The sequence below is a fragment of the Cylas formicarius genome, unplaced genomic scaffold (assembly GCF_029955315.1).
Source record: "Cylas formicarius isolate icCylForm1 unplaced genomic scaffold, icCylForm1.1 PGA_scaffold_5__7_contigs__length_24384050, whole genome shotgun sequence".
Classification (NCBI taxonomy): domain Eukaryota; kingdom Metazoa; phylum Arthropoda; class Insecta; order Coleoptera; family Brentidae; genus Cylas; species Cylas formicarius.
Genome location: NW_026844341.1, coordinates 23,327,710 through 23,559,937, shown reverse-complemented (window position 1 = coordinate 23,559,937; position 232,228 = coordinate 23,327,710). Strand labels below are relative to the sequence as shown.

General features: G+C 38.0%; 18 protein-coding genes, 3 long non-coding RNA genes and 1 other non-coding gene across 33 annotated transcripts; 12 read left to right on the top strand and 10 right to left on the bottom strand.

Moving 5' to 3' along the window:
* Positions 1-2,230: 2,230 nt before the first annotated feature.
* LOC132702543 (microtubule-associated protein tau) lies at positions 2,231-20,963 on the top strand. 5 transcript variants are annotated; one of them, XM_060671229.1, is made up of 11 exons: positions 2,231-2,258; positions 6,508-6,596; positions 9,781-10,250; positions 10,307-10,854; positions 10,932-10,972; positions 11,315-11,483; positions 14,018-14,226; positions 14,280-14,465; positions 14,547-14,594; positions 17,580-17,744; positions 20,648-20,963. In XM_060671229.1, the coding sequence occupies exons 2-11, from the start codon at positions 6,519-6,521 to the stop codon at positions 20,840-20,842; spliced, it is 2,109 nt and encodes a 702-aa protein (XP_060527212.1). In that variant the 5' UTR covers positions 2,231-2,258; positions 6,508-6,518; the 3' UTR covers positions 20,843-20,963. The 5 variants fall into 5 exon arrangements, with proteins under 5 accessions (XP_060527212.1, XP_060527216.1, XP_060527213.1 ...); XM_060671232.1 differs by lacking the exon at positions 2,231-2,258 and having other exon boundaries at positions 3,582-6,596; positions 9,781-10,035; positions 10,090-10,250; XM_060671233.1 differs by lacking the exons at positions 2,231-2,258; positions 20,648-20,963 and adding an exon at positions 17,792-18,416 and having other exon boundaries at positions 3,579-6,596.
* A 167-nt stretch (positions 20,964-21,130) lies between these two features.
* On the top strand, positions 21,131-42,889 carry LOC132702544 (uncharacterized). 2 transcript variants are annotated; one of them, XM_060671235.1, is made up of 6 exons: positions 21,131-21,270; positions 22,458-22,813; positions 22,870-23,050; positions 23,350-23,490; positions 23,541-23,725; positions 39,376-42,889. In XM_060671235.1, the coding sequence occupies exons 2-6, from the start codon at positions 22,495-22,497 to the stop codon at positions 39,462-39,464; spliced, it is 915 nt and encodes a 304-aa protein (XP_060527218.1). In that variant the 5' UTR covers positions 21,131-21,270; positions 22,458-22,494; the 3' UTR covers positions 39,465-42,889. The 2 variants fall into 2 exon arrangements, with proteins under 2 accessions (XP_060527218.1, XP_060527219.1); XM_060671236.1 differs by lacking the exon at positions 21,131-21,270 and adding an exon at positions 22,020-22,079.
* An 11-nt stretch (positions 42,890-42,900) lies between these two features.
* LOC132702633 (uncharacterized) lies at positions 42,901-46,809 on the bottom strand. The gene is made up of 2 exons (XM_060671401.1): positions 45,763-46,809; positions 42,901-45,599 (listed from the first exon to the last, which is right to left on the bottom strand). Exon 1 carries the CDS (start codon positions 46,807-46,809, stop codon positions 45,805-45,807), a length of 1,005 nt encoding a protein of 334 aa, XP_060527384.1. The 3' UTR covers positions 42,901-45,599; positions 45,763-45,804.
* A 2,732-nt stretch (positions 46,810-49,541) lies between these two features.
* Positions 49,542-53,173, top strand: LOC132701995 (transmembrane protein 181). Its single transcript, XM_060670382.1, has 12 exons — positions 49,542-49,958; positions 50,184-50,287; positions 50,342-50,524; positions 50,577-50,679; positions 50,736-50,889; positions 50,945-51,025; positions 51,076-51,175; positions 51,226-51,353; positions 51,406-51,552; positions 51,603-51,705; positions 51,762-51,986; positions 52,732-53,173. The coding sequence occupies exons 1-12, from the start codon at positions 49,804-49,806 to the stop codon at positions 52,860-52,862; spliced, it is 1,614 nt and encodes a 537-aa protein (XP_060526365.1). The 5' UTR covers positions 49,542-49,803; the 3' UTR covers positions 52,863-53,173.
* A 6,299-nt stretch (positions 53,174-59,472) lies between these two features.
* Positions 59,473-61,605, top strand: LOC132701929 (probable phosphoserine aminotransferase). Its single transcript, XM_060670251.1, has 6 exons — positions 59,473-59,712; positions 60,026-60,156; positions 60,329-60,606; positions 60,665-60,759; positions 60,822-60,991; positions 61,048-61,605. Exons 1-6 carry the CDS (start codon positions 59,653-59,655, stop codon positions 61,415-61,417), a joined length of 1,104 nt encoding a protein of 367 aa, XP_060526234.1. The 5' UTR covers positions 59,473-59,652; the 3' UTR covers positions 61,418-61,605.
* A 120-nt stretch (positions 61,606-61,725) lies between these two features.
* LOC132701932 (uncharacterized) lies at positions 61,726-64,160 on the bottom strand. Of its 2 annotated transcripts, none has more exons than XR_009618830.1 (3): positions 63,719-64,160; positions 62,459-63,626; positions 61,726-62,407 (listed from the first exon to the last, which is right to left on the bottom strand). It is a non-coding gene; the product is annotated as an uncharacterized LOC132701932 (long non-coding RNA). The 2 variants fall into 2 exon arrangements; XR_009618831.1 differs by having other exon boundaries at positions 62,459-62,623.
* Positions 64,161-64,263: 103 nt separating this feature from the next.
* Positions 64,264-65,097, top strand: LOC132701931 (uncharacterized). The gene is made up of 4 exons (XR_009618829.1): positions 64,264-64,401; positions 64,482-64,526; positions 64,600-64,791; positions 64,844-65,097. It is a non-coding gene; the product is annotated as an uncharacterized LOC132701931 (long non-coding RNA).
* A 7-nt stretch (positions 65,098-65,104) lies between these two features.
* On the bottom strand, positions 65,105-65,781 carry LOC132701930 (LDLR chaperone boca). The gene is made up of 2 exons (XM_060670252.1): positions 65,370-65,781; positions 65,105-65,317 (listed from the first exon to the last, which is right to left on the bottom strand). Exons 1-2 carry the CDS (start codon positions 65,756-65,758, stop codon positions 65,152-65,154), a joined length of 555 nt encoding a protein of 184 aa, XP_060526235.1. The 5' UTR covers positions 65,759-65,781; the 3' UTR covers positions 65,105-65,151.
* Positions 65,782-66,005: 224 nt separating this feature from the next.
* Positions 66,006-68,034, top strand: LOC132701928 (glucosidase 2 subunit beta). The gene is made up of 3 exons (XM_060670250.1): positions 66,006-66,781; positions 66,836-67,400; positions 67,626-68,034. The coding sequence occupies exons 1-3, from the start codon at positions 66,010-66,012 to the stop codon at positions 67,867-67,869; spliced, it is 1,581 nt and encodes a 526-aa protein (XP_060526233.1). The 5' UTR covers positions 66,006-66,009; the 3' UTR covers positions 67,870-68,034.
* Positions 68,035-70,032: 1,998 nt separating this feature from the next.
* LOC132701847 (immunoglobulin superfamily DCC subclass member 4-like) lies at positions 70,033-139,614 on the bottom strand. Of its 4 annotated transcripts, XM_060670085.1 has the most exons (12): positions 96,231-96,549; positions 91,712-92,038; positions 79,361-79,783; positions 78,662-78,803; positions 77,018-77,086; positions 76,225-76,961; positions 75,560-76,172; positions 75,375-75,505; positions 75,062-75,265; positions 73,922-74,394; positions 73,146-73,253; positions 70,033-73,091 (listed from the first exon to the last, which is right to left on the bottom strand). In XM_060670085.1, exons 1-12 carry the CDS (start codon positions 96,547-96,549, stop codon positions 72,864-72,866), a joined length of 3,774 nt encoding a protein of 1,257 aa, XP_060526068.1. In that variant the 3' UTR covers positions 70,033-72,863. The 4 variants fall into 4 exon arrangements, with proteins under 4 accessions (XP_060526068.1, XP_060526071.1, XP_060526070.1 ...); XM_060670088.1 differs by lacking the exons at positions 91,712-92,038; positions 96,231-96,549 and adding an exon at positions 139,432-139,614; XM_060670087.1 differs by lacking the exon at positions 91,712-92,038.
* LOC132701848 (uncharacterized) lies at positions 92,103-96,628 on the top strand. Its single transcript, XR_009618823.1, has 3 exons — positions 92,103-92,420; positions 96,138-96,432; positions 96,490-96,628. It is a non-coding gene; the product is annotated as an uncharacterized LOC132701848 (long non-coding RNA).
* Positions 125,303-126,255, top strand: LOC132702165 (putative nuclease HARBI1). The gene is made up of 2 exons (XM_060670631.1): positions 125,303-125,353; positions 125,468-126,255. The coding sequence occupies exon 2, from the start codon at positions 125,570-125,572 to the stop codon at positions 126,242-126,244; it is 675 nt and encodes a 224-aa protein (XP_060526614.1). The 5' UTR covers positions 125,303-125,353; positions 125,468-125,569; the 3' UTR covers positions 126,245-126,255.
* Positions 126,274-127,784, bottom strand: LOC132702164 (myb/SANT-like DNA-binding domain-containing protein 3). The gene is made up of 4 exons (XM_060670630.1): positions 127,533-127,784; positions 127,292-127,480; positions 126,925-127,156; positions 126,274-126,843 (listed from the first exon to the last, which is right to left on the bottom strand). The coding sequence occupies exons 2-4, from the start codon at positions 127,454-127,456 to the stop codon at positions 126,404-126,406; spliced, it is 837 nt and encodes a 278-aa protein (XP_060526613.1). The 5' UTR covers positions 127,457-127,480; positions 127,533-127,784; the 3' UTR covers positions 126,274-126,403.
* On the top strand, positions 127,819-129,365 carry LOC132702089 (myb/SANT-like DNA-binding domain-containing protein 3). Of its 2 annotated transcripts, XM_060670511.1 has the most exons (4): positions 127,819-128,086; positions 128,140-128,328; positions 128,464-128,695; positions 128,777-129,365. In XM_060670511.1, the coding sequence occupies exons 2-4, from the start codon at positions 128,164-128,166 to the stop codon at positions 129,214-129,216; spliced, it is 837 nt and encodes a 278-aa protein (XP_060526494.1). In that variant the 5' UTR covers positions 127,819-128,086; positions 128,140-128,163; the 3' UTR covers positions 129,217-129,365. The 2 variants fall into 2 exon arrangements, with proteins under 2 accessions (XP_060526494.1, XP_060526493.1); XM_060670510.1 differs by having other exon boundaries at positions 127,819-128,328.
* On the bottom strand, positions 129,365-130,794 carry LOC132702088 (putative nuclease HARBI1). The gene is made up of 2 exons (XM_060670509.1): positions 130,267-130,794; positions 129,365-130,152 (listed from the first exon to the last, which is right to left on the bottom strand). The coding sequence occupies exons 1-2, from the start codon at positions 130,552-130,554 to the stop codon at positions 129,376-129,378; spliced, it is 1,065 nt and encodes a 354-aa protein (XP_060526492.1). The 5' UTR covers positions 130,555-130,794; the 3' UTR covers positions 129,365-129,375.
* A 1,931-nt stretch (positions 139,615-141,545) lies between the features above and the next one.
* Positions 141,546-147,082, bottom strand: LOC132702213 (peptidyl-prolyl cis-trans isomerase G). Of its 2 annotated transcripts, XM_060670713.1 has the most exons (10): positions 146,759-147,082; positions 146,595-146,700; positions 146,454-146,541; positions 146,185-146,214; positions 145,989-146,128; positions 145,690-145,816; positions 145,345-145,630; positions 144,918-145,272; positions 141,802-142,744; positions 141,546-141,752 (listed from the first exon to the last, which is right to left on the bottom strand). In XM_060670713.1, the coding sequence occupies exons 1-10, from the start codon at positions 146,939-146,941 to the stop codon at positions 141,611-141,613; spliced, it is 2,400 nt and encodes a 799-aa protein (XP_060526696.1). In that variant the 5' UTR covers positions 146,942-147,082; the 3' UTR covers positions 141,546-141,610. The 2 variants fall into 2 exon arrangements, with proteins under 2 accessions (XP_060526696.1, XP_060526697.1); XM_060670714.1 differs by lacking the exons at positions 146,595-146,700; positions 146,759-147,082 and having other exon boundaries at positions 141,547-141,752; positions 146,185-146,333.
* A 135-nt stretch (positions 147,083-147,217) lies between these two features.
* Positions 147,218-148,229, bottom strand: LOC132701873 (MICOS complex subunit MIC13 homolog QIL1). Its single transcript, XM_060670124.1, has 3 exons — positions 148,095-148,229; positions 147,763-147,919; positions 147,218-147,711 (listed from the first exon to the last, which is right to left on the bottom strand). Exons 1-3 carry the CDS (start codon positions 148,100-148,102, stop codon positions 147,499-147,501), a joined length of 378 nt encoding a protein of 125 aa, XP_060526107.1. The 5' UTR covers positions 148,103-148,229; the 3' UTR covers positions 147,218-147,498.
* Positions 148,230-148,261: 32 nt separating this feature from the next.
* On the top strand, positions 148,262-152,385 carry LOC132701870 (programmed cell death protein 2-like). The gene is made up of 5 exons (XM_060670122.1): positions 148,262-148,400; positions 148,670-148,827; positions 148,962-149,182; positions 151,488-151,863; positions 151,915-152,385. The coding sequence occupies exons 1-5, from the start codon at positions 148,299-148,301 to the stop codon at positions 152,177-152,179; spliced, it is 1,122 nt and encodes a 373-aa protein (XP_060526105.1). The 5' UTR covers positions 148,262-148,298; the 3' UTR covers positions 152,180-152,385.
* Trnaa-cgc (transfer RNA alanine (anticodon CGC)) lies at positions 148,537-148,608 on the bottom strand. The gene has a single exon. It is a non-coding gene; the product is annotated as a tRNA-Ala (tRNA).
* On the bottom strand, positions 149,193-150,714 carry LOC132701872 (mitochondrial folate transporter/carrier-like). The gene has a single exon (XM_060670123.1). It carries the CDS (start codon positions 150,499-150,501, stop codon positions 149,542-149,544), a length of 960 nt encoding a protein of 319 aa, XP_060526106.1. The 5' UTR covers positions 150,502-150,714; the 3' UTR covers positions 149,193-149,541.
* A 329-nt stretch (positions 152,386-152,714) lies between the features above and the next one.
* Positions 152,715-158,693, top strand: LOC132701869 (endoplasmic reticulum chaperone BiP). The gene is made up of 5 exons (XM_060670121.1): positions 152,715-152,874; positions 153,159-153,311; positions 154,491-155,397; positions 155,487-155,846; positions 157,884-158,693. Exons 2-5 carry the CDS (start codon positions 153,190-153,192, stop codon positions 158,460-158,462), a joined length of 1,968 nt encoding a protein of 655 aa, XP_060526104.1. The 5' UTR covers positions 152,715-152,874; positions 153,159-153,189; the 3' UTR covers positions 158,463-158,693.
* Positions 158,694-167,834: 9,141 nt separating this feature from the next.
* On the top strand, positions 167,835-225,669 carry LOC132701669 (microtubule-associated protein futsch). The gene is made up of 10 exons (XM_060669763.1): positions 167,835-168,158; positions 208,574-208,672; positions 211,135-211,307; positions 211,687-211,848; positions 212,351-212,519; positions 214,547-214,779; positions 214,834-215,623; positions 215,677-215,954; positions 216,010-223,477; positions 223,532-225,669. Exons 1-10 carry the CDS (start codon positions 168,011-168,013, stop codon positions 223,699-223,701), a joined length of 9,690 nt encoding a protein of 3,229 aa, XP_060525746.1. The 5' UTR covers positions 167,835-168,010; the 3' UTR covers positions 223,702-225,669.
* The last annotated feature ends 6,559 nt before the right edge of the window (positions 225,670-232,228 follow it).

The window sequence follows — 232,228 nt, the reverse complement described above, 5'->3', positions numbered from 1 at the left end:
TGATGCGGCCTTCATTACTGTATAAAGCAAATAGAAATATTTTTTTCTCGAATTTTGATTTGCGGCTAATAATTGAATGGCTAGAGGAACAAGTCTTTTAGATTTTTGTTCGCAAGTGCCAAAAATAAAAGTTATAGTGCTGGACCTTCCGAGTTTTTTGGTTCAAGAATTTTGAATCGGGCGAACAGTTTCAGAGAAAATAATTTTTTTTTGGAAGCCAAAATCTGTCCAAAATTTTTTTCAAACATTTTTAACAAACACTTCTCGATATTTGATGATGCCCAGTTTCATCATTTTAAATGTAAGTGTGGACTTCTCTCTGCCCAATCTGAAGTTAGTAACTGCAAATTTAGGGCACCAATTACATTTTTTAATATTGCAAGAAATAGGTGAAACCGTAAAATACAAAAGTTTTAGCTGTGTATGCGGGCTTTATTGTCATGTAAAAGAAACTGATATCTGAAACACAGTGCTTTAGTTGTCGACCTATTATTTTCATTAACAGGAGGATCCATTTATCAGTTTTTTTTAATTTGCGGCGCACCCTGTATATTTTTGAAAAATTATCAAGAATAAAAGTTTACGGAGCCAAATCTTCTGCGTCTTCTCGTTCATGAATGTTTTCGGTTCCGTAAATGGTTTTCGCGAAATGATCTTTTCCTTTGACCTTTGCAAACGCAGTTTTTAATTTTTAAAAAATACTTCCCTACCCCCCCAGCCCCCCAGTTTCAACACGTTCCGTCACGGAGCCAAGCTTCATATGTGTGCCAAATTTGAAGTCGATAACATCAAATTTCGCATACTTTTCGCGTTTAGCCATATTTTTAACGGATTTTGATTTGCGGTTAATAATTTATTCCCAAAAAGTACAATTTTCACGGTCGTTTGGATTTTTTCCACAATTCAAAAACCCTGTATATAATCGAAAAAATGCCTAAAATAAAAGTCATAGCTCCAGATCTCCCGCATTTTCTGTCCCAGAAATTTTGCTGATCGGTTGAATAGTTTTTGAGAAAATCTTGTTTTTCTAGAAAAACAAAATTAAAGAAAATTTTTCAAATTTTTTGAAAAAATATTTGGTGACATTTCACTACTCTCAATTTCTGCTGTTTAGATGTGCGTACGGACTTTTACTTCCTTGCCAAACTTGAAGTCGATGACTACATATTAGAGACACCTATGACGTTTTAGAATAAAGCACAGAATATTCCGAACACCCTGTACAATGTGTGAAAACCTTAAATACCAAAGTTCACAGAATCACAGCCTTCTAGTTATGGCCAATTATCAATATAAAGGGAGCTCAATTTACAGTTTTTTGTAAATTACCGACGTACCCTGTACATTTTTAAAAAATCATCAAGAATAAAGGTTTTTGGTCCGGATCTTGCGCGTCGTTTGGTTAAAGAATTGAATCTATCGCATATACCGTCTTGCAGAAATGATTTTTTTTCTCGATACCCGGCAAGTGCGGTTTTTAATTTTTAAAAATAATTCCCGACCCCCCAGCTCCCCCCCACCCAAAGTGTCAATAGGCTTCGTTGCGGAGCTAAACTCAATTTTCAAATTTCAAGTGGATGGCTTCAAATTTTTTCCCACTTATCGTGTTTCATAGCGAAGTCCAAAAAACAGACAAAAATCTAAAAAAAAAAATGGACGCCGTGGTTTGAGCGCACCCATTTTTTACTGGTTTGCGTAGCTCGTGTACGACTTAAAAGGAGCCAAATTTGAAGGTCGTGCTGCAAACCGTTCAAAAGATATAGCCAATTAATGCCGGATCTACAGAGAAACTTAAAACGGATAACGGAGAACAGAAAAAAAAATATTTTTTTTCGACCGTTGCCGAGATACAAGTTTCGTTGCCAAGCGCGTATACTCTTGACGTTTGCAATATTATTCGAGTTGCAAAACGCGTTGTACAACATAACGGGCTTCTGCTGGTGTCGATTGTGCCCCAATATCCACCCATGGGGGCACTTGATAACGCCGATCGCTCTAATTACTTTTTATCTAAAACGCCACTGTCGCGTGTTTGGCCAGTAATTGAATTTTTTTCTTTTGAAACGGTTTAATTGGCGACAACTGCCGCAATTAAAAACAGCTGTGCGCCCGGTATATTTTCTTGCGGGCCGTTATCGATCCCCGCAGAGGGCGCTACTGGTCCGGGGGAAAGTATAGTAGTGGGTTTTCCGCGATTTTCTCGCCGCTTAGTTTTCCATTAACTCTCGCGATTGCCGAGTGCCTCCCGGAGGTAACAGGTAACGCATTGTTTGAAGGGATAGTAGTGTAAATGCGTGGGTTGAAGTATAGTCTGGTTCAAATTAGACGGGTTGACCTATATTGCATTAAATCAACGTTGTGAACATCTTCAAAATGAGTGCTATATTTATATCCACATATTGAACATTGAATAAAATTCCGTTTAAGGTGATTACTGTGCTTTTTTAAAGAAACCAAAGCAGATTCATTTCTTTCAAAAATTTTCTTTTTCAAAACAAAATAAATAAGAATTAAAAGTTCAGATTTTCACGAAATTATGTATTTTAACATGACAATTGTTTCGACAACACCGTGTAATATTTACAAACTACCTGCTACTATATATGCTGAAAAATGACCATAAAACCTTAATTAATGTTTTTGTAAGAATTTAAAAGGAGAAGCATTTCAATCTAATTGAACGTTTGTTAATCTCCATGGCTTCCAATAAATTTAATTTTCTGCTTTTTGTGGCTGTATGTAAAATATCAAAATTGTCGTCAAAACTTTTAGTTCATATTTATTTTGATAAATGGATTTTCATCAAGTAAAAGCCACCTCAGTTCAATATTTCGAACCAAACTGTACCGCGCCTGCTGTTAGAGTTCGCTAGACAAGCTTGGTAGTACTATTTGCAAAACGCCATTTTGTTGGCAACTCTTTGGCCGCTAGTATTTTAGTACCGGCTTCGGAATTGCTGTTTGATTTTTGTATACGGCACTTTGAACGATCCCGCAATATGATACTTGCGTTAAATTTCTAAATTGAAGCGGTTACAGGGATACGGAAAAAGAAATGAGTTCCTTTTTAAAAATTTGGGTACCTGGTTTTTTAAATGCAACATCGGCATCTTAAATGGCATATAATTTATTACATTTTTATGTTCATTATTTCTGATTAATACTTTTTCCTTTATTTTTCTTTCTTTTTTAGCTTTACTTTAGCTGCCATTTGAACTTATAGAACGCTGCAATTTTGGTTGCTATTTCCAAAAGCCTCGTAATACTCCAGAATGTTTATTTTTTAAATGTGTATTATTTAAAAATCAAGTAATAAATAAATTTCCCTAAAAATGGTATGTAATGGTGGCGTACCTTAGTAGTAGTAAAGTAGTAAAGTTTCTATCTAGTTTGATTCTCTGTATACGCCTAACCTACTATCGTTATCCTTTTGATTCTGTACTCTTCTGTTAAATCGAAAATAATTACAATTCAACGTCTTTTATTGGCGTGAGAGGTCCCTACACACTCTTCGGTTTTCTTATATACGTTTTACTGAAACTTTCCTGATCAGCTATTACGTAGCAGCATTATACTCTTAAATTATGTATTTTTAAAAAATTGACACTCAAAGGTGTTCTTGTTAAGTGAAAAACGAAATATTAATTAACTACTGCTGTTTTATTAGCAATGCTGGAGCATAATTCGTTAGTTTCAGTAATATTTCTTGATATTCGTGGCTTTACTGGAGCAAGGATAGAGGAGAAGATCCTAGTATGGGCTCCCTTTTATTCTTCGTTGATAGAGTATTTTGTGTGTGTGTGTGTGTGTGTGTTTGTATAAGGAAATGCAAAATAAAAACTACATTTCGAAACAAAACACTAGCAGAGTAAGATCTAGCTAAAAGAAAAAAAATCTATAAAAATCGCAAACAAACCTATTTCCAAAACATTGCTCATGTGCTCAAATGCAGAATATCTTCCTTGTCATTGTCTTCATCAGCTGGAAGAACTTCTTCATCGTCTTGAACTTGTTTTTTGTTTGTTTCCAATGCCCCTTATTTTCCTTTGTGGGCGGTATTAGTAAAATTTTGCAAGGATCTTTTTAATTCTACTTTGAATGCTGAAGAAGTGACGATTTGCGACTTGGTAGATTTTCTTCTTAAAGTACCTTTGCAATATAGATCTCGGAACTTAGTAGTTTCTAGTTATTAACTGCTTCTATCTATTTTGGTTTCGTTCTGGGAAAAATTGTAATTAGAACAGTTTCAAATATACACACTCGCAAAGTTCATATAATCCAAACACAATCACAAAATTACTAATTCAGAATATTAGAAAAGAAAGTAAACAAATTCGGGGATGCATTCGTTAACAACTAATCATCGACTATACGACCACCAAGTTTTGTCCAACATGCTGTATTCGGTATTTATTTCCCTGTATTTGACTTCTACCCTGAATATTTCTGATTTGGCGTGCAGCACGGCAAGAAAAATAATTCGGGACCCATCGTAAAAACTAATAGTCGGACGGGACCCTACGCATTCCCATATTGATTAAACAAAGAGTGAGAAATCTTGATGCGACCTACTTTTTTCCGTGTCAACCGCGACTGTTCAATAGAGACACGAAAAATTCGTGATTATACTCGTGGCCTAATGGGCCCGCCACATTGTTTTTTTTTTTATAATTAGACTATTTCGGAGCCCCCCGCCCTTTCACGAACCCCACCCCTAAGTAGACCGCAAAACTCGTTAGCTAAAAAGCTCCTTTCCGCTCAGCTACCGAAGTATGTATATTATCCACCCCCCTCATTTGTAGAGGCACACCCTTACGTAAAATTGTTGGCAGTAGAGGCGCCAGTTAGCGTACGAAGTTGTAAAATGAGCATATAGAAGATCACTTCTACTTGTAGAGTCGATAGAGTCTATGCAGGATTGTCCTGAAGTCGAACGAGAGAACCGACCGCGTATTTTACAGTCTGTTCATTGGCATGAGAGAGTAACGAAACGATATAAGGTAGCTGCAAGCTAGTAAAACTCAGTTTTTAGCTGGTTTTCTAATATTACATATTATCTTATATTAATGTGTTTTAAATAAAAAACAAGCTAAATAATTTATTATTTTTTTGATGAGGAGGAGGACTAGGTTGTTTCTTTTGCGATCATTGTTATATTACAGTTATATTTTACTCTATCACTGACTCCAGAATTGTTACAAATAAACTACCTAAAACTTCGTCGACAGGACCTATGTATGTCTCTCTCTTTTTGATATGTCAAATGAGTGTGTCAGTCATAGTTTATTATTGCAAAAGTTGTCTTCTATCGGCTTGTCAGAGTCCTTCATATCTCTTTTTGAATCGTATTTTACTGATCGTACCTCGTACCTGGTAGTACCTCTTCTTTTTTACCCCAGCGTCACGGTGTCCCGCGAGGATTGCTTTTGGGTCCGCTCCTTGTCCTCATTTATATAAATGATGATGACGAATGATCAACTATACACTATTTGCAGACGACACCACAAGTATCTGCGGGAGCTCGTCTCTAAACGAATTAATCGGTAGAAATAAACCGAAATAAAACCCAAAATCTTTTAGTTCACTATTGACGATGTATCGAATTGGTCTGTTCATATTGACTCCTGCGAAAGCTTAAGCAATGTCTTCATACTCAAGTTATGGGGTCACCATATGAGGTGGATCTAGTTACGAGTGTTTCGCCTTCACGAAAAAGCTCTCCGAATTCTTCTTGGTTTCTACTATAGAGAATCCTGTAGAACACATTTTTCCAGCATTCATATTATGACTTTTTGAATTTTTACAAATTGCTTTGTAATATAAAACGCCACGGTACCAAGTCTTTGAAGAGAGCTGTCAAGAATCTACTGACAATAAACTGTTTTTACGAACCTATCTTGGGTAATTGAGAAAGCTTCGTCATTACTCTTTTCAGTAAATGTCAAAACCGTTAATCCAAGTTGTGTTTTTAAATTTTAGAACACCACTGGGTATTGGAACCGTTATGTACTAAATGTTAGCTGTCACTGGTAATACCAGCTGCAAATTCAATTCAACTGAGAACCAGAAGAAACAAGCGAAATTTAAGGAAAAACACTTTTTTTCTTTCTCTCAAATATAAATATAAACTTTTTTATTTGAAAAATTTCCATACTGTATGCTGCAAATGGAATAAAATACATGAGGAAGTTTTCCAGTTTTTTGCCAGTTTTTTCGATATTCGGTGCCACTAAAAAAATTCGTAACGGCCCATTTCGTACGTACAATAACCTAAGTAATGATTTGGGTTAAGTTTCCGCTTTTTTATTCCACCATTAGGATTTCCTCCGCATTTCGTATTTACCGGTAGCGTTTCCAAGGACTATCTTGCATTTTCTTCTATCGTAAGAGCACACAAAAGTATACTCGACGCAGCCAGGAACGCAGTATATTGAAATTCACAGTATAAGAGTTAGTTTAGTTAGGAAAAAGTATTCAACTAAAACGCGCCCGACGTTATTGCTTACAGTGTATCAAAAAATGTCGCAACAAATTGTTAATGGCCCTTCCGGCGACGATAGACGTATCATCGACGAAGACGTTATAACTAAACACTCGGTAAGAACTAGCAGTTAGCGCGAACACAGTTAGACTCAGCTTCGTTTTCTTTCTTCGGTTTGGTCTGCGAAATATGCGGAAGCTGACAGACAGACAGAATGATTACTGAATCATCGAGAAGGAAAGAACGCGGCTAGTCAGTCCATAAACTATGACGTCAATAGTTCATTTGACCCGTTGAATTTTGTAATGCCTCCGCCGCGTTGTTTGTAAAGCGGACATATTTAACTAACCCTATTCGAGTTCGTTAAACCCCCTTTATTCTATTATCGGGAATTGACACTATTTGACACGAGGAATATTATATGGGTGCGTGCCTCTGTAATAACGCATATGGGGTTGCATACCTACTAGTTAAGTCTCACGTAATCCGTATTGTTCCGATGATGCATTTTTCTTTTCTTTTACAAATAAATCTCCATTAGAGAATTTAAAGCCCATCATCGTGCCAAAAAATGTCGCCTTTTTTTGTGTCTTCTGAGGATCGAACCCGGGGTGACCTGTCCGGTGTTAAACATCGATTTAAACACCCATCTGAGGACCATTTCGACGTTAATATATGTCGAAGATCGTAAGAAATAATAATAAATAATGTAATGAAAAAAACGCACTTGACAACTTGTTTTACAATATACGTAGTACCTTTTGCCGCCTTTTCTTTTATTTTCACCATTTTTTTTTTGCCAACGACAAAGATTGGCGCTTCCATCTAGTATGACGGCCGCAGGGAAATACAGCCAATCGTTTGCCTAGTCACCCTTACAAGCAAAAATTTTATGTGACAAAATATAAATCAACTGTTTATGCAAAGACTGCCAAGAACTGCATCCCATTCTTTTCTCTTCTACTTTCCAAAGGCCACTAAACGCGGTCATTATAGTCAATTTCACTGTCCGAATCTTACCGAAAAGTCTTGATCCCGCTTCTGATGTCGGAGATCGTAAGAAAATAAATAATATAATAAAAATAACAAAATAGAAATAGAGAGCTGGTGGGCGAGCGAGACGACATGGGGTTATACTTCTCGGGCATATTAAAAGACTACACATGACACAGCGCTTAAAACAAATCTCTTAATTGATTATTAAAGGGAATTCAGTGATGATTCAAAAATACCAAAGTGGGTTCCATGGGTAAACAATATTACGAATGAAAGAATTATAACTGTTTAGTCTAGACAAAAAACATAGACAAAAAAATAATGTGATCTAACAAGTATTCAAATAGCGGCAACGTGATCAGTATAAATATGGCAAATGAATTGCGTTCTTTGTATTGCAAAATAAATATGTTTGATTCGTCTGACATATCTAGAGGGATCTTTTATCGGAAAAGGAAGACATTTAAATTTGCATCGAAAACTGCTCGATCCAATATTCCAAAAACGCGAAATTGATCGGACCCGCGACCTTCCACGGATATTTGTCATCGGCGTCAAATTTTATCGTTGCGACCTAAAACGATTGGAATGTAATAATATGTTCCATACGGGAGCGGGTTGAGCCTGGCACCGCCTCCAAACCAGATACCAAAGACCTTCTTCACACGAATCCGTATTGAGTTTCCAGCCTTTTTCTTCTTTAAGTAAAAAGTAAAAACGTTTTTTCTTTCTTGCACCTTTTCGTCATATTAATCAAGTCAAAATAAACATTTGAATTAGCCAGAATTCGCATAGAGCTAAAAATTACGTTAAATACACCATTATACACGAAATGTCAAAAATTCCCTTGGATTCGACATGTGCAAAAAATTATTCAAAATCAAACGTTGTACGTTGAGATTTTTTCCATTTTTCTCGAAAACGGTAAGTTTCAAAGTGAAACTAAGTCAGACAAATATGCAGACATTTCCGTATCACTTGATGCATTGTTTTATTCTACTTCTACTACTACTATTAACAATTATTTCTTCATCTTCATTTTCTTCTTCTTGGAGAATCTCCGTTCGCTGTTCTACGAAAAGGGATGCGTCAATTTTCTCTTCATCAATATCGTAACTAATTTCTTCTGTTGTACTTGCTTCAATATCGGAGCAAATCTGGAACTGAAAATAAATGCATACTGGCGAACAAAATAATCCCACTTTTTGGCAGCTACAATTTTTTCTACAACCCGTGTTGCAGTTACAGAAAATACTATTGAGCAGTTTCCCAAGTAGGTCCACTCCGCGATCTATTGTAATGAAGAAAATTTTATCAGATCCTATCCCATTTATTGAAAGTATGGTAATATTGATAACGTTCAAAGTGGAATAGGTTATTTTCTTCTAAATGTTGTTACAATAGATAATTGTCTACTCCTACTTCAATAATTATTTCTTCATCTTCATTTTCTTCTTCTTGGAGAATCTCCGTTCGCCGTTCTAAGAAGAGGGATGCGTCAATTGTCTCTTCATTAGAATCATAAATAATTTCTTCTGTTGTACTTGCTTCAATATCGGAGCAAATCTGGAACTGAAAATAAATGCATACTGGCGAACAAAATAATCCCACTTTTTGGCAGCTACAATTTTTTCTACAACCCGTGTTGCAGTTACAGAAAATACTATTGAGCAGTTTCCCAAGTAGGTCTACTCCGCGATCTATTGTAATGAAGAAAATTTTATCAGATCCTATTCCATTTATTGAAAGTATGGTAATATTGATAACGTTCAAAGTGGAATAGGTTGTTTTCTTCTAAATGTTGTTACAATAGATAATTGTCTACTCCTACTTCAATAATTATTTCTTCATCTTCATTTTCTTCTTCTTCTTCTTACCACAACCCGTATTATCATACTTCCACTTTAATCTCCTTTTAATAGTTTTATTATCTATAGTTGAATTTTTGCCAACTTTTCCTGACCCATTTTCACGATAAAACTTACCGTTTTCAAGGAAAATGGCAAAAAACTCAATTTTGTACGTTTGACCTTGAATAAAATTGTTTGCACAAGTAGAATCGAAGGGGATTTTGACATTTCATGTATAATGGAATATTTAACGTATCTGCCAATTTTCAGCTCTATGCGAATTTCGCCTAAGTTTTGATTTATTTTTGTTTATTTTTACTGGATTTTATAGAGCCGCCGCCGAAACGATTTCATCCCCCGCGCCCGTGATCGATTTCCATGCTATTTATATCACATAACTCATTACGCGGTCGCTTCGTTTAATATTTATCCGAGTTATTTGCATGTAACGTAGCCGAAACAACCGTCGATCAATTACGACGCCTCCGACAACCCCCCTCAGTCTCCCCGCGGGCCCCAGCAGCCCCCCGGCGCCGGTCAGGTCTTCAACCGACCCCCCTTGAACCGACTTGACAGCCGCTCCGGGCTCTTCAGGCCGCCGTTCCCCCACGTCCAACCCCCGAGACTTCCCCAACAACCTCCCAGGCAACAGTTCGTTCAAAGGGGTCCTCCCCCGGGACCTGGTGGACCTCAACGTCCCCCGGTGTTGGTTAGTACGTTCCCCAATGTCCTCGACAAGCTGATTAACTCCTGCAATAATCAGGCACCTAGTGGAGCCCCCGTATACCCCCAAGCGAGACCGAATTTCAGACCCCCGTTTCCGAGATCGCCTCTGCCGAATCAGAGGCCGCCCATTTTCCAGCAGAGATCTCTTCCGGCCGCGCTTGGCCCGAGGCCGTTCTTCGGCGAAGAGAGTTTGTATAGGTAACACCATCTGGGTTCGAAGTTGCTTCGCTCTAAAACGTCGCGTTGATCTGTAGATCGCAAACTCTGGATTCCTCCGAGATAGAGCTTTCGAGGAATGTGGAAAACGCGAGGGGTCCACCCGCCGAACCCAGACCGCCCTCCATAGCTTCGAATAGAAGCTACAGCGTCCCGTCCCCGAATCCTTTGCCCACCTTTCGAAGATCCGGGAGTAGCGATTCTTTGGAGGCTTCTAGACGTGGGTCCGCGGAGAGTGTCGGCAAAAAGGGAGACGAGGAGTCGTCGCGACCGAGTTCTAGAATGGACAGGATTGTCGAGAACGGAGATAAAACAGCCGACCAACCGGACAACCACGCTCAGAGTTATCCGATAATAAATAAAGAAGTTGAAAGAGATTCTTCACCCGCTAATCCGATAATAACCAAGGAAGCAAATTCGCCAGTTGTGATAAAAGGGGAACAGCAGGAGAAGGACGACGAGATGGAAAAGTTACGCGATGTAGCCAAGGCCAACGAAGAGGAGAGGAAGATCGCGGAAGATAACGCTCGCAAGGAAAACGCCAAGAAGGATATGAATTTGCAGCTGGTTTCGAAAATTAAAAAAGGTTACTATTAACGAGAGGCGACTCGACTGCTTCGCAGGGTCCCTGTGATGCTAATTACGGGTTTTGTATTGTTTCAGAAGGGGACGACAGCGGCGTCGACGAGTCCACGCAGGGAAACGTAAGTACTTTTGGATTTTTTCCCGCATTGTGCCTGTTTCGGGGGCGAGTTATCACCCGCGTTCACGTGTAATAACTAATGCTGACATGCTTGCGTGTTCGGCTGGATAATTTGCGGAAATGGAATTATACCTTCCGTGTAAGCGCGGCCAAGAATTTTTAAAGCATCTCTTCCACTATAAATTACCTTTCACGTACACGGAGACGAATTACAATAATTAATGAGTAGTTTAAACGAAACTTACGAAAGAAAACCTGTATTGTCGGTCCTGCACATCTCTTCTCGAATAGACGTACCAAGATCCACCACGGTAGATCATTAGAATAGTTTGACCATCTGCAGGATCAGTCGAGCAATGGAGACGCCAGGTCGCCTAGGAAATCGTCCAAAAGCAGGACATCGTCCACAACCCCAACCAAAAGCAGCAGGTCCTTGTCCCGGAGTTCCAAAGCACCGAGTCTACAGTCACCAGATTCGACAGTCACTACTCCCGGATCGGCTGATAAGAAAAGTAAAGTACCGAATTGTCCCACTGAAAAACCCTAATATTATTGATACGTGTGAAGTTAGCGACGAATGGCAATAAAGAAATGCTATTAAATAACAAAATTTAGGGGCGGGGGGTTAAGGCTATAAAAAGCGCCTCATAAAAGGAACCCCCTAGCTTCCGTCCAAGCTATCATAACCGCGTTCTTTGAATTAAAAGAAAGAAAAGACGAATTTTTGAATAATTCAAATGATATTAAAAATTGGTGTTAAAAGAGGAACTCTCTACCTGCCGTCGAAGGTATCATAAACCCTTACACGATGAAAGCAAAAATTTTTAAGGATATTACACAGCTGCCCCTGGCGGCTGTCGAAAACGTAATCACGTTTTTAAAAATTAACAAGATAAAATTTGGGGGGGACATTTGAAAGGGTCTTAGAAAGCTTCCTTCAAAATGGGACCCTCTCGCTGCCGTCGAAAGCATCATAAACGTTTCGATTAATTAATAGAATGAGAACGAAATTTGCCAAAATAAAAACTATACGTAACCCATGGTTTCACACGATGAAATTTGGAGGGGACATTTGGAAAGGTCTGAGAGAGCTTTCTTCAAAAGTGGAATCCCCTAGCTGCTGCCGAAAGTATCACAAACATATTTTTGACATATAATCTTGATGTTGTAATTCTAAAAATCCGTACAGGGTAGCTTGGACGATATCTATGGGGTTACATTTGTGAAGCGTAGTTCTTAATAGTGTCTCGGACGTCTCTACGCTAACAAATTGCGTTATTCAATAGCATTTCTTTTTGGCAATTTTTAGTTTTCATAAAAAAATATTGATGCAAACGCCAATGACCCTAATAGTGCAGGATCCGAACTAGGATCGACCTTCGTCATAGTGCCAACCAGATAAAAATAACGTTTTATCTAATAAAATAAGTGAAAAGTATATACTATACACAATATGCAACTCCACAGTAGCTTACCTTTTTTAGTCCCTATTACCTGGTAGCTGAGGTCAAACAGGTAAGTTGATGTTAATAATTGCACTATTTTGTCAACCAATCCAAACAAATTTGGTCATAGTTGTGCTAGTTGTAAAACATTTAAATAAACACATAAAAAAAGGTCCACATAAACAAAATAGTAAAAAACAAAATAAAATAAAATAAAACGGAATGGAATAGATAGATAAAGACCCAACCCTAGCATGACAAACGTTGGTTTTCCAAAATATTAATATTAATATAAGAGTCGACACGACAGTAAGAACTAATATAACTAAAAAACACGAAAAGCGAAGTTCAAGACCAAGAAATATTCCACGTACCTTTCGTCGTAGAAAAGAATACAATGCTAGGATATAATTAATTGACAGTAGATCAAATGATCATTAAGTAGATTGTAACAGAACAATAAATTCTTTAAAAAAATTCTTTATTAAACAATATCAATAATATACTACCAAAAGTGATACATACATACTAATAACAGTAATAAAATATTCAGGATCAGAATCTCCGGAATGATACAACATTATGATCAAGTCAGAAGGATCTTCTTCTTCGTTTTCTTTTTCTGTCATCTCTAAAATATTATTTATTTTTAAAGGCGTCTCACTCAAATAATCATCCATAAAGTTTCTATTCAATTTCGTTTCGGCGTTGGAATTTACTTTAATCAATTTTTGATTCTGTTGAAATATCTGATATACTTCATGGAATCTTCAACATTTTTAACAAATGCATCAAAATCCTCAGTTAATTTTTCGTTAGAATCGGAGTGATAACCTTCGAACTGAGTTGAATTTTGAGTGAACTCAACGTCAGCGTATTTAAAATTATAACTTTAAAGAACAATGTTTTTAAGATGTTTCATTAAAATCAATTACCAAGTCCTTTTTTTACACAAAAAACACTTTTTCTTCGTCATTTTCAATTTTGGAAACAATAAACAACGAGTTTACAAACAGAACGGTGAACACACGCTCTGTAGTCAATTAATTTATCCTTGTTTTTACTAAGCGTGAGGAACATGTGCACTCTCTCGCAGGTGATGGCGTCTGTGCGCAGCATTGTATCCTTTTCTACGACGAGGAGTAAATACGAGGTTAGCGCCAAAATTTCCCGGCCTGACATAGATGCAGCAGCTCCAGTGTCACGATAAAATTGTGTCTTTTTAAAAATATATATCTTAGTAGGCTGCGAAAAACAAATTGAAGTCTTGCGTCAAATTGTTTTTTATTGACAGCATTTTAAACAAGACGTGTCCGAAAAAATGTCGCAAATAACGCAAATCGAGTATAGAGCAGTCATAAAGTTTTTGACAAAAGAAGGGTTAGCACCTAAAATTACTAAAGATAGGCTGGTTCGAGTGATACCACGTAATTCTATTTATTGTTATTGCTATATTTTGTTGTGGTTTTTAGCTGTTATACTCCTGTCTTTCTCTCTCTTTTCCTTTAATGAATGTAATTTTTTTTTACTTAAATTTGAATAAATTATCAGTTTTTTGCATTTCATTGAATGATTCTAACTTAACATACGTATTTTTTCAGAAGTGCCCATGAACAAAATTCAAGTTGGATCGGCCCCCTCTCCGAACTTGAAGGTGGTCAGATCCAAAATAGGCTCCCTGGACAACGCTAGTTACAAGCCGGGAGGCGGGAAAGTAAAAATCGAAAACAAGAAACTCGATTTTAAACACGCCGGGCCGAGGATCGAAGCCAAGAACGAGAAATACGTTCCCAAAGCGGGCGAGAAGAAGGTATAAGCGTAACCCGGTAGGGGTTTCGGGTTCTATCGCGCCTCTCGTTCCAGATCTTGCACCAAAAGCTTCAATGGAACGCCAAATCCAAAATCGGCTCGTTGGACAACGCCGCGTACAAACCGAAAGGCGGCGACAGGAAAATCGAGACCGTGAGGTTGGATTTCAAGGAAAAAGCCAAGCCCAAGGTCGGCTCCAAGGACAACATCAAGCATATCGCTGGCGGCGGGGACGTCAAGGTGAGTTCCGATTCGAAAACCACGCGTTTTCGACGAATCCTGTTATTTTCCCAAACTACAACTGGGTTTGTTTTCGAAAAGAAACGGGACAGCGTTACGGAAGGGCAGGTCCCTGTAGCCGAAGGCGGTGTAAGTAAAACGAAGACGTCTAGAGGCTGTTGTAAATAGGCACTGCTCACGTTTTTGAGTATTTCACTGAGGCTAATGCACAAAAGTGTTGTAGAAGTACATATATTCGCAAAATTGTACAGCGGCTGACGTTGATATCGACTTGTGGTAGCTCTAATTCGGCGCGGATTTCTATTTTATTTCCGAAAGGCTACCCAAGCAGGTAAAGATCTTAAAAGCTATAAAAAGAGATTAACCATTACTCTGTGAATTAACTATTACTTAGTATTAGTAAAATATTATTATTATTAAAATTTATTGTTGTAGCAGTATAAATTTAATCTATTCAATTCAGCTTCATCAAAGCTTTAAAAGCGATTTGTTGTTGGGTGAGCCGAAACGATCGGTACGCAAATGACGTTTCGTTTTTTCGAGGGTTGTCCTGAACCACCCTCTGCCCCGAGTGGACCGCGAAAACGGTTCCAACCTGTCGGAATATGCAAATGGGGTAATTTTTTTATGAACCGACGTCGCAAAAAGGCTTAATGAGTTGCGTGGGGGTAGCGGGAAAAATCATATTATCTTTATTTATTTATGGGTTTATGTAATATTGTAAAATGAAAAAAAACTTCTTGGAATTTACATGCCGACGTCATATTCCAGTAAATAACCCCTGGAGACTTGACCGCCTTCCTGTCGGCTGTTAAATAACGCATTGCGCGGAAAAACGAAATTCGCTTAATTCGTCGTTTAAAATGGCGTCGAAAATAGCACGGAGACGCCGTCGAACACGGAAAGAAGTGAAAGTAACCGCCGACACCGACGATCGCGAAATTTTCTTGCCTAGTTTAAATAGCCTAGCGATTTGCTTTCAGCTTGCCGTCCCCCTTCGTGTTAAGGGGTTGTTTCGGATAACCCCGGCGAAATCTTCCGGCATATCGATCCCGTGGGAATTGCGCCTTATTTTCGGAGAACACAAATTTAATTTGATTTGTGTAACCAAAATAATTTTATTTGTAGTTTTTTTTTCTGTAAACGAGAGATTAAAATAGTAAGTGCAAGGTGGGCCAAATTGGACATTTTTACAAGGAAACTCGTCCTTTTAAACCGAGAACTACTGGTACTGTGTGTTCCTGCTGACATTGCAGGATTGTTTTTAACGGCTCCTGAAACTAACATTTGGTGCAACTCATAAAGAATGAATGTACAAATTGCTTGTTGTCGTGAATTACTCTCGACATCTGTAATATACTTATTTGAAGAACTAAATTAAAAACCACGTATTAATAGAAATTCACAAGTTAACAACTACCAGAATTCAGGCTACTTGTCCAAAATTGAATCGGACTCGAACAAAATACCAAGTTTTTCTTTGTGCAAAAACTTCATATATTTCACTAAGCCAAGGATTTTAATTTGGTTTTTTTTTATTTTGTTGGCGTACTCTTCCACACCATAGAGACAATTTTCAATAAGCAGCACTTTAATAATAGTTTTTACACCTCAAAAGCCATATGTCTGTATCTATCTGGCAGCACATTGTACAAGTTAATGTTTGTAGCATTTTTGTCTGATGTAACAAGTCCGGGCTTTGGAACTCTTATAAGATTTTTTGCAAGTGTTTGATAACTATGAGATACACCTTCAAATGTACGTTTGTTAATTTCTAAAAGATTTATCTTATATATCTTATATTTTTTAAAATATGGAGTACAGTATTTATTGTGCTTAGCCTCAGCAAGGATTCTTATAGCCCTTTTCTACATCCTGAATATTTGAACGGCATTGACAGAGTTTCCCCATAATATTGTGCCATGTGAGAATCAAATAAAGCATAATACACTGTCATTAGGGCATTTTGGTATATGATCTTTCCAGTCAAGTCTACTATCGAGTGTAATGCCAAGTAATTTAGCCGACTGCCGTTCGCCGTTGTTGTATTTATCTAGCGAAAAGAATATTTTTTGAGTTTGGTCCGTATTCAGTTTCAAATAATTGTTTTTAAACCAATTGTTCGCATTGCTCTCCAGTTCCCCAATAATGTTATGTAGGTCATTCGAATTCGGACCATATAAGGTAAAACATGCACTATAAAAAATACAAGGCCGAGTACGGACCCTTGGGAGACCCCACCGGAGACCTTCACCAAACTGTTCCCTGTCTAATAAATAAGATTTTGTTAGCTTGAGGGTTCTGCCGCGAAATCCATACCTAAACAGCTTCTGTTTAAGAAGATCGTGCGAGATACACTCGAAGGCCTTGCTAAGGTCACACATTGCCAACGCCACCCGATTTCCAGTCTCAAGACCCACCACCACATCTCCCACAACCTTACTTATCATTTGTACGGTAGAGCGCCCCTCCCTAAATCCAAACTGCTCATTCCCAAAGATATCCTGCTGCTCAAAAAAATTAACTATTTGTGGTTTTATAATCCTTTCAAATATCTTACCGATATGTGGCGATTATTAATATCGCCGCTCTTAAAGATTGGAATAACTTTAGTAATTTTTTAAGTATCTGGAAAAATGCCATATTAAAAAAGAAGATAAGTGGAATTACCAGAACATCTATAAGGTTTTTTGACATTGATTTCATAAGCGTCAGAGCAATTAGACTTTCTTAAACTGGGAATCGATGCTTTCACTTCTAATTCAGTAAACAAAGTTAAGTGCAAAAGAATGAAATAACACTCCTAGCTTCTTTGCAAGAATTGCAAATTTCAATTGAGTATCGTTTAATTTTTATGTAAAGTTTTCTCTTTACTTGATCCTACTCAAAAGAATGTCTAAGTCAAAAAAGCGCTACATTTTATTGGCAAATGCTTGTACCTTCCTGTACAGAAGAATATTTTTTGCTAAAAGAATATGCTTTGAAACCTGTTAGCCCAACTACGAAAAGTATGTAATACATGTTATAAAAATGAAAAATATTTAAAAAATAACTGTACAAAAATAAAACAGAATCATTAATAAATAAAAAAGTAAAATAACATAAAAATTTTAGATAGAAAACAAGAAACTGGATATCCACGCCACCAGCAAGGTGGGATCGCTGGACAACGTGAAGCACAAGCCCGGCGGAGGCGAGAAGAAGATCTTCGACGACAAGGAGTACCTGAAGCACAAGTCGGAAAGGTCGAGTATGGAACATTCCTTGTCCGGTTCGCAGGTGAGTGTGGGATCTCGAAAATTCCCGTTTTTATCATCTGATTGCAGGAACCCGTATATCTCTATACGTTTTACTCAACCGCGGCTTGCCTCGTCAGTTCGCTCTCTTTTTTGTTTAACAAGGACATCAAACTACTCAACTGTCGAGTTGGCAACACTGCATTACACCCGTAGTGTAAACTTTTTGTCATAAAAAATTTGATATTTGTCACGTTTTAGGTTTTTCCTGTGGGTTAGTGATAATTTTAACCCGGATCAATATTGGGAAGCTCGCCGAGTACCGGAAAAATACTATACGTAGATATATCTAACGTTGCATGTCATGGTATCCTAATACGTATTGATTTGGCCGTAATGGACTGTTACGAAAATGGGACATGGCAATGGGAATTTTTAAATAGATATAATTTCGTGAGACCGCCTGCACCCTTATAATCCAAATTCAACCGTTTTTGCTGTCTAAATGCGAGAAATCCAAAAACTTTTTGATACATGCGCCTGTTTCTTTATTTTCTACTTTCAAAAATTTAATTTTCTTCCCAGACCCCAGGATAATACTAACGAGTTTATGCAACTGGCGAGTTGGTCGATTTTATTACTCTATGAACCTTTTGGGGCGACTATACCTCCTCAGTTTCACACGCTGTCATAATACTTATTGCCTTTCTTTTTTCGATAGAATTCGATTCGGTCGCAGCCCGACAAACCAGCGGCGGACGAGAACCTGAACCAGGAACACTGAAACGTGGTCAAAAAATAAATGTTCTCTAGTTGCATTAAGCCGGCGGCCAACTATCGACGGAATCGATAATATTTTTTTATATAACTGATTGGTCGTGATCGCAACGTCGATAGTTTCCGTTCCGATAACCGATAACCACTTTTCCCAGCGTTACCCTATAAATCTAGCCATAGAATATCTCTGTATAAAATCGATTTAAATCCCCGAGCATGTGTAAGTTAATTTTGCATGCACCTAAAGTTGTATAGGAGTAACACCGCTTTTTGTTATCCAGGTACGGGGCTTCCTATGTTGACGGGAAAAATGTGGAGGGGATGATTTTTGGTTTCTGCCGAAAAAAAGGTTGAGTAATATTAATATAATTGAATTTTTCGCGTCGATTTGGAAGCTCCAAATAATTAAATTGGGTAATAAATATAACACACTAATTAAGATAACTCAAAAGCGTAGCTTGTTTTTTTCCTTAACGGGCTTGATGGCAAGCAATTTTTTTACGACCAATGGTTTGTAGGAGACTCCATCGTTTTTAGTTTTTAAGGCAGTTCTGTTGACATTTAGTAGTTTTAAGTCTTTGAGTTGTCAAAAAACGAGATATTTACTGACACGACGTTACAGCGTTAAGTTTTTTGACAATACGGACAGCACCCGTTAGAGTATCAAATATGTTGCTGTATTTTTGGATTTCTAATTTTTTTTTTTAACAATAAGCCTGTGTTTTGTTAGTTCTAAGATAAGTATAAAAATAAAACTCTGCAATTATTACATAGCGTAGTTTTGATTAGCTTTCACGTTGTATTTTTAATTCGCCACTTCACGAGTAAGTAGATTTGACGGCACCCACTCACCACCTATTTTTCAAAGTAGTGCTCACTACAAGGTGATCTTTCCACTGTCAATTATTTTAATATTTTCAATTTCCCCACACATACAAGCTGACGCCGCTACTTTTTCGTGAAACCAAAGATGCCACTGGCGAAATTTTCATGGCCCTTTCAGTTTTTGAGATACAGATCTAAATTAGCAGATTGGCAGGCGGATAACTTATAGAAAATGTGAAAACTGTCTCTTGTATTACCTTTCCAGTAGAACTTCCGCATTCGTAGTATACAGGGCCATGTCAAAAAGTTATGTGAACATACTTGTTTTTTAGTGGAACACCTTGTATATTTGTAAACTATAAAATATGCCTTTTTTTATGTATTAATATGTGCACTTAAATAAACTGCTGAAAGTCGATCCAAAAATCGAGAATATTTGTTTTGTTTGTTGTCATAAACAATAGTCAAAAGTTGGAGAAAATGTGCATTATTATATATTTTGGCATAGGTAAAAAAAAGAGTCTATAAATAAACGGGGTGTTACATTAAAAAAAATAAAGTTGGCCCCGTATACTAATTGCAACGCCAGAATTGCCTTCTACGGGAAACCGGGAAAAGTTATATAAGAGCCTAAAAATGCAATACGCAATTTAGCCATGTATCTTAAAACCAAAAACGTTTTCTTACAGAGATACCCCTCAAAAGTGCCCAAAGTTGGACTTCCTGTACTATATCTCCATTATTTTTTACTGTCGTGAAAAATTCTTTTAATAAGTCTGCCGGAAAATCAAGAGATAAATATTTTCAATTTCAAAAATTTAAATCACACCTTTTCTTCTTGAATTTTAATGCGACGCTGAAAAACTTATTGGGAAAAAAAGATATTAAAAAAAAGGTATTTCCTATGATCCCGTATCTTTCATTCCGCTGCACTTGGTTTTCGCTAAACAACAGGTAAATAACAACTAAGGCACCACTTAAAATGTGAAGCATCAAACATAGAATTAATAAATTTGAAACTGAAATTTCAAAACTGCTACTAAATCTAACTGAACTTTACAGTTCGAACTAAAAAAAAAATCAAGATTTCTAATACCATATTTTCGTGAAAATCAAAGACATTGGAAAATTATTGCTGCATTTCTTCCCGGAATTGCATCTAGCCTCACTCATGAATTAAAAAAATGGAGGGTGCTTATACTTCATTTCTTCATTTAAAAATTCTTTAGGATCTCCCGCGAAGCTTCGGTGCAGGCGAAACGACAGATGATATTTTCGGCCCCTGATGATATTTTCTTATACTCGAAACGCGTCAAATAGATTCGAAGGATGTTTCTTCAACAGGAAGCCGAACACAACGCGACCGCTTACACAGACTTCGCGTCCCTTCAATACGAACCAATAACAAGCGCGAGAAGAAGGACGCTCGAAATGGTCCAGGAAGAAAGGTACCTGTCGTCCGGAAGGTTTTCAAGAACCGGATCTGTGCGATCTCGAAAATCGGCAAAAGACACTCCCAGACCGCAGTGGCGTATCTAATCGGCTCTAGTTTAAGCTTTCCCACGTGTAAATCAAATCCAACAGGCAACGCAACATGAGTAGAAACCAAACTTGTAATCTCATTCTAGCAAGCGCATTTTACACTTTTATAGACAACGCTAAGGTTTCTATGGAGAAACATGGCCTCTTTGTGTAATAAATAGAATACGCTATAAACCACCAATTTGTAATAATAACAATAACAATAATTGACATGCCTGGTTTGTTTTGTGTCCCCTTGCCAATACAAAATGGTAACGATAAAAATGATATTAGTCGTAAATCGAGTTATTACATTAACAAATCATAAAAGTTGATTTAACGACCGTTTAATTTCGCCAGATGAATTTCCAGCAGCGTTGGTTTTTCCCGAGACGTTTCCATTATTGTTTTCGCAACGTGTGGTGTCGGTAGCGAACTTCGCAAAGGTAAGACAAAAAAGAACGGAAAATAGTACCTTTCTGATTCTAATCTAATAAATTATCATTTTTCTGAATTTCTTCAAAATAAAATCAATTTTTCATTTAGAATGGTCGAAGTGTCTGAGATAAATCAAAACATATAACTCAGTGCTGCCTGTAAAAAAGTTACTTTCCTGATCGGTCGAAGTTATCAATAGCGAAGTCAGAAAAATGGACGATCGAAGCTGTTGTTGCAAAGTAGACTTCGCCGGAATGTCATTATAAAGTTATTTCTATTGGTTATGTCATTTGAACAAAAGTGGATTTTTCTTTAATCCTTTTGATTTTGTTTTCCTTAATTATCCATCCTAGTAGAATTTTGTCAAAATCCGCGATGTTTCTATAAATAACTATCAATAATTCTCCGACAACTCAAAAGTAATATTAATCGCCAGAAGCTAATATCAGCAATTGCTGTTGTGAAGCGTGAACTGTTAAGTCAAGAATTTCATTTCCCAACTAACTAAAACCCTTACTGCGTTATACAAGGAGGAAACAGCACCACCACTTTAATTTCGTGTTAAAACGTTCATGGCAGCGTATTTATTATCCGTCACTGATTAGCGGTGTAAAATAAACTGACCTGCCCCAACGCGTCACACTAGTGATCCCTCGGATCGATCCGACAAAACCGAAGTCACCCCCTCCCTCGCACGCAGCACAGCATCCCTGTCACGTCCCGGAACACCGTAGCGTAGTTTGGGGAAAGACGTCGACGAGGGTGGTTGCGTTCTTGACACTTGCCCCTCTGCGAAGGGTGTTTTGCATTGCCCGAGGTAAATATACCCTGCCGAGCATCGTTGTCGTGACGGTGTTGCGTTAATCACCCTCTATAGTTTATACGGCGACATCGTGTGGGATTCGATCTTAATAACGCGCTGGTTGAAGTGTACGATGGGCAGAAAGAAATGGGTGATAATTGGGTCAGGTATAGCTCACTGCACCATTTAAGTCGAGCAAAGCTATTGCTAATAATACATCTCCGGGAACTTTTAAAATGAACGTTGTTTATGTCACGCGGGGTATAGTATACGGCTTAGAACCTCTCTAATCACACTACTTAAATTCTTAGAACTTATACTTATGAGTCAAGATATATTTATAAGCCCTTTTTTGTCTCGTTGTTTCCTATACCCTCCGCCTTTTCTTATCAGACCTTCAGAGGGAGATACCGACAGTCCACGAGGAAATATGTCCGTCAGCGACAAAGCAGTATCCACGGAAGATCTATGCACCGATGAAGGCACGGACTCTACAGCGCTCGGCGTCTTGAAACTGGAAGCGTTCCTCAACACCCTCGTCGAGAACAAAGTCGAAGCTTTAAAAAATGAGAACGTCAAAGCTGCGAGCCTCCATTCGAGTCCTAAAAGGCTCTTTCAGCGACTCAAGGTCAACTCGTCGCCTAAAATCACCGTCAAGGTCGAGCGCGAACGCAAAACCGCCTCGAAGCATCGCCAGAGGGCCAAGCGCCGGAAGACCGTTTCGGAAGCGAGCCAGTTCAAACGTAAAGGTACAGCAAGTCCGTTGCACCTATCGCCCCAACCGTTTCTCTAATATTCGTGTTAGTTTTAAGGCAGGAACCTTCGACGTCGTCGCCGGATAGTCAAATCTGTAGGCAGCAATCTATCAGCGACGATGAGAAATATCGCTACGGTCACTTCTACAACAGCTGCGTGGAGGGCAGTTGCCTCTCGTTACCGGAGACGACCAACGTGTGCTACTGCCACGGGGAAACCCACAGGATCATGTAACTTTCGCCGGCCTGTGTGTAAATTTTGGTACCACATGGGAAGTTTTTTGATATTTGTTGTTATGCAAAAATACGTCATCAAAAGTTTCGCTTATTTTAACTTCATTTTGTTTTGTCATGGATTCGTTGCTTCCCCAGAAGGTATTCCTATGAAAAAAATTTAGTTATAGTAAGAGAGACATCCGACACCATATAGGTTCTAAATTTATGCTACTTTGATATGTTTGTTTCCCCATAACGTTGCCAAAATTTTCACCCCACGCTGCAGACGTCCCCGTAAACGAGGCGAGTTTCAGGCCAGTGGCGTGCGACGACTACGTGTCGTTAAAGATCGACGAGTACGGCGACGTGGAGACGGAGATCATGCTCGACCAGGAGGAGGTGCGCCGCGTGCGGAGGAAACGCAGACGAAGGAGGAAAAAGAAAATGAGAAAGCGGTGAGCGCCTCGAAGTTGCTGTAAGCAACCTGACCGCTCGATTTTCTCAGGCTGCCGATGAATCCGCACTTGGCCGAGACCGGCTTCGACCAAGAGAGCTTCAAGCACCTCAACGACGACGAACTACCACCTAGAGCGAAATGGACCATCGTCGCCACCGCTTGCCTGCTGCTTTTCATGTGCCTGTTGCTTGTTGGGATCACCCTCAGGATGGCTCCTATCATTGACGAAATAGGTAAGCATTTTGAGCTGATTTTAAGGTGAGGGGTAATTGGAGTAATTTCTGAACGAGATAGAGTAAAATCCGCTTATACGTCAAAGGCTCCATTTTTTTGAGAAACAAAACAAATGGTTAAAACCGCATGGTGATATCTTCACTTCCAACCGAGACATACGGTGTTTCTCAATTTTCGGCCCTTCTGAAAATTGCCAATAACTTTTTTATTTATGAAAATTTTGGATTCGAATGAAAACATTATTGGGGCATTTTTTTAAAAGGCAAATGCAGTGGCGTACTCAGATTTTTTAAACAGGTCTACGTTTTCTCACAAAACTTTGCCCGTGCCCATGTCCAGACCTTTTGCAGCAGTATATATTCGTTGGTTCAAATGATGAAGAAAAGGCGGAAATATACGTACATATCTTTTATTCTGTCACACATAATTTTGGTGGACGAACTTAACCTTCTAGTCCATTTAGCAATTTAAAATGTGTTACAGGCCAGAAATTACTTTTGGTTAAACACCTAAGTTTAGTCCACAATATTAAATAACATAATTTTAACAGGTGCCAAATAATAGGAACACAGATATGAAATCCTTGTGATAGTATAAATGGTGCATGCGCCAGTGAAACACATATTCGGCATTTTCCCCAATAAAAAAATCACGTTTGATACACGAGAATATATAGACGGATCGCAAGTGTATTTTTGGCAGTTTCAATTTTAAGAGAACAACTTCGTTTCGGACCCTTTTTTTTATTTTAAAATCGGAGTTTCCGTATCCATATTTTAAGGTAAATTCAGTTGATATCACGTTTTGTGGATTTGAATATATTGGGTAAAACGAATTTAAACAACTCCGGTAACTAGCGAGGAAGGCCACTAACAATCTGGCCTTTTATTTTCGGGCGTTATAAATGGCCATATCAAAATAACAATCACTAGTTTGTTGGGACAGCCATAGACAGGCATTTTATTTTGCCGATAACTCGCAAGAAGGTCGCCCAAGGTGAAAGGTGAAGCGCGTGTCTCGACAACCATTGAAACTAGAACATTCTAGACGATCACCAGAGAAAAACAGAGCAATAGCACTAAAATTTGGTATTTGTGAGTAATTTACATTTTCTAATGATTTTTTATATGTGTTCCAAAAGAAAAAATCCATGAAAGCGAAGTTGGCTGGCCAATCCATAGATTCGCCGTTCCTTATCCAACCCCCGGGATATTCCATGTTAAGAAACTGTTGAACTTGCACAACATTGACGGGAGGGGCACCGTCTTGCTGCCATATAATCAGCGCTGATATATTTGCTCCTCTAAGAGTTGCAAATAATGTTCTCCAGTTAACTTTTGATCCATAAATATCGGATCCAAAATTGCTAATCTATGACCCCACACCATACATTAATTGATTGGCACCCCTGGGTTTTTATTCCGTGTATTTGTCTATTATTATGTAAAGACCAATATCGCGTATTTTGTTTATGACAACCTTATCTTGTCGTATTTTTCAAAAAATTCTTATTCTCATTATGTCTATTTAAAAAATCCAAAAAAAATGCATCCCCACTTGATATTGTTCTGCACTTAGTTTTTGAGTTTTTTGAAATTTAAATGCGTTATATTTATATTTTTTCTAAACTGGTCAATAGAGGAAAAACTGAATGCGCTTCATAGAATCCTAAAATGTTTTTAGTATTTAATTCGTTACCGGTTTTTGCAAATTTCTTTGCCAACCTGTTTTGTTTTATACGTCACTTTGAAGAAAACTTGGCTACTAACCCTACATTTCGTTTTTCTGTTTCTGTTTCTGTTTCTGTTTACTAACTGCACAACTAAAATACTAATATTGCCAAAAGCTGGTGTAATTAGGTGCACTTAAATTATTTACGGGCCAAACAGCATACGGGGTAGGACCAAAAATACAAAAATTATGTAATAGTAAATTACTTTTATTTCAAAAATTTGAGCAAAATGTTATTAAGAAAAATCTATTACAATTAAAAGTTGGGAATTAATATTCAAACAGAGCCTACTATGAAAAAAATAATATTCGAAAAATATGAATCAAATCATTGTTTTTTAGAGAAACGTAAATTTTATATTTCTTATTATTAATTGACAAACATAAAGTCCTACTAAAATAACAACCGTTATCCATGATAAAGAGATGAGAGTTTGAAGAAATTTTATTTCAAATGCTAACTATGGTTTGTACATGATGGATGTCCTGCGCATTCTTCTAGAATGTTACCGAATGGTTAAATAGAGAATTTGCTAACCAATGGTGAGGAAATACTGATCCACGATTAAATATTTTTAAATTGTGTAATCACAAATTGGTTACGATTATTTATCTTAGTAACTTTATTATGGCCATCTTCTGTTTTTCTTCATTAATAGATTTTCGTAATAATAAAATTTTTAAGTATCATTAAACATCGTTGCAAGACATTAAAATTTCGCTAAAAAATTAAAAATCTTAGTTAACTTTGCAAATAAGATGGAATTGGAACAAAAGTTTTATCTTGTTGTTGATATTAACTATCTATTAATTTTAAACCACTTTTTTTGCAACATTTTACCCTTGCGTAACTTTTGTATGCTTTATCCTACCCTGGATGCTGTTTGACTTGGAAATAATTTAAGTGCACCTTATTTTCTCTATATTAGAACTTTAATTGTGCAGTCAGTAAAGAAAAAACATACAACCACAGTATATCTAATATCTAAGTCATTTAATTTAATTTAATGTCCGCGTAATTTCTATTAATATAAGCAATTGAGGTGGTTGTTTGCTCAGCAAAGAAAAGCTTAGCGATAGATTATTATTGCTACTCTTACCGTTACAAACGATTTCCTAATTCCAACCTATTAATCAGGATAATGAATACGGATAACTGACAATCAGTCAATATCAAAAAATTGATCGAGCAAAAATAAACCCCTTTTAAAAATATTTACGATAGGTACCCGTCGGCTGATCGATTTCATTACATTTCTATACTGATGCAGAATCGCGAGCTTTCGAATAAAATCCAATTGTCGAAGAAGTGCCGTCTAAGTCTTGTCGAAAATTTTCGCAACTTAAACAACTCCTCGTCAAAATAAATAATGTATCGGAAACCTGTCGGCGCCTGTCTATAACGAAATTTCGCAGATAAGGAGGAAAATTCGCCATTCTTTTATATCGGGGAATATACGAAAATTATGTAAATAACGTCAGGCTAACAATTTCGTTTACGTTAAACCGCCCTACCAGCTCTATTAATAACGTACAACGCCAGTGGCGTAGCGATCTACCTTAGCCGGTCGAGAAGATTGCTTTATCCAATATTTTTGGATTCATTACACAGGTCTAAAAAATTCAACTTTTTGACAGATGTTTTAATTTGTAAAACTGAGTTTATGAAGTGTCCAAGTGGCATTAACGATTTTAGACCAATTAGTTTGTTGCCAACCATCTCAAAGATTTCATTGGTCAAATTTTCTTGGTCAGAGATACCAAAGAGTAGTTATATTATTCTGGGACCTATTCTGTTTTTAGTTTATGCTTTCTCTACTTTTCTTAAATTTCCAGCAGTAGTCTGCCGTCATCGTTATGCTCCCCTTGCCTTGGTATCGCCGTTCCATTTCCTTATTGTCCTGGTGAAACCTCTCTTCCTGTTCTTCGCTAACTGCTCCATGATGATAGTTCAAGTGTGGAAACAGGAAATGAACTTTCAAACTCATATTACAACCTAGACGATGAAAGTGTTGTAACATATTTTGAACAATACTTTTTTCCTAGGGCTTTAACAAACTCCTTCATCAAGTAAGGCTTGACATGAAGAGGAGGCAGTAAAACATTTTAGGGGACAACTAAACTAGCTACGTTTTTGCTACCAGGTGCTCTAGACTTGTTCTAGAGGGTCCAATGTCTATCTCGAAATATTGTAAAACCGCACTGTTATCCTAGGAGCATGCACAGCAATTTAAGGTCCATCACAAAGCATCCACTGATGTTTTTGGTAGTTTATTCCTGAGTAAAATATTGACATAACTCTTTTTCGGATACTAGATATGAGATCTGGGGGGACTTAAATATTGGGTTGTTCGGAAAGTCATTTCGTTTTTTTTGGGGAACATGAAAGACAGTTTTCGTATAATGAATAAATATTTTATTAAATTATATATTGGCCATTCTGGTCCAACACCTTTTGCCATCTTTCTGGCAGTAACATAATTCCCCTCCCATAAAAGTTTTGGTCCTTGCTGGCAAAAAACTGGTTCAGGTGGTTTTTGACATCTTCATTTGAGGTAAAGGTTTTGCCATCCAAAAAATTTTGCAGGGACCGGAACAAATAGTAGTCGGAATTCGCCAGATCTGGAGAATATGGTGGATGTTGCAGTACGTCCCATTGAAGCTGTAAAAGTTTTTGGCGAGTGACCAAACTTGTGTGAGGTCTCGCATTATCCTGGTGGAACACTACACCCTTCCTGTTGATTAATTCGGGCCTCTTCTCTTTAAGTGAATCATTCAATTTGTCCAGTTGATGGCAATAGACTTCTGAATTAATCGTTGTATTGTCCGGCAAAAGCTCAAAAAAAACGATTCCTTTGACATCCCACCAAACGGAGAGCATCACCTTTTTTTGGTGAATGTTGGCTTTTGACACGCTTTGAGCCGGTTCATCTTTTCTGCTCCATGACCTCTTGCGTTTAACATTGTTGTATACAACCCACTTTTTCGTTCCCAATAATAATCCGCTTCAAAAATGGATCATTTTCTTGACGTTTGAGGAGCGAATCACACACGTCAACGCGACGACACAAATTTCACTCCGTAAGGACATGGGGCACCCACACATCGAGCTTCGAGGTTAAGCCCATGCCTTTCAAATGGCCATAAACAGTCGAATTCGACAAATCTAATCTCTCACCGATCTCTCGTGTGGTTATTCGCCGATTTGCATCAACTAATGCCTTTATCGCATCTTTGTCAGCTTCGACCGGCCTTCCAGACCGTGGTGCATCTTCGACATCAAAATTGCCGGATCGAAATTTTGCAAACCAGTTCTGGCACTGGCGTACTGTTAACACACCTTCTCCATATACATCCGTCAATTTTTTTTCCCTTGGACAGCATTTTTACCTTTTCTGAAGTAAAAAAGTAAAATATGACGAAAATGCTTCTTATTGCTCTCCATATTTAAAAGGGCACCAACCAAAAACTACTGCGTAGAATTAATAGAACTTTTTCACACACAAGTCTTGCAATATCAGCTCTCAAGACATATAATGGTTATGCGGCTTAAGTGTGAAGTTGGTTTCGAAAAAACGTAATTAAGTCCTCTGACGGGAAAAAACGAAATTACTTTCCGAACAACCTTATAAGTTTAATTTTGTTTTGATACCGAATGTGAAACATTTTCAGCTCAGAGTAGAAAGGGAACGGTTTCGAAGGATTTGGTGTTTATTTGTATTTATGGTCTGATGAACTGGAATTTGAGTGTGCCAATCCTTTTGCGTGATATGCCAGGTGGTCCAGGATTAAACGGGTTTTTACGACAATTTTCAAAATATCCATTATAATGACACTGTGATCCGGAACACTATCTAATAGATACTTTTGAATTTAAGTTATGTTAGAAGTTCAGCGTTTGGATCTTCGTGATAGTCTAACCTAGAGTCATCATCAATATTCTTCACGGACAACAGTAAGCAGTTTGGAGTAAATCCCTCTTCTGATCTTGGATACTTTATCGTGTGTATCGTGAACCAAATTTCTAGGAAAATTATACAAACTTATGCACCGAAGAATCTACCTAATTAATAATTTTCAGTGGTGGTCCAAATCGGAGGGGGCTCTATGGCTTTAAGCATAGCTCGATTTTCGAGAGAAGTCAAAAACTGAAAACCGCATCGTGATATGTCAAGGCGTTTTTGAGCTACAGGGTGATCTTCAAAAATGTACGATTTTAAAGGCCCTCTATAACTTTTTTAATTGTAAGAAAATTATTTTTTTTAAGATTTTTTAAGCGGAAATCTCTCTATTTTATCCGTTTTGTCTTAGAGCCTTCAGTTCCCGAGATATCACATAAAGTCATAAAGTCAGTTTTCTAAAAACATTTTGTGTTTTTCAAGCACCCGCACGGCATTGCCTCGTGGAACTCTCCATAGCCCTGGTGGAGGTATTCGGGTTATTTTCTAATTTCTACCGTTAGTTCTTCCAAGTCTCTATCTGCGGCTAGGCTTCTATAAGTCCTGGCCCGCGGTTTTGTAAAGTCTTAACTTCAAAAATATTTTTTTCGTTACTTTGATTATAACATTTTATCATTTCGTACTTTTAAAAGTCTTCAAACATCATGGCAATTGTTTTTGTCTGATCATAGCTACCTGGATAGATACCGTAAAACTGCATAGGTCAGAGTTACGCACAGCCTACTATGGTAATTATCAGAAATTGCATATCGTTTGACAAGAAATTTTATTAGAAAACTAAGGTATTTAAAGGCTTTAATACAAAATGAGTGAAAGGTAGATCTGCCCTGAAGAAATCTTCAAAAAATGTTTTAATAAAAATCTGTCTGCTTAAAGCCCTAGAGGCCCCCGGGAATTTGGACCACCCTGTACAGCGTTTAAGGGTGAAATGGTATTTTTTTCTCGAATGGAATAATCCTCAATTTTTAAACTGAATGAACGAATGAAGTAATGGACTAGACAAACATGCATATTTGCTCTGACTGGCTTTTATCAAGATCGTAATTAGTTTATGGTGTAGCTTTCGGGGTATATGGCGTTAAAGTTTCAGAAGAGAAAAAGAGTTAGTTTATATGAAACGCAACGACACGACGCCACTGATCCGGGCGTCGAATTTAAAATAAAACGGATCGGGCGATCCGGAACCAGATCCAGAAAGCCAGGTAAAATGTACGCGGCGTCGAGTAACGCGAGTCGTTTTCTCCGGCCGCCGAGAAGCGACGAGAACATCCATTCGAGCGGCAGTTCGGTGACGTCGAGTTCGCCCCCTTCGGGGGCGGCGGGCGGCGGCGCGCGACTATTGAAAAGGACAACGTCGCTAGAGGAGGTTTACTTGTACCGGAAAAAAGCGAGGAAATCGAAAAATGAGCCCCGCCGGAAAAGTGTGCAGGTTATGCGGATGAGTGAGGAGGCGGCGAGGGGGAAGGCCCCCGGGGGGCGCGAAAATTCGCGGTGCAGCTGCGCGCTCGACGGCGGAAGGTAAAAAATTTGCCGAAATTTCGTCGGGGGATCTCAATCAGATATCAGGGGGGAAAAAGATCGACCAGATGGTGCATGTCCCGTGTGTTACAAGAGATTTTGGGAAAAAATAATATACATTTATTAAAATATAAAAGGGGGTTCATTAATATACGACGCAAACTTAGAGGCATATTTTTCACCTTGAAATGTGAAAAACAGTATAAACAGTAACACGCTTTGTCGCTGAAATTTCGAAGATTAATTATTTTATTTACCTCCCACAATTTTCGAAATGATTAGATGAAATTTGGTACACTTGATTCACATCAAAAAAGGAAATATTTAGAGTAACCCACAACTTTTTCCTAGGAAGCTAGTGGCCTTTAGTTATCATAGCATCCGACGCAGCATTCGATATATTTTTTAAATTTGTGAATATACCAAATTGTAGCTAATTATTCAAAAAGTTCTGCGAGATAAATTGAATAAAATAAATAAAAAGTTTTGACGCCGAAGCGTTTTCGAGACCACCTTTTTTCTTATTCCAAGGACGTGCCCCTAAGTGGTGCTGTATGTGGGCAAATTACCCTGTATAAGTAAATAAATAATTTGTTTCGGAGAAACAACATATTTAACGGTTTTATTTTAAATTTTTAAAGTCAAAAAAATTTAAAAAATGGGGTGCGATGTTTTCTGTTTATCTCGTTTTGGATATATGTGTTTCACCATTTACAAATCTTCTTAGATTCTTGCTGACGTTTCGCCAATCATTCGTCACTTCTTTAGAGCTAAAACTGAAACTGGCTCTGATTGTTAGGTTGCTATAGATTTCTATAGATTCTCTGATTTTTCGTTGGTAACTGCCGATTAGTATACGAGGAGGTACCGATAAAAAACCGGAATTGAATTGCCGCGGGCAGAGCTTGTATAGTACACCTTTCTGCCGCTAGGTTGTGGATAGTACAACTTATTGCGAGTTCAACGCCACCTTGGTTTTAAATTTAACTTGTTTTGTTCACTTGCAGTGCCATTTTTTGTTGACGCCGTTTTTTTGTTATTTCGTTTTTTTCGATGGCAAGTTTAAAAGAACAACGTGCAGCTGTGAAAAAGTGCTGCTGAAACTGTTTCAATGTTAAAAACAGCTTATAAAGACGATGCGATGGGAAAAACTCAAGTGTACCAGTGGTTCGTTCGCTTCAAAAATGGCGACGAGTCAATTGATGACCGACCTCGTTCTGGACGTCCAGCAACTGCTCGAATCGACGAAAATATTGAAAAGATTCGAGAGTTTGTGCTCACAGACCGTCGACAGACAATTGAACAATTATCAAAGATTAGTGGGTTGTCTTGGAGCACGGTTCTGACTGACATGCAAAAAGAACATCGAGTTGAAACATGTCGTGCTTTGAATCAAAAGCTTTAAACGGATCCAGATTTTCTTTCAAAGATCATTACTGGTGACGAGTCATGGTGCTATGGTTACGATCCAGAAACGAACCAACAGTCCAGCCAAAGGAAGACGTCACTGTCTCCCCGTCCAAAAAAATGTCGTCAGGTCAAATCAAACACCAAAACGATGCTGATTTGCTTTTTCGACATCAACGGCTTAGTTCATGCAAAGTTCGTTCCACCAGGTGAGACCGTTAATCATGCTTTTCATCTGGAAGTTTTAAGAAGATTGCGCAACAGTATTCGACAAAAAAGATCCGATCTGTGGCGGACAGGGGACTGGTTCTTTCACCACGATAATGCACCTGCACACACAGCCATTTCTGTTAAGCAGTTTTTGGCTAAAAATGGCGTGGTTCCTCTGCCCCATGCGCCTTACCCGCCTGATCTCGCTCCGTGTGACTTCTTCTTATTTCCACGTATGATTTGATAACATTGAAGAGGTCAAGAAAAAAACGAGGAATGAGCTGTCGGCTATAGCCAAAGATGAATATAAAAAATGTTTCGAACAGTGGAAGCACCGCTGGGACAAACGTATTAGTTGTAATGGAGAGTATTTTGAAGGGGATAAGGTCGTTCTGTGATTTTCGAAACAATATATGGTTTATAAAAAATGAATCCGGTTTTTTTTTGGGTACGCCCTCGTATATGTCGTAGTCTTAAGGCTCTTTCATGTTCTTTTAGTCTCGATATTTTTCGTTCTCTCCAATGTATTCTTTGCTACATATCCATGGAACGCTGTAATCTTAAACGGAATTTTTTCTTTGACGGAATTTTTTTGGACAATTAGTAAATTTTATATTTGATATGTGATTGATTAGTGATGCTTTTAATGTAAGGAAGGACAACAGTGGCAAATGTGAGGTTGCTTTCGGACTTTAGAAGGTTGTGGTGAAGATTATTAGATAGAAGACCACTGACTCGGGTTGATTGATTGATGTGACTATGCATTAAGGTACCGGTCTGTGTGTGTGTGATTAATATGAAAAGGGCGAGAGATTCTCGGATTTTAATACATCCGAAATAATGTTGAGAGTGTTAGGAATAGGCACTTATTCTTATCATCAACCGATGCAGGAGGAATCCAGACGATTTGTAAATGGTATTAAGGCAGCTTGTGGAAATTTTTTTTGAAAAAAATAAGCATATGTCACTCTCATTCGCTCAACCATCCATGTTCTCACCTGGGCGATAATTCAGCTATTATTGCAAAATTTCAACATTCTCTCTTTCAACCCACAAAAACTATGAACTAGTGACATTTTGTCTTGAACAGTTTCGATTTAATAATAAAATTGATATATTTTTTTCGATGGATGCCTACTTCACATACTTTCAGCTGTTTCAGAATTTTTATTACCTTTCAAAAGTGTTGTCCCTCTGGGGATTTTTATTTTGAAAAAAAAACACTAGAGTTTAAATCTGCTCAGGTAAATCGTCTAAAGGCGTTGAAATTATACTCTAACGAAGAATGATTCTTCTATAAAGTTTTAATAATAAATAAAAATAATAGAAATTTGATTGAAATTCAAATAATACCATAGTCTACTTAGTGGCTTTTTAGCTATAACTACTTGTTGCTTAACGTAAAACTCCAATCAGAACACACTTATTGGATTACTCATCACTAATATGTCATGGGCCAGCTTATCTATACAATATCCACAACCAAAACCAAAAACCAAAAAGTTGTAGCGTCATGCCAGCGTAAATCTTTCATTTCCCTCTGATATCTGGACGCGGGTGTGGGTTTTCGTAGCAGAAGAACGTCGAGCGCGAGCGCCAGGAGTGACCAGAAGCGCAGGAAAAGCGACACGGCTACCCATGAGCAGAGGAGAAAGATGAAACGCAGGAGGAAAATTATCAAAGTCATATTGGCGGTGTACCTCTTCTTATTCTGCGTTAGCATTTTGTGCGTAGTGGTGACTTTGACTCATAGAACTACCGCGGTGGTGAACGGGGGAAACTACACCAAGAATTTGACTTACTATACGTTCTCGCCCCACCCCGAACTGCGGAACGACAGATAAAACGTAACGGCCGGCCAAGTCGTCAGTACCATTTTGGAGTCACGCAAGTTTCGTTGTTAATCGTCAGCAAAAGTAAGCATCTTGTATGACTCGCTGCAATATGACGATTTCCACTTAATTATACCAGGTGTCCCGATAAGGCAATGGGGACGTATTAAAAATAAGTAAAGCCGACAAGGGGCGTAATTGTTATCTTGAAAAAAAATTCAAATATTTTATAATAAATACGATATGAATCATTAGATGATTAAAAGAACATAACACTCAATGGGAAAAATTTCCACTCAATGGGTTGTTATTAATATCTGAATAACCCGAATTTACCAATTTTTTTATTTAGGATGCCGAATGAATGGTGCGTTACGAAAACAAAGTGTTCGTAACGCACCAAATTATCCTGTAGCTGACATTTCTACGTTTTAATAATTAATCGGTTTAGCCAAATTTTATTTATTATTAAATAAGTTAAGTAGTAAACTATGAGTAGAAATAATCAGTATTTGGTTCGTCGATTTCTTTTAGGCACTCGATTATGGACATTTTTATTCCAACAAGCAGTACCAAACTCAACTCCCTGTAGGTAAACAACTTTTTAAGCCTGACAAACGCTGCTCGTGCAGTTTCAATTCATGTTTTTATTTCTTTGATCTGATCAAGTACTTGTACGAGTCTTCTTTTTCAACGGATATTCATGCGTAGTGATTTAGTAAGGACCATCAGTTTTGTTAAGGTTGATGTCTAGAGGCTATTCATTGCTGCATCAGATTCATTAGGTTTGGAATATGACCCCACTGTAGATACTGAAAAGCAGTGGTGACAGAACCCAATGGATATTTTAATCCTTCGGTATATTGATCTTCCACTCAGACTTTAACTGTTAGTTTTTCATGTTGCACCTTAGTCCCCTAGATACATATCCTCATTCATGTGGAAGGCATCTTTTTCTTTTCCTTTTCGAGGGTCCTGAAAATTCGGCTGTGGATAACCGTAAGAAACACTTTAAATGTATGACTCATCAAGGATATGGTACTACGGTCAGCACAGGTTGTGGCATTTGGCTTATTAGGGATCGCAACGGATCTCGACCGAAGCCATTTTCCAGGACAGGTCTAATAACACATCAATTACATCTTGTTCAATTGGAATCTCATCAGGGGCTGTGACTCTGCCACCTTTTGAATTTTATATCGGAATATCGGAGGTCCTGTAATATTCTTTTGATTAACCGTTAGGTTCGTTTTGTTGTCATGGAATAACTGTGATTGCGTCCATTAAGCTATTGTCTCTTTCGTATCTCCAATTATATTTCCCTTACTATTTTATCTTGTGAAGCATCAAATGGCGACATGAAAGGTACGTTACTTTCGGTCAGATAGAAACGAAATTTGTTTTCAAGACAATTGTGATAATTAGAAATGAATTATTGCAGTCAAAAGAGATTTTTTTCAGTTTTTAAATCGTTTTCCGCGTCTTGCTACTTTAATGCGTCAATAGTCAATAGTTAGTTATAGAGTTAGTGGTTAAAAAAAAATTTAATGGGAAAATCAGTGATAAAATATTTTTTCAGAAAGTTTGCGATCATCTCAGAAAACCCCACCTGGGGCGTCATGATTGGTAGCATTGTAAAAGCCCTTTTAACGATTTCAAGTTCGTTAAGCCTTTTTGGAGATATGAACATTCGTTTACTTTACTTTCCTGGCAGAGCATTAAACAAAAAGGTTTGAATTCGTCTCAGCTTTAAAATAGTACGCATTTTAACTATGGTTAACCTAGAAACCTTAATTTGCTGAAAACCACCAATTACGCCCTCTTGGTGGCCAATTTTGTTTTAGAATATTTACTTTTTTTTTTCTTTAGGATGCAAAAACGTATTTTACGGACTATGCTGTTTAAGCCGTAGAATTTTTCATGTCAAGGCTTATGTCCACAACACTGTTTATGGACACTTCGTAGTAGGTACAGGCTAAATTGTGCCACTTATGTATAAAGCAACTCTAAATTTTATATGCTCTCAAAAAACTCAGATATATATATTCTGTTTAGACTGTAAAAATGTAATGGATGTATAGGACTTTAAGTTGGCATTGCTGTTCAAGATGGCGACCGATTTAACAGCTGTCAAATGATTTATTCTCAGTTTGGTTTCGCAATTCGTCATGAATAGACTCGCGCCTGAACAACGCTTGCAAATAGTGCAATTTTATTTCGAAAATAATGGTTCTGTGCGGAATACGTATCGCACACTACGTCAATTTTATCGTTAACCATGGTAACGTTTTTACACCACGTTTGCTCTTATTGATAACTCGCATCCCCGAGACGTCGTACGGTGCGTACAGAAGAAGCTATTGCTGCTGTAGAGCGTAGCATTGAGGAAGACCCGAGTGAGTCCCTCCGCCATCGAGCACAGGAATTGGATCTGTGATCTTTTAATACGTATTGTTGTTTGTTATTGTCTATACAGGGCGTTCAGAAATTGAGTTCGGAGAAAAAATTCAAAATAGTATCTTGTAACAAAAATCCGAAATCGTAACATTTTGAATAAATTGATTTTTTTTAATTTTATTTTTAACGGTATTTTACACACAGCTCTGATTTAGTGCAAGTCATCGTCACAAAATAAAAGTGTTTCAGGAACCTGTCAGTAGAAGGCCCTTTACCACTTTTTTTCATTTTGCTTATATTGTATTTATTTAGGCTGATATTGCAAATTTTTTTTTAGCCACAAATCGACTTTTTATTTACGCAAAGGTGATACTGGATATCGCGATATGCATTTCTGCTACGGAAAAGGAGGCCAGCATTATTAACCTGCATTGCCGAATATCATTTTCACGCAAAACTCCCCAAACTGTAGAACAAGCAATTCTTTCCTGAGTAGCAAGTTTCGTCGTACTGGTTGACCCGTCAGCCTCCACATTTTGAAGTATTCTTTCTTCTCTTGCAGCGCATACCTAGCATATACATCAGGCTTGAATGATCCTCTTTTATCAAGTCTTCTGTGGATGTTGATGAATGTCTTAGCAGATGGAACTTATATATTGGGATAAACCTGCATATCGCAATATTCAGTCTTTGAATATTCCTGATGCGCCATCACAGTAGCAAGTAGATAATAAGCTCTTTAAATAGAAACTGATTAATCACATTTACAGATCAAATTCGTGCCGAGAATAAAAAATCGATAACGATAAACGATAACATTTGTCGACTTAAAACAAGAGCAACAATTATTCAGGATTTGGGATTCTACTTAAGGCAATCTGTTCTAGTTTGCAATGACAGCCTAAATAAATAAAATACAGTAAAAATAAAAAAAATGTTCTAGATAAAGTGCCCTCTAGGGACAGATTTCTGCAACACTTGACAAGCTATAACTCGGAAAATGTTACGATTTCCAATTTTTGTTACATAACTTACTACCACACTTTTTATAAAACTTCTGGATTCCTCCTGCGTCGGTCTTTGCTGAGTCGAACTTGATGTCCCTCGAACAATATAAAAACAGGTACAGAGTAAAATCAGGGCCAGTTTCAGTCAAGCTCTGAAGAAGCCAACAGGATTATTGGCGAAACGTTAGCTACTTCGGGTTGAGCTACTTAGAGAATTGCACAAATATTTTAAATATACCAACAGTCATGAAATTTTAACCAAATAAAAAAAGTACCATGAAAAACAACTTAAGAAAGTAACCTTTCTAAACATAAAAAGTTTCCAGATTACTTCATTGATGATGAAGGTAGCGAGTATGTCGATTTACACGCGACCTCTGAAAAATTTAACGACTCTTTTGTGGAAATAATAAATAATATAAAAACAACACAAACAACTAATAAAAAATCTTCAAGTCCAAGTCTATTCGGAACACCTTTCACGGGTGTTCAACTTCGTTGGATTATTTCGTCAGTTACAAAAAAAATTCAGCTGGGTACGATGAAATACCGATTTTATAGTTGAATCTCTTACTTTTCTGATTAATCTGTATACGGGGGAATAGTCACGCCTGCATTGAGTCGTTTTTGAAGCATCGTGGCCAAAGAGTTGTGCTTAGAAGTTATACTTCTGTGATTAGATCCACATCTAAAGAACTCACGAGCGGTGTCCCACAGGGAAGCATACTGGGACCTTTATTATTTATAATATTTATTAATGATATATTTGATTCTTTCCCGGAGAATTATGTCGGGAAGGTCTGACGTTCTTGGCCACTAGGGCTATTCTGAGCGTAACGGTATTTGTTTGAACGGGACAAAGACTGAGATGATGATGATGTTTCGCTTAGGGATTTGAACAAGAGCTTATTGGTTAGAATGCAGGATAAATCCATTAATTAGACTGACGTTTGTCCATAGACAGTAATTTGTCCTGGATAGGTCAAATTGACTACGTATTAAACAAAATGGCTCTACATTCCATGTAGAGTTTGTTGTCTCCACAAAGTTTGGTTTCCCTGCCTCGTGTTCAGATCAAACGTGATTTCTCGGTGCTGCAAATTAAGTGGCGTGAACCCTTTGTCCTCCTCGGCGATCAAATGTATTAAGCGGTCCTGCGAGTCTAGAAGTCGTTGGCATAGACTATAGATGTTCACTAGACCTCTGCCTCCGCTTGAGTGAGTACAGGAATAGCCCTGATTCTTGGCTGACAGTTTGGTGTTTAATACTTTGGCAATCCTGCTCTTGTATTTTTCGGTAAATACTTTTTTCAATTGGGAGTGGTCAATTCGTATTATTATTATTATTATTATTATTATTGTTAACAAAAACCGACGCAGGAGGAATCCAGAAGTTTTATGGAAATTTCTTTGAAAAATGACATACTGCCATTATTTTACCCCATTGAATCTTTCCTTCAAGTCTCCGAACTTAATATCCAAACACCCTGTGTATTTGTTATTTATCTAACATCATTATTATAATAAAATGTATTGAAAAATGATTTAATTTTTACAACAAACTCTGACATCCGATGCGCGTGTTTCAGTTCGCGAAGAGAACGAAAAACTGATCAACTCCATCGCCAACGCGGGCAACATGTCCGCAGAATCCGTCCCGTCGGCAGCCATAAGATGAAGAAGGTCTGACGAACATGCTGACGTCACTTACGCGAGGAGCTCCCCAAAAACATCGCCCACGAAAATAATAACATGCTGTATATTGTTTTTGCGCGTCGACCTATATTTTCCGGACGTAAATTCAACCGACGCGACCGTAAAATAACGAATAGCCGCAATCTAGATGTGCGGAATTGTGCGGAAAATGTTTACGGCGGCTATGAAACAATCGAATTTAATTAAAACACGCCGCGGCCGTATGTTTCGACTGACGGTTTTGATAGCGGTTTCCCGCTTTTGTTTTTGCCCCAAACGTAGATTTTTTTATTCCAGTTACTGGGCGAATTAATATACTAGATGTACACCGCGTGCCAAATAAAACGATCCGCTATACGATCTGGAAACGCATAGGAGATACGAAAAAAAGTTTCGTACAAAAGTTTCTTGGACGCTCCTGAAGATACAGGGTGTCCCAAAACGTCTCGTCCGACATCAACTTTGTTATTTTAAATATAACACCCTGCAGATATCGACATTTTTGGAATCCTTGGTTAAAATAAAGGTAACTGTCTTAAGAAGTTCTTATTCGAATTTTGCACAGTTTAGGCATAAATTGAGGTTATGTGTTTTTTTTTTTCATATTTTGATTGCCCCATATAAAACTCCACTGATATAGTATTGAAAATTTAGCCATAGACTAAGAAGATGACTTTTAAAGCTGCCCACATTAGGTCACTTTTTGGCAATACTTATTATTATTATTGCTGACAGTACAGGGTGTCCACTAATACGTGGAAATTTTGAGAAAAATCGACTCTATACTACACAACACTTTAACAGACTTAACAATCCTTCAGAATTCATATTTAAAGAAACATTTTATAGTTGATTATCTAGCTTTCAGTCAACCTAATAACAAAAATAAATAATTAAATTTTATAGGTCAACCAAAAAACTATAACTGATGTAAGATACAAATAAAATATATACTAACAAAAAACTTGCAACTATGAACTTTTTGAAAAACAACAAAAACAAACAGAAATGACAAAGTTTGTTTATACCTTAATTGTGATGCCATAGCCAACTACATTTTTAAATATTTTGATATTTCTTTCTTGTTTTGATGCCAGAGGGAAGTTTTATTAAATCTGTATTATTAGTAATAGGTTTTGTTCATATATCTCGAATATTATATCTTTAAAGGAAGTAGTATCACGTCTTTGAAATCTAAAAATACCTAATATTGCCAACAAATGACCAAACGGGGGCAGCTTTAAATTCAACAAGAATTTATACGGGTGTTATCTTAAACCTCGGATATCTCGAAAAGTAAGTAAGATTTTAATATGCGAATAAATTACAAACTTACATTATTTTTTGTCCTGGTATTGATATCTGAATATTTGAGATTTTCTTAATTGAATTCGCCAAAATGGAGTTGTTTGGGGCACCCTGTATAAGCTGAGGCTTATCCGTCAAATTGATGGAATAGTGCATCATATCCTTGTCTGTGGTAAAATTTTCGTTGCAATACTTGCATCAGTAACGTCACAATACAATTTTATATGGAACAATCGAAATATGAGAAAAAAACATAAAACCTCAATTTCTGCCCAAACCATGGAAAAATTCGAATCATGGTTTCCTAAGAAAGTGACATTTATTCTAACCAAGAGTTCAAAAAATGACGAAATATACAGAGTGTTTCATTTAAAATAACAAAGTTATATTTTAAAACTTCAGGAGAGTCCACGAAACTTTAGTACGCAACTTTTTTTCGTATTTCCAGATCGCATAGTGGATCGTTTTATTTGGCCCACGGTATACCTAAAAACACTTAAAACTATCTAATAAAGCTAAGCAAACTTTCCGATATTTAACCTGATGATTGATTGGGTCCAAATAAGAACCACCTTCACCAATATAAATTTGATGACATCTGAATTTCGGCAGTTTTCTATGTTATCCGGGGTCGGAAATATTAAAATCGTATATTACTCCGCTGGTACAACCCTGACCACCTCCGTTTTAAAAAAACCATTTCGTTACACAAATATACCGGTGTAGCAATACAAAGTATCAAAATTACTGGTTAGTTTGGTTACTGGTTAAGGGCCATTCCTATAAAGCTATTTTCAATGCACAATAACTACGTAATGACCACTATTACTCATATTCAATGACATTAAACTATACGGGGGGACCAAGTTTTCGAACACATACACCGTTCATTTTGATACACGTGGTTTTAAAGGCAAATAACAGAAATTTATGGGTAGACCTTCACAAGTCGAGAGTAAGATAAAAGAAGGTTGAAAATGGATATTTCCATAGATTTTCAAGAGATTTATCCCTGAAGGAATATGAGTAAAAATAAACTTATTGACTTCCATGCTCTCTATTATTCGCTACCATAACGTATTGCCTGGTCAGGTGTAGAGGCCAAGAATGTCCAAATATGGTTCTATCGCCACGAGGTTGCGAATGAAGTATCCTATTTAGTATTTGACGATGTGTCAGAGCTTTAATTCTTCAACTCGAGGTACTGCCTTCGCGTGGGTGCGATTGTTCCGGCCCTGACACTTTAATGATGAACCAAATAAGAACGTCAAAAACAAAGCATCAGTTCCCCGGTTTCAGGAATCAGGACTGGCCTGCCCTCAATATCAAATACCGTCGAGATCTCGATTTTAAAAGACTCTGTTATGTTTTGACAATCACGAACCTTTAACTTTGCTCAAATCAACGTAACACGTAATACGTAATGTTTAGTCCGGGTCCTAAGTGTTTTTCTGTTACGGTTGATGTGATATGTAATGTGTAAACCCTCACCCCTAACCAACCCCCCCCCCCCAAACCCCAAACCGCGATGACTATTTTGATTAATTATATATATATATATGTATATAACGATAAATGTATATTTAGGCAGCTGCGGCGTTAAGCAAGTTCTGATCCTTTAGGACATTCATGTGGTGTGGCGGGTTCTTTGACTTATCCCTAAATATGCGGAGGGATAAAGGGACTAGAGCTTTTTCGCAGTACCGTTAGGCAACTTGAAAGATGCGAAACTGCACGGTAAACACCCCTACGTTCATTTTAGCCCTCCAGCTGTCTCCAGAAAATGTTACGAATTGATTTTGTTCGTCGATTGACAACGAACCATGATGAGGTTGTTTTCCGCAAAATGTATGTCCTCTGTAACCTTCGGATGGAGTTATAAGACAATCAATGACGTCTTTTCCGTTAAATATACAGATCGCGTGTTGTTATTCTATTCTGATAAATAATATTTTTTCAATGAATCGATGCTAATTATGTTATAAGATGTATATGTATTTTTCCTCAAATGTGTAAAAAAAATAATCAAAGTTTTAAATGGTGTTCTTAAATATAACTGTTACATGTGCAAAAATTGAGGTTAAATGAAAATAAAACCTGTTACCGTTTGAGCGTCTTTTATTTAACCATATCTAGCCGGCCACTGTTTTTCTAAGGGTTGACAAAAATTAGGGAAAATTTTCGAATATAAGTTACATTTTTAGTTTTGTCGTTATTTTGTTTCAATACCTACACAGACTCATTATGTTTTTTTATTCATTAAACTAGTGTGCCATGGAAAGCAATAATTTTACACTTGTGAAATCATTAATGTCATTCATATTAAAACTTCAGTTTGGGGACGACTGAATTAAAATTGATACTTTAAACGAAAAAATCGAAACAAACCGATTGCCTAGCGATTTCGTTCGTGGTAGCAGAGAAGTGGATGCAGAGTTTGCTCCTATTACACGTGGAAAAGCAGCAGCTATAAATGTTCTTTTCAACGAATCTGGCAGTGTCATTAAAATCTATCAGAATATCCAAACCTTCAAGATGTACCATCCGAGCTGAATATTGGCAAGGATAAAATCAGAAGTTGTTGCAACCGTCACAAAATCAAGATGGATAGATCTTTATTTGACTGAATTACAATACATAGTATGTTTACAGCACATCTAAGTCCAGCAGAGAAACACATATACAATTACACACATATGTATACATAAACATACATACAATACACATACGATTAGGATAATAATACGTACAACAACGAAATACGTCACACATAAAAACAAACAGAGAGGCCTTCGAGAGGTCACACAGCATTAAGGTGCTATGCTCATCCCCCTCAAAGCCCTCCACTATGTCAGCGACTATACGTAATAGTGCTTGGGTGGTGCAGCGCCTCTTTCTAAATCCAAACTATTGGGATAAATGATTGATAATATAGATTTTATTAACTTTAGACACATTAAAATTCCCGTGAGGAAACACATATTAGTATATATCAGTTAATGGTAAAACTATTACATTGCAGCATTCCTGCTCGAACTCAAATGAAGGAAGCAGGGAAAATTGAACTCTGATAGCCTAGCAGGACTCTCATCCAAAGCATAAATCTTTCGTTAAATTACATTTACCCTGTGCTACACCTCTCGGTGTTAGTTAATTGCCCAGAATCTTCGCTCTAATTTTTGGAAAAATGTAAATATTTCAAAGCTACTTCCACAGGCTAGTCTAATACTTTTTACAAAACTTCTGGATTCCTCCTGCGTATGATGACAGATAAAGACCTGATTCGCGGTTAAGATTGTTAGGTTGTTTAGAGTTTTCTCTCGGATTTTTCGTGGGTAGTAGAATTGATTACATGCAAGAATTGTTTTTATCCTCCTCCTTCGCGTTCTTTGAACCGCAAATGGAATTTTGTCTTTGACTGGCCGAAGATGTCCGCCAAGAAGGACCGCAGTGGCAAGTCTAGGTGTATGTATGGGTAAGTTTTCCGTAAGCACAATGTTAGGTCTGATTTTCTATTGATAAGAATATCTAAGAATTTAAGGTTATTATTAGTTTCCAATTCAATGGTGATAGTGGAGACCCCATAGTTCTCCCCGACGTTTGTCCAAAAATTTGATTAAGGTGAGAAGGTTTGATTAAAAACAGAGAATCTGGAACCAAACTCCCGCCTTAATCGAAAAATGCTTGCGTGTCATAACGTCGAGAACAGCTATGGGTTCTCCACCATCACCAGTCATGGCGAATATATTTATGGAAGCCTTTGAGAAGAAAGCTCCCGACACTTTTCATCTAAAACCAAAATTATGGAAATGCTACGTCGATGATACTTTTGTTATTTGGCCTCATGGGCAAGAAACCCTAGTCAATTTTTTTAGACATTTAAACTCCATACACCCTAACATACGTTTACCAATGAGTTGGAAACTAATAATAAACTTCAATTCTTAGATGTTCTTATCAATGTGTTTACAGAAAACCTACGCACACAGACAGATACCTGTGCCGCCATCTGGCCCAAAAATCATCGGTTCCATCAAAAAATACACTTCACCGACAACCTTTCAATAGCAATGAGGCCGAACGCAATCCCACTCTTGCCACTTACGTTCAAAATATCACTGACCACATATCAAAAGTTCGAAAGAAGTATAACGTCAAAACGAGATTTACCAATTGTCCCAAATCTCTCGACATCTTCGGTCCGTGAGATGCCAGGAGTTTACAGCATTCCATGCATATCCAACAACTAGGCTCAAAGAACACAAAGACAAATAAACTCATGAGCTGTTGTCGAACATAATCACTAAACCTAAAACCTAAAAACTAAAATTCTTGCATGTAATCAATTCTTCTACCCACGAAAAATCCGAGAGTCTATATATAAACAACCTAACAATCTTAACCCCAACTCAGGTCTTCATCTGTCACCAATATGGGAATCAGTTATCTGAGACGGTGTTTATGCCTCTCATTTAGCTCCGCCCCCCTCAAACAATATATAAGCGGGTACGGAGTAAAATGGGAGCCAGTTTCAGTCAAGCTCTGAAGAAGCTAACAGAATAATTGGCGAAACGTCAGCAAGGTCGACTCAGCAAAAACCGACGCAGGAGGAATCCAGTAGTTTTGTATAAAATTTTCTTGCGTTTTTTATTTCATCATAATATCAACAATATGAAAAGTCTGGGCCTCATGATCCGACGAACAAGTTGTAAAACCGAGATTTGTCGGAATAATATTATCTGAGCAGTTAGCAGCAGTAGGCTCCAATCCAAACAGGCGAATTAGCGATAGAAAATCATCCAACCTAGAGCTAGAAATACTAAAATAAATATTAAAATCACCCAAAACAACAATCTGTACGCCTGTTCGATAAATATTGTTGACTGTAGATGGCCCAAAATTCACAGTCAATTTCAGAGCAAAATTGTTTGAAATCCAAAATTTTATAATGTAAGTTAACATTATTTACCCACCCCTCCTCTCTGGTGATCAGCCCTACGGAAACTAGAAGAAGATTATTTCCTCGCCATTGGTCTTTTCCGTAGATGGAAAAACTTATTTATTTTCGTGCCTGCCGCCCAGTATTTTGGGTTCATAAAACTCTCCGTATTTTTTTGTGAAATGCCAATTTTAAATGAAGAGTATTCTTCAGGTCTTCTGGAGTCAAGTTGTTTGCAAGTAACCTCAGGAAATCTGGGTTTCAAAAATGCCATCATGGCTTCCGTATTTACCGTCGGATGCATATTAAACACGTGGAAAAAGTGTAAATCTTCTGTGCAAGCCGCAGCGGGTGCACCCGCTATATTGTTCTCTCCTGTGCCAACGATGTAATTTGATTTTTCGCTGCGAGTTTTGTACCTGAGACCTGACGTAATTTGCCAATCACCAATCTGGTGTTCAGCATCGCTGTTGTCGACTAAACCCAATTGAATAAATTCGTTGAATTTTTTTACTGTTTCGGCCTCGTGAATCGACGCGGCGATCTGCGTTTTCGAAAATTTCGACTGGTTTTGCGAGACCGCAGAAATCGTCTTTTGCGGGCTTGCTGATCCAGGAATCTTTGCCAGCTCGTGAATTATCGAAGACGAATCTATGTTTTTAGATTTATCGATTTTGCTGCTAGATGGCGACGTTGGAGCGCAAATTGATGCATCATAATTATTTGCTAATTTTTCCAATAAATTATTATGTCTTTTTAGCGAATCAATTGCAATTGACTGATTAGATATAACAGCATCTTTTTCAGTAATAAGCTTATTTAAATATATTACCTCCAGCGATGAGTTCCGCGATACGTCTTGGCCTCCCTGTTCTACTGGCAAAAGAGTGAGGTTATGCAGGTCTTCTTTGCAATTAGGGCATTTAGCAGACTTTAAATCACTCAAATCTTTCACATATCTCTTCAAGTCACCACTATTCACCGTGCTCGGCAACCGAAAATTAATTAAAGCATCTATTATATCCGACTTTTTAAGTTTCAATAGCTCGGTAACCAAGACATCGACATCGTACGGCGCCATTTTTATTTGATTATAAATCGAAGTTCGTACTTTAAACGAAGGTGATGAGAATAAAAAATTAGATCAATATTGTTGGGCCCTAGGTAATTTTTTAAATGACACCAATAACATAATATAATATAAAGAGCAAAATATGGGTCCTTTTTCTTTATAATAAATACTATTCGTACATTTAACTTTTTCGATGCAATAGAATAGAAAATCTTCCTCTCGATATGCCACAGGATATGTTTGTTTGTATGTAGGATGTTTGTTAGGACATACTAAGAATATCCAGTTATACTAGTTGGGACGTTGTTAGCATATCCGACTGTGAGGATCTTGTATAGATATACCAGTGGACCTTACTTAATTATTGGGTTATTTCCAACAGCCTACGAGAAATACTGGAAAGGTAATGTGTCATGGAACTAACCTATTGAATATGATGGTCATCACTGAAATATCAGGCGATATTTGAAAGTTTTTTTTTGTAATTAGCCTTTAACATTGCTTTTGATACCATTAATAAAACACATTTTATACCCAACTGATTTTTTTCTATTTTAGATATGAAAAAATAGAGTAAGATACTATATCTTGAACTAAATTGAGAATCACTGATATTTGACAGGTTTTCCGTCATTCTTTGATGAAAGTAGCTTTTTTCAGCCAAGCAGCTATCGAATTCTCACATTCTTTTGATGTCTGCGATGAGTTTGCCTTCTTATCCGCATCTGAAAATATTTTAGTTTTGAGAAAGACAGGTATTATATATCTGTATTTCATAAAAAAAATAAAAACTACGAGACTGGCATCTTAAATGTTTAAAAAACAGATTAAAAAAATCCCTACATACGCATTTCAAGTAAAGGCTTGATTTGACGCTGATAGTACTCCCATGACATTGATCTTAGATGCTAATCTCCACGATGATGTAGGTAGACATTTATGTATTTCAATTCATTAAATACAAACCTCATTAAACTCTCATCGGTAAGATCTCTTTCATGAGAGGAGATACTATCGCTTGCAAAAAAAAGAAGAAATATGACTTTTCATGAATTATCTCAACAACCATTTTAATGTGAAAATTGTATTTTAGGAAGGGTGACTCCAAAAATTAGGGGGATTTTCTCTAAAATTGCTTACAAAAAAATTAGTTTGGTTTTGTAAAACATAAGGAGAAAGTGGATTTTGTTTTAGTTTTCGAAAACTAAGCAACAAGATACAAAAAGAAATCTAAAATCAAGAAGGATATGTAATCTAAAACGTATATAGCTTACAAAAATGTCAGCTTTATCGCGTTCCAGCAATCACTCCTTAAAAAAAGTATCAACTAAGCAATCACCACAATATATATTTTATTAAAATATATTTCTTATGCTTTATTTAGGTCCTATTTATTTTTAAAAAATATGACACCTACTTATTACTTAATACTTATTAATTTGTCCGATCTTAATTTTGAAAATTTCTCCCTTTTCTTCATGCCATTCTTCATTCATACATGAATTATTACTTCTTCAGTTATAATAATACCACAAAAAAATAACCGAAATGAAAGCACTGAAAGCAGTAAGCACAGCGCACAAAATACTCAAAATAGACGCCACGTCGTCGTATATAAAAACAAGGATGAAAAGATGGCGGACGACGAGACGAAGGAGAAGCCGGCAAGACTCGAACGAGTCCGGCACGGCGCGACCGCGAGCAGTTGCGTCATTGGTTGCGGCCGAATGGTTCTGTCAAATGGGTTCTTATAAACAAATATATTATTTTTACGTTTTTGTAATTTTTTTCACTTGGATGAATCCGTATTTCTGTCGTATTTTTATTAAAATAGCGTTTTTTGTCTAGTTCGTGTCCAAAAATAATAAAATAGTATATTATGACTCACGAGTTTCTTTGACACGAGCGGAGCGCAGCGGAGCGAGTGTTTAATAAATGACATTGCCGTCGAAATTGACAAACGTCAAATTGAAGGCGTGGGAAATATCTCCGAATTTATTTGGGGTCAGTTTTTGAAATAACTTTTTCCTCTAATGCGAAGTAAAATGTCAGAAATTGACACTGTTTAAAATTTAAATTTCAGTTGATATTAAAAAATGTGAACCATCGACCTGCGTGACTGTGTAAACGCTTAAACCGTTCATCCTAAAGGACACAACGCCGCAGCGGATTGTTAAAAATGGAGTAGAAAATCTGACTGCTCGGAACATAGTGACTAAAATTTACAAATGAACTTGCATTGTAAGTAGTACAATTTATCGATTTTCATATTATTCTTACTTATATATAAGTTTTTTGTTTACTTAATTCATAATTAATATCTCATATATAATCATGTCTAATTATTATTCTTCATCATTCTAAACTACCTGTTGTCTCATTGCTTCCATTCACCAAACACTTCTTTCTATTGTATGAAAATTAGTGTGACCCCAATTTGGGAACAATTCGAGATGTGTAGGTATCAAATACGGAATGCATTTTATTTAAGTTATTTAAGTTGTCCACCCTATAACATTAAAAAACAAAGCATAGCCATCTTTTTCTATCGTATAATTTTCTTCAATTTTCTATCACGCCGTCGTCATTCCAGTTCAGATCGGGTTCACGTACTCAACTACATTCGGTAAGCAAAGTACTTTATGGCTTGCAAGACCCCAAACAAAAAAAATATTACCATTGACCGATTTTACAAAATTACCCAGTTTTCCGTTTTCTTTTTATCCAAACAAACATATCAGCGACTGGCAAGAGCAGCTCGAGCCGCGTCCCAGTTTCCAACAGAAAACCTTGACGTCCTTGAACTCCGTCCCAGTTACCGATTACAAACCGGGACGCCACTGTCGACAAGGAGTCCCAGAGACGCCGATCGATTTTCCAACATGTCGGCGCCGTTGCGTTCGCGTCCCACCCGACGTCGCATTTCCGCGTAAATCTCTGGTAGTTTTCGATTTCCCTCTAACGAACAGCGTCTTTGACGTGGTCTTCCGACGCGAGAGAAAAATGTCGAGAAACGACGCTAATCTTGGCTACGCGTACCAGTTGCCTGCCGGAGGATGGTCGGCCAAAATCCGAAACGCGCTGTCCCAGTTCAGCGATATTTTCAGCGAATTCGACAAATATATCGCCCCGGCGTACCACCACGACAGATGCGAAAGGTGAGAATGGTATTACAGCGACAGTCGGAGGTGGGGGAGTGCCGCAAGGCACTGAACCGGGCCCCTTTTTATTTTACATATACATTAACGTTTGAAAGTTGATTCTAAAACCGTTTCTTGATACCTGAACCGCTTTCATTTAAAATTTGTAAGCGGTACTTGGTAAAATAGTCACCTTTACGCTTCTACATTCTTCTACATACTTGAGGATTTTTTCTATGCTAGGTCGGTGCAGATGCGCTTGTACTCGATGCACAAGCGAGAATTCGTCTTGGTGTTTATACTATTCTTCGCCGCTTTCGGACTGACGATCTTCATCGGACTAGCGGGTAAGCGGAGACCATATCCACCCCACCTGGTGGGTATACAGTCGAGATTTCTAGGTCCGCCGATCACCCAGACGCTCGAACTCGACGGGCTAAGCTTGCTTCCCAAATTTAACAAGACGAGCCCCCCAAACCGGAAAGATATAGCAACGGGACCCTTTATTACCAAGACCCCCAGGATGTCGACCTACAACCAACAACTCTGGCTCATAGCCAAGCTGTCCACCGAGAACACGGACGGTATTGGCTTTACTTAGTTAACCCTGAGGACAAAATAAGAATCACGTTTTAGGGGAAATAATCGACAAGAAGTTCCAAATATGCGTCTCGCTGTCCGGACTGACCGAGGAGCACAAGCCGGCCGTCATTTTGGATTCAAAAGAACACCAAAACAGGTATTACTTTGGGAGGTGCCATCGAGAGAATAGTGGGTTTCTTTTGCTTCTTCCAGGACGCGGCACTTAAAGTGCGAGAAGCAGACCTGCGAAGAATTTATCGTAATGCACCTGGGCTGTCTGGATTACGCCCACTACATCGTGACTGTCAATTTTTACGGCCTGGAAGCTTTCCATTCCAGATACAACATCGAGGGTTTGTATTTTTACGTAAGTAGTCCAGGCGGTGTTGCCATTCTACGTTGACGTGACCTGTGGCTTCCAGTTCAAGACTTACAATCCGGACTTTACGCAAATAGAAGTCTGGTTCAGATTGATATATCTGACGAGCACGTTTTCAATAGCGGTAAGGACGAAAACTGCCTCCCGCCTCACCTTAACTTCACACTTTCACAGTGGTGGTATTTCCTGGCGTTGAAAAAATATCCGGTCCACTGCTGGTCGTTCGAGCAGAAGTGGGCGGGCCTGCTGTTGCCGCTGCTGATGGCGTTTAACAGTAAGCACCAAAAACAAGAATTTATGTTTACTTAGTATGTGCGCACACAGATCCCGTCTTCCCGATGATATTCCTGGTCAGCACTTGGCTGCCCGGAATGCTGGACGCCATTTTCCAGTCGACCTTTTTGGCTGCGCTGCTGCTCTTTTGGCTCAGCGTCTACCACGGTCTCAGACAGGTGGGTTGTTCAGTTGTGCCCCTTTTGGATTGAGACCGTATTTTTGTTGTAGAACGAACGTAACGTCTACACGTTCTACCTGCCCAAGTTTTTCGTGGTCGCCATGATGTATTTCCCCTCGCTCGTACTGTCGACTTGGCAAAAAATAGGGGAACTAGAAGACCCTTCGTACGACCACTCGGTGGAGGCGAATTTGGAGGTAAGCTCTCGGCGCAGGTACGGAAAATTATAACGAGCAGGAGATTTTAGGTGATCAAAGCTTTCTTCTACATTTTCGGATCCATCTACGCGATCTATCTGGTGTATTTGATTTTGAAAGCGTATTCCGAACTCAGATCCATGCCATTTTTCGGTAAGGGCGGCCATTATCGCCAGGTTTTCGCTTCGTAGCAGCTTTGCGAGTTACAGGACTCAGGTTGAAGTTTCTGACTCTTCTGATGCTGGTGGTGTTGACGGCTGGCGCCACGATCACCACGTTCAGGTTCGGCGTCGACATCCTCGAGGATAACTTCGTCGCACAGCTGGGTACTCATTACAACAATTCCTCCCAGTTCATGTCGTTTTATGGGTTACTGAATCTGTACGTGTACACCATGGCTTACGTGTATTCGCCGGGAACCAGAAACGTCCACGGTAAGTCAACCATCTTTGTTTGTTTACGTCCGTTTCGGAATAACAATCAAGGTGACTAAGAGATAAACTTTCTAGAGCTCTCTCTCTGTCTCTTTTTCTCTTTCGGTCTTTCTCTTTCTCTGCCTCTCTTTCTCTCTCTCTCCCTTTCCTGTCCCCCTTGCTCTCCCGCTTTGTCTCTCTCTCTCTTTCTCTCTGTCTCTCTCCCTCGAGGTTCTTCCTTCAATCCAAATAAAAAAAAAAAAAATTATTGTATGCAATTTTTTGGTTTTATTGAAAACTTATCGACTTCCATTCTTCCTTCTTTCTAACAATTATTAAAGTGAATATCCCTTGCTTTTCTTACATGAAAAGTTTCTAATTGGGATTTTTAACAACATTTGAATATTGTCAAACATAAATAAATTACAAGAACGCATTTTGAATTTTTCAAAATATCGCGATCTAGATGAGATAAAATTACTACCTAAATGCCATTCAGTTCCACATTCCAAACGCCGGGTAAATTTTTTTGCATTTATAGACTTCTATTTTCACTCAGTATTCAGGATTCCGATGTGTTAGAACTATTTCGTTAAAAAAAATTTAAAATACAAGAAACTTGCTTAGATTTTACAATAATTACACTTCACATTCCACAGAATGTAAATAAATAGAATATCGAGGGATCTCTTCTTTTCTGACTGTTTTTTTTTGTTCTATGGTTACAGTACGATTCAATTATTCACTTAATTAGTTTTGCTTTCAGATTTGGGCATCACCAAAGATAACCCCGCCTTCTCGATGATAAACGATTCTGACGAGGACGTGATATACGGGTCCGACGAAGAAAGCCGAAGACCATTGAACAGGGGCCGTACCGACGACGACAGCGACTAGACGTTTCGACCCCGCGGAGAAGCGGTTAAAATAATTACGAATATGGAGTTTTTATATAACATTATTTTAATGGCGGCCACCGGCTGCGTGTACGCGGATGCGCGCAAATGTCAACCGAAGTCAACTAGATGTTTTGGTGTTTTTGTTTTACGAAATCGTTCCTATTTGGCAGAAAGGCCGAGCTATATCAGTTTTGCGTTAAGCGGTTGCTATTTTATAACGGCGAAATTTTAGCGGATTTGATACCGTTACTTTTGTACAGATTTAGCGACTGATTGTATACAAATGTTCGAATTGTCTTGTTATTTTTTCCCGGTCGTCCCATCCCTTGCCGCCATGACGGAGTAAAGGAATAGAGGTTACTACTACTTTCACTTCAAATGGCCACACTACCGATGGTCACTCGGCCAGAATACAAATACCGATCACTAACGTAATTCAAAATTCGTAAAGAAAAGGTGTGGAATAAACCTCAAAATAGTTAGTCATAAAATGAGGACCGATTCGTCCGGAATTATAAAACAAGTACTAATTCACAATTAAAAGAAATACTAAACAAATGTTGTCAAACGACACCATTTTTAAACTGATTCCTAACATTTTTGAAACCGGACTGAAACAAACGACCGCCATATGCAACGCTTCCATCAGGAACTGAGGTTATTTACTCGTCTTCGGCGTTAAGTTTACTTTAGATTTCTTGTTAACCGAGCAGAAGAGGACTCCATAAAAGATCGATCAGGTTTGAAATAAGTAACAATCCATGAAAAGTTTGTGTGTCGCATTGTTTACTTGTTCTAGCGTATTTCATTGCTTCCTGGATAAATATTTACACAAATTGTACTCGCATAACGGATAAAACCGGCTATAACTGGTCCGGGTAACCGACCCAGATGGAGATTGCGTAACCCCGTTCGTGTTAATCTCCTACCGAACTAATGAAACGCAAAATAGTGAGATACACGATGAATTTTGGTTCACACCATTGGTATATTTATGGTAAAAATAAATACATGATAAAATGTCCACCGAATCAATTTATATATTTAGGATATAATACAATTATTAATAATGTTTACATTTATAAATTTGAAAGAATTAAAATTAAAAGAAAATTTTCGGCGTTGACATAATAGAGTAAATAATATATGTATAAATAAAAAGAATGTGTTGGAATATTTATATTATTACGTCATATCAGTCAAGACCCCGCAACAAAGAGGCGCCGCCTTGTTTTTTTTGCTGATCGTAAAATGTATCGGCGTCTCAGGCAAAAAGGACAGGGAGGGCAAGTTGCGGTGAGGAGATAATTAGGGTATTATTATGCGATGTTTTTTGGGTTTACGATAAGTTAGTTAAGATGTAGTTGTCGAACCGGGAGGATTAAACTCGATTCTGCTTCATTACGTTATTTTTTATTTTGATTATTCTTACAAAGCAGCGGTGGGATTTTACTAAAATCACTTACAATCGTTTTTTTTCTCTTCTCGGACAAGTTAAAATTATTGTACGTCATGGGAAGATTTAAATCGAAAACAGTTACAAGTGAAAAGCGTAATAAACGGAAAGAACGTTCATCCTCGTCTTCGGGAAGTGATAGTGACAGTTCGAATTCGAGTTATAGCTCTTCCGATAATAGCTCGAGGAGAAAACGGACAATAAAACGTTTGAGGAAAGAATTAAATGATTTAAAAAGGCGTAAGCCGGTCTTTCGCGCGGGAGACGAACTTTTAGTGCCAAAATTTGACCCAAGTCGGGATGACGTGATGGTGGATAATTGGTTGAGTAAAGTGGATAGTTTGGCAGAACGTTATCAGTGGGACGATGATACTATTCTTCGAATAATTTCCGGACGATTACGAGGTAACGCTCGTCAATGGTACGACGAGAACTTGGAGTACGACTCAAGCTGGATTGAAATTAAAACATCAATGAGCCTCTATTTCCCTAAGTCTGTTCCATTTTCCAAGTTACTAAAGGACGCTGCTAATTACGAAACTAAGCCGGGACAAAACATAGGAGATTATTGTTTGAAAAAAATGTCTAAATTAAGGGCACTTAACATAAATATACCTGACGTTTATTTGATTGACGCGAACTGTTGGAGCCGCACAACATGAGAATGCCAATGCACTTTATGCATATCTAAACACCGTGGGTAACATGCCTACGGAAATTTGTAGTTTTCGTCAGAATAACACTAAATTCAAACGTCCGCCTTGGACTGGCTTCAGTCGAGGAAATTTGAATAATAAAGAATTTTCTAGAAAATCTGAGTCCCGCCCAACGTGTTACAATTGTGGTATTCCGGGTCACATTTCAGTTAACTGCAAAAAACCACGTCTTGAATGTAATAATTGCAAAAAACTAGGTCACACTAAAGAAAAGTGTCCCTTTTTACAAAAGGAAATACAGCACGTTAATCTGTTAGCAAAGGAAAAGTTTCCTAATATATTCTTACAGCCCGCCCGAATTTTTGGCAAACGTGCCTATAAGCGAACGTCGCTCGTGTTTTGTATTTTGGCAAACGTGCCTATGAGCGAACGTCGCTCGTGTTTTGTATTTTGGCAAACGTGCCTATGAGCGAACGTCGCTCGTGTTTTGTATTTTCGCAAACGTGCCTATGAGCGAACGTCGCTCGTGTTTTGTATTTTCGCAAACGTGCCTATGAGCGAACGTCGCTCGTGTTTTGTATTTTCGCAAACGTGCCTATGAGCGAACGTCGCTCGTGTTTTGTATTTTCGCAAACGTGCCTATGAGCGAACGTCGCTCGTGTTTCGTATTTTGGCAAACGTGCCTATGAGCGAACGTCGCTCGTGTTTCGTATTTTGGCAAACGTGCCTATGAGCGAACGTCGCTCGTGTTTCGTATTTTGGCAAACGTGCCTATAAGCGAACGTCGCTCGTATTTTGTATTTTCGCAAACGTGCCTATGAGCGAACGTCGCTCGTGTTTCGTATTTTGGCAAACGTGCCTATGAGCGAACGTCGCTCGTGTTTCGTATTTTGGCAAACGTGCCTATGAGCGAACGTCGCTCGTGTTTCGTATTTTGGCAAACGTGCCTATGAGCGAACGTCGCTCGGGTTTCGTATTTTGGCAAACGTGCCTATGAGCGAACGTCGCTCGTGTTTCGTATTTTGGCAAACGTGCCTATGAGCGAACGTCGCTCGTGTTTCGTATTTTGGCATACGTGCCTATGAGCGAACGTCGCTCGTGTTTCGTATTTTGGCATACGTGCCTATGAGCGAACGTCGCTCGTGTTTCGTATTTTGGCATACGTGCCTATGAGCGAACGTCGCTCGTGTTTCGTATTTTGGCATACGTGCCTATGAGCGAACGTCGCTCGTGTTTCGTATTTTGGCATACGTGCCTATGAGCGAACGTCGCTCGTGTTTCGTATTTTGGCATACGTGCCTATGAGCGAACGTCGCTCGTGTTTCGTATTTTGGCATACGTGCCTATGAGCGAACGTCGCTCGTGTTTCGTATTTTGGCATACGTGCCTATGAGCGAACGTCGCTCGTGTTTCGTATTTTGGCATACGTGCCTATGAGCGAACGTCGCTCGTGTTTCGTATTTTGGCATACGTGCCTATGAGCGAACGTCGCTCGTGTTTCGTATTTTGGCATACGTGCCTATGAGCGAACGTCGCTCGTGTTTCGTATTTTGACAAACGTGCCTATGAGCGAACGTCGCTCGTGTTTCGTATTTTGACAAACGTGCCTATGAGCGAACGTCGCTCGTGTTTCGTATTTTGGCATACGTGCCTATGAGCGAACGTCGCTCGTGTTTCGTATTTTGGCAAACGTGCCTATGAGCGAACGTCGCTCGTGTTTCGTATTTTGACAAACGTGCCTATGAGCGAACGTCGCTCGTGTTTCGTATTTTGGCATACGTGCCTATGAGCGAACGTCGCTCGTGTTTTGTGGTTTGGCAAACGTTGCCTATAAGCAAATGTTGCTTATTTTATTGTTTATAAAGGAATGTCGCTTATGTTTAAGATACCCTACTACCTACAATTGATTATGTTTTTTTTTATTACGTAAGACTAGGAACCAAGCTAGAATGGTCAAATTATTGTAGTTTTGAAAGATTGAAGTTACGTTTAAATTTCACCATTAGGTCTGAGGACAGACCAATAGTCAGGATGGCCGAGTGTTGGAATATTTATATTATTACGTCATATCCGACAAGACCCCGCAACAAAGAGGCGCCGCCTTGTTTTTTTTGCCGATCTTAAAATGTATCGGCGTCTCAGGCAAAAAGGACAGGGAGGGCAAGTTGCGGTGAGGAGATAATTAGGGTCTTATTATGCGATGTTTTTTGGGTTTACGATAAGTTAGTTAAGACGTAGTTGTCGAACCGGGAGGATTGAACTCGATTCTGCTTCATTACGTTATTTTTTATTTTGATTATCCTTACAAATGTATTTATATATACTTTATATATACCGACTGAAAAAGTTCTTTTTTAAAAATTTTGTCTATAAAAAAAGGATTTATTCCATTAGAAAATCTGATGCTATACGACTTCTTGAAAATATTGTTTAATATTTAGACCTTTCGCCAAGGCAAAGTGGAATTTTGAACATTTATATTATCATCATCAATCGTTTCGAAAATAATGGTATCAATAGACCACGAAAAAGACAACTTTGTTCATTTATTGATATGCTAATTCGACTGACTAAAAATATATTAATTGAAATGAATAAAAGATAGAGACAGAGATGCCATTAATATCACAAAGGTCACGGACCATCGGTAGTCGAGATGCGGACTTTTGACGACTGACAGTCGTCAGATAGGTTATCCCCCGTTCTCAACATGGAAGTTTAGTTGTTTTATAGAATTAATCCATATCCAATTAGGTGTATTATAAAGTTAACATTAAATAATAAAATTTAGGTGTTTGTATAATAGCGCACACTACCTACTGAGATTTTTCTTGTGACGTATCCGATCCTGTTGCGCCAGGCATAAATATTTTGCTATAATACGCAAGACCCCCAGCAACAACAACGAAAAACTGATAACACTACTGTTTGTTCGTTCATGTGACGCAAGACATGTGACCGTGATGCAAACAGTCGAACGGCAACAGCATTTAAGGGTTAAATGGTAAAACTAACTTTTAAGTTTATCAGAGACCCATAATAATACAAATAAGTAAAACTCAACTAGAACTAAACGCAAACACCAAATAAGATACCAAATAATGATTAAGTAAGTATCTAACATTCATTATAGATAACTACCGTAAGGTAGCTAGTTTGCTAGTAGTTAATGTTGGAGTGCAAATTAAAAACAATTTCGATTGGCCATAATTTAGTAGATATCTATTTAAAGCTAGGTCCCAATTAAAACATTTTTATTTTTAATTTAAGCAAACATTTCTTGGAAAAATGAATATTACTTACACAAAGTAAGCATTTTCATTGTTACTCGAACTACTAACTACTAATCTATTTGGTGAAAAAGTGTTAATGTATGGACCGCTTGAGTGAAATGAGATAGAGGGTTTACGTATTTATATTAATTCTGTTATAATTCTAGTAATTCCTAATATTGCTATACCTAAATCAATTCCAAATAAGCAGTACATAATATGAAATATAGGCATGAATGGTTACTCCAAGAAATTTCGCAAAATTTTACTAACCCATACAGTTTAAATACATCACCTTGCCGATAACCCCAAGCCAAACCCGTGATGTTATTTTTGAAACTACTTAATCATGACGGCAATATTCAACGAGCTTTATAGAACCACCGGAATAATTTATTCGTTTTGCTGTTCTGGAAATAACTCACAACAAGTTATATAAATTATAAACCTGCAAGACGTACCAGAAGCAAGGGCTTGACACTTAGAAGGTACCTCCCATATATACGAGGGCAGCGCCAAAATTTCCCGGCCTGAATAAGAAAGAAACAAGAAAAAAAAACAATCCCAAAAGATCGTGGCCATCACCTTTTTTGTTGACTGGCAGGCTCTGAATTTTCTCGGAGGTGCTTCACAATTACGACGGCACTCCATTGATTCTTTTTTCGATAGAGGGTCATAATAGAGAACCATAGTTTCATCTCCCGTCACGAAAGTTTCTAACACAGGCTTCGGTTTTGACCCACAGAGTTCCAAAAAAGACCGCGCACACTCGACACGGCGTTGTTTTCGAATAGTCGAAACGTTGCACTAACCTTATGCATACCTAAATGATCGTGCAGGATTCGACGAACACTTGTATCGGCAAGCTTAGTAATTCTGAGATTTCCTTGACCTTGGAAATTTTTGGCGCTAACCTCGGTAGTATACGTTACAATAACGAAGACTTTTTAAAGGCCCAAGAACTGCTCCTTGAGGATTTCCCGTTTTTTTTTACTTTGATATAAATTACGGTTACATAACTGAAACAACCCGTCGTCCGCTAAAATGGGAAACCAATTCGCCTAACAATTTTAGTAAAAAAGTATGAGGGAACTCTCGAGTCTTGCCCTTACAATATAAACATATCCATATTTTCTGCAGTTTTTTTTCGTCATCCAAAAATTAACGAGCAAGTTGTTGCACAATTTGTTGATTTACACCGAAACTTACGCAGCACCCGATATCTTTGACCCCCCCTACGACGGTTGCCCAACTTGATAACACTCTGTATTAAGTACCGGTACCACGACCGTAGTGGTTCAGTGAGTCCGCGAGTCCGTCAGACATTTTCAGTATTTCATCGATAAAGTATTACGATCGAAAACTTCGCGTGATAAATCGTCGACTGGTTAAATAGTATTCGAAATGGGCAGCAGTCAATCCGCATTAAATTTCGGGGCCGGGCCCGCCAAACTACCACGAGAGGCAAGTCAAAATTTTAATCTCTCCTACGGCGAATTGTTTTTGTTTTTGCGAACATGACATTCATTACCTTGAAATAGACGTCGTGTGTCTGTTGTTATTGATAATGAATTCTTAATCAAGGAAACTATTTCAAAAAGCGAAAGGAAAGCGTATACATCCGCCGTGATTACCATCAAAATCGCCATTCTTGGCTTTTTCTTAATAATCAGTCGCATCAGACTGCACAAATCGCTTTGTCGATAGATACGCGATACTGTTGTGGGTTCACAACCACACAAAGATAAAAAACGCCAATTTTTCTTTTTCTCTTCAGGTCCTCGCCGAAGTTCAAGGTGAACTCCTATCTTATCAGAGCACGGGAATGAGCCTGATGGAAATGAGTCACCGGTCCAAGGAATATGACCAGATTAACAAAAGCTCCCAAGACTTGATTCGAGAACTCTTGTGAGTGGCACAATTATACACACAGCGTCTTCCAAAACAACATGTTTTCGTTTTTATTGAACAAAAAATGCTTACTCAAGCCTGAAACCTGGCGCCATTTATGAACGCGGATATTGAGCTGTTGATTGCATGGGGGCCAATAGATGTCGCACCACGCATTTTTTTGTTTCAGGTCCGTACCGGATAATTATAGGATAATATTCATTCAAGGAGGTGGTTTGGGAGCATTCGCGGCAGTCGCAATGAATCTGATAGGTCGCACCGGTAGCGCGGACTACGCTGTGACGGGTACCTGGTCGGACAAAGCCGCCAAAGAAGCACAGAAATATGGTACCGTCAACTTGGTCTTTCCGAAGGCCGACAAACCTGGTAGCGTGCCGGATCCCGGTCAATGGAAGCTAAATCCGGACGCGTCGTATTTTTACTATTGCGACAACGAAACCGTAGACGGTACGGTTTGAATCGATAAACCAAAAAAAACGAATAAAAAATGTTTTTTGCGTTATAGGAGTCGAATTTCCATACATTCCGGAGACCAACGGAGTACCTATCGTGGTCGACATGTCATCGAACATAATGACGAGGAAATTTGACGTATCTAAAGTAAACTCGAAGATATGCGATATTTTTACAATTCCATTCAAGTTGCCCATCATTATTTGCAGTTTGGGGTAATTTTTGGCGGCGCTCAGAAGAATATCGGGCCAGCCGGCGCGGTCGTGGTTATTTACAGAGAAGATCTCATCGGAAACGTGATGAAGATCACTCCGTCGATATTCGACTTTGGGCAAGTGGCCAAAAACAACTCCGTGTTAAATACTCCGGCTACGTTCTCGTGAGTAGAATGTTTTGTGGTCCGTGGAATTAATTAACTGTCATTATTTTCGACAGCGTGTACGTAATGGAAAAAGTGCTGCAATGGATCAAACGTAATGGCGGCGTCGGAGAAATGGAAAACCAGTCGGCTAAGAAGAGTGGCTTACTGTATAACACGATCCGAAACTCCAATAATTTCTACAGCTGTCCGATAGACGAAAACGTCAGAAGTAGGATAAATATACCTTTCAGAGTGGGCGGACCGAATGGCGACGAAACGCTTGAAGAAAAGTTTCTCATCGAAGCAGAGAATAGGTACATGTACCAGTTGAAGGGACACAGATCTGTGGGAGGCATTAGGGCTTCTTTATATAACGCAGTTTCGCTTAGCGACGTCGAATTGTTGGTGAAGTTTATGAAGGAATTTCAGTCTCGCAACCAGTAGACGTTACATTTTATCTTGAGGCACGAATATGTTATGTACAAAATACTTTAGGTCTGTAACTTATTTAATTATTGTTAAACTAGTTAAGAATTCGACTGCATATAAACTTACTGATTTCTGATTGTGATGGGAAAATGAAGTCTCGACTGTAATTTAAGATTTAGCGAAGAATAAACGAATTTAAACAAGTTGTGTATCATTTATCTGTACACCTTTTTTTGTTTTTGAAGTCAAAGTTGGATTTGCGGTAATGGGTTTATATTCCAATGTATTCGGACAATCCATAGTAGTCGAGTAGTCCTTAACTATTAGCCGAATAAGTGAAAATCGAAGAAGAAAAGAATAGATTTAGTCCTATGGAAAAGTAACGTGTTTCCACTGTGTGGATTTAGTGTTCACGCTGGTATGGAGGCCGGATGGGCTCGGATGGTCCGTGTTGGAAGCGGGGGGGAAACCGATTTTTTTTTTGGTATCGGTCAATATCGGTTTTTGCTAGCTGAGCAAAATTTGGTTATATTTCTTCTTTGTACGTGTTGGTCCACTTCCAAAAGCGAAGATCCTCGACGGAAATCGGCAATGGGCGAATGATCCTAGCAATCTAGCCCAACATTTTTTGTGATACGTATAATTGAATTGAATTGAAGTAACGTCTGTTGGGCAACTTTTGGTCGGACCTAGATCAACCAGTAAGGGGGTCCCTCAGGGATCTCCCTTAGCGACTCTTTTATTCAATATATACGTAAATTCAATTAAGTTAGTAATTCCTCATAGGGTTTCTATTATCGAGTATGCGGATGATATTGTCCTTTTTTGTAGCGATGTCAATGTCCTCTTTGCTATAGGCTTGATGAATAAAGCCTTGGTAGCAGTGGCTGATTGGATGCATAGGTTTAACTTGCAGCTTAGTCCGCAAAAGTCGTCTGCTATTTTATTCTCTAGATCTGCTTTGGTTGGACTTCCCGACTTGGTAATTAATAGTGTAAATATTCCCTGGAAAAATGAAATTAGGTACCTGGGAGTTACATTTGATGCTAAGCTTACGTGGGTTCCCCAGGTTGGCAGGATGATTCACAAGGCAGCTAGTGGAATTAATATTATGAGATTTCTATCCAGGACATGGTGGGGAGCCCATCCGTCTACTCTTTTGATATTTTATAAAGCTTTTGTGCGTTCCCATCTTGATTATGGTTCTATGGTACTGGGGTGCTGTGGGAAAAAAACCCTGTCTGGTCTGGATAGGATTCAATATCAGGCTTTAAGAGTGACATTGGGTATGATGAAATCAACTCCAATTAATATTTTATTGGGAGAGGCTTGTGAAACAAGTTTGGAGGTGAGGAGGATTATGTTGGCTTCTAAGTTTTTAGTCAAGTCCCTTAGAATCAGAAATAATCCTAGTTTCTTAGCTACCCAACGGCTATATATTGCCTATCAAGAAAATCATAACTTTTTAGAAGGAAGGCGAAATTACCCTTAGTTGAGGCATTTGACTACACCGCCACATATCATAATATTATCGATAGTGGAGACGTTCTAGCGTGTTTTAATAAGGACCTGGCCCCTCAGCTTACGCCTATTAATTTTGTTGATTCCAAAATTGAGAAAGGGGTGGGTCTAAATGAAACTGAGTTTCGGGAATTTTGTTTTAAAATGTGGACCGGGGAAGAGACATTTATATTTACCGATGCTTCTAAGGGACCAGATGATAGAGTTGGCTTTGGAGTATTTATTCCGTCTCTCAATGTTAGGGTCGGGCATGGGTTGTATTTGCTCTGCAGAAATGGTAGCCTAGATCTTATATTAGATTATAATATTAAACAGGCAGTAATTGTCTCCGATTCCAAAAGTGCCCCGCAGAGCTTCGGATGCAGTGCGGTTGAAGCTTCCAACAGCTACATTCTACTAGATATTAAAGCAAAGATTGATATTTTGAAGCGCAGACTTGGGGGGAAAATATCGTTATGCTGGATTCCAAGCCATTGGGGGATAAGACATAATGAAACGGTGGATAGAATAGCCTCAGAAGCTAGACTTTTAGACCCGCTGCATTTAAGGCCCCCTTTTAGTGAATTTATCCCGATAATTAGAGCAAAGATGTGGCACATCTGGGCCATCAAGTGGAGAGAGTGGGGCCGTTCAAAGGGCAGACTTTATAGTGCAGCTTATAAGACACCTCCAACAGTTCCATGGTTCCACAAACTGCAGCTGTCTAGAAAGGAGATTACAACAGTGTGCAGAATGAGGAGTAATCATTGTAGTTCCCCAGCACATCTTTACAAGATAAACGTAAAAATATCTAACCTGTGTGCTTGTGGAGAGGTGGGAGATCTTGAACATATTTTGTTTGATTGTGCTCTGCATCGGAATAACTCCCAAATTTTGTATGAGTCCCTCATTGATGCCAGCTAACCCGCTCCCATTACTGCCTTTTCTGCACTTTTTCACCCTGGACGTATGGATTTTGTTGCACGACTTGTGGTTAGATTCCTTGATGCATGTGATATCTGCTTATAACCGCTTTTGGATTTGCTAGTTCATGGTCTATGGGTTGGTTTTAATCATTATGTATATTAGCTAGAATTTCAAAAGAAGAACTCCTTCGCTGGAGAAGATCCGAAAACTCTCGACATTTAGAACTTCTGAGATTAGTCTCCTTCGCTGGAGAAGATCCGAAAATCCTCGACATTTGGAACTTTAAAGTTTAGTCTCCTTCGTTGGAGAAGATCTGACAATCCTCGACATTTAGAACTTCAAGATTCTGTCTCCTTCCCGGAGAAGATCCGAGAATCCTCGACGGAAGTCGGCAATGGGCGAATGATCCTGGTAGTCTTGCCCAACAGTGAAACGCATCATTGAAATGAATCGAACGTCTGTTTCTCTGCTTGCTTGGTTATAAGATAAGGGAATATATATTTATGGACCAGAGCTCCTGACGATTATTTTAGAGTTTAATGTTATGTGTTGCGTTTTTCTCAACTAATTGGGTATGTCATTTACGAAATAGCACTTAACAGGTGAGGAGTGCAAAAAACTGGCATACTGCAACGCTTTTTTGTATTTGCAGTGGTTTCCATTAACTCAAGTGTCAAGATATTCCTGGATCACTGGGGTTCGTAACAGACAAATAAGTTTTTATTGACATTTCCTGTATTTACTTACGAAACTCTACTTAAATCTTTCAGGGTACATAAGGATTTAGAAAAAAAAATGATTCAGTTAAAAGCAGCTATGATTGGAATAGCTGTTGTAGGTAGTATCTGTTATGCTTTGTATACCCACTTTAAAAATAGAGAACAGGAACAGAAGCAATCTTATCGTCACAGACCTCCACCCAGTAAAAGAAATGCCGATACCCATGTGACAAATACTTCAAGGTTAGTTTTTAATTCTTTTGCCATGAAGTCAATTCTAGACAGTGATTTGTAGTGCATTAAAGAAAGAGTGCAGCATTTGCTTAAGCCCTATAACTCCATCCACACCCTTCAGGTTTTTAAATTGTTTACATGTATTTCATGAGGAATGCATTAATTCGTGGTTGAAAATCAAAGGAAACTGCCCAAATTGTAGGACTAAAGTTTGAGTATGTTATGTGAACCGATGAAAAGCAAAGCACTGTAAATCAGATGACAATAAACTACTGCACTTTGCTTTTAAGGACCCGAGTCTGTGTGAAATTATATAATAAAATTAATAAACAAAAAACAATTTATATAAAAGAAACTTATTTACATAGCTTATAATTCAGATTTGACGGTCTCTTTCTGATTTTTACCAGGATAAACTTTTGACTCAATTGTTACACTTTCGCACCTGTCTTGGCTAGTTAAAAAATCCTTTGCAATCCAAGCTTGAGATCCATCTTTGAAAAGGAATATAGCTCGATTATCATCAACCAAGTATCTGAAAAATACTAATTAAACTGAAATAAATTGTATATACCATTCAATCTAACCTTTCGGCTTGTATGTGACTATTCCACAAACTTGACTGCCATAATTTTGTAAGATCTTCAGTTTCATCTCTGCTTGGGTTTCCTGATACTTGGACGAAAGTCATAAGGGTGCGTCCCTTTTTTGACAGCTGAAGAAGTTCCTCAGGTTTTTCAGGATTCATGTGGCTCAAGTCGATTTTGGGCATCGGTCGTAAATGTTCGGGAAGTTCATCCTCTTCTAAAGGTTCATCGTCTTCATCCCACTGATCCAACAATCTTTCCATATCTGCATCGCTGTAGTCTCTAATATCCTTCTTGGCCCAATCGGGCTTTTCGCCGTCCTTGTACTTTTTACAATTTACAAAAATGGCGACAGAAAAAATAAAGAACATGACGAAAACACCTTTCATATTGTAAATTCGATTTAAAAAAAAAAACCTCGGTTGGAATATTTTTTTTTTAGGTTTGCTTCCGTGACGAAAGAGGTAAATAGATCAGATACACTCGCCCAAACGCAACACCCGGATTAGTCACTGTCAAATTTCGAAACCTATTGAAGTAAAACTGACGTGTCCGATGTATCGGTCAATCTTTACTGTTAAGTGGTATTTGAATTGTCACGCATAAAAAAATATATTATCGGAAGGATTGGGGTCCTAACATGAATTTAATAAAAGAGAGTCTGTTTTTAAACATTTTTACTATAAGTGTGCTAACTGCAGGATCAGAAATAATTCGGCCGAGGGGTGTATCGTTATCTCGAGCCGGCCTTTACGCTTTCGAAGGAAATTTCACGTGTTTTGATGGAGCTAAATCTATTCCGTTTACGCAAGTAAACGACGACTACTGCGACTGTGTGGATGGTAGCGATGAACCAGGTACTAGCGCCTGTCCTAATGGTATTTTCCATTGTGTGAATGCGGGCCATAGACCTTTAAATATTCCCTCGAGCAGGGTTAATGATGGGGTATGCGATTGCTGCGATGGAGCCGATGAATATGCCGGTCGGGTGAGTTGTACCAACAATTGTCTGGAACTGGGGAAGACCGCCAGGGAGGAAGCCCAAAAGCAGGCGGAGCTACTTAAAGTCGGCAAACAATTGCGACAGGAGTTGAGCCAGCAAGGGTTAAAACTGAAGGAAGTAAAGAATCAAAAATTAAGCGATTTAAAGCGGAACAGAGACGAAGCGGAAAGTATTAAAGCCGAGAAAGAACAGTTGAAAAAGCAAGCGGAAGAAGTTGAAGAAAAAGCTTTAGAATATTATAGGGAACTCGAGAAGGAGTATAAAAATAAAAAAGCGGAGAAGGAAGCTGAAAAAGACCGAAATGAAGCGATGGAGGAGTTTAAAAAGTTGGACATCAACCAGGATGGTGTTGTCGATGTGGGCGAGATTCAAAGCCGCGCAAGTTTCGATCGGGATCGGAATGGTGAAGGTAAGTTTGTCTTCAAAGCTTTGACAGTTGCCAACATTTCGGCGTGGTTTTAAGTGTCCGAGGAAGAAGCCAAATTGTTCTTGGGCAGTCAGGAGTCTGTTGACTTGAACACCTTTTTGGAGAAATCGTGGCGTCTGATAAAACCTTTTATTATGATGGATTCGGGAATGTATAAACCTCCCGTGTCTAACGAACAATCAGGGGATGATGTTGTTGCCCAGGATGATGAAGGGGTCGAACCAGAAGTAGCAGAGGCAACTGAACAAGATGATGATGAGGATGAAGAGAACGAAGAGGAGAAGGAGGAGGAAAAAGAAGAAACAGAACCACCCACAGAAGAAAGAGTCTCCTATGATGAAGAAACTCAAAAATTAGTAGATGAGGCTACTGAAGCTAGAAACCAATTTACCCAAGCCGATACCAACTTGAGGACCATTGAGAATGAAATTAAATCTATTGAGGAAAGTCTAACCAGAGATTTTGGGTCCGAGGAAGAGTTCGCCACTTTGGAAGGCAATTGTTTCGATTATGAGGACAGGGAGTATGTTTACCGATTTTGCCCATTTGATAAGACACTTCAAATACCAAAATCGAGTTCCTCTGAAACCAGACTTGGCAAGTAAGTAGAAAATAATCTGTAAAAACAAGATATGATAAGCTTCAAGCGCCATACACACACATTGGTCTTTGATTTTATTTGTCAAACAAACTAACCAATTTTCATTATCTCTGATCTGTGGCTTAAAGTATGTCAAACATACAGTTTGACTTTAACATATTCCGTAATTCTTTACGTTTTTATTTAGTATTTAAAATATTGTTCAATTTTAACGCACAAATTTAGGTGGAAGAGTTGGTCGGGTCCCGAACCTGATCCCTACAGTGAAATGCTTTACGACGGCGGTCAGTCATGCTGGAATGGACCGCAGAGGTCGACGAAAGTGAAAGTGTCCTGCGGCACGGAAAACAAAGTAACCAGCGTGGCAGAACCGAACCGGTGCGAGTACCATTTCGATTTTTCGACTCCGGCGGCGTGCCGGGCAAAAGGGGCGGATAGTGAGAACCAAGACTTGCACGACGAGTTGTAAGGCGTAAAGGAAGAATTAATTAAAAAAAAAAGGTCGGTTCGAAAAGACAATACACACCCGAAGATTCATATTTTGCAATTGGAATTTTGTGTTTGAGCTGTTGTGTTTTTACTTAAATTTGTAACCAGCGTTTTGTGATAATTAAATAATAAAGGTTGATTATTAAACAGGCCTGTATTTTTTGTGTTTACAAGGAACGCCATATTAAACGCAATATAAAATGAACTTTCACGCAAAATAAAAAATTAACTTTTTTTTTTTTTCAAAAAGTCACGCACGTCCGGAGCGAAAAATTGAAAAAAAAATCTATCGCCAATTTTTCAAAGTTATATCTCATTTCTAAGCGGAATAAATTGAAATTTGGATCGAATAACCCCGTCCAACAGAACACAAAATCAAATTTAGGTGTTTAGACATAAAAAAATAATTACAACCAAACAGTAAGAGGTAGGGGAAACTTTTTGGTATCCAAAGATAGGCCTCGTCGGCCTCTATATTACGTAAAGCCCTTTTTTCAAAATGGCCAAATTCAGCTTACCCATTCCTACCCATAACCTCTCTCTATTATCATCAGTCAATTTTTCGCGCTCGTCCCGTCGTGCGAATTCCCTTTCGGTGTCTCTGGACAGGAAAACATAAATCGTGAGGAGGTATCGAAAAATTATCAGGAGCAAATACGATTTAACTATGGCGACCAATTCAATTCAATATGCGTTCACAAAAAAACTGTTGGGCACGATTACTAGGATCATTCGCCCAAAGTATGACGACCATGGAATATCTGCAACTTTTTCTTTCCATAACGTGGGCAAGCGAACTAAGGGCACTCGCCAATTACGTACGCGTAATAAAACAGAACCAATATTTGTTCTTTGACCGTTCTTACTCAGATAGCAAAAAACAATTTTCACCGCCGTACTATGGAATATAATGATGAAAATCCAGTGCAATTTAGCGCCATCCTTTGCAGAGTTAGAAAATTATCCACCAACCTAAAAAACTATTCGCTGCGAGCTCGAGATTGCGCTGCAACTCTGCTGTCATATGACTATAAAGTGTATGGATTTTATTGTTATTTGTTATTTGCTTCTTATTGCGGCAGTTTTACGTTAGTTGCTTCTTTAAAAAAAAGCCGCCACGTCAAGTTTTTGTATGGGTTAAAAGAATCCGAACGTTTTTTGATATCTTTAATAATGCATTCATCCAAGCGTACAAAAATATAACACTTTACGCAGTCATTTAAATGTATAATTGTACATTCTTAAACTTCACAATGAATAGAATACAAAAACTTTACTCGACTGTGGGGGGGCCTGCCTTAGGAAAAGTATTTATAAATCATCTTATTCAGATGGGTATCCGAACGTCTACAGCTAGGTAAGTAGAAATGTGTACACAATATGAAGTAAACTTTCCATGGGGGTTGATTTCGAGCCCACCGTGAAAATTTCAAAATTCGGTTCATTTCGACGTTGGCCTATTAAGTATTCTATTACTATTTATCAGTCAACAGAGTCACCTGCAAAAGACACTCGAACAATTCCACGAAACGCGCGAGTTGTATTTAAGAGTAAAGTGTAAAGCATAAGGAACATTCTAGTAGGTTTTCGGCCATGAAAAATGAACGGAACCCGGTTACCAAGTTAAAGCTATTTTCGTTTTCACGTTGAAGTTTAGCAGTTTCGAACCCACAGTGAAGTATCATATAAATATATCTACGCTAAGAAAATATGTAACTCGTAACCTTAATATGGGAATAAAAATTAGCGATTACAAAAGTAAAACCAAAACGAATGTAGAAATATCCGAGTTCAATACGGCGGGGGTTTTTCTCAAACATATTTATACCGAGCGTTTCAAATCCGACTTACAGCTGAGGTTATATGTCGCGTTATATGCGGAAATATCAATTAAGCTCCAAACGACCCGACAAAACTTTCCGAGACTGGAAAATCTGAAACACTCGGTATACGCGGAAATATATTGCACTTGGTATTTTTTTTGAGTGTAGGTATGTACACTTTAGCACCAAAATGTAGACGGAACTCGGCAGCGAAACGGATTAAACAAAAATTTCGTTCCAAATCGTATTTAACCAACAAATTCGTCTGTGGCTACGAAACGTCATAGCAGCAGCCTCACCAAATCAGACTTATCGGTTGAAAAACAAAAAAAAACATAAAACTATGTTCGTTTTTTCTTTTCCTATACTAAAGAGACCAGACTCTCGCATACTTAAAACCACCGTACTAGTCAAACATACGACTAACTTTGAAAACACACCATGCTTTTATGACGAGTTCGAAGCGACGCCACTGAAAATGCGAATAGCAGATTTTGGACTCGCCCAAGCAAAAACGACGGCGGTTGGTATCGCGTTCGGCGAGTGGCCGACTTTATGGGCACCGCATGTGACGTCACCTCGAATATACCGTGAAAATACCACGCCCGGTAAGCGTAGCCGCCACATATGCCTATATCGTGTTGCCCTGAGAGACGAAAAATATCGCCAAAGGAAATATCTTACACAAAACAGGATTAATAATAATTAGGACAATACTTCTTATACAAACTAAATACGTTTAATGAGGTAGACGTTCTTATACGCTTAAAAGAAAATAAGTATCCTACGGACGTATGTCGGCCCTCGAAACGCGAGAACAACATACAGAATAGGAACGAGGATGGTGGTTAATGTCATGATCAAGAGAAGTCTAAAAATAATAATAAAACAAACAAAGTCTTGTTGGTAACTAGAAGACATTTTTTTTATACGCAAGGACGAAGAAATATATGGGTGGGTGAAAAAGTAGGTCAATCCGGGAACTAGGGTTGCAAAAGTTTACATTTTCAAAGCTACTGGTTAATTATATCAAGACATCTTTAGTTCACACATGTGTGGAAGCTCGTCTTCCTCCCTGGCTCCCTAATACTTTAGTTTTTCCAAAAAATTGAACTGAGGTGGCTTTTACTTGATGAAAATCCATTTATGTAAATAAATAAGAACCAAAAGTTCAGATTTTCACGAAATTATATATTTTGACATGACAATTGTTTCGACAACACCGTGTCTTTAATATATAATTTCGTGAAAATCTGAACTTTTAATTCTTATTTATTTTCTTTGGTTTTTCTTTTCCTTGATTCTGTCAAATGAAAGTTGCAATTTTAACCGACAGATGTCGCGATAAGGCAGAAATGAAATAAATGAAAAAAGAACGCAGCGCCTCGAAATATTACTATTGACAGACTTTTTCGCGACACCCTATATTAAAATAGCGTCCCGGGTCCTGACGGGAGACAGTCGAGTTAAGTGGCAACTATTGTATACACAGGTATGCGCAGTAAAATAAGTTAACAACAAACATAAATAATTCAATATATTAGGATCGCTGATATAACTATTGCTCTCGTAAAACTTTTTTGTACACGCGGAATGTTTAAACAATTTGAGGGTCTCTCGCGAAAACTGACGTAGAAACAAAAAAAGGTAACTCAGTTAAGCCGCCCCTGGTTTAATACTTAACATTTTCGATTATGAGGAATGTAAACGTGAGGTAATAATTAACCGATATACATATATATAGTTTAACGACCCTGAACATTAATTAAGTATGTCAACCTTTCAAGGCGGGCGAAGCCGCCATAAACGAGCAGATTTAACGTCGCTTGAGCGGATACACTTATAACATTAAAAACAGTACGCGAAAAAGTCGTTGTGGATTTTGATTTTTGTACACGCGTGAAAAGGCGCCCCCTGGAGGTACACCAGGCGTCAGCAATCGTCTTTGGATAGATTTTCCGAATATGTGGGGGCGTCCTTTAAATTCACTGAGCGGTTCGTTGAAAGCCCCAGCCTGCCAAATACTTCTCAAAAACAGTTACTTTGGTTCGAAGGGCTTCAACAACCGTCCGTGAACAGGTGGTAACGACAAATATATGTTCGAACAATCAACATTGTAGCTATAGTTGATAATTTTCAACACGTAACATCGTTAACTCTTAACACACACATTGTCCCTCTCTCTCTCTCTCTCTCTCGCACGCATCAGACCTTAAGTTACTATACAAAGTGTCCTCCTTAATAATTAATTATATAGTATAATTTATATATATATATATATATATATATATATATATATATATATATATATATATATATATATATATATATATATATATATATATATATATATATATATATATATTATTACGGGTCAGGTACGATTCGTTCAAGAAGTATTTCGATTTTACCGGCAAATCAAAGATGCGAGAAAAAAAAAAACGACGTCACAAGGAGGTCGCTCGGGTGGTACACGAAACGGTCACGTGTCCGAAACACGATAGCTATTGAAAATTGAGCAAGTCGCGGAGCGGAAATAGCAGCGAAATCGGCGGGAAACAAGATCCGGCGCGTTTGAACTACTCGCGCTTAGCAACCCGGTATAAGCCGCGGATAGCTTCCGGTACGTTTGAACTACTCGCGCTTAGCGACAGGGGAAGCCGCGGATAAGTTCCGGTACGTCTGAACTACCCGCAGCCTCCGCAAAAGACGCTATTATTTGAAGTAAAATTTGTCACGTCCTCGGCAACCAGCCGAACAAAACTGAAAATGTCGACAAATAAATCTCCGTAAATCCGGACAAAAATTATGATTAGAATTTCACGTGGGATTTAATTTTTTGTTTAATCGCACTTTTATATCCCGATTCCGCGTATCCCCGCTCCGGGCGATCGCGTACAGCCGCCCCAGTTGTCTTTTAAAATATACCGTAATACCAGCTTTGTACTCTTCGGGGGCGAGGCGGCACGACGCCCAAGATGGCCGCGACGAACGTCTGTTCGTAAAAAATTATTGTAAAAATCAGTCGTATCGATTCTTATCTCCTCCATCAATTTCTCTAACTACTGTTAAGGCGATGGGTGTGTTGGTGGTGTAAGAGAAAAATCTTTCTAGGTGTGTGTATGTGTGTGTGTGTGACGGACGCATGACGTCACCCGTTGGGTTCGAGAATCGGCGACGACCTCTGACGGCTGAGAAGCGAATCGTCGAGAGATGTTAGCGTCGTCGCGTTCAGGGGATCGTCCTTTGCCTTCGGCGACTCGAAGAAGCGGTACAGATCCCAGAACTTGGACGATTTGACGTTCGAGTTTGAGTCCTCCTCGTAACGGTCCAGAAGCGACCCGGAGTCCTTTTTGACGTCACGCTCCGTCGCGTAATACTGAAAGCGATCGGGTTTAGGTTCGGTGTTACACGTACAGACGTCGTCTCTTACTTGTGGATTCTCGGTGATGTTCACGAGACCGTTGGGGATGTTTCCGTTCTGGTGGCGAGCGGGTTTGTGGCATCCGTTTAGGTGACCATTCGGGAAGTCTTGCGTACCCTTTAAATATTTGAAAAAAAAATTTTGTACACGTTTTCAAAGGTAAAGAAATATTTTTTACAAGTAACATTCAAATTGTGATAAAAATCTTTGTTTCTTAGAACTGTAACGCCGCCTGTACCTCTGAAACGGAGTAATGCATAGGTGTACGTTTATAGAGACTTATATTCATTAAAATACCGTATCCTCTGTACCGGATCCACCCTGTACGGGTTACTATACACTTTCGGTATAATAAAACAAACATTTTTATTAGCACCTACCCACGCCCTTTTCGGTGCGGTCCGCGTTTGGAAGTGGTAATCATAACCTTTTGGGTGCGTCATCAAATTTGTCACACTCCTTTAAGTGCAGCTCAGCGCGTGGTGCCCCTTTAGTAAGAGTCCCCCCCCCCCCCTTTACTTGAACTACTTTTGCAACACTTGAATGAAAAATGTGCCGTTCACGTGAAAGCGCGTTTTTTAGCAACCCAATGCTTCCATGACAAAAGAGTTAAATAAATTAGAAAAAAAAACGACTGAAGGTATTACAGTTCAAGTTAGATGGCCCAAATATCACGAAAAGCGGACCAAAAATTCCGCGGTCGGTTTCCACCAAACCTAAGTTGGCTAAATGGGGTAATTGCGGGGATAGCGAGCGGTACGTTTGAACTACTCTCCCCCTTTTACCTTCGTATCGAGATGTTCCGGCACTTCCGGTGGTATATGAGACGACGACCTGTCTTCGGGAACCAGCCGCTCTATTTCGTGCGACTCGGTGGTACAGGGTTCCTCCATCCTCACCTGGACCGAACCCAGCTGGCTGGTGTAGTGAGCCGCGGCTGGATGATAATTTGAAGACACAGTCAATCGACCATGGCCCAGAGCACGACGTTTCAAACAGCGTTTGCGCAAAAAAATCATCACCACGCAAGCAAGGATGCAGACAAGGGCCAGTATAACGCCCAATATCACGCCGATTTTGTGATTGGTGAACGCGGCCGCCTGTTCAGTCATGTTACTTTTGTTGTCGTCCAGGTCGGGGTTGGTTTTTATGATCACGGGCAGCACCGGCTTGCCGATGCCGAAGTCGTTCGCCGCCCTGACCATCAGCATGTACTCGTACCCGGTCGATAGGTTCGTCAAAATCGTCGATACCGAACCTGTAAATGTGAACAAAGTGTTCACGAGATTTGATAAAATTACTGGTTGAGGGGTTGGATAATTAACCCATTTTGTCCCAGTGGTGCGTTAATGCACTACCTATTCTAAAGAAATATTTGTGCACATCCATTTAGAAATTTTATTATTATCACTACTAAAGGACATGAAACCGTAGAAATCGGTAATTTATATGTAAAGGAAAGGTCTTATATATGGCTTCGAAAGTTAACAATACATTTGAATCACATTTTCAAGTAAATCCAAAGTAGTAAAAAAAAATATTTTGTATTTGTATTGCCATTTTTGTTGAGTTGAGTATATTGAAAATACTATATTGATTATGCATTATTTTTTCAAAATATTTACTGGTGCATGCACCACTGGTTTTATCTGTGAATCAAAACTGCTGAATCTGAATGGGACTCGTCAGATGATGAAACCCTGGAATTCAAAAGATGACGTATGCTTTCTGCCAACGACGGGCTTGCTTCTACTGTCAAATGGAAGAAAGGTCAGATTGAGTACACACACACACACACACACACACACCTATATCCGATGAACTTAGATCATGTGAGGAACTAAAAAATACTCGAAAAACTCCGCTTGAAATATTGTGAGTGTAAGTGATTGATTTGATTGGATGATTGACAAAGAATGACCTACCTTCGTCGCCGCACTTTTGCGTTTTTATCGGGCGCAACGGTACGCCGAATTCAACCCACTTCTCTAGCGGCCAGTTGGGGTCCGGCGAATACGAAACGACGTAGTTCCTCAGCTCGCCGTTGCGACGCTCCGGCGGCCACCAGGATATGCACGCCGCTGACGCGTTTATAGTTTTGTACTGCAGGTTTAAGACTGAGGAAGGCACTGCAAATTTTAAAAATGCTCTGTCATATATTATTTTTCGAATTCATTAATTTATCGCATTAAATGCTATCGACTTATAATGTAGTTGCCGCAATATAAACCGACCTACCATCCGCTAGCGTTCGAACCTCGACAGGTTCGGAGAACTTTCCAGGTACATTGTTAAAATCGTGGGCTCTCACTCTAAACGCGTACCGGGTGTTGGATTTGAGTTTCGACATCGTCAGCTTCCACGAGTAACTGAAACCGACCGTCATATAATCGCGCACCTCTACAAGCGTGGACCTCGCTCACCTCTTAACGAAGTCGTTTCTTTTGCAGTCGCTTTTCTCCCCCACCATCCAGTAGCACACGGAATAGTACTTGGCGTTCGGCATCGTGTCCCACGACAACCGAACGCTCGACGAAGAGGAGGCGTCGCCCTGCAGGTGGAGAGGTGCGCCCAACACGTCGTCCTCCACGTCGGTACCGTTGCCTGGCGCATCCGCCAATCTATACGTAAGCCATTGTTCCTCGCGGGGGTTGTTCTCGGTGGTAACCCTGAACTGGTAGTCGGTAGATGGCGTCAATCCCGTGATGACGTACTTCCGGTCGAGGGTTTTGCCTACAGATTCGAGCTCCTCGCCGTCCTTGCGCCAGTAGACTTTATAAAACTGCCTGGTGCCGTTACATAACGTGTCGGAGCTCAGTTGGTCCCACTCTAAGCTCACCGACGTCCCGGTAACCGCCTCCGCGTCCAGGTTACGGCTTCCCTTGACACCCGTTGAACAGGTGACCCTCTCAGACTGATCACTCGCGACAGTCGAATACAGCCTCACGTAGAACGTGTAGTTCGTACCATCTCTGAGGCCGTCGGCCAGCTGATAAGTGTTGGTTGTGACGTAATCTGGCCCCTCCGACTCGTCGTCTGAAGAATACGCCCTTATAGACCTTCAACCGGCCGAGACATATGAACCTACCCGATAAAAACGATGATATACTGTAAGCCTGCACAGTAACGTTCGAAGGATTCCTCCAGGTGAGGCACACGGTTCCCGAATCGAACGGCCTACACTTGACGTTCTCCGGCGGGTTCGGGTTCTGAGATTTGTTGATTTTGATCTGAGCGGCCGTCCAAGCTTTGCCCACGGCGTTGACCGCGACGCACTGGTAGATGCCCGAATCGTACGTGAACGTGTGACTAAATATCAACCCGCTCCATTGCTTCTTGATCCTACCCCCGATATTGATGGGCTCGCCGTCTTTCAACCAGTATACTCTCGGCTGGGGTACGCCCCGTGCCTGGCAATCGAGTCTGATCGTTTTCGCCGACGGTGACGACTTCGACGAAGGTGTGACGTTAAAGTAGGGTTTCTGATAAACGTCCAGGTGGTAGGTTTGACTCGTTTGACCTTCGGAGTTGGACGCGACGCACTTGTAGGCGCCCGCCGAGGCCGGGTTTGCGTTGGTTATCGTCAGGTTGGAGGAGTTAGCGAGGAAAACGTTGTCGCCGGTAAACCATTGCACCGTGGGTAGCGGGAAGCCGGTGGCGACGCAAACGAAGTCGACGGTATCACCGATCAGAACGGTTCTGTTCAGAGGGGAATCCGATCGCGGGAAGGCAGGCCCGACGGACGATTTTAGTCTCGGCAAAACTTGCACCGCGACTTTCCTGCTAACTTTCGTCTTGTTGAGTAACTCGTTTTCGGCCACGCATCTGAAATTGCTGAATTAACACCATTTTCGATTCGAACGTCTCAGGGTCCCACCTACCTATAGTTTCCCGAATCCGAGAGTTTGGTACTTCTTATTAACAATGTGCCGTTGGGCAAAGGAACATATCTAAAAGAAGTTGTTAAACTGAATTCCGAACAAAAAAAATTTAGGACAGATCTAATGCCAGTGTTTATTATCTTTAAAGGTTTGAAGTGAGGTGGCTTTTACTTGATGAAAATCCAATTATCAAAATAAATAAGAACTAAAAGTTCAGATTTTCACGAAATTATATATTATGACATGACAATTGTTTCGACAACACCGTTTCTTTATCAAATGTAATATTTAGAAACTACCTGCTACTACATATACCGAAAAATGTTGTGAGAATTTAAGTTCAATAAAGGAGAGGTATTTAAATCTAATTGATCGTTAAGCAATACATTTGAATGTCTCATTTTGTTAATCTCCATGGCTTCCAATAAATTTAATTTAATTAAACTTCATTTTTAGAAAATGTTGTGTTTGTTAAGTTTATGAACAGGTTCATCTCAAAAATCAGGTGTGTACAGGTTGAAATGCCTTTTCCAAAAAATATATTGGACAAACAGGGAGATCCTTCAAGAACACAAAAGAGCGTTAAAAAAATAGTCTAGATTCTAATTATGCAACACACTTAAACACAGAAAAACACATTTTATTTCTTATTTAAAGGTTTATTCAAAATGAATATGAATTACTCAAAAATTCTCATTTACAATTGCTGTTCCACTCAAAAAGGGACTTGAATTTCATCAAATCGTAGATTTGAGGTACTTTGGACGCCGGAAATTCATAAAACAATTGATTTTAACCAAAAGTTGATAGAGATCAATTAGAAAAAGCGGAGTTCCGGATTTTTGAAGCCATTTGCAAAAATTTAAATGAAAAAGTGAGGTTTTTTGATGGAGAATTACAGATTTTATATAATTTTGATTTTGGAAATTAATAATTGATTTTAATAATTGATTTAACTAACCAAAACATTTCATTTTGAGCTGGCGTACGTGAAGAAATCGAAATTTGTCGAAGAGAAGTGTAGGTTCAAGTTGAAAACGGCGGATTGATCGAGAGAGACGCAGTTTTTGTGGCTTCGATTCAACTGGACACTAACGGCTGTCTCGGTAGTGAAAAACGATACGTAAGTATGGTAGTAAAACGCCCCTCTGTATACCCGCGACCGGTAATTACTCAAAAGTCCAATAAATTCGATGAATATTCACCACGCCATTCACGAAACGCCCGATGCGTTATGCGATCTTTTCGTCTGAGTCGAGAAAATTATACGTTTAATTGGCTTGCCGCGGCGTTTTACAGTTAATCCGGAATACGTATTATTTCCACACACGGTTGCTAAACGACCCGCGATGCGGAAAATTGCAAATTTTTGCCGCGAAACGGCAACCAAACGGACGTTCCATTTTTCGTTTTCTTACATTCGGGTGAAACAAAAAACTTCATCTAAAGACTTCATAAAACAGTAAATAAACGTTTAGCTGCCTGGTCGACCTCTATCGGGCGAAGCGCCGCTCCCTGGTCAGTCAGTCTAAAAGCGAAATCGTACAGCGCCGTTGGTATTTATAAAGCTGTCGTCTAAGTTACGCATTCACTTTGAAAATACTTTGATATCGGTGATTCTGTGCACCACCTACTGATACTCACCTTTCGTCTTTTGGTAGAGGTAGTTGGTCGTGCTCCCACCCCAACCCTGCGGGCGGGGTAGAATGAATACTGCACTGCAACAGCAACGGTTGCGATTCGTAGACTGTTTTGTTATCGGAGACGAGAACTTCTTTATCGATAGCTGAAAAATATCAAATAACGGCATTTTCGCGGCGTAGCTTGCGTACGAGTCTAAATTGTTTCCAAAGACAGTATATCAACGGGAGACCCTACAATTCGTTCATAAAAAAGTTCGATGGTGTGGTTCCAATGCTTGTGCGGAGAGGATGGATTTTCCATTTTTCTTCAATTTCTCTTGAGTATTCGGTCTCTCGAAAACAATTAATGTGATTATTCTAAATATTTATTAACGTTTCGATCGTAATTTCGATCTTTTTCAAAATATTCTTATTTTGTATAGGTGACATATATAACAATTAATGACATTTGACGTTGTGTTAATATATTAAAAATAATTTGTCAACGAATATTTTATACGGATTGCAATAGCATGCAAAACAGGTAGGGATGTTTTTTATTATTTTTTATTATATTGGATAATTTAATTTTGTTAGTTTAAAATTGAATGATATATTTTGTTAAGGTTTTTAGAATCGGTTTTGTAATTAATCGAATTTTTGTTTTTTTGGATTTCTATACTTTCATAAAGTTCTCTTTTTTTGGCGGAGGTGTACTTACACGCGACTCTCAACCTGGCAGTGCCGGACAAAAGGGCGCCGACGTCGTTCTTCACCAAACAGCTGTAATTCCCCGCCGCTCCGTCGGCTGCCCTTTTGCCGCCGGTGACGCGCGGTACCCGCAGAACCGCAGCCACGGCCAGCCATCGGTCATTTTCGGATGGCAGTTCGGCCGTTTCCGCGTTCCAACGGTCGCCTTCGGGCGGCAGAGGTCGTCCCTCGTGATACCACGTGACCGTCGGCCTGCCTTGCGACGAGTGGGCGACGCAGCGGAAGACGGCGTCTTGTCCTCTCGCTACGGTGACGTCTCGGGGCCCCTCGACGAGCAGAAGAGACATCGTGACATTGTCGGCTTCGTGGAGGGACCCGGGCAGCGGCGGAGCGGGCGCGGGCGTGTATTGGCTTAAGGCCCTGCTCTTCAGCGCTGAAAATGGAGAAAAAGTTGCTCTTTTACTAGAAACTTAAAAGGCACAGCGTGCCTCATAATTCTTCTTATCGCATTGCTCTATTTAATTTAAAAAAATATATATTTTTGTGTTAAGTTCCACGAAATACGTTGAACAATTTGTAATTCACCTATATTCAACTATATTCAACTATATTAGTTTTAGAAAAAGTCTTCTTTTTCCCCACAAAAAAAAATCCTTTTTTTTAAATACTTCGGAACTTTCGCCCTGTTTCAATGGGTTCCATGCGAGGATGTAACCCTAAGCACCTGACCAATTTCAACTCGATATCTAAAAATTTCGGAAACTTATTTTGTTTCATGGCGACTTTCCGAGCAAAAACCACTAACAGCCGACAAAATGGCCGCCGATGCCTGACCGCCATAATGGAGAAAATTTCGAAGTCCGTAGTTCCAACCGTTTGATTGTTATTCAACTTCAAAAACTCCCCGACTGTCCGTTACGCAGAGCAGACAACAAAAAAAATTGAAAGCGGTTTTTTTTTCGACTGAATATCAATCGATCTGTACTGATGATGACCTCGTACGACGAAACGAAAGTCGATTTTGGAAATTTTAATTCAAAATGGCCGAATGACGGAAGCCTCACTTTTCAAATTTGGGTTTAGATAGTGAAAATAGCCCAAGATCCGTTATAGAGAGGGCTGATGAAATTTTGGGGGTCATTATTATTTTCGTAGTATTTGTTTATATTCCGCGAATGAAAGCGAGATGTTGCCGTAAATATCGTTCGATAAACGAACGCCATATCGAATTGCCGTTTAACAACGCCAGGGCTCTGACTCAATGCGATTTCCCGTGGGAAATCCGCTCGTCTCGAATTAAAATGGCGAAATGTTTGAAATCCGATCAGGAACGTCGGTTCCAAAACGAAAAAGCGAAGAAAATCGAACCGACCTTGTTTAATGTCAAATCGTAAAACAAAAAAAATAAAAAATATTTTAGATATTTTATTCTAATTTTTATTCAAGTTGAAAATAAATTATTGCTAGTAATGATAACTTATACAGGCGTTCTTTTGGAAAATAAAGGTATTTTAAGCAAAAGAACTTTTTGACTCTCCAGTTCGCTTAATGTGGAATAGTTTACTAATAAAGGGCGCGATCGAAAAGCAGCTGTATGACGTCACGATCGTCATCATTAAGCCCTGGCTGCCTAAACTTAACTCAAACCAAATATAAACTTACAAAAAATAAAGCTTCCCCGATTTGATAAAATGTATAATATTAGAACGTATTTAAGCAAGATTTTTTTCTTTCCTCCCGTTTTTGGCTATCCTTTTTAGCACAATTTGAAAAATATAAAAGTTTATACTATTAAAAGAACCAGAATTTAGTATCAAAAGGAAGTCCTTTATTTTCTGGTAGGCGAATGAAACGTTTATCTCACGTTTTATTATTATTATCATGTAAAGCACACTAAGTACAAATACAAATTGGCGTAAATTAAACACAAACATATGAACCAAAAATACACGCAAATAATATAATTCTCGGACTACAACCTGCGCACATGTCGCCGTATACATCGAAAAGCAGCTGTATGACGTCACGATCGTCACCTGGCTGGCTAAACTTAACTCAAACCAAATATAAGCTTCCCCGATTTGATTGTTAAGCTAATTAAACTTGACATCGCCACATGAATAAAATAAATAAAATGTATCTATCCCTTTTAGCACAATTTGGAAGGTAAGATCCGACCCGAATGTTCGACACCCGCATTTTATAAATAATTCCTGTGGACTTTGTTTATGCATTTGGTCTAACGATTTTTTCCGTTTACTCGAAAAGCGTATCGAATTCGAATATCACCATCATTATTTACTTTTAATTTTTAAATTTTCAATAAATAACCAGAAGCAGGACTTAGTCAAACGAGGAATGTTCTTAGCTGCACTAATAATACGAAAACGGGTTTTCGAAACGCGTTCCTGACATACCGTGCTGATAACAAGTTCTGTTTCTTATTCGTCGCATTATAACTGTTAGACGCGGTTGCCTAGCTGCAAGTCGAACCCGCTGCAACGGCCGCGGCCATGGGCGCGCGGCTCTTATTTTTACTCACGCGAGACAAAAATTAATTGAGCTTTTTAAGACTGTCGAGTTTCGCAGTTGAAAATTTCCATTTCCATTCAAAAGCAAACCGCATGGGCCGGGGTCTGCCGCGGTTGCTCAAAGTGCTAAATGTATCGTAAATGCGAGGTTTGCGTCATCTAAACCTTAAGAATTTTTAAATAATTTAGTTAAAAAAACTTTACATCTCATACAGGATGTCCAAAAATTTCTTCTAATCTAATAAAAAGTTTACCCGCAAATGTACTGTTTCATTTTCCGTTGAATCTTATTACAATGTTATAATGTATAATGTATAAGCGAAATTTTCAGTAAAATTTATATACAAGATGTAAAATATTTCTTCTAATCTAATAAACAGTTTTTTGTTAATTTGATTATTTTTTAGTTTTTTGTTAGTTGTGACGCCAGGCTATTTATTATTACGCGGGACTTATCGTGACGTCATACCGCTGCTTTGCGACTTGTCATAGCTATATTCTCAGCTTATAGGTCGTGAATTATATTATTTAAGTTTATTTTTGGCTCGTCTAAGATGTTTTTGTAATTGTGCTTAGTGTGATCCGCATGATAATAACGGAACCAACACAAAAAGAAGAGTTTGAGTACAATCCGTAAAAGGCCAGATAAATATTTTATTCGCCCGCTATCGTCCCATTGGCGCGTAATCTGACCTAATCACCCCCGGGCACAGCCAATCACCGAGCGCTTGAAAGGGGATTTAAATTTTGCTTATATTCGTTACATGGAACTACGAAATTTTTTTTTTTTTGGGAACTGTATCTATTTATAACAATATTTTTTAAATTAGAATTTTGTTCAAGTTCCCTATTATGGAGTACAAGTCGCAGAGAGTTTACAAATTTGATATCGAAACTTCTATGCCGAAAAACTAGCAAAACAACAAAAAAAGCACATTCCAAGATGAACTAAAAAAAACATGGCCGTCCATTTCAATCGATCGAGTTTTAATCTAATTTTGAGCGTATAATATGCAGAACATTCCAATCGCAAACTTTGATACGTTTAGCACTTTTAGGACAAATCGTATATGAGAAACTAAATAAAAGAAAGCGTTACAAAATGTGGAGACGGAAATTTCGATATACCGAGACTTTTTAACCCCCCATAGCATCAGTAACGTACATTATATATAGTGGAGCGCCGTAAGGTTTATACCTCGGAATCCAGGGCCAGTCAATAAATCTTTTTATAAACTTTTATAAAAATATTTTGTGCGATCTTAATTTTTTAATAATTATTATAAATAATTATTAATTTTTTGGAGTTTTCCTTAATTTATATTAGTGTAAAATTAGATTTAAAAAAGAAGAACTATTACAAACTTCATCTTGGGTCTCAAGGGACTGCAGGTATAACGATGACGGGTGGGGACAGCAGCTGTTGGGTGTTGTTAACGCGGGCCCTAATAGAATAGCACACGTGGCAACTTGCTACGCTTGATATGTAGTTGTTGTTTGCTCCGAAAAAAAAAAATTAAGAATTTAATTTTTTTTAAAAATATATTATTGTGCAGTGAGTGTGATAAAAGTTAATTACCGAGTTTTACAAACTTTGAAAATAGTGGCATAAATAGTAAATATTTGTTTATTATTTATATTACATGGTTTTGAAAACTGTGAATATTCAATAGTATATTTTATAATAAATCGATCTTAAAAGTTACAATGTAATGGTAAAATTTAATATATATTTGGAATCTGCATGAAATTTCCTATAAGATAGTGCTTACACAAACAGTGGGTTTATTTTTATGTATTTTATTAATGCAGAAATAATAATTTAATTAATTAAAAAAAAAGAAAATTCCCATCCTTCTGAAATTTTAATTAATTGTGATATAAAGGTTAATTATTAATATTAGTAATTGTTGTTACAGCATCGTATCAAAATGGGTGAACCATCGAATAGTGATAATATAAATAATGATAAATTGGATGTAGCTCTGAATTAAGCTCTGAGCTAAGAGATATTATAAATGTCACTAGAGGAATACCAACACTGAAAGCTGCTTCTGTGGAAAGAGGGGATGGACTTTCTCAGTATTTAAATACTTGCGAATTTGTCTACGTGCATTCAGTATGCACACAAAAATATATCAATAAAGGATGTATTAATGCTTATTTAAAAAAAAGAACACCACATCAACATGCTCTCCACCTAAAAAAAAACTGCAACGGCAACTTCAATTGATTTTGATTGGAAAAATAAGTGCTTTTTATGTGAAAAAGAAGCGGATGAAATGAAGGAAAGAAGAAAGTCCAAAGCCGTAAGACAGCAAATCAGCTACGTAACTACTTCTGAGTTCAAGCAAACTATTTTAAATTTGATAAGCGAAGAGAAAAGCGAATATTGTCGCAATATCCATAAAAGAATTGTAGATGTGTTAGATCTAGTAGCTCAGGCCGCTAAGTATCACGCGGATTGTTATATCCGTTTGAAAACTACCGTGAAACAGACCCAGAGGGATAAAAAAATTCATCCAGTCATAATACAAGTGGATGCAGCAATGGAGCAATTTTCAAATATATTGAAGAAAATGATGACTGCCAGTTTCCACTGGCAGAATTAGTATTGTGACGACAATTGATCATAATCCTGATGGATAATGGATAATATTGTATTCTCCAGTAAATTTGGATCTAATACAATCATATGTATTAAAAAACAACAATATGAAATCCGTCAGCTTTTTTTCAACGTGGCAAAAACGTGTTTGCAAAAAATTTCGAAAAACGAACGGACTTGCAAAATGCTGCGACAGTTTTTAAAAATGAATGCAAAGACATCGATGAAATTTTTAAAGCTGGTGTTACATGCACTCTTGCTTCATACAACGCCCCCCGAAAAAATAAAAGATCTTAACGCATTGAGATATAACTCTTTTTTGAAAGCAACTGCCAAAAATACCCGCGTTAAACTGCCGTCTTTACCACCTACTGCGGATGCCGCTTTTGAACACTTCAAAAGAGTATATTTACAAGTTCAAACATGGTTCGGAAAAGAAATATCACCAGGAGAATGGGGTTGGAAAAATGAACGCGGAATATTGATACCGCAAACAATGACGCAGCGACCAGCTCCAGAATCTTTACCAAAAATTATTTTTTGCGCATGCAAAACAGGATGTGGAGCATCTTGTGGGTGCAGGAAAAGTGGACTAAACTGCACTGCAGCTTGCTTAGAATGCAATGGTGATAGCTGTACTAATCCTTTACCTACAATCTATAAGGTTGTTCGGAAAGTCATTTCGTTTTTTCCCGTCAGAGGACTTAATTACGTTTTTTCGAAACCAACTTCACACTTAAGCCGCATAACCAGTATATGTCTTGAGAGCTGATATTGCAAGGCTTGTGTGTGAAAAAGTTCTATTAATTCTACGCAGTAGTTTTTGGTTGGTGCCCTTTTAAATATGGAGAGCAATAAGCAGCATTTTCGTCATATTTTACTTTTTTACTTCAGAAAAGATAAAAATGCTGTCCAAGCGAGAAAAAAATTGACGGATGTGTATGGAGAAGGCGTGTTAACAGTACGCCAGTGCCAGAACTGGTTTGCAAAATTTCGATCCGGCAATTTTGATGTCGAAGATGCACCACCGTCTGGAAGGCCGGTCGAAGCTGACAAAGATGCGATAAAGGCATTAGTTGATGCAAATCGGCGAATAACCACACGAGAGATCGGTGAGGGATTAAATTTGTCGAATTCGACTGTTTACGGCCATTTGAAAGGCATGGGCTTAACCTCGAAGCTCGATGTGTGGGTGCCCCGTGTCCTTACGAAGCGAAATTTGTGTCGTCGCGTTGACGTGTGTGATTCGCTCCTCAAACGTCAAGAAAATGATCCATTTTTGAAGCGGATTATTACTGGGGACGAAAAATGGGTCGTATACAACAATGTTAAACGCAAGAGAAAAGATGAACCGGCTCAAAGCGTGTCAAAAGCCAACATTTACCAAAAAAAGGTGATGCTCTCCGTTTGGTGGGATATCAAAGGAATCGTTTTTTTTGAGCTTTTGCCGGATAATACAACGATTAATTCAGAAGTCTATTGTCATCAACTGGACAAATTGAATGATTCACTTAAAGAGAAGAGGCCCGAATTAATCAACAGGAAGGGTGTAGTGTTCCACCAGGATAATGCGAGACCTCACACAAGTTTGGTTACTCGCCAAAAACTTTTACAGCTTGAATGGGACGTACTGCAACATCCACCATATTCTCCAGATCTGGCGCCTTCCGACTACTATTTGTTCCGGTCCCTGCAAAATTTTTTGGATGGCAAAACCTTTACCTCAAATGAAGATGTCGAAAACCACCTGAACCAGTTTTTTGCCAGCAAGGACCAAAACTTTTATGAGAGGGGAATTATGTTACTGCCAGAAAGATGGCAAAAGGTGTTGGACCAGAATGGCCAATATATAATTTAATAAAATATTTATTCATTATGCGAAAACTGTCTTTCATGTTCCCCAAAAAAAACGAAATGACTTTCCGAACAACCCAATACATCAACGAAATCGACGACGACGACAATAATGAACAATAATCGATATAGTTGAGGTTAAATTTTCTTTTGTAAATCGTTTTTTTGCGAAAATCTAATAAATTAACATTGAATCTACTCTGCAAACATAATTTATTACATACAAAATTAAGATCTTTACTGTAAACATTTTTCCCCCTTGCGCCTTTCATTTTTCAGTAAATTGTTTATAAAAATTGTTGTAATCGAGATCGGCCAATTTTTTTTTTCACATTTTTATTTGATGTTTTAATAATGCAGTCAAACACTTGTTATACAGAGATTTATTGACTGGCCCCGGGTTCCGAGATTTTACCATTTTTATGCCTTACGGCGCTCCACTAATAGTTGGGAAAAAAAAGCCCCCAAGGTTACGCGCCGCAGTGAATGAACAGTCCGTTACTCTACGATGTGTAAAACGAAGAACGTTTTACCGAAATCGTATATCCGGATCCCGAGATTAAGCATTCGACGCACGTTAGTAGTCGAAATAACGCTTACGTATTCGACGGTGCCGAGACGCGAGTTCGATTTAGATCCGTTATCGTTCAAAAAAATTAAACATTTCGGGCGAAGCTTTACATAAAAATGATTCGAGTAGTAAACCGCGAATACAAAAACAAAAGGCGTGTAAATTATTCAAACCGATCACGGAGACGCCATTCAGCGTCAAAAATTGTTTCGAAAAAGTCCAAAAATAACACTCGCAAAACTTCTGGATTCCTCCCGCGTCGGTTTTTGCTGGGTCGAACTTGCTGACGTTTCGCCAATCATCCTGCTGGCTTCTTCAGAGCTTGACTGAAACTGGCTCGCATTTTATTCTGTACCTGCTTATATGCTGTTCGAGGGGGGCGGAGCTAAATGGGAGACATAAACGGATTTTTCGAATATCGAATAAAAATTTTTTTCATCATCTATGGAATCCAAACTTAGATATGTTATCGAGGCTTCTTCTCTATCCGACTTCGTGAAAAAATCTGTCACCCCTCATGACTCTAATATTCCTCGTCTATAGTTTCGTACTCTTTATTTTCACTTCATTAAACAATTAAAAAGCATTATACCAGATACACAAGATATTCTAGTTAGTTTCGATGTAGAATTCCTCTTTACCAAAGTTCCTATTTCTGAACCTCTCAACATCACTTCAGATATATTAAAATCCGAGAATCTGGACCCGAACCATCTCACCTCAGTTGAAAAATGCTTGTCTGGAACACAATTTTCTTATAACAAACGTCAGGAGCAGCTATGGGTTCTCCACTATCACCAGTCGTCGCGAATATATTTATGGAAGCCTTTGAGACACCTTTCATCTATACACCCTAACATAAGGTTTACGATTGAGTTGGAAACTAATAATAACCTCCCATTCTTAGACATTCTTATCAATAGAAAATCAGACCTAACGTTGGGGTGTTTACAGAAAACCTACGCACACAGACCGATACCTTAATGCATGGTCACATCACCATACTGCCCAAAAATCACTTTACAGAGTCGTAAAACTATCTCAGTCCCAGTCACTGAACCCAGAATTAAAACAAGATACACTTCACTACACTTGCCACTAGGGTCCTTCCTTACATTCAAAAATTCTAAAAAAATATAACGTCAAAACCAGATTTACCACTTGTCCAAAAATCTCTCATTATCTTGGATCCGTCAAAGACAAAATTCCATTTGAGTTTCCAGGAGTTGACAGCATATGCGGCAAAGAATACGTTGGAGAGACCGGACGAAAAATATCAACTAGGCTCAAAGAACATGAAAGAGCCTTAAGACTTTTCGAGAAAACTAAAATTCTTCAATTTTTCTACCTACGAAAAATCCGAGAGTCTAGAAATCTATAAAGAACCTAACAATCTCAACCGCGACTCAGGTCTTTACTTGTCACAACATGAGAATCAGTCATCAGCCCCTCATTTAGCTGCGCCCCCCTCAAGCAGCAGGTACAGAGTAAAATACGAGCCAGTTCCAAGCTCTGAAGAAGATAACGGGATGATGGGATGATTGGCGAAACGTCAGCAAGGTCGACTCAACTTCCACAGTAGCCTGAAAAATTAACTTTTATACTAATTCTAAACTAGATTGGCTGTCAATTCGTCTATCGTCAACAGTTCTTCAACGCCGTTCCCCAAACATATAGCACAAAATACTGAATTAATCTCACTGGTTCCTGCCAATAAACAAAGGCAATGAAAATTTCTTTTTTTACCATCAGAAAGAACCAAGAGTTTGCGTGCATAATTCGATATTTCAATATAAAGAGCAGAGAAACAATTTTTTGGTAACAAATTAAAGTTATTGAAGGTTTAAAAACACAGAGATTGCTGTATGTAGGGAGTTATTCATTACACGAAAACTGTTAACTTTCTTTCAAATTGTATAATATTCCCGTGTAACCAGAAATAGGAATAATTTGGTTCTTCGAATATTCTTCGTTCAGTAATGAAGAATCTGGACGGGAGAGTTTAATTGAAGATGAGAAGAGCTACTTGGAAATGTGTTCCACTCACTGGACCGTGTATTAGTAGAATGTAAAAAAAATATGAGTACAGTTCTTTGGTATATTATTTAGTGGCATAAAAAATAAATTTAAAATGAGTATTCTGATGTTTTATATTTTTATTATTGTTTCACCGTTTATTCACTTGCTGAGTGTAATATTTTACAAATAAATCAAACTAGTCTAAACCCCTCTGTAAACAAAAGATCGTTGAAATATTTCCAAACATGCATACCGGGTGTTATGGTATCAGGCAGGATGTTCTTAAAAATACGAAAAAAAAAATTAAATAAATCGACCAGGAGCAAATGCTGGACTTTACTATTTAGGTTCTGGAATCGTTACCACAGGGCGTAATTGCCACCTTGAAATTAAAAAAAAAATTCAAATTGATATCCTTAAAAAGGGCTATCCAAACGTGGGTAGCCTGCCACCAGATGGCGTTCTCCGACATAATTGCAAACAAGTAATTTTCTAAAAACAATCAATAAATGCAACGATGTGATTTTTTTACGTCATTAGATGGACCCAGGCAAGAACATTAATGACGTTTCCTTCTTTCCGAATGGGCCGATTTCTTATAGGCACTGGATACGCCCAAACATTTACTTAAAGGTCTATTCAGTACCGTTCTTCTAAAACGTCTTTATGTTGGTACACATGTCTCTAACATACGTTCGAAGACGACCTTCGCTCTGGACGCCTCAGCACGTTAATAACTGACGAAAGCGTTGAAAAAGTGAAACAAATGGAAAATCGTCAAATCACTACTACTACCGTAGTGGCCGAAGACCTCGGGAAGTTTTGGGAATGAAACGTGTAGCAGCAAAATTTGTTGCGAAACTGCTTAATTTTGACCAAAAGGAGCATCGCTCAAGAGCTTTTAATATATATTAATATAATATGCTCAAGAAGATCGTAACCGGTAACGAATCATGGATATATGGTTATGACGTCGAAACCAAAGCCCGGTCGTTCCAATGGAAGAACCTAGAATCATCAGGACCAAAAAAAAAGGACGTCAAGTTCGATCAGATCTTTGATTATCGTGGCATAGTACATCAAGAGTTTTTACCACAAGGTCGTACGGTTAATAACGAGTATTACCTTGAAGTTGTGCGCAGTTGGCGAGAAGCAATCCGAAGAAAACTTCCGAAATTGTGATCTCATCATTGCTTGTGTCTAACTTTTTGGCCAAAAACAAAACCACAAGCAGAACTTATGCACCATATTCACCGCGCGCCTTTTCTTGTTCCTAAAACTTAAGAAACCTATGAAAGGAACAATTGCGAGGAGATAAACAAAAATCGCTGGAAAAACTCAAGACTATACCAGAAAGTGCTTACCAGAAGCGCTACGAGTATTGGAAAAAACGTCGGCACAAGTGTTTTATATCTGGATGGGATTACTTTAAAGGGGAGAACATTAATTTTGATAAATAAATAAATACTTAAAAGGCTTACTTTTTGAACACACCTTGTACAGCGATCTAGCGTACGTGAGTTTCTTGTCCCAGGGATCCGAGCCACTTCGGACATTTCCGGGATTTTACCGTACGGGTTTGGGAGCATGTAAAACGTTTGATATACTTTTACCGTTTTACCACACTTGTCGCATAATATACTATTAAGACCATCTCGATAATTATGAATGAGTAATTTCTGTCAATATAGATGCTTACTACTTAAAACGTCAGGAATTCATAAACTTAGTTAATCTTTAACTATATTGATGCGCGACTAAACCTAATTTTTTGTTTAGTTTCCTTTAGAGATAAAGTAAAAAGCATCTAACAAAAAGTATTTGAATTTATCACATCTTTAAAAAAAAATTTCACTCTCGTGTCATTAATATAAGAAAATTGTGCAGAAAACGGGTATGAAAATTGAAGATGGCATTTACGCCCTCTGGTGGCCATTTCAGACCCTCAAAAAAATCCAGCATTTCCGGTTGGTTGATTTACATAATACATATTTTTTTAAACTCTCAAGAATATTCGTTTCCCCAATACCGTGCCTCGTTGCCCTTACTGGGACACTAGGTAAAGTCTGTTCATAGATATAGATATATATGCTTAGAATTTAATTATTTGGGGTTTTGTTAGGAAAGATACTGTGATTACTTGCATTGTCCAGTACAATTACGCTATTAGGAAGAATGTTTGGAATTAGCTTGTTTTTAAACCAACTTTCAAATAAATCAGCGGTGGTGTCTTCATGGTAATTCAGAGAAGAATCTTTAATATTTTTCGCAAACCGAGAAAGTCCATTTGGAATCCAACCATCTTTATAGACAGCATGCAAGAATGTGGCCGTTTCTTCTAAAGATGCTTGCTTGCTGGCACCACGTTTAATGAGAGCCAAATAAACATTGTTTATAACTTCCTTAGTCTCAATAGAACAGTATTTTCTACATTTGGGCGGGAGCAACTCCTGAGATACACTAGACTCGCACATATTTTGCATAATTCGCACACGATTCAACACACGCTGTATTACACACGTAATAAGAATGATTACTAATAAACTTAAACTAAGTAGTATACGAAACCAATGAATATTAAACACAGGTAGGTATAAATTTATTTTCTATTATCGGCTACAATTTTACCCGAATTTAAATTCCGAAACTTTAGGTAATAATCTTGTTGCACGCTTGGGTAAACAATTGGCCACTTTCTCATATCTATGAACAGACCATACATTCTAACTATCAGAACGTCAAATACTGAGGGACTGTATCGAATCTATCCGGGCTTACACAAAAAATAAGAACGCCATCCGATTAAATGTATGGTAATATATGGAAGCCCTTGCTGTAACGTCTTGAAAACAGTTGAGGTGATTGCCTTCTGTTTACGTCGGTCAGGCGGGCTCTTATTTCGACACGAATCGACAATCTGAATCGTCTTCGAGCAGTAAAAAGTCAACGCGGGCGAAAACGGACGATCAATCATCGAGGTCCCAGGATGTTGACGCGTTTTGTGAGCAAAGTTTGACAACCCTGATCGATCGCCCAGCAAGCAGTGAATATTTGAGACATTTCCTTTCGTCGATCTACCACAAACGATTGGATATGGACGTTCACCTATCAAATAGCAAGTATACTAATTATTTAGCGTAAACATTAAATACGAATGCATTTTTTCAATAAACTGCCATATTGTTTTTTGCATTTTACTTTTTAACACGGCAATTGTATGAAAAATAAATGGACAAATTTTTTTTATCTGCTAATTTACATAATTAAGTTGTATTTTCTATTTAATGGGACCTCAACAGATCTAAACACACAAAAAACTAGGTTGGCCTTGAACAGAATCCTCACGAAAATCAGTTTTAATATTGTATCGCCTTTCAATAGTTTGCGTTGCGCCGACAGTCGCTCTCAGTCCGTTGTTCGATAAGTATTGTGGTTTTTTGTGATGACGCGCCGTGCCAAGCAATTACGATGGAACAAATTGCTTCAGGTATGTATATTCAGAAAAATTTATTTTAAAAGATTGGCACATTATTGTCTGAATTCATTGCGTGACTTATTTAATAGTATTTTTTCGTAGTTTTTATTACAAACACAGCTTAAATGTTGCCAAGATTATCCACCCTTATCAACTTTTTTGAAATTATATAGTTTGATATTATATATAGCGATTACAAGACAGAGATAATAGAGAATTACAGAAAAAATATTATACACTAAATAAGGAGATCAAACGACAAGTAATAAATAGAAAGAATAATAGTTGGGAGAAAAGATGCGAATATATTGAACAATATATAGGAGGCACTAGGAGTTCTGAGGCATGGCGTACTATTAAGAATATCAGAAAAAACGCGAAAAATTGTGCATTTCCAAATAACATATCTAATCAACAATGGACAACACACTTTAAAGATCTATTAGAGGAAAAAAGGCCGGAATTTGCAAACGATATGGTGGAAGTCATCGAACGAGAAAATGAGAACACAGCTAGATGTGAAGAAAATAGCAAAACACCTTAAGAATAAAAAAGCACCGGGCATAGCGGGAATATACCCAGAATTTCTGAAATATGGCCCTAATGAACTGTTCGAGGTCTTGGCTAAACTTTTTGAGAGATGCATAAATGGTGAAGAATTGCCCACAGATTGGCGAAATTCTTATATAACGCCTATACATAAGAAAGGAGACGAGAGCAACCCTAAAAATTATCGCGGAATTGCAGTGATATGTACAATAGGTAGAATATACTCAAAAATAATACGAGATCTGGTTGAGAAAGCTATAGAAGATAAACAACCAGAAGAACAAGCAGGCTTTAGAACAGGGTGCTCAACTGTGGACAATATCTTTACGATTAAAATAGCGTGCGAAAAAAGAGTACAAAGAAATAGGGAATTGCACATAGCCTTAATTGACCTTGAAAAGGCGTACGATAGCATCCCATTGTCGCAATTATGGATGACCCTAGGAAAAGCAGAGATACCCTATAACTTAAGGAGCTCCATAAAAAACCTATATAAAAATAATTCCACTAGAGTAAGAAATGGAAAAAACTATACTGAAGCATTCTTTACCACTAAAGGCTTACGACAGGGCTGTTGTCTCTCACCTACACTTTTCAAGATTTACTTAGATAACGCTTTAGAGAAATGGAGTAGGAAGATTAGTGAGATGGGACTGAGAGTGGGAGACTACCCATTGTACAGTTTATATTTTGCGGACGATCAGATAGTCATAGCAGAGGACCAGGACGATCTCAACTATATGATACGAAAACTGAAAGATGAATATCAAGCTGCTGGCCTTACAATAAATTGGGAAAAATCAGAATATATAATAGTAGGGAACGAACATCAAGAAGACCTAATATTAGAAAATCATAAACTCAAAGGTGTAAAAACTTGTAAATATCTAGGAGTTACGCTTAACAAGCAGGGCAGCAGTGACGATGAAATAAAGGAAAGAACCAATAAAGGTAAAAAGGTTATAAGAGAGTTGAACTCGATCTTATGGGATAAAACAATTACAAAAGAAACGAAAAAACGGATATACACTAGCATCGTCCAGAGTATAATCACATACGGATCCGAAACGTGGGATATGACAAAAAAGAACAGAAACAAATTGATGACGACGGAAATGGACTTCTTACGACGTAGCTGCAGAAAATCAAAAATGGAAAGAGTAAGAAATGACACCATAAGGGAAAGCATGAACATGAACACAAATATAATAGAACAAATAGAGAAAAAACAGCTGATATGGTTTGGACATACGAAAAGAATGGACGATACAAGATGGCCCAAACGCCTACTCGAGTGGGTACCAGTAGAGAAAAGAAAACGTGGAAGACCTCGAAGAAGCTGGAGGAATGAGGTAGATGAAGCTATGACATCCAGAGGGCTAGAGGAAGACATGTGTCTGGATAGAAAGAAATGGAAACTGGGGACGGAGAGGCGGCACGTACCGTAGAAATCCGTTATATATATATATATATATATATATATATATATATATATATATATATATATATATATATATATATATATATATATATATATATATATATATATATAGTTTGATATTGATATCGTCTACTTGAAGCGTTCTCGTAGATCCTATTTAACTGCTTCCAACCAACAATTTAAGTGACCAATTTTTGTTTGCCACAGTGTTCCGATAGAAAAATTCATATAGTCAGCAACAGCACAAAAATTAAAAATATTTTATCCTAACCTATTTCGTGTTCCTCGTTTGGCTCATGGTATCCATAGGGCGGCAAAATGTATAAGAGAAGAGTTTTCATTGGTAAATGATTTAAATAATCAATAGCTGCTCGTCAAGCATAAGCCCTAAGTATTTTTATTTTTATTATCTTATTTATCTTAATGTCAAAGTTATTATTTATTTTATTTTTTTATTTAAATAAAATGTATTTAGTTTTTCCAACGTTTAATTTTAATTCGGTATTTAATAACCAGTTGCAATAGCCTTTTAAGTCATTGTTTGCTATATTTGCCAATACTTATCAATTTTTTGATGACGTACAACATCCAAATTGTTTCTAAGAAGACCTTCGCGCCAAGAAGTTTGAATTAGTTAAAAAAGTAATCGAAGATCCAAACGGTGAAAGAAATTTTAATATTTATAAAAAAAATATATTCTCTTGTACCTCTGATTCATCGACAGATTCGAGGTAGTTGTTTCGGGTACTGTTGGTACTGCGATAATTAAATTAATTGACGAAATTATTGTAAAATGTAAAATGAATAATGGCAAATATTGATGAAGAGGACAACAAGAAAAAAAAGTCAATCCTCTAAGAACTCCTTTTCAGAAACATGAAATTTTAAAAATCCTGCGTTTCTGGAGAAACTAAATCCAGTGACAGCAAGTGTCAACCTACTACAAAGCACGGGTTTACCTGAAAACTGCGACGTCATGTTTGATGCCGCTGTTGTGGAGATTAACGAGGGAGAATCTGGTTTCAATATAAGAGACGGGTCTCTGAAAATAAGTTCACCTTTGCGTTCCAAGCACGAAAATGGAAAGAGCAGAATCAAATACGAACTTCAAAGGCAATTGCTGTTAAAGAAAAGGCATCTTGAAAGTGTTAGCCAACCGGAAGAACCTGCTGGCAAACTGGAAGACAAATTAGAAGACAAATCTTGGATATCATTTACCAAGCCAAGAACAATTGGAGATACATATAGACCATTCAAATGCAATGTAATAATTAATATCTATTTAATTAATAATTAATATAATTAATATTAATATGTAATAATAATATCTGTATAATTTTGTAGAAAAGAAACACCAGCTTTCGTTTCTGAAATAAAACTTACGCAAAAAAAAACACAATATTGGTTTTGTAAAGAATTATTTAGAGCAGTGCACTATACAAGATATTTTCTATATTTATTGGGTCAGGACAATTACACAAAATTTTTTTCTCTCCTTCTTGTTTGCATGCATGAATTCATCTTATTTTATGCTCTAAACACGGAATCTGATATACAAATAAGTACCACACGTAGATTTTTAATTTAATATTTATTTCATCAAAAAACAATATTATTAAAGTATAAATTATTATAAGGAAATAATAAAATGTGGCGGCTTGAGTTTTACAGTAAAAAATCCTAAATTATATTAACAAAACTCGATTGAGATTGTAGACCTGAAATATTTTTATTTTCAGCCTCCTCATTAACTGGTGGAACTGGAGGTGGAGTGCCTTTATCACGAGGAATTGGTCTCTTTGCAGATAGGACGTTCGGATAAACAATCTTACCTCTATTTTTTTTCGAGAATCCTCGTGTAGATGTCGTGCAGAAATAACAATCATTCTCATGGTTTTGAGGCTCACTCCAAATCATTGGCATTGAAAACGGCATGGATTTGTGACTTTCTTCAAGCCAACCTCTCAACGTTCTTGAGCAGCTATATACTTTTGGCAACCAACCTTTATCTCGCTCATCGATGGAAAATCCAAAGTATAGCTTATAAGCTGTTTTAACCAGATCGATCATGAAATGTCGTTGTGTTTTTAGTATGTATTCCCCACAAATGTAGCAAAAACAATCTGAGGAATTTTTACGAGTCCGTGGCATGGGCGAATGATCCTGGTAGTCGTGCCCAACAGCTATCTGTGAAACGCATCATTGAATTGAATTGAATTGAGTCCGTGGCATTTTGTAACCTAAAATCACATAAAATTAATTTTAAAACAACTTTCAAACTTCTATTTTCACTCAAACTACACATCAAATACTTAATTCCAATGTAGAGAACATGAACTTTATGCAAAACTTACCAAAATCTTTGATATGAAAGGTAAACAATTAAACGACAAGTTTTCACTGAACTGTTGTAGTGTCACAATGAATACTGCGCATGCGCATATTTACTACCATAAAAATCACCTTCGGCACTTCCCTCCATTCTCTTACAACTCTCTGAAACTCATTTTGTAAATTAGTATATTTACTTTTTGTAACGTTGACGAATGAAAAAATTGAAAAAAAAAGCAAAATTTTGAAATATAAAAAAAATCGGCCAACGGGGATAGATTCAAACCGTTTGAATCATTATATTTATCATAAAAATTTTTAAAATATTTAAACATTGTACAAATGAAAATTTATATGACATAATCTGTTAAACATTGACGTCTTTCTACCTCCCTCTTAGATCTAGGAAGAGGTGAGTTCATTTCGGGTTTCTCCTTTCTTAAAAAAAATTATACATATAATAAATAGGTTTTTTCTAAGTTTTTACAATGCATAAAATATAAGGTTGTTCGGAAAGTCATTTCGTTTATTCCCGTCAGAGGACTTAATTACGTTTTTTCGAAACCAACTTCACACTTAAGCCGCATAACCATTATATGTCTTGAGAGCTGATATTGCAAGGCTTGTGTGTGAAAAAGTTCTATTAATTCTACGCAGTAGTTTTTGGTTGGTGCCCTTTTAAATATGGAGAGCAATAAGCAGCATTTTCGTCATATTTTACTTCTTTACTTCAGTAAAGGTAAAAATGCTGTCCAAGCGAGAAAAAAATTGACGGATGTGTATGGAGAAGGCGTGTTAACAGTACGCCAGTGCCAGAACTGGTTTGCAAAATTTCGATCCGGCAATTTTGATGTCGAAGATGCACCACCGTCTGGAAGGCCGGTCGAAGCTGACAAAGATGCGATAAAGGCATTAGTTGATGCAAATCGGCGAATAACTACACGAGAGATCGGTGAGAAATTAAATTTGTCGAATTCGACTGTTTATGGCCATTTGAAAGGCATGGGCTTAACCTCGAAGCTCGATGTGTGGGTGCCCCATGTCCTTACGGAGCGAAATTTGTGTCGTCGCGTTGACGTGTGTGATTCGCTCCTCAAACGTCAAGAAAATGATCCATTTTTGAAGCGGATTATTACTGGGGACGAAAAATGGGTCGTATACAACAATGTTAAATACAAGAGGTCATGGAGCAGAAAAGATGAACCGACTCAAAACGTGTCAAAAGCCAACATTCACCAAAAAAAGGTGATGCTCTCCGTTTGGTGGGATGCCAAAGGAATCGTTTTTTTTGAGCTTTTGCCGGACAATACAACGATTAATTCAGAAGTCTATTGTCATCAACTGGACAAATTGAATGATTCACTTAAAGAAAAGAGGCCCGAATTAATCAACAGGAAGGGTGTAGTGTTCCACCAGGATAATGCGAGACCTCACACAAGTTTGGTTACTCGCCAAAAACTTTTACAGCTTGAATGGGACGTACTGCAACATCCACCATATTCTCCAGATCTGGCGCCTTCCGACTACTATTTGTTCCGGTCCCTGCAAAATTTTTTGGATGGCAAAACCTTTACCTCAAATGAAGATGTCGAAAACCACCTGAACCAGTTTTTTGCCAGCAAGGACCAAAACTTTTATGAGAGGGGAATTATGTTACTGCCAGAAAGATGGCAAAAGGTGTTGGACCAGAACGGCCAATATATAATTTAATAAAATATTTATTCATTATACGAAAACTGTCTTTCATATTCCCCAAAAAAAACGAAATGACTTTCCGAACAACCCAATAACTGGATTTCGTTGAAAAAGACTGGTACGGTTAATTTTTTTATTATAAATATAGTAATTACTTGTAGAAATTCACCTTTAAAACAAACTTTTCGTAAGGAAAATAGTATATCTTCTGCACTTATCGCATTCCTGAAATTTGTGTCCCCTTTGAATTTTCACATGTCAAAATTTTATCGAAGCTTTCCCTTTTATCCTCTTGTTTAACTAATTTTAAGTCCCCTTATTTTTTATCTACTTTTTCCATTTTTTTTAATTTCAAAACAAAAATAGTGAAACATAACCTCAAAATACCATATGTTGACTGAACTGTTAAATGACATTTCGAGACGTCAAATAAATTAACGAAGCTCCTTTCCGGTGTAAAGTCAATATGCTTAGTTCACAACTTCATGAAGAAATTCATCAATTACTTCGCGATTTATTGTCAGTGTGAAACGAGCATTAGAGCAGCGGAATCCATAGAAGGGACTTCGAACGCATTAGGAATCCTTTCAAAAATAAACGTCGCAAAATGTTATTAGATTAATGTCTTTGTGCTTTTCTTTTTTTAAGCTGTCCTCGTCTTCTTCAGATGGCGGTATAAAAAAAAAACAAAACCTTTTTTACTTTTTTCGCTTTTCTCAATATCCGAACCACACTGGATTATTCTGTTGGAGTCCTTGGATAACTTAAACTTCGAGTAGGTCGGGCCCGGGAAGGAAATCCTATTAAAAAATGGACAAGTAACGCTCCGAGCGCGAGAACAAGGAAATGTGGTCGACGGCCTCGAGAGACAAAATCGAATTCATCCCCCGGCCTTCTCCGGCTACCCGTTGACACGGTTTCCTTGCCATTTAGGGTGCATCGACCCTGGACGAATGCAGTGGGACGCAGGAACGGATCGATGACGCGTGGGAGGAATCGGGGAGGAAAAACGAACATCATTGGGGGGGGGGGGGGGGGTCGATGGAAAATTTCGTAGAAGCCGGATCGACGTTATTGATGAACGATTTTTGCACTACGTAACTTAAAAACATCCGAACCTTTGCAGTGTCAGATCTCGATTATTTTAGATTTCAGATGGTCCTAAAGGGCATAGAGCTGATAACATGTCTGTTAGTTTTCACAATTTGTATTTTGTTCACCACAACCTTTGAATGAGTCCGAAAACAACCCTACACTTGCCACCCTTGTCCTTTCTTACATTCAAAACATCACTGACGTTATAAAATATAACCTAACTTTTTTTTATGAAACTTGAGAGCTGCTGTGCAATAAAAGATATGAGGCGGTAAATCTTCTACAAAATTACAAGTCAGTGAAATTTGCTAAGAATAAAAGGTATTTTTTTTTGGATCAGCAACTGCTGGGATTTAAAAAAGTGTGAAAGTTGGGTTAGGTCGCTGATTATGTTTATTTTTGCCACAAAAATCGCTACTAGGAATCAGAAACCCCTCTTCTTTGAACAGATAAGACAAATAATAAAAAAATAATAGTCACTATGAAAAATAAGAGAGTTAATTTCAAATATTTCACAAGGAAGCGAGATACGCATAAATTCAACTTTCGCATGAAAGTTTATGCACTTCATGCCAGCAGGATGACAAAACAGCTCAGGTGCTATAGTCAATGTCAAAAAGGTTCACCGAACAGAGAAAGCTATTAGACACCCCAAATCTACCTTCTGCCTCGATCAGTGAAGATGGTTATTTTTCTCCACCTACCACCAAAACGGCTACGCCATCAACTTCTCGCTGTGACACTCGATTTTGCTCTAACTCAGCTTTTTCTTCAAAACAGGAACAAGGGGATATTTGGAAACATATTGCGAAAGTCATATACGCTTCGGGAACTCCTATCAGTAGAAAAGAAAATAAAAGCGTCCATTGGAGCTGCCTACGCAATACATTTTATCGAATACTGTATTACTGAATGAAGTTTATCATTTGGTGAACTTTTTACTCTAGATCAATATCTGTATTTTATAAAACATTTTAGGGAAAACAAATATACGGGAAAATATATGATGAGTGAAGTATTTGATGAAATTGGTCTTAATAGAATTGTTACTTACGTTAAGGATAATGCCAGAAATATGACAAAAGTGTGGTAGTGCTAGCAGTAAAAATATTGAGAGCTCCCGATATCCTATTATGGCTGCACTCTGGTAAAATAATGATAAACTCTGCTAAGTAGATAGTAAAAGATTCAGCAAGAGAAACTCCCTGAAACAAATGTGTGCTGCAGACTTTGGCAATACCCGATGAAGCATATGATTGGATGATGATATATTTTAGAATAAAATTAATAAATGTTTGGTTATTTTTAAGCATATAAAAAAGTGGATAATTATATTGTAATCAAATGACGCGTAATCGAATCAAAGAAATAAAAGACTGTTTTAAAAGCAAACTACCAAACGCACCTGCTCTGGTGATGAAGATAAAATATGCGTAAATGCATATCTAAAAAAGTGTTATGAATAAAAAATATGTTATTTTAAGACGAAATATTCTTAAATGACATGAATGACCAATATGTGACAAAATACTAGTAAATGACGGTCATATGACATGAAATTTAATTAAAGGCCATTTTACATCACTGACTATTAACAATAAAATAATTACAAAATTCAGGCGGCGCTCAGGTTTATACAAGAGAGAAATAATCGCTAAAAGTGAGGTTAATGTTACGTCGGTGGTTATGTTCGGGAGCGTGTGTGCACGTAGGGTACGTTGACGTATACGTAGAAGTTCTCCGAGAGTAAAAATCATGACTGACGGACAAAATGCAGGCGGAAGGAAACGGGCTGTGTTTGTTTATTATTCAGGCGATAGCGTTTTTCTGACGAAACGTTCTGTGTGAACTTCGCCGCTGACATGTAATGCGAATTCAAAAACGGTTTTTAGCCAAAGGAAGCACGTGCGGATCGGGGGGTGGGGTGAGGAAGCGATTTCTGACCTTTCTTAAACTTTGATTTTATTGTATTTTATTTTTATTATTTCTTTTTTGCAATACGACTTGTTCAAAAATTAAAAAATATATATAAAAATGATATAAATTCTGGAAGATACTCAGGATAGCCTCATACCAATATTAACAATGTGTAATAAATAACAATTTTAACAAAAGTGCACATACTCAGCGACGGAAAACATAGTGAAAGAAGAGTGAGGATGCCTAGAGTGTCAAAATACGGTTTGCAGAAAGTCCTCGGATGCAGCTTGAGAATGACCCTAATAATTCTTTTCTGGGTCTTAGAGTTGCTCGGAGATGCTCGGAAGAACCTTTAAAGAAACTTTAATAAGTGTCTTCTTCTGCCTCTAGACATCCACTCCTGGACATAGGCCTCTTCCAGTGATTTCCATGCCAACCTTTGCTGTGCGGTTTGCATCCAGTTTTTCCCAGCATGTCGTTGAATGTCATCTATCCATCTCGCTTGAGGACGCCCTACACTTCTTTTCGTTCTCCTTGGACGCCACTGCATTAGTGTTTTGGTCCATTTCAGATTGTTTCTAGCAACGTGTCCTGCCCAACGCCACCTGAGATTCACTATCCGCTCCGCGTCACAGACCCATGTTCTTCTCCTTATCTCTTCGTTTCTGATCCTCTCTCTTAGACTTACATCCAGCATTGCTCTCTCTATTGCTCTTTGACAGAGTCGGAGTTGATTTGCACTGCCCACTGTAAGTGGTAAATGAAGACCTTTATATTGTCAGGGCTCAGAAGTTTAGTTTTTTGGAGGCTAATTTTGAGGCCTACAGCTTGGGAAGCATCTTTCAGTTCTTGAATCATTGTTGTCAACTCATTTGTGTTGCTGCTGAAGAGAACGATGTCGTCCGCAAATCGTAAGTGGTTGAGGCGTTTTCCGTCTATATCGATACCCTTCTCTTCCTATGATAAACGTTTCAATATATCTTCCATAGCTAGGGTAAATAACTTAGGTGAGATTGTGTCACCTTGCCTAACGCCTCTTCTCACTAGAATCTTTCCGGTGATCCAGTCTTCATTGATTCTTACATGTAGGGTGGCAGTCTCGTAGATGTATTGAAGTAAGCGAGTATATCTCCAGTCTACGCGGGCATTGTTCATTGCATTCATCACTGCCCAGATTTCGATTGAATCAAACGCCTTCTGGTAGTCTATAAAGGCCATGTGGAGTGGGACATTATATTCCGTACATTTCTCTATCAGCGTGCGTACTGTCTGGATATGGTCGATGGTGTTGTAACCTTTTCTGAAACCGGCTTGCTCTACTGGTTGGTAGAAATCAAATTTTTGGCTCAGGCGGTTTGTGATGATTTTGGTTAACAGCTTATAAAGAACAGATAGCAGACTAATTGGCCTGTAATTTTCTATGTCCGTATTGTCGCCTTTTTTAAAAAGAAGAACGACTTCTGCATTTTTTCCAGGATTCTGGAATCCTACCTTCCTCGAGGCATTTATTCAGTAGGATTATGAGTGCTTTTTTGAGTGTCTCTCCGCCCATTTTAAGCATCTCGCTTGTGATTCGATCCTCTCCTGCTGCCTTACAGTTTTTGAGTTGTTTCAGAGCTGCTTCCATTTCGCCATTATTGACAGGTTCCAGTTCTTCTGATCCTACGTTCATAATAGAGTTTGTCTTGTCACATCGATCTTGGTTTGGGTATGCTATTGATTGGCTGTATAGGTTCCGATAGAAGTCCTCGACTGTTCTGATAATTTCATCCATTTCAGTAACAACTTCTCCTCGGCTATTTCTCGTTTTCCGGATGGTTAGTTTGCCTTTCGATTGTCTAGAACGAAGATTTCTCATTTTCCCGTTGTTTTTGATAGTCTCTTCGATCAGGTTTGTATTCTGTATCCTTTGATCTCTTCTGATTGCCTTCTTAACTCTTTTGTTGAGTTCTTTGTAGTTCTGTGAGCCTCTGTTGGTTGTTCTGTTTCTAGGCTGAATTTCGAATTTTTGTGTTTTTTTAGTCCAATAACTTTCTTTACTGCTGTTCGAATACTGCTGGTAATTTTTGTCGGAGTTCGTTTAATTCCAGTTGTCTTAACTGTTCTGTTGGTAGTTTCGCGTTTATGCATTGGTTGATAAATATAGTTCTTTTAAATATGTAGAATTTTAGTTCCTTCATACCTACGCATTGCCTGACGAGTTAAGACAACTTTAAAAAATGGAGAGAGCAAGCCGCTAGATTATTGAGCGGGCTAGTGATGCAAGTAGACTGCATTTACCACCATTTGGCGGAACTTGCTAGTTTTAAATCTTCATAAATTTACTGGTTGGTTGATGGTGATTTAGCTAGTATTAAAGCTAGGAAGGACATCAAGAAGACGGTTTGGATCTGAGACCAATCAACTTTATTTTGCTTTCTGTATAAATAAATGGTTTTAAAAACGCTCTCCCGAATTTTGAACATTTAAGTCGTTGGTTAGACTTGTTTTATGTATTTTCGGCTGTCAAAAAAATGGAAATGGAAGAACTTGCATAAAATGTTGTGTATAGAATTGAATACAGTGCTGCAAAATGCTTCAAATGTTGACAACGCCATATGGTGAAGTGGTACAAGCTATTCCAAGATGGCCGAGAAGACGCCGATGACGAACCTCGCCCTTCTCGCTCATCGTTGCTTATATCTAACTTTGTGGCCAAAAACCAAACCACAATCATTCCTAAGTCACCGTATTCACCGTATATGGGCCCCTGCGACTTTTTCCTGTTCACAAAACTCAAGCAGCTCATAAAAGGAAGGAGGTTAGGAACGATTGAGGAGATAACAGAAAAAATCGCTGCAAGGACTCAAGGCTATACCAGAAGTGTATTATATCTGGAGGGAATTAATTTGAAGGGGACAACATTAATTTTGATAAATAAATAAATACTTTTTGATAAAACTACCGATTTTAAGATCTTGAGGGTTTATGTTTTTCACAGTTTTTGTATTGTGGATGCTTTTATTATAATATTCGTAATGTTATTTTTCTGATTGTATAACATGCGTTTTAATAAAGAGTAGAGTAGAGGAGACATTTATTCACTAATACCAATATAACAACGGAAAGTTTCGTCATTAAAAAGTCGCAATATGTCCCAAAATATCTTTAAAATTTAAAAACATGAAAGACCAACAAACAAAGAGACAATTTTAACTTTTTTTTTTCTTTTTTTTCCCGTAGCGTCACAACCCTTCGTGGGTCTTAGCTGCATCTACGACTCGTCTCCATCTGTCCCTGTCCAATACAACCTCCTTCCAGTTCCGTACTCCCAAGATTTTTACATCCTCTTCGATATTGTCCCTCCATCTGAGCTTTGGTCTTCCTAAGGGTCTCTTTCCTGCTGGGTTTTCTTCCCATATCCTCTTTACAAGACGTTCATTCGGCGATCTCTGCACGTGTCCAGCCCACCTGAGCCTTTGTGCTTTTATTTTGTTTACTAAACTCGGTCTTTTGTACATGTCGTTAAGCTCCGCATTCGTTCTTATTCGATATTGACCCGTTCTCTCATCTATTGTTGGTCCAAAGATTTTCCGCAGCATCCTTCGTTCAAAGCGTCTTAACACTAGTTCGTTCTGCTTTGTCATTGTCCATGTTTCCGAGCCATACATTACGATTGGCTTGATTACTGCCGAATATATCCGTAGTTTTGAGTTCCTAGATATCAGTCGGGACTTAAACAGGTTCTGCAAGGCGAAAAAACATTTATTGCCCTTTTGTATTCTTGCTTTTATTTCGCTGGTGATATCGTTATTCGAAGTTATAACTGCTCCTAGGTACTGAAATTGGTTTACGCATTCAAAATTGTGGGTGTCCATGGTTATGTTCTGTCCTATTCTGCCCCTTCCTGCTCTCCGTCCGGCCCACATATATTTGGTCTTGTCCTCGTTGATCATGAGTCCTACCTTCTTGGTCTCCTTCTCTATGTTCATGAACATTTCTTTTGTTTTAATCGTACTGCTTCCTACCGTATCAATGTCATCGGCATATGCCCAAATCATTTCTGGGCCCTTATTTGTAAATATTTCGAAGCCAATATTCGCTTCTTTGATGGCCATGTCCAGCACTATGTTGAAAAGCAATGGTGAAAGTCCATCGCCCTGTTTTAGGCCATTGTTAATGGAGAAAGCCTCGGTGTTGTTCTTTCCTACCCTAACTTTGGCTTTAGAGTTTTCTATGCATATCTTGGTTAGCCTTATGATCTTTTTTGGTACCCCTATGCCTTCCAACGTTTGCCAGACACTTTCCCTGGTGATGCTATCATATGCTTGGCGGAAATCTACGAACAGTTGGTGAACCTCTCTGTTAAACTCCCAGCTTTTCTCTAGGAGCTGTCTTATGGTGAATATTTGATCTGTTGTTGATCTCTTGGGTCGAAACCCGCATTGGTAGTCCCCTAAGTTGTCTTCTGCATATGGGGATATGCGTCCTCTTAGTACATTTGACAGAACCTTGTATGTTATATTTAGCAGGGTTATTCCTCTATAGTTTTTACAGGCCATCCGGTCTCCTTTCTTATGAATGGGGACGATGGTACCCTCATTCCACTCCTTTGGCAGGGCTTCTGTTTTCCATATGTTTTTCAACAGTTCTAGTATGGCAGTATCTAGATGTTCCCCTCCATATTTTATGCATTCCGCCGTAATGGAGTCCTCACCCGGGGCCTTGTTATTCTTTAATTGGTTTATTGCCCTTTTAATCTCCTCTAGCGTGGGTTCTGGCACATGCTCCTCCGCACTTTGGTATACCTTCTTCGTGTTCCCAGTTACTGTATCTATGTTTAACAGGTTTTCAAAGAATTGTTTCCATGCTTGCATTACTTCTTTTATATCCGTTATGAGCTCGTTGTTTTCATTTCTTAAAATGTTGGTCTTTGGTGTGTAACCTTTCCTTATACTTTTCACTTGATTGAAAAAGTTCCGGCTGTTTGTTAGCCCAGCTTCCTTTTCTACATTCTCTATTGTTTTGTTGTAAGCTTCTCTTTTTTTCCTTCTTATCTTTCTTTTTGCCTCCGCTCTGAGGTCGTTGAATCTTTGGACGTTTCCGTCACTTGGACACTGCAACATTTGAATTCTGGCCTTGTTTTTGGTATCTAAGGCCTTCTGGCTTTCTTCATCATACCAGTCTTTTCTTCTTCTATTCTTTGTGTTCTCGCCTAAGGCTCTTTGTGCAGCGTTGATTACTGATGTTCTGATCTGTTTCCAGTGCTCCTCTACATCCGGCGCCTCTTGGGTGACATTTTTCTGTAGTTGTGTTTCCAGCTCTTTTTGGTATTTGTGTCTGCATGTTTCATCCTGGTTTAGTTTATCTGTGTTCCACCTTTTTAGTGCTGATGTTTCTTGACTTGTTATGGTTTTTTTAATCCTTGATCGAACCTTTCCCCGCACCAGAAAGTGATCTGTTCCTGCATCCGCCCCTCTTTGGCTCTTCACATCTATGATGCTCCTAACGTGTCTCGCGTTTGCTATTACATGATCTATTTGGTTTCGCGTTTTCCGATCATTGGATATCCATGTCTCTTTGTGGATGTTCTTGTGTGGGAACATTGTCGAGGCAATCCTCAGGTTATTAGCCGCTGCTAAGTTAATCAGTCGTTGGCAGTTGTCGTTTGATAGCTCATGGAGACTATGTCTTCCAATATGTGGTCTAAACGCTTCTTCTCTTCCAACCTTGGCATTAAGGTCTCCCAGAATGATTAACATGTCCTGTTTAGGTACCGCACTTATTTTAACTGGAAGTTATTTTTAATTCTTGTCTTTCATTGTTGTTTAAGCAAATAAATACCTGTCACAGTTAAAAAAAAATTAGTTCTAAAAACGTCTTTTACGATTCTACTGAGGGATTCGGTCCGTGTCTACTGCTATTCCCGTACTTATGATATTGTAAGAGATAACTAGTATACTGATGACTAGTATATTTAAGAGAAGAGCTATTAAGTTGTTTTGATACACAGTCTGCTTGATTGGACCACCTTAATTGACAGTCAAGGTATGTAACTATTTTAACCTGTCCAAAGGACTTGTGAATTGAACTACTGTGTTGATTGAATTGTTTGAATACAAGGTGGTTTTGCATACGGTAGATCTTAAATTTTTAAATTTTATTAAGATGGTCATACAATATTGTTATAGTTTTACGCCATCCAGATATTCTGGGAGGCCAGCTAAAAGGTTTTGGTTTTATCGCTCATCCTGTTTTACTTTTTTAATTGCAATATTTTTCAGCAAGATCTTTTAAGAATGTGGGGAAACTATGTTGGATCGTATTTCCTTCCACCAGGACTTCATATATTTACTACCGAAGTGTTTTACATATAACTTCGTTTGAACTAGTAAATATATTAGATAAAAGAATGTCACCTCCTATAAAATCAGCAAAAGATACAATGCTAAGAGAATTGACAGAGCGCTGTAATAAAAATTTGAAAAACTTAACTTCTAAACAAGTATTTTTAATTTAAAGAAAGCCGGGAAGAAAGGTCAACTAAATGATTGATTGCATACTAATGAAAATCCAGTTATCCAAAAAGTACCGGGTACTTCTTAAAATACACAAATGTGAAAAAGTTTCAATTGGCGTAGTGCCCTCTTGCATACGTATTGGAACCATTTTCCCTTTACAGCACACAAGGTGCAAAAGCAGTGCGGTGTAGCTAGGGGTTTTTCGCAACAGTTGGCAACTATATAGGTACCGATAATAATTGTTTCTTTCTAACGTTTGTGTATATCGTCGCAAGGATTACGTCTCGTGTTCGCTTCGTATGGAAATCGAGTTTCTCGGAAATCCGAATCTAGCGCAATTATATACGCGGAATGCCTGTAAGTAATAACGCGTTAGCGCTTAACCATTGGTTCTCGACTGCGTAGCGTAAAATAAAATTAGATCCGATCCGAACCATCCGAATTGGCGTTTACCGAGTTTTTGGGATAGCATTTTTTTTTTATAGAAAACGACCTCTCAATCGTACGAAAAACAGAGTTATTGTAACATTGAATATACGTCTAAATTTTCATTATATTACGCAATTACACTATAATAATAGAATTAAACAAATTATGTTCCGGACTAAGCAAACAAAATATAGTTTACATTTGCAGCCGAATACAGCAGGTGTACCTCAAGGCTAGATCTTTGGGCCAGTATTGTACTCGATTTATGTTAATGAGTTATGCATTGACAGAAAACGTTTACATGTTAAACGTACTCATAAGGCGGCAAATAACATGGAGACAGTTGAAAGAATAGAAAAGAGCAGGCCACCTAACCAAATAACTAATAATATATTATATATTACATATATTCTTTAGGTCTCCTTTCTTACACATGCTTGCAACTCTTGTCTTATATTTGGTCCTTCAACTGTTCATGATTATGTTGTCCCTTCCTTAAGATGAATACACCATTCTCTACAACTTTTCCTGATGCTTGACATTTTGTTTCTGTGTTTTTGAGATATCTTTTTGCCATAACTCGAATATACATATATTTATTAACCTTTAATCCTGTAAATTGAATAATGTCATAAAATACGAAGTTTTTGCACTAAACATGAAAAATGCCTTTTTGTGAGCTACTATAGAATATTAAAATCAATTTCACCTCGTTCCGTTACACCTTCTGCGTGAATAATACACGAAGTCGTCGTGAAAAACTATTTGTTAAGGGGTTCTGTCCTTGTTCTGCATTACCCTATGAATGTACTACTCACAATTAACTGAATTCCTGTTTAAAAAAAGTAATAAAATGTCCACTTCGTAACATAAATCTAAAGCTATAAAAATCGCTGGTTCTAACCTAAACGCGTGCGGTAATATCCCGGAGATGTCCGAAGTGGCTCGGATCCGTGCGACACGAAATATTATGCAACAAGTGCGGCACGCTCGGCGGCATTTGACTCGCAAGTTCATTTGACACGAGCGGAGCGAGTTTTTAATAAACAAGTGAGTTAAAAAGTTTACCGAACATGTTGCACACTATACTTTTTCTACGACCGTTAGTTCTTGGGTACATTTTCGCAAAACAACACGAATACATTCACTGACATGACTGGCAGAATTGACAAACGTCCAAATTCAAAGCAATATTTCCGAAAAACATCCGATTGCTCCCAAATCCGTGCGGTAAAATCCCGGATTCATGGGAAACGAAACTGACGTGGTAAGGTGACGCTTCCCGCACGCTAGATCGGCAGGCAATTAGCTATTTTACAAAAGGGAGTAGAAAAGGTAATTTTGAGCCGAGTAACGAAAAAATATAGCCGCGCCAATCCCAACCGTCGAAATCAGTGCGATCGCCCCCCCTCCACCTCCCGACCCGCGACTCCAAACATGCGTGACGCATCGAGGAATGTTTTTTTCGTCGATCACGCCGCAGAGGCCCCCGCGTACCCGAGGTGCGTGCTACTTTAACGTATTTACTAATTTAAAAGTTGCGTGGTCTGCGAAGGTCATTGGGGCTCCCCGCGGTATACACGAGCACACAAGCACACACACAACAAAAACCCGTACCTACAGGTGTTTGACCCGCGACCATTTCTTCACTAAGAATCGGATTTTTTGCGCATCGATTCCGAGCTTGTGCCGTAATCTCAGTGCGATTAGGTTTTGCTATGCCCCGCCCATCGGGACGGTCAGACGTGATGGGATTTTTCCGAATGCACAGGGTGACGCAATGGCGCAACTACACATTGACCGCAAAGTCATATTTTTATGTTACGCGGCCTGACCGACCGCGTAGGATTGACCAGTACGGTTTTTTTCCGAGAAGGTCCTGGAAAATCTACTCGTCCTGGATTGTCCCGGAAAATTTATAAACATTGGCAACGCCGCAATTTGTCGAATATATACATTCATTCAGGTGCAAAATAAAAGCTAGAACCGAAGAAAATCCATCTGCTCAAATGTTGGACTATTTGACACAATATCTTTAATAAAGGAATTTGTAACCAATGAAAATTTGGAAGATTTGCAAGCTAAAGATATCAACGTTTGTGTCCGATACTTTGAAGTTTTTGATAATTTTACAAAAAAAACAACTTTTTTTCCGATAAAAGCAATAGGTGGTCAAATAAGTATTCTTTTAAACAAGAGGTGGTTTTAAAAAATCATTACTCTCATTCCTACAAGTTTTTTTGTTAAACAAAGATAATAAGTTTTGTTATTATTTTTACACGAGTTGCCGGGGTGGCGGTGGAGGTGGATGTTGGTCGCCTTGAAATATGGTGTAATTTCCGAGGGGACAATAAATCATTGGCGAGAATGTCTCAATAGTAAATAATAAATATTTACATTTAAAAAAATTGAACACGCTTTTACGTTCAGAAAACAAGAAAAAAGCAGTTTACAATTAATTAAATGACAATGAGTGATATGATTAAAATTAAGTACCTAATTCTTACTTAAAATTTTTGAGTAGGTTCCTCATTTCATAGAGGACAGCTAAGGATAAAAGGTTAGACATGGTTTAAGGCATGGTGTAAGTGAATCAAAATACACAACATATATTTCATTTAAAAGCTTCGTTTTTTTGTTTCGAAATGCATCTCTCACTCTGTCTAAGAAACCCAAGATACTAATTCAATATCGAAATTATTTATTTTAAATTGTTACGTAATAACCGGTCGGTGTAAAATCTCAAATCGGTAATTACTTGTAACCCTGTATGCTCATATTACCACTGTATACCAAAACAGTCTCATCCGCCAACAATGAATAAAAAAATATAAACCTATCCAATCGCGCCCTACATAACATCAAAAATGATAATAGATTCAAGTTTTTTATTAATATTGGTTTATAATCCACAAAACTACATTCCCGTATCTAGTGAGCGATGAAAATCAAATAGCCAGTCAAAGCGTTGTTCTAACACCTCCAGAATCTTCCCAAAGTTCCCATTTTCTATTTTGAAAACGAAATAGAATGTCGATGGAGCTTGTATAAGAGAACAGTATTCCTGTAATAAGTAGAAATCTGTTACGAAAACATAACCGCAAAATCCTTTTACTCGAGGGCGATGAAATTGTTTGTCAGCGAGGAGAGAGTATCGAAGCTTAGCTCGGAGAAACGGTAACCGTAGCGATTACGGACAATATCATTTACGACTGGCATGCGGGCAAATATATTGAAGAATTTGAAGAAAAAACGCTTTTCAAAATATGCCGCGGTAGATTTTAGAAAAGCTATTCTATTCCGCGCTTACCATGGCGGTATTTCTCGCAAAACCTTGAACAATCGGTTCAACGTAACCGTAATTTCACTACCACCGTAAACCAAAACGTCGACGGTCGTCGCTGGTTTTGTGCCTCCGGAATATTTTATGAGTTTTCGTTTTTTATTTATTTTTCGGGCTATACCCGAAACGGCGGTGACATAAGTCGGGTTCAAAAAACACATAATTTGACACGACAGACTCTTTTTATTTCAGTTACCGTTACGGAGAGATGCAACCGATGTTATTTACACAATCGTGTTCGAAATTTACATTACAAAATGACGAATATCATCATCACCACGAAATGAAACTTACAGCTCATGCTATAGTACCTCTTGAGCGTCTCGCTCGTACGAGCGGGTAGCAAATGATCGAATGTTCAAATGGATCTAAAATCCCGAACGGCGTTCGGGTTCGGGCGGAGGGGTGGTTTGTAACAGACAATCCGCCAACAGCTGATTCGTGACGTATAACCGAGTGACAGAACGTTTAGGTTAGAACCAGCGATTTATCTTACTAAGTTAAGTTAACATTTTATTACTTTTCTTAAAGAGGAGTTCAGTAAATTGTGGATAGTAAAATCATAGGGTAATGCAGAACAGGAGCAGGACCCCTTAAATAGTTTTTCGCAGCGACTTTATGTATTATTATTCCCGCAGAAGGTGTAAAAGAACGAGGTGAAATTGATTTCATGTTCAGTGCAAAAACGTCGTATTTTATAACATTATTCACCCCTTTATGGGTTTGTGGGTGAATAAATACATGTATATTTAAGTTATTGCGAAAAGATATCTCAGCTGCACAGAAACAAAATATCAAGCGAAAAGTAGGAAAGTCATTTCGTTTTTTTTTTGGGGAACATGAAAGACAGTTTTCGTATAATGAATAAATATTTTATTAAATTATATATTGGCCCTTCTGGTCCAACACCTTTTGCCATCTTTCTGGCAGTAACATAATTCCCCTCTCATAAAAGTTTTGGTCCTTGCTGGCAAAAAACTGGTTCAGGTGGTTTTTGACATCTTCATTTGAGGTAAAGGTTTTGCCATCCAAAAAATTTTGCAGGGACCGGAACAAATAGTAGTCGGAAGGCGCCAGATCTGGAGAATATGGTGGATGTTGCAGTACGTCCCATTCAAGCTGTAAAAGTTTTTGGCGAGTGACCAAACTTGGGTGAGGTCTCGCATTATCCTGGTGGAACACTACACCCTTGCTGTTGATTAATTCGGGCCTCTTCTCTTTAAGTGAATCATTCAATTTGTCCAGTTGATGACAATAGACTTCTGAATTAATCGTTGTATTGTCCGGCAAAAGCTCAAAAAAAAAAAACGATTCCTTTGACATCCCACCAAACGGAGAGCATCACCTTTTTTTGGTAAATGTTGGCTTTTGACACTCTTTGAGCCGGTTCATCTTTTCTCTTGCGTTTAACATTGTTGTATACGACCCATTTTTCGTCCCCAGTAATAATCCGCTTCAAAAATGGATCATTTTCTTGACGTTCGAGGAGCGAATCACACACGTCAAAGCGACGACACAAATTTCGCTCCGTAAGGACATGGGGCACCCACACATCGAGCTTCGAGGTTAAGCCCGTGCCTTTCAAATGGCCATAAACAGTCGAATTCGACAAATTTAATCTCTCACCGATCTCTCGTGTGGTTATTCGCCGATTTGCATCAACTTCAGCTTCGACCGGCCTTCCAGACCGTGGTGCATCTTCGACATCAAAATTGCCGGATCGAAATTTTGCAAACCAGTTCTGGCACTGGCGTACTGTTAACACGCCTTCTCCATACACATCCTTCAATTTTTTTCTCGCTTGGACAGCATTTTTACCTTTTCTGAAGTAAAAAAGTAAAATATGACGAAAATGCTGCTTATTGCTCTCCACATTTAAAAGGGCACCAACCAAAAACTACTGCGTAGAATTAATAGAACTTTTTCACACACAAGCCTTGCAATATCAGCTCTCAAGACATATAATGGTTATGCGGCTTAAGTGTGAAGTTGGTTTCGAAAAAACGTAATTAAGTCCTCTGACGGGAAAAAACGAAATGACTTTCCGAACAACCTTATAGAAGAGAATGCTGTATCCATCTTAAGGAAAGGACAACATAATCATCAACACTTGAAGGACCAAATACAAGACAGGAGTTGCCACCATGTGTAAGAGAGAAAGGAGACCGAAACAATATATCCATTATGTACCTCTATACAGAGGGGGAGGCCATCGAACATACCTGTAGAACTGGAAGACTTGACTAGTGTTCGGGGAGCAAGCGAGTGACCTAGATATTAGTTTAGTTATAGTTAGTTAGTTTGGACCTACTGTTCATGAAATAATTGGATTAGCAAATCATTTATATTTTTCGGTAGACAACCTCTTAGTGGAGCGCCGTAAGGCATAAAAATGGTAAAATCTCGGAACCCGGGGCCAGTCAATGAATCTGTATAACAAGTGTTTGACTGCATTATTAAAACCTCAAATAAAAATTTTAAAAAATGTTAAAAAAAAATTGGCCGATCTCGATTACAACAATTTACTGAAAAATGAAAGGCGCAAGGAGGAAAAAATGTTTACAGTAAAGATCTTAATTTTATATGTAATAAATTATGTTTGCAGAGTAAATTCAATGTTAATTTATTAATATTTAATATAATATAATATAATATAATTAATATATAATAATAATAGTTAATTTATTAATATAATTTATTAATATTTCATATTGTTGTTTTTTAAAACATATGCTTGTATTAGATCCAAATTTACTGGAGAATACAATATTATCCTCATAATGGTTCATTCATCTCATTTTTATCGTTATTGTCACAATAGTTTTTAATTCTGCCAGTGAGACAAATTCGCAAGTATTTAAATACTGAGAAAGTCTCTTTCCACAGAAGCAGCTTTCAGTGTTGGTATTCTTCTAGTGACTTTTATAATATCTCTTAGCTTTCTGTTAGGGCCCGCGTTAACAACACCCAACAGCTGCTGTTGCCCCCTCTATTCCCCTCCCCACCCTTCATCCTTATACCTGGAGTCCCTTGAGACCCAAGATGAAGTTTGTAATAGTTCTTCTTTTTAAAATCTAATTTTACACTAATATAACTTAAGGAAAACTCCAAAAAATTAATAATTATTAAAAAATTAAGATCGCACAAAATATTTTTTTTAACATTTTTCTATCTGCTATTAAAAACACATTGCCAAAGTTGGCCCCGGATTCCGAGGTATAAACCTTACGGCGCTCCACTATCTACCTTTGTACAAGTTAGTAGAAGCCACCAATAAATGTTAAATAACAATTTTATTCGCAAAGAACCATTAAAAGTTCCTTTACAACTCTCTAATCCTAAACCTATTCATTTTTGACAAACATGACGGTCTTTTCTCGTCTTTCCGTTTCTTTGATTGCAGTAATTCCCTGGAGGTTTGTCTTCTTTCGTTATCCGTTTACAGTATAATATTATCCCTCGTCAACTCGCGGAACTTGTTTGCAAAGTAAATGTTTTCGCTTTCCTCAAATTCAAATTACTCGTACGGCAAACTTATTTAGCAAATTGATTTTCCATCACCGGAAATTTTCGTGGTGTGGGGAGGGGGAGGCATTCTGAAAATGGGCGTGGTCCGATCAGCGACTCCCCATCGGTTCCCGTCGCAAAAGTTCCATCGAGACGGTAGGAAATGACCGAATGTTCAAATGATCGTAGGGATATTCCGATACTAGTAAATACGAATAGGTACTCGATACCAAGTATTAGCATCGGTATCGAAAAAAGTACTTGGTATCAAATCGAATCAGCCTCACCAATAAAAAAAAACGAACGCATCAGACAAACATAATCTCTATCTGATCTGTGGTTGTCTCGCGCCAGCCAAGCCGAACTCGTCCGACTTCACTCGACCGAGCCCGAGCCAAACGCGAGAAACACGTCCGACCTTCTTTTTTTTCATTGTCATCCAACATAAATTGCCAAACAAAAGATTGCTTACCAATAATTGTATTTATTGTAATCATCAGCTTATTTTAATTTTGTTTTAATTATTGTCCTTCAAAGTTCATTGTTAGTTTCCTTAAAATAAATAAAAACATGATAAAGTGCTAAAAGTATCGATATGAGTAAGTATCGATACTTTAGGAGCATTTATTTGAGTAGTATCGAAAAAAGATTTGAGTACTATCGAAATGAGCAGGTATCGATACTTTAATGGTATCGGAATATCCCTAAATCATCGAAAATCCCGAACGGCGTTCGGGTTTCGGGCGGGGGGTGGTTCGTAACAGCCGATCCGCCAACTGACATATACGTGATCGAGTGACAGAATGTTGAGGTTAGAACCAGCGATTTTTATAGGGATAACAAGATTGAAACCTATTTAAAATGATTTTTCTTACTGAGTTAACATTTTACTACCAAATACAAGACAGGAATTGCAAGCTTGTGTAAGAAAGGAGACCAAAAGAAGCCATTAGTATAAAAAATATTTGTAGAAATGTGTAGTACATTACACTGTACGACTGAAACTATATAAGTATTTCACTTAAGTTAACTCAATTTTAGAAATGCCGAAGGTGTCTTACTTCCTTCAACTCAGTATATACCTCTAGGCAGAGATGGAGGCAATCTAATGTACCTGTAGAACTGAAAGACTTGGCTAGAGTTCTGGGAGCAAACGAGTGACCTAGATATTAGTGTGGTTATACAGTTTGGCACAAAAGCTTGGCATGCGCCATTTTTGTCGCAAGGCCCTGTATGAAAAGATATTAACCAATTTGTTGGACCTACCCTTCATCAAATATGGTGTATAGAGGTAGAAGTTACCTTTGTCCTAAAAATAAAAAATATTTATTATATGATTTTACTTGGACAAGGCACTGCGGATTGTATATCAAATACAAGAAAATGTGAATGGAAAAAAAATACGGCAGAAATACTATGTTTATGCTTGCACTTAAAATTTATGTTGCATTTGAACAGTACAAATATTTTTTGCTACACCAACTCAACAACACAATATTTGATGGGGCCACTAGGGACATTTCTGGGCCGCTCTGGGGTCGCGAGTTCAGAAACCAGGTCCGCGATGCTGTAGATTTAAAGTATTTTTGTATCACGATAAGTACATTTTTATGTGATTCTCATGTGGCTATATATCTTATTTGTAAAGTAGGCTAGGGGTAGGAGCCCATAAATGTATGTTATCCCAAGGCTCACTCGCAACTGACTAGAACAAATTGCACAGTGAATTCAGTCAGCATATAATCAGTTTTATTCCCATCATCAGCTGTAAACCCTACCTATTCTCATATAATCGATTTGATAGACGTCAACTTTTACCTTAGCCGTTGGCTGTAATAAAGACGGGGCGATAATGACAACAAAATATTCAAGATACTCTCGGGTTAATAAAAAATATTCTTTTGAATGCGGGTTGCAGCACCCTTCGATAAAATTAACCTACATTTTTTTGGAAACGATTTCGTATTCGGATTATACCTATCTAGTATCGACTGTCAAATTGCAAAGTCTGCCATTTGACGGTCTGTTACAGCGAGATTCCTCGCAAGGCGAGACTCGCCGAGACTTTCCGAAACGGGACCGAACGTCGTCCGGGATTTTCGATCATTTGTGGTGTTCCCGTTCCTTAAGAGGGGCGGTACTAGACATCCGAGGAGGGAAATTTTTGTGCTCAAGAATTCATAATGTTAACAATACCACGGCATTTGGCAGCATTATTTATCGCCACAGTATGACTTATTTACCGATTAGTAATGGCGGCGGTGGCCTTAACATTTTCGATGCATGCATAACCGTATATATACATATACAAATAAACGCCTTATCTCGGCGTTAGCCGAGCTTACAGCTAAACAATTGCAGCAATTTCAAAAGCGAATCGAACATTTGCAAGAAACGAAAGGAAACGAAACAAAATTATGGGCCTAATTAGGTCCGATTAGTCTAAACGGATAAGTAACTTTATGTATACTACCGGAGGCTCTGTGGTGTGCACAAAATGGCGAAGCTACTTGAGCCTCTGCTCATACGGAAAATTGCAAACAATGAGCAGTCAAATCTTTATTTTGTATATGTTGACAGGCTGCTCAATTTGTTTCTTTCGAAAAATCAATGAAATCGATTCTTTTCGAAAGTATACGCGCTCCTCACTAAACACCAGATCTCGGTAACGGTTGGTCCTAGAGGACCGCCGTCGGTACAGAAATGACAAGCGTCAAAAAAAAATCTTTTTTTGGTCTGCCCATTCTCCGACCTCCGTTTCTCGTCTTTTGGTTTTTACGAAACAACTTTGTAAGGATAAGTTTGCAATAAACTTTTATTCTTGACAATTTTTCAAAAATGCACAGGGTGCTCCGCAAATTAAAAAAAAAAACTGAAAAATGGGCCCCCCTATTATTGAAAATTGGCGATAACTAAAGGACTGTGTTTCAAATATCAGTTTCTTATACAGCTAAAATTTTTGTATTTAAGGTTTTTACCTGTTGTACAGGGTGTTCCCGATATTCCGTACAATATTAAAAAACATTATAGGTGCACTAAATTCGCAGTTCCGGACTTCAGATTTGGCAGAGAAGTAGAAGATCAGACCCACATTGAAGCTATTCAAGTCGAGCACAATTAAGTGTCGAAAACGGTGTCGAGAGTGAGTTTCTGGTTTCGCCTATCATACAGGATCCGCGAGATATTTGAAAATTTTTTATTTGAAATCGCTATGATTTGGGCAAATTATTACATTTATCAAAGTTTGCCGTGACGTTGAAGTCACTTTGTACAGGGCGCGTGCACAATAAAATTACCACGATTTTTCGAAAGCAATCTTGTTTTACTTATTGCTTCAATTGAAAGTCATGGCCACCTGAGATTAAATAGTCTAAAGAGAGAGAAGTACTATTAGGGATTTAAAAAATACAGTGTGTCCAAGATAAGGATGCACAGCATGGGGATCTCGGAAACTATAAGAGATACAGTGTCGGTTAAATTAGACAAAAGTTGCGCATTTTGATACCGAACAAGATCCCGTTTTACAAATTTGAAAATTCCAAGCCGTTCCGGAAATATCCGAGAAAAACCGAAATATTGCGATTTCGTTTTTATTATTTTTTAAAGCTATTTGAAAAGATATGAAAAAACGGAAAACACTTTTCCATTGGCACTTTTTAATCTCTCCAAATTGACGTTAACAAATTTTCATTACAGCGTTTCGATTCCATGGAACCACCATCAACTTTGATTTTTCTTATGGGACGGAAAAAAAGTACACACAGTATTAGGTTGTGCTTTTCATTGCGAATTCAACGATGTACGATACAATACGGTTACTTATGTTTTTATCCAGAAAAATGGCTTTTTAATACATTTCAGCATTTAAATGGAGTAGGCCATGACAAAATGACATCCAGTCAATTTCAATGACACATTAATGTTATTTGTCTTTGTTATCAGTCGATCATAAGTTTATTCCTTTAGTTATTGTTTTTGTATTTTTATTGTTGTTGTCTTTTTCTAATTTATTTTGTTCTACAATGGAGGGAGGTAATTTTACAAACGAAGAAAAATGTGATATGCTGTCTTGCTACATCTGATGCCAAAGAAATTGTGTGGAAGCCGAGCGTATGTATTCTAACAAATACCCAGAGCGGAGAAAACCTGACAAGAGTATTTTTCGGCGTTTGTTATTTAATCTGAAAGAATATGGATCATTTAAGAAGCCTGCATTATCCCGACAAAAACCTTCCAATGAAGAAAACCAATACATTGTTCTACAATCTGTTATCGAAAATCCACAAACTTCTACCAGAGAAATTGAAGACCAGAATGGGGTAGCTAAATCTACAGCTCAGTTTATTTTAAGGAGAAATGAATTTAAGCCTTACAAATTCAGAATATGTCAAGGATTAAAACCGGGTGACGACGAACGACGTAGACATTTTTGTGAGTGGTATACCAGGATGTGTGATGAGAGTTTTAATTTTCCATATAAAGTGATTTGGTCTGATGAAAGTATGGTACCAATAACGGTATTTATAACAGGCGCAATACACACTATTGGTCGCAACAAAATCCACGTGTTAATAGACTATCCAGACATCAAGTTCGCTTTGGGTTTAATATTTGGTGTGGGATTTTTGGTAGCAAGATTATAGGCCCTATTTTCTATAATAATTCCTTAACTTCCGAGCGGTACCTTGACATCTTGAGGCACGATTTAGAAGATGCCTTAGATGATTTACCGCTAGGCGCTGTGCAAGGCTGCTGGTTCCAACAAGATGGTGCCCCAGCCCATAACTCCAGAGAAGGTCGCCAATATTTAACTGAACGGTTTGATGGAAAATACATTGGGACTTACAGTGAAACACCTCGGCCTCCAAGGTCCCCGGACTTAACTCCCTTGGACTTTTTCTTATGGGGCTACATAAAAAATGAGGTATTCAAAGAATGTTTTGACAACGAGGAATAATTACGTCAATCAGTACGAGCAGCGTTTAATAAAATTACTCCTGAAATGTTAAGTCGTGTTTTGGAGTCTACCGTGAGACGGGCGTACTTATGCCTAGAAAATGGAGGTCATTTATTCGAACATTTGTTATAGAATTTGTTTTTCATTAACTTGTTGGATTTAGTTGTTATGTTAAATGAACCGTTAGAGTTAGTAAATAAATAAACACATTAACTCGAACTTGTCAACCATTTTCTTTTGCCTTTCATCGTTCGGATCTCATGGCCTACTACAATAAAATACTAGAAATGTATTAAAAAGCCATTTTTCTGGATAAAAACATAAGTAACCGTATTGTATCGTACATCGTTGAATTCGCAATGAAAAGCACAACCTAATACTGTGTGTACTTTTTTTCCGTCCCATAAGAAAAATCAAAGTTGATGGTGGTTCCATGGAATCGAAACGCTGTAATGAAAATTTGTTAACGTCAATTTGGAGAGATTAAAAAGTGCCAATGGAAAAGTGTTTTCCGTTTTTTCATATCTTTTCAAATAGCTTTAAAAAATAATAAAAACGAAATCGCAATATTTCGGTTTTTCTCGGATATTTCCGGAACGGCTTGGAATTTTCAAATTTGTAAAACGGGATCTTGTTCGGTATCAAAATGCGCAACTTTTGTCTAATTTAACCGACACTGTATCTCTTATAGTTTCCGAGATCCCCATGCTGTGCATCCTTATCTTGGACACACTGTATATATAGTGGCAACGAATTCCTATTCAGGAGTACTTTGAACCGAATTATACCAATTTATATAATGTTTCAATACAGGGTGTTTTAAATATCGTTTTCGCCCCGCTTAAGGCTGTAAATCGTTGTTTTTGTTGACCTGATGTCATGGATGACTGGGACTATTATTAAGTATAAAGTGCCAACCATTTCTATTCAGGACTACATAAAACCGAACTATACTAATTTCCATGGGCTTCGAATACAGGGTGCTCCAAATATAGCGGGCCCCTCGCTAAAGCATTACTCCTGTAGTATGCTTGTTTACGGCTCAATTTTGATTTTTTGCTGGATAGGTATTGATCAAGAGAAATGAAACGGTTTTTTCGTATAGCATCGACTAAAGTCATGGCTGACTGTCAGCTTTTTGAGGCGGAAAATCGAGAAGTACTTTTAGATATATATTTTTTTAATTGAAAATAACAAAAATAATAAAGAAGACTTTTTAAGGGACATTTATTTTTTAGTATCACCTTAAAACAACACAATTCATAAATCTTAGTATTCGAAAGATGCCAACAAAGTTAAAATATCAATTAGCGAGTGAATTTAACCGTCGAATATTCGCTTCTCCATGGTTTAACAAAAAAAAAAAAACAATATGCGGACGTCAATCGATTTTGATATTTCTTTATTTATTATTTTCATTATTAGATGAGAATCAAAAATCCCTTTTTCATTAAAATAAAATGCAGCGTTGTAACGTCATATCTAATCCTCTCTAATCGTATTTAATTTTAATTCGTTGCTAATTTAATTTTTTAAAGAAACTTCCGCAGGCTACCGTGATGTTTGATAATTATTTTTTTTTAATCCCTAATAGTACTTCTCTCTCTTACGTTAAATAGTCTCAGTTGGCCATTACTTTAAGTTAATATTTTACAGGGGCGTGCAGTTCTTAAGTGGGACACGCTGTATATAGTTCCCATAACGTGGAAGTTACGACGTGAAGACTTAAACGTATATAATGACCAGCGGTGGCTCTGTTTTGCGAAAAAAGACACTTGTCGGCGTGAATATCTTGCCTTCTTTTATGAATGCGTTTAAAAACAGAGATCTGACTCCGATAGTGGTAAATTAAAGTTATGATAAGTCTTGTTTTCGTTAGTTTAAATTTATAATATATTGCGTGCGCGTTTTGATCGTGACGTTTCTAAAATTTTAAAAACGGGTGACTGTTTTGAAGAAGTTATTTTAGAGTATGCTTTAGACTAGACTATACGTTCATAAGCATATTGGGCTTTTTTGTTCTTTTTCTCACAATAAATAAAGGATTATGATCATGATCTGTCTCTCTATCTATCTTTTTTTAACTCATCCACGATATATTAATTCATATTTTTTTAAGTTTAGATGCGCGCCGCCACTGGCGCGCCTACTTTTTTTCTCTTTTCCGCCGTACGCTCATTAAAGGATTATTACCGCGAAAGAATTTCATTATTTTCGAACATCTGTCCGGTAGAAAAACGGCGGCGTCTAAAAATAAAAAAAAATAACGCTCGTTATTGCTCGTTGCACAATAATAACAATAACAATTCGGGTCGACAACTGCGTTTATTTTTATCGGGGTGAACGGGTTTCGCATTTTCGACGCGCTTTCGGTTGTTCGTAGATCAAAATTTTAAAAAATCGGACATGCGAAAAAGAATACAACTCGTGGAGGCAAATTTCTTCTTCTTGGGAAGTGCTAAATTTCCTTCTGTGGTTTACCTAAAGGAGGAAATTGGTGCCACGTGAGCTTTAATAAAAGGGGTTCACTTTTGACACAGAATTGCAAAATATTTTTTTTATCTCAAAATTAATTCGGCGATATTCAGGGAGCTTCAAAATTTAATACAGATATTTTAAGAGTATTAGGCAAAAATAAACCTTTTTTTTCACATGAAAGTGTTTTCGCAAAGTTAGAAAAAAATAATTTTCGTGTAATTAAAATAAAAAAATTCATTTCATTGGCGTCTAACTGATATTTATAGGAAAAAACATGACAGCCCACTGTTGTGTCGAAGATTTAATACTTTTTTTTAGATCATACAATAAAAAAAAAAATTTCTCTTGCATTTTTCCTGTGTTACCTGGGGGTTATATGGAGGCCATTAGGTTTCTTTTCCGTTGTTAAAACTGTGCTATTTTTTATGTCTATTCCTGTCTCACCTACGCCTTGGTTTGTTGGGGATGTTCCCCAAGTGCGGAACGAGTCTTTAGGATGCAGAAAGAAAAGAATTATGTAAAAAGCAACTAAAATCTTTATATCTTTATACAGATATTCAGTATAATTTAAGACCGAATCTTAACATGAAATTTATAAGAAATTACCTATCGAACTGAAAGAGATAGCTAGTCAAACAAACTTCACAGAATATTCATGGTTCGCTAAGATAATTTTATATTTTTATATTCGTATTATACTGACAATATCCAACACTTGTAGCTAGAAAAATCTACACAATATAAATCCCTCTTAAAAAATTTTTACTTATTCTTACTTACTTACTTACTTACTTACTTAAACTTACTATCTTACTAATATCAGTTCCTTTTTTTTGCAAAGGCAACTGGAATACTACTTACAAATGTTCTGAGGATGTATTGAGGAATCAAAACGGCGTTTCGGCAATTATCCTCTTGGCTTCTTCAGAGCTTAACTGTTACTGAACAGTGAAGCTCTGAAGACGCCAACAGGATAATTGGCGAAACGTCAGCAAGCTCGATTTATCAACCGCCGACGCAGGGGGCATCCGTCAGAAGATGTAAATAGTTAAATCAGGTTTTGTCGGTCATCCGGTGTTTTCCCTCTTTTGATTTATAGCCCGGTGCCCGTCCTCGCGAAATATGGTCCCCCAAAGACGAACCGGACAACGTGGCGCGATTTACAAAAAAAAAATCACAAAAGAATCTGGTTTTTGCGGTCTTCGGCGTCGCAACCGTCGACGTCCGCGGATAACGTTTTTTTTTTCGCGACGCACCTGGTATAATAATAACGAAACCCCCCCCCTCATCCGAATTGCGTAGAAACTCCCCGGACTCACAACAAATAAGCCGATCAGCATAATATGTTTAATAGCGTGTTTCCGCGCGTATAGCATCAAGACATTCCTTTTCAATTATTAAAAATATACATATATGCAATATTTCCGACTAAAATGACCGGATATTGCGAGCGGAACGTCGCGGGAAGCCAGTGGCGTGCGACGCTTAAATCGGAATTCGCGCGAAGTCTTTTCGAAAATGTTTAGAAAAAGCGAAAAAAGACTAAGCAACATAGAGGGAAAATTTTAAAAACGCACGACGATATATAAAAAATATTAAAATATGGTCCACTGAAGATTTTTATTATTTTTTGTGGCTTTTAACCATGGACTTATTTTTGACCAACTTTAACTATATTTACCCATTTGGCCGCCGTACCCGCTATTTATAATGTTATATATAATAATTATAATTATTTATTAAAAAGAATTTAACAAAAAAAAGACGTTAGTGAAATCCACAGCTTTTTTTCATAATTTTTAAGAGGCCAATTTAACCCTGGCATTACGCAAAGGGCTAAAAAAGTACAAATGACCAGGATTTATAATTACAATAACGAAAAAAATATGTTGGTGCCTCACCCTCCCCTATCAGTGAGCTTGCTATCGAAAGCAGGAAATATCGGTAAATTATCGATTATTTATCGATATTTTACGTATTTAATATAAAACAAACTAAAATACCTAATTGCACACCGATCTAGCGTGCGGGAAGCGTCACTTTACCGCGGAAGTTTCGCTTCCCACGGATGCGAGCCACTTTGGACATTTCCGGCATTTTTTCGGATATATTTCCCACGACTTGAATTTTGACGTTTGTCAATTATGACGGCCACGTCAGTGAACGCATTCGTGTTGTTTTAAGAAAAACTAAAAGTCGTAGAAAAAGTATAGTATGCAACACGTTCGGTAAACTTTTTAATTCACTCGTTTATTTAAAAACTTCGCTGCGCTCCGCCCGTGTCAAATAAACTTGTGAGAAGATATACTCGCTGAATCTCGACATATATATATAACAAAAGAGAAAAAAAAACGAGAAAAGGAAAACTACAATAACAACATTGTTTACATATAAACAACTCAGTTAGATGAATGCTAAGGAAGACTTTTGTTATGTTTGTTACATATTAATATTAACATAGATAAACGATGTTAAAAATGTCACTGTACTTTTACTGCACTTTACGCAATAAATTGGTTTTGAGGAATTCTTACGCTGAGTCGACACGACCATGCAACAATCTGTCTAAAATTATTAGACCAGCAGTCAACCGCCTATGATCCAAGGCTTGAATATCAAATTAACCAGCGTGGTTTACCAGTTTCGCCTTTAATAGCAGTGTTATGCACATTACGATTTTATGCATCTGGAAGTTTTCAGGTAAAGTATTTACTAATATCTATTTTCACTTTTTCTTTCTGTTTTTATTTCTGTACAGTAAATATATTTAAATAAATGTATTTTTTTAATTGTATTAATATTTAATTTTTGCAGCTTACTTGTGGGGATCTTGGAGGAATCTCACAGTCAACTGTGAGTAGAATAGTAAAACAAATTTCAACAATATTTGCAGCTCAAAGTCGTAATTCTATTAAGATGCCCACAACACATGCAGAAGAACAACATATATATGAACAATTTTACCAGATTGCGCACTTTCCTGAGGTAGTTGGCTGTATAGACTGTACGCACATACCAATCAAGAATCCTGGTGGTTTGGTTGCAGAATTATACCGAAATAGAAAACGTACATTCAGTATAAACGTTCAAGTTGTTGCTGGACCATCTATGAAAATTATGGACATTGTTGCAAGGTGGCCTGGAAGAGAACATGACAGCATGATTTTTAATAATAGTTCATTAAAAGCCAGATTTGAAGCAGGGCATTTGCATGGATATTTATTAGGTGACAGTGGGTACCCTTGTTTGCCATATCTTATGACTCCTCTACTGCACCCAGAAAACGACTCCGAAATTTTATACAATTCGAGCCAAATTAGAACAAGAAACATTGTAGAAAGATTATTTGGAGTGTGGAAAAGACGTTTCCCTTGTTTGGCGAAAGGGCTAGGAACTAAATTAGAAACTACTTGCGTGATAGTAGTGGCTTGTGCGGTTTTATATAATATAGGAATTGATTTTGGAGAGAACCTAGATGAAGTTTTGGTGGAAGAAAGAGATCCAAATATACCAGAAAACTTACAAGTAAGGGGAAATGCTCAAGGTTATGGAGTTCGTCGTGCATTGATTGCGCGTCACTTTACAGAATGAAATAGTTTTATTATATTATGCTATTATACATATATAACTATATTGAAACCTATTAACTAACCAAATCTAACTTTATTACTAAAATATATGGCATATTAACAATTAGGCATTACTTAATATAATTTAGAATAATTTTTTAATTAATAAATTGATAATAAATTAATCGTTTTTTAATAAAAGTTGACGTAATTCCTCCCTTTTTATTGATAACTCCACTTCCGCTATTTGCCTTCTAATTTTCGCCTCTTCTCTTTTTTCAATAGCTTCTTGTTTGTTTATTTCGTGGATGTCTATTAAATGCTGTCTTTCTAATTTGGCATTAACAATCCTCTCCTTAAAAAGAGCATTCAAGTCCCCACTCGATTTAGCAAAAACAACTTTATCTTTTTGCTTTGTAATATTTTGTAATATTTTTTTCTCATCCGGATATAGCCTTTTACGAGAAATAGAATCGCTGCTTAAAGGTGTTGGAACTTCTATTTCACGTGAAGCTAGGCTAACAGATTTTATCTGGATGGTGGAGGATGTGGATGGCGCATTATTATCTTCTGGTAATGATGACTGGTCTTTTGTTATTGTATGTGAAGGTTCGGATATATCTAAAAATATATGTAGTCTAAATTCGATTTTTTAAAATAATTTTGAATAAAAATAGTTGCACATAATGAATTTAGTTTTACCTAGAATTGTATAATCTTTTTCTGCTGATTCAAATTTGCCATCTGAATCAAAAGGATTTTCCACATGTTCCGTTAAATGCGGAACAACTTCATCAACACCAGGAATTAAAATTTTATCAGGCATGGATTCACCACCTCCTGTAAGCATTCTCGAACGTCGTTCCTCAGCTAATTCTTCTTTGCGTTTTCTTTTAATTTTATCCCAACAACGTTTTAATTGAACACTAGTGCGCTAAAATTACATTTGGATTTATGTACAATTTATACGGTTATTCAAAGTATGCTTCTGAGATTTGTGAGATAATACCCAAGTTTTAAATACTATTTCCATATTTAAAATTATTTGAGGTGGTACAGTGATATTTACCTTTTCTGTAGTTCGACTTGCGTTAAAGTCGTCTGTAACGCTGGCCCATGCCGCATTCTTTTTCTTAATTGTTGATGCATCTGTTCGCTTATCTTCAATGATATGGTATTTTTTTATAATTTGGACCAATACTTCTTTATCTTCTCGAGTATAAGGAACTGCCATAATTGCATAAAAATTAAAACAAAACTGAAAACTTTTAAAATGACTGGTTCGTCCTAGAACGTTATCGTCGACTAACTGATTTTATTTAGAAATTTTTCGATGCATTAGGTATTATGACCATAACGAAAAGAGGAACATCAAGACCCATATATTTCAACACAACCATAAAAAATGTAAACAAAATTGAATCGCTGAATATGCGCCATCCTCTTCGCCCGCCAGCGATGCGCTGGCGACTGTCTATGAAAAGACCAAAATTTTCTTTCTTCATGCAGGCGCTCGCCGGAAACATTACCAGCGAGCGGTTGTTTTCGGCGATTCGCTGGCGTTCGACTATGAATACGAGTATTTTTTATTATACTCGTATTCATAGTCGAACGCCAGCGAATCGCCGAAAACAACCGCTCGCTGGTAATGTTTCCGGCGAGCGCCTGCATGAAGAAAGAAAATTTTGGTCTTTTCATAGACAGTCGCCAGCGCATCGCTGGCGGGCGAAGAGGATGGCGCATATTCAGCGATTCAATTTTGTTTACATTTTTTATGGTTGTGTTGAAATATATGGGTCTTGATGTTCCTCTTTTCGTTATGGTCATAATACCTAATGCATCGAAAAATTTCTAAATAAAATCAGTTAGTCGACGATAATCGTTCTAGGACGAACCAGTCATTTTAAAAGTTTTCAGTTTTGTTTTAATTTTTATGCAATTATGGCAGTTCCTTATACTCGAGAAGATAAAGAAGTATTGGTCCAAATTATAAAAAAATACCATATCATTGAAGATAAGCGAACAGATGCATCAACAATTAAGAAAAAGAATGCGGCATGGGCCAGCGTTACAGACGACTTTAACGCAAGTCGAACTACAGAAAAGGTAAATATCACTGTACCACCTCAAATAATTTTAAATATGGAAATAGTATTTAAAACTTGGGTATTATCTCACAAATCTCAGAAGCATACTTTGAATAACCGTATAAATTGTACATAAATCCAAATGTAATTTTAGCGCACTAGTGTTCAATTAAAACGTTGTTGGGATAAAATTAAAAGAAAACGCAAAGAAGAATTAGCTGAGGAACGACGTTCGAGAATGCTTACAGGAGGTGGTGAATCCATGCCTGATAAAATTTTAATTCCTGGTGTTGATGAAGTTGTTCCGCATTTAACGGAACATGTGGAAAATCCTTTTGATTCAGATGGCAAATTTGAATCAGCAGAAAAAGATTATACAATTCTAGGTAAAACTAAATTCATTATGTGCAACTATTTTTATTCAAAATTATTTTAAAAAATCGAATTTAGACTACATATATTTTTAGATATATCCGAACCTTCACATACAATAACAAAAGACCAGTCATCATTACCAGAAGATAATAATGCGCCATCCACATCCTCCACCATCCAGATAAAATCTGTTAGCCTAGCTTCACGTGAAATAGAAGTTCCAACACCTTTAAGCAGCGATTCTATTTCTCGTAAAAGGCTATATCCGGATGAGAAAAAAATATTACAAAATATTACAAAGCAAAAAGATAAAGTTGTTTTTGCTAAATCGAGTGGGGACTTGAATGCTCTTTTTAAGGAGAGGATTGTTAATGCCAAATTAGAAAGACAGCATTTAATAGACATCCACGAAATAAACAAACAAGAAGCTATTGAAAAAAGAGAAGAGGCGAAAATTAGAAGGCAAATAGCGGAAGTGGAGTTATCAATAAAAAGGGAGGAATTACGTCAACTTTTATTAAAAAACGATTAATTTATTATCAATTTATTAATTAAAAAATTATTCTAAATTATATTAAGTAATGCCTAATTGTTAATATGCCATATATTTTAGTAATAAAGTTAGATTTGGTTAGTTAATAGGTTTCAATATAGTTATATATGTATAATAGCATAATATAATAAAACTATTTCATTCTGTAAAGTGACGCGCAATCAATGCACGACGAACTCCATAACCTTGAGCATTTCCCCTTACTTGTAAGTTTTCTGGTATATTTGGATCTCTTTCTTCCACCAAAACTTCATCTAGGTTCTCTCCAAAATCAATTCCTATATTATATAAAACCGCACAAGCCACTACTATCACGCAAGTAGTTTCTAATTTAGTTCCTAGCCCTTTCGCCAAACAAGGGAAACGTCTTTTCCACACTCCAAATAATCTTTCTACAATGTTTCTTGTTCTAATTTGGCTCGAATTGTATAAAATTTCGGAGTCGTTTTCTGGGTGCAGTAGAGGAGTCATAAGATATGGCAAACAAGGGTACCCACTGTCACCTAATAAATATCCATGCAAATGCCCTGCTTCAAATCTGGCTTTTAATGAACTATTATTAAAAATCATGCTGTCATGTTCTCTTCCAGGCCACCTTGCAACAATGTCCATAATTTTCATAGATGGTCCAGCAACAACTTGAACGTTTATACTGAATGTACGTTTTCTATTTCGGTATAATTCTGCAACCAAACCACCAGGATTCTTGATTGGTATGTGCGTACAGTCTATACAGCCAACTACCTCAGGAAAGTGCGCAATCTGGTAAAATTGTTCATATATATGTTGTTCTTCTGCATGTGTTGTGGGCATCTTAATAGAATTACGACTTTGAGCTGCAAATATTGTTGAAATTTGTTTTACTATTCTACTCACAGTTGACTGTGAGATTCCTCCAAGATCCCCACAAGTAAGCTGCAAAAATTAAATATTAATACAATTAAAAAAATACATTTATTTAAATATATTTACTGTACAGAAATAAAAACAGAAAGAAAAAGTGAAAATAGATATTAGTAAATACTTTACCTGAAAACTTCCAGATGCATAAAATCGTAATGTGCATAACACTGCTATTAAAGGCGAAACTGGTAAACCACGCTGGTTAACTTTTAATAGTTCTGGTTCCACTAATTTAATTAAATGTTCCATAACTACATTTTTACTGAATCTGTATCGACGTTTAAATTCGAAATCATTGTAAAATTGAACTGGGTTTTGCATATCTCTAATATATCTTTTAGGCATTCTTAAATTAATGTCATCATTTTCGTCGATTTCTGCATTTAGTCGGACAATATTATAAAGGTTTTCCATAATAGTTATAGCAAGTCTATGCTCTTAAATTCAACTGGCGAGTCGCCCGGAGAATGTCGGGACATGCTCCAGTCGCCCGGCGAAAGACAATCGGTTCAGCTTAAACAGCGCATGTGTTCTTTCCTCGAAATTCGACTATGAAACGAAAAAAATAAACTTATCCAATCGCCCGCCGGCGAGAGCTTAGAACATCAAAACACCGTTCTGCGCAGGCGTCATTCGGAGGGCGCTCGACTATGAAATAAGAATGAACATTTTCAGGAAATCTGCAACCAGCGGGCGGCTGGCGCTCGACTATGAATACTCCCCTCTCCGGGGAGACACCATCCACCTTAAAAGCAAAAAACTTTACGTCTTTGAACGTACTGAAGAGACTGAATATGAGTTAAATAAAATGGTGCCCAAATTATGGGAGCATATTCGAGCTTAGACCTAATCAGCGCAGAGCAGCGACGCCAGAAAATGCTGAGAAATTACGAAAAATAGAGCAATTTAAGAGAAGAATTGACTATAATATCAATGTGTTGAACAACTAAAAGCTGTGAATCGAAAGTCGCACCCAAACCTCTAGTACAGCTGCTACATCGGGGTAAAGAAGTATTATTTAATTTTTAGAACCATAAGAAAGTTTGAAGATTTCGGATGTACGAATGAAATGTTGAGGGTAAGATTATTTCGCTTACACCACTTTTAAACATTAGAGAGTTGGTGTCGAACTCTGAGGCATCTTTCGTAGGAATAAAAATCATTTATATAAAAATATAAAAATCACCTGCAAGTAGATGAAGTCGCGTTTAATTTTATCAGGCAGGTCGTTGATGAAGGTCGAAAACGACAATGGTCCAAGATTAGAGCCCTGAGGCACGCCGGATGTTGCGACGGACTGCGCCGACCATCCATTATAGCTTACTGAGAGCACTCTACTGTGTAGATAAGACGTAAATAGACGCTAAAACTGTGCATTATACTGTTTCAACTTTACTAAGTTGGAAGTAGTATGAACCCTGTCGCACTCTCAATAACTCTTCCTCCGTAAAGCTATCAATATGAATAGACAGGTTGGACTTACAAGTTCGTGATAAGGTGGACTATAAACACTACTAAAATACTCAGTGCAAACAAAGAACTTTTTGAGCATTAAAAACGTTAATCTGATGAGCCATCCACCATATAGTCCTGATTTAGCACCTAATGACTTCTTTTTATTCCCATACATTAAGAATAAATTACGATTTTTGACAGCACAAGAAGCGATTGCAGAAAAGCATGTTTTGGAGGTGCCCGACTCGATGTGGTAAAAGTGCTTTGATGATTTGAGAATTGAATAACAAACCCTGCATTCTGTATGAGGCTGAATCTTGGCGAAGATCGATGAGGCGATTGGAATTGAAATGCTCATGGCTGAGAAATGTTAAAGATGGGACTTGTCTAACTTTAAAGTGGCTACCATGAATAACATGGGATAGAGAAGGTTTTTCCGAAGTTGTAACCAACATCCAAGAAGGAGACATTAGCAATTTTATAATCTTGTACCTAGACTATTCTTTAGTCGATTGTTGTGTAATTTTAAGCAAAGGCGAAATTCTCTTTTGAATGAAAGTCGTCAATTTTCCCCAAAGCTAGACCCAGAAAAGAATGATTGACTTTTTTTTTAAACAGAGCAAAAGGACATTACAGTTTTAAAAAAAAATCATCAAAAGACGTGAAATGAGAAGTGTAAAGAAGAATATTTGGCGGACAAGACTTTTGATGGTGCGATTTTCTTTAAGCATGTCCTACGAGTATAAGGAATCAGCAATTTGGACGATTGAGCTAACCTAAAAGATGCCGATCAAATCACGCGGTCTCTGAATCAAAAACCATCAAATAAACGATTTTTGATATGTGTTACCGCTGTTATATTTATCACGGTGGAACACACTTTTGCCAATACGTACTAGCAACGACGTTTCTGGTCGACGAGCCTGCTCGAATCGCTGCTAACTGTACCGACGATTTTCGCTATAGACCGGAGCCCGAGCAATTTCTCGGCTAGATGAGAATTATTAATATTATCCCATTTATGTTATTAAGGTACCGTATTTAAAATTGTTGATTTTGATTTATTACATCGCCCCAATGCGACGTATATCGCGTAACATTCGACTGAGTTAAAAACTTAAATTTGATTTATCGGGATATTTGTGCCGCGTCCGAACTTATTCGCGATCTGTCCGCGGCCATGTTGGTTGTAAAGTTATTATCAGAAATATGTTGTGAAATTTTCGTTCCTATGCATAAATCAAATTTTAACAATTTTAAAGAAGAGATCTCTAAAAGTTCTTTGAAATTTAGCAACAGTTTTACTTCAAACATTATGTAAAATGTAAGTTCTATTTTTTCAGAAAAACAGGTATATGACACAACGGTCCCTAAAAATTAATAGTAAATATTATTTTAACTTTTTTTTTAATGGTTATGGTGTGTTCGGTTTTCGTAAAACATATTGTGTTAAAACTATGTTATTTAATTTTTTAAATAATTTAATATAAACAGTAAGTTATTTTTATTGACCATTATACTGAAGAAACCACCACATTATAACGTGATTAATATACTCTTACATAAATTTGCATTTTCATAAGTGGGAGAATAGTATGGACTATAAATAAAGTATACTTGGACCCGGAATATAGTGCTTTTACAACCGACCCCGTAATTAACTTTGCGCACTGTTTATTACTCCAAAACCCCATCCCCTTGACACCCTGCCGAGCAAATATCGTTACCTGATTTTAAAAATTTAAAAGGCCCATTTACGTTTCAAATAAAAACTTCAAGTTTGTACAAATATTCGTTACGGTCCATCTCAGGCAAGGTCTATTTAACGCAGAATAAACATCTGTTGGGATGGGTTTTACCTGGAAATGTCTGCGACTAGGGTACTGTAAAACACGTAAAACGCCAAAGCAATAAATGCACTATATTTTTGGTTCTATAATAACTACTTCTACTTCTATTTAGTTCAAACCGCAATCGCGTTGGTCGCACAGTCGGAGCAATTTGTTCCTGTTGCGCATTACCTATGCTCAGTATATACTTTGGTCAATGGTCTTGCTTCCATTTAGCAAACGCAGACGTAGCGATCGTCCAGCGTTCCGGAACGGCCGAAAAAATGGGTGAATGTATCTAACGTATGTGCATTCGAAATGGGATCCGTGACAAATCACGTCTGAATTTCGCAATTTTTATCGAAATTTCAAGGTTGCGAACACGACCGTATCCAGCGGGTCCCGCTAAAAACCCGCAAATATTCTGTCGCATTTCTTTTTTCTTCTTCAGTTGTCTTTTATTCCGGCAGATGTCGGGACAACTTCTTTTCTTGCATTAGAATTATTTTTATTATGTATTAATCAGAAACGTTAATTAATGTTGTGAGAATTTAAGTTTAATAATTGATGATCGTTAATCAATACATTTGAATGTCTCATTTTGTTTATCTCCATGGCTTCCAATAAATTTAATTTGCTACTTGTTGTGGCTGTACGTAAAATATCAAAATTGTCGTCAAAAATGTGTCTTTCTGTGTTCAAGTGTGTAACATAATTAGAATCTAGATTATTGTTTTTAAACCCTTTTTTATGTTCGTTAACGCGTTTCTTGAAGGATCTACCTATTTGTCCAATATAAGTTTTAGGACAAGATGCGCATTCCAACCTGTAGACACCTGATTTTTGAGATTTCGTTTTATTGTTTTTTTTTTTAATTTTCCTATTGTGTTGTTAATTCTGAAAGCTATTTTTACACCACATTTTGACAAATGTTTTGAAACTTTTTCACTGGGTTCTCCTATGTACGTAATTGTTTTAGATTGTTCGCGTTCTGTATTAGGTTTCGGATAAATAGAGTTTACTGTTGTCTGGATTTGTTTTTTATTTATAACTTTATCCATAATGGACCGATTGCAGCCGTTGTTCAGTGCAGTTTGTTTAATGAAATTAAGTTCTTTGTTGTAATTTTCTGTTGAGAGTGGCGTATTAAGAAGTGTGTGTATAAAAGAATGTATAAGGGTGATCTGAGATGTTATGTATGACTGTTTGCGCTTTCGTAATAGTTAAGTCTAAAAAATTAATAGAGTTATCCTGTTCAATCTCGATAGGGAATTTTATGCGATTATGTAATGGGTTAATGTAATTTAAAAAAGAATTCAATTGTCTGTCTGTTCCAACAAAGCAAGCAAAGACATCATCCATGTATCTATACCACCATAGAAAACTTTTACTTAAAGGATGTTCTAGTATGATATTTTCCAAATTATCCATAAAAATCTAGGCTAACAAAGGACTAAGTGGGTTTCCCATAATCACACCTTCCTTATAGATGTAAATCTATCCATTAAATTCAAAATAATTTTGGTCTAAAGATACTATTAAGCAATCTAACAAATCTCGTTTCACCAATGGGTTAACCTGTTTCCGAGTGAGGGTGAATTCTATTAAATCTATCGCATCCATAGGTGGAATACTGGGAAATAAGTTTTGTACATCAAAAGACAATAGTGTTGCGTTGGAAGGGATTTTGATATCTTTAATTTTGTTGATTAATTCTAAAGAATTTTTTATTATAAATTTTGGTTTAATGTCTGCGTGGAACTTTAAAATATTTACTAATTTTGTTGAGTTTGACTACTGGAGCTGTTACATAAGACACGACTGGTCTAATGGGCATATCTTGTTTATGTAATTTAACTAAAGAATATAATTTCGGCAGTTGTAGATTCATAATTGTTAAAAAATACTCGCCTTTGTCACTAAATAGTGTGGACTTAGTAATTACTTCCTTGACTTGTCTTTGATATAACGTGTTTGATACATTGGAAAAGTTCTGGTTTAAGAAAATTGTTGGTTTTTGAAATATAATTCTAATTATGCTACACACTTAAACACCGAAAAACACATTTTTACAGCCACAAAAAGTAGAAAATTAAATTTATTGGAAGCCATGGAGCTTAACAAAATGAGACATTCAAATGTATTGCTTAACGATCAATTAGATCATTTTCACAACATTAATTAAGGTTTTATTGTAATTTTTCGGTATATATAGTATCAGGTAGTTTGTAAATATTACATTTGATAAAGACACGGTGTTGTCGAAAAAATTGTCATGTCAAAATATATAATTTCGTGAAAATCTGAACTTTTAGTTCTTATTTGGTTAAAAAATAAAATGTACACTATATCGATTACTAGAAAAAACGATTTACATTATAAATACACATTTTCCTGTTCAGATTTAAGAAAAACTAATCACTTTATTTCTAGCGGCTTTTAGTACCTATTTTCTTATTTACAATAGGCGCGATCCGCCCTGTATATATTTTTGAATAGATACACGCAACGTTTAGCGCTTCCAGAAATTGGCAAATTTTCGGGAACCGAACGATCGGGAAACTGCGCAGTTAACTTCACTGGTCGATTATTTTTCCGGGTCGGAAAAAACGCATATTTACGTTCTACCCGCGCTACATCGTAATTTGTTTAGACGAAATCGTGACGTTTGTTTGCGTGAGAAAAATTTCCGCGATTTCTCAACATCCGATAACAAACTTTGAGCAGGGCGACGCCATGTTAGTATAAATTATAGCTTTATGAATACCTGAACCCCATCCATATACGCATTAGAAGGATATTCACAATGAATTCGCCATCTTGTGGGCAAAAGTGCCTTCAGTTGATAAACACTTATTGACAATATCTAGTGCACGGATTATACTATAACAAGGTTAAGAAGTTCGGAGAAGCAAAGAAATAAATTTAAAGTCTTCTGGCAAGCATCGTGAGGGACAAGGCGAAAGAAAAAAATCTATTGAAATGGGAAAAACTAACCAAAACTAACCAAAATGCTCTAAAATATTCTAATATATTTTCGGGTTTGCGACGTTGCCGCCCCCTTTTCACAGCAAACCGACTATCGTTTAGTAGTTCCGCTCGCGTCGCCTTTCTTCTCACTTTTTCAGTTGTTTAACCGCAATTACGCTCGGTGGCACCCGGCCGATAGAACAAAAAAGGCCGCTTTATGGGGCAGCAGACTTGGGGCTATTTATACGAGGCGCGACCGCGACAGTTTTCCGCGAATAGGGTGAACGAGCATCACCCAACGACTTCCGCATCGTCGGACGCAGATTTCCACGTCTACGGGCACAATAGTGGCTGGACGCACAAAACCGATACCAGCTTTCGCAATTGTTTATATAAAACAACCCTAAATAACCGGCACGTTTTCCGGTTATAGAAAAGTAGGTTAACCTCCTATCGATCGTCCCAAACCCTGAAAACGTGCAGTGCCGATACCGTCCCCACTCCGCCCCCTGAACCGTCAAAAATTTTTTGTGTTTCATTAATTTTTAGATTTTAGACATTTGATAAAGACACGGTGTTGTCGAAACAATTGTCATGTCAAAATATATAATTTCGTGAAAATCTGAACTTTTAGTTCTTATTTATTTTGATAAATGGATTTTCATCAAGTAAAAGCCACCTCAGTTCAACTCTCCGTTATAATTCTAACTGGCCGTATGAAGCTTGAAAGGTTAAAACCAAACCCATTTTTTGTCTGTTTACCATCGAAATCGTAATGTATTATAGAGAGTGGGGGGAAAATTACCGGCGTTCATTCCAGATATAATAGGAAATAGAAACAGAAAAATCTTAAAATCTTCGGGGGAATAAAATTATTCCCTTTTTCAAGAATGGCTTACACAACACAACCAGAAAGGGCCAAAGGAGAGATTAAACATGTATGGTGTGGAAATAGAGACATAAATTGATGTGACAGCAGTGAACTAACTAGTGATAGATAAGGAAAATAAACAAATCCAGTTTAAGAACTTGTTTTATTGTTAGCTTACAAACTAGCTAACAAGCAAAACGTAATTTTTTTAAGTTCGGAACAGTCCATAGAAAGAAAATGTTAGTTAGATGTCCTTGTCGAAAAATAAAAATTAATATCTAGTGGAAACCATAAACTAATATTACGCTGACGTCACAACCAATGACAACATGTTTAGCGCAGTCGAACCGTTAAACAATTTTTTTTTCCGTTTCTTTCGCTAAAACTGAAGCATGTTTCAATTTTAATAATTTTATGAACGCCTCCACTATTCATCAATAATAATAACAACCTTACACCTACAATGCTTTGAAATGGAAAAAAAAATCAATAAAAAATGTATAAATTTCTATAAAAGGCGTCGTCTCCTCCCCCCTCTTAAGGGCGTGGCTCCGGCGGTGCTGATTTCCCTCGATCGTTGAATTAAAAGCGGCTTACGAAAAGTACCTTTTAAGGTGTCGGAACTATTTCCAAGCGAGCAACATTGCCGAACCATCTGGGCTGCGTGGTCACCACGTGCCAGGCAAATCACGGCGAGAAGAATTTATGATAGCACACGGATTCCCAGTTTCCAAGCCGTTTTTGTAAAAGCTGGCAACGCTGTCTTATGGAATCTGCGTTTTTTTCTTCCTTGGCTGCGTATACCGGAAATAAAGGTCAGGGACACAATCTCCCTTCGATGGTCTTGTTTTTCCACCTAGCAGATAAGTGTCGGTGCCCACGTTACGTAGTCATATTGAGATAATTGAACAGGGCTCGATAAAAATTACTGACGGCTTATTACGACGGACAAGTAAAGGAATGGGAAATATAAGTTTATATCGAGAAACGAAAGAACTACTAAAAAGCATGTTTTATAGACCGCAGGACACCTGCGGACCATTTCCTTATAATTGCCTGCCATTTTCGTTGTTTATGTACCACGCTTGAACTTGGACCACGCGATAATTAAAACAAAACGTCCGGGCCTCAATTGATTAAATTAAACTAATTGGGTAGATACTCTGGTTAATAAATCCGCCATTTATCTTCCACGTATACCTACTTATCTAAGACATCTGAATGTTTTCCAGAACTGTTCGCCCATATGTAAAGGTCCAATTAACAACCGACCGAAACGTTTTCAATTAATTTAATAATATTTAATGTGGCCCCATTAACTACTACCGACACCGTTAAGTGCCAGAAAAAAACAGATCGATAATCTCTGGCCGTAAACAATCTCGTCATCGTAGTTTCGAATCAATCGTTAATTATTACGACCTGGTTAGAAACCATATAAACGTAATGTTTCTCGTAAAAGAATCCCACTTTTGCAAAATTAAAGAAACAAACCGCAGAGCATATTGAGGAAAAACCTATGCTTTTAAATACGCTGACTTTGCAGAATGCCCAGATATTTTCCTTTATCAAATGCCCAATCTGCGAAACAAATTTTCCATGGCCAGCATCCATTCATCACTTCCTCCGCCGGTTTCCGCCCCCGTAAACTTCATTATTTTCCGAAAATATATCAATCACATTCCCACACATAAGGGGCGTATTGATTTTGCCCTCGCTCCCCCGATCAAAACACTATCCAGGGAAAACGCGTTGTTTATAATTCGACCGCACACCTATTCCAAAGGTAACGTGAATAAAACGCTTCGCAATATCCGCATTCTTGTCACAGAAAAGTAAATGCGAGATAAGTAAACGTTAACAAACGCGTCGCACCACGCCGTTGCGTCGTAAATGCGAACGTAAACAAAACCGATTTTCCCGAGACTGGCGTTCGTCGGGTCGTGTTTTCGATTTGACAGCAAAAACTGCCGCTTCCCCGTTCCCGGATAGTTTACGGAATTCTACATCACACCGCGACCGACCGAAAACAATAATCCTTGAACCGATCGGCGTCATGAATTAAGCAATAAAATAGCTGAAAACCCTGAAACGGACGGTCGGACACCGCCATTTTGGTAGATTATACTCGACACACGCACGCACAGTCGTTTTACAAGCGCCTACCTGCGACAGGGCCGACGAAAAATCCTACTGTAAACGCAAAGCAGAGTTGAAATGTCCGAACAGCCATAGATACGTAATCATTGGTAACTTCGATGCGAGTTTTATACACCGTCGGATTAAAAACAAACACTCGCGGTTTTCTTCGAAACGCACGCCGATGTACCGCTGCCGATGCGAAATATACACTGGGGGAAAGGAAACGAGAAACAAATAAGTGTTTTAGAGGCCTGACCATTCAGGGTTTAGCATAGATCGCGCGCATGTGTATTCATCTAGACCTGAATTTGGTTACTTCGATTAGTAGCCTAAGGAATATTATTGCTCGGTTCCGATGGAACGGAAAAAGGACGACTTTATGGCGAATGGGAATTTAAAAACGATCGCGGCTCACTTGAGCGGTCGAATCGATTGCGGTGGTGTGCGCTTCCCGTTTTACGAAAACTTCCGGTTCCTGTGTGTGCGATCCTTGGAATTTTGTGCGCGACATTTTATGAATGAATTACGGACGAAGAACGCGCTTGTCCGTTTCATGTTATTGTTAGTAATTTAGCATATTTGCAGTAACTGCCGACCAAACGCACGAAGAAAAAGTCAATTAGAAAATTTATTTATTTTTTTAGGTTTACAAATTCGGCGCCTCCATGTATTTCGGTACGATACGGCGTTATCTATTAGTTAATGACATTTATTGCCTAAAAGTTGGACCTTGTTTTAATTTGTGGATCAACTTCTCCTTTCAATCTCCAACTTTCAATAAAGTTTTTGAAAACAACTAGCTGCGAGGAAACGAGCAATGGGTTTCGTAAATATTTATATAGGTTGGCATCACCGATACTGATCCAATCGGTCTGAAACTTCACTAGAAAGGGAAAAACTGGCTACGACGAAATCGCGTGAGCAGTTTTGTAATGCGAAGCCGAAAACGTAACCACTGACGTCATAAGGCAGTAGATAAATACGTCATTAAAAGCTTTGTTAATATTACAGAACTAATCACATAAATTCGACATTACGAGCTGTGTTAAGATTTCAAATCTAACCACTGACGTCATAATACAATACGACATTACAAGCTGTTTTAAAATTTCAAAACTTACCAAAACTGATCACTGACATCATAAGACAGTAGACAACTACGACATTAAAAGCTGTGTTAAGATTTCAATACTCACCAAAATTGACCACTGACGTCATAAGACAGCAGATAAATACGACATTAAAAGTTGTTTGAAATTTTCAAAATTAACCAAAACTGACCACTGACGTCATAAGACAGTAGATAAATAATACATTACGAACTGTGTTAAGATTTTAAAATTAACCATAACTGAGCACTGACGTCATAGATAAATACGACATTGAAATCTGTGTTAAAATTACAACACTAATCACTAACGTTATAAGACAGTAGATAAATTCGACATTACGAGCTGTGTTAAGATCTCAAATCTAACCACTGACGTCATAATACGGTACGACATTAAAAGCTGTTTTAAAATTCAAAACTAACCAAAATTGATCCCTGACGTCATAAGACAGTTGACAAATACGACATTAAAAGCTGTGTTTAGATTTCAAAACTCACCAAAATTGACCACTGACGTTATGAGACAGTACAGTGCACAGACATTACGAAATGTGTTAAGATTTTAAAATTAAACATAACTGAGCACTGACGTCATAGATAAATACGACATTGAACACTGTGTTAAAATTACAACACTAATTACTGACGTCATAAGACAGTAGATAAATTCGACATTACGAGCTGTGTTAAGATTTCAAATCTAACCACTGACGTCATAATACGGTACGACATTAAAGCTGTTTTAAAATTTCAAAACTAACCAAAACCGATCACTGACGTCATAAGACATTAGACAAATACATTAAAAGCTGTGTGAAGATTTCAAAACTCACCAAAATTGACCACTGACGTCATAAAACAGCAGATAAACACGAACTTACGAGTTGCGTCAAGATTTCAAAACTAACCATAACTGACGTCATAAGACAATAGATTACATTATAAGCTGTGTTAAGATTTAGTTCACATAACGATGAACGAAAAAATCCGAGTGAATAAGGAGACCATTTCAAATAAGAATGTTTAATTATAACTTCAAATTACAAACCGAAACATTGAATTAAACCGCCTTTAATATGGACCGGTTATTACTTAATGATGCCTTTTCCGCGAATTATGGTTGCGTTCCTTGGACGAGTCGGAACTGGAACTGCTGCTACTGCTACTCTTCCGCCTGGATTTTCCCTTGGACCGCGACCTAGACCTTCCCTTCCTTCCCCCGACTTTCGGTTTCCTGCAATCAAGATAATCGACCTGCTGCGTTTCACCTCCCTCCAGTTTACCTCTTGGATTTGCGTACGTCGCCGTCGCCGCCGCTGCTGCTGCTGCTCGACGACGACGAGCTGCTCTCCCGCTTCCTCCTCTTCGAGTGCACCTTCTCGTCGAGCTGCTGCAACACCTTCATCGTTTTCAGCAACTTCTCCTTTTCGATCGCTTCCCGCTTCGCTTTCTTCGCCCGCTCCAGCATTTCCTGCTCCTCCTTTGACTTCCTCTGTTTCTCCTCCAGCAACCGCTGCTCCTCCTCCTTCTTCTTTTTCAACTCCAACAACTCCATCTTCTTCCTCAGTATCAGGAGCTTCCTGTATTTCTCCTCCGCCTCGTTCTCGTCGCTCTTTTTCGTCTCCTCCCGTTTCGGGGATCGCGACCTCGACCTCCTCGCCTTCCGCCTGTCATCTGAAGAGCTCACCTTCCGGTGCCGGTCCCTCGACCGGGACCGGTGGTGCCTCTCTGACCTGTTTTCACGATCGCGTCGCTCGGGGTCCCTTTTGACGATTTGTACGCGGCTACGGGTAGTTTCCGAACGGTGCCGGTCCTCCCGCTGGTACCGTCCGTTCGTCTGGAACGGTTCCCTGCCGCCCGTCGGCTTCTCGATTGCAAACTTGTTTCTGCCCCTCCTTTCGTTATCCCTCACTTCACGTACCTTGCTCTGCACCACATTCCGGGGCACCTCGTGCTCGATCGCAGCGGAACCCGCCGTCACCGCTGCCGCCCCCCTCGTCGCGATCGCGTTGTCGAACTGCGCGAAGTTGTTGTTGTTGTTAAAGTTCTTTTGCTTGTTCGCGTAGCCGCTAAACGTTATCTCTCCGGTGGGCGGGTCTTCGCCCGTTTTCACCTCCACCCCAAGGGCGAGCGCCAGCTTCTCCGATCTCTCGTTGAGCACCAGCACCTCCTGACCCTTAGGGTCCCGGGGCGGCGAAACACGCTTCACTGGCGGCTTGTCCGGCCCTGGTGAGATTAATAAGTCTCTTTGATTTTTTTCTTTTTTTAAATACGAAATAAAACAATAATAATGATAACATCAGTAAACATAATGATAAATCCCATCAGTAAATTAAATATACCGAAAACTTATATGATCGCTCTTAAAATCTTCTGTATGACTGCAACAGTGGGAACAAAATTGCTTTCGAAAAATCGTCGGTGGGCGGGGCAAGTTCGTAGCTTTGTTTTTCTATGGTGCTACTGCGGACCACTATGGAACTTTCGTAAAATCGATGGAATTTTAGTATGCGTACAACCTGTATAAAGCATCTTTTAAGTCTCGCCGAACTTTAAAGTGACGGCAAACATTGATAAATGTTGTAATTTGTACAAGTAACAGGTATTTGTAATGTTTTTAATATCTCGCGCACCCTGTATGATAGACGAAACCTGGAACTCTTTCGATGCAGTTTGCGATACTGTTTAAAGCAATTTTTTTTTATAGCTTTTTATTAATGGCTAATAATATACCCGCGAAAACGGCAATTTTGCAGGGTCTTTGATTGTTTATCCATAATCGACACACCCTGTACATAATTGAAAAAATGCCCCAAATGGAGGTTTTAGCCCTGGTCCAACAATTTTTTCAATGGAGTAAATGGTTTTCGAGAAAATAATTTCTTACTGAAACCATGCAATGACGTCATCGCGTCTAACTTGGGCGCGAGAATCAGCGTATGTGATAGACGAAAACCGCAAATACAAAAATTGTGGCTCTTCATGCGGTCTATAACCCTCTTTGAACCGATTGACCATATTGTTTACGAATTATGATTTGCGGTTAATAATTTATTCCCAAAAAATACAATTTTCACTGTCTTTTAGATTTTTGTCCACAATCGAAAAACCCTGTATATAATCGAAAAAATGCCTAAAATAAAAGTCATAACCCCGGATCTCCTGCATTTTCTGGCTCTAAAATTTTGCCGATCGTTTCAATAGTTTTCGAGAAAATCGTGATTTTCTGGAAGACAAAATAATCAAAGAAAATTTTTCAAAATTTTCTAAAAACTATTTGGTAACACTTCATTACGCTCTGTTTCGATGTGCGTACGAACTTTTACTTCCTTGCAAATTTGAAGTCGATGACTATATATTTGAGACACCTATGATGTTTTAGAATGTAGAACAGAAAATTCCGAACACCCTGTACAATATGTGAAAACCTTAAATAAAAAAGTATTAGCCGGTCATACTGGCTACATAGAAATGTGAAAGAGACTGACAACAGAATCACAGCCTTCTAGTTACGGTCTATTATCAATATAAAGGGAGCTCAATTTTCAGTTTTTTGCAAATTACCGACGCACCCTGTACATTTTTAAAAAATCATCAAGAATAAAAGTTTTTGGTTCGGATCTTGCGCGTCGTTTGGTTAAAGAATTTTTTCGATCGCACATACCGTTTTGAAGAAGTGATTTTTTTCTCGACACCCTTCAAGTTCAGTTTTTAAATTTTTAAAAATACTTCCCGACCCCCCAGCCCCGCTAGTTTCGACAGGTTTCGTTATGGAGCTAAGCTCTATACATCTGTCAAATTTTAAGTGGATGGCTTCAAATTTCAATTCCAAAATTCAATTTCAATGTCCAAAAAACAGTCGAAAATCTAAAAAAAAAAGGTGGACGCCGTGGTTTCGGCGGACCCATTTTTGCTGGTTTGTGTAGCGCATGCACGGCTTAAAAAGGGCCAAATTTGAAGGCCGTGGTATAAACCGTTCGAAAGATATAGCCAATTAATGCCAGGTCTACAGAGAAACGGAGAACAGAAAAAAAATTTTTTTTTTCGACGCTGATCATTTCTGCACCAATGGCGATCCGGTAGGACCTACTACTTACCTCAACCGTTTATAAATTTCAGTTAATAGTTTTTTTTAATGTTGCTTAATCTGATAAGGTTCTACCCGGTTAAACCTCAAAATAAAAAAATTACAGGTAATTACTAGGTCGACAATTTTCTTTTTGATTTGCGTAAACACCAATAAACAATCATTGTTATTATTAAACCCCTTGTCAAAGCAGTTGACATTTGACAGTTGACATTTAGGAATAAAATTCAAAGATTCGGAAATTTCCAATTCGTTCCTGTTCAAAGGACATTGAGGAATAATGATAGAAAAAAAAAAAAAAAAAAAACTCACCCTTGAACTCTTTGTAGGCGCCCGGCAGAGGATACTGAACGAGACTGGGGACCTGCTTCCTGGGCAAGTCCTCCTCCTCATAATCCAAGGCGTTATAATCCATCTCCCGCTGCTTGTTGTCCGTCTTCCTGGGTGGCGAACTCGGCGGGGTGCTCGTTATATTGTATTTCCGCCTTTCCTTGGGCATCTGCTGCGACGCCTGGATCGCCTCATGCATCTTCCTCCTCTCCTCCCGCTTGCGGCGCTCCTCCTCCAACTTCTCCAGCTCCGAGAGCTTGATAACTCGGGACTCCTCCTTTTTCCAGTGGATGGGCGTGGTGCTGCGTGACCGACTCCTCGACGGCGTTCTAAATCTCTAAGAAACAACCCCCCACCACCGCCACGTGTTGACACTTCCCATCAGACGGAAACCGCTGGAACTACTTACGAATTTCCCCCTTCCTTTGATGACCCTCCCGCTTTTGGTAGTGATTACGCGGCGCGGTCGCCGATTATAATTGTTGCGGTTGCTGTAGTCGTCCCTCCCGCCCCTCCGGAACTTGTCGGGCCTTCTATCACCCTCTTTGTCCTTGTCCGGTCCGCCCCTCAACAGGAACTTATTGGACGGCACCTCTGGAATTTCGTCTGGATTGATGTCGGACACCGTCACCAACCAGTGAGGCTCCTTGGCTTCGCCATCTTCGTCCGCGTCCGTTGCCTCGCCCTCCTCCTTCCTGAGAAAGAATCGCGGACAATCCCGGCAGCCTGGACACCCGTGCCTCACAATACTTACTCTTTTTTCGGTTTCTTCTCTTTCTTCGGCTTCTTGTCCTTTTTCTTCTTCCTTTTCTCCTCGCCGTCGGAGCGGTCGGAATCGTCGGCCCCCTCGCCCTCGCGGGCTTCGGATTTCTTCTTCTTGGCTGCAAATACAGAAAAATGAAATTAAATAGTAAATATAGACCTCAAAATTTGCAAGTTTAATAACTAAAAGTCGATAATAAAAAAAAAACAAATGCTGGATATTTTTGGCAGTTTTTTTGGCCTTATCTTTTTTAAAAAATGTACAGTCACCAAAAAATGTGTCGTGTATACCTTTCACTTGCCTAACCAATTCACCGCACTTGATGATTTTGGCATCCTGCAGTGGCCTACTATTTGCATCTACTGGCAGCGACTCGATTTGCCTAACAACGTCCACCCCAGCTACGACTCTTCCAAATACCACATGTACACTAAACCAATAAAGCAATTAGGGGGCTCCCGACTGGAAGTGGCAAAGTTAACTTACTTGTCGAGGTGTGGGGCCGGTTGCGTTGTACTATAACATAACAATGCAAAGTATATGATCAGCATTGGCTTACATACCAGCCTTATATAGACTACACGATTCAAAAGGTATATCTAAAAATTTGTTTTTTACATACGATAGACATGAGGCTGAAAATGAAAGATTTTAAATTACGTCAACAGCTATTGCATGATCACCTAAATTTAAAATAAAAGTACTGCAATCATGTTAATATTACAGTCGGTGTGTCTAAGAACAGTGCAACTTACATAAAGAATTGGGAACCGTTGGTATTTGTTCCTTTGTTAGCCATAGAGAGCAACAAAGGCTTGTCATGAATAAGTGTGAAATTTTCATCTAAAAAGAAGCAAAACTAGATAACATGCCAAAAATATAAGGCGAAAAGGTACCTTCGAATGTGCCTCCATAAATGCTCTCACCTCCAGTACCATTTCCATTAGAAAAATCGCCCCCTTGTATAATAAAATCTTTTACAACCCTATGGAATATTACGTCCTGTAAAAAAAAACGATTAGGTCTCAAATCAATTTCAAGCAGAATAGTTGGGGCACACCTTATAATGCAGCGATTTACCAGTTTCTTGACCCAAACCCTTTTCCCCTGTACACAACGCTCTAAAATTTTCGCAGGTTTTGGGAACCACATCGGTAAAAAGTTCGAAAACCACCCTTCCCGACGGAAGCCCACCAATCGATACATCGAAAAAACACCGGGACCTTTGCACCTTCTCCGTCATCGTTCAAATCTCAAGACGTATGCAAGACTAAGAAATACGTTTTAAAATGCAATGCGGTCGGAATAACTTCTAAAACATTTTTTAAAATTCCATTTAACCAATTAAAGATGCACACATAGATATAAAATGGCAGCCATGAAAGCACAGATCACAAAGATGAAGCCAAATAATGATTTCACACGGAACACATACGCCGAAAATTAAAATAACCTAGGTAATAAATAATGCAATTCTTTATTAAAACAACTTCATGAAAAAAGTTTTTATGATGAATTTCAAGTAACATTACCTACCAAAATTTTCAATCCGACTCTTATCATGTAAATTGTTAGAACATTACAAAATTATAAATGTGGCTGTGCAATTCTAAATGAAATATTTATACATTCTATTTATTAAGCAAGTAGAGTATATTGTACTTTGATTTCTTCAGACTACAGTAACTGCCTTAAAACAGAACAAAAAAACTAAATCACATTTTTAACTTAAATAAAAGGGAAAAATACAAAAAAATATATTTAATAAAATTTGCTAAAAACTAAATAACACAGTTTAAATTACTTTTTAGTAGGTTCATTACTTTCTGTTGAAAAGGAATCAATAAACTTTTTAAGGTCTTCATTTGATGTAAGCGTTTCTAAACCTTTCCTAGTATATTCTTTTGTATATTCCGGCAAATTTATTAAGAACACAAACGAGGCGTGAACTCCTTTGTTCCAGCATTGTTTCAGAAGTAGTGTAGCTGAATCGGCTTTAGGCACTTGGGGCAACTTAAAAAATGGTTATTAACAAATGAGAATGGATTCCTCTCCACAATTTACTTCAATTGGTACCCGCGATGTTATCTGTTTTACATAAGGGCAGAGTTCCGATTTAATTTTGTTGTAGGCCTTCAATGATTCATCGCTATCTCTCCAAATACCTTGTTGTTTCGTATAATAAACAGCTGACGCAGCTAAACCGACTTTTACTGCAAATCTAAAAAAAAAATATTTGTCCAGTTATATTGGCCTTACACACTAATTACAATTTGAAAAAAGATGCTTTCCAAAAGGGTGTCAAAAACATCTGTAGCATTAAATCGGTATAAAATAATAAATAAATTTAAAATTCATTGACAAATGTCATATTCCAACAAACGCAAAAAACTTACTTGATCATATTTTTCTATATTTAATTTCGCAAAAACGACAAAAAATTAATGAATACTATTATGTCATAAGTATAACCTACAAAATATTAAGATGGTGTAGGTTTGGTTGCATACGTAAAGATTTAATTCGCGAGCAGTTTTTCTTTAAAACAAAGCTGTAATTGAATTTTGATTTAATTATAGTACTATAACATTCGGCATAATATGTCCAAAAGTAAAACATTATTGGGTTTTGAAGACGAATTTGTAACTGACACCTACAAAGCTCTTTTGAACCATACCACTAATAAAATCGGAGGAAAGCCAGTGAGTAACATAACCTTAAATACATTTTTTTAAGACGGAATTTATTTTTTAATACTCATAAGCTTTGAAAATCTGCAAGAATGCTTATAGTTTACAAATAAAACAAAAAAACTCGAAAAATATTTAAAAAATTATTTGGAGGAGCTGGGATTTGAACCCAGGACTTTCCGCATGCGAAGCGGACACTCTACCACTGAGTTACACCCCCTGTGCGAAATATTTTGTCTTACGACAATACTTCAAACAACTTCGGCTGGATATATTTTCAGGATTTTCCTAATGTGAATATTGATAACCCAAATTGTGAATTATGCCGATTGCCTCTGCTACTGGTATGCCAAATTTACGCCCCACTGGATGTTACTTATGACAGGACATTATATTTGTTTGGATGTATTAACGCCAAGTGTTGGAATTCTGGTCACAGGTGATTATTTTCTCGAAATATTCAAAGCCATGTCTACATTTTTAATGCATCGAGCGTTTGACAATATTAGAAATAATATTAATGAAATTAATTTTTCATGCAATAGCAAAAGGTTCGGCATACATTTTTTTTAGTTGGACGTGTCTGCGGGTTCAAGTAAAAAAAACGGATAATGCAGTCGATGACGTCACATGTTCATCAACAAAATCGTTTATTGCGGACTGGTGTGCAGACGCCGATAATTGGGGCGAAGACAACATTGATGATAATTTTGGTCCCGGAATTAGTTCTAGCACTGTTATGCAAGATCCGTTTGTTATTGGAATCGCAAATTTGTCTGTCGGTGATCCACAGGGTAGGTAAACTAGCTTATCGTCATCAAGTTGCACAATCAAATATTGTGGATGGAAAGTATTTGTGGTGGTCTAGGGGTTTAGGATTATATTTCCCCTCATATCTGCGGAGTTAAAGCCTATCATATATAATTTTTAGGACATAGTACATAAAGCAAGGCAGTATTCACCAGAAAGAAATGTTTGGTTTGTTTCTCTACCATTGAATACGTCGTCCCTCTATGACGTAATTGCGTTGCCAGTCTGAAGTTTTTTGAATTGTTGCAACGTTAACACAGGTTTATTAACGAATCAGTACATATAACACAATAACGATTTTCACTAATTAAAGCTTTACATAATTTCCAATTTACAATTTTTATCAAGTTGATAGAACCACAGTTTTATCACGCTTCAGCAAAAGATGAGAAATATTTTCGTAAGTCCAGAATGTGATCATAGTGGCTGGAGTGACCCTAAGCAAATTGGTGCTTAGCCCTTTGTAAAACCCCCGCCATCCTTCATATTGCCAGGTTTGTCTAATGCAGTCTAATGTTCCATCGTAATGGTGATGTTGATTCTGTAAACGGGCTCTGACTACTTGATATGGATATGTTGCAAAGGCAGCTACTAGTTTGGAAGTAGCAGAGAATGTTAGGTATTCTATAGTGCCCAACTTTGAGGCTGCCGGTAGGTTGTAATAGTGATAATATACTTTCTTCATTTCCTCATATACCATAAATTGTACCGCACCATGAGATATTCCAAAAATACCTGGAACTAGTCCCTTATAATACCCTTTGATACCCTCAATGGCATATATTTTGGTTAGACAATCCATCATTCCATTATATTGCGTTACACGTCTAGTTTCTGTGCAATACTCCAAGCACAATCTGGTTTTCACAACCCAAAGAGGGTTTGTCAACAGCAATGTTGCGAAGCCCGATTGTGCTGCCGCTAGCAAATGACTGGCGGGCCCCAACACAGTACTGGGATTTCCTTTTTGCATATAATTCTTGGTAGCATTGTAAAACAGGAAATAAAGTCCCCAGGAACTTCCAGCACCCCAAATATTCGGCGTAACTCCTCGATAGAGTCCGCGAAAACCTTCGTTTCTGTAAATTGTACCAAATCCACTTAGGATACTGTTATATTTTGGTGTCGCGTTGCTCCTGCCATCGTGCACTGCGAACCTAATCTTCAACACATCCAACGGGTGCAGTGCAAGGGTTGATGTAATGCCGGCAATAGTTCCGGCTACTAAATGTTCTAATTGAATGTGATCGAGAAGCCTGAGTTGGTCAGATGCCGCCGGTTTCTTGCCTGTTACAGCACTCATTATTAACCTTTAAGAGAATGTAAGGCGTGCGTTTCTTATCGAAGTTCTACTGATAGCATTACGGTTGGTGTTGAAATTAATATCCATGATTTAATTTGAAAATAAATGTTAAGGTTGGGTTGGAACTATTCTTCTTTATGTCATACTGTTTGAACGAAAGTAATGAATGATGTGGGAACATCTTCTGTTGGCCATAAATAGTAAAAAAAAAAACAGTTTTAAAAATGAAATTTAATGATTTGAAAAATTATTCAAATATTATTTTATTCATGTGACATTTAATGTATAATCACCTAATGCGCTTCAAATGGCTTGTAACTGATAATTTATAATTGATTGGTAAAAATATACAAAACGGTTATTTCGTTAAAACGTAGGAAAATACAATTTATTTTCTACGTTCTTTTTATTTGCGAAATTACGATAATAGAAAGATTCATTTTGGCGACGAAACAGTATCATGTTTAGAACACATTATATCGACTGGGAGCGTGGCGTCTCCTGTAATCCAGCTACTTGGAGGTCGGGTTCAGCGGATGGTTTGAGGTTGGGAGTCCTGGTGCAGGTCATCTCGCGTCGACCGGGCGTCCACATTAAGCACGGCGTCAATATGGACGCCCTGGAGGAGTCTGGGGCGGCCAGGTTGGCCAAGGAGGGGCGAACCGGGCCAGAGGGGAAACCCAGCAGCCAAAAGCTCCCGCGTCGTGCAGTAATGGGATCGCGCCTGGGAGCGGGAAACCTGTGCCAGCCCGATCAATATAGCTAGACCTGGACCTTTTTTGTTTGTATCTTTCGTTATCTATGATTTTTTGAAACTCCCGATTTTAATCCCAGCTGCTTAATTAGGCCAGAAAAATTTTCAAATAGAATAATGAAAAACAAATTTCGTTACAACGCCGCTCATAGATGGCGCGCTTGTGGTAAAGCAATACGATAGGCAACCGAAAGCACGCACCCAAAACATTATTTTTCCCGTTTCATAAAAGATGAGCAAATTGCGAGCGCCGAAATTGATTTGGAGGAAAACGAATTGGTACGCGTAGACACGCCACCGACGTCGGAAATTGACATCGGCAGCCTTCTTCGGGAATCGGTACCGCCGCCGTTGCCTCCACAAACGTCCAGCCCGGAATTTTTATCGTTTTTCTTGTCGGTGTGGGAAGAGGATTTTCCCCGGGGATTCGACCAGCATGCCGAACAATTATTGCTCAAGTATCGCGAGAAAAACGATTTGATGCCCGGGGAACAAACCGGCAGCGGCGGGGTAGCCGAAAGCTACGAAAAGAGCTTCCCAGCTCACGGAGATAAAATGTTCCATCAGTTCATATCAAAAATTCGAGAGCATCCGGGACAATTATTGAGGCAGGTTTTGTGAATCGTATATAAATAAGTATCAACTTTACATTTTTTTAGGTATAGTCGCGAAGGCAACCCTCTCCTGCTGTATCCTCTGAAAAATGCAACAGACAATAAATGTCTTTATTGTCAAGAGGAATCAGTGTTTGAGTTTCAGTTGTTGTCTACTATTATTCCCAAGCTGCGTTTAACTTTAGACGACCAAGCATGCGCCAGACTGGATTTTGGAACCGTTCTAGTTTACACGTGCAAAAACAGCTGCTGGAAGGAGGATGCAGTTTTTCAAACGGAAACTGTTATCGTACAACACGAAAAATATTAAATAAAACATTTTTTCCACTTAATCCGACTTCCGTAAATCATTCATCCCGTAATAAAACCGAGTTTTAATTGGTTTGTGTTTTTTTTTATTATTTTCCGACAAAAATAACGATTGGCCACACTTTCCCTTAACCATAGCCCGGTTATATAATTTTGGGTCGAAGCCGTGGGACGAGTTGAATTGGTGAAGTCGAAAAACGATTTTTGAAAGCTCTTATGTAATTTACGTCACGCCAGGCGTTCGACGCAACATCAGTCGAATGTAAATCCAAAAAAAAACTCCCACCGCCATCCAAACCGATTTCAAATTTCGCGCTGTCTCTCAGAATGCGCTATTGTATTAATCCCCATCCTACGTTATCGCCTTTAAACGTAAACAAGACGCGTCCACGTATCGCCAGTATGTTCTAGATTGGGACTTTTCTAGAGGGTCGCGACGTGGACCAATGGCGGGCGGCCACCGTGCAAGCCTCGCACCAATCGAGTGACAAACTCGTCGCATTTCAACCAATCAATATTTACCACGGGTAATATCTATGCTTATAATTTTACAGGCTGGGTCCGTCTTCATGTCAGTTTTGATTGAAAGTCGCGAGAGAAGTTAAGTAAAATTTAGCGTTGTGAACACAAGTTCGCGAATTTCGTGCGATTTTTCGAAAATTTCGTCTCCCTGTAGATCTTTACGTTGTTACACGGGTAAGTATATTGTTGCAAGAAAGTCTCGATAGTTATTAAAAATAAATGCGATCGGTCTTGTTTGTGACTTGCCGGGTTAAGGATTTTCGTCTCGAAAATTGCGTTGGTAGTGCTTTTACAATATCGAATGTAAAGAAATTCCTTATTTTATCGGTAAAAAAAGGGTTCGTTATGGGCTGACGTGTCAGCGTGTACCGAAAACGGTTAGGGGTCCGTTGACCGACGGGATATTTACCGTTATGGCCAAGCGTTCCACGTTTCACGATTACCGTGTTCGTTTACAGAATCGTTAAGGACGCGAGAACAGGACACAAGATGAGGTTATACTTGGCGTTGGGGGCACTGTGCCTCCTTGCTGGGATCACGGCAGACAGTGGAAAGGAACAACCCGATCTCGGGACCGTCATCGGCATCGACTTGGGAACAACTTACTCCTGGTGAGTTGCGTTTCAAGATGGTGCCGACTTTTATAACCTAACTTTTTGTCTGCATCATTTTTTGCCCTATTAAGCACAAATCTAATCGCTTGCGCGATTATCACTGGTCGTAAATAGCGATACCGACGTCGATAGGTTGCGGTTGACGGTGCGGTGACTATTTTTTAATGCGTATTTAATAATGTCAAGTTCTCTACTTATCTCAATACAGTTAGATAAATTTGCCTTAAAAAAGACAACAAATTGTCAAAGTAAATAACGGATTACTATTTGCAAATCTTCTGAATTTCTCCTGCTTCGTCAGCAAGTTCAGTTCATCAACAACCGACGAGGAGGAATCTAGAAGATTGCTAAACAGTAGCCTGTGGAAGTTTCTTTAAAAAAAAAGTAAGGCAATTATTTGCCTTTGAACTGTGTTTTGTTTTGTGTGTTTGAAATGTGTTGACTTTAGGGCAATTAGCCTTTAAAAATTATTGTGAAAAAATTATTACTTATGAGAAATGTATAAAATGTTTAATACTATCAATTTGACTGTAACATAGAAATGAAATTCTCAACATTAATATAAAACTTCTTAAAAATAAACAAAATAAAATTAAATGGAAAATAAATTAAGTAAAACAACAATTATGAAGATGAGAGAGAAAGGAAAGGCACTTTGGAAGTAGCAAATTTACTACGGGGCAAGGCGTTATCGATATTAGGAAAAATCAACAAAGGCAGAATAGGTAGAAAACTTCAGAAACTTGGAAAATATTTCAAATGGAAAAACAAGTCTGAAAGAAATGATAATTAAAAATTTGGCAACTATGGACGAAAAATTGTTGTAAATTCTGTTATCTATATCCCAATGTACTACATTTTACTCAAATCGCAGGATCACCGCTTAAAATTATTGTGCTTATATTTGAGCATTTTGCGTTTTATTTTTTCGTAATAGTTGGTAGTAGAATCTTTTGGTTTATAATTTATAAAATATATTTTTTTTGCGCCACTCAAAGAATTCGAATTTCGTTTAGTCACTTGCCGAGATATGACGGTAAATTGCGGTAAATGTGTCCCGTGTATACGAGGTGTCCCAATGGTGAGGTGACCGTAGATTGGTGATCGAGTTCTAAATTTGAGATATTTCGCCACTTCTGGTTTGCGAATTTTCGAAAAACGTCTCGAAAATTGCAGCGTCGGCGTGTACAAAAACGGACGCGTCGAGATCATCGCCAACGACCAGGGCAACCGTATAACGCCGTCGTACGTCGCGTTCACCGCGGACGGCGAGCGTCTGATCGGCGACGCGGCCAAAAATCAACTGACCACGAATCCGGAGAATACGGTGTTCGACGCGAAGCGTCTGATCGGTCGCGACTGGAACGACGCCGCCGTCCAACACGACATCAAGTTCTTCCCGTTCCGCGTAATCGAGAAGAACGGTAAACCGCACGTCAAAGTCGAAACCGGACAGGGTGAGAAGGTGTTCGCGCCCGAGGAGATCTCCGCTATGGTCCTGGGCAAAATGAAGGAAACCGCGGAGGCTTATCTGGGCAAAAAAGTGACGCACGCGGTGGTCACGGTTCCCGCCTATTTCAACGACGCCCAGCGTCAGGCGACCAAAGACGCGGGCACCATTTCCGGTCTGACGGTGATGAGGATCATTAACGAACCGACGGCGGCCGCGATCGCCTACGGCCTCGACAAGAAAGAGGGCGAGAAGAACGTGCTGGTGTTCGATTTGGGCGGCGGCACCTTCGACGTCTCCCTCTTGACCATCGACAACGGCGTGTTCGAGGTGGTCGCTACCAACGGCGACACCCATCTCGGCGGCGAGGACTTTGACCAGCGCGTCATGGACCATTTCATCAAACTGTACAAGAAGAAGAAGGGCAAAGACATCAGGAAGGACAACAGGGCGGTGCAGAAGCTGAGACGCGAAGTGGAGAAGGCGAAGAGGGCGCTGTCGGCGAGTCACCAGGTGCGCATCGAGATCGAGAGCTTCTTCGAGGGCGACGACTTCTCCGAGACGCTGACGCGCGCCAAGTTCGAGGAACTCAACATGGACCTGTTCCGGTCGACGATGAAACCCGTGCAGAAGGTGAGCGAAGAGTAAAACCCCGGTTCCAACGTTTTAATTATATCAGGGTCGAAACCCTTACGCCGCCCTAACATTTTCGTAACAATTAGGTACTCGAAGACGCCGACATGAACAAAAAGGACGTCGACGAGATCGTATTGGTAGGCGGCTCGACCCGTATCCCAAAGATCCAACAGCTGGTGAAGGAGTTCTTCGGCGGCAAGGAACCGAGCCGGGGCATCAACCCCGACGAGGCCGTCGCGTATGGTGCCGCCGTGCAGGCCGGCGTGCTCAGCGGCGAGCAGGATACAGAGGCGATCGTCCTGCTCGACGTCAACCCGCTGACTTTGGGTATCGAGACGGTGGGCGGGGTCATGACGAAACTCATCCCACGGAACACTGTCATTCCGACCAAGAAGGGCCAGATTTTCAGTACCGCCTCGGATAACCAGCACACGGTCACCATCCAGGTAAGCATCCGTATTTAATTTTAATATTTTCTGAGGTTACGTGAAAAAAATTTCGTGTTCCGTCATGAGTATTAAAATAAAAAATACGCTTAAAACCTATTTTTCTAAACGTGGGATAGAGTGTTGTCAGTGTAAATTACTAAATACAATTATTATAAATTCCTTAAGTTTTCGAAACCGCGGTAAAAATTAGCGTCCTTAACCTTATTTTTGAAATCGAATAGAAAAAAGCGGCGCCTTATTTCTTATAACCTTAAAAATGCCGATGTTGAATTACAATCGTTTAATTTTATAATAATACCCTATGCTTATATAACATTCTTCCAGTTACCAACTGCTAATCGTGAAAATTGGAGAGTGTGTTAAAATTTTAGTAATTGGTTGTGATTTCGCAAATGTTTCACAGATTTTTACGGATTTAGAAAAAAAATGCAGACCACCTTCGTGGTCTGCGTTCCTCAGTTTTTGTTTTATAAATTCAAGAGGTTTTATAAAAGACATTTGTTCCATAACAAATATGAAAGAATTAAACTGAGGTGGCTTTTACTTGACGAAAATCCATTTATCAAAATAAATAAGAACTAAAAGTTCAGATTCTCACGAAGTTATATATTTTTACATGACAATTGTTTGGACAACACCGTGTCTTTATCAAATGTAATATTTACAAATTACCTGCTACTATATGTGTGGATAATTTGGAAAATATCATACTAGAACATCCTTTAAGTGAAAGTTTTCTATGGTGGTATAGATACGTGCTTTGTTGGAACGGACAGACAATTGAATCCTTTTTTGAATTACATTAACTTATTACATAATCATATAAAATTCACTATCGAGATTGAACAGGATAATTCTGTTAATTTTTTAGACTTAAGTATTACGAAAACGCAAAACGAATTAAATTTTTCCTTCACACATGGACACAGTCGTTCATAACAGCTCAAATCATCCTTATACACACAAAATGGCTGCATTTCACTCTTTTATACACAGACTTCGTAATACGCCACTCTCAACAGAAAATTACAACAAAGAACTTAATATCATTAAACAAATAGCACTGAACAACGGCTACAATCCGTCCGTTATAGATAAAATTGTAAATAAAAAACAAATCCAGACAACAGTAAACTCTATTTATTCGAAACCTACTACAGAACACGAACAATTTAAAACAATTACGTACATAGGAGAACCTAGTGAAAAAGTGTCAAAACATTTGTCAAAATGTGGTTTAAAAATAGCTTTCAGAACTAACAACATAATAGGAAAATCCCAAAAATCAGGTGTCTACAGGTTGAAATGCGGATCTTGTCCTAAAATTTATATTGGACAAACAGGTAGATCAGATCAGAAAAACACATTTTTGACGACAATTTTGGTATTTTACATACAGCCACAAAAAGTAGAAAATTAAATTTATTGGAAAATATACCTCTCCTTCATTGAACTTAAATTCTCACAACATTAAGGTTTTATGGTCATTTTGTAAATATTACATTTGATAAAGACAGGGTGTTGTAGAAACAATTGTCATGTGAAAATATATAATTTCGTGAAAATCTGAACTTTTAGTTCTTATTTATTTTAATATGAAAGAAATTGTAACAAAAGTGTGTAATCCTCTAGAATAATTAATTTATTTTTTTAATATTGTTTTTACCTCAACAAGTATATTTAGCAATTGATAATAGAAATTGAGACAAAAAGAAAAGCAATTACAACATTTTGGCGATCCTTTCGCTTTAAAGAAGTATTTCACTTAACAAAAATGTTACGCAGTCGCGTCGAAACGCTCTTTTAAGAAGTCGGGAGAAATAACATCGCATTGGTTTTTACAAAATCTTTGGTTCAGTTCACTGGTTAGGTTAATTAAAAGAGGAATAAAATTCTTTTCCCAGCGCCCGGGGACCGGAACATAGCTAGCGGAAAATGCCTTTAACCATTTTACGTTATTTTTCGCGATTTTTGAAAAAGGTTAAATAATAAAAGAGGATGGTGGGGTATGACGACGCGTCGTGTCTTGCGCAGGTGTACGAGGGCGAACGTCCCATGACCAAAGACAATCACCTGTTGGGCAAGTTCGACCTTACCGGGATCCCGCCGGCGCCGAGGGGCGTGCCCCAGATCGAGGTGACGTTCGAGATCGACGCGAACGGCATCCTGCAGGTGTCCGCGGAGGACAAGGGCACCGGAAATCGCGAGAAGATCGTCATCACCAACGACCAGAACCGCCTCACCCCCGACGACATCGATCGCATGATCAAGGACGCGGAAAAGTTCGCGGACGAGGATAAGAAGCTGAAGGAGCGCGTGGAGGCGAGAAACGAGCTGGAGAGTTACGCGTACTCGTTGAAGAATCAGCTGGGCGACAAGGAAAAGTTGGGCGCGAAGGTGAGCGGCGACGATAAGACCAAGATGGAGGAGGCGATCGACGAGAAGATCAAGTGGCTGGAGGAGAACCAGGACACCGACGCGGACGAGTACAAAAAACAGAAGAAGGAGTTGGAAGATGTGGTGCAGCCAATCATCGCGAAGTTGTACCAGAGTACGGGCGGGGCGCCGCCGCCGACGGGTGGCGACGACGACGACCTCAAGGACGAGCTGTGAGACAGATAGAGAGACCGTCGCGAAAAAGACTGAACAAAGTTTGTTATAAATAGTGCGCGAGAGAGTGCGGGTGTACGGACGCCTGTTTTTTTTTTTACGTGGGATTGCGTGTTTCTCTCTTTTTTTTGTAGTTTATTTATTTATTGTTTGGATACTTGGAGGGTTGAGACCCAGTGATAGGTCGCGTCCTTTGAGTGTAATTTTTCCAATAAAAATAGTTGCTAAGTTGTGTATGTTGCTTTTTTTCTTATTGCTAGCGGATAACAGAAGGTAATGAGGGTGCGGCCATATGAAGTGCCAAAAAGGACAAAATGGGTTAAAAGTTGATCTATTCCAGAAATTTGGACCTCTTGAGATAGTGTGAAAACCAATTGAGGCTGGATTTTTTTTTTAATACTTACGCGAATATAAGTTATTTTTGTTTGAAAATCAGCAAAACTTAACACCACGCTGAACAAATCACTTCTTTATCGCACACAAATGATGAATGAACAGACTCCAACGTTTGAAAGGGATTAAAGCTGGAACGCATTTTATGCGCAAGCAAAGATTTTGTTGTTACTAATGTGTAACAAATCGACAGTCATAAAAAGAATTAAAACTAACTTGATCAGGGCACCGAAACTTAAGCGAACAAAGTGACATTTGGAAAATGACACTTCCCATCGCGCCGTGATACTTTGGTTAGTCTTCCGTTTTTTCAGATAAACCTTTAAAACTGTGGAGCGTTACTAACCGTATTCAAGATTTTAAAATCAAACAAGTTTAGGTATTCGACCTAAAAATACTAAGTATTTACATAATGTGCCGCTTTGAACTCTACTAAACAACGGCCAAATTACGATTGTCGAGACTGGACAACAATCTACCACTGACAGGTCCAAATAACGTTGTATGCCCAGTAATTTGGCCCCCATCCGATAGATGACAGCACTTGTTGGCAGCGCCAATTCCTGAACAACCAACCAATTAACATTGGCACAAAAGCTTCGACGATTTGTTTTTAGACGGCGCTAAAGTCAGTTTTTATAATGCATATTGGACGTTACATATGTAATTTTTATTAGTTTCGTGCTTTTTGATTTGATTTTTAAAATATAAATAGTTGTGAATGCAGTCTAAAGATGAATAGCAATAACCTCAGGTCCTTTGGCATTCGACACATCGAAATGACAATTCCTGGTATGCCGTGTACACACTAGCGGTACATGGAGGACGATGTATGTGATAGTTAATATACGTCTTGAATATTAATTTGTTTTGTACGACCATCACGTGCGTCAAACGTAAAGCCAATATTGGTTACCCAGGTGCACTGAAAGTGTCCTTATGAAACTTTGTCTTTTATATTTCGAGGTGATTGCTCTGTTTCAATTTCCCACAGTTTTCCATGACATTTGAAGGAAAATTTCAGGGCACTTTGCCTTTAAGAACAGCATCTTTAGGACGTGACGATTCAAAAAATTTTCTTGCTGAAAGCGAAACGTATTCATTCCCAATGGTATCGGATCAGCTGACCGGGAGCCCTATAAAATTCCACCAAATCCTGGCACGGGGCCAACTATAGCGTCAAAGGCCAGCGTCAGACACCGTGCTTCTCACGGTCTGGTTGGTGGATTAACGTCACTTTTTCAAGCGCGGACAGGTTAATAATTTCCCAAAACAGTTTTTACGAAATTTACGAAGATTTTTTTTAATCCTCCGTTCACTCAATTAATGGCTATTTCCGGCTATTTGTCGCGATAGTAGTCGCGGCGGGGACCGAAACGGATTTCCTCAGGATTTCGGAGAGGCGCAAGCGCAAACGAGATCCGGTCCGGTAACAGCTCAATACCGCAAAGTGCCTTAAATAAATTTATTCTTCGCAATTCGCCCCCGTTAGGCCGGGCGGCCTTCCGAGGGGGCCCATGAGACGCGCCCGTATTACGGCCTGTACTTTTCCTTTATTGCCCGTTTGTTTAAGGGGTGGCGGGGCGCTATAAGAGGATGTAGGTCGATCGTTAACATAAAATAACCTCCGTTCGAATAATTGTTTTCGGCGGTTTGATCTGAACGATTTTTTTGTTTAAAGCAATTCGTTGATAACAAACATCTTAAGATCGCTAGCTAAGGTTTGACAAGGAGCCTTGAAGCACAGTCTTTTAAACCAAAGGCTAATACTTCTGTTATTAAATAAACAGCCCCAGACCGCCTACTAGGCTACAGAACCTGTGATTAAAATATCAATTATGACGTGTGTACGGGTAATCGTAATCACGTGCCAATTAGAATGTGGTACAATGTCTTGGATATGCACAAATTGCCGATTCCGCCAAACAAATGAATACGTACCCCAAAAAGGCAACTAATAACCTCAATCGATAGTTCATTTCCTGCCCGGGTTTGCCTTTCGGCGACCGAATCTTATTTCGACTCGTTTCATTGAAGGAGAAAATCGGTATCCGCCACATTGTTTAACGTCTAGAATGGTGTATTAATTACGCCAAGTAGCGGAGAGAGGGGGCTCGTTAAAGCGTTCCTTTGGCTTGTATTTAGCTTAACGCCATAGTTTGATTAACTTTAGCGTTAATTGGTTTAATTTTAAAAGTTTACTGATTCGGCAACGCTGCAATTAGAGCTGCAAAGGTTGTTAGCGATTATAGAGAGCGAAAAACGTAGGTTCAATGAAGTTTAGCCAATTAACAAAAAAAAAAGTGTAGCAAAAAAGTGAATCAATCTACTATATCTAAATCGATTCTTCTGGGACGTCAAGTTAAATATTTCAATTCTAATTTTTGCAAGCAGATTATGCACACTAAACATCGTCCAATTCTTCTTCTTTAAAACTTATATAGCCATGAACTTTAATTTTAATGACTATGTTCTGAGCTTTCATTGCGATATGACGTGGTGAAAATTTAGCTCGAGATATTGGAAAATTTCCCAAAATCTGCAGCATTTTTCGTTATCGGTTGGCAAGTCTGCGCGGGGCAACTAACCCGATTTGAAACCAAACGTTTTCATTAACACCGTGCTCTAGTAATTTTTGCCGATAAACGCCTTTGTTCCACATTTTTTAATGGCCGTTCGGAACGTTTTCAAACCCGCTACCCGGTCTCGCGGAAGTGCCGCCTGTGAAAAGTGAGGTTAGGACGCTCGTAACCCACTAAACGGAGTAAAATCGTTGTTTGCATCTGAAAGAATCATCCGATTAGTAATTTAAAACGCCACGCTCAATTCTCTGATAAAAGCGAAAATCAGTACATACAAGTACTTCTCGTTTAGTATCAGGAAAGATATACTGGATGCTTAGTTTGCCACCTTCAGGAGGGAACGTCGAACAAAGGACATAGTTCGATCCTTTTTTTGCCTCACCCTTCTCTCATCACAAAAAAACCCGCAGGTAATCGAATAACCAAACGCGTAGTACTCGTGCTTGTGGGGTGAGGGGGGTCTCGCGCTAATTTAACACTTTAATTAACACAGTAACGTTGATTAAGGACATCCTGGCGGCGTCCCTGGCGACGTGTAACTTGCATGCCGTCGCAGAGCGGGTTAAATGTCTTCGCGCAATGAATTATTGGGGTGAGAATTTGAAGGGGTCGGGGCTGCTTGAATTTCCCCGCCGTCTTATGGTAAATAAATAAACAGATAAACTATTAAGCTGGATGTACAATTCGTTAATATTTAAACAGTTTTCGGACGGACCAGGGACAAGCAAAAAAAGTATATGATGCATTAACACTGTATTCGTGGGTGTTTAATACATGAATGAAATGTTGCATGATATACCTTTTATACAATCGACACGAATACGTTTACAGAATGATGCACTAGCAAAAAATATTATAATATGCAATAAGTTTTAGATATGAGCAAAGCGAGTGTTTAATAAATGAATTTCTGAACAAGTTGATAAACGTGTTGAATATTATACTTTTTATTCAATGGGCATTTACTGAATGAATGTAGAACACACGTTTTGCGCATATTAGAGTGTGCAAAATAGTATATTATGAAACAAATTTTATAAAAGACGCGTTGTTTGCAAGATTGTTTGGATACGAATGGGGTGAGTGTTAATGGGGGTTAATTTATGTTATGTTATGCTTTCCATACAATCTGCACGAATATATTTGTTGAGTGACGTGATGACTGCTTTGGGTATTTTAAATAGTATATTATGCAACAAGTTTTATGTACTACTCTTTGGTTGGGAGTTTATTTAGACACGAGCGGAACGTGTATAATCAACGATCCTCTGAACAAGTTTAAGCGTACTATAATTGCTATACAACCGTTATGAATGCAGACCATATGCTTTGGGTATATCAGAATAGGGAGTGAAAAATAGTATATTATACAACAAGTTTTAATAACGACGCTTTGGCTGAAAGTTTGTTTATACACAACCGGGCGATTGTTCAATTAATGACGGTCTGAACGAGTTGCATTTTATAATTTCTATACAATCGTGATGAACACGTAGGTAGTGGAAAATAGTATATTACGCAAAAAAAATGTAAAGGACACTTTAGTAATAAGTTTGTTTAATCAAGGGAGGGGCGATTCATTTTTGAACCTCTTGCAGAGAATCGAAGCTCCGTTTAACACGCAACCATTCGCATGGGTCGACGAAGGTACGTACGCATCATCGAATGTCGCCTTCGACGGTTTTTTCACGATCAAATTTCCACCATTACGCGCACCTAGAAACAGCGCGGCGGCGGCCTACATCCTCCCTCCGCACTGTTGCCATTTACAGCGGCAGCCTTCGCCGTAACAACCTTACCCTGGAAGCTCCACGGATTTCCACGACACGTTTTCGTAAAATCGTTTGCACCTGGGATGACCGAAACAAACAGCGGGTCTGTATAAATTCGGTCACCGAGTATAATATTGTCGACTGAAGACCACGCGCTTGGAATATTTATAATTCTTCTTTTTACAGTTCGTTTTATTAATAGCGCCTCGTTCATTTGGTTAAATTGTTTCATTATGTGACTCACATCCGTACTCACATGTACCTATGGCGGCATCGGCGTGGATAAAAGTGTTCTTGTGGGCACAATTCCGAAACGACCGTCTTATCCGTTTTTCTTGCAAATTCAATATACCCATTTTTTTTTTATTTTCGAAACAAAATTGGAAGAAATACTGTCGAAATTTCGCAATTTAGCAACTTTAGCAAGTACAAATAGACGCGATATGCGAAAACGGTTACTTTGCTTTTTTAGACGGCCTATTTTGTTATTAACATTATGGCTTAATTTGAGAATTTTCGGAGAAATTCTTTAATTTTTGGATTGCGGTGACACCCGGCAAAAAGTGCTTTCTTGAAGCTGATTTAGCATTGTCCTCAAACTAGAATAATCGGCCTATAATCTTGAGCGGCATATGGATATCACATTTTACCAACGTATCTAAAAAAGTCCCATCTCTTCTCGTTATAAAAATGGACCGTTTAAGTCTACTAGTTAGTTATTTGTTGGAAGCGATGGTTTCAAAATTATTGGTAATCTACAAACTAGTTTTTTTACCATTTTTCTATTATAATCGTCGATAAACATTTTTTTCTCTATTTTCACTAACGATTTTTTCTATTGTATTTTTTTCCATATTATTTCCCTGCTTTTTCGTGATCTTTTATGATATCACAATTGAATTTTCCACTGCACTTTTTTTGTAACTGAATGTGATACTGGCTCCGGGTTTCTTCGCCGTTTTTTTTAGAATATATTTGATGCTTTTCTGTTTCTACTGTACTTTTTACATTATCATGTATATTCCTTGTGATTTTCTTTTTTTTTGTTATTATCACAATAACATATATTTTTACGGCATTGTTTATAATTTGATGTATACGTTTTGCATTTAACGTGGTTTTTCTTCGTTCTTGTCTCTATTCAATGTTTTTGTAGATTTATGATTTTCGTATATATTAATAATACACTTAAGAACTGTACACCCTTGTAAAATATTTATTTGTGATTCGATTTTTATAATTTTCTTTTTGTTGGATACATCTCTGGAAAATGCACTAAAACCTCGTTTTGTTTATAGCTTTCAATTAAAGTCATGCCCAACTGAGACTATTTAACCAAAGAGAGAGAAGAGAGAGAGAAGTACTATTAGGGATTACAAAAAAAATAAATTCGCAAAGAATTATTGTTCAGGAGTACTTAGAAACCAACTATAAAAGTTTTGATAATGTTTCAATTCATATCATACATATCGTTTGCGCCCCGCTTAATATACGACGGGGTAACCATAAAAAACCGGAATTGAATTGCCGCGCGCAGAGCTTGTATAGTACACCTTTCTGCCGCTAGGTTGTGGACAGTACAACTTATTGCTTCAACGCCACCTTCGTTTTAAATTTAACTTGTTTTTTTGTTATTTCGTTTTTTTCGATGGCAAGTTTAAAAGAACGACGTACAGCTGTGAAATTTTGTTTTCTGCTCGGTAAAAGTGCTGCTGAAACTGTTTCAATGTTAAAAACAGCTTATAAAGACGATGCGATGGGAAAAACTCAAGTGTACCAGTGGTTTGTTCGCTTCAAAAATGGCGATGAGTCAATTGATGACCGACCTCGTTCTGGACGTCCATCAACTGCTCGAAAATATTGAAAAGATTCGAGAGTTTGTGCTCACAGACCGTCGACAGACAATTGAACAATTATCAAAGATTAGTGGGTTGTCTTGGAGCAGGGTTGAGCGAATTTTAACCGAAGATTTGGAAATCAAAAGAGTTGCTGCCAAGTTTGTTCCTCCTGTTCTGACTGACATGCAAAAAGAACATCGAATTGAAACATGTCGTGCTTTGAATCAAAAGCTTGAAACGGATCCAGACTTCCTTTCAAAGATCATTACTGGTGACGAGTCATGATGCTATGATTACGATCCAGAAACGAAGCAACAGTCCAGCCAATGAAAGACGTCACTGTCTCCCCGTCCAAAAAATATCGTCAGGTCAAATCAAACATCAAAACGATGCTGATTTGCTTTTTCGACATCAACGGCGTAGTTCATGCAGAGTTCATTCCACCAGGTGAGACCGTTAATCAAGCTTTTTATCTGGAAGGAAGAAGAAGATTGCGCAACAGTATTCGTCAAAAAAGACCTGATTTGTGGCGGACAGGGGACTGGTTCATTCACCACGATAATGCACCTGCACACACAGCCATTTCTGTTAAGCAGTTTTTGGCTAAAAATGGCATGGTTCCTCTGCCCCATGCACCTTACTCGCCTGGTCTCGCTCCGTGTGACTTCTTCTTATTTCCACGTATGAAAAGGGACATGAAAGGACAGCGATTTGACAACACTGAAGAGGTCAAGAAAAAAACGAGGGATGAGCTGTCGGCTATAGCCAAAGATGAATATAAAAAATGTTTCGAACAATGGAAGCACCGCTGGGACAAATGTATTAGTTGCAATGGAGAGTATTTTGAAGGGGATAAGGTCGTTCTGTGATTTTCAAAACAATATATATATATATATATATATATATATATATATATATATATATATATATATATATATATATATATATATTAAAAATGATTCCGGTTTTTTTTGGGTACCCCCTCGTACATCGTTGCAAAATTTTTGATTACGGTTTGATTTTGATATTTTCTTTTGTTGGATAGATCTGTCAAAATGAAATGAATTTTGAAAACGGGGGTTACTTAGAATGTTTGTTTTTGACTCAATGGCTCAAGGGAAATGAAACAGTTTTTTCGCATAGCATCTGGTAATGTCATGGCTGACTCAATTTTTTGAAGCGGAAGGTCGAGAAGTATTCTACGGGATTTTTTCGAATTCACAAATGAAAACAGAACTACCTAAAAGTAACTAGACCCACGACCAAAAAAGAAACATTGTAAATCTTGTAAATAACGATTATTTTGTATGTGATTTTACGATCTTACAAATTTTAATTATTCAAATTTCAAAAATAATGATAAAAAATATTTTTTTTTTAGTATCGTCTTAAAACAGTGGCATTAATAAATCTTAGTATTCGAAAGATGTAAACAAAATTGAAATATAAATTAGCGAGTGAATTTGCTGTCGAATATTCGCTTCTCCATGGCAAACTTGGTTTTAGAAAGGAAACAGTATGCTGACGTCAATCAATTCTGATATTTCTGTTAATTTCATTATAAGATCAGAATGAAAAATATTTTTTAATTAAAAAAAAAAGCGTTGTAAAGTCTGTTTAATTATATTTAATTTTAAGAAAATCGTGTCAAAATTGAGCCATAAACAAACGTTCTACAGGAATAATGCTTAAGCAAACTTCAAGGAAATTAGTATAGTTAGGTTTTTTGTAGTCCTGAACTCGTGGACACTTTACTCTTAAAGAAATCTCTAATAGCCCTTCTCGATTTTTGACATCAAAAATTAGTAACAACTGTCCCAGTAAGAAATATAAGTTTTGCGAGATATATCCATCAAAAAAATTTTTTTTTATCAAAATCAAACTGCAAAGATTTTACAACGACCTGGAACCTTAATATTTATAATATTTCAAACATCGTGTATTAAAACTTATAAAAATTGGTATAGTTTGGTAGTAAGTACTCCTGAATAAGGATTCGTTGCCGATGTATTTTTGTTAAATAGTCTCTGTTGGCCACGACTTTAAGCTCAAGCAATAAGCAAAACAAGGTTTTAGTGCATTTTTCAAAGATGTATCCAACAAAAAAATTTATCAAAATTGATCCATATCCGTTATTATATACGGAAATAATAAGATAAAGATAAAAGCGGAATACGTTAAAATTTGGCGAAATAAAATAGTCAGAAACATAATCTACAAAAACATTGAACAGAGACAAGAATGAATAAAAACCAGTGAACAATAACGCATTAAATACAAAGAAAGAAATTACAAAGAATATATACGAAAATGTAAGAGTTACAGTAGAAACAGAAAAACAGATAAAAGCAGCGAGGAAACCCGGATCCAGTATCAGGTTCGGTTACAAAAAAAGTGCACAGTAGAAAAATTCGATCGTTATAATAGAAATGTAGGTAGAAAATATTTGAAAAAATATCATAAGACATGGCTGAGAAGCAGGGAAATAATTTGCAAATGTAGAAAACGCAATAGAAAAAATCGATAGTGGGAATAGACAACAAAAAATATTTGAAAAGTGTTTATCAGCGATTATAATATAAAAATGGTAAAGCAGCGCGGCAACGTCGCGGCGGTCCCTCAACCGGCGGCGTCTACCGCCCGTCAGCTGAGCGCCGAACGCACCCCCACGGGCGAAAGGGTGGGGGGCGCCGCCTCCGACGCCGGCCGGAGACGTCGGAGCGGTGGTGGGGGCAAGCGACGCCCCCATCCGCATAGCGCAAACTTGCTCGGACTCATTCGCGACTAGTCTACCGGGTCGGGACGATCCAGTCCGTTGGGCGAAGAAAAAAAAAACAAAAAAAAAATCAGCAAATTGTGTGCGTGACCCCACCGTAGCAGGGGGCAGAGCGCGGGGGTCACTCGTTTCGAGCGGCTTTCAAATCGCGTGTCACGATAAGGCTGTGAACGACGTACAGGGTATATTAATGGAGACGGTAAACGGGGGTGGTCTGGGGGACGACAAGGGGGGACCGCCGCCGCCGAGTCCGCTGACTGGGTGCTACTTGCTTATCGTGATCGGTGAACCCCATTCGGACGAACACAGGGACATCATACTCCAGAAAGTGGCGAAAGGTGAGAATATTTTTTTTTATGTACAAATATCGATATCGATTTTTTTTTTACTCGCGAAGACGGAGTCGGAATTAGCTTCACGCTGCCGGCTTAGTCCGTCCCCCCACCCCTCGGGTCCCACCTTGCGTGTAAAATCGATACCCCAGATTGCGCAAATTTTTTTCGGTCGCTTTTCACTAGAAAATAAACGTGCCATAAGCCGTTTTCCCTCAGGAGGTCCGTTCCAGTGTTCCCACTCCTCTCACTTCCAAATTAAGAAAAAAAAAACTACGACGATGCGATTCGGGCCATCTCGGCGGCCGTACCCTTTCTCTTTGAATAGAGATACGGTCTGGGAATGTTTCTTGCAACTGCAAACTACTCCTGTGCCCGGTATACAGAACTATAAGAGAGTAACAAAATCTGCAGTTGAAAAATGGCGGTCCACGCCTCTCCGCAAACTAAAATTCGTCCGTTTCCGAGCATTTCCCGCTCCCTTATGATCCTTAAGTCGCCATACTTATTACGCGGCGGTAATTCCGCGAGAGCGGCGACCTGGTGATCTAAAAAAAATTACGCGAGAACGTTATTAACTATCAAACGGTAATTTATTTTGCTACTCGCTCATGTATTCATAATTGTTCCGAGTTAATAGCCTAAAAAGTTATTTATTTTTACTGCGGGGCTCAAATTTAAATAACGTACTCACAGGGTGTTCGTTAAATCCGGCACCATTTGTCCAAAACTCTAATGAATTTAATGAGAAAATTTATAACATGCATACATTCGTATTAAATCAAGTGACCTACCAGAAAAAATGAACGTCGAAATATTTTAAATATATTTTCTTCTTAATTAGTTAAAAAATATTTATGTCGAGGTTCTTTGTTTTCTTGCGCATGCCCTTCCCTATAGCGCCGCCATTTTGAATGCAAATGTCAACCCGTGACATGTCGTGCAAAAGTCAAACTTTATGTCACTTCCGTTCAGACCACACCGACCACTTTCGGTCAAACAGAAAGTGACATTTAATTATTTAATTTATTTCTTCACGTAAAAGGCATCATGTTCAATCAAATTATAAATGCTGATAAGTATCAAAGATGTGGTATTTTTATTTATACATTTATTAATACTTAGATATGAAGGTACATAAAATATATTTTGTAATATTGTTCTTAAGAGTCTAATTAAAAAAAATCTTTTATTTTACTTTGTTTAATTTTTGTGAAATGAACATCATAAATGTGTAATTCTACTTTGACTAATTGAATAAGAACAATTGAATTTCAATTCCTGATTTAGTTGGAACTGTTTTGTACTCACAGTTTCATCTTTCGACGTCTGATCGTCATCAATCTAAACTGTTATCATCTTTGTTTGAATTAAGAGTTCGATTTTGAAATTTTCACGCCCACCATCAATGAAATCTACCATTTTCGAAAAAAAAAGTCGACGATAATGGCACCTTGATCCATAGGCAGTAGTTTGGAACTGGGCAGTTGTCCACTAATAATATTTACAGGCAACTGTACGACATTTCCAGGGTTTTTGGGTTGTAGAAACACCAACAACCTTCTTTCTGCTCTGTTCCTGTTAAATTTGACACAACCAGCACAGTGATTCTTTCTTTGAAAAGTTTGCCACCTACACATTTCTCGCCGTTGAATCTGAACGTTCTAGTCCAAAGTCTTTTCTAATTATTCTTCCGCTTGTTCTTCAGCAAATCGTTTACAACGTGCATATCATCATTCTCCAACAATTTTGCCTTGCCTTTTTTAAAATCTTCGAATCCAGCTTCTATTAAACGTAGGTTCTTTTTCTTATATTAGTTTATTTCCAAGCCTTAGACTGCAATATACCTCAGCTAATAGTCAGATTTTTATTTCTTTGCTAATAAAACCATTTCAAAAGCTCCTGATCAACGTTAAAATTCGTGATTTTTTTTAGATGTACGTTTATACCTTTTTTTTAAGGAGGTTTTCTTTGAAATTGTGCCACTCTTGGTTGTACGTACAGGGTGGTGCCCGTTTAAGAGGGCATTAAAAAAGATACTAAAGATTCTATTAGAATGTCTTTAATTTTTTTTTTCCAAATGCTGCCAAATCTACAGCGGCAAGGCGAAGAGTATTCTCAAAATGCAGAAGCATATCTAGCTGCATATTTTCATACAAAACCGTTCGGTTCCTCTTTTTTTTCACTAAAACGCTGCCATTTGTTCGAAACTGCTTGTATATTTTAGCAAATATTTTCGACGAAATAGGTCAACTTTTTCCTCCTTCGTATAAATAAATTGAAAATAATGGAAGTCCGAAAATAAAAATTATAACACACTGATACCTGTCAAAAAACCAGTCACATTGCCACAACAGAGAACTACTATTGTTTTCAAAGCTACTGCGATGATTGTGTCAAAAAGGTGAAAATTAATAATATCATTTATTTTATGTTTCTGTCGTTTATATATATTTTGGTCTATATTATTAAGAATAAGAATTTTTTTTAAATGTTTATTTTTCATTTAAAGACCTTATTTATAAGATTCTTAAATTATGAATGTAAAAGAATTTATGTATTATTGGAAAATAATTATTAATTAATCCAAAACGGTAATTAAAGTGGCTATTCCAAATTCCAATAATATACGGGCAACCCAACAATGATGGTTTAAACCCGAATTCTGAAGATGATCGCCAGTAGGTTCGAAACGGTCATCACAGACCTGTACTCGTCTGTATCGTTGAATTTGTCTTTGAAGGGACTATTCAAAAATGCAATAAAATGTACGGTGTTCTATTTTAAAAAAATGTAAGTTTTTGTTTTACCACCCTGTATATAAAAAAGTGACGATTAGGAAAAAAAAACGAAGGTCATTTTAATAGAAACAACTTTTGAATTATTTTTTTTTTGTAACCCCGTAGGTTTCGAGATAAGGTTTAGGCCGACACATTAAAGAGCCCAGACTAACGATTACTGTTACTGGAAGAAAAGAAAAATCTTACGATCATATCAAAATTTAAGGTTCGTTTCTGAAGTTAGTACGCATAGATTTGGTTCGTTATGAACAAAAGTTCGCATAAAGCTGGTAAAGTCTGTTCATAGATATAAGAAAGTGACTAACTGATACGAATTAAGGAAAGTTCTTCGTATAACTGGTAAATTTTACACCGTATTATATCTTGATCACTTTCATCCACACTCGAGAAAATGTCAGCATCGCATCCTTTTTTTCCTCGCTGAAATGGGATTATTCACAATTTTCCGTAGAGTGGATGTTGGAATTTTCGGCAATGTGGCCGTTTCTTCTAAAGATGCTTGCTTGCTGGTACCACGTTCAATGAGGGTCAAATAAACATTGTTTATAACTTCCTTAGTCTCAATACAATAGTGTTTTCTACATTTGGGCGGGAGCATCTCGTGAGATACACTAGACTCGCAAATATTTTGCATAATTCGCACACGATTCAACACGCGCTGTATTACACACGAAATAAGTAGTATACCAAACCAAGTAATATTAAACACTGGTAGGTATAAAATTATTTTCTATTCCAGACCACAATTTTATCAGAATTTAAATTCCGAAGCTTTAGGTAATAATCTTGTTGCATTGTATGCTAATGACCACCCTTGCAATTGATCACTTTCTTATATCTATGAACAGACCATACCTTATACTGTATATCTTTTGACGTATAGAAGTTAGGCCTTGGCCGGCACTATTTTCGGCACCCGGTATAGTACGTCTAAAATGGACACTCCCTGTGTAATCGTCACACCCAAACGCGGCAAAATAGGAAATCTGCCGTTCGGTTTTCGCGACTCAAAAAACAAATCCCAGTTTAAACAAATTTCTATTTTAAGAATTCACATGATAAAATGTTTATGTAGTAGCGAATTTTTATCCGAGAGCCGCGAGTATTTTAGCGCGACATTGGCACGCTGGTTTACTGCCCCCCCCCCCCCCCCCCCCCACCCCCCAATTATACCGATCAACAGCGAGCTCCGCATTTCATCGTAGAGGTCAAGAATTTACTTAAATGAGGAGGCATTAGTGGCAAGACGAGTGAGAATTAAACTGCCAAATTGCAGCTTTAAAGACGTGCTACAGATTGTCAAAAATATACCTCGACAAACTCAGTAGCTACCAAAGGCGTTCGTCGCCTTTTATATCAATATTTTTTAAATTAATTTTTCTTTCCCACTCCTTAATTGTTGTCCTTTCGTACGTTTTCCTTTAAGTCGTCCTAGAATCCAATTAGCCGTGCGTGGCAACTAAGCGTTCCAGAAACAAAGGAATATAATAACACATCGCCCTTCGTTCGATCGACAATTCGTGGAAGCTCAAAAAAAGGGCCATATCAATATCCGATGCCTTACCAATGCCGCCGGTTTAGTCGAAATCGATAAGCCAAACAAATTATTAATCGGGTAATATTAGTCTGGTAATTTTAGTCGCCCCTGTCTGCTTTTTCTGTTAAAGTCTGTTCATAGATATAAGAAAGCCACTAACTGATACGAATTAAGAAAAGACAGGGGTGAGAATGAAATATGGCCGAACAGGTCCGTACTTTGCTTAGAATTTAATTATTTGGGGTTTTGTTAGGAAAGATACTAAACCATATTTATTTATTTATGTTTGAATCTAAAATAAAATTACAAATTATTTTTATTACCTACTTGAATTACTTAAAATTATATAATATTATTATTTGTTCTATATTATTTGCAATTGCTTTTTCTATGTCTAGAATTTTGTATAGAATTCAAAAATGGAGTAATATACCAGGTGTTCCATTTAAATTATAAATTTAATTGTAAATTAAAGGCTGGTGATGCGCCCATTAACTGTTGGATTTAACTTTTGGCCTCACTCCTTATAGTTTCTGAGATAAGGTAGTGGTCCCAAGCTAAACGGCCCGCTCTATACATTAAAATCGCCATTTAAAACAATTTTTTGGTTGGTCCCAGGGCCAAATGAGATCTAAGCTTGATATAAAACTGTCAAAATACATCTGAACTGAGAACGTTCTAGGCTTTAAGAAAATTCAGGAATTGCTAGGAACGGTCCCCAAAACTTAATGCCTTTAGGGACCGTTTTAATACAACCAGCGCAATCGGACGTGAGTGTAGCATAACTAGAGAGAGAGTACAGGTTTTGGAGCTATGGACTTAAACAGTCATGCTTCTGTTTATGGGCTTGCGATGCTCGAAGAAGAGTCCACTGAAGACGTGGGGAAAGGAGCCAACTTCAATTTTGCATGGAGCGTGAGACTGCGTTATGGCTTGGGGTGCCAAAATAATTCAGCCTGCAAATACCAATTTTTCAGCAAGACAATGCCAGAACAAATATCGCCACATTTACTAGAAGAAGACAAGATAATCTAATCCTTCATCAGATGCCGGCAAAGTCACCAGACTTATTCTTTGTTGACTATGTACTGGATATGACAGGTAGAAGTATGAACATTTATCCTTTCCAAGCTTTTAATAAAATAGTTTTACATACTAGATGCTGCAATTTCTATCTCAAACAACACGATCTAGTTGAGCGTAGGGCTCGTTAGAGCTAGTCCATCTTCGTCGCCTTTTTTACCTATTCCTAATGAAATTGCACGCTTTGCGTCCGGAGTTCCGCCATTGCTGGAGATTTAATTATGGAAATGGCGGACTAGAATTTGCTCTAAATGGAAGCCCCGCCTCATCGCAGATCGATATAGGCTTTTTTTGTTTGACCGAGCCCAAGTTAATATTAACGTTTTAGTTTTTAATAGGCCTGATACGGTTATTTTGAGAAATCTGAAGCTAAGAAAGTCCAAACATATTAAAAAAAAAAAACAAATCTTGTTTGAGTAATATTTTTAATAACCTCTAATATACGGGCCACTGACGGATGTTGTCTTTTGTAATCGCGCCTATGATAAATATTTATTACTTTGGCTTCCGTTTTTGAGGCAATAATTTTCCGGCGACGAAAAATACCAAAACCATAACAAGATGGCGAGACTACCGATTTTTTTTAAATGCTTAACATTCGATATGACGTTTTGACATTATAAAGAATAAATGTTTAGGCATAATAAATTCACATTAGTCTTAATAGAAAATACAATACTTGTATCCATCCACTTCTTCGACAGTTATATTGTTATCAAGTTGCAGACTCCAAACTTTGCTTGTTTTGTCAATGTCCATCTGAATTCCCCATTTTTTGCATTCTTCAGGAGTCTTGTTTTTGGCCACTTACTCTATATCTTCTCTATATTGTCCTGTCACTACTTGGTCATCAGCGAATTGTAAGGCGAATTGAAGGTGAACATTTTTTGTCAATAAAACAGGTCGATCTACACACACTTCTACAACTACATAATTAACCCATATTCTCTGGTTTTCCATTACATCAATCACATTGACCGACATTTTTTGTTTGTATTACTGCGCTTAGCTTTGCGTTTCAACTCGGCACATACGATTTCTATAGGACTCAAATCGCAGTGACAAGGTGGCAATCTAAGGAGTATGTTATTCGATTTTGTCATGAACTGATATACGAAATAAGTTTTATCATACGATTTGGTTCTTAAAACTTCAACTGATTGTTTTTGCAATATCTCTTTTTTGCTGCTGGTCGTCGTGCTTTCTCAACTAAAGTGCTGTGTTCACTCGACTCACAATGTTTTCTTCTTCTTCTTCTATATTAGGCACTTCTGCCTGTTTTCCTTCAATGTAATTTCTATCACAAGTTGTGGTTCCATATTTTCCCTTGTTCAGACATTCTATCTATATGTTGATTCCATTCGTGCTTTCCATTTCTTGTCCAGGTGTTAACGTTTTCAATGCAACATCTTAAGTTTTCATTTGTTCCTCTATTCCAGAGTGTTTTTCCTGCTATTTTCCTTAATGTTTTCATTTCATTTGTTTCCAGGCATTTCAGAGTCTTAGATGTTTCCTGTCTTGTTTCAGCGGTATACGTAACGACTAGTCGGATTTTGTTTTGGTTCTTAAGTATGTATTCTTTTATATCGTGTCGTTTAGAGCTTGTATAGTACATCTTTCTGCCGCTAGGTTGTGGATAGTACAACTTATTGCGAGTTCAACGCCACCTTCGTTTTAAATTTAACTTGTTTTGTTCACTTGCCGTGTAATTTTTTGTTAACGCCGTTTTTTTGTTATTTCGTTTTTTTCGATGGCAAGTTGAAAAGAACAACGTGCAGCCGTGAAATTTTGTTTTCTGCTCGGTAAAAGTGCTGCTGAAACTGTTTCAATGTTAAAAACAGCTTATAAAGACGATGCGATGGGAAAAACTGAAGTGTACCAGTGGTTTGTTCGCTTCAAAAATGGCGACGGATCAATTGATGACCGACCTCGTTCTGGACGTGCATCAACTGCTTGAATCGACGAAAATATTGAAAAGATTCGAGAGTTTGTGCTCACAGACCGTCGACAGACAATTGAACAATTATCAAAGATTAGTGGGTTGTCTTGGAGCACGGTTCAGCGAATTTTAACCGAAGATTTGGAAATCAAAAGAGTTGCTGCCAAGTTTGTTCCTCGTGTTCTGACTGACGTGGTGCAAAAAGAACATCGAGTTGAAATATGTCGTGCTTTGAATCAAAAGCTTGAAACGGATCCAGATTTTCTTTCAAAGATCATTACTGGTGACGAGTCATGGTGCTCTGGTTACGATCCAGAAACGAAGCAACAGTCCAGCCAATGGAAGGCGTCACTGTCTCCCCGTCCAAAAAATGTCGTCAGGTCAAATCAAACATCAAAACGATGCTAATTTGCTTTTTCGACATCAACGGCATAGTTCATGCAGAGTTCGTTCCACCAGGTAAGACCGTTAGTCAAGCTTTTTATCTGGAAGTTTTAATAAGATTGCGCAACAGTATTCGACAAAAAAGACCCGATTTGTGGCGGACAGGGTACTGGTTCTTTCACCACGATAATGCACCTGCACACACAGCCATTTCTGTTAAGCAGTTTTTGGCAAAAAATGGCATGGTTCCTCTGCCCCATGCACCTTACTCGCCTGATCTCGCTCCGTGTGACTTCTTCTTATTTCCACGTATGAAAAGGCACATGAAAGGACAGCGATTTGGCAACATTGAAGAGGTTAAGAAAAAAACGAGGGATGAGCTGTCGGCCAAAGATGAATATGAAAAATGTTTCGAACAGTGGAAGCACCGCTGGGACAAATGTATTAGTTGTAATGGAGAGTATTTTGATGGGGATTTGATAATAGTTTATAAAAATGATTCCGGTTTTTTTTTGGGTACCCCCTCCGCCACTTGTATTTCTTTATTACCCATTTTATAGCCTTATAGCATATAGATATAGAATAGTAGTATAGAAACAAATTTATAAACAACTCTATGGATTACTTTTATTTTCTTCCTTTTCGGTTTATCCAAAGTGGGAACAATCTGGTTTGGATAAAGCTACGCTGAGATAGACAATCACTGAGTTTTTTTTCTTACATTCAATAGTTCACTGTTACGAATATCCTTTATCGAGACTATTGGCGTTTTTGTAATCAGGCAGGTATCTTATTTAGTAAATTCTTTACTAAACATCAATGTTGCCTGCAAAGCCCGTTATACAGTCCTACCTAGGTTTGCCTAGGCAAACTGTCTAGGCACACTGTCAATATTCTTTGTTGTACAAGTATAAGGCACAGTTCGCGTTAGAAGAAAAAAAAATCAATTTCTAATTATAATTTATTGTATCTTGTATTGTTTATGTATGTCACTTACTACCAAAAAATAGGTATTCGCCAAAAAAAAAAAGAGAAGTCTCTTCGGGTAGAATTAGGGCTCCTGCATTATACACAGAGTACATATTATACAGGGACCCTTAATAAATATAATAAAACATATTTAGTGTCAATTATGTAACTTATTAGTACAAGATGTCCAATTGTGACACTTCGAGTTGCATAACAGTTTTAATCTTTTACATTTACAAGAGTTAGTGGTACATTTTTTGCTAACGTCTTTGAAACCCTCGCCCTCCAAATGACGAACTGAACAAGTTTTCGGGACGTTTTTGATTTTAAAAAACTTACAACTTTGGATTTAGTTCCTTGCATATAGAGAGCTAATTATACAGTTTCCACTATAACACAAATCAGATACTGATTCCGTGAAGTCGCACTCTGTCGTGATTATGTGACAAGTTTCGAGCGTCTGCAACCAAGATATCAGCTTATTTTGGAGTTTTCTTTTGGCAAACCTAAGATTGTCATACCACAGTGTAGGCAACGTCCGAAATATCTCATAATTTCGGACTTTGCCTAAAGTGGCCCGGCAACGCGGACTTTGCCTAGACAAACCTAGGTATGACTCGCTCCTGTCTTGTCTCTTATCTATCAATAAATTATTTTTTGTTGGATTTACCCAGTAAAAAGAGCCACGAAGGAGGAAGGTCCGTCAAAAGCCAAGACGATATATTTTGAGACACACTCTGCAAGATGGAGTTTAAGTGCGAAATTCAATCGGGCAAAGAATTTAATGGCAGACTAATTGCACTAAGATCGTTAGTCTCTTTGTATTAATCCGGAGCGGAGATTTTAAACCAATTACTTTTTGCCGCTGCGCAGGCCTCTCGTCGAAACTATCTTTCAATCTTCGAGAACTGCTGACGATCTGAAAACTCTACGGATCTAGGAAACCTTCAGGTTTAATGACGGCCGGAAGAATGGCGGCGGAGAATCGATAGGTCTAGCGGTTCTCGGAATGCAATTTTCCGATTATTTGGTTAGTTCGCCGAGAGGAGTGGCGAAATTTTCAGAAAGCATCAAAGGGCATTAAAAACTTGCACCGACGAGATACACTCAGAATCGTTCGCCACTAATTTTATCTTCATTTCAATTTTTAATGCTTTAGGGTTTGCAAAAAGTTAATCTCGGTAAATATTCAATCGAATTGTTTGGATTGTTGACAATGTTCCATTTGAAAATAGAAATTTTCATAATTGTTGATTCAAAAAAAAAAATAAAAAATCGCCACACCGAAACTATAATAATACAGGGTACTCCATTTAAAATATCAAAGTTGATGATAGTTTTTTTGCGAAGAAGCAGTAACGTCGCATAGTTTAAAAAAACGATCTCACGTCTCAACCCTCCATAAGAAAAAAAAAATCTTCTGCACATTTTCTCGAGTCGAATCATGAGAGAATGGCAGAGAACAATTGGAAACACCAACTCAAAGCTGCGCGTATGACTTTTTTGTAACTGCATTAATTTAATTGGGGAAAAAAATGTTTCATATTTTTCTTTGCCCGTTATTTAAGATATTTTTCTTTTCATAATTAATTTTTTTTAACCTCAGGTAAACTGTGTTTAAGTTCTAAAATAGCGAAAATTTTTGACATTTACCAAAAAAAATTGCCAAAAATTTGCAGTGACTGCATTAACCATTCCGTACAATAAAAACTGTAGGAGGTAAAATACGTCTGCATATACAGAATCACCTGATCAAATGTATTCTTTAGTTATCCAGCTATACCCTTCCGGAAGTAGTCCAGAGGTTTATTAATTATCCAGTTTGCTTGCAAATTCCCAGACTTTTCCAGGATTGAGTTCAATTTTTAAATAAAATTCCAAGTGTCTGTCATAACCAGGAACTCCTATTTTTTAAAATCAAAAGTAAAACACAACTCTTCAAAAAAATAAGACAAATACCACAATAATATACACTTTAGTTTGAACAAAAATACTAATTTTCCTTACTAAGATTCCTTTCTTGGGGTGATAACTCATATTTTTGCTTTTGAGGGTTCAACAGAGAGTGCCTGCTTATATCGATCCTCAATTTTTTGTATTTTTGGTAAAGGTAATTCTACAACATTCTCAAAGATATATTGTAAATATTTTCACGGCTCTACAGCATCTAAGATAAGATTGGTAAATGGTCGAATAAATGTGATTTTTGTTTTCTTCACAGAATTTTAATAATATACACTGGGTGGCGAACATCTTTAAACAGCAAAAAGTTTGCCTCATCTAAAAGGTGTGTTAATAACGTTTTTCTTGAGGGCGACGTATAACAGGTCGCGATTTTTTTTTTTTGCAAAAAAAGCGCGTTCTGACGAATACTCGGTGTGTGTATTGTTCTATATCGTTTATAGTGGCTTTAAAATATTTAAATTCATGTTTTTTTTTAAATCATTGATTTTTTAATAAAACATTGGTCATAATATTAGTTTTACTATTTTACATTTTGCGTATAAATTTTTTTGCTACAACCAAATTCAGACAAAATTTCGTATCGAAATATCTCAGGTCCCGATCCGTCGCGCTCGTCGTTTGATGTCCGGAACAAAGTTATTCCCTCACGAAAAAAATTTCCCGGATCGATCTTATCCCGCGGGCGATTCATAAAATATTAATCTTCAGATGACAATCGGGGCCATTCTTCATCCGATCGGGCGCGCCGGCACAAAAACTGGATGAACGGGAATAAAAATTGATAAGGTTTTCAGCCCGTTCCGCCAAGCGGCCGTTCTTCTCTGACAACGCTTTAGCGGTATATTGGGAAATTACCGAGGGCCTTCTCCTAGAAAAGAGCGCGTTATCGGGTCTTTTTGAGGTCGACGGCGAAATAAAGGTCGAATAGGGATGTCGGTGTCGAAATTACGAATCGGTGGGTTTGTTTCGACGGTTATTGTAATAAGTTCCGTTAATAGTTAAATACAAACTTTAGCACTACTGTTTAAGATATAAAAAAATAATAAATAAATAAATTCAAAATAAATAAGAACTAAAAGTGCAGACAGCACCGTGTCTTTATCAAATGTAATATTTACAAACTACCTGCTACTATATATACCGAAAAATGACCATAAAACCTTAATTAATGTGTTGATTTTTGCGATTTTGGACATTTCGTTTTATTGTTTTTTAAATATTTTCCTATTGTGTTGTTAGTTATAAAAGCTATTTTTAAACCACATTTTGACAAATTTGTTACAACTTTTTCACTAGGTTCTCCTATGTATGTAATTGGATAAATAGAGTTTACTGTTGTCTGTATTTGTTTTTTATTTATACTTTTATCTCTAATGGACGGATTGTAGCCGTTGTTCAGTGCAATTTGTTTAATGATATTAAGTTCTTTGTTGTAATTTTCCGTCGAGAGGGTTCTGAGTCTGCTACAGACTTCTTCTTAGAGTAAAATTTAACCTTTTTTTTAGTTTTTAAGATATTTTCATACCTGTTATGCGTAGAATAAAGAATTGTTTTTGTTAAATTGTACGATTCCTTAAAAGGAGAAAACAAAAGAAAACAAAAATACTGTTGGTACATTACGTACCCACAATTTGACCCAATTTTTGTGGTTTCACAGCTTAATTTTCCACCAACGCCTATGGACGAACTTTAAATTTGGCCTTACCGGACGAACTTGCTCCGCATCATTTAGACGCAGACTTTATCGAATTGGACGTGAATTATAATGCAAATGCCACACGTATACAGCGAAAAGGACTCCATTTAATATTTTGTTTTCGTTTCACCTCTAATTCACACGCCGGTACATGCAAATACGCTCAGAATCGTCTCCCGCGTATTATGCCCGGCGCGGAAATACTCCGTCTTGTTGGAGCTAAAAATCTCCGGAGGACGAATTTAACTTGAACTCAAGAGTCGAGATGTTAGGATAGGTTGACACGGCGGCAACCACAAGCGTTATCTGTAAATAACCATCTTTATTTAGAACCTGAGAGAACGTCTCCGTCTGATCGTTAGACTCGTCGGAATGTTTACTAACACGTGTATCTCGTGAGACTTTATGCGGCGCAGACGGTATCGAATTTTTATATGTATCAAAGGAGTTTTAATTGCTCATCTTAAGGAACGTTCCAAATATATACCAAGTTAACCGATCAAACTGTGCCTTAATCTGTAACGGTCGCAGGAATAACAAAAAGAAGCTGTAAAATCAGTGAACTATTTTAAACGAATATGGTTTGCAAGAAAATCTTGTAAGAGTTGGAAAGATTACTGCGGAAAAAAAGACAGCATAGTAGCTTGGACGATACTACAGTATTCATTAAATAAGTAAAAAACTGTTACGCAAAACCTTGAAAGATAAATTTTGCCGTGGAAAAGCATAACCACAAAGTCAGTGAAGCAGAAAAATTTGTTTTTGTTTGGGGGACATGTAGTACCAAAAATGTATCAAGATCAAATATACCAGTGCTCGTCAACCTTTTATGGAAGTCTTGTGGGACATTAAATGACCATCCAGAAATTGAAGACATACGCAATGAACATTAGTTTAGACAACTGGTACATCTAAAAAAACGGCAATTTTGTCTTAGAGAAAACAAGGGATTATCGACTCGCTTGGATTGGAAGAAAACATCATAAGAAAGAAGAGCTGTAATACTTTTTACAAAACTTCTGGATTCATCCTGCGTCCATACTCGAAAGGACAAGTGATTGAGCTAAAAGTTTCCGTAAACTGACATTAAGGACATTAACATGCCTGTATAAATAGCGCAAAACCAAATAAGATTTTTTCACCAGCAAAGATACATATTCCGCCAATCCAAGTCTACAATCAAATACAACACCAAGGTTTCTGTTACCATTTACAATTTTCAACCTTCACCAATAATTAATAAATACGTTCGGGATGCTAGTTCAATGTTAGGTTTAGGAGAACAGAACATTACAAGAAGATTATGCCTAAAAGAATATAGACATAAGTTATGCAAATCCAAATTGATCGAAGGAGTATCATCAGCAAATGGTCATCTGAAGCATTCTAGCTTAAAGTTTGAAATAATGGCTTTAATTGAGTTGAACTTGCGAAGAAGTGGTTTCGGGGAAATTGTTAATATTGCTAAAAACAGAAGTAAAATAATGATTAATATCACTGGGATTTTTTAAGTTAGATGGTATTTCCAAAGTCGATCACGAATTTTAAACATATTTAAAGTTTTCCATATCTCTTTAGAATTCCTAGAATCGAAATTTTCAGACAAATATGATGATTTTTCTTTACGTACTGCACTTGTAACAACACTCCTTATTTCTTTATAATCAATGTAGTCAGTGATGGAATTCGCAACAACACGAATCAAGGCTGGAACGTTGACGACGTGACAATGACGGTCCATAAAACGCCATAGCAAAAACTGGAACGTAACGGCCGCCACCCCTGGGCGAAAAGTTTCTGATTCATATTCGCCCGGGCCGTTATCTCTCATTGTCGTAGGATAGAGTCCGGCGATGGGACCTTCGCCCGGTCAGGATACGAGGTTTTAATTAGTTATTTTGCAGTTGCCGTGAATTAACGTCGGGAAATGGCTGTTATCGGCGCAGCATTGTCCCGGACTTAAATTCTAACCTAGGCGTCGGTAGCCGAAAACTGTCGATATTCGAAGGCGGAAATAATTTAGATGGACGATATGATTGGTAAATATAGATATATATGTTAGTCCCTAAAGCTTCGAAACTCTGACGCATTTCATAAATGAAATACACATCTAACAATCGATATTTGTTAATTGTTTAATGACGTCACGGCTGTTCAATTGCTACAGTTTTAAAAATTACACAAAGTAACAAAATAAAGTGAGGTTAAGACCATATAAGAAAAAGCTTGGAAGCTTAAAGCCTTTTGTGGCCCGTCGTCGACGTGGCAACGTCGCGTGACGATCCGGACCGCGCAGACCATGGAAGATCGATACGCCCGAGTTTCTTGTACCGTTTTCCGTCAGAAAATGGGCGAATTTTCCGCCGCGACCGACGGCGACGAGAAAAAGATAAACGACCCGAGATTTTTCGATCAAAGTCCGACGTATTGGGATCCAATCGCTCGTGGCGTTTCAGGTCGGACCGGTGGTTAAAGGGTTAACGAGGCCACGGGAAAAGTTTAATTACTCTCCTAATGGAAATTTCCTCCTAAATGTAATCGTTTTGAGCGTTGCCAAGTTGAAAATAATTTTTTTCTTTTCTACTTGTTAATAATTTTAGATGATAATTGAGTAAGTTAATACCTAAAACTTATCACGACCATTATAACGAACAAATTAACTAAAATGATAAATCTTGACGATCAGCAACCGGACCTTACATCGAAAAAGCTTTTGATAAGATCCGGTTGAAAAACTCCAAGGCCACTCAGTGGCAGATGAAAACATTAATATCTAGTTGCAAGAAGTGAAGACGGTCCACATGACTTCTCACTACCCTGTGAGATATTCCAGCTTTAGACATCTTCGAAAAAGAAAAAACTCTCACAACGTTATCTTCCAAGTACTACCTTTCAACTAACTCATTGTCCAAATAGCAAGCACCAAGAACATCAACGCAGAAGTCAGACTTCAAACCATCGAGGTGGTCGCTATATCCTGATGCCTTAATTATGCGATGAGGGGACACCACAAAAACATCAGATACGATTGAGGTCTGTGAAATGAAAACGTTGAGAAGAATCAGATTCAGAAAGTTAACTCGTGGGTCCAAAGGAGGAGGGCGGAGTGTAGTGGAGTGGGAGAGAACGAATGAAGATCGGTTGGTGACAAGGTGGGAGAACGCTCTGGATTAAACAGGTCCTAGACATGTTGGTAATATTAATAAGAATACTTTTTATTGAATAAATATTTGAATCTTGCTATTAGCATTTTTTTAAGTTGAATTATAGATTAGAAATGATGTTATTATATTGTATGTTGGCTTTGTCCTCTGTTTTTATGTTCGTATCACTCTTATTTAATTTCATAATTGCATAGTGATAGTTCCAGTAGTAATTTTATTTGTATTTTTTTGAGTAATATTCTTTATATTAAATTTTTTAAACTTTCCTGTTATAAAGCTGGTATAATCTGTTTACTTTTTTATAAAAACATTTAGAAAACTTCAATTTACTTTGTCTTATATTGAATCAACTCATTTTTGTCCTATCATACGTATCTGAAAAAAAAATCTTCTATTTTCATGCCCAGCGAATAATTTAGTTTTTTCTTGATATTCTCTATCCTTCCTTACCGTTATTGGGTGTCACTTTGGGTGTCTCGTGACATTCCAAATTTCGTAGCCGTGTCAACATCCGACTCATCATCGGCAAAAGGTGCAAACCTGCTTCCGGTTAAAGAGATCATCGACCACCTTCGCTAACCACGTTAATGACAGTTGCGATCCACACCCCTGGCAGACGTCTACCGCCGAATGGGTGTGGTAATCGAGTCGTTGAACCATATTGAACGTTCTTAATGATTTTTTTTGAACGACGCGACTGCATCTCGTTAAGTGGGAATTATTTTGTAAACAATGCTATTACCTATTTCATTATTTTTCTGATGTGATGGCGTGAAGAAGACACTTTGAAGATGACCAAGAGAAGAGCATTTGAAACACTACTTGCAACCATGATGCAAGATGCAAGTCTCAGCATTGGTAGGTAGGTCTTCTTTATTATAGTGCTCCCGACCATATACCGTTTTTATGGTTTTGACTTCGGAATGAGTTTAAGATCGGCTTGATGTAAAGCGGAAGCACGTGACGAAAATGTTGGAAGACAAGAACTGTGCCTTGCGTGCTGTTGTATTTTCAAAGTATTTAAATGTTCTTTGATTAAACTGTTTCAAGTTGAATTTTCCCATTATATTGGTTGATCTCCTATATTAAAAAACACATTAGAAAGCTTAAACTGATTTCCAATTTAGTGAAGATTTTCCTAGAAAAGGATTAAAAAATCTTATGTAGATAATTGATTTATAATGGAAGTTTTCGCAGTGTGCCATTGGTTCATTTCTGGGGATTTGTATGCTGTCAGTCTGATGAAACAGTATTTTCTTAGCCGTCGAAGCTTTGGAGTTATTTCTATTCCGTCTTGTGTTTCTCATTAGTAATTATCAACTTACTGTTATTCAATTGTTTTTCAACACCCACCATATACTTTTTATTACAATTTATTTCTTACCAAATACTTACACCATTGAATGTTGTTAGTCACTTGTGATGTCCAGCAACGAAGAAGTTAAGATTTTGGTCGATGACGTAATAATTATTGTTGATGAACGTCCGTCAAGTTTAAATGGATCAAAGACTCGGGCACGTGTGCCGGTTGCTGCCAAAATTATAATTTTAAATGCATTTCTGTTTCTGAAATCGACATCTGGGGAAAGTGGAGCCATAAAATTAACACCGTATGTCATATCACGTGACATAGTTGTGAATGTGAAGAAAGGAAAACGTGTTGAACACGATGCCTATCAGAAGATTAAAGAACAATTAAATCTTAATACGAAGAGTTAAGAGATTTCGCTTACGTTTGTACGAAGAATTGGGTTTTATTACAAAACCATCAATGAGAGACAAGTTTTGATGGAAGTGGAAGACAAGATATCTGAGAGCAATCCAAGAAATTCGTGCTAAAAACGTCCTCGTCATATATTTAAATGAGATCTGGTTTGATAGCCACGATACCGTCAAAAAAGGATGGACTGATGGTATGATGGAATTATCATACCATTTAAAGTTGTTTGCTTGAAAATTTTTACATAAAAAAGCAGTCATTGGAAGTTCTTAAGATGGGAACTGTGGATAAGCAGTATGATAATAAAATGGAGCGGTGATTCAACGTTCCACTATATCACTGCATTTTTAATCCATTTTTAAGAAGAAACAACACAGTAGAGAAAATATCTACTTCTAGTTTTTATAATATTTTAAAGTAAAAATGGATTTTTCACTGCACTGAGTAATAATAATGGAGAAATCTTACCTACGAAACTCTACACAAATCCGTCAGCTTTCAGCATTTGTGCGCACGAAGCACCTAATACGGTTTTGAGGGTTACAAAGAGGCCTGCCGTTAGACCTTCATGAAAACGGTATATCGTTAGGCGAACTCTATCCTCAATTTACTCGTTTTCCCTGTTATAGACGAACCAAGACGGAACATCTACCAATTAAGTTGGGTAAATAAAAAAGAAGCTCCGCTCGGTTTTGGTTAAACTCGTGAAGCTGGGAATGTTATCGCGTCGGGGGGAAGATCTGAACGACCCAGAGACTGAGCGAGTGACGAAGGGCAGAACAGGTCTGCTTTAATTTTAGATAACCCGGACTGGGGTGGGGCGAGGGAAACGCGGTGCTAGAAAATTCCAGAAATAAAAGCACGGCCATTAAAAATCGAATAACCTTCGTAATCAATTACTGTTAGGTTATGAATGTCTCGCGATGGCGTCCGTTAACGACTTTATCTCCGTATATTTAGATAAATTACCCATCAGATGTCAGAAACGGACAATGCATGTTGGAGATGAGGGTTCGTATAGTTTCACTCGAGTTAGATACCAGAGTTTCTCCGTGCCGCTCCCGACGGGGGGATTTTTAATGAACCGACCAATGGTCGACCGGGAATTAAATTTAATAGCCAAAGTTTCGGTTAGTTGAATAAAAGCTAGCGTTATCGAAATTTTAATAACATTTAATGTTTTGCCTAAAGGATTTTGATTAATCAGATAATCGGATAGTTTTGGTCCGTTTTCCGAGAATTTTTCATACCGGTTCGTATACTGTTGAACTGAGGTGGCTTTTAGAAATCCATTTAACAAAATAAATAAGAACTGAAAATTCAGATTTTCACGAAATTATATATTGTCGCATGACAGTTGTTTCGTCTTTATCAAATGTAATGTTTACAAACTACCTGGTATAATATATACCAAAAAATGACCATAAAACTTTAAGAGAGCTATTTAAATGTAAGTGATCGTTAAGCATTTTGTTAATCTCCATGGTTTCCAATAAATTTAATTTTCTACTGTTTGTGTGTTTATGCTTTTCTTGAAGGATCTACCTATTTGTCCAATATAGGACAAGATCCGCATTTCAACCTGTAGACATCTGATTTTTGACATTTCGTTTCATTGTTTTTTAAAAATTTTCCTATTGTGTTGTTAATTCTGAAAGCTATTTTGAAACCACATTTTAGCAAATGTTTTGAAACCTTTTCACTGACTTCTCATATGTATGTAATTGTTATAAATTGTTCGTAGTCTGTATTAGGTTTCGGATAAATAGAGTTTACTGTTGTCTGGATTTGTTTTTTATTTATAATTTTATCGATGATGGACGGATTGTAGCCGTTTTTCAGTGCAATTTGTTTAATGATATTAAGTTCTTTGTTGTAATTCGCTGTTGAGAGTGGCCTGCGCATAAAACAGTGAAATGCAGCCGTTTTGTGTGTATAAGGGTGATTTGAGCTAGTTACGTATGACTGTGCGTTATACACATAAAATGGCTGCATTTCACTCTTTTGTACACAGACTTCTTAATGTAAATAAAAAACAAATCCAGACAACAGTAAACTCTATTTATCCGAATCCGAATACAGAACACGAACAATTACATACATAGGAGAGCCCAGTGAAAAAGTTTCAAAACATTTGTCAAAATGTGGTTTAAAAATAGCTTTCAGAACTAACAACACAATAGGAATTTTTTTTAAAAAAACGATAAAACGAAATGTCCAAAAACTCAAAAAACAGGTTTCTACAGGTTGAAATGCAGATCTTGTCCTAACATTTATATCGGAGAAACATATAGATCCTTCAAGAAACACATTAACGAACATAGTCTAGATTCTAATTATGCTACACACTTAAACACAGAAAAACACATTTTTGACGACGATTTTGATATTTTACACGCAGCCACAAAAAGTAGAAAATTAAATTTATTGGAAGCCACGGAGATTAACAAAATGAGACATTCAAATGTATTGCTTAACGATCAATTAGATTTAAATACCTGTCCTTTATTGAACTTAAATTCTCGCGACAATAATTAAGGTTTTATGGTGATTTTTCGGTATATACATATAGTAGCAGGTAGTTTGTAAATATAACATTTGATAAAAACACAGAACATATATAATTTCGTCTCAACTTTTAGTTCTTATTTATTTTGATTCGTACTGTTCTTCGGTCCGGGTATTTTAAAAACAGCCTAAACTGCCATTGCCGCCTCCCGAACGGGAATGTCTCTTCCGCGAATCGATAGCGGAGCGTTCTTGAGGCCTCCGGGAAAATTGAATCCCGATCGAGTTTGGGAAAAACGAAATACAGATTTAACGGTAGCCTATAAAATGCAAAACACCGTCGCACGGTGAAAATTTTACATATTCTATTCGGTTGCGGTATAGAATAGATGCCAACAATCTCAGTGCCGCTAACTGCAATAGTGGATGATTTACCGTGCGCTGTGGACAGCGGGGAAGTGGTTTTCAGCCATCGTCTCATATGAAAATAAGTTGTCGGCTGCATGGTGTTCCTCAGGGGTCTATACTCGAGCCCCTACTGTGTTCTATCTATATCGTCGACTTCCACACATACGTCGACAACTGCACCACACACCACTATGCGGACAATACTCAGATTTGTTGGGATTGTGGCTTGACAGTTAGTTGCGCTTCACCAAACATGTGAATTACATAACCCAAATAAGATTTTGCCACCTGAGCTAAAGTTGTCTCTCTCTCTCTCTCTCTTTCTGCAATTTTGTGTATGGACCGGCACTATTACAGAGGGATTGCGATAGGTTACAGAAGGTGCAGGATTCCTGCAGGATCCTGCAGGATCGTTTCTCCTATGGCGTCAGGAAGTTCGATGTTGAGGATCCCGCGCCACATCTCTGCAGCGTTCACGCGGTCATTTTCTTACGCGGCTCCCAGTTTTTACAATGAATTGTTAATGGACTATCATAACTACAGAATCAAAACTTTTAGAAAAAAACCCATGAATCAGTTGTTATCTGAGAGTAACAAAACGTACATTAGGGCATCGCTTCACCTTTTCGCCATGTAATGCAATTGTTATATTTCCCTTTTTGCTCTTTTGTAAAGTATGGTTTATAAAGTCGTTAATAATAATAATAAATAAATAAATATAAATAAATAAATAAAAATAAATAATAATAATGATTAAGTAGATATTGTAGAGGTGTTCGTTGTCGTTGAAAAAATCGTTCTAAAATAGTATACTATGCAACAAGTGCGGTAAACGGCATTTAACTCGCGGTTTTATTTGGCACTAGCGGAGCGAGTTTTCAATAAACGAGTCAGATAAAACGTGTTGCATACTATACTTTTTCTACGACCGTCACGAAAAATTGAAAATAATATCAGGTTATCGGAGCACTAAATTTCGTACCGATCGGTTCTGCTATTGTTGTGTCTTTTTAACTGTGTAGGTTAGACAGAGAGAGATGTATTATTGGACATGTCAAATAAAAATTGTCTTCACAATTTTAATACGTTGTGTTGTTTATTTAACTTTTCCAATTGACCAGTAAGTAGTTTATTTAAAGAAAAAGACTGCAATTGGAAGAAAATAATCCAAGGGGATTAAATTTTTAATATCGTATAAGCAAGAAAAAGTAGGTCTTAACCTTTAATTTTGTTTTGTTTGTACCGATGAGACAAAACAGTGTGACAAAATCTTCGAAAACATCCGATTGCTCCCGAACCCGTGCGGTAAAATTCCGGAAACGTCCGAAATGGCTGACGTGGTTAGGTGACGCTTCCCGCACGCTGGGATGTTGTGTAATTAGGTATTTTACAGGCGGGAGTAGAAAAATATTTTTCCAACATTGATTCAAGTTTTGAAAAAAAAAAAATCAACCCTATTGTTCCCAGGCAAATTTTGGGCGGGGGGTTGACCTGTATGCGTGCGGATAAACTATTTGGCAACCGGCTTCGACAGAGGAAGCCCGAAAATTTTTGCATGAATTGGCATCCTTTCCCGACGGTGGTATTGATTTTTTATCGTACCCCGTTAATTGCGTTACCGAGATAAACATCTGCTTGGTGCGGCATTTTATAGGTTAGAAACGTCGCATTGTATCATTGGAAATTCTATTGCAGGTAGGTTCAATTAAGCAACAAACGCCACGGTGTCAATGTGGCAAGCATAGTTGTAAAAATACGCCTTGCTCTCCTAAACTTCTCTACTTATTATATCCATTGAAGTAAAGTGTCGTATTAATCATTTCGGTGAAAATATGTTTCGCCTAGTTTGTCTCATTTGTCTCTCCCGTTTTCCTAATCTATGGCAGCTTCAAAACACTGGAAGATATTTATGGGCCCGATTGAACTTCCTTCCCCGCTTCAGACTCGAAATGTACGTATCATTCATTTATTGAATGGCGAGACAGATTTATACGAGGCCGTTAAGTGCCGTTAGTAAAATGTCATCGGGATCATCTTTAGATGGCGCCTGCAAGATTTCGAAAACGGCACTTTGAAGGCTCTGACAATTGACAACGTGGAGGAACAGTTCGTGATAAGCGAGCAGTACGTGGAAGTTTTTTCGTGAATTATTCAAAAGCGCTGACTCGGAACCATATTTCTTTGCCCATCGGGGACTGCTGGTAGTCGGAAAGTTGGATGCTTTAAGCGTTTAAAAGAATTAAGGTATTAAAAATGTATAGGACGCTTGTAAAAGCGTCCGATCTGAAGCCAACTCGAAGACGAACGAGTAAAATTGAAACAGATGAGTCAAACTTGTACAGAGTCGGGCCAAATTTGCAGAATGTTGTTTAATTTTGCTAAACAACGCATTTTACACTTTTCATCGGGCACAAAATATTTGTGAGTGGCGAGTTTTCAAGCCGTTTTTTTAGATAATTTGGCCGGATTTATTTGGTACGTCATCCCGTAAAAAGTATAAGGACCGTTTCGGAAGTTGATAGATGAGGCGAAACCGACAATTCCGGATATTAATGGTACCGGGACACCTTCAGATCATCATTTCCGACTCGCGCTACTTTCCGAATGGCCGATTCTGCCACTCGAGCAAATTGCCGACATTAAAAGGAGCGAGAAAAGGGCCTTTCCCGTGAAAAGGGGGAAACGAATTCGTCCAAGGACGAGACAATTATTAATGAAAAGGGGTTATGCGCCTTACCGACCTATTTGGATCGCGACAATACGCCGAATATTCTCCGAATTGCCTTTCTCTATTTGCATTTGCAGAAGAGGCTGTGGCATCAATAATTCATTTTTTTTAACAAATTTTGTGTGACCCAAGTAGTAACTTGCTGTTCCGGTGGAGAACCCAAACATTCTTTGTTTTTTAATTATTGACTTTAATATAAATGTAGTAGCATAAATTTGGTTGAGTAATTGACTGAGACGATTGCAAATTGTGCGATATTTTAGGTTATGTTAATATGTTCTCAAGTCTTCGCCCCTTTTGTGACGATTAAAATTATACAAGATAGCGCCATTAAGTTTGGTGGATTTCGATGCGCTTCGACTATAATTCTTGCTCTTCAAAAAAAAAAGGCAAAGCTTTAAACTGGAGAGCACTGTTCTGGCGTTAATTGTACGATCATGGACGTTCAATTCGTTGCTTTTACGACCATTTTCGGCGACGAGAATAGTTTCAATTGGCCATTCATTACCAGTGGTAATATAGCCTTGAAATTGACGCCTTTCGGGCGGAGAAATTCTGAAGTGTCAAGTAGGTATGTCACTAATATACCTCGGATTGGAATAAGTTGCGGAATAAATTCCACGTTTTAATTCGATTTACGCATCTATTCACTCGATGTAGTTGTCGCTTGATGCAAAACAGCTTGTGAAAAATGTGACTTATTCAACAAGAAGCTTTAAAAGAAACTGCCTACTTACAAATACGCCAATATCGTCTATAAGGGATATTATTAATAGTGGAGAATTTAAGAAAAGGAATAAACGTAGCGATCTTGAAACTCTCCCTATAGATAACAGTGATCAGGGCCTAATAAGAAGGAAAATATAGTCTTTATCAAAACGTACTGGTTCCTACTTTAGATAAACGGAAAAACACGCTGGAAGAAGATGAAACCAATATAAATATAAGCCGTGCCACCCTCCATAGAGTCGAATGGCTCTACAAGTGCTATATAATAGGCTACAAACAAAATTTTTATGAAAGGTAGGTATAAACGACAATTAATACAAGTAATGTGAAACACAGTAATACACATTAAATATGACACAGACAGTACATATACCAGGTGCATGCGAGCAACCTAGCGGTATGGGAAAATTAAAAATCTACAGGTCCAAATCCAGTTCAGATAACCATGCAATGGCAGCGGGGCTTGCATCAGTAAAGTCTTTCCATTGTCCAGTAAATCTTCTCAGTGGGCAGTCTTGGACTATATGTGTTAATGTTTGCTCTTCAGCTCCACAGTCACATGCTGGATTGTCGGCAATTCCCCATTTGTGCATCGCTGATCTCGTTTTTGCATGTCCAGTTCTAATTCTATTTAATAGGGACCATGTTTTACGAGGTAGTTGCATCCCTGGGAGCTGTTTATTAGGATCTTCTATGTTGTGTTGATTGACATTGCTGTTATTCCATACTGATTTCCATGATTCAGAAGCGTCGTAGGTTTTTCCTGGAGCAAGTGCTTCCAAGTTCCATATTGGGGCCCTTGATTTCAGTCGATCCACACAGGGTTCATCGATTACCTTGTGAATAGGCCACGTTCTTGGCTGATCTGGGTGATTTATCTTTTGCCATTCTTGGAATGTAGCCTGTTGTCTTCGGATTCCTGGGGGAGCGATATTTGATAGTACGTGGAGCCATGGTAAAGGAGTCGACTTCAGTGTCCCTGTTACTACTCTCATGGCTTCAATACTCCGAGGACTACGCCTAGATATTTGGGGTGTTTGTTGTGTTTGTTGTTGTCCACAAAACGTGACATTTAGTTCTCTGTGCGCCATCCTGTTATTTAAGTGGAAGGCACATGTCTCTGTTTTATTTGGTTTCGGCCGCAGTCTCCATTTTTGGAAGTATTGGTTTAAGGTTTCTAAGTCGGCTGTTATGGTTGTTTTTCCTTCTTCAAGGTGTTTATTTTGAGTGGCTATAGCCATGTCGTCTGCGTAACAAAACTTACGTGACGTAGTATTTGGGGTGTCACTTATGTAGACATTAAAAAGTAGTGGAGCCAGTACTGATCCTTGAGGGAGACCGTTTTTAATGCTTCTTGATTTGCTACTTGATGTGCCTAAAGTGACCTTGAAATAGCGACCTTTCAGCATTCTTTCCAGTAATCTGGTTAGTTTCATGCAAGGGATCATTTTCATGAGTTTCAGGATCAGCCCATCTATCCACACTGTGTCGTATGCTGCGCTAAGATCGACAAAGGCCACTGATGTTTTTAGGCCTTTCTGAAATCCTGCTTCTATGTAAGAGGTGAGGGCCAGTACTTGTTCGCAGCAACTACGGTTTGGTCTGAATCCTGCTTGCTCATGCGGTAGATGTTCATTTATAATAGGGCATATTCTGTTGTAGATCATCCGTTCCAATAGTTTATAACAGATGCACAGCAAGGCTATAGGGCGGTAGTTTGCTGGGGTTTCAGGACTTTTTAAGCGTGCTGTATTCAGTATGTCGTTAAAGAAGTCTTTAATCCATGTTCTTGCTTTTGGGCCTAGGTGTTTAATAAATTCAGGGAAAATGTTGTCGACGCCAGCTGCTTTCCTTAGTTTAAGGCTTTTTATAGCAGTGTTCACCTCGTCGTTAGTAAAAGGGGTTGAAAACTGTGCGTCTTCTTGTAATGTATTCCTCTTCTGATCTAGTTCGTTTTGTACTGATGTCATGTCCTCTTTGCTTATGGTTACGCACTCGGCTCTTTCTTTGATGTGTATCGCGACCTCTTTTGGCGATACTGCTGGTTTGGGGATTGGTATGTGGGTTGCAGCCTCCAGTCGTCTCAATAGGGATCAGCTTTTTCGACTTGAGTGGGTAAAATTCAGGTTTTCTGTAGTTTCTTCCCATCTTTTCCTTCTTTGTTGATTTAGAGATTCCAGCAGTCTACTCCCCACTTGAGGGTTATTTGTTTCCCTGTACTCTTGATATAAGTTTTCTGTATCAGAATTCCAGCATGATATGTAGTGTTTTTTATGTCCCCTAGGAATATTTCTCTTGGCCGTCGCAATCATGAGGCCAACAAACCTGGTGTAGTTTCCGACTTTAGGTTGGAATTTAAATACCGCAAAACATACAAAAGGCAAGTACTAGCAAATTACCCACTTGGAGGTTTAGAAATTAAAAGATATAGATTAGACAACAGATCGATTATTTATCTTGATGGAGCATGGTTCGATACAGACTACACTATATCCAAAGGATGGGTTGATTCCACTCTAAACTGTCACACGAAAGCACCGTCAAATAAAGGAAAACGAACCACCATAATGGATCAAAACACGTAGTACAGCCGTCTGTTGTGCATACCCACGATAAACTACCCGTTTAACGTAGATATACAGGTTGGGATAATGTTTTACGTCTTCCTCCGCATCATTGCACTTTCAACACACAACATTTCTGGAGTAAAGTAAAAACAAAAGTCAGAGCAGAAAATGTTACTACATTATAAAAATTGAGGACTCTTACATCTCTACACAAAACAACATAAATCCCATAATTAATCTCAATGACGACTCTGGTAGCGAAACAGAATTACATTTAAACATTCATAATAAAAAGGTAATTATGTATAGATATTTCTGGCTACGAATTTACTGTATATATTTAATGTCATTGTTTTTTCTTAGTGTAATTTAATAAGATTATATCCAACTAAATAAACAAAAAAAATTATGTTCGAAAAGCTTTGGGGGTCTGTCCCTAATGTTCTGTCCTATCGGAGTTTCATTGCCGTTGACAGGTAACTTCCATAATTTGGGACAAAAGCCAGCCACACTATATGTCTCTAATTAAAAAAAAATCAATTATACAGAGCGTTCCGTAAATGGGAGGCAAGACAAGCATGTATTTTGTTATATGGAACCTCCAACACATTTTTATATAATATCAAAAATAGACGTAAAAGCATTGATCACTTTGAATGATTGTCTATACAAAATCTCATAATTTTAAATACTTCTACAGTACATTTTATCTCACTTTAATTTTATTTTTAATCGTTGAAAAGGTAATTTTCACTGTCGCCCCGAAAATTAACGATTTCTCTCACGGCTGTCGGTAATTACTTGGTATAAAGGTGGATCAAAGAGGGGTGTCAAAACGTTGAACACGGATAAGCCTGGTCTTTGCAGCTCCGTGCTCCATAGAACGGAATTAATGATCCCTCGTAAAACAAAGCGTTACGAAGACGTCCGTAGACCAATAACAATCGAGATTTTCCTTCAAAATTGGTATATAAAAAAAAATGAACCCGATGCGACATCTTCAACTCGCGTAATGCGATTTTCATTTTTCTCGCCCCGTGCCCCGTAACGGTTCCCCCAGGATCCCGCCCTCTCGACTCGATTGCATTGTTATGTAGCAAATTGTTCCTTTTGTTCAGCCCGTCGAGTGGCGGCGAGATAAAAAAGAGAGATAAATTATTTCAAAAACTGTCCACATTTTTTCTCTCAGTGTATGTCGCTGCCTAGCAGTCGTAGCAATAATATGTAACATGGAATAACAATTTTACAACATAATATTGAAAACAAACAATATAAAGTCTGTTCATAGATATAAAAAAGTGACTAACTGATACGAATTAAGGAAAGACAGGGGCAAGCTGTAAGAATGCAATATGGCCGAACACTTCCGTACTTTGCTTAGAATTTAATTATTTGGGTTGTGTTAGGAAAGATACTAAACAATGTTTATTTATTTATGTATGTATTTATGTTTAAATCTAAAATAAAAGTACAAACTATTTTCATTACCTACTTAAATTACTTAAAATTATTCACATAATTTTTCAGTATCACTATCGCTATCATCGCCTGTTCTAATTATTATTTGTTCTATATTATTTGCAATATGGATATACGATTGTTCTGCTTTTTCTATATGTTTAACAGAATTTGCCCAACACGAGGAAAAACATTGTTACGACTAATGGCAGATTTCAGTTGGTGCCAAACCTGTTCAATGGGATTAAATATGCATTGGTAAGGCGGAAGCCTTAAAACTGTATGCCCACTATTTTTTTGCATAATTATCAATTAATTGCTTTTTGGTATAAACTTCGTGAAAATAAATGTCGTTATTATACATGGAGTTTTGCATTGTTGCTTTTGTGTCACACGAGGAAGGGGTTTTAGGCAACTGTCTACTGTGATAACTATTAGGAGGAATGTTGGAACTAGTTTGTTTTTAAACGTCTTCATGGTAATCCAACCATCTTTAGAGCCAGCACGCAAAATAGTTATTCTTTTACCCCTTTTTGATGGCGCGTTTGTTTTACACTTATCATTTGAGTCAACCCAACCCTATTCCGGGGTATCATAGGTGTCTAACCAAGTTTCATCCAAGTAAATAATTGTCCTCTGCTGTTCTCTGTAAATCCTAATTTTTTCTAGATATTCCAGTCGCCATTTCCGAATTGTAGTTCAAGCTATATGAGCATTGGAAATGTATGTTTTTCTACTCCCCTCTCTAAAACTCTCATTTATGCACTGATCAGTGGGGAAAATGTCACTTTAAGACATGAGCAGCGAATATGATAAAATAATATGAAGACAGAAATTATTTCAAAGATTTACATATCATAGAAAACGCAGGTCATTTGATGTGGTGTAAACAGAGATGACTCTATTATGAACCCTTATTTAGAGTCCTTTTGAATGGTACTGCATAATGATAATGACGATATCATATGATAATAAATACTGTAAGATTACCGATTCGTGTAGAATCCTAGAACTTATTTTTGATTCAGATATTCAGACCGTTTAGAAACTGGTTCCGAACTACGACTATCAGAATCTTTGATTTTACTTACTGACATAGTTTTTTCCGTCTGCTTCATTACAAAAAGAGAAGAAAATACTCCATTTGTTTATGGTTTATGGAGAGATACCCCCTAAATATGTTGCAAATTACGATGTTTAAAATTAAATTAAAAAACCTTCTTTTGAACCATCAAAAGTTTGAGCTTTTTACTATATTTTTGTATTTTTTATGTTTTTCGAAATTTTTGGCCATTATATTTTCATTTTATTTCTCTTTTTTAAGTCGTATATTGGTTTTGCTTTTCATTGGGGTGGTTGTATAAGAGCAGCCTACTTGGATACTGCCATTCATTGTGTTATTTAATATCTCCATCACTGCAAGTTAATTAAATAAAGACATTTTTATCACTCTCACTGATGGTCGTGCAAAATGTACAATGTTCAACAAGTTGACAAACTTCTTCAATCACTCGTGGCCAAGTAACATTCGTCAAACTTATTGCATAATATACTATTTAACATGGCCGATGTTTACGAATGTGTCACATTAATGGTCAATTGAGTACAAGAAGGAATCTAGAGAAGAAAAAACATGGAAAATTTTGGTGCACGAATTATATTCAAAGAAGTTACAATCTGCTTAACTTGAAAGTGACTGTTATCTAGGTATTAACATCCATGGATTTCGGTGCACCTCTATTTACAGTGTAAGCTCATTATTCCTAACCACTCGTTTCAAATTTCTACGTGCAAACTTTGGTGAGAGTTTCGATAAGCAATCTTTCTTTTAGAAAGGATATTTGCCATTTTGCTGCGAGGTCGTTCAGCATCCAGATGAAACTTAAGACGGCCTGGCCGAGGTCCAATTTCATTAAATGGCCCGGTATTACGTCGCCGAGGGTATGGGAATTTTTTCCCTTTCGCAGGCACAATCGGAAAGGAGCCCTTATAATTTATGTAAACAAAAAACAAGTCCGGGAGAGAGGAAATGGCTTTCGCGTTTCCTCTTATTTTGTCATTCCGTTTTGGGCCCGTTTTTCTCCTTCGTTAGCTTCGCTTCTTGGCTATCTATATATAAACCGCTTTATGACAAAGCATGATGGCGGTATATTTATGCTCGTAGGTGACGCCCCTAATTGCATTGGGCAGCGAATTTCGGAGGCATTTTCGTAAAATAGGAGAACGCTTAGCCGGAAAATTAAATATCAAATGAACGATGAGGCAAATTTCATGAAAAGTTTCCTCAGACTCATTTTATTTTTTGAAGAATTTGTTTGTTGTCTATCGTGTATTGTCAATTACAGTGACTCACATCTGAAATGATGCAGTCGCTAGAACAAAAACTAACTGCCTTACTTAGTTAACTGCGTAATTTGAAATACCGCTCCTCCTGTAGTCTTCTGGGTATTGATTCAACTAATTTTCTAGTATACTCCGGGGAAATTGTGTTCCATACTTCAGTAATTTTCACTTCTAATTCATTCTTGTTAGATATTTGGGTACTGTTTACTTTGTTTTTTAATGTCAACCACAAGTTTTCTTCTTCCTGATCCGAATAAGTTTATTTAGAATTAGCAAATATTGCTGAATTCCACCTTGAACCTTGACTTATTCTCTGCTCTATTTTCCTTACAATAAGGCTCAATGATATGCTGAACAGTTGACGGACATTTATTTACCATTTTTATTTCTCTCAGAAATTGTAGTCCGACGACCCACGTGTTTAAAAATGTCAAACTAAACAAAAAACAATTGCAGTTACAAATGAAAGGTAAATTTCAAACTGATAAGTTTGAGCTCGGTTATAATTTTTGTTACATTTAAGCTGTTACTTTAATATTGCATATAATTTAATTTATTCTTTATTGTTAACTAAGTAAGGCATATTTAAGACAAAAAGTAATACACATTTTTATAGAAGACTCTTTACTAAGTTCATTTCAATAAGTTGTTTTTTACCAAATAAATAAAGAGACCTTCAGCTAGTTTTTGTTACAGCAACTACATCATTTAAGCTGTGAGTCACTGTATGTAGTGTCACTCTGTATTATACTAGTAAATTGTTTAATATTGAATTAGTTAGTACGCTGACACAGTAGTGTTGTGCAAAGCAGTAGAATTGTATTAAAATATTACTACGTCTTCTGTTTCATTTTCCGTTCGATTACCCTTTTCACTTTTCCATTTTGTATTGATTGTAGGTATTCGTTATCTTTCATTCACACTTTTTACTTTCCATAGTTATATAAGAAATAAAAGTTTAATTTTCGACGAGAAGAAGTATTTCTTTGGTATTATTTTAGTCTATTTATCAAATAATCGTAATTATTTTACTCCCCCTTCTACTAAATAATCTTTTGTTTAATTTTTTTTTTTTAACGTTTAATATTATTATTGTTTGGTTATGTATTTACGAGAATTAGTATGAATATTATATTGTAGTCGTGATATTGTGGCTGATGTTGATTGGTAAATAAACTTATTATTATTATTATTATTATTATTAGACTAATTACACATTTCTACAAAATTAAATTTTTTGGCAGCTGTCATTATTTTGAAAACTGATTTTATATAATTTTGGTAGTCTGATTTCCAAAATTCTATGCCCTTATTTGTATCGCGTCAAGATGTTTTGCCAATATTAAAGGAAAAAACACTATATTTCTAAAATAATGTCTTCAGTAAAAAAGTACAATCTTAGTTAAAAAAGTTAAAAAAAAAACTTTACTTCTTTCAGTGAAACCTGCGTTGTCCGGATATTCGGCTGTGTGTTTATAAATACATATCCCATTTTAACATCCAGCAGCAGTAGTCTGCCTTGGTAACCTTCATTTCTTAATGTCCCTGCGAAACCTCTCTCTATGTTCTTCGCTTCGCAAACTCATATTACAACCTAGGCGATGAAAATGTTGAAACATATTTTGAACAATACTTTCATAGTTTTCGTCCTTAGAGCTCCCAAAAAACTTGTCAATTACTTCTTTAAATGAAACCCAAGGGTTTTTCTCGACGTTAGTTATTGTGTCTTGAAAGTCCTTGTCTTTGCATAATGTTCTTATCTGCGGCCCAACAAAAATACCTTAACTGCTTCAGCAAGCCAAGTTTGATAGGAAGAGGAGGCAGTAAAACTTTTTTGGGGGTCAACTGAGCTAGCTCATTTTTGCTACCAGGTGTAAGGCTTGTTCTAGCGGGCCATTCTATTGAGTCCAATGTCTATCTCGTGCCCGACTTGGTAGTTTATTTTCTTCAAAAGAAATCCTAAATTTTCATATGTTTCTCTTAAATGTGCCGAATGTGCAACGGGCACATTTTGAAAATTTACGACACTACCGGTCCTTCCCGAGTGAAATATTGACATCACTCTTTTTCGGCATCCAGGTAAAAGCATGATATGTCAGCAGATGCCAGTAAATGCTTGTCACGAAATCTGGACGCTAACAATTCGGATGCATCCTTGCAAATCTCTAATTAGATCATTCTGGTTAAACACCCCGGGCTCTCCGAAATCTCAGGTGAAATCTGAGTCATCTTCCTTTGACTCTCATGGTATGACGTTTTCTAATTGTGAGGAACTGGTCGAATAGCAGAGTCAAGATTGGGATTCACAGTTTGTTCCTTATTTTTTCTGTTGAAGCCTTGACCATCCCACGAACAAAGATAGCAATCGTCCCTGTGATTCTTAGGCTCTCGCCATCCTACAAGAACATCTACCTTTTTGCCAGTTTCTCAATGCTCCGACGCATGAGGACTTGGTCGCCAATTTTTACACCAAAATAAGCTTGGCATCCATTTTTCACAAAAGAAGTTATAGTTTGCCTTTGCTTTACTAGGACATAACTACCACAAATATAACAAAGCTTATTTCTTCTTAGTTCTTAGTTCTAAAATACTAGAAATACTCAACAACATAGACAACAGCCGCGAACACAGTAGCACGATGACCAATACAACCAAACTGCGTCAAGCTCTGTTGCTTTGCAGAGAAATATAATATTATTAAGCATATTCATGTCATAGGTATGTATATTAATAAAACAACATTTTTAAGATAAAGGACGCTCTAAAAAAAATGACAGAGCACATTGTGAATTTATGAATTTATGTTAAACTAAAATAGGTAACTTTATTAATAATGAATACGCTGATTTTGAATTAACACTCTCTCTCATGTTAGGTTAGGTTCTATTCAACGCCGTTTCCTCTTCACCTTTTACAGTGGACTAATAACAAGTAATCACAACAGAGCAAAACTATTTTGGAAAAAGGGCACCCAAAAATATACAAATAAACAAACAGCTTTCAAATATCAAAATCAATGTGTTATTAAGCAGAGTTTTTTGGTCATAGTCAATACAGTATATCTACGTCCAGCAGTACAACCGGACTTATTGATGAATTAAAGCTAACATGCCGTAGAGGCGTGAGATTGAGCCTCGTTGTCCTGGAAGATTCAGCAAGACAGGTTGCCACATTAGATACTGGATATCCAGATGTGTATTTGCCGCTTTAGGCGGGACGCTTGGCTGGGGAGGATGTGTTTATTTAAGGCAGTCCCTCGTCGTACGCTTCATTGATTAAACAATTGCACGTAGCGTTGTTTATTTAAAAGCGGCCTGTCAAAGACAAACATCCCGCAGTCCTTTAAGTTAAGCGTCATTAGAAGAGCAAGAATGTCTTCCTATCAGACCACAACGCACTGTAAGCTTTGCACTAGAAACTAAGAAACTAAATTTTAAAATTTTCATACACAAGCCGATTTTTAGGTAGTCGGTACTTGGCCAGCTTTTGCTTTTTTTATGTCCGGCAAAGGTCATGTTAGGAATGTTGTTTTAGCCTTGATGCAAAAGTATTTAGGCATGGCACATAGTCTGTTCATGGACAATTTCAACAACAGTTTTCCCTTGCCAAAGAGCTTCTCCTAAGAAACACCTTTGTCACTGGTACCCTAAGAAAAGACAGAAAAGAAAATCCAAAATAAGAGTGGGAAACTGCTTACAAAATGCTCAGAAAACATCAGGATTGGAAAGTGGAGAGATAAGAGAGGGTTTATTTCTACTGAGTTTGACGGTACTTTGGAGCAACAAGAGAATCGAAGAGGCGAAAGAAAAGACAAGCCAAATGCCAAACTTCCAAAGAGTTGTCGAAAACCATTAATTTCGGAAAAAAAATCGAAAACACATTAACAAAACCAGGGAGTTTTGGGAAAACGTTATCTTTAGTGATGAAACAAAAATTAATCTTTTTCGGTCAAACGGTCGGGATAAAGTTTGGAGGAAAAAAAATACAGCTCTGAAAATTGAAAATGTCTGTCCTACGGTAAAATGTCTTATTGGAGGGGTGATGTTAGCTAATAGGACAGGCAATTTAACGGAATCATGGACCAACATAGCTATTTGAATATCCCTAAAGAATAATTTAAACCAAAGTGTTGAAAAACTTAACATTCTTCTTCTTTAAGTGCCGTCTTCGTTGCAAAGGTTGGCAATCATCAGTGCTATTCGAATTCGTGACACAGCCGACCGAAATAGTTGGTTTGTGGTGCACCCGAACCAGTCACGTAAGTTTCTCATCCATGAGTGACGCCTTCTTCCTACACTTCTCTTTCCTTGAATTTTTCCTTGTAATATCAGTTGGAGTAGTTGGTACTTTTCTCCTCTCATGACGTGTCCAAGGTACTGAAGTTTACGCTTTTTTACCGTAATGATAATTTCTTTTTCCTTTTTTATTCTTTTCAGGATTTCCATGTTGGTCACTTTATCGGTCCATTTTACCTTAAGTAATAGTACAGTACCGACAAACCATAGCATCGCACCATTCTGATTTTTAAATCCAAGCTGAGATCGCTGCCACAGAGCACTCTTTTCATTTTCACAAATGTTGTTCTCGCCTGTCCTATTCTAGTTTTGATTTCTTCAGAGCAGTCGTTATTTTTATTTACAATTGTACGTAAGTATTTATAAATGTCAACTTTTTCTATGGAGTGGTTATTTATATGAATTTGTGAATTGTTTAACATTGAGGGGCGTTATTTATTCCAACAGGATACACACTGCTACGCTTGTACTTCACCGAATGATCCATAATGTCCACCAACAACTCCTCAAAAATAGGAAATGAGAAGAGTGGTTTTCCACAAAAGACTTATTGCATAATTAAAGCAAATGATTTTTATTTTATTTTTATTACTCCTAATGAGATTGTTGATATTCACTTGAAACGGATTTCTCATTAAAAGTAAGTGAGAGAAAAAACTAAAAGAAACCTGAAAAAATACTATGTGTACGTAGCTTTTTTGATTGACTCTAATGTCAAGAATAGATCGTCAAGACCAAATTTTAGGCATGCTCTTAAAAAAGAAATGCCTTCTGAAGCGCACAAAAAAGATGCAGAGTGTGCTACGACCAGAAACTGCCGAAAGACACCTTGTTTTTCTGTCCCTCTTGTCCAGAAAAAAATTTCACTCACCCAGGAAACTTTTAAAATTTTGACATTGTATTAGTTTTTAAGCCAAAATTTTTTTTAATTGTACCACTTTTTACTTTTTAATTTTAGTATTTCTCTTATTAAGATTAAATAACAAAAAGTTTTCGTAGAAGTTGAGAAATAGAACAAAACGTTTTTATTTTCTTTTTGCATCTTCAGTAGGTTTTGATTTTGACAAGGATTTAAGATCCATAAAAAAAATCGCCATTTTCGTCATCGAATTTCTATGGTTTCGTTTACGTGCGGTGACATATATCGATGAAAACGCCTCCAGGGGGCGCCGTCGACGGCATCGAGGCATGATTCGAAACTCAACGTATCGCCTGAGAGATTACAGATCGATTTACCGAGACCCGGCTCCTTGCGTGGAAGATTATGTGACGTCGGCGGCTTATGGGAAAATATTATTTTTCGCGACGCTTCGGCAAACATCGCGGCAAGTCGAAGATTACGGTGACAAACGATATTTCGTTTTAGCAACGGCCGCCGGGAAACAATAACCGCGTCTCATTGCGTTTATCCCCTTCTATGGAAATAATAAATGGACTTAAAAAATCTGGGTTTATTCCGTATTTCCATGTCGCAGCAATTTATTTTTATTGCTAACCCGCGAGAGAACGTTATATGTCATATGTGTTTATATGTCAAGACATATGTTTTAAATTAACTAGAAAGGTATAGATTCCAAAGTTTATAAAATATATAAAATGGCGTCTTTTGATGTCTTCGTGTTATTAAACTTAGATCGCAAAGGAATGGTTCCTCGAGGACTGCTATTTGTATCAGAAAGCAATATTATTATCTTGAAAAATAATTATTTTTACCAAATATAACAACGGATAACCTATTACACAAAATAAATCCTTGGCGAGCTTAATATTTACTTGTACTTCTATTTTTTAGGTTATTTACAGTTTTTTCAAGCGCCGATATCGTTATTGCTTCTTTTCTATACTCTCTGCTATTTCATTTAAGCTATCGGCATAAAAGTTATTCATGTTTTCTTCTTCTTTATCAATGTCCAAAATCAATATTGGTAAAATCTGCTTTTTTATTTTTATTTCCAACAAGTCCTTTTAATGTCTGCCACATTTTCTTTCCATTTCCCTTGCAATCATCAATTTTTTGGTTACAGTGTCTTTGTGTCGAATTCAATATTAATTCTCGTAAAAGAAACAAGGGAGAACAATTTTAAGCCACTTTCTTATTGGCGCTTTTCCTTTTCTTCCTTTCTTTTAATAAATTTTCTTCACGCGCACTTTGTTTTACACTCACGGAAATTCACAAACGTCGAAGAAAATCTGTCTAAACTCTTGGCTTGGATAACCGCAGCGTAATGTGGAATGAATTAAAACAGTTTTACAATACGCTAAAGGTCAAACAATAAAACCGGGAGCCACGGCATTGCGGCAGGAGTCTAAACGTTTGGCAGGAACTCTGAAGCACACGCCCCTCAGAATGATGTAAATCATGGGCGATTGAGTGTAAACGCTGGGAGGTTGGTAATCCCCTCCAAAACTTTAGCAATTGTAAGACGTTTTATGTTTTATGCATTTGGAAAAACTCTTCAACTTTGTTGAAATTGCGGCTAAAATTAACAAAGCTAATGTTGAAGAATTTCGTTCTTTGCTGAAAAAGTGCGCCGCTACAGCTATGAGTCCTAAACTTATAAATCAACAAAGAGGATTTGTTTGTAATGCTTTGTTATTATTAGATATTCAACGCTGGTCGCTGGGGTGGTTTTTAAAAAAACTTTCTCATATGCCGGGTTTGAAATGCGACCAGAAATGTATGAAAAATGCAAAATTGCTTTGCTCAACGTTGAGCTGGAATTGAAAACTTTGTTAAAGAGTCTCAGAAACCCGCCCTGCGAACGGCTGTTTAGGATAGCAGGTATAGGGGCCTCAATGTACAAAAATCCAGGTCTGGTCAAATACATGCAGGTAGCCGCCCACTGGCTCTTAGACCATTAAGGACCAATCTGCAGATAAATTCCCGGATGGGGCTTGGACTTGCCAGAGTAGGAATCATTTTGGGCAGAATGTTGGTCGACGACTGAAGGCTAGAGTGCAGCAGAATACTTTTAGTCTGTCGTAAATTCAACCCCGACGGCCTGAAAAGCAAACGCGGAACCACTACGGCCCATCAAATATTAAATGCTGGTGATAAAACGGGCGCAAAAAACCGATAACGGTTTGACTATCGATTTTATTCCCTCGTGGAGCTTTGATGTATATTTAATCGTTTTGTTTTTGGCAGTCGATTGGTGCGCGACAATGTCGAGATGATTTCAACAGCGCGGGGCCAGCAGCTTTTATTAGGGTGCATATTTTTGCAATATCCATTGCAAAAATATTATTCTTCTACTCAATATTTTTGGCTGATTTAGAAGAAAATTTGTTTCGCGCGGTCTTGTTGGAATCAATATTGATAACATGAACGATTTGATGCAGTTGTTTTTTGCTGATGATTAGTTATCAATCAAATTAAAAAAAACTGCAAGCTTTGGGGGTCACTTGAGCTAATTGATACTCGTCGAAAGAAATAATTTACAAAAATAGGAAAATAAAGGACAAAACATGTACCTCAACAAAAACATTGTTTTCCGATATTAATACACTGTACCGGGTGGCCCATTAATAAAGGATGCCGGCCGTAACTCAGTTAGTCCTACAATTTAGAAATAAAATATTTATAGAATGAATGGTCCACTAAAAATTCCACCCAATACGCCGCACCACCCGTTCACACCCCACCTGCGGCTCGTTAAAGCCTGGAAAAGTACTACATGGATGTAACATGTAATAAAAAAAAAAAACACAACCGCTAAGGTTACTTTTTTTCAATACTGATACATGTAATATATAAATAAATTATATTGACGAATCATTTTTTAACTGTTATTGATTATTGACGATTATTATGGACAAATTATTACAAAATCAAATTTAACTCTAATAGAAAGTTTAAGAATTCCACGCCACGTCTGTCGTTTCTGGTACTATTACTATGTATGAAAAATAGGTTTAATAAACACATTTTTATTTATATCTCAAAGGGGAAAAAAGATATTGCCATGCCGTTTCCACTACTTTCTCTGTTTTTTTCGCTCTTTCATTTTAGCAAAAAATATTTATACCATTATATTTAAAATCATAAAAATAACCCGTAAAAGAATTAATATCGTGATATAAAGATGCCCATCCAACCTCCTATAAATACTCTTTCACACTAAACTAAGTTCGTCGAAATCGGATTAGCCAAAAAAAATTGTTCAAGCAAAACACTTCGCTTATCTAGCATAGGGTACGTTAAAAGCAATTTTGATAGAGGTTAATTTGGAATATTTTTGAGAAACCGTTTTTTTTATTTTACAGTAGAGGTTACGCCCCCTAGCGGCCATTTTATGAACTTGAAAATATTTTTCGTCTAAGTTGTAGTGCTAACGGTTCCTGATCTATGGCCGGCGTCCTATATTAATGGACCACCTGGTACAGAGAACAAGTGAACATTGTAAACATAAAAAATCGATTAAAATTTGAGCGGCGGAGGAAACATATCCTGATCGGAAAATTATGTTGCTAGATTTTTCTAAAAAAAAAAAAAAATTGGAATTGACAGTTCAATCGTAAATTAGAAAACATGGGACTAGTTGCAGTTGCGCGTTTTCCGCAGAAGCTTTGGAAAACCTTGAGGGAGAAGACCTTTAATGGGAAAATCGATCGAAACGAGTTTACGGGAGATAAAGGCGACGAAAGTTACGTAAAAAACTATTTTAATATCATTCACCCGCGCCGATTATCGACATTGTTTAATACGCGTACGTAATTCGATTATTCTCCATTTGCCGGATCTAATTTTGCCATTAATTAATTACAGTCGCCACTTTGGCTGACGCGTTTACGTAGTTGCTATGCTAATTACGTCCCATATCTGGATATCGATCCAATTTCGTTATTTAAAAATGTCTTCCTAACGAATTTGATCTACTTTCGCAATACGGCGTCAAGGCATTCAAATTTTCCCGACAAAATAAATAAAACTGCTTCTATAGCGAATGTATGAATGAGCATGAGCTTGTCTAAATCGAATAGTTATTTAAAACTTTTGGAAGATACGATCATTTATAAATAATCGGTTAAGTCGTTAGAACGATACGATAATTGAAATAATTCAATTTAGCAATTTTCGCGAGACAACAAACGAGAGACGCAAATTGCCGAGTGCCGGTATTTGAAAACGCTGACGTTTCTCTTAAGAATGAGCCCGAGTTTGTCTAAATCGCTAATGAGTCTTAGAAGAAACGTACTCACACATTTTCTGGCTTGCCGATAACTTTATCACATCTTTCTGAATTATCAAAAAAATACAGGGGTTTGAAAATGAAAATGAAATCGTTATACGATTGGGCCGTTGTTTTGCTGATAATTGATAATTTTATCGCGTAGGTTCATCGATTAAATGCGGGTTAATCACATGCACCCGGCGAAGCACATTGTAAAACATTATTATTGAAATTGAGCTTCGCAAATATTTATCGATTAAATTCGAGTAAACTCCCCCACCTCACACCCTCCGCCGCTCCGGGCGTTGCTCATCTACCTATCAACCTTTGTTTGCCTGTCGAACACGTTGTACATGAAACCGGGGGCGGGATGGCATTAAAATGTAATGAGCAATGTGCGGATTTTAAGTACGTAGAAATAATAATTATTTTTATTTATATTTAGAATTAACAAATTTAATAATAGGCCGTATATAACAACAATTACTAATGGACAGTTATCTTGATAATATAGAAAACGATTAGGCACGGTGACGCAAAGTAACGATACGGCAAGCAGATAAAAGTAATATTGTTTAAAATAAAATTAAGTTTAAAAAACAAAAAAATTACTCATGCATTTTTGGAGGGGGACGAAGCTAGAGGAGGCGTACCTTATACATATACTTTTTAAAAGGTTTAATACAAGTCAATTTGTATGATCTGAACATAACATTGGGTATAACTCACAAATGATTTTAAAAATTATTTGAGCTGTGAATTCGTATATATTCGTGATTTATTAGTGTATATTTTTAATTTATTTTTCGTGGGCTCACACGTTTGATTTTACATTTTAAATATTATAGAAATAGACGGAAAACCCCAAACTTGACGTTAAGCCTCCAAAATCTTAGCCAGCTGTGGTGCGACGATCAATAAGGGTAAACATTCATATCGTCCAATGTTTCCAGGTCTCCTGTCGTGGAACCTTAACGATTGCCTGGTCGATTTGGAAAAGGAATTGGCAGTCATCACGGAACAAGGACTCGAAGGCGAAGAAGCACGTTACGGTGAGCATTTATTATTTACTTAACGCCATTCCCTCTGTGTTTCGTTCCATTGTGACTTTTGTCAAGTTTTAAACTCTGGTAGTTCAGAATCGGCTTGTAATTTGAAAGAAAACGTTCGGTTTGACCTCTGCATCGAACTAAATTCGAATCCTTTGATAAGGGCAGAATAAAATCTGTACAAAAACAGAATTTTACAGCCTCTCCTTCGATATAAAGGAATCGGTCGGTTTATAAACCATCAGTTTTTTATTTAGTCGACTTTTCGGCAATTTTTCCTCCTTCAGGACTACTACGGTTTTTCGTGTTAATATGTATAATAGGGTGGTGGACCATTAATATAAGATAACATTACTCGGAAGGTAACGAAAATATTTAATTAACTATTCTTATTGTTAGTCGTGAAGAAATCGACTAAATTAAAAATTGATTTTTTATATACCCAACCCAAAGCGCTTCTAAAGTTCGCTAATGTTTTAACTTTAACTGAAAGGTCTCATAGCGGGCGTTTAAAGGCGTTTCGTATTTTGCCATGCGGAGGCGTTAGTTTCGATTAAACTCTTCCATTGTTATCGGCGTATTATAAAAGCTCGCCTGTCCATAGTCTCGGATTTGTCCTTAAAAATAGAAAAGCTCTTCGCATGACGATCGATCCGCTTGGACGATTTGCCGGAAGATTCGAGTAATTCCACGTATCTTTTCTCCTGCATCGCCGTTCTTAAATTTTGGAGAACTTAAAGTTAAAAATGTACATGTTAAAATAAATTCTACGAAATTAATATCTAGCCCCAAAATCGCAATAATAATGGAGAACTTTAACCAACTTGCTTACTGACCTGATATTATCAATGCCGATTTTGAGCGGCCTCTGGAGGAGATTGTTCCCGATTTGTAACAGAAAATTTACATATGATTAATAACTAGATAGTGAAAATGTTGAATCATTTTTATCCTTCCGCTTGTAATGAAACACAAATAAATATCGGAGGCCAAAAAGTGGCTGTTAAAAATGTTTGTGAGAGGCCACCTTTAGGAAATTTACAGAGGATTATTGTAATCTAGACTAACAAAATCTTAATCTCAAAAATCTTGTTCATGCCACTAATCTTATTGTTCGGTGCTAACCTTTCTTGTATTTATTTTGTAAGAGGTTCCTTTGAACAGGTACAATAATCCAATGTAATATTGGCAAGAATACTGTTGTTGCGTAAAAAGTATAACGTGGTTACCTACTTGATTCTATTGCCAATTGCAAAAACCGCGTTTAATCAATATGCATATCTTGGGTTGATTAAATTTTGCCGAAGTCTTCTTCCGCTAGGTTAGAAAAATAAAAACCTAATAAACTTCGCATATCTTGGGTCATTGGATATTTGTGTTGTTTTGTACTTTGGTCAGCCTATTCTTTGGTGAAATCGATTCATTTACAGTGTGCATTGCAGAATCATAGGTTAGATTTTTTATTTTTTGACTGCAGTTTTAATTTAAATGAATAAATTGATGCGTGTATCGATCAAAAAGTAACGGCAGACGTCAGCACAAACGAAATTACGGATTCCGAACTAACCAAACACAATTCTGAAATTTCGTTTGTGGTGTCATCTGTCGACGAGTGGCGAAACTACATTTTTGGTTAGGACTCGGGGGTGCAGAAGTTACGTATCGTTACTACTGAAGCGTTTTCTTAAAAAGTCGGCGAACTCGTGTAATAAGTTAAGGAAAATTCATCGCCGGAAAGTTTTCGCAAAGTTCGGCGCTCGGAATCGGAAGCGAAATGGTAATTTATGTTGGCGGCTTATCCATGTCTCCGTCGCGCTCATTAAAATTTTCCATATTACATGTGCGTCAATCTCTGTCGGGGAAGATCGCGTTGTTATTAGCTAGAATTGTACAAGGTTCGCAACAAGGGCCTAGAGAATAATTGGGCTTTTGTTTTAGGAAAATGCGCACTAAATCATAGACCTACGCTGATTCGCTATATGGTCCTATCTCACAATAAAGTCTTCTTTATTAGGCCCGCTAGTATCTAGCAAAAGCGTATGAGTTTATGATGTGCGTCTATTTCTTGTATTTTGTTGGTGCTCTTGTCTTGGCTCTTGTGATTACATGGAAGAGCGCAATTTGCAAATGTCTCAACTCTTGTATTACAATTTATATTGTAATATTTTCATTTTTAACAATGACAGTTTAATATTATTATGTCGCACAAGTAAAACTTTCTCAACACATCGCATTCTGGTCGGGTTCTCAGTTTCCCATCGAACTTTACTCCGCGCTGAAAGCGATGCGTTAAATTATAGTCATAAAACCTAATCGAAAAACTCCAATTAACGTCAAATATTTTCGTGTTCGGGCGTTTCTGACGAGGATAAATGTTCCAAAACCGCCCTTGGTTAATGATTAAAGGAAGCGGTTCGTTTGATCTTTGTCGGGTGACTTTGAGTAATCAACTGATTGTTGTATAGGTGAACGGTTGATACAGTTCGCGTCGGAAAACTTGGTGACGGAAATTCTGATTCATCCTGCCGTCAATACTCTGTCCCAATGTGTGCGCAACTTGCTGAGCAGCTTCACGAGGCACAGGCACATCATTCACGCTGGCTACACCTTCCAGGGGAACGGATCGTGGGCGCTACAGGTAATGGAGTGTAGCAGTGGCGGTAGTAGTATAGTCGAGCCGGTTCTAAGCCACTGTTGGTGGGAAATTTTGAATTGTCGCGCATCCCCTGATTTTTTTTTAGTTCGCACTGGCTGGTTAGCCTGTTTAATATCATAATCATTCATAATTTTTTGGCACTTATTTGGGCTTTACTGTTCATCTCCCTCTCCTATTTCGCTTTCCCTTCCAATCCATCCCTTTCCCGGAATTTGGTAACCATTGAAGTGTTTTTCCGGTCACCGGCTGTCATATACCTCGTTACGGCTTTCTTTAGTGCATTTTTCGACCCACAAGCAAACCTAGTTTCAAAGATTCCACCAATGCTTTCCACTGTTATCTATTTCTTTTTTTTTATCAGGATGGTACGTTCTCCTACGTGGATTTTGCCGAAGCCTTCCAGGAGATCGAAGTCCAGCGGGTGATTCGAGCCTACGAGAACGGCATATCGGTAGACCTGCACTGCAGTCCCGAAGGTGAATGGAGCAGGCTGCCGAAGGAGGCGTTCACCAAATCATGCAAGGTATAGTGCCCCTGATTTTAGTTATATGTTGTGCAATTTCAGTTTTTTTTCAAAGAACGTATTTATAGCAATTTACGATAGGCAGTTTTATTAAAGGGATTTTCACCACATTCTGACGATTACGAATATGGGATATGGCAATTCAACATCGTTTTGAGGCGGCGGTTTCAGTAACCGATACGCCGTCTCTATCGAGTGAGGCGACTAATTAATTTTGCAAGCGGGTCAAATTAGGGTTGGCGCTTTATTAGGTCAGATGTTGCCGACACTTGCTATTTCTCCGATTTTGAAAGGTGGTAAAAAAGATATATCAAAGGAGTTGAATTGGACCGATCGTTGTTGAGGAGAATTAGCGAGAAAACAGATTAACATTGATTTTTCGTTTACAGGGTTAACACAACCACTTGCCATATTTCAGACCTTTTTTTTGAAAAACGTTCATGTATTTTTTATCAGTAACTTGCTAGCAACTGTTTGATTCATTTACCGTTCGTACTTTTAGGTTCGGGTAAACCCGACGGACGTCCTCACGACAGGGTCGCCTTCCATTACGAGCTTTGTCAAGTATCTATCGCCGTTTTTAGTGCCCACGTCGCTGGAAAGCATCCTCGAGAGTTCCGACGTGGTTGGCAATATTAGATTTTCCCGGCCCACGCTTTACGTTTTCCCAGGTACTTTTTTTGTGATTAATTATCATTAGAGCTCGATTTAATGACTTAATTAAGGTCGGAGTTTGTTTCGCATTCGTTCAATGAAAAAGTCCCTGGCGTCAGTACATCTTCAAAATGGCCGGTCACGCGATTCCAAGCCCGCACCCGCGGCGGTTGTTTATTATTAGGGACGCGTTCACATCGACCGAAAGGGTAGCCATCAATAAAACAATATGAATGGGGCAACATACACAACTAAGTAATCCTCTTAATGGCGTGCTAAAAATATTACGTCATTTTTTTTACGACGATATAGTAAAATTTAGTAAATTAGTAAAAGAATGGTAAAAAAATCAGTCATCGGTGTATGTTTGCCTCAGAAATGATGTACTACGATACAAGAAAGTTCGAAAAGCACTTTCCAAAATGATTGGGATTTGAGGAAAGAAAGGTAAAAGTGGAACCTCCCAAAAAGTTCACTCTTCATATTTTAAAAATTCGAGAATTTCGATCAAGCAGAAAACGGCTGCGGAAAATGCCCGTCAAGCTTTCATCGCCACTGGTTGAGGAGTATTAAAGTATCATACGACCAAAAATATAGTGCATTTATTGCTTCGACGTTTTAAGTACTTTGCAGTACCTTAACCGCAGACCTTCGCAGGACTGTGGTAGAACCCATCCCAACGGATTTATTTTTTGCATTAAGTAGGTATTGCCTGAGATGGACCATAACGAATATTTGTAGAAACTTGAATTTTTATTTGACACGTACATGGGCCGTATTAAATTTGATTAAGCCTTGATGCGTTTATTTTAACATCAGGTGATATATATCGTTACGGAGATATTTGACCGTGATCCATCCATTAAGTAGGTATTTATGTACCTGATTCTCGAGCTTCGACCCTGGAAGGCTGTTCTCACTGAATCATTTTTGTCTTGTGTGCCTGTCGATTAACAACATTCTTCTTCTACATAGTTTTTCAATTTGTAAACAACAACAATATTTTAAGGATTATTTAAATGCAATTGAAATTGAGGCCTATACTGTATTTACACGAAATGTGGTTCGACACTCAAGACACAGTAAAAAAAAGGACGGTGTGATAACAGTAACAAGTGTGTACTAGACGAGCCTCCTTCGCATAGGGTGGAAGATGACCTATTTATGTCTGCCAAAAAAGTCAAAATAAATGAATGAAAAATGAAATGAAAATAAACTATTGCCAAAACTATCGCCAAATACTGTCATTGTGTTGGATAATGTCTAGCCCAAATTAGAAAAAACAATTTAATAAAGACTACAAAATCGATTCGATGGCACAAAAAAACGGACATGAACTTTTGAGTTGAAAGCGTATACACAAGGAGAAATAACACTGCACCAAAATTTAGTGATAGTACCATAAACGTAATTCTTCAAGAGGTAGCTAAAATATTAGTGCAAAACTGGTCTAACTGTGAAAAACGGGAATATAAGAAGCAAGTATTTATCGAGAACGATTAGTGGCGGACTCGATCACTGAACTAGGTTATTATATTTAATATTTTGTATGTAATGAAATTGAACATAATAAATTGTTACTTTGTACAATTTTTTTTTATGTACATATTTCAAGAATAAACACTAGGCAAAGTTAATCACGGGGTCGATTGTAAAAGCACTATATTTTTGGTTGAAGTATACGATAACTAACCAAAATATAGCCCGATATATCCTTTTTATTATTGATAAATATTAAATACTATTTTAACTATCTAAATCCGAAAGGTTGGCGGTTGAGAAAAAAGGCAATATTCAAATTCGCTTGGTCCGTTGCCTTTTTGCGCGTATAATGAGATTATATTATTCCTTCTCATTAGCAAATCGAACTCTATACCTCGCCGCAAATGACATCGTCGTAATTCGAGGGCTTTAACACAAAACGTCGTAATATACGTTTTTCGACAGCCCGAAGAAGTTACGTACCGTGTCAATTTAAACTGAAACACGACGTCGACGTCGAAATGCAGATATGAAGCGTTCGCTCCAAGCTTCTCACTTGCAGGTGGTCAGGGAGATGCCGCTCTGTTCGGCATCAACGGCTTCAACATGCTTCTCGATGGAGGCTACTCGCGCAAGGCATGCTTTTGGGACTTTGTCCGCCACTTAGATAGGTTAGATGCGGTTCTAATGTCCAGACTGAACAATTGTAGTGTTAGAGGTATTAGTTCTGTACTTAAGCGGAAACGCGACGGCGCCGTTTACCCCCAAATAGGCCACTTTTTCTGCAACATCCAGGTAAACTCTGACACATCTGCCCATTCCGAGAAGACATTTTCCTTTATTCCGCAGGAGAGGAAGTCGATTTTGAGTCCGGACGGCGACAAGGATAGGGACCCACTTATCATCAGTCTCCTCGACGAAGGCCAATCGATCGTGTCCGACTTGCGTCACCTTAACTTAACCCCTCAGTTTTGTTATAGAGATACGGAACCGATTATTTTGTATCACAAGGTAGGCCACGGCACTCTCAACATGTACGTGTTGTCGCCGGAACGCAATTCCAAGGACGTCAGGGATTTCCTTCAGAAATGGAACCAGAGCGACGCGAAGCTCTTCTCCGCTGCTAGAACGGGGAAAGAGTTTGTATTTCCTCTGCCGAATTTGGTGTCGATTTGCGCTCTGCTGATCTGGCAACCGGCCAATCCGAACGATACTATAACGCGGATACTGTACCCCGGCAGTACTCCCCAGAAAAAGATCTTCGAAGGGTTGGATCGGCTTCGCGGCCTGGAATACATCAAGCACGCGGTGTGCAGCGAAAAATCGCTAGCGCCGGCCAAGAAGACCAAACATGACGTCATCGAGAAGATGATGATCCGGGAAAAGCCGCAAGCGGAGAAAAAAATCGAAGACGGCTTGAAGAATGGCGATATGAACGGGGACGTCGTTAAAGAGAAGCAGGTGATCAAGTCGGATTCGATAGAGAGCGAGAAAAGTGGAAGGGCTAAGAAACCGGACGAGGTGAACAAGGTGGTGGAGAACGGAGATAAGGCCAAATCGAAGCCCAAGGTGCCGGAGAACAAGACCAAGCAGAGGAGCGACAGTCAACAGAGGAGGAAACCAGCTGTCGATAAAAAAGGTATCTCGGCGCATTCGTTGGTCAGGGGTGACTTCATTAACCGTTCGTTACAGGTCCTCCGACGCCCAAGAAGACTGTCGACAATAGAGTGAACGGCGAGAATAAGGAGAAGGAGAAGAAGCTGGCCCGCAGGGCCTCGCCCAGCGCGACCCCAGCTAAAAGCACCAAAGACGCCAACAACCGGAAAGTCATCGAAGCGAAAAAGGCGCCCCCGAAGAAAGAAGTCGCTGCTAAGGCAGCGGCACCTCCCGAACCGAAACCGAAAGTTGAGAGGAAGCCCATTTCCAGACGGCCGAAAGCTGCCAAAGCACCTCTTAGTCCTGTTAAGAAGGTAAGCTGACGTCGAGCGCTAGAAACCAGCGAACATTCAACATAACCATTTTTAGCTGACCAATGGTGTCCAGAAGCCGGACTCCCTTTCGAAACGGGGCAAATTGGATAAGGAGGGAACGACAGATTCGAGCACGGTGAGCACTCCGTCTGCGGACCAAGAAAGTGTACTTAAGAAGGACCTCTCGAAATTGACCCCGGAGGAAATTCAGCAAATAAAAGCTCAAGAACTGGCCGAACTCAAAGAGGAACAAGAGGCGATCAAGGAAATCGAAGCGGTGTTTAGGAAAGGAGAGGAGCAAATTCCTTCGTCCGATATCGACGCGGACTTGAGACAAATCAAAGACATCTCGATAGAGGAAAAACTAGAGACAGAAGAGTACCTCATAATCGAAAAGGAGGAGTTGGAGCACGACTCGCTAGAAGTGAAGGAGGACGAAATGCAGAAATTGACGAGGGACAGTGAGGAATCCGAGAAGCAACGAAAACTTAGCGCGGAAGAGCAAATGGTCGACGCTAAGCCGGAAAGCGTCGACGAAAAGGAAGAGGAAGTTAAGCAGGTAACCGGCATCTCATCTCCCGAAGAGAAAGCGGTCGAAAAGAAAGAACACGAAGACGAAGTCAAAGAGGTGATTGAGTCGCATCCGGAAGAAAAAGTGTCTGCTAATATCGAATCTGGGGCCACCACTACAGCTCCGACGCTTCCAGAAGACGAGAGGATTACTCTGGACGAAATTAAAGAAGACAGTGGGCAGGTTATCGAAGAAAAGCATGTGAAGGAAGAAACCAAGGAGAAGGAAATACCGGTGATACAACTTCCACCGAAGAGCTACGACAACTTGTCGAAACTTCCTCAAGTGGTGGGGATCAGGCTTGATAAGCAGAGTCACATCAGGGACATCGTGAAGACGCCTGATGAGGTTGCTGATTTACCGGTCCACGAAGAAGTTGACTTCCAAGAATACACTGGCGAGGGTAAGAAAACTAATGACGTCGGGGACGTGAAGAAGATGACAGAGCACGAGAAAAAGGATCTTGAAAAGATTGATTCCTCAAAGCACGTCGAGAAGGAGGAAACTAGTGATATATTGGAGAAGGCTGATCTAGAAACCAAAGAAAAAGAAGTTGCCGAACCCGAAGTTTCAAAAGAAGTGCTCGACGAAACTATGGACGACGAGTGGGTGGTAATAACGAAAGAAGCGGGTAAAATAGAGGCAGATGAGGATATTGAGCAAAATGACAAAGATGCCAAAGAATCCGAAAAGGAGACAGTTGACGTTAAAGAAGTGGAAAGTTTGAAAGAAGCCTTGAAGGATGAAAAAATTATCGAGCAAATTACAGAAACCGAACTCAATAAAGCCGAAGATTTAGAAATTATTGAAACATCTGCCGCGAAGATAGAAAAATCGGAAGAGGAACATGCCAAATTAAATGAGGACATAAATGATTTACCTGCACCTGTTGTAGACACCCAAGCTGGACAAGGTGGTATTGATCAAATTCAAGAAGACACGATTTCTACTGTAAAAACCCATATGGACACAACAGACAAGAAGAAAGGAACGGTAGAACAAAAAAGTAGTGATACAACCGGAGACGCAAAAGTTGAGGAGATTGTTACCAAAGAAAAGCAAACCTCTGAAGTAGATGAAAATAAGGCGAGCAGTGAAATTGTTAAAACAATCCCCAGTAAAGTAGTTGACGAAAATAAGGAAGTTGCGATCGATAAAGCCGTCGAGCAGGAGCCGATTATTAGCGAAGATCACCACCATATCGAAGCTAAACAAGTTGTCGGGAAGCCACAGGCGTCACAACTTCCTCTCGAGGAGGAAACTAGCGACGGTGACAAAAAACCAGACGGTAGTGCTGTGAAAGAAGAAATGTCAAAACTGGATAAGGAGTCACAAGAGCCGAAAGACATTCAAGGGGAAGTTCTGGAGGACAAGACCCTAACAACAGTCAGCGATACTGGGAAAGAAAAGAAACAAGCGGACACACAAGAATTTAAAACGACTCATGAGGAAGTCTTCGAGCAAAAGTCAGGTATTGAAGACACCAGATTAATAGAATCTACGCCGTTGGGAGAAAATAAGGAGGATGGGAGCAAACTCGATCAGAAATTGGATGCAAACCAAGAAGAGGTTGTGCTGCGCAACATAGAAGAAGACTCCAAACAGGTTTTAAGTAAGGCGGAAGACCTTAAAAAGGAATCCCACGAATTGGAAACAATTGACGCGAAGCTTCAAGAACTTAAAATCGGCGCCGATGCGAAGCCCGAGCTTCAAATTAAGACGGGAACTTCGCTAAGTCCGGAACACGCCGAGCAAGTGACCCTTCCCGATTCGTCACCGGAAGATGATGATTTGCACATCTTAAAAGAGTTGAAGGACATCGACAAAGCCGAACTAGGAAGGAAATCTCCGCAAGAGCGCGAGGAAGAGGTCAAAAAGATTGTCGCAGGTGTAGCCGAAGTACTTAAATCCCCGGCACCGTTGGAAGTTTTCGAAGCAAATTTACCAACGTTCACTCAAGAGCTGCGAGAAACTCATATAACCACGCAGGATTCGCCAGTTTTGGAGACCAAATCGATGAAAACGGAGGACATTTCTTCCATTCCGGAGGAACCTACAACTCTTGCCGATGAACTTTCTGACGCAAAGAACAAGAAGAGGGACCTGATCGCCCAATCCCAAGAACTGATCGCGGCCACATCGAAAGTTATATCAGACATCAGGGAGAAGACGTTGGAAAAAGGAGACAGCGAGGAAGCTGGTACCGTGCACAGGATGTTGGTTACCGCGTCGAGCGAGGATGGCGGAGAAGAAACTGAAATTTGCCCGCCCGGCACTATTACTTTTTCGAGGAGTTCCGAAAGTTCCGGCAGATCTTCTCCGGAACCGTCTCAGAAAACTTCGCAAAAGTCATCGATAGTTGAGACTCTGTCTGAGACGCTCAGCACGGTGAAGCAGATTGTGTCAGAGAAGGATTCTGGAATAGACGAGACCAAGTCGGAAGACAGGGACGTTTCACGGGACGTGGAAGAAAGCGGAGGATCGCCCGATCTCGAAGCGGAACAGGAAAAGAAGACGGGCATTTTTGGATCTCTAAAAGATACGTTTGACTCAGCCAAGGAATTCGTTAAAGATACGGTGGAGTCTGTGGTTAAAGCGACCTCAGATGAAGCAAAGAAACAAACTGATGATTTGAAAGACATCAAAGACGAAACAGTTTCTAAATTTGAGATCGCGGAGGAAGACGTCAAAGCTCACATTGGAGGCTTGAAAGAGGCAGTCGGTCAAACAGTTGATGAATTTCAATATCCATTAGTAGAAAAGACTGAAGCAGTGAAAAATGAAACCAAAGATATGCTAGAAGAAAAAGCCAAAGATATCAAGGAAGTGGCAGAACAAATCGAACATTCAGTTCAGGACTTTGAAGAAAAACTCAAGAACGGAATCGCGGAAACCGATAAGAACAAAGAGAAGGTATTCGAAGAAACGGAGCAGCAAGTTTTAGCGAAGGTTAGTGACGTCGAAACCAAAGTAGAAAGTAGTGTGAAAGAATTGAAGGAGGTAAACCAGTTGATTGAGAAAGTAACAGAACAAAATGGAGGTGACGTTAAACATGATATAAAAGATGAATTTAAGGAAAGGGAAGAAAAACTATTGAAAAAAGCAGAACAACCGGTCAATGTCGAACAGAAAGTTAAAGAGGACACTGCAACTGTAATTAAGCACGTAACGGATGCCTCAGTTGAACGTTTAGAAGAATTTGAAAAAACTCATAGCGTGGAAACAAAGGAAGACGAATCTTCCAATCTAAAAGAAGAATTAGGAAGAAAACAGTCACTTATTGAAGAAAAAGATGAGGCTAAATCGCAAGCCGATAGCATACTGAAAGTTGCCACCATCATAGCGACTCCCGAAGTCAAAAAGGAAGAGCCGGCCGAAAAATTAGAAAAGGAGCCACTTTCAGAACCGGTCGAACCAGTCGAGAAAGAAAGCACCATAGAGGTAAAGCATGAGCCATCACACAAGAGTAAGGACGAATTAAGCAGGAAGCCATCAAAAGAAAATATCATGCTTGATGAGAAACCACAAGCCATTGACACTGCAAGCGTAATAACTATTGTTCCTTTGTCGGGTAAATCAGGTCCAGAAGTGAAAGACCAAGAAGCTGTGAAAGCAGAAGGGAACGAGTTACTTGCAATAAAAGATCATGAAGAGAAATCTCAATCTGTTGACAAACAAAACGATATTACACTTCTAGCTAAAAGTTCATCTGGAACGTCATCTCCGGAAGCACCAGAAAGAAAGCAATCTCTTATAGAAGCAAAAACGGACCTGGTTCGGTCGGGCAAAACATCTCCGGAAACGAAAGAGGATGTTGGCAAGGCGCTGGAAAAAGAGGATCATTTAGCGGTTGCTGCAAAATCATTTTCACCAAGCTCCTCGGGTAAATCTACACCAGATAGTCACGTTAATGACAAAGAAGAAAAAGTAATTCAAGCACGTAAGGAATCTTCGACTGAATCAAAGTCTTCACCTGATGAACCTGTCGAAAAGAAACGCGACAGTATCGACCAATTGAAGATCGCGCACGAAGAGGACAAACGAGAAGCTACAAAATTAGGTTCACCGGGATCTTCTGGAAAAACTACTCCTACCACTTTGGAGGTTGATCACCAAGCGGGTAAAATAGAATCTGAAAAAATTGTCAAACCCGCGGGGAAAGGCGCGGAAGTCAAAGAATCAGACGAGTTTGTGTTGCCGAAAGAAATCGTCGATAAAGAAGAAAAGGTGTTGGAAGAAAGGGCAGTGCACATGCAGGAAAGCTTTGAAGCGGTTTCGGATCTAAGTCGCACTATTTCTTTTGATAAATGCCACAAACCAGACACCGCAAAACAGGAGAAGGAAACCATTGAAAAGGAGAAAAAAGTTGAAGGTGAGAAAGAAACTGTTGCTTTGGATACGTCTAAGGCAACGGAGAAGGAAGAAGTGTTGGATATTAAAGGGAAAGAAGAAATAAAGGAATTGCAAGATGGTTTCTACGAGTCGTTGGAGAAACCCGACAAAACCAAAGAGGAAATAATTAAAGACAAATTGGAGCATGAACTTGAGGAAGCGCAGCGTAAGAAATCAGTTGCAGAGTTACAAAACGGTTTCATAGAGTCTATAGCGAAAGATTTGGAAGAAGATGATTACAAGATACCAAAGGACGAAATCGAAAAAGAGGAAAAGGAACTGGAAAAGAGGGCGTTGCACGTACAAGAGAGTTTCGAAGCTGTGTCTGACCTGGCCGGTTCCATATCGTTCAGTAAGTGTCATCCAACTGATGGTGTTAAGATAGACAAAGACGTGATTCAGAAGGAAGAAAAGCAGATTGAGGAAGAAGTGAGACACTTGGAAGAGACTTTGGAAGTTGTTTCTAATCTATCTGGTTCGGTAGAGTTCAGCAAATGCCATCCGATTGATGGTGTTAAGATTGGCAAAGACGTGATTCAGAAAGACGGAAAAGAGGTTGAGGAAAAAGTAAAGCCCTTGGAAGAAACGTTGGTAGCAGTTTCGGATGTATCAAAGTCGGTAGACTTTGAGAAGTGTAAAGCAACATCAGACGACTCAGCCTCAGAGGCAGAGATTAAAGAAATCCATCAGCAACAACGTAGGAAAAGCAGCGCGGTTAGCATCGAGGAAATTAAAAAACTACAGGAAGGGTTCTACGAATCCCTTGGCCACGTCAAGGTGGGCCAGATAGAAGAAATAGATGGGAACGTCAAAAAATCGGAACCTATTGAAGCAGAGCACGTTGTGAGCAAAGATGTCATTCAAAATGATGAGAAAGAACTGGACAAGAAAGTGATGCATATCGAGGAAACCGAGATAGAAGGGCGAACCGAGAAACCGGCCAGTGAAATTATTAAGGAAGAAATAAAAGACCTGCAAGAAAGTTTTTTCGAGTCACTTCTCGAAAGTGGAGTTGAAGGAGCTGTTAAGGATAATGACGTGTCTGTATTACAAAAAGGTGAATTTGGGAAGACCGCAGATATTAGGAACGAAGAAAAAATTGAGGAGGAATTGGAACAAGAGAAGAAGGAAAGTTTCATCGCAGAAACTACCGACAAACCGTCTGTGGATGATAACAAACTGTCAGAGAGTAAGCTTACAAAGGATGTCATCCTCCCGGACGAGAAACGGGACTACGAAAAGCCGTCTCCGGAAAAAGAAGAATTGGCGGTGGAAGATGGCGCGGACAAACCAGCTGCCGACTTGAAGGAGTCAGCGGTTGCGGAAAAAGACGAGAAAGAAAGCATGGAAAAAGTTTCCACCAAATCAACCCTGGAAATCGATCGCAAGTCCGAACCTAAGAAGCTGTCGATTTCGGACGTGGAGATAAGCATCAAGACAGAGATATGCCCGAAAGACGCCAGTCAAATGTTTATCGAGAGTGAGAGAACGACTTTTACGGATAGCGCCGACGCCAAAGTGTTCCAACTTCCCAAAGGTGACGACTCGTCAGCCGGTTCGTCTTCTAAATTGGAAGTCTGCAGCCTAAGCGGAAAATCGACGCCGGAGGTTGAACGCTCGGGGAAAATAACTCCGCCCACCGTCCCCGTCAGCCCAGTAATCAGGGATACCCAACACGCAGGCTCAAGGTCACCATCCAAGGACACCGGGCTGAGTGAATACACCGAAACGGACGACGACGACTTGAGCACCAAATCGCAAGTGGCGCACTCGCAATCCGACTTGGACGAGATGGACATGAAGATGGACCCGATGAGCATGTCCTACTACGGCGCTCTGCCTGACGAAGAATCCGAAAATCCGCCTGGGACGTATTTATATGAAATCACCAAAGCTAAATATACTAAGGCGTTGGACGGAAGCGGTACCACCATAGAGGAAAGGGATATCATGACGGCAAGCTTCATCGGCGAACTTCCACAAGACAAAAAGACTGAAGGGTCCGCCAAAGATGCCGTCGACGAGTGGGGCAAACCGCTGGGCCTGCCCGCGCCCAGCTACCTTCACGACATCACCAAAGCCAAGTTTTCTTCCCAGATGGACGTGATGACATCCAGTTTCATCGGCGAGTTGCCCAGTGGCGGCACGCACGGCGTGATGAGTGGTAGCGTGTACTTTGACGGCTCGTCTGGGAGCGGTGACGATCCTATCGCCGACTGGGGGAAGCCGCTGGGATTGCCCAGCCCCGCGCCGATGAACAATAACGACAAGGGCACTCCGAAGAAGGAGAAGAAGCTTCCGGCCCACGTCACCGCGAAGAATAAGCTGAACGACGACCGGAAAAGGGCGGAGTCGCCTTCGAAGCTGCGAAATAAGAAAGCGAACCACGTCTACGTCGACCTGACTTACGTTCCGCACCACGGGAACCATTACTATTCTTACGTAGATTTCTTCAGACGAATTAGGGCTAGGTATTACGTGTTCTCCGGTTTGGAACCCAGCAGACAGGTGTACGACGCTTTGCTCGAAGCGAAGCAAACGTGGGATGATAAGGAATTAGGTGAGTTCGAAGTCCATTCGAGTCGCGTTTCGCTTTAACAGGCCGTGTTTGCAGAGGTTACCATCATTCCGACATACGACACCGACATACTGGGCTACTGGGTGGCCGAGAACGAAGAACTGCTGTCCAAGTTTAAGATTGACCTGTCCCCGTCAGCTAGTCGATGCACCATCAATCTCCAGGATCACGAAACATCATGTTCCGCTTACCGTTTAGAGTTTTAGGCGCATCATCTCCCGTGCGGTCACCTCCCACCATATTACTCATTTTTTACTACTTATACGTTAGGAGAAGATTACGTAGTCAGGCATCAGAGAGAACTTAGTAGAAGAACACGTCCAATTCGCGGCCAATCCGAATCTTCCTCACCGTAAGCGACCTCATCGGGCCGAGGTCTTCGCCAGACGCGGGCTTGAAGGTTAAAATAAGTTTGCATTCGAACTTAATAGGTCTTAAAAGATAAATCTCTAAATAATGTTAGACCGGACACTAGGATATTTTACTAATTGGAACATTATTTAATGTTGTTCGACTTTTAAAAATGTTTATTCAAAATTATCGCCAGCTATCTCTCTGCGCATGCGCGGACAGAGGCCGGGTAATGTTGAATTTTAGAAATTTATTTTTGGCGTTCAAAACGCCGGGAACTTAACTTGTAAGCGAGAGAGTTTAGGTTAGGGAGGCTGTGGTCGTTCAGCGCTACGCGAAATAACTAAATGACGACGCTAGATCAAACTTGATCGCCCAAAGTCCCGCTGTTTATCCACGGAATATCAACTTTCGTGGAACCTAACCTCATATCGGCTGCCTCCGTTAGCTAAAATGCCATTTCAAAATGGATCGTACATTGTCTGGACCAATTAAGCGAACACATCGACGTTTCGTGTGTTCAATTTTAGAGAGATACGTTTTGGTTTTTGAAATTTTTTGGAGATTTATATCCTAACCTTAACCTTAACCCCAAATAGAAAATGGCGGGCTTCCTCAGCCGTCATTAAATGTCCTCTTGGTCCAGACAATAAACCATTGGGATACGAAAATGTAAGTTCTATGAGGCAACAGCTTGTCAGTTATTTTAGCGACGTCGCCATTTAGTTGTTTTCCGAATTATTTTGTCTAAGCGTTAAATTTAAGCGATAAATTTTTATGTGATATGCCCATTTATGATTTCTTGTCTTGTTAAGAACGATATACGGTTATGTATACTGTGCAGCGACCTTTATCCGTTATTTCGTAGAGGGTGTTTATTATACTAGATTTTTTTACAACGCGCCTTTGCTTTAGTTTCTGTGCAATCGCTAGGACATGCTATAGAACTGGTTTCCAGTTGAAGCCCCGAAGGGCCTACTCGTGCGATGGGCCAAATTCGACACTTTCAAAGGAGATAGATTGAAGAATTCGACACAGCTTTAGAAACGGAAGTTTGCCTTTAAAAGAGTCCAATTTGGCACAACCTCTGCTTATGTTGTAGCGACTGAAGTTTGTTGTTTTTTTTTTTGTGAGTCGGGTTTTCGAGTGCAGTTTATATGGAGGGGGGGGAGGGGTTCGATTGCGATATAAACTGCCCACGAAAAGTGCAAAGAGAACAAATACACGAGCTTTGTAAGAATAATATTAGAATGGTGCTAATTCGGGGAGGGGGGTCAGAGGTTCGGAATGATAGAATATTTCCGCTTCGGATCAGACTGAAAAAGAACACGATCTGGATGAATTTCGAAAATATACTCAATACAAACTTATCAACCCTTTTGTGTCGGTTTGTTAGGCTATATAAAGATGTATTTATTTTGTACGTTCCACTATGATTATTTGTAATGCGCACATGCACCTGGATATTTCCCGTGGGAGGGGAGGGGGGCGAAAATACACCCTGCGCGTCCTCACGATACGTTGTATTGATTGTATTGTTTTGTCGACGAGAGGGAGAGAGAGAGAGAGCGAGAGAGTACTAGAGAGAGAAAGACATTCGATGTCCATTCGACGAGAAAAACAAGAGAAAAAATAGATTTATGTGCAGATCGGCATAAACTTTAAAAAGTCCGTATTATTATAAAAAAAAAACTGATAGCTTATCTAGTCAAAAAAAAAAAGATTCTGATCCTTTAGCTTACAATTGTTGTACTAAAGTTACATATATTCAAACGCATTTAATGTATGGGATATGTATGAGAATAAAAACAACATAAATTTTATTGTAATATTTTTTATTTCAGGATCCTATGCTATTTCTTGATTCCTTTTCGAATGACCATATCCTTCTTCTTATCGCGCCGTCTCCTTACCAAGGTTGGCGATCCATATAGCTAAACGAACTTTGGAAACTGCTGCTGAATATTGGGTTTTTCTTATTTTTATAGTTGTTAAAAGTGCTTTTTCTTTGTTCATTGTTGTTAGTACTTCCGTGTTTCTTACTTTTTGTACCCAGGGAATATGAAGAAGACGCCTGTATATATACATTTCGAAAGCATCGAGGCGTTTTTCGGAGAAAGGATCAAGGGCACAACACTCACATCCATATAAAAGCACAGAAAACACATAGGCCCTCGCCGTTCTGAGTTCCAGATTAAGTCTAGTTTTATGGAAGAATCTGTTCATATTTACCTGGAGTTTACCTCTTTCGTTGGATCCCACTTTTCATTTACGTTGGTACCCAAATATTTAAATGTGTATTCTATGACATTATTTCCAACTTTCCGTTTTTGTTATTAACATCCATTTAGCCTTCCTTACATTCAGTGTCGGTCCAGACTCTCTACTATGATATACGGCATACATAAACATCTATGTTCATATCTTTGCAGCGTTGGACAAGTACATTTAAAGAAAATAAAGCTTCACGTGTCCCCAAGCCTTTTCGAAATTGTGTCATGTCGTATTCTATTGTGTAGAATTCTTAGGAAGACTTTGAGAACGTGCGACATTACGCTTATGAAACGGTTGTCGTCGCATTTTGTTGCTCTTGTTTTCTCGGGTATGGGGTGGAAGATCGATTTAAAACAGTGGAGCGGAATTTGTAATGTTATGAATAAGATTTCTTCTGAATAGCTTTTCCGTCCTTCTGCAGTTTTTCGCTCATTTCCGACGTATCACTCTATTTAATTCGTCGTATTTTGTTTCATGCTTCGTTTTATATACACGTCTCTCATCCATCAGACTCATAATCTCTTCCGTCATTCATTCCCCTTTCTCTTTCTTGTTTGACTAATCCTGTACAATGTATTTCGAACGAATTTTGTTCGATCCCTCTCTAAGCTATGTCCAAAATTTTAGTTTTCTTCTGGCTCCAGTGTCGTAGTAATAAAAACTTAATTGAAGGTATGTTCTTGTCGTAAAAATGAAGATAATAATTATTTTCTGGAAAACTGTTAAGAATATCAACACTTTATTAACTTTTTTAGCACCCAAGGTCCAAACCAAAATCGAGCTCTGTCGAAATTTTTGACAATTCCGCACTTAGTATTCTTAGTATTGGTCAGTAAACTTCACATTCAAAATAGGCGGATGCGCTGGGCCGAATGCATTTTCACAGACTTTTAGATTTCTTCGTAACTGCCCCGAAATTTGAATCGAAGACTACGCCGCTGGCGGCGCAATATAAACCGCAACCCAAACAAAATGGCCGCCTCGAGACGACATCGTCTCGTTTGGTTTTATCAGGAGATCATATAAACTCGGCGGGTTATCCGTTTGAACGAGGATTCGAATTCGTTCGTTCGTAGTATTTGTTTTTATTTTTTTAGAAATATTCCCCACAGTAGACGGTAGAAAGGTCAAAAAATAAAAGGCCGACGTCATAACGTAGGTACATGGTTTATTCTCACCTCGACACCTCATTTGTTTGTATTTTTACAACATCCTAAGCTGTTATATATAATTTTTTGTTTTGCTTCGGCTAAAACGAAATACAAAATAGAAAATTTCTGGAATTTGATATCGCCGTTTGATCTCGGTTATTCGATAAATTCCCAAAACATCGCTAATATATTTTTTTAGATTAACATTGACCCAAGTATATACAGAGTTTTAGGAACGCGCAGTATTCCCGTAACCTAAGTTGGTAGAATCGGAATTTAGTTATGTTGATGTTATAAAGTTGGTGGTAAAAAAAAGAAGAGACCACGGCAGCGACGAATGCCATCCTGACGTAGCAACCAGTTAACATTTTATGAAATACAAATTATTTAGAAATAATATTTGTTGTGTTAATTGTTGCCATTTTCTAATGAATAAAATATAATTTCCTCCTACTAATAACGTCAAATTATCTCTGTAGGTCTCGTACAGTTTTGCATGGAATCTCGCTTACCTTTTTATGAAAATAAGATAAAATTGATAAATTGAACTTTTGTCTTTTGCTTATTAATTTACTAAAAAGTGAAAGTACATTCTTGTGGAACTTTTTTTAGGCGTAGCTAATAATAAAAGATAATAATATATGATAAAATCATGAAATTATTGAGGGATCTAACCTGATAAGCAGGCACACAGGAGGAACAATAATTTATGTAAAACAAAAAGTGCAGTCAACAACATTGCTAAGTACATCATATTTGAACAATGTGTGGGTAACAGGTGTGTAACTTTTAATAAACAAACAAAAATTATTGATATTTAGTTTGTACCATTCACCAGCGAGCAGTGATGCTTATTTTTTGTCTTATATGGAGGACTTTTTAGAAGAATATGCTGCTTAAGAAGGGACCCTTACATGCATTGGTGATTTTAATATCGATATGCCAAAAAGCACTTTCTATTCCGAAAAGTTTACATATTAGAAATGTCTAACAATAAAGAGAATATTACCAAGTGTTATAGAGACTATAAAAATTTTATTGAACTACTGCACTACAAAATTTTTAAAAAATATGGTATGCAGGATGCGGTGCTGAAATGTTTTGAAAATTATCTATCAAACCATACTCAAGAAACAAGGTTTTTTTGAATATACAGCAATGCAAAAGGAAAACCAATTTGGTGTACCCCAGGGAACAGTGTTGGGGCCGAATCTTCTCATTTTCTCTATAAACGACATTGTAAGACACTTAAAAAAGTGTAAAGTTCAACTATTTGCTGATGATACCTTGTTGTATTCAATGGGAGATGATGTGGATGATGTAATACAAATCCTGAATGAAGAAATTGAAGTTTTGTATAAGTATATAAGAAAAAACAAAATGTATGATTCTTAAAGGTAAATTTAATGCCGTATCAATCTTCTGAAAAGAATTATCACATATCTTAGTGACTGGTCTAAACTAACAATATACAAGTCAATAATCGTACCTCATTTTAATTACTGTTCATCGATACTCTTCTTGCTCAATATGAAGAAGTAAAGTGTTCTTCAGACAAAACAATACCATTATGTATATGTATTATAGGATGTCATCGTTACACACACATAAAGACTATATTGGAAGCAACAGGATTATTATTATTATTATTATTATTATTATTATTATTATTATTACACACAAAATGAAACACAATTTGCTTCCCGAACATCTATCAAGAAATACAAGGACTATAACAGACATACATAATTATCGAACCCGAGAAGACTTCTATGTTCCTAGAGTTATCACTGGCCCTGATCAGAATGATGTTTTTCACAGTATACTTGTACAACCAAATGCCTTATACAGTGAAGAACTCGAACTCAGTCAAGTTGTTTATGCTTCATAGTCTAAAGAAAATAATAATTGTGTTGTATTGTATTAGTACTGTATTGTTAGATTAAATTATTATTATTTGTTGAACAATACTAATATAATAAAATAGTAGCAGGAAACCGCAACCCATTATCTTTAAACATAGGCGAGATACCACGCAAAAATGTCGAAAAATCGTCGTCTTGTACTTATCCCTTTCAACATTCAAAAATATTGAGCAATATTCAAATTATTTAGCGTTTTTTTCATGTGCCCCTGAATAAAAATCAAACAAAAGACTTCAGTGACGTCGTAAAATAGTAACTAAAATTTTACGTATTTACTCGTTATTAATGAAGTAAAATTCCTTCTTGTATGTTATTTGTGTTGGACTTGCGTTGTTCTCTATGAATAACTGGCAAAATGGCGGTTGCGGAAATAATGGCGAGCGTTCATTTTCAACGGTGACACGATGTAGAGGACCCTGTAAAATTCGTCTCAAACCTTTATTAAACATTGTGTCGTTTTTGTTATATTATGCGCCTATACATACACACAGACACGGCCTTAATCACAAAATAAACAACCATTTTCGTGGGCCAAAATCGGGACGAATTAGCCGCACACTTATTAAGTCGCATGCAACATTGTTGCGAACTTTAACAACTGTAAAATTAAACAAATTGCAGCAGGAGAACAGAACGGGGACGCGGTTAACGCGTTTAGAATTTATTAGAAGGAGCGGGTACCGTACCATATCGGTACCGTTGATTAGATAGCGGTTCGTCGCACCATTAGGCCAATCGATGGGCAAAAGTACTATCGGGAAGTGCCGGCGCAAGCACCGCAGTCCGTAGTTACAGTATATCTCAAAAGTACATCGCATCGGATTCAGACGGACCCTCTTCCAAAAAATAATTAATATCAATAATTTTCGTCTATGTCTATGAATGATTAATAAGTATAATACGACCAAAAATATAGTGCATATATAAACGTAAATGGACCGTTTTAAATATGATTGATGCTGCTTGATATTTTCGAATAGGTAGAAGCGTTTATTATAACATCAGGTGATATGTATCGTTTAATCTAACTGCAATATGTTCGTATACATTACGGAGATATCTGACTGCGATCCTTTCAGCAAGAACGTATTTAAGTGCCTGATTCTGATAGTGCCTGTCGATTAACAAGATTTTTCTTGTATTTTTGTGTCTTCTGCATAGTTCTTCGATTTGTAAACAACAACAGTCTTGTTTAAGACTAAAGATTAAATTATCGTACGACACGAGAATACAGATAAATATTTTTTTAACACTTTGAAATGTGGAGAAAAGATGCCTTATTTTTGTCTGCCCAAAACGTCAAAGATTCAATCGCCAAATACTGTTATTGTGTTGTTCAATGCCTAGCCCAAATTAGAAAAATTAGAAATACTTGTTCAAATAAAGAAGAAACTAAAACATTTCTATACGAAAATAATTTATATTTTGAAGAGAGCCACACGAAAAAACAACCTTTGGAATTATTAAAAATAAAACATTTTAATAAAGATTACAAAATCGATTTGATAACACAACAAAATGGACGTGAAATCTTGAGATTACCCCCGCGTCACGATTGAGATGATTTTGATTGGGCTGAAAGCGCAAAAGCACCAAAACATAGTAGTCGGTTGTAGAAGCACTATATTTCTGGCCCAAGTATAGAGGATCCATTAAACAAAAAGCTGCTCACTTACAAAAATTAAATTATCAATATCAAAAATAATCTAAAGGATATTGTTAACAGTGAATTATTGAATGTAAAAAAAAAACTAGTGAAAATATATTCCCTCTCTTAAAACGAGATTGTTCCGACTTCTGGTAAAATGCATACTTTTTTATTATTTTACTGTGTTAAATTTCTTTTCTCTTTCCATTTTATTCATATTTTCGTTAGCTATTTGATCGGTGGTTTTCGTTTATTAGGAACAAAACGAAAATTTGCTTTGAATTGTCAGCTGCGAATTGGGAGTTTATACGCTGCGAACAATAGTAACTAAAAAAATATTAACTATTTGTAATTCACGCAGAAAGTTGTACTTTGTCTCCAATATTTATGTTTTGAATTAACCATTTCACTTGATTTCAGGAAAAAAATCCATTTTTATATTATCTGGCAATTGTTGACTTAAAACAATTTGATGGTCTTCAAACTTATTGTTTATTTCATGTTTAGCGTTTTCGCATAAAACTTATCGTATATACGGATCTTTTCCATATAAATTATTGGGTTGTTCGGAAAGTCATTTCGTTTTTTTTGGGGAACATGAAAGACAGTTGTCGTATAATGAATAAATATTTTATTAAATTATATATTGGCCATTCTGGTCCAACACCTTTTGCCATCTTTCTGGCAGTAACATAATTCCCCTCTCGTAAAAGTTTTGGTCCTTGCTGGCAAAAAACTGGTTCAGGTGGATTTTGACATCTTCATTTGAGGTAAAGGTTTTGCCATCCAAAAAATTTTGCAGGGACCGGAACAAATAGTAGTAGGAAGGCGCCAGATCTGGAGAATATGGTGGATGTTGCAGTACGTCCCATTCAAGCTGTAAAAGTTTTTGGCGAGTGACCAAACTTGTATGAGGTCTCGCATTATCCTGGTGGAACACTACACCCTTCCTGTTGATTAATTCGGGCCTCTTCTCTTTAAGTGAATCATTCAATTTGTCCAGTTGATGACAATAGACTTCTGAATTAATCGTTGTATTGTCCCGCAAAAGCTCCAAAAAAAAAACGATTCCTTTGACATCCCACCAAACGGAGAGCATCATCTTTTTTTGGTGAATGTTGGCATTTGACACGCTTTGAGCCGGTTCATCTTTTCTGCTCCATGACCTCTTGCGTTTAACATTGTTGTATACAACCCATTTTTAGTCCCCAGTAATAATCCGCTTCAAAAATGGATCATTTTCTTGACGTTTGAGGAGCCAATCACACACGTCAACGCGACGACACAAATTTCGCTCCGTAAGGACATGGGGCACCCACACATCGAACTTCGAGGTTAAGCCCATGCCTTTCAAATGGCCATAAGCAGTCGAATTCGACAAATT

Coding starts and splice junctions, on each gene's coding strand:
- LOC132702543 (XM_060671229.1), top strand. CDS start 6,519: ATGTCGCAACAAATTGTTAATGGCCCTTCCGGCGACGATAGACGTATC. Junction 11,484..14,017: donor CGGATCGGCTGATAAGAAAA/GTAAAGTACCGA, acceptor GTATTTTTTCAG/AAGTGCCCATGAACAAAATT. Junction 14,466..14,546: donor CTGGCGGCGGGGACGTCAAG/GTGAGTTCCGAT, acceptor GTTTTCGAAAAG/AAACGGGACAGCGTTACGGA.
- LOC132702544 (XM_060671235.1), top strand. CDS start 22,495: ATGTCCGTCAGCGACAAAGCAGTATCCACGGAAGATCTATGCACCGAT. Junction 23,051..23,349: donor GGGGAAACCCACAGGATCAT/GTAACTTTCGCC, acceptor GGCGAGTTTCAG/GCCAGTGGCGTGCGACGACT. Junction 23,491..23,540: donor AAAAAGAAAATGAGAAAGCG/GTGAGCGCCTCG, acceptor CGATTTTCTCAG/GCTGCCGATGAATCCGCACT.
- LOC132702633 (XM_060671401.1), bottom strand. CDS start 46,809: ATGGCGCCGTACGATGTCGATGTCTTGGTTACCGAGCTATTGAAACTT.
- LOC132701995 (XM_060670382.1), top strand. CDS start 49,804: ATGTCGAGAAACGACGCTAATCTTGGCTACGCGTACCAGTTGCCTGCC. Junction 49,959..50,183: donor CACCACGACAGATGCGAAAG/GTGAGAATGGTA, acceptor TTTCTATGCTAG/GTCGGTGCAGATGCGCTTGT. Junction 51,987..52,731: donor GGGAACCAGAAACGTCCACG/GTAAGTCAACCA, acceptor TTTTGCTTTCAG/ATTTGGGCATCACCAAAGAT.
- LOC132701929 (XM_060670251.1), top strand. CDS start 59,653: ATGGGCAGCAGTCAATCCGCATTAAATTTCGGGGCCGGGCCCGCCAAA. Junction 60,607..60,664: donor CGACAACGAAACCGTAGACG/GTACGGTTTGAA, acceptor TTTGCGTTATAG/GAGTCGAATTTCCATACATT. Junction 60,992..61,047: donor AATACTCCGGCTACGTTCTC/GTGAGTAGAATG, acceptor TATTTTCGACAG/CGTGTACGTAATGGAAAAAG.
- LOC132701930 (XM_060670252.1), bottom strand. CDS start 65,758: ATGAAAGGTGTTTTCGTCATGTTCTTTATTTTTTCTGTCGCCATTTTT. Junction 65,318..65,369: donor AGTCACATACAAGCCGAAAG/GTTAGATTGAAT, acceptor AGTATTTTTCAG/ATACTTGGTTGATGATAATC.
- LOC132701928 (XM_060670250.1), top strand. CDS start 66,010: ATGAATTTAATAAAAGAGAGTCTGTTTTTAAACATTTTTACTATAAGT. Junction 66,782..66,835: donor TCGGGATCGGAATGGTGAAG/GTAAGTTTGTCT, acceptor CGTGGTTTTAAG/TGTCCGAGGAAGAAGCCAAA. Junction 67,401..67,625: donor TCTGAAACCAGACTTGGCAA/GTAAGTAGAAAA, acceptor GCACAAATTTAG/GTGGAAGAGTTGGTCGGGTC.
- LOC132701847 (XM_060670085.1), bottom strand. CDS start 96,549: ATGCCACGGACTCGTAAAAATTCCTCAGATTGTTTTTGCTACATTTGT. Junction 77,087..78,661: donor CCTCTACCAAAAGACGAAAG/GTGAGTATCAGT, acceptor AACTTCTTTTAG/ATATGTTCCTTTGCCCAACG. Junction 76,173..76,224: donor TATATCATCGTTTTTATCGG/GTAGGTTCATAT, acceptor CGTATTCTTCAG/ACGACGAGTCGGAGGGGCCA.
- LOC132702165 (XM_060670631.1), top strand. CDS start 125,570: ATGCCCACAACACATGCAGAAGAACAACATATATATGAACAATTTTAC.
- LOC132702164 (XM_060670630.1), bottom strand. CDS start 127,456: ATGGCAGTTCCTTATACTCGAGAAGATAAAGAAGTATTGGTCCAAATT. Junction 127,157..127,291: donor CAAGTCGAACTACAGAAAAG/GTAAATATCACT, acceptor ATGTAATTTTAG/CGCACTAGTGTTCAATTAAA. Junction 126,844..126,924: donor AAAAGATTATACAATTCTAG/GTAAAACTAAAT, acceptor ATATATTTTTAG/ATATATCCGAACCTTCACAT.
- LOC132702089 (XM_060670511.1), top strand. CDS start 128,164: ATGGCAGTTCCTTATACTCGAGAAGATAAAGAAGTATTGGTCCAAATT. Junction 128,329..128,463: donor CAAGTCGAACTACAGAAAAG/GTAAATATCACT, acceptor ATGTAATTTTAG/CGCACTAGTGTTCAATTAAA. Junction 128,696..128,776: donor AAAAGATTATACAATTCTAG/GTAAAACTAAAT, acceptor ATATATTTTTAG/ATATATCCGAACCTTCACAT.
- LOC132702088 (XM_060670509.1), bottom strand. CDS start 130,554: ATGGAAAACCTTTATAATATTGTCCGACTAAATGCAGAAATCGACGAA. Junction 130,153..130,266: donor ATGCATCTGGAAGTTTTCAG/GTAAAGTATTTA, acceptor TAATTTTTGCAG/CTTACTTGTGGGGATCTTGG.
- LOC132702213 (XM_060670713.1), bottom strand. CDS start 146,941: ATGACGGAGAAGGTGCAAAGGTCCCGGTGTTTTTTCGATGTATCGATT. Junction 145,817..145,988: donor ATTGGTTAGGCAAGTGAAAG/GTATACACGACA, acceptor CTGTATTTGCAG/CCAAGAAGAAGAAATCCGAA. Junction 145,273..145,344: donor TCAAAGGAAGGGGGAAATTC/GTAAGTAGTTCC, acceptor GTTGTTTCTTAG/AGATTTAGAACGCCGTCGAG.
- LOC132701873 (XM_060670124.1), bottom strand. Junction 147,712..147,762: donor CATCGCGGGTACCAATTGAA/GTAAATTGTGGA, acceptor CCATTTTTTAAG/TTGCCCCAAGTGCCTAAAGC.
- LOC132701870 (XM_060670122.1), top strand. CDS start 148,299: ATGTCCAAAAGTAAAACATTATTGGGTTTTGAAGACGAATTTGTAACT. Junction 148,401..148,669: donor ATAAAATCGGAGGAAAGCCA/GTGAGTAACATA, acceptor ATATATTTTCAG/GATTTTCCTAATGTGAATAT. Junction 148,828..148,961: donor TGTTGGAATTCTGGTCACAG/GTGATTATTTTC, acceptor CATTTTTTTTAG/TTGGACGTGTCTGCGGGTTC.
- LOC132701872 (XM_060670123.1), bottom strand. CDS start 150,501: ATGAGTGCTGTAACAGGCAAGAAACCGGCGGCATCTGACCAACTCAGG.
- LOC132701869 (XM_060670121.1), top strand. CDS start 153,190: ATGAGGTTATACTTGGCGTTGGGGGCACTGTGCCTCCTTGCTGGGATC. Junction 153,312..154,490: donor TTGGGAACAACTTACTCCTG/GTGAGTTGCGTT, acceptor CGAAAATTGCAG/CGTCGGCGTGTACAAAAACG. Junction 155,398..155,486: donor CGATGAAACCCGTGCAGAAG/GTGAGCGAAGAG, acceptor CGTAACAATTAG/GTACTCGAAGACGCCGACAT.
- LOC132701669 (XM_060669763.1), top strand. CDS start 168,011: ATGGAGACGGTAAACGGGGGTGGTCTGGGGGACGACAAGGGGGGACCG. Junction 214,780..214,833: donor ACTTTTTCTGCAACATCCAG/GTAAACTCTGAC, acceptor TTTATTCCGCAG/GAGAGGAAGTCGATTTTGAG. Junction 215,624..215,676: donor ACCAGCTGTCGATAAAAAAG/GTATCTCGGCGC, acceptor CGTTCGTTACAG/GTCCTCCGACGCCCAAGAAG.